Source organism: Drosophila ficusphila, unplaced genomic scaffold (genome assembly GCF_018152265.1).
Source record: "Drosophila ficusphila isolate 14025-0441.05 unplaced genomic scaffold, ASM1815226v1 contig_286, whole genome shotgun sequence".
NCBI lineage: Eukaryota > Metazoa > Arthropoda > Insecta > Diptera > Drosophilidae > Drosophila > Drosophila ficusphila.
The window spans coordinates 6,087,052-6,356,049 of NW_025064189.1; the positions used below are offsets into that span (position 1 = coordinate 6,087,052).

Below are 268,998 nucleotides of genomic sequence, written 5' to 3' on the forward strand. Positions count from 1 at the left end.
AGTTGATTTATTAATTTGTTATCCTTAGTTTCATTGGTATAACCGTTTACTAAAGCTGGCCAAAGTGCATTTTCCTTTTTTCTATTTCCCCTGATTATGTTGTCTGTTCCGTGGAAAGTCCATCTGAAAAGCGCTCGCATTGCAACCTAGTAAAATCCAGCGTAATTTTAAGCACGTTGCAAACACGCACAACCATAATCCCATTTACACGATTCCATTTGGCATTGCAGCGAGTGAATTCGGTTTGGCTGATGCTTGAAGTGGGCGCCTCGGAAAAGCGTGGAAAATTCAATGGGGACTCGCCGTTCCGAGTGTTTTCCGCTGGAGAGCGGGTCCACAAATTGCGTATTTTTATGACTACCATTATGAGACGTCTAAATATAACTAAAGCAGCCGCAGAATGCTGAATCTGCGTATTCGAGGCGAGCAAGCAGCCTGACTAACTGCCAGCCATAACACTTCAATCGCGGAATTACGACATTTATCATAATGCTTTCCCCCCAAAGGGGGCGGGCTGGTGAAAAGGGGGCGTGGCATGCAAATAATCCACTTGGCTGCTGCATGCATCGCCTGTTTTAAGTGTTCTCCTGGCTGCCTGCATTATATTTCTGCCAAATGCAAGGATAAGCAGGAGAAAATAAAATTATTAGTTCACTGCGGTGACTGTAAAATTGCTGGTTTATTCGGCAGAATAATCTTTCTGAAATATAACCCAAAAGAAGCTTGTTTAATTTGGAGCTAGCTAATAGCTTTCATAAACTATATCAACTTCAAAATTACTATTTCCGAATATTTATCTGCTGACTAATTACATTTAAAATTATTCTCTCCATGGTGCCCTTTAATTTGGCCAATTAATTCGTTATGCAAAATGTAAAGAACTTTTAATTAGGCAAATATCATTTGAAATGAATGAGGTCATTAATAAATTACACTGCTGCCTGAACTCATGACCCTGCGTTGTTCGTTTATCATTCATTAAGCTAAATTATTAGTTACATTTTAAGTTAAATGCCAGCCAAAATGGATTTTCCATAAAATTGTAATAATTGCTTTATCAAAAGTTCAAACAACTTTATTACGGGTAAGTGGTATATAAAAAGTCTGGCCAATTAGTTATGGCTCATTCAATGACATTACTTTCCCGATACGATGGCCCTTCATTTATCAAGTTGCATCCTTGGCTCAGTGTCCTTCTTGGTTGCAGCTGCCGCAAAACTTTTTAATGGTTAAATAATCGATGTTGTCCAGTGCAGTTGGCTCGATGTCACTATGGAAATACAGATTTTTTCCATATTTTCGGTGGGTAATTGATTTTAAATGACGACTATTTAGCTTGACAAAGTTACTTAATTCAGGATAAGGCCATATTGTCCTTTGCTATTAATCAAACAATAAAAGCCATACTTACTTACCAATCTTTAAGTGAAATAAAACCACATAAATTTGGTTGTTTACATTACAAATAATTTTGATATTTATTGTTCAAGCGTGTAAATAAAGCTTTTTTGCACTTTACTCTTTGTTTTCTGTTTCTTATTTTGGTTGTGTTCCTTTGTAAATAAATTGCAATTAGATATAGTTGCAATAACATTAAGTTCAACTTCTAAGTACCACGTACTAAGTGTAAGTATGTATGCATATACCCTTTGGATTAACCCAAGGAGAAGATTAGATATTTGTACACGAATGTATCTGGTTACAGATTAATCCAGCTTGATGCCCTCGAACTAAGTACAAACTAAGTACTCTAAAATACGATCTCAGCTCTACGCAGCCCTAAATATTGGTAAGTATTCGTACATAAAAATACATTTAACACTTTGTATTGCAGTTGTATATTGTAGTAATTCTGTAGCTCACTTGTGTGCAATCTCTTTATCTCGAAAAGTACACATCTTACAATATATGTATATAAATATAATCCCTATATATATGTTGTGTATATGTATTCGTTTGTCTCCCTATATGTAATTTAGAACTTATGTCACGCTTTCCCCTCGATAATATGTACAAATCGCTTGGCGAAAATCTGCAGATAGCACATTTTTGCCTCGCAAATGTCGTCCTTCGGGTTGAAAATCTTTTCAAAGGAAGAGCAATAGCTAGGCCTTACTTCACTATTCAATAAGTTATGGTATCTATATGTTTGTTAAAAGTGTAGGATAGTTTTGGGAAATGGTAAAAAAGAATCGGAAAGAAAGAAAATTAAGTGAAAGTTTTCTATTTTTGATAGCCAAAAAGGATAATGGGTTTCAATAAACGGATTTTAAATCTAAATTTCAGTAAACTTAGTTAAAATGTATCACCCATATGAATATAGCTAAGTGTTAAAACGTATCGCCTGGTTTTCACCTCCATAACTTTTGTGGAAGAAGACTACAGCTTACCTAATCTCATTTCTAAAGATAACATAATTATTTATACACATTTTGACCGAAATCCGGTTAATACTCTAGTTTGGTATACACATATGTACGTAACATTGAGTTAAGTTTCCTACAAAAAAAATATGGAACTCAGGTTTTATTTTGGAAATACTGAATATGAGTTTAGCCTTTTATAAATACACTAACCAAATGGGAAAATATTTCTAATTCCTCTCTAATGGATTTCCATTTCACATGCACACAATGGGCAGCCAGTAAGATATATGACTATATTTTGTGTTTATTTATCTTTATTTTGACTGTAACATTTGATTTACCTACTTAAGGAAAGTAACGACTTACATCAATAGTATGGAAACACTTTCATAAAGCTTGTGATCAATCTAAGTATGTTTCTGTATATATGGCGTTCGAACTCTGCGTATTCTAAGGTAACAAGTATACTAACTTTAGATCGGTTAAACTTTATTTGTCTTTATATCGTTATGGGAAGATTAAAATGGCGAGTGTGCGGAGCCTGGGATTCTGAATTTAAATCTCGCCATGGTGTTGAGTTATGGGTTTTGGTTAGTTATGGAATGTAGATAAGTTCAATATCAGCTTTGGACCCAAGAGTGCGGTTTTCACATAACAAGTTCACGATGTCCGGCATTCAGAATGAAATCTAACTTGAATTTTAGAAAATCACCTTTAATTTTTACTAGATTTCTGAATTAAAATTTGGTAAATTTAAAATTTCAAATTGAAATATTTTCAAGGATATGAAAGATATGCATCCAAACTAAACTCCAAACTTTTAAAAGAGAATTTTATTTTAAGAAAGCTTTATAAATTATTTTATTTTAAAAATATTAATTTCTCCTTATTAAAGTTCTACAAATTAAAGGTGATTTTCTAAACTTATTTTAAGTGGGAGTCCTCCGGATAGATGGCTACTTTTAACTGGTATTTTGTGACAGATCTATTGGTAAGTACATTCTGCGGCTTGTGGACTCTCTCCGATCCTGGACCCGATCCCCATCAGACATCCGTTTCGGTGCTCGACTGGTGGTGATTGGAGGTGGGCAGCGGTGCCTGGTGGGAGAGCTGTTTGTGCAGCGGCGGCGGTGGTGGGTGGCCATGACCTTGACCCTGACCTTGACCCTCCTCATTGGGAACCAGAAGGGGCAGCGATTTCTGCATGCAAACCACTCCCGGCGATTGGTGCTGCGATCGAGGACTGGGCGGCGTGGGCGTGGCCGGTATCTGATGCCAGTTAATACTGTTCTGGGAGGTGATGTTCCTCGTCTTTCGCAGCGGCGGATTCTTCGTCGACGTGGAGAAGGCCATTCCCCGCTGCAGTGGAACTCTGCAGGAGCATCGAGGAAGGAGGAAACGGTAGCAACGACATTACGAAGAAGGACACGCATTAGCAACGGTGGGTTAGTCGGCGAGCAGATGGCGATGCGGCAGTCGAGTTTGCGATGAGGCGCAGAGGATGTTGTTGTGGTGGTTAAATGAGAGTTCAGGATCGATCGATTTCAGGACAAGACGCAGAGCATTGTTTTTTTTTGTATTCATATGTTTTGCGAAGAAAAGGGGGAGGAGGACGACAAAGACACGGGTTACACACAAGAATCAGACATGGCACTCGGCGGGGGAGACTCTAATCTCTATGGAGACAACTCACCTCGTTGGGCTCGGCGGCGGGTAGGAAATGCCACGGTGGCTGGGCGACAACAACATGTTGCCCGAGTGGCTCGTCGTGGAGCCGGGCACGAGCAGAGTATTGTTACTACAAGTAGGACAAAGGTTATACTATACTGTAAAGAGCACGCTGGCGGATTTCGATCCGGTTACGGTTACGGTTACGATTTGCGGACTCGCAATCGCAATCGAGGGAAGCGGAAACGTAAGCGGTGGGCGGTGACAGTAAAAAGGATAAAAGTCGTGTTGCCCCTAACAAAAACGCATTGCAACAATTGCACAAATAAAGAAAAGAAACTAAGTACAAAACAATAGCTCCGGAAACCGAAGTATAAAATACCCTTGTGCCAAAATTCTTCCTTTTAAATCCTCCTAAAGGATATTAGTGGACACTCTATTTGATTAAACTTCTTCAACTTCATCTTTGCCAAAGCCAAAATTATATCTTCTCCAAAGAAGATTGAAATTGATTTATTTCCTTCAAATTGATTTAAGTTGCAACAGTGAAATATTATGTTGTACCAAATAATAAGGGAACGAAGCAATCACAATACAGATCCCTTATAATAATTACATATGAAAGTGAACATTCCTATCATAAAAAGATGGTTTCAAAAAACTTCTTCAATTTGGCAAGGGTATTTCAGAAAATAATGACTTGAACAAAAAAGACGATTATCACAAATGAAATTTTGTGTAGCAGATGATTTAGTCGTGGATTCAAGTCGTAAGTTTCACAATAAAAATATTTATTTGTTGTTTTCGCATTAATATTTAAAATATGACTACAGTACGTACTAGCTAAAAACAGTGTATAAATATGATGACTAAATGTAGAGTATGGTACAACATAAACAGAGTGAATCCGATCCCTGTTAACGCTCACAGGTGACTGAACAGGAAATCTGATCTGTGATCTTGTGATCTTATGATCTGTGATCTTGTAATCTTGTGATCTTGTGATCTGGTGATCTGGTGATCGGGAGATGAGAGTGGTTTGGTTTGGTGGTTGGTGGAGTGTGCTTGCTTGGTTTTACTTGGTTAGAAGCTGGTCATGTGGTCAGTGGCGGTGGTGCACCCTCTACGCAACTTACGTGTGGCTGTGATGCATGTTCAGGTTGGGCAGACTCTGGCCCAGATGGTTCAGCGGCTGCACGGAGAGCGTGTTGGCCGACTTCGAGCCCATCTGGCCGATGATGCCCATCTTCGTTTTGTGCAGGCCACTGATCAATTGCTGCTTGCCCTTCAGGTTCACTCCGTGGTTGCCTGTTAGAGAAATTAAATTCAAATAAATACAATTAAGTTTGTTGTCTTTTTGTCTACTAAAAACGCTGATATAGTAATTGCTTATCTTCTAAATTGTATTTTAACAAAAAATCGAACATAACGAAGTGCAGAAATATCACTCAAGTGATAAATATTTCTGTTAGATTTTTGACTTGAACTTCTGTTTATTATTCCACACAATTTTGTACTTTTCTAATTTATTAGGAAATTATTTGAAATAATATTATTATTTTTGTATACCTTTTATTATTCATTATTTTATTATTATTATTTCATTATTTTTTACTTGCTACACACCTGTCATTATGCTGGAGCCCTCGTCGCTGGACACCGAGTTTGTCTTCTCGAAGTCGACGGAAATGTTGCGCGAGTCGTTCCACTCAACGCTGCCGCTGTGGCTGTTGTTCGCACTGGAGACGTGGCTGCAGATCGATGAGTTCATCGGCGATTTCCTTACACCCAAGGAATCGGCGGTTCCGCCGCTGGTGCCACTGCCGCCAAACCGGAAGCTGTCGCCGCCGACAGTGCCACTTCCGCTTCCGCCGCCACCGCCGCCGCCTCCGCGCTTCAGTCTTTGGTAGATCGTCTTCGCTCGCCACAGGGCGTCGTACCAGTTCTTGGCCTCGGTGCACTGCAGCGTGAACGCGGTGGTGGCCACCTGGAACTCGTTGAGGTACACGCAGTTAAGCGTGTTGTTCGGCGCCAGCTGCACGATCAGCTGGTCCGTGAGGTACGGCTGCCGGATGACCTTCAGGGCTCCCAGTCCCCGCTTGGCGATCGTCTTGCAGACGAGCAGGAGGTCCGTGAGCAGAAAGCAGTGCACGTCGGACTTGCCCAGGTTGTCCTTGAACTTGTGGTCGCCCTCCATGAACAAGTGCCGCACGTGGTAGGCGGGGCAGCCTCGCATTGGGGCACACAAATCGAACATCTGGCTGTGCTGCTTGATCAGCTTGTCCAGCATCTCGTTATTGGTGTCCTAATGGGTTAAAAAAAATAAGCAAAATAGTTTAAAATAAAATAAAATGAAAAGTTAAGTTGTATTTAAAATGGGTTTATCTAATAAATGTATATTATATATATAGTTATATTATAAATAAATATCTGAATACTTCAAAATAAATTATTTTCTACAGTTTCTAGTTTTGCTTAATTTTGGCAGTTAATAGTATCATATTTATCTTTAAAATTCAAATATATTTATAAGCATTAATTTTACTATAATATTTTAAGAGTAGGTAAATATATGAAAACTGAAATAACTAGAATACATAATCTTTAATCACAAGTTTCTTCCAAGAACCCATGTGTGTAATATATTTACTATTCAGCTCAACATTTTGATTAACTTTAATTTAATGGTTACTGTTTTAGCACCACTTACTTTAATAAAGAACTTTTCCTAATGTTGTTAAAGTAATATTATCTTCAAAAGCGACCACTTACCACCACATCGTAGGACTCGATCCGCACCATCACCCCCTTGAGGCGTTCGCTCTCCTGGCGCATCGTCAAGTGGTTGTTCACGCTGCCCACGAAGTTCTCCACGCTGTGCATCATCACATCGATGGCCTCGATCTCGTCCACGTCGCTCATGTGCTTCTTGATGGCCGCCAGGAGGAGGCTGTACTTGGTCAGTCGCTGCATGGGTCGCACCACAATGTCGGCGAGTCGCAAGCGGTTGCACATCTTCTGCGACTCGCACCACGCCAAATAGGAAGTGAAAAGGGCGTTATTATGATTCAGCTCCTTGCAGTAAAACTGGCAGGTGCTCTGCTCCGCACAGTAGATCTATCAAGTGATTAAATAAATGCAAATACAAATTATAAAATGTTTATGTATATTTTCGGGAGCAAAAACCCACCTTATATGGCGCAAAAATGGAGGCAAAGTTGATGAATCCCTCCTGGAAAAAGGCGCAGCGCAGCGGTTCGTGGGTCACCACACTGTGTGCCACCATCGGATATAGCCACAATGTCCAGAACTTGATGTTCGCCTCACAAACAGCCCTCACATTAGAGAACAATCGCGCCTGGTCGACATCGATCAGCAGTCGCTCCTCCTGCACAGCTTCCAAACAGGCCAAAAATAACTACCGAAATTAATAGAATAATAAATTATGTTAAATTATAAATCAAGAACTAAAATTCCAAAGACAACCACTCACATCCGTCACAGTTTGCAGGGCGTGAATGTAGTAAACCTCGGTGGTAACCAGCTCCCAAATGGCAGTCTGAATCTTAATCTCCGACTCGCTCATCGCATCGCTCTCCACAAAGTCCCGCCAGGATTTGTGCATATCCTGCAGATATGCCAAGGAGTTAACCAGATCCGGGTGATCGAAGTTCATGCTATCCGCCCGCTGGGGAACCCCGTTCTTGGCATAACTATTCAGCAACTCGCACAACTGACTCTGCTGGGGATTCTTGATCCCGAATATGGAAGACCACCGCTGCTTGATCTGCTTTCCGGCTGCCACGCCCGACTCGCTGGTCTCCTCGGTGGAAACGGAGGGCAGAAGTCGGGGCGGAGGTTGTCGGGAGCCCTGGGAAATAAAAAGTAATAAAAAAACAAATTTTTTTAAATAAGAAAGTGTTTAAAAAATTATTTTAAAAAATGGGTATTCATCATTTAAAGGAATTAAGTTCGGTTCAAGAAATTTAGTAACATGTTTTTTTAAGTTAACGATGAGCATTAAAGCAGAATTTTCATAAAAGATTTAAGTTTTTTTTTTTTTTTTGTGCAGTAAACAATCACTAATTAAATAAATTATTACATCAACTCAGTTCAAAACAAATCTTTAGTAAGTTTGAATTTGAATCATTGTTTCTTCTTTATTTTACTTTTCTTCTAACGTAACCATCTGTTTTTGGTTAGTCATAAATTACAAAAAGAACCTTTGACCTTAAATAAACCAATTATATTTCCTCCTACATGCATGTGCTTCCTTTTATTTTATTTCAGGCAAGACTCAATTAAATACCCTGTCAACTTTTTAATTTGCCCCGAAAATATAAGACCCCAACCCGTTTGCGTTTGCGTTTGCGAGTTGAACTTACAAAGGAAGCTGCCTTTTGCAGGGGCTTGCGGTTGCTGCCTCGTTCCGTGATGCAGAGATGGTGTCCAGCCAGGCTCTCCACATCGGTCTGCTCATCCACCGAGACGGGAAGGAGCGAAGGACCTGTCGGGATTCGGGGGGGCGGAAAGCCCACTCAAAATGTCAACCGATCCGAGGAAGTTCCACCAAAGCGACTTACCTGCGTCTAAAAAACTGGGCGTGGGATTATTGTCCGTAATTGTGATTTGTGTAAAGCTGAGGTTTCGCCTACGCAAAGCGTGGCCAAGTGCATTACTAAAAAAACATGTGAATTCATTTATATAATTTCTCGTATTTAAATAGAAAGGGGTTGCGAAGGACTCACAGTAGTGTAACGCCTTTAGTTGCAGGAATAAACTCCTCGTCTGGCTGCTGTGACGAATCCAAGCAGAATGACACGGAGAAGAACTCGGAGCTGGATACCTAAATAAACGGATATTCCAAGAAATTAACCAAAGCGAATATGTTGACATTTGGGAACTTTTGGTCTGCCGCTTCCCGTTGATGCAGAACCTAATCTGCAAATTCAAGGACCAAACCGAAAAGGCGAACCTTTTAATTCAGACCTCGAAGGGGCCACAAAGAGATCCACTGACAAAAATCACTGGCGACTTTGTGCCGCAGCACTCTCTTTGATGGCCCTCCCAAGTGTGAAGATTGCATCTGCGGAAAAAGGAGAGAGGGGGCGGGATAAAATGCCCGCCCGCCCACAAAAACTACTGATAGAAAAGGCAAACATCAAGAAATATTCTCCTTATTTGTGTTGGCGGGAAATTCTCCGCTCGGTGGCAAAAGTGACAGAAAAGCGGCGGCAAGGAGAAAACCCAAGAAAAAGGAAAGGAAGAGGAAAGCGAGGAAAAGGAAGGGGAAAGCGGGAAAGATCTACAACAACTTTTGCTGATTAAGGCGACAACGGCAAATAAAGAAATTAAAAATGTATATTCTGCCGAGCATAATTCACCATCTTTTGCAGGCGCACTCGTTAATTGCAGGTTGGATTCTTTTTCTTTTTTTCTTTTTCTTTTTTTTTTTCTTTCTTTTTTTTTTTAAAGGTGACAAGACCTTCTGATTGTGCAGCCATTTGAGATCTGCTTCAATCCCAGCATAGCAGCTCTGGCTTTTGACCAGGTGATTCACTAGATTCAGCGGACTCAGTGGATTCAGTGGGTTCAGTGGATTCGGGTTGGGTCTTTTCTCCCCACTCACCTCGCTGCGCGTCAGCAGTGGCTTCTTGCGCTTCATGAACGAGGAGGATTTCTTTTTCACCGTCGCAGGATTTGTGGACGTGGGGCATCCAGCCGGGGAGGTCAGGCCACCGCAACCTGCTCCACCTCCACCGTAGGACGCGGATGTGGGTGTGCTGTAGGGACTCAAAGTCGAGGACGATGTGGCCGCCACCTCGCCGGCGAACTGAAAGTGTTTCGAGGAGGGTATCGCATGAGTGGCCGATGTGGTGCATCCGGTGGTGCTCCCACTGCTGGTCATCAATTGCTGGTTGTTGCTTTGCTGGCCAGCCTGGTTGTGCTGGCTAAGGTGGCTGTGGTGGCTGTGGTGGTTGTGGTGGCTTTGGTGGTGGTGCTGGTGGAAGGAGGCGGCACTGGAGTGACCGGTGCCGAAGCAGGACGAACTGGCCGTCATCATGGTGGTCTCATCAAAAGTGGGCGAGAGCATCAGCGAAGGCGTCCGCCGCACGATCTGCGGTGCCTGGGTGTAAATCGTGGGTGGGTGGTGCGGTGGGTGACCTTGCGTGGTGGTGGGTGGTGCCGTCGATTTACCCTTCTCAGTCTGAGATTTTTACGAATTTTTTTTGGGTTTTTTGTGGTATTTGTAAAGCGTTCAGCAAACGAATAAAAACCAAAGTTTATAAAGCCATTTAGGTATCAAAAAGAGACAAAGAGAGAGGGAGAGAGACAGAGAAAGAGAGAGAGAACAGAGGGGGAAGACAGATATTGTGAGCATTTTTTTTTTGTTAGGTGATTACTTTTACTTTACAAAAAACTATAGAGTTTAATCTACTCTAAAAATATTCCAAGAATTGCCAATTGTTAAGCAGAGGGATTCAAATTCTCAAGTATAAGTGGTGCCAAATAAAACTTCTCTAACATTTTTTTTAAACAGGATATCTATTATATTTTACCCAAGACGCATTTCTTAGATTTCATGCAATTAAAACACATTTGAAACTAATTTTCTTACTTTGTTGAAACTTTTTGAAGAAGTAAACTAAAAGTTTTCGCAGAAGACACCAAAAAAAATCTTCAGTGAAAACTAAAATAAAAGAACTTTAAAACAACTTGTGTAGGTGTGTATATAGCAATTAAGTCTATTGAAAAAACATATTAATCCCTCATTATAACTAAGGCCAGTTGAATCAATAACTCTCAAGTAAAAATCGAAAGAAAGAAAAAAGACGCAACCTTTTGTTCCTTAAAAACGCAGAAAAGTCACGTACTTTTTAAAGAACAGACAACTAAGGACACGGCGCAGCCTTCCAAATGACTAACAGATACAAATAGTTAGTGCGGAGGAAAACAACTGACTGTGCTTAAATCAATGACAGCTACACGAAGACCAGTAAAAGTGCTAAAAAATCAAAATGGACACAAATCAAAGACGGGCGAAAGCAGCAAGCAAAGTAATTTGTTATCAATTTGCGAGCGGACTTTCTCTCGAGGGGCTGAAAGACCAGGAATAACGAATTTACAGTGGGCACACACTACTGTGCACTGTACACACTACACTGGGGAAAACTACAATTTAAAATAAAGATTTTAGAATTAATTTTCCAGGAAATATATGCACTTATTTCAAAATTCAAATTACAATTTTAAATAAAGATTTAAGAATTAATTTTTCAGGAAATATATGCACTTATTTTAAAATTCAAAGATTGAAAAGTTTGTTAAATATTTTGAAAATATATATATTGTTATAGATTTTTATATTTGCATAAAAACAGTATCTTTAAGTGTAGTCTTGTACTTTTTCTTCTAAGTGAATTTATTACACTAAGTTATTATTATTCAGTATTGAATGTAATTCTTTTTTCGTTTCTTAATTTCAGATTGTAGTTTTTCCCGCAGTGCACACAGACCCGGCAAGATGGATGTGCTAGCTAAGTGGCCAGCTCCTAGCAGTTGGCCAGTGGCTCAGGCATGTGCCCTTGGCCCCCACGACCAGCACTTACCACATTGGCCTGTCGGCCCAGCGAACCCGGCGGTGGAGCTCCGGTGGCGGTGGCAAAGAGTCCCGGAGTTGCGGCGGTGCTGCCGGCGGTGGCGGTGGTGGTGGTGCTGGTGGCCATTCCCGGGGGACCGTGCTGGCAGGACACCACGCCCGAGTCGAGGCCATCCAAGTGCGTGAGACTCTTCGATTTCAGCTGCAACGGAAAACGAATTCGAAATCTGTTTGTGAGTGTCCGGGTGAAACCATTCAAGCGTTACGCAGATATTTATAATTAAATTTTATTCGCGCTATCGAGGGCTTTTCACATATTGTTTTTCCTGTGTTCAACCCGTCGGTTTTCCTGTTTTTGTTCAAATAAAAAAATGCAATTTAAATATAAGCGGATGAAGTGCAGCCTTTTATGGCGCATGAAATTACTAGGTGCATTACAAAATATTCAATAAATGTGGACAGCATAATAAAATGTTATTTTCATAAAGAACTCAAGAATGGTATTCATGTTGAAATCAAATAATAAATTCATTGCTACTTAAATAATAAATGAAAATTCAATAAGTAATTATTCAATCCTCTTGTTTGCACTAGCAAAAAATTTGCTTACCGAGTGCTTTTTTTTTTTTTTTTGGTAAGGAGAAACCCAGATAACTGATTTATTGCCAGATCATAAATCCAGATGCCGATAAGCTTGCCTTTTTTTTTGTTGTTTATAAGCTATAAAAAGCTGTGCTGGACGAACAGCGGAAATGCTTTGTATATCCCAAGATGCTGGCGGAAATGTATTGTGTTGCAGGCGACCTTCGCAGGAGGAGGAGGAGGAGAAGGACATGCCATCAAGTCGGTGCAGCCAAAGCCAAAGGACGACGGAGCCACATCGAATTACTGAATATTTCGCGCTTAATGCAGAGAATAATGTTTTGAATGCTTTTGGCGCCGGGCGACGCGAGACAATGAAAAGCTCACTGCATTTGCTGGGGAAAAATAAATTGCTTGCGGCTGGCTGGCATTCTGGGTAACTTGGTAACTCGGCAACTTGGGGATTCCACAACGCTGATGGTGGCGAGGGTGAATCGTCAACGAAAAAAAAAGAAAAGATGCATCGAGAACAAAAAGATTGCGCCGGCGGCAAAGAGCCCTAGACGTGTCCTCCTCGAAGGTTTCCTGTCCTCGCCTAATGCACTGAGATTACATCAGTCAAGTGCCCCCCGGATGGCCGAGTGAGTGTGGACGTGGCCCAAAGTCAGGGTCCGCCTCAAAGTCAATGCCTCACCCATCACCCATCAGCCTCGTCCTTTTGAAAGGACCCCCTCCCCAGCCATGTGGCTGCGATTTACTCAACTCAATGCCTCGGTTTAAATTGTGCTTGGCGGAAAACCTTGTGCTTAAATTCACTTTAACCGCATTCAAATCGAAGGGTGTAATTCTTAGTCATTTTGTGACAGACTTAAGATGGTTTACTGAAGGAAATCTAAGATTAAACCCCTTTTAAAGAAGAAAAAAAACATATATTATTTTCAGTTAAAATATTCAACAAACAATTTAAATCTCAACAATATTTAAGATTTAAATTCTGAAATGGATTTCTCGAATCATATTTTCCTGTGCTTCTAATTGCCACAGAATATATCCATTACTTCGTTATTCATTCATATTAAGCTTGTTAAAATGTTTCCAACTGAATGCATTGCCGGAACTCTAAATGGATGAGGTATCTGCCATCCGAATCCGAGATCGAGTCCAGGGTGCGGCATGCATGGCAGTCGAGCTGGGGGAATTTAAGCTCCGAGATGGATGCCATTCAGCCCCATGATGCCGCTAATCTCCCCTGGAACCAACGACCGACCAGGACCACCGACTCGCCCGGAGTGCGCCCAAGGATACGGGCAATGGTCTATTATTCCTGCTGACGACAATATTTCACATTCTGTTTTGGCAATTTCCAGCTGGCGGCCCTCACCCTGCGAACACTTTGCCAGGCATCGCCTTGCCCTTTGCTCTGGTTTATGTTTTTGTTTCCGGTTATATTGTGAATTGTTCGCCCACTGCGGCTTGGCTGGATGTGTCCAGTAATTAGAAGTGACCGGGTATATTGGACACTGAAATCTACAAAGCTAATACCAGCAAAAAATTAAATAATCTTTATAACAAAAAGAAACCTTAAATGAAGTTCCCTTTTAAACCTCCTATTGTTCCTTGTTTTATTTTATTCAAATTTATAAATATTCAAATATATTTTATCTATAAAAATAAAATCTATTTGTAATATAACATTATTCCAGAAATATGTTATTTGCCATAGGTGAAGCCAGAAAGTAAACAATTATTGCATTTCACTATAAAATTTTGATTTCTTCTTAAAAGCCAATCCAAATAAACTTATTTAAATAAAAGGATAGCTTATCGTTGATACTGTCAAACTAAAGTTTTCTGTTTTTGTTTTGACTCTTTGGCCTTTTGCTTCCCACATACAAAAAAGAAAATCAAGAGAATTACTCGTAGGTTCTCATAAAGCGAACACTTTGCTATTGGAGAAGAATGCCGGTCGAGGAAATAATAATTCTGATTGTTTATACTGCGTAGGAATAGTGCAATGCGGCATTGCACAATTCGTCCTGCTATCCTCTTACACGTCCATTGTTGCTAAGGCGATTACCTAATCACCCAAAGGCTTCAACACGTGTGTCCTGCCCACGGAATTTCCCTGTCAACATGGCTACTTACAGGACACAGCGATTAAAAAAAATAGAAGGGAACTTGGTTCACATGACACGAAACAAGGAAAATCACTTTGGGTTTTGGTCGGATAACCTGACAAGTAATGCGTACTAGGAAATTGAAGATAAGAGTAAAGGATATTTCGAAAAATTCTGGTTAAACTTCAAGTTTTAAGAGATCGTTAACAAATCATAAATACAATTTGAGGTAACTTATGGCTCGCCTTAAATTCTCTGGAATTTTTATTATGCCTGTTTGCTGCTTTCTCGTTTAGGATATTTTTTTCCTCATAATTGTTTTCGTTTACGTGTACTCAGCCTGTTTTGTGTGCCTTTGAAGAAAGCCTGCCGCCACTAATAGGATTAGATTTTGTAATAAACGTACAAATTATGATTACGGCTGAAGAGTGGCCTATTTAGATGCCCCGAGAAAGCCGAGAGATTTTTCCCTGAATGCCTGCTCGTACGAAAATATTTACCAGACTCTCTCCCTCTCACTGATGGAATGATGATAATCTGAATAGATGGAAAAGCCGCAGTTTAGCCAACAAAACAGTGCATCGCCATTGGAAATGGAGGCATGGCTTTCCCGGCATTTTCCTTGGGCTTTCATGCGGGGCTTAGAATTTCCCATTTGCGGACTGGACAAATCGTCGATGCAATTTATTGCTTGACTGCACTTGCGCTAATGCCTCTAAATATCTTCCGGCGACAATTGAATTCCTCGCACGCACACAAACATACACAAACACACACACATTTGTTTCTGTGCAACCACACTGCGTATACGTCATGTCTAATGTCTCTGTTATAATATTTATGAAATCCATGGCACTCAGAGCACTTTATTGCAGTTCCATTCAAGCATAAAATCTGTTGGCAAACTGAATTTGTGCATTTTGGTGGGATCTTCTTAAAAGCTCACTCGTAGTAGTTAAAAATAGACTAATTGAGTGGGTTTTGGTAAGTTCAATTAATTATTGCATTAGTATTATAAAATATGTATTGTATTTTGGTAAATGAAAAGTGCACTTAAAAAAGAAATATTGAAAAGCTGTAATAAAGTAAATAATAATGTAAAATGAGCAATATTATAGGCATAATATTCTTAGAAAAATTAAATCTATAACTATAAATAAATATATTGATAATATACAATATTATATAAATAAATATATAATATTACTCATACTAATAAAAAGAATAAAAATGATTTTTAAATGTTTTCTTAAAGCTTTATTAAACCATAAATAGAAATTTTACAAAATAATAATCACTAATCCAATGGCGAATGCTATGTGTTGTAAAATTGTAATTTAAAAACAAGTTGAATATTAAATAAAATAATTTATAGGTTTTGAAAGATGCTTAGAGATGCCGTCCTTATTTTCCAGCTGACGTCATGGGTGTAAAATTATTTTCGCTGCTGTTCGCGAGTAATGCTGTAATTTAATATCCCGACTTAAAAGATAAACAAGAGCACGAGCCAAGCAAAAATAAAAAAAAAAAAAAAACAAACAAAAAAACAGAGGGAAATAAAACAAAAATACGAGCGGACATAAGAGTGGAAATATGTTTATTCTCATTTCGCTAAGTAAACATTTGATAGGGGCCGCGCATAATTTGTTGACCACCAGGATGCGATGCTCCCCCTCCACCTCCACCGCCATCATCTTTTTCATTTATTCCCGGACTCACCTGCAATTTGCTGTTCGGCGGCGAGACCACCAAACAGATCTTCATCGTTGCCCGCAGGAACTCCTCGCGCTTTGTGCTTAGGTCAGGGGTCAAAGAGCCCGGCGAGGTCACCGCCGACTGTTTGTGCGGGGTCTTCTTCTTGGGCGAAGTAACGCTGGGCAGGAAGGGATTCAAGCTCCTCACCAAACTGGCCGAGTTGAACTTCCCGCTGGAGCCACCTTCGTTGCTACTTCCTCCCGATGGCGGCGATGCGGAGTTGGCACCACTCGGTGGTGCCTGCTGCGTCTGCTGGTGGTGCAGCAGCCGCGTGGGCGAGTTCAGGCTGAAGAGCTTGCGGCGATGCCTGCCCGGCGTGGAGGAGGAACTGGAGGCGGGACTGGGCGTGGGTCCAGGAGGTCCTCCTCCCCCTTCGCTGTGCGTCGACTCCTGCGATCCCGCGCGACTGTACGAAGGCGTTGGCAGCTGCGCCGATCCGTACTTGAGATTCCCCTCCAGCTGGAGGTCATCCGTGGTGGGTTCACCACCCGCCTCAACCACTCCATCTTCGCTGTAGGTGCTGTGGTAGGTCCTCGCCGTGATCTCGGGAAGAAAGGGATTGTTCGGGGAGGTCAGGGTGTATTGGTAGTAGCCACCACCACCGCCACCACTGCTGCTCGTCTCCACGGGAAGCGTGCCCTCCGTCTCCTCCGGGGTGCTCTCCTCGGGGAAGGATCCCCCTGGAAGTCATGGCCACCGCCGACGCCACTGCTGCTCGAGAGATAGGCGCCCAGCTGCTCCCACTCGCCGGAGGAGGAGTTGTGCGAGGACACGGTGAATCCCTCGTTCGAGTGGCCCTGGCAGCTCCGCGAGCTCTCGTTGCTGCTCTTGAAGAGGAAGTTCTGCAGGCGGGTCAACCGAATGGAACTGCTCTCACTGGTCAAACTGCAACTCCGACTGCTGTTTCCCGGCGCCGAAGAAGCTGTTGTTGTGGTGGCAATCACCTGCTGATCACTGCGATTGCTGCTTTGGGTTTCCAAACGACGTCTCTCCTGATTTTCGCTGGCTGATAAAGCAGCTGTTCCTGCTCCTGCTGCTCCTCCTCCTGTTTCCTTTCTATCTATTCGTGCTGCTCCTGCTCCCCCCGCCTGCGTGCTGACCTCGCCACCCATGGAGGTCCAGTAGAACACACTGTTCTGCGAGCCACTCAGCTCGCCCAGCTCACAGCTGCTCTCCAGGGAAGTGCTCGAATTGGTGGTGGCCACGCTACTCAGATGCCGATACCCGTACTCCGGCGGCGTGCACTCGTCGGGGCTGTCCAGCAGCAGGGCGGGATTGATGTGGCCACCCAAACCCACACCAACACCCACTCCCAATCCCAAACCGGGAAGATTCAAGTGACTGAGGGCGAAGGGCAGGCGATTGTTGTTGTCCGAGTGGAGACTACTCGTCGTGGGCGGTGGAGTCGCCCGACTCTTGGCCTTCAGCTCCTCCGGCGTGGGCTCCTGCCGCTTAATCTCCAGCGATCGATGGTCGCCGCGTCTAAAGGAGCGACGCAGACGCTCCGCGAACTTCGATTGCTTGGGCGCCTTCTCCTTGGGCGGCTTCTCCTTGGAGCGGCCAAGCAGATTGGTCCTCTCAGTCTTGTCCTCCTTCTCGAGGAGTTTCTCGTGCATATCCGTCGCAGGGAGAGGGGGGATGAGAAGATCCGGTTCCGGATCGCTGCTGCTGGCTGCTGGCTATCGTAATCGGTGGCGCCGCAAAGCCACCACCCATTACGGCCGCCCTTCGCCGTGATGATTGATTCCCCCGCCAATTGGTGACCCCGATGGGATATCTCAACTGGTGACCCCGATGGGATATATCTCTTACTTAGCTGGTCCGTTACTCCGTTGGTTCGTTATTCACTAATTCTTTAATTTATGAAGCGTTGATTTTCCCCAAGATCCACACTCGTTGAGTTGTGTTCCTTAATTCGACTAACACTAGGTGCATTTGAAGCGGTTTGGTTATAAGTAGTTGCTCGTATTGCTTATTCTAGTATCTTAACTTTCGTTGGTTTGCTGAAATGAGAGATGGGGATCGGAAAGGGGTTAAAATGGTTATCTTGAGTCATTTATTGGCTTGCAAAATCATATTCAGTTTGGATAACTGTTGAGGAGTGGGTGCTTCAAAAAGAATTCAGTCTGAAAACATAAACAAACAGTTAACAAATATTTGAGGTTCTAAAATTATATTTAACATTTAGTATATGCAAAACCGAAATAGTAATCCTGTATAAAATATTTGTGAAAATAAATCTATATTTTTGTGAAAATAAATATATGTTTCTTTAAAAAAAAAAAAAAATGATTTATATACGCATCTCTTTCAATTCTTTAACTCTTTAACTTAAACTCATACACTTTCCTTCACCATTATTCAATAATATATATGTTATGAACGCACCAATTTTTCCACTACATGAAAAACGTAAAAAACTAACCTTCCTCAAAGGCAACCAACAACAAGTGATGCAAATAAGCACTTTCGGAGCAAATCAATTTAGGATAATCCATTCAGCCATAATCCTCGAACGTTATTGCTATTTTTCGCCCTTCGATTTGTGTATGCAACCTTTAAAGTTTTTCGGTTGTTGTTATGGAAATTGGGGAAACGTGTTAGCATTTCAAATGAGAGACGACAACGAGTCGAGACGAGACGAGACGAATCGAGAGGAGAACGATGAAAACGACGTCGACCAGCTTGTCCTCGGGGGTTTTCACATAATTTTCCGAATCCGGGATGCGATGCAAAGCGATTGGCAATCGATGGAAAATCCAAAAAGTTTAATCAATGTGCATATTTTGCTGTCAACCGATTGGCAAAACTGAATTAATCAGGCAGAATCGGAAACCAATTTGGCGAGTCAAAGCTCAAGTTCGTTGCAGTTTCATGGGAATATTTAATTAAAGTCCTAGTAATTTGTCTATCTAACGAGAGATTTTGCAAAAATACAGCAACAGCAACAGAGAAACACAATTTTACATTCATGACATTAAATATTTACAGATCCAGTCCACCGATTAGGTTTGTTTTTCCCTTGCATTTTAGCCTATTTATTGATATTTCTGCTCAGTCACGTTCTGTACTCTCGCCATAATCGTACATTTATATTCGCAACATAACTTTAAGATCTTCTTCTAGGGAAAGGACCAACGATAAACAATTCGTGTGCCTATTTTCCTGATTTTCCTTGAATTTTTCCCCTCCATTTTATTTATTTTTTTTTTTGCTAAAAGGGTGGGCAAGCAAACTTGGCCATAAAACGGGCAAGAAAACTTTATTGTTATTAATATTATTTGCACATAAATATAACAGTAAATAAACATAGAGAGTGCGTATGTGAAGGGGGTGGTGGGAGGATGAAGGGAGGGGGGTTGGGGGAAGTGAGTTCGAGAGTTGACAGCCAGCTTGCCCCTGGCTGTTGCAAATAAATCATTGCACACGCCTGGACGCCCCTCAAACACGCAACGTGCCCCCAACCGAAATCCAATGGCCCTCCACTCCAAGTTGGCTAAACCGAACCAAAGCAAAAGCAACGAACCATTCGCCGCAGTTTGCTTGTGTTTTGGCCAAAATAATGTATAATTAAGCCGGGCAGGGAAAGGGAGTTCAGTGAGCCAACCAACCAGCCGGGTCTTTAATAAAGCCAACCATCCTTCATGCCACACACACATTGGGGGTGCTGACAGCTCAAGGACGAGGCGAGGATGGGAGTTGTTTCTTTTTTTTCTATATTTCGGTGGTGTTGTGCCTCCTGAACTGTGCTGATTTTCACCCCCTTTCAAAGGGGGAGGGGAGGGGACCTTTCAAGAGGGGGGTCACCTAGCAAGTTATTTTCAATTAAGTGTTCTTAACACGTTGCCTAATCGACAGACATGTTCCCCCGAGTCCTGGGGACACCGCCTTCTAATCACATTAGTGCAAAACCAAAGGAGCGCACAAAAGGTCGAGCAAAAACAGTGACACGATGTGATTTCATCTCCCCAAAGGAAGGAGATTGGTTCCCGGGAAATCCCCTCTGGGAATCAAGTACAATGGCCCGATTCCTAATCTCTGCCTTAACCTTTAATTCGGAAAAGGAACCTTTACGGCTTTCAACTGATAAGAGCATTTTTAACAAATTAAAAACACAAGCGAGGTATCTAATTCATTCCTGTTTTAGTTAACCAAAAAACAACTTTCTAGAAAGTTTATGAATTTATTTCTCCACCCCGGAAACAAATTTCAGCTTTAATAGGAAAAACAGGAAAAACTAAAAGTGTACTGTTTAAAACGAAGGCTGAATTTAAATATTCATTACCCCTTTTTTAAGTGGTCTACGCTTACACCTTTGGGTGATAACTTTCAGAATTTGGTAATAGAAAACGTATAAACGCGGCCAAGGACTCACCCTGCATAATTGCCGCCACCTCCTAAACCAATTTAAATATTCCGTGAGGGCCACGAATCCCGGGAGCGGAGTGGGATTCTCGAAAACAACAACGTTGTATCACGGCAGGCAAAATCGCAGAACGTTTAAAGATAAGCGAGCATGTTGTTCGCCTCTCATTAAATTAAATTAAATGTGTGTCTTGTGATAAAATTTTATATTCAGGACCTCATACTCCAGAGAAGGCGTTCTTGGTTGGCTGGTGGGTTGGTTGTTGGGTTGTTGGTGGGTGTAAAGCAGAAAGGGGGTTTCGAGTTCAAGGCGCTTTTCAATTTCAGTGCAGCAACAAAATCCGTCCGACACAGCGGCAAAGAAAACAACAACTAGCCGCGAAGCGCCGTCATTTCCGCCGCCTGTCAGAGCAGCAACAATTTAATTTTTATTGTTATGATGTCATCAGCATAAGAACCGGGCCCGTGCCATTTGCAGCCCGCCCTCCCAGACATCTGAAACCCGAACCCAAAACTCAAACCCAAGGAACTCAGAACTCAGAACTCAGAACCCAGAGAAACGGGAACCCAGACCCCAGAAGTCCACATCCAAAGCAAGTTTCATTCAGGCTTCGCTGACGCACTCGGAAGACGTGAACCACATACAAATTGGCAGTGTGATGGAGTCCAGGCAGCCCGCTAAAAAAATGACACAACCACTATTTCAGGACCCCGGAGGCGTCTTCTTTCGGGTCCAAGCGCGATTTATGCGCGAATTGCCATTTACCCCGGCGGGATTTACTCGAATCGCTGACCAGTCTCGCCGATGAAGTGCCAGTCGCGCCTTGCCAACACCTCATGTACAGTCCTACTTCTATAAATTATAACACTGTTTTATTTTAGAAAATTATGATATGATATTGATACATGATGATATCTTTTGAATATCCAATTTCATAAAACAATTTGCGAAAACCGGTTAAGAATGCTTGAAGCTCAATATCAAAAGTATATTCCCTTTTAGATTTTCTTTTTAAGCTTATATGTACTTTTAAACTTTTTAATTGCACTACTCTTGCTTTAGAAACATTTAATTTATTAAATCAAAATATACAAAAATATATATATATTTATTTTCCCATAAGCAAGAGCTATTTGGAAGTGGGTTTTGGGTAAAATCAGTAAATATATTTTTTAATGTTTACTTGATTAAGAATATTGAGTTAATATGATGTGAACCGGAGTACTATTTTTGACTTGATTTTGAGTGATTTTAACCTTAGGTTATTAGTAATAAAATAAAATATATTTTTAAGTATTTTTTTATAGATATGCCCCTGTATAATTAAACGAATTTATTCGGAACAGTGTTACAGAGGACAGACTGTATATAGACAAGCGAAGTGATGGCTCGGGCTGAGTTAGAATTATGCCCCTGGCCTGAGCACATTATTACGATGCCAGCTTTTATGTGGCTGTGGTAATGTAACATTTTGCTGAGCAATCAAAAGGCGCAGCAAAAGTTGCCAAGTTCGAGGGGGAATTTGCGATTGTTGAGGAGGAGAAGGAGCATTGGGAGGAGGAACCGCATCCGAATACCGAGCCCACCTGGCCAACTTGCAGCCGGAGTTTGATCGATAAACCAAACCGAAGCAAACCGTAGAGGAGTAAACCCAACCAGAGCGAATCGAGGTCCCTCGCAAATTGAGCCAGCTGAATATCCAGCAGAGCCCCGTGTCAGAAGAGGCAAAGTTTAATCTTTGATGCCGGCGACACATTCGGCCCAAATTGATTTTTAAAGTTATCAGAGGGCCGCACAGCCAGGCTGTGATTTATGCAAAGAGGTTGGCTGGTTGGCTCGGTTGGCTCGGTTGGTAGGTTGGCTGGTTGCTAACTTTTCCTGGGGTTTTGTCTTAACAAAGCGGGTCAGAGTGCAGAGTGCAAAACCGAAACAAAAACACAACACAAAGCCCCGCTAAAGTGAAACAATGCCCATCCATCATTCCGCTATCATTGGGCTTCTGAATTTATAAACAGGGAAAGAAATAGAAAAGAATATCTAAATATTTTGTAACATTTCTTTTAACTACTGAATAATATTAAATATGATTTACAAGTTTCTAAATAATTTTGAATTGGCTTAAAAAGTGTGTAATAAAGTGGGGAATAGTTTTTTGTAATTGTAATCAAGTTTAATTAGTTTATGATGTCCTATTTTGAACTTGTAGTCTGTGTTGACTTTTAAAAACAAAAAGGCTCAGTAGTCTGGTAAGATAAAATACTTAATTTAAAAAATAGAAATCTCGTTAATTTGATTGAAATGAAAAAATTTTCCTCAGTGCACCCACTCCTCGATGATTGTCACCAGCTCTTACTCACCTTGGTTGGTTCATTAATGGGACCTCTTCGATTCCAATTCCGATTCCGATTCCGATTTCTGTTTCTTCTTTTTTCGAGTCCGCTTCCTTTTGTTGAGTCTTTGTTGCTGCTGCCTCTTCTGCCCCCCGCCGCACATTTATTTTAGCAATTTGTTTGCCTCTCGGTTGGTTTGTGTTTTATTCTTTGTTTTTTTTTCTGTTGTTTGTTTGTTTGTCGACTGGTTGTTGTTGGTTTGCTCAGCCCACACACCTAAACACTCGCGAAAAGTACTTGAGCACAGTATCTGTATCTGCGTGCGTACTCGTATCTGTAACTGTACCTGTATCTGTATTTGTATCTGTATCTGTATCTGTACCTGTAGAGGAGGACCCCGCACTCCTGCCCAGTTCCGTAACTGAGAAGGATCCTGCCAGGAGGAGGAGGAGGTGGCGAAGCCACGTGCTCGGGTCGAGTACGTAAATGAGTTTATTGCCGGCAATAAGCGAACCTAATGCGCCTGCACGAGAGGCATCGATGCAATATATCATCTGGATTCGAGTCGTTACCTTCAAAGAGACAGAATATAGAGGCAAGAGGTTAGTGATGAGTCGTTACTTCTATATATAGCCTAAAAGGTTTGCACTACTCCTCGCATTTCATCATCGCCAGGAAGGCAAACAAAAAAAGCCACAATCGAACTTTTCAGCTCAAACAAACAACTTCGCCACACAAAAGTGGTTGGAGTTGGGGCTAATAAATGGTTAAGGGGAGGTTCTTTTCTTTTTTTTCGAAAATTAAGCAAACTTTGAGAATTATTTGCGGAAAAATGAAAAGACATACGAATTTATGCTTTTGAACTTTTGATTCGTTGTTTATTAACGATTAAAAAAAAATTTAGTATTCAGGAAATTCAAAATGGCGGCTTCAAAATGGCGGATCTCGTAGACCTCTATTTTTCTGCTTTGTCGAGTGTCGGGCCGCTGGTAGTGAACCGAAATTAAAAATGTAAATTATTTATTAAAATTGATGGAGTTTCCTATGCCTTATACCTAACTAGAATCAATTTTGGTAAAAATAAACCAATTTTATGGACATTTAAAAAAAATGAACTTTTTTTTTTACTTCGATCCCGTTTAAAAATTATAAATAAACAATTTTTTATGCCAATTTTAGGTATAAGGCATACAAAAAAGTATATACTTTCAAAAATTTTTTGAATGAAGGAAATCGGATCAATAGAACGACTCCTGTGCGCGACAAGAGGTTTGAAAACATGGTTCCGAGAAAAACGCGTTTAAAGTTTTTAGAGCGTACCACAGCGCATGTGACATGGGTATGTTTGACACGCTCTAGCTCAAGAAATACGCGTCGTATCGAAATATCCTTTGGCACGTATATTCTAAACATATGTAACTTTCATTTTATTAAAAAAAAAAAAAAATCAATTTTTTTCAAAAAAAAAGAAAAGAACCTCCCCTTAAGCCGAGTTTTTAAATTGCTGCTGTTACTGCATTTTTAAAGTTCTAAAAGTTAATTTTAGAAATATTTGATTGCCGACGCGGGCGATAAATTTTTAATTGGGGTTTCGGAGTTAACTCAACCAAGTTGACCCATTTTTAAAACATCAGTCATTCAAACAAATGTGAACCCTTTTTTGTAAATGTCAATTAGAGTCTAATTTATTTTTAGTATTTAGTTATAAAATGATTCTTAAATTTTTAATATTTGTTTATTGCTGTTACATAAAAATAGAATACCTAAGTTATTAATAAAACGAAATGAGTGCAGATTTCCTAAATATTTCAATGGAGAAACCTTTGAAACAATTCTCTTAAAAATACAAAGGTAAAATCGAGTTATAGCAAATGAAAAGTTATCTGTCGAGCAAGTCATCAGGCTGATTTCCGCACCCCCATATCCTGTTCCTCCGAGTAAATATAAAGTCAAACAAGAGTAAACACGAAAGTACGGAGAACCCACAACACAATTACGGGTTACTTGCTTGGCGTTTGGCGTGTTTCCCGTAGTCAGATTACTCATTTCACGGACAAGGTACAAGTCGCAACGGCAATTCAAGACAGCTGCTGCCGCCATTTAAAGGAGCTAGGATCCAGGATAATAAAGCTTTTAAATTCAGCAGACAAAAGGTACAAAAAAAGAACACGAATTAAATGTGGAAAACAAGAATGTTTCTGCACTGCAGAAGAGATATTATATTTACCCAGCATATTTGGTAATTGAAAACAAATATATATTTCAGCATATTTGGTGTTGGCAAAATTTATAATCATACAAATTTATTACAATATTAGCTGTCGGCAAATTTATCGTTAACAGCGTTTAAAGCCTCGTCTTTAGCAATGTAATAAAAACCCCATTCCATTCAATTTGCTCATTTATTGCCTACACATTTGCATACCAAACGCGTAAATTAGCATACTTAAATATTTTCACAATGATTCCTGGTAATCGAGTAATTTCAATGGCGTTCGTTGTTGTAATTTAAGTCCATATGCTTATTGTAATTACGTTTGCAGTACATTTCCTTGGCTAATTCTGCAGATTATTTGGCAAGTGTTTCTAACCTTTTTGTCTGCTTAAGGGGTTACATGGGTTTCACGGTTTCAAAAAATCGATTTTTTTTTTTTTGTCTTTTTAAATTCTATAACATTTCTAGAATATTGTCCTAAATTTTCAAGTTGATCCGAGTAATAGTCTCGGAGATACAGCCTTGAGAAGGTGGACGCTTGAGACCACTTTTATTGTCTCTTAAAACTTTAAACGCGTTTTTCTCAAAACTATGTTTTCAAAGTCGGTTGTCAAAATTTCTCGAAAACTACTCAACCGATCTTAATGAAATTTTACACAAGTATTCGAGATATCATTTACAAGGTATTGAACGAAGGATTTTTTTTTTTTCAATTACAACTATTTAAAAAAAAAAAAATGTCGAGAAATTTTCATCGAAATTTTCATTTTTTTGTAAAAACGTCTCCCAAAAACCCAATTTTCATTTTTTTTTTTTCCTTCGTCCAATACCTAGTTTATTGTCTATACTGAAACACGTTTTTTTTATTTTTACTTTGGATGATCCTGAAAGAAGTTCTGCTGACAACGCGGAGGCACCTTTTTTCCGAGGGACTGCCGGAAATGGCGTCGTAATGGCCGACATTTTGATATTTTTTTTTGAAAATTTCACAAAATCTTTATTAAATATGTCTCTTTTAAATAATAAAAAGTTTCATTGAAATATTTCATTTTTTATATGCAAAAAAATGTTTGAAAAAAGGCCGTTTTTTACCCGAGGAAACCCATGTAACCCCTTAATTGCTTAATTTTCTTCCATTAGTCTGGCATAACAAACACGAAATTTTCAATTCATGTGTAATAATTCCCTCAAGAGGATTTACTCCTGTTTACTTGTACAAATTACTGGAAATCCTTGCGAAGGATGTTGTGCGAATGAGCAAGGTGTTGGAGTGTAGTGTGCGCTAGTTGAAAGGGCAAAACCCAAACCCATTTTCCCCATTTTTCCATCCCATGTGGCCCGCCCAGAATGTTATGCAAAACAAAAATTCAATTTCAATTCAATTAATCACGCTTGATTACCACCAATAATGGCCAACGCCAGCGGGCGGGGCCAACATCTAACAGCATCAGCCAACAGACTACAGACAACAGCCAACAGACAACAGCCAACAGACAGCAGACATTGGCCAACAAGACGGACTGCCAGATGGCGGGATTCTCTGACAGGAGAGACTAGCATAGAGAACTCGAGTCCTCGAGTCCTTGAGTCCTCGATTCCCCAGTGCAATCCACAGCCACTCGCCTTTTGTCCTTGGCTTGCAACTGCCTCCCAAGCCGCTTTTTGTTTACCACTTTGCACATTCTGCTGTCAAATTTGTTGATTTATAGTTCCCGATGTGCCTCGAACAAAGGCTGAGGCGGCGGGGGCGTGGCAGGTCGGGGGGCGTCTGATGACAGGCGGGCGCCAGCCAAAAGGCTCAGCGAATGCCAAAAAAAAAAAAACAAAATGGAATCAGCCAAATGCGCTGTAGTTGAGTGCTGCGACCTTTGGATACCGGGTTCAGAAATCGTTAGACTAGACAAAAATCAATAACAAGATGGAAAACTGACACCCTTGTAATTAATAGAAGTTCTAAAAAGATTTTTTCTAATTTTGTAAACAAAAATCATTACCAAGAATAGGTATAAATTGTATTATAAATCAAATTTTTAAAGGATAAGTAATTTAGTTATATTACTCAATTGAAAACTTTTTAAAATAATCCTGACAATTTTTAATATTCAGGTTATATAAAAACCTTTTGTTTTACTGCACTTTCTGTTGCTGTAGAAAAAATATAATTTTTACTAAAAAATTCCTCCTGTATCCTGTAGCCAACACCCTCGAAGGCTGTATACCCCTGTGTTTTCCAAACAGCTGGTACAAAAAACGGGAAAAACCGAAACTTGGAAAGCAAAAACCAAGCCTGGCGATAAAGTCAAACTACAAAGAACACCGAGGAAAAAAGCCGGCCAACAATTTCAATGACAATGCGGCAGTTTGTTGCCAGTTTGCCAGCCAGTTTGCCACTTGCCTTTTGTTGTGGTGCAGTTTTCCGGACCATTTTTTTTTTTTTTTTTTTTTTTTGGGTAGAGGGTGGGAGGTACGAGCCCATTCGTCGAGTGAGAATTGTTTTTGGCAGAATGCGATTAGGTACCTGGAATAGTTTGCGGTCTTTTTGGATGCCAAAAAAAGAAAGCCAATGCCAGTGGCGTCTGTCTGCTGTCGATAAATCCAGTCGAGTGCACACTTCGACGGAAGTGTGGACCCAAAGAGCAAAGATTGGATCCACCCGCAGGCAGGCATACAAATGTCCGGGTGTCCAGTTTTCTGAGGACCCCTACCAATACCCAAACCCGTAGACGTGTCCGCTTTTCCGGAGATGGAGATCCACCGACGACCGCAAACAAACGGCGCTCATTTGCAGGCAGCTCGCATCGACTTCTGGACGGGATGATGATGCTCGGATGTCGGGGACGAAGTGCAGATGTGTTTGATGGGGCCGGAGATAATCGTTTGGCAATTGAATGAGTCCCACATGTCGGATTTAGGCCGAGTGGAAATTTTTTGGCAGAGGCCCTTACCTCCGGCAACCCAGCAAACATCGTTTCAAAAGTTCAATGGGTCAAGCAGTGACAGTTGAGAAAGCTAATAATACAATAAACAACTCCTCTAAGTATATCCAGAGTTATAACAAAAAGTTGATCGCTTTATTAAACTAAATTAAATATATCTAAAAAAAAGTAAGTACTGCTTAAATAATTATAAATTGTTTTTCTCTATATTTTTACTCTTAAAATAATTTTTAATTATTTTTCTTTTTAAATTCTTTCTAAAAATGTATGGTATAATTACTCTACATTTACTACAGAGTAGCAAGAATTTAAAATATATGCAGATAAAGGCAATTAATAATTCCTTTCCTATTCCCCCATAAACATATCCCGCTGCTCTGAATTTCCCATGAATTTATGTTTTACATTTAAGACAATTTATGTTCCGGGAATTTATGTTTTGCAACCCAAACCAATTTTAATCTGGTAAAATGTGTTCATATTTGGCTAATGGAATGAAAGCAAATGAAAATTTGCAGCCGTTTAGAAAAACAACATAATTTTGAAAATGTTTGCAATAATGTAATAACAAGACCAATTAGAGTAAAACAAAACACTTTTAGATGCAATAATAAAAGTTGTTCCAGAATTGTTCCTAATAGTTTTATAATTGCAAAACAAAAACGGCACAAAAAGTTCACTACCAAAACTCTCTGTAATTGATAGCCAGTTCAAAGTGTGCTGCCTGTTATGATTACGTTCACATTCAAAAGGAAGTCTTATGGGAAATATTTCCGGAATATAGTATTTCAGCCGTAACTGGGCCAGTCAGCCAGTCAGAAATGTTCAAATTTGCAAATTGAATGGACCTACTTTCGAGTGGCTTTAACCCCATTGCAATGGCCATTATTGAAAGCAGACCGACGACACACGCCTGGCCTGGCCTGGCGAACGTTGACCAGAGTGAACGGATTGTGGAAAGGGTTCGGAGCCGTCGTCCATAAATAACGGCCAAACAGTCAGATAAATTTGCAGGAGCTATAAACAAGCTACTCCGGCGGACTTCCATTTCCCGCACTCCCAGCGAAATCGATTTAAATGCTCCGTTTGCGTGTCCTGTGCTCCGAGTCCGCCGGTTACCTTGAAGTCTTTATGTAATTTGTACACAGCAATAAACAAAATCACATATTAAATTGCAATGTCTCGAGCTCAATTTGATCCTCGGCGGAGATTAGATTTTTCGTATTAAAGAACAGGTTATTATGGCTCAGATTGTGTAACTTTCACTGAAGCTCACGTCATTGCGATATTGATACTGCAGTTGATTATATCTTACATGTATCGATACAAATAAATGAAAAGCAAATATATTAAATGGCATATAAATTATAACAACAATTTATAAATATTTCATTCCGAATTAAAACTTAAACAGTATTTAAATAAGTTTAGTTAACTTGGATTTGTTAATTTTCAATTATTAAAAATTAAACTAATAATTCTCAATTGAGAACTTTAGAGTTCCTTGTTTTGCAATTGAATTTGTTTAACTTGGTAATTAAAACACAATGCTTTTAATGAATTTATTGGTGTCCCCTTAAATTACGCAATTATTTCTCATTAAAATGCCTAAACTGGGGACCATTTTAAGAAGTGTCTATAAAGATTGGCACTCCATTTTTTTCAAGGACAAGTAGCTGTAAAATTACAGGCATTATTTTATGAAATATTACATAACAACCGCCCATAACTCATTATTATTTCTTTATGTGCAGGCCGTGGTCGCAGGTCGCATTGTGTCCTGGTTAAAGACGCCGCCTGAAAGCGAATTTCCATGCTAAATAGCCCGACACGTGGCATCTGCCGTTTTCGACATCGTGCACCATTTTGATTGGCGTTTGATAAGCCGCAAGGAGGCAAGGACGAGCCGGAGGACCTGGCCACCACCGGAACGCAGGAGGAGCTCCAGATAAGGACGGACTTTAGTTTCGCCTGCTCCACGGATACACGGGGATACACTTTCCGTGTCCGATACATTGCCTTCGAACAAACAGATTTTACGGCCACCGAAGCACGGGACAACCGACCACACGCAAGGATAATTACACGGACCTGCGGCAAACAAATATTCGAATGGCCAGCGACTGCTGAAAGGATCGATTGTGATGAAAAACGTAGGGGAACGCTTGAATTCAAATATTTACTGGTTTAGTTCTCGTTTAAACAATTGCATTTTCGCCACAAAGCCTGTGAATTCCTTTCGCAAACAGAAAAACAAAATGTTTGCATTTCCTTGGGAACAAAACTTTATTGCAATGTTTTCTCTACAAGATAACCGCATGTTAAATATGTTACAACAAACAAATATTATACAACAGGCTTTTATAAATCTTCGAACTTAAAATTGTTTGCTTATTAAATGTTGTTGGATTTAAAAGCAGCTCAAACTGTTGGGGTTTTTAGAAATCAAATATGTATGCTCATTCGATTTGGAATACCAAATGGAGCTCATTGCATTTGCAATTGCGTGAGGATAAGCTGTTGGACTAAGTTAAACATTTGAAATATGCTCAACAAACGTGCGACACCCGACCAATTTCTATTCTCAGTCAGTAGGGTCAGTACAAACCAATTTCCAGTTGCCATTTCAAACAAGAACGTGTCCTGCACACACACCTTGAAACATTTGAGGTAGAAATTGTAGAATAGTGGAAAATTAAATTGAGTTTTAATTAGTAAAGATTTTATCAAAAAATGCATCATATGTTTTTGCTGAGAATAAAAGTGTTTAAAGGTTTTAAAATAAATCTGTTTAAGTATTTAAAACCTCATATTTAAATAAAGTCTTAAGAGGTTTTTAAATATTCTGTCTCATTTTTAAACGACCTCTTAATCAATTTTATTTTTGCAAATTAAAGAGACCACTGAAACACTCGGCTAAAACTTTCCATTGGCCCAGTTTTTCCTGAAACCTTCGAACATGTTTTAAGGTATTTGCTGCCACCACTTACTACAATCTTGACCACAGGTGTATGTGTAAACCTATGTGCCGAGCGGAAAGTTCATTGCAATCGCACACAGACACGTGGGCTCTCGTAAGCCCCGAAGGAGCATAGTTGCAGTTGTTTGCCTAATACATTGTTGCAAGGCAAATCAACACAAATTTTCGAAGGATACGTGTTGTAGCGACTTTGTTGCTGCCTGATGGCCTGATGTCTGTTCCATTTCAGTGAAACATGCAACTTGGCCGAGCCACACCCACCTTCTACCGCCCACTTTCTCCCGCCGAACTACGCCCACAAAGACAGGCTGACATGCAAACACATAAACGCCATTTCGCCTCCAGTTGCCACCTAAATGGCAATGACATCGCCCAGAAGAGAACCAAGATGGCAAAATGTTTCACTTTTGAGTCGACTTTTTCACTCGTGTGCGGAGGACCGCTTTAATATGCTACCTTCCTTCCTTCCAATTGGCCATACTCCGATGTCGAGGTAGTCGATGTCGATGGCCAGTCAAACGGATCCGGGCCAGATACGTCAAATTAATTTCATACCAAGCCAACCGAACCGAACCCTCTTTTTATTCGAGCTCAGGGCTGGCTGGTTTTTTAGGTGTGAACAGAAAAGATACAGAAATATACGAGAAAAAAGCCAAAGAGCCATTCCATTGTAAATGATTCAAAAATTCATAGAAGATGTATGATGCAAAAATATTGTATAAAAAAATAAATAGAAAAAAAGTTGGAAAATATAAACGTTCACTACAATGGCAAAAAAATAGTGTTTAAATATTAAATTGAAATAAAAATTGAAAACCATAAACGTATTTATTTAAGTAAAATTTCTGAACGTATTTAAGGTTTATATTATCTAAATATAATATGTGGTAAATAAATATTATCAAACCTACATATTGGTTTAGTCTTTGCTTTTTAGCAAAGCAAACATTTTCAGTTTCATGACCTGTATTCAAGATTTACAAAGCCAATTCGAAAGCTGAGAAATCGACTGCGTTTGTTATCCAATCGAGAACAGCAAATGAAATACAAATAAATAGAAAAATGATCAAAGGAATATATCCCAGACATTGACAACAACGAAATCTACGGGCTAATGGAAAAAGCTAAACCGGGTCGAACTGGACAAGCAAAGTATTTTAGGCCAGGGTGAGTCAGTCAGCCAGTCAGCCAGTCAGCCAGTCAGTCAGAGTTGCTGGGTTTGTGATAGCTGTCCACGAACTGAGTTAGCTGGATTCGCATTTGACACGTACACACATATGTGACAGCTACCAAACTCGTCCTGGCTTAAAGGCCCATTTAGTTTTCGCCAGGTTTGACAGCCGAAATGGCCCAAAAAGTGGGGACACATCGGGCTTAATGAATTATGTGCGAACTCAAAGTTTCGCCAACTGGCCCACAAATCAAATGATTTCAGCATTTTAGCATACAATTTGTGTAATTCACACCTGCGAAACCTTGAGGAGACTTTTCCGAGGGTCAGACTTTTCCAAGAAGAAAATCCCCAGCCCATCGTTACTTGGAAATCAAGTTAAAATAAGACCTGCATTTCTCAGTATGTGAGAATGAAGGTTGTAGGTTAATACTCAAGTTCACGTGGCCTTTCACTTTCGATATTTATTGAACCGAAAATTTGGAATTGCAATATTGTGGTTTACGAATTGATATGTGCAGGCTGTTTGCGAATATAAGATATTATGGTTGGCTGAACTTGAAAAATAAATAAACTTCTAGCATTTACAAAAGGTAATTGAAAAAGCTGTTAAGTTAATTAAAATTAAATTAATTTAAATCAGTGGATTTTATTGAGTACATGGTGGATTTATTAATAAGGTTTTTAGATATGGAAACCATCGAAAAACAATGTTTATTATAGCATTCTTTTTGTTGATACGTATTACTTAAATAAATATTAATAAATCCATAATTCTTTGCTATTTCAAAGATAATTTGTTTTTTCTTTAAGTAAAAACCAAAATATTGTTCATTAAATAGGCCTTCTTTTTTATATTCCTGTCTAGCAACTTTGTATCTCCAATGTTGAAGCAATGTACCAACCAGTTGCCACTACATTAGCTCGGTTATCCATTGGTTTCGACTTTTTGCTGGAAAGTTCCCCCCATCAGGCAGCCGGGGAATCTTTAGAGCGGTTTTAATGAGGTCCTTTTCCTACACACAGTCACTGACTTTCTACACATCGATTATTGATCCGTGCCAGTTTGGCGCGCAGTCCTTTTGCAACTTCTTACGTCATTTGGGAAATACTCGGCAACTGGTTCGCACTGGTTGGCTGGGGGCCACGTTTCCCCACCCCACCCCTTGCCACCTCACTGGATGTGTCATCATTAGGGCTCGTCGTGCATTTCCCTCGGCCATTTTCCCCCCTCTCCTTCCCTCAAAAAACAGCGTTCTCTTTTTTTGGCCCGGCCAATACACAAATCGATCGCTGTGGTTTCTTTCATTAAGTATATTTCGCGCGCGTTTTGCCTTGTATTCTCGCCCGGCGTTATTATTGTAATAAAAATTTACGTAAATCGTGCCCGAACATTGCCCCAAACTCCCCATTTGGCCGACACATTTGCTCACGCACTGTCGTGTTGGCTCGTCCTTCGACGAAAAGTTTCCTTTGTTTGCCAATTTTTATGAGCAGGCCACGCTTCCGCCAACCGAACATCAACCTCCGCCAAGCAACCACTAACACCCCACCACCCACCGCCCAATTCAAACCGTTCCACCATCAAAACCCACCCACTCAGGTGGTGCGGTGCGGTCAAACTCTGAGCCATCTTTCGCCACCTTGTCCTGCTCCACCTTCTTCCTCTTCCTCTTCCCTCCTATTCCCTCTTCTTCTTCTTCTTCTTCTTCTTCTGGGCAACGACACCTGCAGACTAATTAATGGCGAATTTCAGCCACCTCACTTTGGCATACATACATATATGACGCCGCACACCTGAGTTCTATACATGGCTATGCACTTGAAAAAAAGAGTTAACAGATTAAAAATTTCCTTTTGATAAAAAATTTCAGAATATTTGGATATGAAATAAGAGAAAAGAACTTTGACTTATAGGTAAGTTTCCCTTTTTTAATTACACATAATATTTATAGACAAATGTTTCTTTTTTTCTTGAACGTTGCCATTCCTATAAAATTTGTATTTAAATAAATTTAATTGCCATTCCTATAAAATTGTTGTTTAAATAAATTTCTTTGTATTCTTTTTCGTAGAGGTAGGTATTTTAAATAATATTTGGTGGGATATTACAAATTAAGACACCTATTTTATGGTAATTGCATAGGTAATAGTAACTAAAAACCTTTTTTTCCTTTAAACTAAGATATTTCGTTTTTATTAAGTTAAGAAGAAACCAGCCTAACCAATTTGAATTTATCAAAGTTAGTTAGAAGCAAAATAATTATTAAAGCAAAGCAAGTAACCTTAGTTTTCTTCCAGTGCACACATGTAGCATTATGAAATCCGTCGCTGCCTATTTGAGGCAGTTATGTGCCTTTTTCGGAGATGTTGGCAACGATTGTGTCCCGCTAATGGCATCAAAGGATAACCCATTCCCGCAAGGACGAGCCGTGAGAAGGGCATCATCGAGTGATTCGATTAGGCCCGGCTATCAATTGAATGTCCCTGGCAATTTGCATCTGACGAGGCGTGGCAAAAAACTTTATCGAGTTATCGAGTTGCTAGTTACAAACGCTCGAACGAGGAGTCAAAGTGATGAAAACTGAAGTGACACTTCACGTTACGTTGATTAAGCACTCACAATTATGGCGAATTCTTCGGGGGGAAAATGTGGAAAGGGTTTTCGAGTCCTTTGCAAGATGAGTGTGTACAATGCACACACACACACACGCATACACACACACATCCTTAGGGAGGAAAACATGTTTGAGTTTCGTCTTTTGGGTACTTAAGAGCATTTGGAAACTTTTAATGACATTCTCGCTTATTATTATTATTTTCTAGGGTTTCGCAGCCAAGTGTTTTGCTTCCTTAATCAATGGCAGACAATTGTCCTCGCAGTGGCTGTAATTAACAGATGACAAAGGAAGCTCCAGCCCAACAGGGTTATCCTTGAAATTACCACACCCTGCAATTTCCTACGAACATATATACTATATATGGTATGATATATATGCTGACCAGAAGGGAAATTCGATGACACTTGTGAATATTATTTATTCAGGCAAATTGCTGCTTACGAGAGTTTCATTCGCCAGCATTTTACATTCGATTTCCATTATGCCATTTGTTGATCGAAAGGCTTTGTCAGCCTGATTTGGTTTCCGTTTCCCGGACAGAGGAGACCCAAAGACTGTTAATACACAACACACTCACGACAATGACGCCTTTGTTGGCCATTTTGGGCCTACAAGAGGCAAGGACGTCCCCTCAAGTGCCGGCAATTATTTACAACAATCCGAGAATGGCTCTCTGAAAGGATCAAAAGAGGAGGCGACGTCCCATACGCCTACGACATTGAAGATATGCCATCGATAAACACTCGCAAAAATTTATGAGCTGCAATACTAGTTGTGTAGAGAAAATACCAAATGAAATAATCCTAAGATATAACTTTCTGAATATAATAAAATCCTTGGAAATTAATAAAAAAAATATGATTTATAATAAGTTTTTTACATCTTTTTGGAAAGTAACAAACCAAAGCATTATACTTTTAATTAGAACCATAAAAGTTCTAACGAGTTTAATGTTAGTTATAAACAACATTAAAAACCTTTTAACTTATGATCTTTATTTTATGGAAGATTGCATTTTAAACGAGAAAGTATGTAGATATTTCTCAGATTATTGTCCTGCTTTGCTAATTTTATTCCAAGTGTATTGTGCGTGTCGGTCTGGGCTTTTGCGAAATAGTTTAACATTCTGGGGATTTTCTGGGTATTTTCGGAACCGATGGGCCAGCATCTCCACCTCCAGCTCCATCTCCATCTCCGTATGGCTTGTTGGCGACGTTTCATTAAGCGAGCGGAAAATGACGCATGCTTGGCTCATTCGGGCACGCTCCGCTTCACAGGACATTTGCGGTTATCCTTTATTGTCTGAGTGGCAGCGTGGCAATCTGGCAATGTGGCAATGGGACCTCGGCGATGGAGATGCGCCACTCATCCAACCCAGTTTCCGTTTCAAAGCAAACATTCTCATCCGAACCAATCCTACAGCTCTCAATGCAGAACAAAGCGAGGAAAAGTGCTTGAAGTCCATTTGCTAAATAAATTTGATAAACAAGAAGCGCCCCTCGGCGAATACAGAACTACACTTGGATAAATCCTAACTAACTAATTATAATATTCTATATACTTTCTGCTTTATATTTTGTTCTAATTAAAAAGCATTTTCCAAAAAATAGCATTCCAATTGTGGCGGACTTTTTAAACATATTTTAAAAGTATTTTACAGCCAACTAATCACTTTCTGAGAATAAAAAGACTTTACATTCGTAATCATAAATATTGAATCAATTTTATTATTGCATTACAAAATAACCTTTTGAGTTTTTTAATAAACAAATAAAAAGATATTAATTGATTCTAGGTTTTTCAAAGAGAAACTATTTATTGCTCTCGAAAATACCAAGTGTTCTTAGAGGCAAGTTTTAAATTGGTTTTGACAAATTGTGTTCTGATTTGATTCGTTTTTCCGAGTGGTGACCTGATAACGCTCCCTGAAAAGCGCCTGCCCTGTGTCTCTCCACTCTGCTCTCCTCCACTGACCCCAATTGGCAACAAAGTGGGTGTCGCAGTTCCTCGGGCTGTGACGGAACTTGAACATTCAATCTGCTGAAAACACGGCAGCAGTAAAAAAAAAAAATAAAGCAACGACATGCTCGACGGGCAGACATTTCAGACTTTGCATCCGCCTTTGCAGTCGCCGGGGAATATTAAATTCTTGATGCTATTACCCGCTTGTTGATCCACATCATGCTAATTAGCCTTAACTTTTTGACGTCGCAGTTGTCGGGGTTAAAGATAATGGCCAGCCACCACAGCCCCAACCCCGTCGGACATTATCGGGTTTCGGGTTTTTGTGAATGCTAATTGAGGGGTGAACGTAATTTATACGCTATTTCAAAAATGAAATATCGAACGACGTCAGCACGGAATTCGACCAAGGAGGGCATTCCACATGTCTGCCATGACAGCTTTAATTCCCTCTTTAACTTCTACTTTTCAACTTTCGCAAGGAAAAAAACTTTTTTCTGGAAGTTTCTTTGATGATTTCTCAATTCGATAAATTAGGTAAACCAATTTTTCGAAAACTTTTAAAGATTTTTCACAAGTTTTGCTGAAGTCTAGTTATTGTATTAAAAGAATACATAGAAAACAAACCAAAGTTTGTGAGTTTTTTGTCACATTTAATTAAAATATTTTTTGAAGTTATTATTTTTAATACTGAAACATATTCGCTGGAAATTTAATGATTTAAACCAAAAAAAAAAAGGTAGACAATTCCAGACTAGTTTTCTGCTCTCAATTCGATTTCATGGAGACTGAATTGCTGTGAAGCTTAAATAATACTGTTTCGCAATTTATAAAATTTAATTAATTTTCCGGATCTGTCCAGTCATGGACAGAAGTCGCCCGACCGAACCGAGCGAGCGGCTCCTGCCAAAATCCACAAATCGCCGCCAACTATGCACCATCGGCAGACGACACCGCACAATCAGTGACCATTGTCCGTCCTGGGGGCCACTCCCCTCTCACCTGGCGGGAGTCCTCCGAAGGAAGGGAACAGTGAGCCTGCACCGGCGGCCGCCGCGCCCAGGACACAAATCAAATTAAGAGCCGACCGACCGGACCACACCGAAAAAACATCACTAACTGAGAGAAAATGTGTCCTTATTTGTTTGAAACTCAACTGAAGAAGGCATTTTAAATAGAAGAATTATTTCAGAAATTTTAATATATGTAATAAATGTTTAGTTAACCAAATTAAATCTAAGCTGAAGTCCGGTCTATGTTTACTTCTAATATGAAGTATTTTTGTATTTTGATAAAAGCGTTTGACATCCTTTTGATCGCTATAATTAAAACCATACTTTTTGGGGATTAAATTAAGATGCTCTTCAATTACAAAATATTTATTGCATTTAAAGTTTAAAACGACTAATTTATTCATTTCAGTATGAAAATAATTCGTTTAGAAATTTGTTAGATATTTTTTATATCTGAATTAATAACGCATTAAGTAGGATTTCTTTTTATATTTCCATTTTGAACACATAAACTGTTATAAATGTTTTTCTGAGTGTAGTTATGGCTTCGAATTCTATATCAATTTAGCTATGTGCTCTCAACCAACAGATAGTTTATTTTATTTTTTTTTTTTTTGCAGTGTACCAAACCGAATCAAACCAAACCGGATCGGACCGGCAGTAATTACGGAAGAGTGGCGGTGGGCGGTGGGTGGCAAAGGGATGGCAAGTGGCTGGCGATTGGATGGCGATTGGGTGGGTGGGTTGAGTGAGTGGCGATGGACACCCCACCAATAGTGCATAAATCACTTCGCATTCAGCGAACACGAAATCTATGCCCCTGACGCGCCCATCGAGGACCGTCTGGTGATTTATATTGATTAAAACTAGATTTCAATTCCAGACGAAGCCGCCATTATAAATGAAAGATAATCGTCGAGTTTTTTCCCCGAATGCGAGGAGCCAAAAACAAATGAATTGTGCAAATGGACTAAATGACTTCCAATAAGCAGTCGTTTATAATTGGATGTGTTCGTACATCAAATTTTTTTCTCGGCACAAAACCTGATTTGCTTCCAATAAAAGTTACATTTGGTTTCATTGATTTTCCTGTTTATTTGCATAATTTTGGGTTTACATGTTCCTAATTTCCCTAATTCGAAAATGTGGTTACCGCATTTATTACCATGTCAATTTAACATTTCCGATTGACGTTTTATTTACAAAATCTGACAACACTTAAGCAGAGTTTGTATGCCACGATAGTTGGTTGGAATATCAAATACTATTAATTGTTGATTTGACTCTTTTTTAGAAGAGTTAATTGGATCCTTTCGGAGGAAGTTATCCTGAAATAAAATGTGGTCGCATTGCCTTTTCGCCGTGTCCTTGTCAGCGGGATAAAAGTGAGCAATCAGAGTCACCGGGAAATTCATCCTGCTGCTTGTTTGTAATTCAACCAGCCAGGAGTTTTCCACTTTCCACTTGTCGTTTTTCCGGTGAAAAGCGTTCGATTATCACCCGTGTTGTCGTTGTTGTTGTTGTTGGCCTGCGGTCTCCGTTCGTTTCTATAATATCCGACTGAGTTCCTGGATCCGACTGCGAGTGGGCTTCGTGCGGTTCGTTTTGTGGATTTGTTTTCGGTTTAATTAATTTTAAAATGGACTTCTACCTTGGCGCTAATTGCACTGACTTTGATTTATGTGTTCAGATAATGACCAAATTGGTTTTCTGGGCAGCCACTTGCCAGCCCACCTGTCGTTGTCTATTCGAGTCCTGCCAAGGATGTGGCAGGATCTGGGCCAGTAGCATTCCAAGGAGATTAATTCAAGAAAATGGCTCTGAAATGGCTTTTGCGCCAGAGAGCAGAAGTGACTTCTTGTTGAAAGCTAACTTAAGTGTTTAATTTCGGTTTTTAAAATCAATAGTGCGAAAACAAGGCTTCAGATTTTTAATGGTTTATGCGTTAATTTAAGGACAAATGATGCCAATTTAAAGGATAATCAGATCACTTAGTTAAGCAATCTTTAAAGGTTGAAAAAGGGAATTCTTTTCCTTCGATAACCAATCTAATGGTTAAGGAAACTACATCCCACACACAGCAATTTATCAAAACAAGTTCAGCTATTTCTCTCAAATTCGATTCGTTTTATTGCCGAAATATATTTTATGCTGCAGTGGAAAAGCAATCCATGTTTTCCCCGTTTCAACTAATTTATTACCTCAAATTTTCTCAGTCGAATTGTGGTGTTCCTCAATTTAAGCTCATAAAATTGCGGCATGTTAAACTTAAGTTCTTTTTAGCCCCGCACGTAGAAAACTTCAGGTACCACGTACGTGGATATTGAATGTCTTAGCACAAGATAAAAAAGTATAGGATAACAAGACCAAAATAAACGAATGGTGCTGTCTTAAAAATTTACCCATAGCCAGTTAAAGAAAATCCGTGAAAAAAGTGGAGAAAACTTTGGAGCAGTATTTAAGAACACATCAAGAAACTTTACAGAAAAAGAATTTAAAGAAAGCACTTTAAAGTCATGTTGTTCCTAAGAACATTTGTTCTACTTAATTAAAATTAGCTTCTACGAAAAAAAAAATCCTTTTGAATTAAAATTTTTTGCAAAGTCAAAGGTCAAATCTAAAGTGTTCTCATTTTCGCAGAAATGTGGGTGCATTCATTAAAGTTTGGCAAGACCCTGAACTTTAGATATTTATTTTGCTGCCGAAAAGGAAGAGAAAAGCAATAATTTCTTCTAAAGAGGCCGAAAAGAAAATGTTCAAAGGCGTCTGCAGTTTCCGGTGCAAACTTTGCATTGAGTTTTCCCTGTTATCAGAAGAGGATATTTTGGCCTCGTAAATAACCAGAAAATTTGTCAGGGTCTTAAACTTACATTTGAAAACTTGTGTCACTTTAAAGATTCGTAGCAAGGAAGAAACGATTAATTACCTGAAATTAAAAATAATTACGCATTAGTTAGTAACGTTTATTAGATGTAATTTAATGTAGTTTATTGTTTGTTATAATAAATAATAAGGTAAACAGATATTAGTTTAATCCCTTTTTAAGAAATTCTTTTCACTGAATACCCATAATATATAAAAGAGGATCATTTAAAATGCTATAATTTAACAGCTGTCAAAAGAACAACAAAGAGATCCAACATTTCATAAAGTAACATTATCCTAGGGTGGCCCCATAAAGCTATAGGTTTAAGGTGTCACATGTGCGCCAGAATAGCTGGGAATCCTCCCATTCCTATTTACACAAATTCCTGTTATGTTTTGTTTATGAAAAATTCCCGACAAGAACCCAAAAGTATGCGGCAATAATTTTCACATTAAAATTGATTTATGACGCACCATGGCGTACACACACACCGCACACACACCATACTCCAGACTCCTCCACACAACAAAAACGCCGAATATTCAGCAGCCGAAGCATTCGACAAATCTTGGAGCTATTTGTGTTTTTGGCTCCCACATCCACATCCGGCCAACAGGCAGCGGATGACCAAACAAACCGAGGAATGGAATTGGCTTGCAGCCTTAGCGAGGGCTGCCGGCCATAAATCATTTCCCGTGGCCATTTCTTCTTCTGGCAGCGCGAAGGATTCCTTGAGCGAAGGAGCCACTTTCTTCCCACTCCCCACCTGACTTTGCACCTTTTTTTCGGTGCCCGGACGTCACGAGTGCCTAGCACGGACGTCATCTGAGACCTGTCCCCCAGTTTCTGCACTCAGCCAAAAATTAAGTTCCATCTTCCTTTGATATTTCCTTTCCAGATGCCACGAAGGCAACAACAACATCAGTAAAAAATAAATACTATGAAAACTAAGCGTTAAAACTTTAGTTTTGGAACTTAAACCTTTTTTAGAACAGGTAAAAACATAATATTTATTACGTTCAGAGAATGAAAACAAATTTATACACACACTAAAATCAATTTTAATAATCTCTTATCTCTATCGAAACAATTTTGTACGTTAATCGTTAATTTATAGAATAGAGGGATACATTTTCTAAGCTCTTAATCAAAGTATTTGAAATACTGTATAATATTGAATTGAAATACTGTATAAAAAACAAGTATACATTTTGAGTTAAATGATTTAATGTGATGTTAGGTAATGTGATTTTTTTCTTTATTGGAAGACGTTTCATTTCGTGTCCCCTGACACGGCAACAAAACTTCGTTTTTCCTTGTGCACGGCAGTCCAGCACGATTCTTGCATTCTTGCTCATAAACGAAATTTATTAGCATTTAAATGTTTCAACGGAGAACGGGGAACGGCACATATGGGCTGCCTAGGTAATGAATATTACAGCAGGAGGAGCCGAAGGAGCAGGAGGAGCAGCATCGATGCCGTGGGCCGGACCAAAAAGTATGTTGCATAAGCCAAAATTAGTTTATGCATATTTGAAGGCTCCGAAGAGGGCCGAAAAAAGTGAAAGGAAGGAGGAGCACAGGATGCCATGCCGCCCACTCGCTTTTGTGTTTCCAATAAAGAAAACTCTCCGCCATGATTACATTTATCTAGTACTTTTTATGCCTGAAAGTATGTTAAGCATTACAAATTTACAAATCTCTGTCGCAGTGAAATAAACGCCGAGAGCAATTCCTTGTGGAACGAACATTAATCCACAGGCTTGTTGGAGATATCATGGAAGGGAAAATTTAATACCTTGCAAGGAGAGGATGAATTTAAGACTTTAAATTTAGATAAGTAGACAAGCCCTGAAATTTGGGCAACGAGACTAAAACCAAGATTTAAAGGACTTTTATTAAATATTAAAACACAAACTCAGTCTTGTTTTGTTAACTATTAAATATTTTTTAAATATTTTTAAATATTTTCCTCTCAAACAAAACATATTATTATCATGCTCGAATCGGTTTCATTACCATATGCTTATAAATAGCACGCTTATTAAATGGTTCTACTGTTTTAATGCAAACGAGTCAACGAGAGTGTAACATTCATTAATAATGAAAGCCATTGAAATAAATGATTTCATTGAATTTTTATGGCCATATTTCCACCGCCACTTCTCTTTCGGTAATAAAAAAGAACGCAGGACATTCTGTGGAAAGATAACGCATTTCCATGTCGAAATGTAAACAACCAAATGCGTTGTTTCTTTAAAAGTTATTTTGTTGTAGCTTCATAGATTCTTTAAAATGTGCGCCCTTTTCTATCTATCTAATGACCTTTTAAAGTCATCAAAGCAAACGTCGGAATCAAGGACAAAAGTCGACTGGCTTCAAACAAGGATAAGTGACACATCTACCACTGATATCTTACAGTGCGATCCGAATTTATAAAACTAATATTTTTGTTGTTATCGTGAATTGTAAAATGGTAAATTTGTTTTTTAAGTTTTTGTGAATTGATAGAAAATAAATTATAAAATTTAAACTTTATGCAACCCCTTAATTATACTAACCTAAAAAACACAATTTAAATGGAGATAAATTCTCGAATTTATTTGGAAGTAACGCTTTTAGCTTAGCATCCCATTTTAAAAATGCTGCTTTAGGTTTTTGGAATTTGTCATCCACTTTTGTTTGCAAATTTCGTGGTCACCAGAGTCACTCAGTTGCGAAACGCACTGTAGGCAAAATCGGTCTGGTAACGAATCCGATGTTTGCAAACAAACAATCATGGGGACGAGCTCTTGTTTACCGTGGATGCACCCAGCAAGGCGGGTATACATATTTCAATTGATTTGTTATTGAACGAGGAGGCTTTACTTTATTTTCAGTCATGTAACTCTTGCTCTCTTGTTTACACTGTTTTAGTTTATTTTTTTCTCGTTTTTTTTCCGTCCGAGTTACGGCACCAAAAAACCAACGGATCAAAAGCGTTCTAAATCGCGTTGACAGCGCGGCAAAAATCGCGTACGCCAGCGAACTGATGTCAAAGGTCGGCGGTCGGCGTTCCGCTTTCGATTCATCCGCACTGTGGGACTGCTGCCGACGAACTGAGGCGACTGCGACGCCATCCGCTCGTTTAAAGGACCCCGAAGGCAGCGGAGAAGCCTGGCAAAACACACTCGCCTGATAAGGATAACGACGGGCACGAAGACGGGCTTCGGCAATCGGTCTGGTTAAACAAGACGCCCATACACCCAGTCCACTCACGGGTCTATGACTGTAATGGCACACATATGCTTAAAAAACTAGAATTTTCTATAATTTTTTTTTTTTTTTTGAATTTCCGAAAAAACGTTTTAATTTTCTTTTACTATAATGGAGGATTAAAAACAAGGTATATGAATATTTTTCTGCATTAATAAATTTTTATTGTATATCAACTCATTGAGAACTACAATTTGAAACCCCATACATGTTTAATCACTAATATCTCCTCATTTATTACTTTTCTACCCCCTGATATTATTTTTTTGACCCGTGCTGTATGCTTGTATGCCTATAACTCTATAAATATGAGTGCAAGCGTTCAGCAAATGTCATAAAATTCTAGCCAAACACATTTTGGTCAATTTAAAAGTCGAACGTAAATAAAGGGGTTGACGATTTTCCTTGTTTAACAACACATATAAATTAATTGAAAGTCGCTAAATAACTCATAAATCTTTTCAACTTTTTGGTGGTGTAACATATTAGTTTACCGCAATTTCTAGAGTGGCGAAAACTTTTCATTTACGACTGTGTGAGTTTTGAACTCGACTGATAAGCATCCCACTCTCTATTTTTACTCTCGTGCGAGCTTTGTGCGCACGCTCAAAAGCGCAAAGGTAAACAAACGGAACTTTCATTCATAAATAGCAACAACGCAGCCGGCGGAAGAAGAAGAGGCGAAATCAAATGGTAATCAAAACAAAATCGAAAAGCTCATCCGCCATGTGTTTCATTTGATATTTTCTGAGTCACTTTGTGACTGTCTGCCAATTAATTTCAATCCGCCCACGGAGAGCGGCTTGAAATCTCATTACCAAATCGCTGTCACACCTCATTGACGCCGGGTAGTCCAAAAATGGCAGGTAAGTGCTCCCGAAAAGGTGTGCGAATAATCATACCTAACTTACAGCTGTTTTGTAAAATACTCTCGCTTGAGATACAATTTACATAGCTGGAATGTAATGCTCTGTAATGTTAAGCGGCGCTTGCATAGGCTGATAGCTACAACACCCACTAGAACGCACGCTTCAGTTGCAGTGGTGTCAAAGTAGCTACTTTAAAACTAAATGGGGAAAAGTATTTATAAAGATTTATATACAAAATACAAGTAATAAGTGCAAGTTATTACATGTTTTTATAATATGTCTTATATTATTTAGATATTAAATAATCTCAATATAAATTGAAGGCTTTTAAACATTTTATCTTATCACTTTCCATGGTGGTCACCACTGTTTAGTTGGCGCCTTATGGCAAACAAATGCTGTTTGTTATAAAATGAGTTCTCTTTCCCCATAAGTGAATGAAGAGAGAGTGGGCTCCAAATAAGAACCGCATTTGTATTGGTGGCAGTTGCATGCCGGTTTTTGTTGTTCCGACGCTTTGCCTCTGCCGCTGTTTTTTACTTTCTGCTTCTGCTCTCCGCCAAATGATTCATCGACCACAAAAACACAGAGGAGACAAAAATTCCAAAATTAAAGACTCTTTCTGGGACTCCATGGGGATACGATACATGGGGAAGAATCGGGGGGAATTCTTCGGGAAGAAACCTAAAGAAAGAACATTGCAACTCTGCCCTGTGGCCTTGATTTGGAAAGAAATTCCTGCACTTATTCAGGCACAAGACAATTTGCATTTAAAATGTAATGCCGGGCTATATCTGGATTATAAAGTCAGCTTGTACATATGTATATACTCTTTTCAACCTTTTATTTATTCTTCAGTGCAAACATTATTTTAACAATGTTTTGCTTTCGATTTTATGGACCATAATCGATTTCGATGTTTAACATTAGTCTTCAGCTAAATTAATCTCAATAAACACATTCAACGCTATAAAACCTCAAAGAAAACTTGATTATCTTACTTAATTCGCAAATGCGGAACTAAGAAAAACTACCTTGAAATAAAAGTTTATAATATTCTGTGGAAAACATTTTTATTTTGCACTGCCTTCAGAATTTTATGCGTTTTAAAAACATAAACATTTAAAAGATTAAAAAAAACCTTAGTTTGCAAAATATAAACTACTGGAATAAACATTTGTCCAAGCTATCTAATAAATAGGTATATATACATATATATTATATTTTATATTTTTGTTTTCGAAGGAACTTGAATTTCTTAGTTTTCCGGTTACTCAACATCCGAATGAAACCCAATAGTACCTCGCACTGAGTAAATTATACTCGTTTATATATAGTACTCATGAATCTGTGTGTATACTTGCTACTCAATGGCAGGTCATAAAAAAACCTCTTGATGAGGTGTGATGTCATGTTCGTTTCATGTTCTGAACTTATGATTTATACATGTAATTTTAATGGTGCTTATAAATATAAAAAAAACGAGCACGAGCTGCAAAATGTGAAATAAAATTCCCACGTTCTCTATTACAAAATTTATGCATATTTTCCATACAATTGTAATGATAATCCTTTATTGTTCTAGACTTAATTAAGTGGTTTTTATCAGATACATTTTAATATTTTTTATATATCAAGTAAATTCCAAAATAATTAAATCATTGGATTAAGACTAAAATGAGTATAAGCGAATTCATCCAAAAATGAATGAATACACATTTGTACAACTAAACACATTCATTTTTTGAATATTTTTTTGGAGGAATGAATCACTGAGAGCATCCATTCATCCCCATAAATCATCAAACCAAACCAAACTTTTACCGACTTTTCTATTTTATAAGTAGCTATAAACAAGGAGTCTCCAATCGAACCGCAGAAGAGACTTTACTCTCGGCAATTTTCGCTATCATTTTGCATTGCGGTCTTCCAATTGATTCGAGATCTCGAACATGCCATGATTACTGTGCTAGGGTTGAGTTAATTGAAATGCAGATTAGTTCGAGTGACTTTGTGTGGGTCTTTTCAATCAGCAGCGAGAATTAATGTAATCAAACTGGGCTATCGATCATCGGAATAGAGGCAAGGTCAGTGGATTTTCAAGGTTTTTCGGTGTTCGGTGTTCCGGGGATGCATTACGGGAATCCTTATCTAGGGGAATGCCAATGCCCAAATGGCTCACCCAAAAGTATTTCAAAAATCCATCGATGACGCAAGCATAGCTGCTTCCGGTAGAAACTCAGATCCCCGGCTTTGTTTTCCACTTTTGTGGCTTTGTGGCCGCCATGAATAATGTTTAATAATGCTGCTGCTGGAAATCGGAGCACCTGATATCGGCGATGTAAGGCGACGAACGCGATAATGCCGAGCGATAAGCGATAAGATACGCGGGTGTGGTTGGCGCATGCGCATCTAGGTATTTTTGTTGTTTATCTTTCTGTTTTTTTTTCCAATTGGGAACCGCACCACAACAAATTAGTAACCCATTTCGTATGGCACCTGTTATCGTATAGTCGTCGGTTTGCTTATCTTATCGCTGACCGTGTATGCTCAGATTGCAAAAGCTACAAATTCTTGGCGACAATATGAACTACAGGTTGCCTGCCTTTCAGTTTAACTTTCAGTTTAGTCGACGAACGACAACGATACGAACACGAATCACTTTTGTTGTGATTTCCGCGTGAAAACTACAGAAAAGATTGTGGGTGCCTCATTGATTAAAACCATCTAGAAAGTGTGCTGTAAACTAAGCTTTCCCTAACAAATTACAGCCAAACGAATACGAAGTCAGCATCTCGCAGTGCAAAATGGTTTCCGTGGAGACAGTTGGTTCTATTTTCATCAAGGCCCTTAAGTTGGTGAGTTTCGGTTACTTTTTCGTTCGAAATTGAGCAATAGCCGTGGTGTAGTCGCAATAACTTGTTTGATAAGCCAAGCGTTTTATCAGTCCGCGCGTATTAGCAATGTTACTCATACGCAGCGTTGTACCGCGAGGCGTGGCTGGAATGTGATTCATTCGAATGTGACCTCATTGCTCTCCTGCCTCTCCTGCTTTCCTTGCAGATCATCAACCTGGTGATCATCTTCCTGTACCGTTGGGGCGATGGCGGCGAATTTCTGGGCATTGGCGGCACTTGGAATCTGAACGAGGAGAAGAGCGCCGATGCGGAAATCGTGGCCTCGGGTGTCATGGTTGGATTTTTGATTTACACTGGCTGCCATACGATTGCCTTTGCCTTTGGCACCACCAAACATAAGGGGTAAGTTGATGGAACAAGGGGAAATCAGCAAAATATTGAGTCGCAAGTCCAAGGTTTTAAAACTTGAATGATGTTTACTTCTTAATAATAAATCTATAACAATTTGTGATAAGTAAAGGGGTTTAAAGAATTCAAACAAATTTATATATACAAAAGTTGTAATTTAAAAACCCTTTTAATGGGAGAACTACATATCATTTAATGTTTGTACTTTGACCTGCAACTTGTCTGATTTTTCTTGTACCTCCTAAGATCCTTTAAAAGAATCGTATTATATCATTACTATATCTTTCAGAGAACTGTGCGACACCATCATGAACGTGGTTGGCTGCATCATGTGGATCGCCGTGGGAGGAGTGGCCCTGCACTACTGGAAGGGTTACATGTCCGACGAGGGATTCCTGTACGTGAACTCGGAACGACAAGTGGGCATTGCCATGGGTTCGCTGTGCGTCATCGAGGGCGCACTGTACCTGCTCGACACTGTGTTGGCCTGCATTCACTATTCAAAGGGCGACACCGACTACACGCAGTAAATTCGCAGCCACGGGGAATCGCAATCGCAATCGCAACCGCCGAATAACCACATCCACATTTGTCTTTATACTTAGATCGCTTTAAGTGCAAATTAGTTTGTATCCGCAATTAAACTACGTTCGTAAGGGTCCCTTGTCGCCAAACTAAACATCAAACACCAATTGTTTTAACTTTTACAAACCATATTAACCATCCAATTTTGGCAAATACAAATAGTTAAGACCACGCCACGGATTCAAGTCTTTATCCGATCGGAAAATACAGATGGGATTTAGTGGTAAGTTGGTTTAATTTAATGATTGTTAGGGAATAATATCCGAAGCTCTTTCAATCGAATTTTTGATTCGAAATAAAAAATTTTGTATCTTTATGTAACACAAATTTTTTAAGCACGAGTAGAAAACTTTGTTGTTATCAAATATGTATTTCGCTTTCTAAAGTAGAATAGTATTCCAAATTGGCTTTCAAGAACAACCTTGACAAGTTATATAAAAGTTGCACTTCCCAAGAATGAATTTTCCATTTAAAGAAGTGGATTGCAACACAAACACACTTTTAAAAGAACTTGTGCATGCACTTTCAATTCTGTGCAGAGAACCTACGTAGAATTGTAAATATTGCACTCAGTTCTTCGATAAGAAGCAAAAGCTCGTGAGTTGTTTAACCAAATCGATGACGCTTTAGTACGAAGCCCTTTTCGTTCCATGGGAACTTCCGGAGTAAAATGAGTGTACTATATATTGTACTCATATTGATCATTCCGGGTAAAGCTCCACTTTTATAGATAATGCACAGCCAGAAGTCATAAAATGATGTGTCATATGAACTACGTAAGAGTTTTTGGACAGTGCAGTTATGAGTGCTTCAATAAATGATTAAGTTCTGAATTTCAGGTTCCGTTTTACAGGGGTTAGTCACTTTTTTAAAACTTAAAAAATTAAGGGAATCATAATAGAGATTTTGAGAATCCTTTTTTAAAAAGGAATATAAATCATTTCTAATTAAATTTCTAGTAATTAAGGGTATGGGTACTATTCCGTCCTATTAAGTTTTCATAACAAACAATATCTGTAGGTAAGCTCACCTGTTTGATTGGATTCCCTCGCCCGTCCACGGCGTCCCGTTCCCGCTGTCGCATACTTCCGCTCCTGAAAACCCTCTTCGAGCACAAGGCACACCGCCTGGCCACCGATCCGTCCTCCAGATTGAGGGCATCGAACAGGACCGCCTGATCCTGGATGAACGAGTTGCGCGATCGCAGATTCAACAACTCCAAAGTACGCGAGTCCAAACTCTCCCGATAGACATTGTGCACCCGATCCAGATTGTGCTCGTAGTCGGTGTCCAGGTTGTAGGCACTGTTCAGGCTGGCCATGCTGCTCCTGCTCCTGCTGACCTCCAGCGAGTTCTTGCTCCGCTTGCGCCGCATCACCACCGTCCTGACCGACTCATCCAGGGATGAGCCCAGGTGGACGGGCGTGCGAGGAGCATCCGCACCACCCATTGGCGAGGGTGAATGCGAGTGGGAATGGGAGTGGGTCAAGGCCGACGGTGGCAGTGGCAACTGGGTGGCAGTGGGAGGTGGTTGCTCCGCCAAACTCATCAGCGATTGCTGCCGCTCCAGCTGCTTCTCGTAGCCATTGAACTTGTCGTAGTCGATGAAGGACATGTTGGCATAGCTCACCATATTGTCGATCGCCTGCAGCGACTGCAGCGAGGCGCTCCACTTGGGGTTCATCTTCTCCTTCTTCTCGGCTCCCCCACTGCTGCTCTTCAATCCCGAAAAGGTGCTCTTGAAGGAGGCAATCAGCGTATTGGATCTCCGCTTCTGGAAGTTCAACTGGGGATTCGTGGGTTCCGTTTGGTTCAGCGACATCAGCGATCCCTTCCGTTGAACCTGCGACTGGGTCTCCTCCAAGGGAGTCGAGGTGAAGGGCTGGGCGGATTGGCGTCGCTTTGGAGTTCTCACCGAACTTGTGAGTTCACTTCTTCTCAGTAAAACTGGAGAACCAACTTCGAAATCAGCCACTGAAGTTTTTCGCGGTGAAGCTGGCGAAGTGAGATCCCCGGATTTCTCCGTCTCCTCGGATAGCTGCTCCAACTGAGGTTCTATAAAGCTCCGGCGATTCGGTCGCCTCATCTGGATCATGGAGCGACTCCGGGTGAAAGTGAATGGTATCCGGTCGCTGTCTTCGTCGGTTCTGGATAGGTTCTCCTTGCTGCCCGTCAGATGGTTTATCAACTTGGAGAGCTTGTTGCGTATCGAGAAGCTATTGGATCGCTCCATTTTGGGCACGTTCTCGTATCCTGGTAAGGTGTTGGCTCCCATTATTAAGGTCGCCTGGTTCCTCTTCTCCGCCTCGTAGTGCTCCTTGATTTTTTGTGCCGTGTTTATTGGCAGAGTGCTACTTTTGCTATTATTATTTGGAACTATATTGCTATTGTTGTTATTGTTGTTGTTGTTGTTGATATTGGTTTGGTTATTGTTGTTATTTGGCTGGTTGCTCTTGGCACTCGCTGGCGACTTGACTTTATTTCCATTCGCCAATGGTGGCTGCTGTTGCTTTTGCTGCTGCTGCTGTTGCTGCTTTTTGCTGTTAACCTTTTGCGTCTTTTTCTGCGCCTTGGCTGCGCTCTTTGTCTCCTTAACGGAATACATTCCGAAGCCAGCGGACTTCAAACCCCTGCAAAATAGAAGGAGCGTGTTAATAAACTGATTAAAAGTCGGGTAATTCGCACGGTCAGCACTTATTGCCGTTCGGCTTTCATATCAGCAATACTTCGGCGATTTTCGACTGGCAATATCAATTAACTAATGAGTGAATACGAAACGTGTGTTTATGTGTTGAGGGAACTCAGAATAAAATAAACATGGCTATTACTTTTAAGCAGTTCATTGTTCCAAGGGGATTCACTAAGGTTTTCTATATGTTGGGATTTACCCAATATCTGAAAACTTGCAATATATTTATAATTTAAAAAAATCTAATTATATTTTTACTTAAACTTAAATATAAAATGAAATTTTGGTTCGCTTTCATTTTTGTTCCTTGGAAGCTAAAATAAAACTGTCATAATCTACACATTATCTCTGCCATTATCTTCATTTTCACACTTGTATTTCTGAAGAGTTGAAAGATGAGAACACCAAACTAATGTTGTGAGATTTTATCTTTCGAGTGCTTATGTTACAATTTGTTGTCGTTTTTAAGAGTCTCATTTACTAGAAACGAGTGACAATTTATGAAGGCTCGAGGTTAAATATTCTCTTGATGTTTAACACTAAATTTAGTCATACTATAACGAGTTTTTTATAAAGTATTTAAAAAGTATATTTCAGTTGGTTGAATCCAGAGAAACACATTCTTTAGAAACCTTTTAAATTTTATTATCGTTGAGATCGTTTAACTATTCTCAGAGTAAATAATTTTTTAATTTCCTTCTGTCTGGCGGCTCTTAAAACTGAGAGTATGCGAGTTGTGTGCGATCAATCGAATCGGACATTTTCACCATTTAAAGTGACAGTGACCTCAGCAGTATCTCAAAACGGGGGAGTAGTGCTAAGCGAAAACGCTGGGCAAGTGCAATCTGTCAATTTATCATCGCCAAAGGACGACAGCCACTCGTTACATTGATAAACGCGACCCACTACAGCAAAAAAAAAAAAAAAAAAAAAAAAAAAGAAAGAGAAATACTCGCATATATCACTCGTTTGTATGGGTTAGTATCTACGAGTGTTGGGGGAGCCATTATCTCGTGTACAGTGGATACCGCACAAGCGAAACTTTCACTCAAGTTGTACTACTCGATGTTGCCTCGCTCTCAATACGAATCAATATGCATTTAATCTACACTCAGATACAAGATGAAAATTTCTAACTATAAACTTAAACTAACTAAAAATTGTTTAAATATTTTAAAAAGGTATTAGTGTCGATAATTTTAAGACCTTAAAAAACCGTTAAGATTTAATAAAACTTGTTCTTATCCAACACTAGAAAAATTATTGTTTATGTTATCTGATAACACTTATTTTCTGAAGTTCTTAAAGTTTAGTTGTTAACTTAATTGTTTTGGGTTTATTTTGAAAATCTTTGCTTAAAAACTTTAAAAGATTCTTTCAAACACTTCACCCTGTTTAAAAATAAAATCTAATTCCTTCTTTATCTATGCTTCTTTTCCAAGCTTTTTCTCTAAGTGCTTTCTTGCTGTGCATAAACTGGTAGATACGTGGCCCATATAACCAAAGATACAGAGGCAACACTTGGAGATACTTGCAGCGGTCGTCATCAGAAGTCCATCTCCTCCATTCGACACAATTCCAATTTACGATTGACACTCGAACGACTGACATATGTGGACGGGATGAGCTAGTGCTCCCGGAGAACTGAACCGGGCCAGAAAAGAGGGACACAGGCAGTGGAATTGCCTAAATGTTATCGCCAGCAATTTTTATTTCCAGCAAAGCTCAAAAACAACAGTCGACAGCCATCGCGCTGTGATAAGATTTCGAACCCCCTAAAAAAAAAAAAAAAAAGAGACCCAGACAAGCGCACTTGTCTGAGTTCCCGTCGGTTGGTTTGTGCGATTTTGGTTGGGCTTTGGGCCAATTGTTTTGGTTCCGTTTCCAACGGGCTTGTTTATACAAAAGATTGCATTGCACAGCGCAATCTTTTCGCTCGATGAAATGGAGTGGTGCCTCTGATTTGGCAGTGATAATAAGTATTTATAGAAGAAATATCACAGAAGAAATTTTCACTGGTATTACACCATTGTCCGCCTTTAAATCAATGTCTTTACGATCCTCCAATTATGACGCTATCACTTTACAGATTCTTGGTGACATTTGTATTGCTTTGGGAGTACCAAAACTAAAGATCTTATCAATCCTTTAAAATTTATTCACTTGTACCCTTGTCTTTATCAATGTCATTGCCACTTCAGTAGAACTTCCCGAAAGCAAACAGAATTGTATTATGATTCATTACTGGTTCGTTTCTACACACATTTCTAGTAGCCGAGGCCAATTATTTTTTAGCTGAGAACTCAATTGAGAAACATGCTGGAGCTGTTCGCAAGATATTGCGACTTTAAGATACCCAAACCGTTTTCTATTTTTGTATACATTGAGCCAAAGTTAATTATATCTCGAGAAGGTTCAAAGCACAATAAACAAAAATCTCAAATAATGAGCGAGTGAGTTTGCATTGCTATCAACACCAAAAAAATAAAAGGAATCAATCAATTGATATTCTCGTGTTTTCAATCCCCGATTTTATCGGAAGATAATGGCTTACGTCGCAATTTCATTTAACTGTTGAGAAGTTAAGTTAATATTATTCAGTATTTATTTCCGATTTACCTACTTTATGCCCAAGTAAACATTTTCATATTTAGTTATTAAAGCTGCTTAAATAAACGTGACCGTTTGTCATAGTTTCTGGGCTTTTTTAAAAACGTACGAATGATTTTTTACATACGTTAATAATATTTTAGTGCAAAGTGCAAGCAACCATGATAATGAGGTGGTCGTGTCATTGAGACCCCTTTATTCCTAACACTGAATAGCTCGCCGGCTTTAAATGGGTTGTTTTAAATTGTGTTGACCATTGTAACTTAACATTCATGGCGAAACGTGAATTGAATGGCTTATGGAGCCGACTTCGAAGATATATTGTGCAAACTCTGGTAAACAAAAAACAAAAGTGCCTGAAATATTTGTTCTGTATAGGGTCTGCTCAGTTAAGTACCACCAATAAGTCTGTATCCAATGCTACACCGAAAACAAAAAACAATGGAAGACATCAACAGTTTCGTTTTGTTAAACAATTACCCCACAAAAAACAAGTTCTCTGTTTTCTGGATTTTAATTAAAGACCCTAATTAAGCAATTATGTTTTAAATACATATGTATCCTCATAATTAGTTATTGTAAATAAATAAATGCGTATTTTTTTCGGTGCAGGATTTAAACAACCACACATTCGAATGATCGTAACCGCATGAGAAGCCATGATCAGAATATCAATAACGATTGGTCCCCTCAAACAAACGCCTGTCTCCATGAAGATTTGAGTCCCTTGCGAGCTTCAATTAGCCGCCAGTGTTGTGGTTAATTTTAGACCAGTCTTCACTGTCCTGTCAAGCGATCTTTTTGCAATTATTTCGTAGTGAACTGCCCTTGCACTTGCTCTACGCTTCGATACGGATATCGATTTCGGTTGCGTTTGATTATTTGATCGCTATGCTCCGCTGGCGATTTCGAATTTCATTGTGCGTAGAGCACTAACCAGATTTGATGTTATGATTCACTTGGTCTTGAACCGACTTCGATTCGCTTTTGTTTATCTCTCCGATCTCCGATCGAGTATTACGTTACCACTGGCCGTTTGCTTCTGTTCACGCCATCATGAGTGCAGACTTGGCTTTTCCATCGACTGATCAAATTTACCTGTCAAACAATTGATGTGATAGCGAAACTAGAGAGTTGCATCCAGCCTAGTCAGGGAGTTTGGATCGTACTCATTATATTTGCTTTCTTTTAATTAAGAGATATACATAAGTTCCACAGATTTTAATAAAGATTAAATATATTAAATTAAGCCAGAGTATTTACCAAAAACTGCAACACGTGCCAGGTTATAAATATTACTTTTAAATTATAATTACGCCGCCTGAAATTTAATAGTCAACAATGGGTATCGGTTATCATGTTGCTCAAACAAAAAAGTTTAAATATTTTTTGGCTGCCCTTCTGGCGCGATTCTTTTTGTTTATTATGAAATGGACACCCTGATATTTAAGATTCTCTGGGAAGTGCAGGGGTATGTGGTGGTCGAGCTTACTGCTTGCTTTTTTACTGGCCAACTGTGCACTACTGTTTGCGTTAATTTTCCTAGGCCGAAACCAGTTTGCGGCTTTCATTGACAACGCATTGTTGTCCGAGTGCACATACTCATAGAAATGTACAGGTGGACTTGTGTAACTTGAACCATTCAAAATAAAAATATTTAAAATAGTTACATACTTGTTTCCAAAATGTTAGCAATTTTGTAAAGCCTTTTAAACGAATATAATGTCAAGGACATATTAAAAGTTAATGTAAAGTACTTCAACTTACAAAAAAAGTTTTTTCGAAACTTAAAAAAAAGGAGTGTGGAGCATAATGTGATCTTTATAACACACAACTTCTTTAAAAATAATAATAGTTAATATTGTTTTTTTTTTTTTTTGTCCAAAAGTGGTTCAGAAAAAGATGAATTCAAGGTGAGAGATTGTGAAACAGGTAAAAAACTTAAGATCTCGAATACACAGTTTCTAGGCTCATGGAAGTTCGGGTTACCAAGGTTTGACTGTGGCGCTGATTGATGGCTCTGTGCACGGAGTTCCTGTGAGATGTACACCCGATGCACCCCCTTCCATTATGAGATGGGTGTAAACTTCAGGAACTCAAACCGGTTGTGAAACGAATTGAACTGAGATGTTCGAACCGAAAAGCAAATTACTTTGCCTAATGGATGAGTAAGAAAATATTTCTTGCTGCATTGCATTATGTTGCACCATTTGATAAGATATTTGAGATTCGGATAGTGAAAGCTGACATTTTGGAACTACGCCTGTTACATAAATCCACGCGAGGCTTGTTAGCCTTCTCACGTACTCGTTAGATTAGCCGCTTTTGATAACCAGAGATATGGCATCTCCAGCACGTGTATATGCTATAGTATATATTTATCTGCCAGACCTCTACAGTGTGTATTAGGTGCACTAGGTTAGTACAATTTGTATCGCAACACAACTGTGCAGATAAACGAATCGTATAACGAGTTCACTTGATAGATGTAGCACTTCTCATCGCACTGGCAAATTAATAATTCGTAGTTTTACATAAACAAAAAAAAAGAACTGAGCTAGACGTAAAAGTTTTCGTTTTATTTAAATTATCACCGAAATTATATAATTTTACTATTATTCAAATTTATGTTAAAGTAATATAGAATGTTTGTTCTCACCGAAATATTGCACGCAGATAAATAAATAAAATAATAGCCATAATAAATAAAATAGAACCAATTTTTTTTAATAAATAGCACATTTAAATTTCGATCTATTCAAATTTTGTTTAGTAGTTAACTAAACCGAACCGTGCTTTAAACTCATTTCTCGACGATTGAACTATGAAGTTCTTTAAAAATAATTATTGGCGGCCTTTGTAGAAAAAAGGAGTGTATGTGTCGATAACAAAAAAGATTTTAAAATGGGAACACCTAAAACCAAATCTTACCTATTTAATGTGCACAAAAACAAAAACAGGAGGGTCAACGATAAAAATTTTTTCGTAGTTCAGTTCTTTAAAATTGGCATATATAGGCCTTAGTTGTAAGAACCCTTGACAGTTGCATTATTCATCTTCCGGTCTTCAAAGTCGACTAATAATAAACACTTGCTGAGGGTCTAAAACAAAACTGACATAATGCCCAACAAAAATTATCATTCAGACGTGCATTTCCATTTTTAAGTAATGAATCAAAGGGACGTTCAAGTTATGTGTAAAAAAAAACGGCAAAACAAAAATTTAAAAATCGTACTTAAAAAATATTATTTCAATTATTATGTTATAAAGCTCTTAAGGATTAATTATTTAAATTAGATGTTGCTTTTGAAACGAGAAATGTTGTTGAATAATAGAAGTGATCAACTTTGTTACATCTGGATTATATAATTTACTGTATTGATTTACAAATTTGAACGATTAATAGAGTGGGGGTGCTAAATAACTGCAGGGTATTCAGTTTCGGATACTCCCAAGCACTGTTATACAGTGCAGCTGATACTGTGCCAGAATGAGTAGGAAGATAGCGAAGAGTTGGCAAATCGAGTATTTTTTACCCTTCGAGTCTTATCAGCTTTTTAAGTTAGTTTGGTGAGCGAATGTCGCTCGTCGTTGCATGGTACATATATACATATATAATATAATATTTGATGAACTTGCCTGCTTTACTTTCCGTTTGCTGACTTAATTCACTATCGTAGTATCGTTTCTGGTTTTATTTTGTGTGCTAATGTTGTGATGATTTTTCAGCTGATGTCGATTTTCAGGTGTTTATATTTTTCATTAACATTCGCATGGCGACGCGACGCTTGCGCTTTAAAATCGTTAACATATACATATAAACATACAGCCTTGCTCGATTTTTGAAGTTTGAAGCGATCTTTTGGTCACAAAGAAAGTGCACTTCAAATTCTACTTATTCAGCAATCGCCTTTGTTTTTGTTTCTAATACATGTGAAATAATCAAATAAATTTTATATTTTCAGGTACGCACACACACACGCACGCTTCTATATAAGCTGCTCTCTTTTGCTTGCGCAATAAGGGAGAGAGACTCGCACCTTTTGGCGCTCACCAATACACACACACCTCAGTACGCACCGCTCTCTCAGCTTTTTGCACGTTTCTTCCGACTTTTTTTTATATTTAATTTCTATTAAACAACGCCAGCTTTTTGCACTTGAGCACATATGTATATTTTCGCGCGGCACAGCTGTTGACTTTTCAAATGGCGCCTTTCAGGTGGCCGCTGATCCACAAAAATAAAAGACACGCGGAAAGGCGACGCGTGTCTCTGGCCAATAAAAACAACAACTATGTGCTTATGATTTCCATATGTGCGCACTTCCCTCGAAAAAACGGCGACGTCACTCGCGAAAAGCCAAACGGAACGGAATTAATTTAAGTTAAAATATCAAAACAAAACTATTTGCGGAACGACGCGGCAAAAAGAACTCCGCGCGCGGGTGACTAGCTTTCAACTCGAAATTCAAATAAAAAATAAACGGAAAAATCAACTGAGAAACAAACTGATCGCCAAACTGAGTACCACTCTCGTCGGTCGGTCAGTCCGTTAACAATGCTTAAAATAAGTGCGAGTGAGACGAAAAAATTAACCGATCAGCTCAGCGTAAAAGCGAGAGCGCCGTTGGGGAGCCGAAAAGAACCGCGCTCTTTAGCGTGCGTCTGTGTGTGAGTGTTGGGGAGAATGCGGCGGCGCAACATCAGCTGTTAACCACAGGGTATCTTTTGTAGGTTCCAATCTTGATTATTTTTAAAATTAGCAGCACATATATTTTGAGTCAATGAATAATATTTAATTAAATTAAACAATTAACGAAAGGCACACTGCAAAATAAGAAAATTATACTTGAGTTCCACAAAGTTCCAAACTGAAATAATAAATAAACTGTTTAAAGATGTGAAATTAATTCGTGACCGCGATTGTCAGCTTGTCAGCAGGAAGGGCGTGACAACACAGATGCGGACTTGAACTTGAATCTCAATTTGAATTTGCGCCGTTAGCGTCGAACCAAAGAATTAATTTTATGGTGGCAAAAATTAATTATTAAAATAAAGTGTATCTGTTTTACATACACACATAAATTAAAAAGAAAACTGAACTATATTAATAACAATAATTAATCAAAAACAATTTAAAGTGGCTAACATTTGTGTATTATATCTTCGGTTTGTTATCTTCCGGTCCAAAAAGAATTCGGGTCATGCCCACATATCTGCAAAGTTCAAGGATGTTTTATTTATACACACAAATATTTGCAATCGGAGACCTTATCATTAATAAAAATTTACATTATACATTCATTAATCAGTTAAGCGCTTATTGTTAAGTGCACTTAATTTAATACAAATTGCTTAATCGACAAAAGGGCATCGATCCATTGAGCTAATTAGCACAATTAAAAAACGTTTGTTTGTTTTAGAAATGTAAAATAAAGAGAAATACATTCTTGGTGAACAACTTTCCTTGTGATTCTTGCCTGCAGTACATATGTATGTATGTATGTATATATGTACATACATATGTATTTACTTTGCCGACAACCCCAAAACGATTTTTTGGCTTGCCATTTTGCCAGATATTTATAATGAGTCACGCGACTCCGCGTTTGACCAACGAGTTTGGCCAACGGAGACGGCTGAATTAATTACTGGACAGACCGCCGATTAGCTGCGAGCAGAAAACCAGCCCTAATTGAGTCCGACCGCCTTAGAAGTTAAATTTAAATTATACAAACACATCATCCAAACGTTTAACCACACACACATACTCATATGTATGTATATATATTTGCAACATAATCAAGCAACATGGTTTTTGGATAATTTATGAATGAACGGATCAATGTGCGACGAGATCAGGGACAATATTTCAAAGTTCGTTTGCCGAATGAATGACATCATTTATACGTTTTTTAAACAAAGTTCAGCATGAAAAGCTAAACGGCAATCACTTTTCCTTGACCTACCTTATTATATTCGTTTTAACGTTTAATTTTTGGCAAATATCGCTTATTATTAATTTTGTATCGTTCGATTGCTATCAATTTCAAGAATGTCTGGTCAAAATATAAAACATTTTCGGAAATAGAAATATGAAACCAAGTTAATTTCCTGGAATATATCAAATGTCAATAATTTAAAATATAAAATTTAAAATTTTAATATTAAGTATATTAAGCTTATATTACTGGAATATACAATTTATATTTTTGATATTGCTTGCATAATTTAACTTGATTTTATATCAAATTGACATCACTTGCATTTTAGTTTGATATTATATTCAAATAAATATTAGTTAAAAAATTATAAAACAATTTGATCGCTTTACTTATTATGTGTACGAGCCCTAAACAAACATTATCGTTTATAAATTAAGCTTTTGTGTTAAACGATCGTTAATTTTTTGAAGCACTCTTTCAGGCTGGAAAAAAATGTACAGAACTAATGGGTCTTGCTATCTTATCCATCTTCCATTCTGTCGTCTTTAAATATTTTCTATTGATAAGATTCGCAATTTCGACATGAGGCCAGATGATAAGTTTTAACAAGATCAGTTTGAGATCATCCCTGCATCAAAATGCAAGTTATCAACGGATTTAAATTGTTGGCTATTGGGATATTTTTCCTCCTCTTAGCCTGCAATTTTCAGAGCCAAGCAGTTGATGAAAAACCCAAAGATGTCGGATCTGTTGAGCCAAGTACTCTGACATTTTGGGAACGCATTGTGAGTGGAGTGAAGAACTATCCCTGGAAATCTGACAAAATCGAGAAGGAAAGCCCCGAAACTGCTCAAAGAAGAAACCTTTTTTGGCAACGACTGACGATGTCCACAGTGCTTTAATATAAAATCGGATGTACAAATTATACCAACAATTACCAATTATCTGATGTAACAAAATCTGTTTAAAGGTTAACTTTATCTGTATCTCAAAATAAAACACCATGTTTATTGATTACTTTTGGAAGCACTTGACCTTCTTCTCCATCTCGCAGTAGCCGGACTTCTGGTCCCAGAAGAGTCCTTTGGGACAGGAGGTGACCACCGGCATGCCGCCGATGCAGATGTAGTACTTGCTGCAATCCTCCGGATGCGACATGTAGCTCTGTTTCCTCGAGGGACAGGTCAAGGTGGTGATGTCCTTCCTCGGAGGAGATGGAGCCGTTGGAACCGGCGACAACTGGGTGGTTTCGGGATCCGTTAGCAGTTGCTGCAGAGTGCTATACTCGCTCGATCCCACGATATAGCAAACGGTTACAGGGGATCCACTGCTCGGTGTGGTGTCGCCCACGATGATGTCCACATTCGTCTGCGGTTCCGTTACGCGGGTTTCACCGTAGCAAACCGCCTGGTCGCTCAGCTGACACTCCGACATCTCGACATTCCACAAGGTGCCACGCCCACACTGATGGCGATGCAAGTGGCCGTAGGCGCAGATGAAGTACAGTCTGCAATTCCTGGGATGCGGCAGGAAGTAGGCTCCATAGTGACGGCACTCCACATGATCCGGATCGTACTTCTCCATCGGATTCACCTGCTTGCCACTCGTCACATCGACGGCCATGAAAACTGGACGCGGTTTGTGTGGCCACCAGTTCATCTCGGATTCATCCTCATCGAAACTTTGTGGTTCCACAGTGGTTGCGGGCACATCCATCTGTCGGCAATCTGTGTTCTCCGGCAGGTCGCAGATGCCGCGTTTCCCATCGAAATAAAGGCCCTGATCGCAGTAGAGCAGGGAGGGAATCCGCGAGCAGGAGAAGTAGCCGTTGCAGTCCTGCGGATGCGGCACCAAGTCGCCCTCCTGGCGACCCACGCAGATCTGAAGGCACGATATTCAATTTAAAGTAATTAATTAATTAATTAATTAATTAATAAGGTACACCATTGAAAAATCGGAATACATTAAGTACAGTTTTAAACTTTGGAAGGTAGGTTTTTGGTATCTTTTGTATTTCTAAGATACTTTTCGAAATCTTATATAAAATGTACTATGTTTCATGGGAAACTTGGAAAAATCTGATATAAATAGAGATAAAAAACCGACCTTTACCGAATTAAAAAACTATTTTAACGAAGTTCGTTTTGGAATTCTATTATATTATTGAAGTTGGAAAGTTATTGTCCGTCCATGATATTTTTTAAAATTTCATCTTTATAAAAAAATTTTTTTATTATTTATATATATATATATATTTTTTTTTTTAATATTATATTTTACTCACATGACTAAGGTCGCCCAGGGTAACACGAACTTTGGGCAGCTCCCAACTGCGATCGACGGCGTGATTTGCTCCCAAATGGAAGCAAATGCTGAATGCCAAAACTAATGCCAAAAAGCATTGCATTTTAGGTAAAAACTCCACTTGATTTCTCGTTCTTTGCGACTCCAAAATACTTATTTTAGTGGCTCGAGCGTCTCATGATCGACCCTTTTATGAGGTTGAAAAAATGGGTGGGGCAATTGTCAAAGTTAATCGAAAACTTGTGTTTGCAATCTGTGCTGCTAAATGTACTCGTATCTAGATAACATTCTGTGGATAAAAAAATTCGTGATATGCTCACATCTATTTATAAATATCACACAGATCCTCAACATCTAAAATTATCCGTAGAAAAAAAATAATAAGTTGAACACAAAAGATGGAAAATAAACTTATATTAATTTTAATTCCTTTTTGTAACTCAATTTTGGAAACTATCTCAATAAATTCTCAAAAATTAAGAAAACAATGAACTGCTTGCGAAAATAGTTTTATTGCCTCTTTGAACAAAACTGAATACTATATGGTAATAACATAATTCCAAGAATTATTATTATAGAGGATTGTGGTTGGAAAACATATGGCTTGGCTTGCAAACATACATTTTATTGCCTTTTTCATAAGCTGAATACTAGATGGTAGCTACATGGGATCGTGTCTGCTGGCGAGTTCCGTTCGATTTCCGAATCCCCGAAGGACATCTATCCCGAACCGGCTTCGGTGGTGGCCTCCGCTTCATCGGTGGAGTCGGTGGAGTCATCATCAGTGACGGAGGCTCCCTTGCAGGCTCCATGGGTGGGAACGTATCCCGACAGGTCGCTGTCGGGGACACATCCCTGCCTGTCCTCGTTGAAGAAGCGATCCTCCGTGCAGGACTCCACTTGGGAGGCCACACCGGTGGCGCTGCACCAATAGTAAGTGCTGCAATCCTTCGAATCGACGGCGTTGACGAATGAGCCCTGGGCGCCCTGGCAACGATTGCAGGTGGACACCGGCGTCGCCAGCTGGCGGAGCACGCATGCCTTGGTGTCCACATCGTAGTAGTAGCCGGTGTTGCAGACCACGGTCGTCCACTTGCTGTTCACGCACACTTGGTATTGGCCGCAAACGTTGGCATCTGGCTGCTGGGTGCCAGATGTGCAGGTGGCGGCGGTCTCACTCAATGGAACTCCGGTCACTCGGCTGCAGATGTTGGATGTTGTAGTGTAATCGCAGTTCTGGGCAGAAGGATTAAAGGCCTGCGGAAATTGAGACAAAAAATCATTAATCATATATAAAAAACTATATAAAATATTTGATTTCAAAATTAATACGGGAAATATTGAAGTAAGCAAAAATTATTTGAAATTCATATCATTAAAAATATTGTTCAACAACAGTAAACTTTAAGGATTGGCCATACTAAAAATAATTGTTTTATAAAAGGTGTTGCATTTTATAAGGTAAAACTTAAACCCCCTTTTCAATTATTTATATCTGTTATATCTGCTTACACTTTTATAGATTTTAAATATATAAATTAATACTGAACACCGTAGTAGTTTTGAAAAAAGGCAGTTGTCTGCAAAACAAACTTTTCTTGGTTAAACATTTTAACCATCCTATTTTCTTATAAGAAGTCAACCACCCGTTGTTGGCATTGATTCTTAATCGGCAAATATTTGCTATGTAAATCTAAAGATCATCAAATCCAGGAAACAAAAAATAATGAAAGGCTGCTTAAAGCAGAGATTCGGTATCGCAAGTGGTGACTTAAAGCAGAGATTCGGTATCGCAATTGGTAACTTAAAGCAGGGATTCGGTGGTAACTTACAGTCTGTTTGTCGGTGGAGCATTCACCCTTCTCGAGGTAAACGCCGGAGGAGTTGGACTTGCAGTTGTACCAGATGGAGCAGTTAGACGTGTCGCCGAAGTACTGGCCAGGTGGCACCACATCGCAGAGGTTGGTCAGAACGGTTTCGTTGCTGGAGTCCGTCGTACTCGGGCAGGATCCCCAAATGCAGGCCTGCTGATCGTTGTTGAACACCTGGCCGGTAGCGCAGGTCTTGGCCTTCGAGCTGACCCCGTTGGAGCACCAGTAGTAGCCGCCGCAGACGGCGGTGTTGGGCACAAAGACATTGGTCTTGCCGGCACAGGGCTCGTTGACGCCCCAATAGCACTCCACCTGGCTGGAGGGATAGCATCCGCTCCTCTTGTAATCGTAGGAGTAACCTGTCTGGCATTCGGCCTTCACGGGACCAGTCGACTGGCAGACGTAGTACGACTGGCAGGACTCGATGCTGCCCAACTGGGTGCCGGTCTTCACGCAGGTGCAGAAGGCAGTCACATTGTAGTTGCCCTCCAGGATCGCATCGCCCATCACACTGCCGCCCATCAGGCACAGGATCGTCGCCACAAGGAGTTTGCCTGCCCATCAAATTCCAATAGAGTTAACACAAAGAATCCTTCAATCGCTGTTAGCCACACTTGCCTGTCATCGTTAGTTGTGAGTTCTTTTGGCCTGTCGTCGAATTCGAAATATCACTCGTATTTTAGCCAAAGCCAATGAAAGACTGTCGAAGACTGATGTTGGAGTTTTCCCATCGCCTGGTTTTTATAGGTCCACCGCTCCGAACTTGGCCATCTAGATCGTAAATTGACTGAAGATAAGCCCGCTGTTCGCAGGAATTATAGACAGCGGAACATGGTTCAATTTTGTTTTATTTATTCCAGCCGATACGCGAAGAACATCGTGATGGCTGGTTATTTTACCAATTTTAATTAAAGTTAAGCTGTAGTTACCGAAAAGCCAACCACTATCATTTAATCTTTTTCTATCTCTTCTGCTAAGTTAATAATTAAAAAAAAGTAACGATTGACGCAGCCACAATTTTATCAACGGTGTAAGACTTACCTTGGAAACTAACACCTCGTGTTCTAAAACATCGTGTTGTAAGCGAAGGTCTTTGCTTAAGATAATCCATTACAACAATTAAATAATAAAATAAAACACTTACATTTTTTAAAAAATATTTTTGTTGTTATTATTTAATTTCTTATCTCTCTGTGATGACGTTGTTAATAACCATTTAGGTTTTTTTGACAATAGCAAAACCAAAGTTCGCATAATGTTTACTTTCGGTTTTATTACCATTTTATTTGGTATCCATAAAATATTGTTTGTGCTTTCTGGGACCCTAATTATATTGATTAGAATTTTTCGAAAAAAAAAACCCTTAAAAACAACCAGTGTTGCAAAAATGTGATGAATTTCAAATACCAGTTTTAGAAAGAACAATATTTGATGCCCAAAACTTTTACACGTGCCATTGGTAAAAAACATCACATAATCTAGATAATTGATTATGGCAACACATGTTTGCTTATCGGAAAGTGTAGTCATAATAAGACTTTTGTTATTCCTTTTTTTGTAAAGCATATCGCTTCATCGGAACATCAACAGTACCAGTTTTTAGATTATGAATGAAACCTAAAGCAATTATTTTTATAGAAGGTTAATATGGAGCCCATAAAGGTCGAATTGACTTAATATTTATTTCTATTTCCTGATTTAAAATCAATAAAAAAAGAAAGAACAATTTTAGAATCAAAAATAATTTGCTTTGCAAAAAGTTAACTTTTTCCTGATTCGAATTGATAAATTAGGCTAACTCCCAAAAAATACATTGCTTTTTATTAATATACGATTTTATCCTTTGGCAACCAAATACAGTTTAAGTTTCATTATTTTAAAAATTAAATTATTTTTTAGGAACTATTTTTTTTCTTGCAGTTATTATATTTATATATATATTTTTTTTTTTTCAGTATTTTTGAAAATAAAGAAGATGCGTATGGATTATTTTCCTGAAGTTCCGGTCGAAGTATCTGTCTTGGAAGAAGTATCTGTGGAAGTTCCGGAAGAGGTTCCAGAAGAAGTATCCGTGGAAGTTCCGGAAGAAGTTCCAGAAGAAGTATCGGTGGAAGTTCCAGAAGATGTTCCGGAGGAAGTTCCAGAAGAAGTATCGGTGGAAGTTCCGGAGGAAGTTCCGGAAGAAGTTCCGGAGGAAGTTCCAGAAGAAGTATCGGTGGAAGTTCCGGAAGAAGATCCAGAGGAAGTTCCGGAGGAAGTGTCCGTGGAATTTCCTGAGGAAGATCCCGTGTCCGTGGAATTTCCAGAGGGAGCCGGAGTGGTGGCAATGCCGCTGCTCAAGTTCGGGTTGCAGCAGAGGAACTGCGGCTCCGTGCCAGTGGTGCATCCACCCAGATTCTCGTTGAAGTAGTGGCCAGTGGGGCAGGACTCCACCGCTCGCTGGACGCCATTGACGCAGTACAGATAGTCGGAGCAGTTGCTGCTGGAGTAGGCGTTCACGAAGGTCATGGTGGTGCCGGCACAGCGGTCGCAGTTGTTCCGCGCATTCTCCCTCACCACGCAGGCCTTCGAGATGGTGTCGTAGAAGTAACCCGCTGGGCAGGTCATCAGCTGGTAGGTGTTGCTGGCCGAGCACATGTAGTACTGATTGCAGGCTGTCGCAGCAATGAAGGATCCCGGAGTGGAGCAAGTGGTAGCGATGGGAGTTCCGGTCAGGGAGGGATCGTTGGTCACCTGCGAACAGGAAGAGACCGTCTGATAGCCACAGTTAACCGCCTTCACATTGAACACCAGTCCAGACTTGCAGGGTCCCGAGTGCAACACATTATCCTGGCAGTAGTTCCAGTTGCTGCAGTTGGTCGGGCTGCCGAAGTAGAGACCATCGCGGATCAGGTTGCACAGGTTGAGGGTCTGGGAAACAGTTCCACTGCCGCTGAGGCTGTCGCTGCTACTCGAGGATGAGGGATCGGTGCAGGGATATTGGTTGGCATACACACAGGCCATCGTGGTGGGATTGAAGTTCTCCCCGGCCGGACAGCTTCCCTTGACGGCGCCATTGGCTCCGCAGTAGTAGTAGCCACCGCAGGAGGAACTGGAGGCCGCAAAGGAACCCACCGCCTTGCCCAAACAGGGACTGCTGCTGCTGGTGCAGGTGGCCGGCACCGATCCGGTGCACTGCTGGGCATTCTTGTCGAAGTAGTAGCCCGTGGGACAGGACATGGTCGTGTACGTGGATCCCTGGCACTGGTAGTACGTGCTGCAGTCCGTCTGGCTGGCCACATAGTTGCCGCTGCTGACCAGCAGGCACAAGGCGGTCACATTCACCTCCGCCTTCGCCGGAGCAGCGCACACAATTAGCAGCGCCAAAGCTGCAAAGATGGCTCCTTTCTGTCCACCTAAAAATTATATATAAAATATATATTTTATTTATATTATATATATTTAATTTCTCATTCAGTTTATTATTTATTTTAGCAAACCCACCCATTATTTAGCTCTTGATTTTTGGTGGCTCTTCAGTCGTATACTGTTCCTGGCGATTCGACTTGCCTCGGTTTTTATTTGCAGTCCAGTTGGGTTTTATCTTCGATCCTCTTGGATTTCAGAATTGATCGAGGACCTGTCACGTTAGTAAACTGACTTTTTGATGTATCGATATGGGCAACCAGCGAATCAAAATTTGTTTTCATGATCGATGGCCCCTCTGACAAGTCAACAAGGTATTGGATAAGAATATTCGCAGAATTTCCACTAAACAAATAGTTTATGATATTATTATTTATATATTAAAAATAATAAAGATTAAGAAAAAATAATCTTTATTATCAGAAAAATGTGACAAAAAAAATATAACATTATATTAAATATATTATAAAAGGTTAATAATCGAAGAAGATTCTCAAGCAAATAATATTTTTGTAGACAAATTTATTGAATACAAAAATAAGAACAATATATAACGTGACTTAGCAGCCAATAAAAATGTTCAGTAAAAATACAACCAAAATGTTTCTAAAATACCTAGTCCTAGTAAGATAATCTAAAAGTATGCTGACTTACAATAAAATCGATTAAATTGGCAAGAAAAAAGTATCGGCTGTTAACCACCGAATTCTAGGAACTCAACCTCCTTTCAAAATATAAACTATTATCTCATTCTAAAGCCAACATCGGTTTTATTGCCAAAGCGCAAACAGCTATAAAGAAGATTCGATTAGATAATTTTCACCAAATGAAATCTTTCCAGTCGTAAGTCAACCACATGATTCCCGAATTTAATGATACATTTTTAATTGTTTTCTTAATCGATTTGGGAAAGTCAGGCGTTAAGCAAAAAGGAGATACCACCAATCTAAATTGGCGTTGAATTGCCCACTTTATGGCATTAGCCCCCACAATTTATGAGCCGGTGTTCTACTTTAAAGCATTTTCACCATTATGACTAACCCATTTATTTCGCATAACTGACGATTCTTAGCATTGATTGTTATAGTAAGAAAAGCAAAATGGTCATTTAATGGGTAAAGTCCAGTTGAATGTTGTTTCAAAGAAGTCTATAAATATTATTTAAGCCCCAACAAAATGCAAGATAATTTATTTGTGATTATAATTATAAGTGATAGGGATATAATTCTGTGTGTTTCTAAAGTAACTGGTCATCGGGGTCTATTAATACCATAATGTCGTATGTACCTACTATTCTTATCAACCTCAGACACTGAAGATAAGACTATTTAGCTATGATTTTAAAACAGTCAACCATACTCTGTTTAGTAATAAATTAACCTATACTCCCATTGATATGCTTAATAAGCAATAAATTAGTTTAAATATTATTGGTTTAGTTATATACAACATACAAACATATTTCCAGAAGTTTCATTCAGAAAAACTAAAACGTAAATTGCCTTCTGCGATCGAAATGGTAGTAGTTTAATTTATCACTTGTCAATTTTGGAATTAACGAAGCCTGATAAAACATGAATATGAATACGCCATGCGTCCAATTTAGCCACTGACGGCAGTTTTGGCACCAAAGTAAACCTCCCAAATTTATAGACCTTTCGGAATACCCCAAAACAAACTGGAGAAGGTGTTGTCTTTCGTTTGGTATTTAATTCCAAAGTTCTGGGGCTACCAGTTAGACGTTCTGCTCCTCGGTTGCCGAAAAAGTCTATTTACTTTCAATTTTTACTAAATTTTTAAAGCAAAGAAGTGAGATGAGTAAGTATATTTTGCAAAAAATATTTATATTCAAAAAGAAATACTTGCTTTCTAACTTACTTAATTAAAATTCATCTTTTCAAAAACTTGATACGGTTATTTACAAATATTGCATTAAAATCATATTTTTAGTTAAGGAATAATTCAATTGAACAAATTTAATATATTCTTAAAATTGTATGCAGTTTAAAGGACTTTATGCACTACAATTAATAATATCTTTTGCAATCAGATTCGTGGTACATCCTCATCTTCGGACTGGTCGGTGTTCCCTTGATTTCTGGAGCCTCCACCTTCAATGCGACTCTCATCTGCGAACTGGTGGTCAATGGCACCAAGATGAACGATCCGCGTGCCTGCAACGCGTGGGTTCAGTGCGTCGATGGAAGTCCTGTGGGTGGAACCTGCGGCACAGGACTCTTCTACGACAGGGAGAGCCAGGAGTGCCTAACCTCGAGCAGTGTCAAGTGCCTGTCCAGTGATCCTTGTGCTGCTCTGCCCACCGGATTCGCCGCGGATCCCTATTCCTGCAATGGATACTATTACTGCAAGGATGGCAAGGGAACTCACGGAGTTTGCAACACTGGAATGAACTTTAACCCGGGAACGCAGGATTGCATTCGCGATTTTCCGTGCACCGATAAAATGGATCCGGATAGCTATTGCAACATCCTGCCAGATGGTGTCTTTGTGAAGAACCCGAACAACTGCAATGGCTACCAGATGTGCTGGGATGGCCAGGTGTTGAATGGCACCTGTCCGGGAACATTCTACTTTAAATCCTCCACCGCGGAGTGCGATTACCAGCAGGATGTGGAGTGTGATGTCACCCCAGTGACGGATGTTGTCGAAAAGGGAGTTTGTCCCGAATCGGGAGGATTTATCTCCGATAACAGCACCTGCAATGGCTACTACTACTGCAAACCGATGGCAGATGGTGAGTTCACCTTGGAGCATGGCGAATGCTCGGATGGAAGGTTCTTCCTGGCCAGCGATGGAGGCGCCTGTGTGCCGCGTTCCAAGGTGAAGTGCGACTACGATCGCTGCGTGGGATTGGGCAACTCCACCATCCAGCTGGCCAACGAGTCGGATGACGGATGCCGTGGTTACTCCATTTGCCAGGATGGCGTCGTCATTGGCCAGGGAACCTGTCCGCAGGACGAGTACTTCGACGAGGTCACCCAGCGCTGCACCACCCAAGTGATAACCTATGCTGCCTGTCAAACATCGGGTGGAACCACTTTATCAGAAGTCGAGCTGCTGACCGCTGGTTCTACCACATCTTCGGTGTCGTGAGAAATTTAATGGTAATTAACAAATATATTTATAAAGTGGACATAAGTGCAGCAGGTTTTATTACTTGCTTTTGTAAATACAAAGCCACCTCTTTGTTCAGATATCACTAAATTGATATGATTGATTTTATACCTTAAAATTATAATTTTTATTTAAATTCAGATACCAGTATTACCAAATAGTATTCGAAAATATATATTTATGTTTACTGACTTTGCTTATTTATTTTATAATAAATCAAGTTTATCAAGTATAAAAAATTTACATTTACATTATGCTTCCTTGTTTCCCAGAAATAACTAATATTTATTTCTAATAATATCCTTATTTTTTAAAGGCTTTGTTTAAGTACAAAAACATTCTTTTAAGTGTTAGTTAAATAGAGATAATGTATTTTTGTATGTTGCTATGCATACTATTTTTTTATAGTTAATACAAATTATAATAGCATGAAATTCTGGCCATACTTTGGCCAGCTGAGTCAGCTCTGAAAAATCCAAGCATTATCTTATCCCACCTGCCAAAATATTAGAGGGGACCACCGTCCGGTGATGAATGGCAATACCGAAATTTTGGTCTCGTGAGCGACGTACGCAATCAGTTTTAATTAGACACATTGTTTTTCGCAGCCACAACAATAAATATATGAGAACATGAGGTTCTTTTGGCTGATAGACGTAATAACGATTAGGTTACCGGATCACTTTCTGGCTCAGATTTCCGTGAAACGATTGGAGAAACCCTCGGTGAGATAGGACCGTGATGTCATGCCTGAGAACACCACTCCGGAATTTGGAGGTGAAGCGAGAAAGTACTCGGGAAGTAGCCAATAGAACTCATTCATTTGTTGGGAGAGTGATATCAGCAAGTATCACGATTTTAACAACTGCGAATCGAATAGCAGCAGCCATAAATAAGTTGAATGGAAAAGTACAAACTTATCAGAGGGAAAGTTTTTAGTATTTAAATTACTTGATTGCAACGCTTCATTCATTACTTGTTTGAGTACTCATGAACTAAGAACATGCTCAGAAACAATATATTTTATACAAAAAATACTTAAATTCGTATAAATAAATCATACGCAGTGTGGGCCGGTAACATAAATAGTTTAGCTCTTAGGATACTAAAACTACTCCTACTATTTCCAAATATCGATTGGAATTTCAATAGGCTTTGTAGGCTTATTGATTAAAGAAAACAAGAATTCCTGAATTTCAGTTTAATCCAAATCATATATCACTCATCCGCCCGGTGGGCTCTATTTTACCCTAAGTTGTTATAGTGGGATTTAATTGGTCGAATCTTTCGAAGGCTGATACTTCTTGCCCGCCTCGTGGCAAACAAGGAAATAACCGCTCACGACATTGGCAAGTAGCAAATCTGTTATCGGCCTATCAGGAATCGGTTCTGAATTCTCCGAACGCTGAACTGGGGTACTCTTTTAATTAAAACTGATAATTTTCTAGGCACTCCAACTGTCACAAAAAAAGAAATAGATTGCCAAAAAAGAACCGCTTTGATAGCGAAGGGTTGTCAAGAACTCGATCGCCCTGTTTTTTTGTTACCCTAATGAACATTTCCGCCCTCAGCATAATATGGCATAATTCACTTAGCTTTTCCAATTTCAAATCTTATAAACATTGGTAATACATTTTTTGTATCCTTTAAATGTGGTAAAACTAAGCAATTTTTTAAATGATTCTTGAGTTAACTTTTTAAAACGCAAAAACCAATATATAATATCTGTATAACATACTTCTTTCCGAGATTTTATGTATTTATTGCAGTAGTTTAAACTTAAATGAAAGTTTTCAACAACTTAAATTTACATTGAAAATACAAAATAATTTTTTTTTACATCTTTAAACCTTTTCTTGAATGGATTTTATTTATTAGGCACCCACCACAAAGTAATTAATACTTCTTATGCATTGCATTTGACCTCCACCTTGAATTGGATCGATTTATTGGTGCTTAAATTCGTAAGTGATATTGAAAAAGTGTTTGTTTTTATTTTAGCTGCTGAAGCTGCTGATTCTGCTGCTGCTGGAGCTGCAAATCCTAGACGGAGCAGGCGATGTAGTGGTAGTCGGTCTGCGTGCATCCCTGGTTGCGCTCGTCGAAGAAGTATCCCGAAGGGCAGCGACCCAGGCTGGCGGTCACTCCATTCGAGCAGCGACCGTAGCTCTGGCAATCGCCGGCCACATTCACGTAGGTCAGATTGGTGCCCACACAGCGATCCAACTGGCAGCGAACATTCAGCCTGTCGCGGCAGGATAGCTTCTCGAAGTCAAAGTACTGACCCAGAGGACAGCTCAGGTGCTTGGGCTCCGTGTCGTGCTTTCCATTCACCGGCTCACCGCAGATGTAGTACCGCGAGCAGGACTCATCATCAGCGAAGTAGCCCACTCGCGCCGACTGGTTGGCAATGTCCAGGCAGAAGGTGTTCTCCGGTTCCGGCAGAGTGGCCGTCTCGTAGCAGGTGACGTGCTCCACATCCACGCAGTAGCCCAGATCCGCATCGTAGGCCTTCAGCGGACTGTCGCAGGATCGACTGTGAAGGACCTCGTTGACGCACTCGTAGTACTGATCGCAGTGGACGGGATCGGCCAAGCGGGTGTGGTTGCTCAGGGATCGGCAGGCGGGACTCGTCTGGTCCTTCTGTTTGGCAGGACACTTGTACTTGGTCTGGTAGACACAGGATCGGGAAACCGGATGGAAGACCAGCTCGTTGGGGCAGTTGGCCTGGATCTGCTTCTGGGCACGACAAAGGATATAGCCACGGCAATCGCTGCTGCTCGGATCCACGACGAAGGCTCCATCCGTCTCGTTGGCGCACAGGTTCTTGGGCTCCTCCTTGATCACATTCTCATAGGGACAAACGGCACTCGAGGCGAGGGCACAGCGACCCAGCTCCTTGTGGAAGTACAGGCCCGAGGCGCAGGCACTCTGCTCCAAGGAGGTGTAGTTGTTGGCGGCACACTTCACCCACGTGTTGCACGTGTTCGGACGCAGGAAGATCGTGTCCAGCGGCAGCAGTTCGCAGATATCCTCCACCGACAGGTACTCAAAGTCCTCGATCACGCCGCCCAAGGCGCTGGCCACAAAAAGCAGCGACAGGATACCGCTGGCTGCAAGGATACCAATAAAAATATAGAGTTTCTTTTAATTGAAAGCAACAGAATTAAAAATACTTCACCTTTCCTTTCCTTGAATTTAATATTAAATTACAAAACTCTTTATAAAACCTCTAATAACAATACTCTATCAAAAAGAACTTTTGTTTTAAGTACAAATAATTGATTGATATTTGTTTAAAAACTCCTCATTCCTTTTATATTCTCTTTTATAAAAAGTTATTAAAATCCTTTTAAGAAGTTCTCAAGTATAATCCGATTTTAGGGATACAGCAGGAAACGTCGGTTTTCGTTTTTACAGGTTAAATTGCACTCCTTTTGATTTCACTTAAGTTAGCAGAATATATAGTAGTACCTCTGTTCATGGTTTATATCCTGTGGTTAACTCGTATCCTGGTAAATGGAACGTCCCGTTGCGGCGATCGAAACACAACTGATACTGCAACTTCGGAAGCTGGCGCCCTTAAATATTCAAAGACCATTCCGCTCCGTTTTGTTCGGCGAAAAAACAATTTCCAAAATGCACATGCTATCTCAATCAGAATGGACTGATAGCGCTCCCGTTTCGTATTTCTTCTGATTTTCTGATGTACGATAGCACCGTCGCATGTAAATTACACGGCAATAACATCGGAGTTGTCTCGTTCGCAGAACAACAGACTTTTCGGAGGTATCAATGATCAACGATCAGTGGCCCCCCATCGATAGGGAAATTGCATGTGTCACTCGCCGCGATCCCCATCAATGCCATTCAGAGTTCTTGAACACCGAAAAAGCAACGAGAGGTGTAGTGATAATATTTTTCTACTTATTAAAAAATTTTCCAGATTTTTCAAGGAAATTACTATAGAAGAAAGTGATCTTCTTTTGGATTAATCTTTGAGTTTCTACTTCTTAAGTGCTGCAAGTGTTATGGTTATTATTATTTGATTGATTTTTTTCTAAAACAATTCAGTGTCAACAAGTTGACGTCACCTATTTTTCTCGAAAATTCCAGGCGACCGAGTTAATTATTTGATTGTTTGATAGCCAAAACTAGAATAATATCTAAACGCTTACGTCAATCAAACGCACTTTTGTTTAAACATTCAAAACCGATATCAACGATACCTTTAAAAAGTTTATGGGATTTTTTTCTATGGTATAAATAAATTCTCCAATTGATAAGACATACAAACTATAATGCTTTAAAAATTATATATAGTTTTCCACAATACAAATTGAAAGATAGATAAATGATGGCCAAAAGCTTGGAAATATAATAAATACTTTAAAAATGTTCTTCATTATCTCTCGAAAATTTTATTGTTTGTTAGTCAAAACCAGAATAATATCTAAGTGTTTACTTTAATCAAACGCTATTTTCTTTAAACATTCATAAATTTTTTCTAACAATGCAAACTGAAAGATAGCTAAATTATGACCAAAAGCTTGGATAACATACTATAAAAGCTTCTATATTTATATAGATCTTTATCTTAAAAAAAGAATATTCTGGGTGAGTTATATCTGAAAGAAAAAATATTTAGAAAGTTAAAACCATTTCAGAAACACTATCTATCACACAAAATCGGAAGAAGTGTCATCTAGGGTTCCTTAAATAATATTTTAAGCGGAGACACCTAAGCAAATTAGATGGGTTCTACCCTTTTTAAGCTAATTAACTCTGTTAAGCCCAGCAGTAAATAATCATTGACAAGTCGAAGCTGAGGTATTTTTATTGGTTTTTTAATGCTTTCCCCGCAGTGGTTGCAAGGGCAAAGGAGTAAAGAACGCGGATAGGATTTAAGTTATGTCAAATACAAGGTATTCCGGAGGAAAGAAAACTTAACCCTTCGTCGGAGCCGTGGCTGTGCAAATCGCATAAGATGGTCGCGTTTGGGTGCAGATATTGTTGATCTCATCGTAGTAGAGGTCATTTTGGCAGGTTGCCTGAACGCCTGAGGCACAGATCGAGTAGCTCCTGCATCCGGTATACTGAACGGTCATGAACTGCCTGTTCACATTGCCACACCGATTGAATTTACAGGCAAAAGCGGCAGGCGAAACGCACTGGCCTTTAGCGACATTGAATTGGGTTCCGGCTGGACATTGGTTCCAAATACCACTTGCAGTCGAATTGGCACAGTAGAAGTAGCCATAGCAGGTGGTATTGTCCGAGACATATCTATAGGTCTGATCCGTCTTATCCGCAACAGCTTCTTCAGCATCTGCCCAAAAACTTGCACAAACTCCCGCGACTTCCTCACCCACTGTAAAAGGACTAGAGGAATCACCGCTACTGTCGTTGTTGCTACTGCCGTCGCAGGGATTGGCATTCTGGCACATTCCAGTTGCCAAATTGTAGTACTGCTTGGTGCAACTGCCAGCGGTGCCGTAGCCATTGTTGCAGGAAATGTAGGAGCCGCAGTTGTCCGGATCGCCGATGTAGGAGCCCGACTTGATGAACTTGCAGATGTCGTCCTGCGGACAAGCGGGTCCCCAAACACAAGTCTGATTGTTGGCCGCATAGACACCGCCCTCGCCGCAATTTCCGTACTGAAGAGTTCCGTTGCCCGCGCACCAGGCGTACTGGGTGCAATTCGTCGGATCCGCCACGTACATCGGTGACTTGGCATTGGCACACGTGGTCACCGCACTGGTGGAGCAGATCGTCTGGTTGGCCGGCAAGCAGGACGACTTCTGCGAGTCGAAGATCAGGCCGTCATCGCAGGTGCCCCACCCGGCCAGCTTCTGGTTCTCGCAGTAGCCCCAGGCGCGGCAGCTGCTCGGATTGCCCACGTATCCCGTTCCCGATATCTGGGCGCACATCTGCTCCATCGTGTAGCTGAAGCCGCTGGCCTGCGACGCCAGCAGGAGCACACAGGCCACGGCGCAGATCCCTGCACTGAATGTTTGCTCTAGAAAAATAATTAAAAAATAAGGAAAAATATAAAAAAAAATTCCCAGTTTTAGAACAATTTCCATCCAAAATTTTTAAAGCACTTCTTCGATCAAAGAGATAAGCTTCTCTTAAGATTTGCTTGTTCTAAAACTCATTGATAAATCACCATTTTTAGCTGACTAACTTCTTAAGCTAAATAATAATTTGCTTATATTTCTTAATTTGAAACTATTGATTTGAGTTTAAAAAAAATTTCATACAATAAAAACTTCATTCAAAAACAGCATTTTTACTTTATAAAATTTTTTAAATTAAGCTCATATTATAAAAATTTTTAAAACAAAGTTTTCACTTATTCAACTTGACCTTTTTTCTTGAAACTTGTTGTTTCAGTTTTTTTTTTTTAATTCAATTTCGAAGCAAAGGACTATGTTATGAAATTCTTCACCAAAATCACAGTAAACTCCATTTTTTTTAGGTCCAACGTACCTCCCATTTTGGATTGGTAATATTATAGAATAATTCGCTTGGTGGCCGACTGAAGCGAACGATCCGTTTCCGTTACTAAACCAATCAATCGCAGCCTCAACGTTTTTATAGTTGGCCAATTCCCCGGCTCGGCGGAGTGGTTAATTAAAAAATTGTCAGCCAGATAAGCCCGTCGCCACCACAGCGTAATGTATCGCAATTAAAACTAGATAAGATTCTAAGGTCTGGGGTAAACCACGCACCTTTCATCCTTTTAATTTTGGTTAGCTCCCAGATCAACAAGGTTGGACGACGAAAGTTTAACTAGCGGCCACCGCCAAAATGGACTGTCTTATAAGTTCTGGTCAGCGTACCTTCTCGACTTTATATATATTTTATTTTTCTTGACAGACCTGGTGGTTTTGGTTTTTTTTCTTGGATTATCAGCTGCTGATTGCAAGCCCCCTTTGTCTATAATTGATTTTTAATTTCAGAGGCGAGGAGTCGGAGGAATGTCATGGCTCTTATTGATCGCTCGGCGGCGTTTTCCCGGTATCTCGCCATTCATTTCGGCAACACGACATTAGGCAGATATCTCAATTTGAATCTCAACACGATCCTCCACTCCTTCCAACTTGGTATTATCAGTTTTTGCTGAAAAAATAAATGTTTACACACTTTTAATTCAATCACTTGCTAACAATAGCTGGTAATACTCGAACGTTTAAAAAATATAAATAAAATAAATTAACTGATTTTTGGGAAATTTGTTATTTTATAACTATACTACTCGATTGAAACTACAGTACGGTGAATTTTATTTTTTTTTAATTTTGGATTTGTACTATCTAAAACAGAAATGAAATATATCAATTATATCTTTTAACCAACTCATAAATTCATAATTCCACGATAAAAACGAAAATTTTATAAATTCCTTCTAGAGTTTTTTAGGTCTAAGATATACAGTAGAATCCGCTTATAGCGACTTTCAAGGGACCGACGATTTTTCGTCGTTATACCCGGAAGACGCACTAAGCAGAAGGATTTAAGTGTATAAGTCAGTCTGGGGACCAATCAAGCCATCGAGTTTTCGTCGCAATACCCGGACGGACACTATAAGCGGAGTCGTTATAACAGGATTCTACTGTATATGTTTTTTTTTTTTAATTTTAGAAATAGTTATAAAACTACTGTTTTTTATTTTTTAAATTCAATAAAACCCAACCATTTTGAAACCCTATAACCTTCCTCTTTTGACTGATAAATTTATACGATTTTTTTTGTGCCCGACATTTTCAAGCACTTAAAGGCCTAAAAGCAAACTATTGAAACCATTAAAACTCGCCCACAAATAGACAATGAAATTTGATTTAGTCACTTGACTTTTTACGAATTAAAAATAAAAATCAAAACAAATGACTTAAATAACTTATTTTTATTAATATTAATATTATTATTATTGTCTGTTGTTCACGAAAATTGTTTTAAAATTTATGAAATAACATAGGTGCGTCTCTTTTTATTTTAATGCTTTTCGACCCAAACTAATCTTATCTATTTCCTGATATTTATTAATAAGCAATTGGCAATTATCAAATGATTGAAACTTAAGGCAATTTAAAGACAGATTTATACCCAATATTTATGTTATGGTAAAAATGTTTACATAAATACAATATAGATGAACTAGAATATTTTTATTGATAACTTTATGGTACGAATACTATCATATTTCAAATGTACTAAATAAACAACAGATATTTTTGGATGGTTCATAAAACCCTGTTTAGTACCCCATAAAAAATCAATCCGCTTATCTTACCAAAAAAAAATTCCGGTTAGCTGATCCCCCTTAAAAATAATCGTTAGTCGCGAATCGAATTCAGTAAGAGTTTATAGTTCGTTGGAAGTTGAGCTGCTTTTGCAATGGAAAGTGAGTGGTTCTTTGGCTGCATATAAAATTCAAAATAATTAAATTAAGTCTCCCAATTGCAGAACCCTTCATTTTTGTTGGAGTGGCACTCCTGGTGCTTCTGCAACTCAGTGGTTCGGTAAAAGGGGCAGATATCTGCCGGTTGTTCGCGAACAACACGGTGATCCGAGATCCCGATTCCTGCAGTCGATCGATCACGTGCATCGATTCCGTGAGCCACTACACAACCTGTCCGCAATCCGCGTCCTTTTTCGACAAGGATGCGGGTAAATGTGTGAAGAGCCTGTCGGCCAGCTCCACGTCCAGCTGCTCGATTTCCTGCCAGGACAAGGCCACCCAGTTCGTGGCGGATCCAAAGTCCTGCACCGGATACTACTACTGTTCGGCTGAGGAGGTGGCCATGTACGGCAGCTGTCCGCAGGACACCCACTTCAATGCCACCACGCAAACCTGCTCCCGGTTGCACGAATCGGAATGCACGACCAGCAGTTTCGAGTACTGCAACATTGTGGCGAACGGCGTGAACTTTGACAATCTGCTGGGATGCAACAGGTATCATGTGTGCACCAAGGGTGTCCTCAAGGACCAGACCTGCAAGGATTCGTATTATCAGGCCAGCACTGGCCAGTGTGTGTCCAAGGCGCTCGTTGACTGCGATGCCCATCCGCTGCCCACCGATGTTTGTGGCACCGCCAAGAAGCCGAAATCCGATGCATTTGTCAAGGATGGTGCCACCTGCCGTGGGTACTTCTATTGCGCCCTGCAGGCTGATGGCACTCCCGATGCCAATCCCCTGTGGCATCAGTGTCCCGAGGATCGGTTCTTCGACGAAAAGAGTCAGGCATGCGTGACCCCCAATTCGGTGAAGTGCACCGAGGATCGTTGCGATGGCCGCACTTCCGACTTTGTGGTGAGTGCAACATCCGGTTGCCGGCATTACCTGCGCTGCTCGGATGGAGTCACCCAGTACGAGAGGTCCTGCGGCAACTACTTCTTCGACGAGGACCTCGGCGGCTGCGTCGCCAGTGTCAAAACCTACACCGCGTGTACCTAAAAAAAAAACAATCAATAAAGCTCAGCAATCTATGTTTTTAAAACAAATGTAAATGTAAAAGAAAGGGGATTTCTTGGCGGGGTGTATAGAAGTTGGTGTTGAAATAAAATTAATTATTAATTTGTTCAATTTTATGCATTACCATAAGCTTAAACTTATCTGGTAAATCTGGTAAATAAATATACCAAATATGTTTGCGATAGTTACAGAAATATACACTAAACATTTTTTGAGACCTGTGGAAAGGTTTAAAAACTTTTCTTTATAATTAACCAATAACCATTCCATTGAATTATTTAAGCAACTCTTACTTACTTATCTGACGAAAAAGCATTTTTAATATTCCTAAATCAAATTTAAGTTATAAATAAAAAAGACATTTATTTGATTTTCCTATAAAATTTAATTTGCCTTGTAAATTTGTTTGATTGTATTATCCCTACCCAACTTTGCTGATCTTTTTAATAAATACAAATTATTTTAAACTATATTGAGTTATTGCTTTAAGTGGAACTGCAAAATTTCAAAAAAAAAAAAAACAATTATAAACATATTATAGTGGCAAGTAAACACAAAATCATGGAAACTTTATGTGCTGGTGTTGGAAGTAGAATACCTCAATCTAATTGCCAATGTCATAAATGAAGATCAGTGTCCTTATTCGCCTGACATAATCAATGTTTTTAAACTGTTCTGATTCCCCCAAAAACAATTGAAAGCGACAACAAGATGGCTGAGCACTGGCTTTATCACTTTGTCATATTTACGATGCCATAACACACAATAACTTGTGACTACTGTCGATACGATTAATATATAGCTCTATTAATTAATAACCAATGAGGTTAATTCCGAATCAAAATCAACTGAAATACTCATTATCTACTTTCATACTAGTTTTCTGTTTTCATTTCTGTCCACTTGCCAAAATTCATTAGTCAGTCGTTTGGGTTTTTAAGCCATATGCATACAAATAGATCCAGATTTAAATCTCAAATTAACTGAAGCACTTGAATAGGCTTACGTACTTTCGCACGAGATCGATAAGATTTTTTTTTCTTAAGAGTGGCAATAAAGTGCGCTATCAGCAGAGGCAGAAGCTAGTAAATATAAACCTTTTCCATTCACGAAACTCCATTTAGTCGAAGGCAATTGGTTGGCGAGACCTCATCAATCCCCTCGAACTGATTTCCTGCAAATTCTGCAACCAAATTCTCAAAGAATCAGCCATGACGAGTAAGTTTTATCAACCGAGCGAAGTTCACCGCTGAAATGAGACAGATATCTCGCCGGGAATTTTAATACAACTTTTATAATAAGCTCATTCGAAGTTATCTCTATAAAATTGAAAACAAAAATATTGGTATCGCAAGCTGGCATATACTTATAGGCCATATTTAATTGGGAGAACTATTTTTTGTTACGGGAAATCCGGTAAATAAATAAAAAAGTATAGTGCTAATAAAAATAATTTGATTAAAAGCTAAAATTTAAGAGTATCGTTTGGTTTATTGTTATTAAAGGCCGCTTTATGACATGATAACTTATTAATATTTAGTTGATTTTTATAAACTGTATTGCACAAATTTTGATAGTTATTTTTTAACTATGTATTATTATTCCGTATATGTATAAATGTTCCTCCGAAATCAAATCTTAAATTATTTTATTTGATTTTCAGTTTCAAGGAAGTGTAGAGTACTTCTGGGATGTCTTCTGATGGTGATATGTCTGCCGTCCTCTCTTGCCGGCTCCGATGACTACGAGGAGCTGTGCCGGCTGTTTCAGAACGGCACCCAAATCCGCAAGCCCGGCACCTGCGACCAGTACATCCAGTGCTACGATGGCGAGGGCACCCTGTTAACCTGTCCCACCGGCAAGTCCTTCGATCCCAACCAGAAGCAATGCGTGGACACGCTAGACAACAGCCACAAGTACTGCGGCAATCGCTGCGAGGGATTGGACGGAGAATGGGTGGCGGATCCCACGGAGTGCCACAAGTACTTCTACTGCAAGAGCGGCGTGCCGCTGGAGGGGAAGTGCCCGGATGGCCAGCACTTCGAGGAGAGCTCCCAGTCCTGCCTGTACGGCGTGGACTCGCAATGCGTGGACGTGAACAACATCTGCGAACTGGTGGCGAAGAAAACCAAGTTCAGGAACGAGACCGACTGTTCCTACTACAACGAGTGTGATTCATCCGAAAATCATGCGGCGAAATCGTGCTCCACCTCGAAGGCTTTACTCTATTTCGATGTGGAGACCGGCAGTTGTGTGCAGCCGAACAAGGTGGAGTGCTCAGCCCATTCGAAGGTGAATGTCTGTGGCATTTACAAGGAGGTTACCTTCAAATCGGACCAGGCCACCTGTCGCGGTTACTTCGTTTGCAAGGCCCTCTATCCCGTTGCCGATCTCGATCCCACTTGGCAGCAGTGTCCCGAGGGATACTTCTTCGACGAGGCTTCGCAGAGCTGCGACAAGGCCACCTCGGTGGTCTGCACCCACAATCGGTGCGACGGACGTGGCACAAGGATCGTGACCAGCAGCAGCAACGACTGCCACAACTACATCCGGTGCGTGGACAACAAGGAGGTGGTGGAGGAGACCTGCCACTTCGACCACTTCTTCGACGAGACCCTCGAGGCCTGCACCTCCAAAATCATATACGACAAGTGCTGCGATGGTCGCGAATGAGCGGGGGCTCTACCTATAAATTGAAGTTTAAATGCAAAAACCAAACCAGTTGTATTATTTTATTGACTACCTTTTGTTTTAATAATTAAGAACATAAAAAATACACCTTTTGTTAAAGGGTTGCACGTCATCGGATTTGTTTCCCAGTTAAAATAATGACCCACATTCCTTATTATGTTACTATCTTCTAATTGCCACTTGAAAAGCAAGACCTCTTTCAGTTTCTAAGTTTGGAAATTATCCAATTAATTCATATCTTTCTGTTGAACATCGGCAAAGAAGACAATTGTCTTGGGAAAAACCGAGACCATATGAATCATTATACCTTTTTAAATCTATGTTTCGCAGAGGTTCCTATTCTATTTGTAGTCTTATCCGATTTGACAAAAAAAAAAAAAACAACAAAAATTTAGTAAACCAAACGTACAGATAACAATTTAACTTCCCCTGCAAAGCAAAAACCGTTAAATTTTAAATTATTCTTTACCGATTCCGGTTTAAAACGGTTAAGTTATCGATTAGTATGCCAGCAAGAAATCGACGGCCTTTTTCAAATTTAACTTGTTTTTAAGAAGCGAACGTCGATTTATAATTGCAGAAATTGAAAAAATTTTCACATAATTACTGATTATAAGATTTAAAAACATTTTCAAACAGAATATGAAACGTAACAACGTTTAACGGAAAAGCGCGCAAAGTCGAGCAGTATGACCAGGTGGCGCAGCCTAAGTTGTCTCCACCGGCTAAAGTATTTCAGCGGCAATATGCGTCAGCCACACCGCCAAAACCATATAAACAATTTTATAATTTGCACTTTTGAATGTCGGAAAATCGATCTAATAGTTGACGTAAAACGAAAAGCAACGCATGGAGCAATTAAAACTTCAACCGAGAATAGTTTACTTCATTGAAAGCAGGCAGGCAGGAAGTTGTGAGCAGATAAAACGTAACCCGCAGGCCGATCAGCAAAACGTGTGATAATAAACCAACTAAAATTTCGGCTACATCGCAAGAAAAGTATGCAACAGCATTCTTGTGTTTTATGCTGAAGGATCATCCGTGACTTTCAACCGTAAGTTTTCGCTAGAGCAAGAGCTTTGAACTGATTTTCAGTTCGTTTAAACTAGTTTTGTAGAGCTTACTTGTCGGTGTTCATAGTAGAAACTCCATTTTCCAGTGATGAAGCCAACTCAATCCGGCGGCAGTGGGTCGAAAATGACCGAGCCCATTGAGTATGTGACGCTGATAAGCGACGATTCGGACGGTGAGCCATCACCGAAAAGAAATGCACCTCCTCCCGCCAATCCATCCCAGAAACATAAACAGCCCGATGAGGACTCCAATGATGCACCGGCCACCAGCGATGAACGACGCACCAGCAGGCGCAATCGACCAAAAGTGGATTATAGCAACCGGCCCAGTGGTAGTGGGGAATCCGTCTCGAATGACAAGTCAGGTTCGGGATCCTTGGGATCGAATACTCAACAGGCTGAACGACGTAGCCAAAACCAAAACCAAGCCCGAAAATCGGAGGCAAATGCCACCTCTGTTTCCGGTCCGAACAGCGCTAATCCACGACCCTCGCAGAATGGCGAAGCCAAGGATCGAGATGTGGGCACACCCACCGTTCTATCCGGTCAAGAGGGCGCCGTCTTTCAATCTCGCCTGCCCTTTAATAAGATGACGCCGAACGAGGAGGCTTGCTTTCCGGACATCAGTCGCTCGGGGATTCTGGGCCATCGGGTGTTCCTCAACATCCGGAATAGCCTGCTGCACATGTGGGTGGATAATCCCAAGCTGCAGCTAAGCTACGAAAATGCCCTTAAGAACCTGCCACCGCCCTTTGATAGCGAACCTGGTTTGGTAAGGCGGGTGCACTCGTTCCTCGAGCGACATGGCTTCATCAACTTTGGCATCTTCAAGCGACAACGTCCGATACCCACCAAAAAGCTGGGGAAAGTGATTGTGATTGGCGCTGGGATCTCTGGCTTGGCTGTGGCTCAGCAGTTGCAGCAGTTCGGCATGGATGTGATCGTTCTGGAGGCGCGGGATCGAGTGGGCGGGCGCATTGCCACATTTCGCAAGAACAGTTACATAGCAGATCTGGGCGCGATGGTGGTGACCGGCGTCTATGGCAATCCAATGACCATCCTGAGCAAGCAGATCGGCATGGACCTGGTGCCCATCCAGCAAACGTGTCCGCTCTACGGTCCGGATGGGAAACCGGTGCCAAAGGAGAAGGATGACGTGATCGAGCGGGAGTTCAATCGATTGCTCGAGTCGGCCAGCTACTTGTCCCACCGCCTTGACTTCAATTACGCTGGCAATTGTCCAGTTTCACTGGGCGATGCCCTCGAATGGATCATCAGTATGCAGGAGATGCAGGTCATGCACAAAAAAGCGCAACACATGCAAGAGATTATAGCTGCCCAAACAAAGATCATCGAGCATAGGCGTCGTTTAAAGACACTAAAAGAAAGTATAGCTACGCTTAAAAGTGAGCGACAAACGATGGTGAAGCAGCGAATACCCAAGGGAACGGAGAGCGATGTTAACTACGGACGCCAGGAGTTCAACATACGGAACACACAAATCAAGCTGGAGGAACAGGCAAAGCTCTTTAGCGAACTGCATGAAGAGGACAAGCAAATGGAGGCCAAGCTTCGCGAGCTAGAGCAAAATAGGCCTAGGTAAAAAATAAGAAAGGTTTTGAAGAGTGAAATAGGTTGTAATCTACTTTATATTAACAGCGATGTGTACCTCTCCTCCCGCGATCGCCTCATCTTGGACTGGCATTTTGCCAACCTAGAGTTTGCCAACGCCACCCGTCTGAACAATCTCTCTCTAAAACACTGGGATCAGGACGATGACTTCGAGTTTATTGGCCACCACACCACCGTGCGAAATGGTTATTCTTGTGTGCCAGTAGCTCTTACCGAAAACCTAGACATTCGCGTTAATAGCGCTGTCAAGGAGATTAAATACGGCACCAATGGCGTGGAGGTGGTGGCCGAAAACTTGAAGACCTCCAATTCGCAGATGACGTACAAGGCAGATCTTGCCGTCTGTACCCTCACTTTGGGCGTCCTTAAAGTGGCGGTGGCCCACGAGGAGTCGCAGCAAAGCAATACGGTAAAGTTTGATCCGCCGTTGCCGGACTGGAAACAGCAGGCCATACGCAGGCTGGGATTCGGCAATCTCAACAAGGTGGTGCTCTGTTTCGATCGCATCTTCTGGGATCCTAACGCCAATCTTTTCGGACATGTGGGCAGCACAACCTCCAGTAGAGGTAAGTGGTTAACTTTGCTTGTTCTTGGTTTGATATAAATATTATAAAACAAAACAACAAGACGTAATTGACAAAAACTCCATTAATCTGTAAAATAGATTGAATTCACTTTGTAAACATTATAATATTTCCCTTGTGTTTCAGGGGAAATGTTCCTGTTTTGGAGCATTAGCTCATCTCCGGTGCTGCTTGCCCTGGTCGCCGGAATGGCAGCCAACTTAGTGGAGAGTGTGACTGATGACATTATAATCGGTCGGTGCATGTCAGTGCTGAAGAATATTTTTGGAAACACCTCTGTTCCGCAGCCGAAGGAAACGGTCGTCACGCGGTGGCGCAGCGATCCATGGGCGCGTGGCTCCTACAGCTACGTCTCCGTGGGCTCCTCCGGCAGTGATTACGATCTGCTGGCGGCGCCAGTCATTCCGCCTTCTAGCAAAGAGGCGGAAGGATTACCACGCCTCTTCTTCGCCGGCGAGCACACGATACGGAACTATCCGGCCACAGTGCATGGTGCCTATTTGAGTGGATTGCGGGAAGCTGGACGAATTGCGGATTACTATCTGGGCTATCCGGAGGGAACGCCAGCGGATATCGGCTACTCGGTGGCCGAGGCGGCCAACTCGGTGTCCGTGGGAAACGTGGTCAAGCTGCGCGATCTCTCGCCCAATCTATCCGACTCCCCGTCGTCGAAGAAGTCGGAGGAAAACTCAAATTCAAACACTGCCGACTCCACGGAGCTACAGTAACCATGTATTTAGCTTGAAGAACTTGGGCCCCGCCATTTACTTCTAAAGCGTTTAGTTTTTGTATCATACAAACTTGGGGCTCGCTGTTAAAAACTAAGCTAGACCTATGTAAATACCTAAGACTATTCCACTACACATGATGGACTATTATGAGTTACCATTCAACCAATTATTTTATTATTAAGATCAAAATAAGCAATAACACTGAACATAGCAAAAACTTTTCAACGTTTCTTTCAGTTCAAATCTTCTTTTAGGGCGTCTCTATCCGTGCAACGAATCCAATTATCTTTCGAAACTTGTTCAACTTGTTTTGATGCGTGTAACTATTTATAAAGTGAAAAATAATTGCGAAACATAAATGTTTAAAAAGGTAAACCCTTTAAGTGTAATTGTCAAATATATGTTAGATAACTACATAAATTCAGATTAATTATGAGGATTCTGAAAAACTATTTAATTACGAAAAGTGAAATAAATTTTATTTAGGTTTATTTATCAACTAATTGAACATGATTACTAGCGACTTTTTAGTTTAATTTTTGGTTTAATTTCCTGGGCTTATTTTTGTAAACATGTTTCTTAAAACTTTAAGAAAGTATCTAATCCGTTAGATTTAAGAAAAATGCATTTACTATAAACCTACTATTGAAATTTACCTTTTAAACTTTTCTTATACTTTTGCATGGAACTCCAAAGGAGATCAAAAAAGTTAATATTTGAGAGTGCATTGTGGCAGAAAAAACTAAACACAACTATTTTATTGTTATTACGAATAAAGAAATTGTGTAAGTAGAAAAATATCACAGCAAAATGCAGTTTTCTAAGTGTTTTCTAAATATTTTTGCACAAGGAAAGGAAGTGAACGGAAAGCATCATACCTTCCAAGTAGCGGGTATCAGAAAGCGAAAACTATTTTGTTTTGGGTCTTTCGGGCAGTTGGGCAACCGCAGTCGCGCTTCTTTCGAAATTGGTGTCGGTTCAACGACCTCCACAGCTCGCTTTCAATGGCAACGAAAGCTAAACCTTAACCGTCGAAAGCTCCCGCCTCCTATCATCCACAAAAATAGGGGGCCTCCTCGGGAGAAAAGCTCGAGCCGAGTGCACCGATCGTTCGTTTTGGAGGGGTGAGTCCATATCATTAGAACGGGTTAGAATCGATCTTCTCAGGGGGCTTGTAGTATAGTATTTGCGAGCTTTTTTGGCGCCGTGCATATACCACGATTGTCAAGTTCAATGGCCGATACGTTAAAAAAAAACAATGGTAATAGACTCAAAAAGCTTTGGGAATCGTTAGGGCAAAAGTTAGATTTTGCTCAATCGCTTGCTTGTTTTTACTACTACTACAATTGGCTTGCACATACGAGAAAGTCCATCGTCATTGTATGTTTGCATTAGAAGTGGCCTTGAGTTGGGTCATCGACCGAAACTACTCACATTTATTCCACTGACGTTGGATTTAATAATAGAGCACTACGGGAAGTGCACTATCTTTAGGGTCTATTGGTTTATTTTGTGCAAACCTTCTGGAATGGGGGCATTATTGGGGTTTTCAAAATTAATAATTATACTTACTTTAAGCACATATTGGTATTATTTTAATGCGCAACAGAAAATCCTATTTCTGCAGCAAACTATAAGAAACAAGTTAGATTATATGTAAAGTTTATCATGTCCTAAATTTTAATATGCCCTTAATTTTTAAATAATATGCTTAAATTTCAATTATGTTTCAGATTTTGTAAAGTATTTTAAAGAATGTTAAATAACATATCACGGTAAGAAGCTTTGGGGAAAACATCAGAAGGGTACTTCCCCTAAAGTTTATTGCTCTTTCTCAGTGACGCAATTTTGACATTTTAATGTTAATGCTTCCAAATTTACTTACAATACAAAAAAGGTTAGTTAAAATTCGTATTTTTGTATTATTTTTTATTACCTCTTTCTAAATTTTGTTGTTATTTAATTTTTAGAAAGGCCACAGAAACATTATTATTATTGAAATATTATTTGCCTAAATTAATGTGAGATGTTCATGATTTTAAGATTAGTATTCCATTGAATAGCCGAAAAGCGATAAGTTCCCAGAACATTAAACTATATAAGATCTGGAGTTCCAAAGCAATAAGGATACCTTTCTTATCACCAGGTCACATGGTCTTCTCCATCATCATCGCCCACAATGCAGCAAAACTAACGCGAAGCTTTTGACGTTGACGAACTATAAAAGCCGGAACACCCGCTGCAGTGTTTCAGTTGGAAAAATAGATTCATCAGCGAAGCTTCACAACCAGGTACCTAAAATGAGCGAGAGCGAGCTTTCAAGCGCCGTGACCAATACGCTATTGGAGCTCTACCAACGCCAAAATGTTCCCATCGACTCGCAACCGATGGCAGGAGTTGGGGAGAACGCCTACGGACAGGTCCTTCGAGTGAGTTGGCCAACGATTTCCGAGGCCGCCTCTGTGGTCGTGAAAATGGCGCCGAAAAACGAGGCCCGAAGATCCCACATGCATGTGGTGGACTACTACGCAAGAGAGGTGTTCATGTACCAGGAGGTATTCCCCATCTTCCGGGAACTTTCGCCGAACCGGAATATGTTCACCGTAGCACCTGCTCTACAGGCCAGTGGCCTGAATGCTCCCGATGAGTTCCTTATCTTCGAGGATCTATCGGTATCTGGTTTTAGGCCCAACTCGCGAAGCACGATGCCCACTTTTGACATTGTGATGTGCTCTCTGAAAGCTCTGGCGGAGCTCCATGCCTGCTCGTTTATCCTGCAGAAAAGAAATCCTTCGAAGTTCAAGGAATTGGTTGAGTTCGTCAAGAAGGATAATTTATTTACTTCCGAAATTGAGGAGGTCACCATTGAGTTTGGAAAGGCTCAGCTGCGAAGAGCGAGAAATATTCTGGAAGCATCGGATGGAGATGAAGTGCCTGCTCTAAAAGAAGTACTGGAACGCTGTGAGAATCATCTGAAGTCCTTGGCACTTTATTGCGTGGATGGTAAATCGCAGGCACCACACTCGGTTATATGTCACGGAGATTTTTGGAATAATAATATTCTCTACCGACATGAGGTAATTAAAACTAATATATTTGAAAATATATAAATATATTATTATTTTTAATTTAATAAGCACTATTTTTGCTAAGATACATATCTTTCATTACAATCTGTCCTACAAATTACAAAACATTTTGCTATATTCCATTCATGCCTTGTTAGATACTAAAAATGCATCACTAAATTGTACATATTGAAATTTTCGAATCCCTTTTCTATAACCTCCAGCCGCATCATAATCAAGCCGTGGAGGCTAAGCTGATCGACTTTCAGATGTCCCGATATGCACCGCCAGTACTTGATATAGTCCACTACCTGTTTTCCTGTACAGAGAAGCAATTGAGGGATGAACATTTCCCCACCTTTATGAATACTTACTACGACACACTGGACCAGAAATTAGCATCGTGTGATCTTCGTATTGAGGAAATATATCCTCGCAAGATCTTTGATCGGCAGTTGCAACTTTACGGAGTTTATGGCTTGATAATGGGTGCACTTTCCCTGCCCTTTTTCGTTTCCAATGCTAATGAGGTGCTGGATATCGACACCGTTTCCGAAGCAATTCAGGATCTTTCGACATCATCCGAGGAATCCAAATACCAAGAGCTGATTGAGGAATTCGATATGCTCAACGGCCGCACATTGCCAATCTTCAAGCGCCGAATTACTGGTATTGTCAAGGACTTGGTCAAGTACGAAATGACTGAGCCACTATTTTCAATGGATTCCTAAAGAAGTAATTCAGTATTATATAACCAAAATAAACAAGAACATTTCCATAAAAGATATGGATATAAACACCGCACAATTTAAGCCAAGCGTTTGCCAGTATACAGATGTGATTTTTTTTTCATATTTATTCAGGGAACTCTATGATTCTACAAACTTACAACTTAAGTTTAAATACGCATAACAAAGGTTGTCAACTAAAATGTCTGCGATTGGATGTTTGTAACTAAGGTTAAAACTAAATATGTACAACTCCTTAACTATAGTGATGATTACGTCGGTTCCCTAACCACATTCGGTAGCGAAACACAATTTGATTGTTTGCGGGAGAATGATCCTCTTAAAAGATCCTACAAAATAAAACTTAATTTGAACTTTTGCGAAAAGAATGTTAAAAGCAATTTCAACGAAACAGAAATATTATTTTCTTTCAAACTAATGAGTGTGATTCTACTCTATTATTTAGTACTTCAAGTTCCATATATGTATATATATATATGATATAATGCGCGGCTATAGCTACATGTATAGCTATTTACATGGCATGCATTTTGCGTAGTCCAAGAATAGACTCTATCTTAATATTATGGCCTACATAGTACAATATGTGTCTTGCACTTTAACTAAGCATATGCGTGTCATCTCGTATAATAAAATAACAACTCATTGAGTTTATTGCAGCAATACGTGGGCTTGGCGTGTTATTATGTCCTAATGTCCAGCACTTGGATACGTAATGAGGAGTCCTTCTTGATATTGGCTCTCGATGCTGTTGGCTTCTACTGCATGACCTCCCGGAAACGCTTCTGTCGCTCTAAACTCTCCACTTCAGCCCAGCAGTTGCGCATGTTGCGGAAGAGCTAAAATTGTACATTTGGGGTGGATAAACATTTTTAGAAAAAAATTCAGAAAAGTAGATAATTTGAGGTTCTACCTCATCGATCCAATTGTGTTCGGCCAGCAGATCGTTTAGTATTTCAGTGGAGGTCTTCCCTGGGAACTGTTGCTGCTGCTCCGTCACTCGTTGCGAGCAATTGATGAACAGATTGAATTTTTCGTGTGCAATCTTGTGGAAGAGATCAGCACGAGCGGCACAAATGCGACATAAAACAATGTCCTAAAAATAAACAAATCATTAATATAAATGAGCATTTAAATTCGAATTAATTTACACATAATTAGTAATAACAACGAAATGAAAATAATTTCACACATATTTACCTTTTCGTATACTATACGCGGATCCACGGGTATGGTCTGCATGGTATTAGGATTATACGGCTCTCCGAAGAGTAGGAAACGCACAGCGATGCCTGGCTGATGGCAGCCGGCGCAATTCTTCTGGGTAAGATTGTTTTGTTCCCACTCGGAGAACACATGGCACTTGGGCCAAGTCTCAATGGAGGAGATGGTACTCCGCGTCCAAGGAGTTATGGCCAGCAGCTTGCGCTTGCAGTTTTCCATGATGGTGTCCACCACGCGCACGCTTCCCAAAAAGTAGTCGTCTGACAAACGAAATATATGTTGAATGAGAATATATTATATTTGCATATGTTAATCCAGTCTTACCTTTTTCCCGCGTTATTTCCGAGAAGAAGCTCGGATCGAGAGCTTGTGAAATCATGGTCTGAATGTAGATCTCAAAATTGTCCCTGTAGGACAGGTAGTCCTCCATGATCTTCTCAATAAATTGCTCCGTGTCGTCGGCCAGCAGCTCGGATCGCATGAACTCGACAATTGTCTCCGTGTGGGAATGCAGCTGAATGCGCACCGGTGCCTTGAGGTAGAGTTTCTTCGTTTCGAGATTCCATGACGCGTACTAAAAACCAAATCAATGCATTAAAACGTATTTAACAGATATAGAGGAATCCCTGAACGCACCTTTGACATGTTACGATAGAAGGTTTTTCCGTTTTGACGGAAGGGCTCGTACTTTTGCAAAATGCACTTGGAGTCTACCTGCCAAATGGTGGGCCAATCGTTCACCAGATCCGAACGCAAAACTATAAAGTCGCCCGTCTGGAAAATCATTTTATAGTTTACAAGAATTTTGGTTGTAAAGATAGCTACCCACTTTAAAGTTCTCCGAGTTGGCCGCTGTGCCCGACGATGCACTGGCATAGCCCACATCCGACACTCCGGACATGTTCTGCTGTGAATTATAGTTGGACTCGCCGCCACCGGCAAGTTGTTGCACCTGTTGCTGTTGTTGCTGCTGATGATGTTGCTGGTTGACCTGCATCTGCTGCAGTTGCTGGTGATGTTGCTGCTGCTGTTGTTGTTGCGACTGATGCTGGAGATCCGAACCATGATCGTAGGTGTTCTTGCGCGGTGTGCCCTTTGACCGTCGTGCCAGCTTTCGCTTGCCATAGCCCTTGCCATCATCGCTCTGCGTGTGAGGAAATGAGGGTTTTTTTGTTTTTTGAAGCAGAGGTTACGAGACCGGAGGCGAAACACTTACGTCTTCCTCCTGCGGAGTCCACACGGGATCCGTGTCCGAGTCGGTGAACTCCTCCGGCTCGCCGATGACTCCACTATCGCCGGCAACGGCGCTCGAGTTCATGAGCATGGCGTGCATGCTGCTCTGCTTGGCCTTGCGGGAGCATTGCTCCCGTCGCGGCGGCACGCTTAATGGGTCTGTGGAGAGCACAAAAGTGGGGGGGTTAGCAACATTCAACTGGACTTAGGGGGTGTACCCCGCGGGCGGCACAAACGGAACAGGACGTGAGATCCACCAAAATCAACAACAACAACAACATCAACGACATCGTCAACAACTAACAACAACTAACACACCAGCAACACCATTTCCCACGGCCATGAAGGAACACCAGCACCAGCACCTGGATCGAAATCGCAAAAGGCACCGGGACGGGACTCTCTGATCCGTCTTACAAGTACAAATAATAAAAATACACGGTTTATTTGGGTTTTTGAAAATTAATAATATTTGTTCTTCTCGATTTCATCTCAAAAATACTTCATACTTTTGTTCATGGGATTCTCCTTTTGTTTGTTTGTTTTGTTTTTTTTTTTTTTTTTTGTTTGCTCTTTTAACAATTTAAAAGTAAGCGTTTTCCTTGTTTTTTTCTTTTTGATGTCATTATGGTTGTTTTCTTAATTTTTTTTACATATACACACCGTCCAAGGGTCTGTCTAGTGGTCACTAGATGACTGTCTGTCGTCTGTCGGCTGTCTGTCCGTGTGGTGTGGGTGGTAATGGTTGTGGTTGTGGTGGTGGTGGTGGTGCTGCGTGGGTGGGTGGTGCTGCTGCTACTTATTTTTTGGCGGCCGCTAGTGCTGCCATGGCCACAGCAGGTTTATAAAGTGATGAGGATTCGGCGCTGGTGCTGGCGTCGGCGTTGTTGCATTCGAATTCGCTGTTGCATTCGCGCTGGCTGGCGTGTGGTGGTGATTGTTGTTGTTGTTGTAGTTGTTGCATGGCGTGGAAGTAGCGATAGTGGAGTGCTTATTGGTACTATGCTGTTGGTCAAGTAACATACCTTGACCCGCTCCAGCTGTCAGTTGGGCGCAATGCTGCTGCACAAAGTGTTGTCCGCTCATCGATTGCTGTTGCGCCTGCGCCTGTTGCTGTTGCTGCTGTGCCTGCTGCTGCTGCTGCTGTTGCGCCTGCTGCGCATATGGCCGGAAGGAGGTCTGATCCCCGGGCTGCTGGATCACAGACGACGGTGCTGATTCCGCCGCCGCTGCAGCAGCCACCATTTGGGCGTGCGGACGCTTCTTGGGGAGTATCTGCGTCTGCGAGAGTATTTTGATGCGATGCCCATCATCGCCCACGAGTCCCGTGAGCCCGTCGACCGCCACCTGGCCACCATCCCCCGCCGCTTGTGTGGCCTGCGAGGTGGTGGGCTCATCGGTGCCGCTGCCCGATCCTTTTCCTTTCCGCTTGTACGGTGCTCGTGGGTAGTTCAACTTCCGCGATGGCTTCACCACCGGCGGCGGATCGTCGTCCCGCTCGCCCTGCAGAAACTTCAGATAGCTGTCCATGAACTGCGTCTTCTTCTCCCCGATCATCGTGCCAACGCTCACGGGTTTCGGAGCGGCAGGACTGTACGATGAGGGTGCACTGGCTCCACCGCTGGTCGAAGGCGTTGCAGGCGTGACCACCGGGTGACCATGGCCATTGTTAGCGGCATGCGAATTGGGCGCACAGTTTGACGGCTCCGGCGACGGAGTCTTATTCGGATTGCGTATCCCAAAGTTGGTGTTGTTCGTGGAGGAGTTAGTGCCGCGTCCATTGCTCGATAGCGAATTTGCGTAGCCCTGCTTGGGTGCACTCGTGGCATCGGCCAAAAAGTCCAGCTCCTCCTCGATGTTCGGCACTATAACCTTATTGCTGGCCGCTGCTGCTGCCGCCGCCGCTGCAGCCGCCGTCGCCTCCTCCTCCTGCTGCTGGGCGGCCTCGCTCTTCTCCTGGCGTTGCTGTTGCGCCTGCTGCTGCTGCTGTTGCGTGTACGCCTGCTGGTGCTGTTGCTGCGTGTAGGCCGCCTGCTGTTGCTGCTGCTGCTGCTGTTGTTGCTGCTGCGCCTGCTGCTGTTGCTGCTGCTGCTGCTGCATGCACGCCGTGTACTGGGAGGCAATGGGCTGTGGGAAGGCTGGATAGTATTGCGCCAACTGGGTCAAATGCGACTGGGCCTGCGAGGATTGCAGATGAGCGGGCTGCGGTAAGTGTTGCTGCTGCTGTTGCTGCGCCTGTTGCTGTTGGTGCTGCTGCTGTTGGCTCTGCTGCGGATATGTGGGTATATTGATGGTGGCCGCCGGCGACACGGACGCCGCATTGTTCTCCGTCTTGAGCGGAGTGTTCCACTTGCTGTTAAAGTCGTAGTACGTATTCTGCTGCTGCTGTTGCTGATTGTGCTGCTGTTGTTGCTGCTGCTGTTGCTGCAGCTGATGGTGCTGTGGCTCCTGGGGACTTCGCACGTTGCCGTAGTCGCTGCTGCTGGGGATGAGCGTTTTCTTCGGCTGGCGCTTGCGCGGAGTCTTCGCCGGCTTCGGCGGCGGCTTCACCTCCTCCTGAAAAAATGGAAAAGAAGATTAGAAAACTCAGCTTCAGCGGAAATCATTAGCGAACAGCACACTATCAATAGCTTGGACATTGGGAACATTAGAGGAACGTTTGGTAAACATTTACACTGGCTGATAAACAACGGGTTGCTCCCAGAGCATTTTTTTTGTTTTGTTTTGTTTTTTTTTATGTGGGGACTTAACAACTGGGCTGCGAGCAACAAACGTGATTGGTGCTTGGGTTTACCCTCATTAAGAATTGGATCATACCATTACAACATAACGTCACAGTTTCAAAGTGGCCACAGGACTTTAAATTAGAGAATTAGTTAGCAGTATTTTAAGCAGTTTTGTGTTAAATCAAAAAGGATAATTTAAATAAAGCGTATAACAAAAGGCCAAAAAAAAAAAAAAAAAGCTTCCACCAAAGTCCAAGATATATTCAAAAAGGCATGCATTACGATAAACATAAAATGAATAAAAGTTGTTCTAAAGGTTTTATATTTGCAACAAAACTAACAAAGAAAAAAAAATACATTTTTGTAAATACATATTTTAAAATAAGCAGAATGTAGCTCATTTAAAAAAGGGAAATAGGCACTACATTACTTTTTAGATAATGAACTTGGCTTGGCAGAGATTTTAAGAGAATAGAACGAAAGGCACATAAACCAAAATAAAGGCAGAACACAAACGAAATAAACAAATAGGAACGGAAATAAAATAAATGACATACAAACCTTTGGCACTACTTGAATCTGTGACGCTAAGTTGCCCGCCGCCGGCGACATGATCATGTTGGCCACCACGTGCTGTCGCCGCCCGGAGGACTGGGATTGGTTGGGATTGTGCTCCTGCAGCTGCAGTTGCTCCCCATCGACCACCACGCCAGCGGGATAGAAGGTTTGCTTGATTTCCAGCCCAGGCGGCAGGTTGAAAACTAGATTCTCGCCACCACCGCCGGCGTCCACTGAGGATGCCTCACTGGCAAAGTCCAGTTGCCGCTGCTCCTGTTTCACCTGCAGCTGCAGCACATTCTTAATATCCTCCGACCCCGCTCCGTCGTCCTCCAGCTTCGTCCAGCAGAGGCTCTGCTGCTGCTGCTGTTGCTGATGCTGCTGCTGCTGTTGCTGCAGGGTGCTTTGTATCACAGATGAGTAGGCTACCGTTGTGGGCGTGACAGCTGCAGACGATCCAGCGCCTGCCTCCGCTCGCCTGTGCACCGGTGACGCCGTCTTGTAGACGATCACCTGGGCCTGCGGTGTGCTGACCACGTCCACCGCGTGTAAATTCGTTATCGGCGATCCATCGGCGGAGCTCAGTGCCGGACTGGCATACTGGACCGGATAGGATCCCACCGGAACTGGCACCGCCAGCGATACCGGACTGGCCTCCTGTTGTTCGACTATCGTCGCCCGAAACGGCTGGCCATCCTTGCGCGTCACCTTGACCTTTCGGCCATCGATCGTGTAATAGGTGTCCGGTTCGGGCTCCGTTTCGGTGATCTCCTGCTGCAGTTGCTGTTGCTGCAGCTGCTGCTGCTGTTGTTGTTGTTGCTGCGCCGCCGCTTGTTGTTGCTGGTGCTGCTGTTGTTGCAGTTGGATCAGGTAAACGGAGTCGTTGTAGGCTTTTAATTGCTTTTCCTGCTTAATCTGCTACAGCGCACCGTACATAGATTGAATCGGAATCGGAAAGTGTTTGGTTTGGGTTTGATTCGACATAGAGGAAGGCTAGACTTAGTCTAAGCTTTAATGATTTTGATTCGGGGGAATTGGGTGGTTAAATGTTAGTATGCGATAAATGCGATAGACCCTGCAGGGGTTTTAATGAGTGGGTGTGTGTATGTGTATGTTTTGTGCTTCCCCAGAAGCCATTTTATTGAGGGAGTGGAGTGATCTGCAAGCCGAACAAAAGGAAAAAAAAAACAAAAGAATCCTACTCACCACTTTGTCGGCCACCAGATTGAGCTGTTGCTGTTGTGCCTGCTGCTGTTGCTGCTGCGCCTGTTGCTGTTGCTGCTGTGCCTGTTGCTGCTGCTGCTGCGCCTGCTGCTGTTGCATGGCCAGGAAGGTGTTCGATATCATGTTCGGCGTATTCCAGGTCAGCGACGTGGACGTCAGCGCCACCGTTGTCGGCGATGGCGATGCTCCGCTCGACGACGAGTTCTCCCCGTAGTAATTCGAGGCCACATTGTTAACCACAGCGGCCGCTGCCGCCGACACGGCCGCCTGATTCTGGAACGTGCTGAGCTGCTTGTCCAGCGAACTGGGCAACTGCAGCTGGCGGTGCGGCGTGCTCACCGCCGATGAGGCATAATGGGCGGGCTTCGGCTGGACACTGGCCGCCGCCGCATGGTGGTAGATTTGCTGGAATACTGGGTTGTAGCTGCCAATCGGCGACGGAGGCACAAAGCTGCCGCCACTGGCGGCCGCCGCATTAAAGCTCGCAATGCTCGCGGCCGTGATGGTGGCCAGGTGTGGATGCTGGAAGTCCTCCGCTGTTCCGCCGGAGCTGCCAGCGCTAGCGGGCACGATGCGGTTGTAGGCGTACGACCACGGGCTCGAGTTGGGATCCATGGTTGGCTTGGAGACTTCTACTGCTGCTGGCTGGTTACTGCAATGTAAATCATATTGTTAGTGGGTTTTGAAAATCTATAAAATAATTCAGGATATTCTAGTTCTATTTTTTTTATTCTTCAATTGTAGGTTACTTCTAAACATTATTTTTAAACTGTTATACTGTTTTTTTTTTAATTTTAACTGAAAATCTATTTCCATTATAGAAAAAGCCCGCCATCATATTTTAATAGTGATAATTTAAAAATTCGGTACAGTTTGAAGAAGCTTTTCTTTCTAAACATCAGGTTGGTTTCACTATAAAGATACAAAACTATTTTTCTGATGTTTTCCTATAATATATGGCGCCAACAAAATAAATTCTAAATAATATTAAAGTCAAAAGACTTCATATAATAGTAATTAATAATTAATAATAATAATCTGTATTATTGATGATATTTATTATTCCAGTTTAAGATAAAATATCGATGGTTTTTGTTTATAAAATAAGTGCATTTTTCATTAACAGTTGACTTTGTGAAACTCAGTTGGTTTCAAAAAACAGGAACTGGGGTGTTTGTGTCCATACTTTTTTGCACTCATTGTTTCCCCCTTTTTTTTTTTTTTTGTATCCCTTTTGGCCACGATGCGCTTGGTTCCCCCTTACAAAATTTGGCGTCTGTATTTTGTGTCTTGGCGCTCGACGGAAAAAAAGCCCGCATTTTTCCAACTAAATCGATCATGGGTTAATTGAATTCTCACTTATAACTTGGAACTATGAATTATTCACATTTCTTGAGGTTTTTTACTGATTTTGGCAATGTTTTTCTGGCTAGGAATAGGATTTTTTTCCCGTATTTTCCGCTTGTACATATATGTATCCATGCACACAAACACATACTCACACACACGGGCGTACATGCGTGCGTGTTGGAAGACAGTCACTAACTTTTAGTCGTTATAGAATCGGAACTGTTGGTCTTCTCGGGCCCAGCATTATCTTCACATCGGATTGCACAACGCTCCAGTGCACGAGCGGAATTTATGTTTAATTTTGGGGCGCAACGTATTTTTTTTAGAATCGGTGCATAACTTTTTTGTGGATGAAACAATCTCCAAAATGGCCGCTCTGCTGCCAGTGAAAAATGAACTACTGGCTCAGGTGAATAAAATGCCAATATGAACTAGTTCGCTGGTTCGCGCGGCGAGTGTTTATTGTTTGTTTTGCCGTGGTCGCTTTTTGTCTACGTTGGAGTTTGAAAAATATTGTTTTTGCTTTCGTGTTTTTTGTCAGGTGAGTGATTCAAATGATAAGTTGTTATCTGACGAATAATTCACAATAGGAAGTTTAACAAACTGACTTGATTCACATGTGCTGCGCCATGGTCCCAAGTGTTGTATAATACCCTTTTCATTGTAATCACACTCAATTTGGTTGTTGTTTACCATTAAGTAAGTGCTTATGATATTTATTTACATTTTATGAGCACTGATTAAGGCACATTTGATTAAATATAAACAAATTAATTGCTAGTCGGCTCCAAGCTGTACACACTCCACTCACGCGTTAACTAACACTAAGAAGTGGAACTAGTTGATTTAAATGACCCAGTAGCCAATTTACATTTACCCAATGATAATGCTGTTGTTTGAATTTAGCTCAAAAATGTTAGGTTATTATTTACTTCAGTTATTATTTAATTATTATACTTTTCATAAAAAAAATAAAACTAAACAAAACAAAGCATCGAAATTTGTAAATTTTACAACACTGTTTTAATAAATAATGATAAATAAGGACCCCAGAGGCCAATTTGAATTGGATAAATAGTAGTTTCTTTTTAATAACTTAAAAAAAAAACAAACTTTAAATCCTGTTGTTTTAAACTATTCAAGCTACTGAATGAAATATTAAATTGAGTTCGGTAAGCCATTATTTTATATGTTAATAAATTTAAAAACTAAGCATTATATAAATTTGTTGATTTGTTAAACATGTGTAATAATTTTTTAATTCTTAACAAGATGAACCGAACTAATTGAATTAAAATATATTGAGTTAAAAAAAAACAACCATTTCACCTTCCCGCGATATGTGAATTTCTATTCAACACTGTTTTCGGCGGAACCAGTTCGATAACCTGCTGTTTTATTGTTGGTTCACTTGCTAATGACAGTCATTTTACGTATTCATTGCTAAAAGAAAACTGAAAAAAATACATTTGCCCGAGTTTCCGGTTAGTCATCCGCCCACATCGATCTTCATTTAGGCCTAACCGAATCAAAGGAGAGGTGCGTAATATCCATGAACCGCGGAACCAGGTGGAAAACCGCCCGCAGCTGGTTGCTCCTCTGCGTACGTGTTAATCTGGGTGAGACGCCCACTAAATCGCAATCACAACATTTCTAGAGCACATCACCATGGACTTTGGAGACGATTTCGCAGCCAAGGAGGAGGTGGATCCGGCGGCCGAGTTCCTGGCGCGCGAACAGTCTGCCTTAGGAGACTTGGAGGCGGAGATCACGGGAGGATCCGCTCCAGCTTCGGCTCCTGCTGCAGCCGCTGCATCCACAGACGAGGGCTTGGGGGAGCTCCTGGGAGGAGCTCCATCTTCCGAAGGCGATCTCCTCTCCGCTGGCGGCGCCGGCGGTCTGGAATCCTCAACGGGCAGCTTCGAGGTCATTGGCGGCGAGTCCAATGAACCTGTGGGCATTTCGGGTCCACCGCCCTCGCGGGAAGAACCCGAAAAGATACGCAAATGGCGCGAGGAGCAAAAACAGCGACTTGAGGAGAAAGACATTGAGGAGGAGCGGAAAAAGGAGGAGCTGCGGCAGCAATCGAAGAAGGAGTTAGACGATTGGCTGCGTCAGATTGGCGAGTCCATATCGAAGACCAAGCTGGCGTCGCGCAATGCCGAAAAGCAGGCCGCCACCCTGGAGAACGGCACCATCGAACCCGGCACCGAATGGGAGCGCATAGCCAAGCTGTGCGACTTCAATCCCAAGGTGAACAAGGCGGGCAAGGATGTCTCCCGCATGCGATCCATCTACCTGCACCTCAAGCAGAATCCCATCCAGGTGCAGAAGAGCACCTAGGTAGTTTTAATTACGCACTCGCCTAACCACACATTGAGTTGAATATAAAAATTATTATTGAAAGTATTCGCTGTATATTCCAATTTATGATACATAAAATATTATTATTGCTGCTGAAACATAGCTGCGATCATCGTTTTGTCTAATGAATGCAATAAAAAATGTGCACACAGTTGTCCCGCTTTCCTTGACTATAGAATACCCATCACACAAAACACAAGAAAAACAACACTGGATATGATAAAGTTAGGAAAAGAACAAATGAAAAATAAAAATTAAAATATGACAACTGAATTGGTTCTCTTTTGTTTATACCACATCGATATGGGTTATATTTTTAGAAATTATAATAACGATTATTATAAAACGTAGAACGACATTTTATTAAAACCAGTTTTATTCAATCTTTATTAGCCTTATCGCTGAAATGTGCCACAATACGTACATACAACTTTTTAATTGTATATTTGTGTTGGAAATGTCAATGGGATGTATATGTATAATACTCATTCAAAAGATTAAGAAAATAAACAATAAAAGCTGGAGTTGTAGAGTTGTGATTCAAGAAGTCTGGCGACTTATCCATTAAACGGAAACTACCCAATTATGTGAATGAAACATTTCAATCAATATTAGTCTTTCGAGTCGTGAAAGATTTTCATTTTAATTCATATTTTTTTTATTTATTTTAGTAAAATGTCCGAAGAAATATCTGCTCAAAGCACAAGTGGCCCAAAGACTGAATCGCCGAAAAACCACAAGAGAAAAGACTATTTGCACTGGGATGACTACTTCATGGCCACTTCCTTGCTGTCAGCAAAACGCAGCAAGGATCCTGTGACCCAAGTGGGTGCCTGCATAGTTGACTCGCATAATCGGATAGTGGCCATTGGCTATAACGGATTTCCTCGCAACTGCAGCGATGACGAGTTTCCTTGGTCAAAATCCAAAAAGAAGTCCGTGGACTACGATCCGCTGGAGGACAAGAAGATGTACGTGGTGCATGCGGAGGCCAATGCGATCCTCAATGGCAACGGCATGACTTTGGCTGGAACCCGTCTTTATACGACTCTTTTTCCCTGCAACGAATGCGCCAAACTTATTATACAGGTAATCCCAATATATAGTATTAATAATATATTATTCCAAACAAAAATAAATACAAGTTTTACAAATTTTAACAACCATAATGAATCATATAAATTACAGGTGGGCATTGCTCAGGTGCTCTTCTTGTCCGACAAGTATGCAGATAAACCCACATATAGAGCTTCAAAACGAATGTTGGATGCAGTGGGCGTGGCCTACAAACGCCACGTCCCCCGACAGAAAAGTATCGTAATTGATTTTGACAACGTTATAGAAGAGGATCCGAACGCATCGCTGGGCCTAAATGAACTTCACTTGTGATGACGAATTGATGTACTGTTTTTAAATTATTTGTTAGTATGATTGTGACATGTTTTTAAAGAACATTTATTTTCTTTCATTTAGACAAATTGTAAAAATGATTAAATTAAAAAAAAAGGAAATGACTTACACAATAAAACAATTTTAACTCATTTAATTGGCATTTGCTATACCAAAATAATAATATGAATGAATAAATTCGGAAAAGAAAAAAGTTGTGAACAAGGGGAGCTATTTATCATACTTAAAAGCATCTGCAGCAATATTAAAAAGGTTATTTAACTAGAAATGCAATAAGTATACACTTGCACTAATTGACTTCAAAAACGTGAGGGTTGTCAGGTGAGACTCTTGGCGTGCTCAGGTATTCGCCGGAGACCACGGCGTGATAAAAGTGCCGCACAAAGGTCAAAGGACTGTCTGTTTCAAGGACAACAGATTTTTAATTCTTAAAGTAAATATTACCTTTGAAAAATTTTAGGGAGAATACATTTTACCTGGGTATCAAAATCAATTTGGCATTAGCAAATGGTTTTCTTAGTTTTTTTCACCTCTAAAACATTTTATTGCACCGCATGTCAAGGACCTTGCTAATTCTGTTACTGCCCTACACATTATATTAATTAAGTTAGCCACTTTTGAACTTTGATGTTGTGTTTGCTAAAATTTCGCATGCAGCACTTTTGAGTACTGGACTGAGCAAAATGTTTATGGGATGTTTTTAAATGGCATGCCAGCACGAAGGAGCTCCCACCTGACTTTCGAACCTATTCAGGCGAGTGTGGCGTGCGGCCAACCGGCCATTAGTACTGAAATATGCAAAACAGTCCGCACAACCGGATGAGGATGCCAATAAGAGCACCGCCGAGGACACGCGACCTTTCGGAAATCCACGAGCACTTTGTACTTAGCTTTCTGCACTTCTATCTACAGGCTGTATTTGAACGTGTCTTGTGGATTTTAATATGGATTTTAATATGGCTTTATGGTGATGATAGGTAAAAGCAAAAAACAAATGTCAAATATTTTATACTGTGTGCTGGAGAATATTTTAAAACTGTGCAAAAAGCAGCCGTCTTAAATTTAAAACGAAATTAGTTTTCAAATTGTCTTAATTTTTGTTATTATAAAATTATTCATAGAGATAAGTAATAAATAATTTTAAAACAATTTAAACTGATTTAAATTGGCAATAAATTTATTTGTTAATTTTTTTTATCTTTATAATGCAGCCTGGGGCCTTTATAATATCAAAATTCGGTCTCTGGTACTTTATTATTCCTTCAAACGAATAAACAAAACGGTGCCACTAACTAAAATCCTTCCGGCTTAAAGAGTTACACAGAAGAGGACGTCTGACGAAGAAGTAATCTTGGTATCCGGGCGACTAACTAATCCGCAACCGAATCGACATGTATCGGAAGCATTTCGAATTTCTTCAGTTCAAGGAGACGCATCCGTGGGGGGATTAGTTTCTGAATGGCTATGTGTCTTGTATCTGTGGCCCGGCTTGTTTGTATTCATGAAATGCAGAGAAAGTTTACCGACTGCAGCGGAAACTTGTATCGCACGCACCTTCGCTAACTGAATTCGAAGTGGGCCCGAGCATTCCGTAATCACTAATGGCGGGTTACCCGCCCAGGACCTTAATTGACATTAAAGTTAAAGCTCTGGCTGCCGAAAACCCAAAAGAGGGTCAGCGTGAAGGAGCTGGGGACAGCCCTACTTTTCGGTTTCGTGAATTTCAGCTACAAAATCCCCTCGAGCCTCGAGGACGTAGGCCAAAATCACACCGAGTGGCCAACTGAAGGCTTGGCGGCATGTGGAGTATCCATATACATATACGACACCCATAAAGGCCATGGAACCGACGAAATAATCAATATACAAGGAAGGACCCAAAACAATCCTGTATGTGGTGTGTAAGAATTTTCAAACGATTCAAAAGAAATGCCAAGAAAGGTATCGTGATAACTAAAATAGTTCTTAATAATTTATACTAATCAAACAGGTGTCAAATATATATGGGTCAACAAAAGACAGACAGATATATATTGACAAGCACACTAAAGAATTTAAGGTAGAATAAATATAAAAATATAATAATAATTTTAATCAAACTCTTTAAGTTAAAAACATAAGCAATTTCAAAGCGAATTTACATTTGTTGTTCCTTATAAAGTTATTTAAAAATATATTATATTAAATTTCTTAGACATGCCGGAAAATTATTTTGTAAGCGAACTGACATGGTAAGTTAATTATAAGGAAATGCGACCCAACAGATTATTTATGAGAAAAGTTGTTCAATTAAAGAAGGACATCTCTTTTAAATCCACTTCTTAAATCTATTAGAAATTCGGACCTAATGGCTTTTTGTTGGTTTTTCTGTTTACCATGTCTACTTCTATTTGTAGTTTTTAACTGAAAGATGCATATCATAAATTTAAAATGCAAACACGGAGGACGTTATCAAACTTGGTGTCTTAAGATTAGCATCACTATCCCACTTGCTCTCTTGATACACCGTTAAAAAAATCTAAGTGATAAATAATAATAAACAAGACGAAAACCCATGAAATACCAATTATACATTTACATATTTATTTTGACATCTTGTGTAAACGGAAAGGCCAAAAATATTCTTATATGGTTAATTATTTTCGTTGTCGATTATTTATAATATTACAATTAGAATTAGAATTTGTCTTTAATTTCTTCTTGCTCCTACATTTTTCAGTGTGCTTGGGAGAGAGCGAGAGAGCCTTGCGCAGCCTCCGCTGCAAAATGAACGGGAATGGCAATGAAATGGGGCAATCAGCTGATGCGGCCATCGCTCTTTGTTTTGCTTTTCGGCAGCATGGCGACAAATGGTGAGAGTAGGTGAAAGCGAGAGGCCAGCTGCGACGCCGGCTGAGGCAGAGCAGCGACCGCGACTGCGACTGCGGCCAAAAAGGATTTCCGAGCTTGTGGCCTGCCTTTCAGTTTGTAACGGTATTCCACGCGCCACGGACGCTCGACTAACGGAACGCGACCACCCGTACGTATACGTAATGCTCTCCGCTCAGTACGCGCTATTTCCGATCCATGGCAGCATATGCTTTGGTACCCCTTCTCCCCCTTTATTCCCCCTCTTGTTTTTGGTTATATCTGTCACCACAAGCATTTTTTGTGTGTGGCTTCATTTAATGCCTTTTGCCGCCTTCTTATATGCGGTAAATACATATATATATGTGTATATATTTCTGCCGTTATTGTCGTCGCTGTTTATCTCTCTCTTTTGGACCGATGAAATTTCTGTGTTTGTTTACGCTCACGCCTTTATGTTACGGCCACTTGTGCCGCCCAAAACGGAATGACTGCACATCCTTGATGCCAAAAACTTTTCAACCGAATCGGTTTTTTATTCGTGCTGTTCAATTTAGTGCGTCGTTTGGTAAATTACTAACAGATTCCGTGCATTAAATGGGTTCAAAAATCTAAAATTGACTGCGGATGAGAAGCACTCGAAAATACAGACAAAAAGCACATGCATGCCCATGCGTTCCATACATATAAATAGTACACGGAGCACAAAAATGTCAACAAAAGTTTAAATTAGAATAGACAATGTCTTTCGTCCGTTTTGTAAAATTAATTTTATCATGCCCACCAGTTAAAAGAGTTCTTAAAGGCTTTGTGTCTTAAAAGTTTGTTAAGCCTTGTTGATACTTTCGTGTCTGCCGGCTAAATTCATCTTGGCAAATTAAAAATAGCTGGATCGCTATATTTCAATCCATCAAAAAGTTGTTAGCTGTCGAAAGCGTAGAGCACCATTAAATATTTATTTTAATTGTAAGTAGTTTTTGCAAGGCAATATCTTTCTTATAATTCATATGGTAAATTTTGCACTGTTAAAATATTAATATAGCAAACATATTTTAAATATGTTTCAATATTAATTTAAAAATACCTACCCATTTCCGCCCAGAAAAAGCAGGAGAAATGGTTCAATGAAAATAAAGGGAAAAAAACGAAGAAATACGAAATGTGATGACAGCTCACAGACGAAAAAATTAGACATGCAGCCAATTAATTATAGATAAACGATTCCATTACGATCCTAAGGTGTTTGCCATATGAATTACTTATGGTATTTTCTATTCCACATGAGAAAACACAATATTTGCACAATCCATTTATCCATTTGCTTGTTTGTTTAGTATGTATGAACCTCAAGTATTGTGTTAACGCATATACATATATTTTCTGACCTATCTTTTTCCATTTCGCGGTGGCAAACTTTTTAGGAAAATGAGGACAGGCAAGTGCAGTGTTTTTAAAACAAACAAGAAAAAGCAATAACAAAAGACTTAGCCCAGCAGACTTGGAAAAAAATGTAAATACAAAGTGGCGGGCTTTTAACGTGTGCACAAATTTCGAAAGAATACTTTTGGTGTCTAAAAATGTTCCGTGATTTATTGTGTTTGGTAGGAGAAATTTAATAAATTTACTTTGTTTGCATACTTCAACAACAATTTGACAGTGTAGCAGACTTTTCATTTCAAAAAAGATGCATAATTGTAGAACTACCTTTCTTTTATTTTTACGTAACGCAAGTAAAATCCCTCAAAAGCTTAGTTTATGAATTCGATTTTCTTTTCAAATATTCCCTTTTTCTCTTTTTAGTACCCTTATCCGCCTTTATCTATGCGAATTACCATATCCAACATAGCTTTAGTAACAATTTGTATACCAATTAAAAGAGAAAAGGTTTTTTATTGCATACCCAAACAAGGCAATTTCAAGGCAGTCTAACAAATAGCAAACCAACTAAATATAAACGCAATTTGTTACCTTACATAAAAACCCCCCGAAATATAAAGGTCTTCATAAAAAGAGACGCACGAGACACGTAAGAATTGGATCGGGGATTGAATCCGAGCAGGAATTTATTAGGTCCTTCACATTGTGCCCGCCTCTTGGTTTCATACTCATAATTTGGCCAGAACCTGCCCACTCGGATTCCGGCCAATTGATGTCGGACCGGCGGAAGATTAGCAACCGCCCACCTCTGAGTGGTTGTAAAAGTGAGAATGAGTTTTATGCGCCGCACAGGCAACAAATCTCGTTGACGTTTGGCATTTGATTCCCAGCCTTTTCCTTTCGCTCCCTTTGTTTCCTCGGGATTTCACTGACTTATATTCGTGATTTCGTTTATTCTTTCCACAGTTCGGTTGAGTTTTCTTTTCTTTTCTTTTTTTTGTATTTTATTTTTCGCACGAATTCCCGGCGGCTCTTTTTCGGGGCGACACGCCAGCAGCCCCGAAAAATTCCCCACCATATCCGATTTAATTTTTTTCGTTATGCCTTTCCTTTAGCTGATCCCCAATGTTCCATGGTGGCCGAAACAGTGCGAAGGCAGCTCCTTGAAATTGCCTTGTTTCTGGTGTTTTCTTAACACGAAATGCCAACTGCGAGTCATTTAAATTCGGTACAAAGTTGCGGTAAGATGCTCCCCACCATGTCGGCATGAATTAAGTTGATTGTGCAAAAGTTTCATTGGCGGTCCACGGGAATCAGACGGAAACCAAAAAGCAATTAACTTAAGGCTATTAACCAAGATACTTGGGGAATAAAAGGTCGGATATATTAGAAAATATTTAAGAGGCTTAAGAAAGGTACAAACCACATTGAGGATTTCTTAAATTAAAGGGAAAGACATTTTAGTTAAGTCCTTTAAATCCTTTCCTTCAACAACATAAAGAAGATGGTAAATTAAAAAAAAAAAGAATAGGCAAAATAAACTTAAAAAAGGCTACTTTTTAGGGGTCCCATGAAAGAAATTTTAATTACGCTCGTTAAAAACTCACAACTTCCATTCGTTTATCCAAACAAGATAAGAAATTTAAAGCGCCTAACGAAAATCGATTAAATTAAGCAGTTTAGCTTCCATCCCCCAGGGAGTAAGGTGCCGTCATTTTCACGCCTGATTTGTTAACCAAAACGAAGGCAACTGCGTTGGCATCAGGTCGGTATTTGGATACTTTTCCATGGCAATTAAGCCGCATCCTTCTCTCCCTTTTTTTTGCTGTGCTGCACTGGCACAAAAGTTCTACGCAGTAATTCATCAAATATATGAGTGCTGGTTTCCATTTTAACGTCATAAACGTTTCCCTGCTCAGATTCGTTTTACAGCTTTTCAAATGTTACCTTTCCTCTGCATCCTTTTCAAATTGTATAGTCATCAAGTATAACAAGAAAATAAAAGCTTTCTTTTGAAAAACCTCACTCAACGAGTCGTCACATAAACGATGCAATCAGGCTTATACTTATTTAAGAGTCCTTTTTCACTAAATTTTTAAATCATACTGACTTTTATGTAAGGTTACCCCAACCACTTGAAATGTCCTTTGTAGGATAAATTTAAGTTATGGCTGAAGGAGCTCTTTTCTGAGTGTACTTGGGGTGAATAAATCATGGTTCTCGCAGCTGGCTGGAAATTTTAGTCCATATGGCTGTAGGTGTCGGCTGCCGACGCTCAATCTGCGTTAATTCCCAATTTGGTTTATAAATAAAAAGAACAAATCGGCCCTTAACGATGACGAACATCAGCATCCGAGCTGACATCATTTCGAAGTCGTTAAAACCTTCGTAGTCCTGTTAATGGGCTAATGCCCCAAAAGCGACTTCGGGGCAGTAAAAGTGCAAAATTGAACCGAGCACCTTTATGGGCAGCGCGTGATGCGCCCGAAGGTCCTTGCAGGTCCTTGGCATCCCACCTGTACGTCTGTACATTTGTAGTCCCTGTTACCAGACACGTTCATCCCCGAAAACAAATTGACTACAGCACAGCAACTAATTAAAAGCGTACGCAAACTAAATTACCTGTCGAAGAATTTGAGTGAGCAATTTTGATGACTGACCTTGTGAGTCCCGATAATTAGTTCAATTATTTCCAGGGAGGGAAATAAAAGCACATTAGTGAGACACTCTGCAGAATTATCACAAATGCAAGGAGCTTCTAATGTAGTTATTAAGAAAGGAAACTACTAACAGTCGCTAATTTAAGCCATGCATTTCCATAATTTATTTATATTTATTAACATACCTACATATGAAAATAATAACTGTTGATTTTAATACAATATTCTGTTACCAAGAAAGTTCAAATTGAGATTGATTGATATTTATTACTATTTATACTAAGTGATTTTCGTATAATTGCTACTAATCATTTGTGATAATCTAAGTGATGTTTTTATAATTGCTACCAATCATTTATTATACATTTACTTTTGTACATGTTTAGTATACCAAAAATACGACTCCCCTATTAGGAATACAAGCCCAAACTCAATATCCAATATTGGACAATAAAGAAATTACTGTTTGCCCATACATTTATGCAGCCACCGACTCCGACTTGAAACATTATCTTCGGTAAATACTAACCTAATTGCTGGTGGGCTTTCATAAGCGATGTTTGTGGAACTAAAATGCGGGCAAATTTGCTGATTGTCACACAGGCTGACGTGCAATTTATCGTAATTGAGTCAGGCGAACAATCATTTTTTGAACGCTCCACACACGCACTTGGGGAAAATGCGGAAAATGCTGGAAAATGGACTGGTGGATAAACATCCATGAGTTGCCAGGACCCATTACATTCAGTGTCCGACGTCTGTCGGCCAACTTCTGGTGGCGCTCGCTTTTTGCCAGGGGATTAATGGACAAATAACGTATTCCCGTCTGCAAATGTGCTGGCGGATAATCTCATTATCTTGCTGTCTTGACCCAAAACACCCGGACATCGACCGGCGGCCCGGAAACCGGAAATTGGCCACTAGGCTGTGGTAATTGAAATAAATAGAGTTGGCATTTAGGCCCTTAAAAGAGGGCCATGAATTCTCGGAATCGATCAAATAGGCCTAAAACCTTTTTCGTCACTGCCAACTGCATTAATTGGCTTATATCTTGTGATTCCCAAAATATATACGCACCAAAATTACAATTAGTTTCACCCTCTGGGAATCATTTGTCTTAATTAATTCCAAAGTCTATGTAAATCCTATGTGAGAAGTGTAAAAGGCAATTCAAATTTAATAACTTCAACATTTAAAGAAGAAATCAATCATCTATATTGTAATTTAGATAAGAATTTTATATTGATTCATCTAGAAATTAGCTTATTAATTGGGTAAACCAACAAAGCTTAAATTGCAAAATTATTAAGTCGTTTTTTTATCAAAAGTTGGCATGTAATTATGAATGCTTCTTACAATGGGATGATGATTTCTTCAAATTAGCCAAACTTTTTTCCGTCACTGTCAACTGCCTTAATTGGCTTGAATGGCTGATTCCTGAAGCAAGATAAATGTTGTATTCGTCGTCTTACTTAAGTAAAATGCTTTCCGACTGCGCAAGTCCCCCTCAAATTTAATTTAAAAGTTTTATACAGAAAGCCAAATCCTGTAATTGGGCACCAAAATATGGGCTATAAATTTGGAAAAAATAAATGGACTTAAAACATTTTTCAAGCCATTAAGTGTATTAATTGCTATTGATTTTTTGTTTCGGTCTAGATCTTTGCTGAATTTATGAAGAGGCAACTTGATATCTAATTTATCAAAATATTTGTGTCATCTGTTTTCAGCACAATTTATTTAATGTGTCTGGTCTTCTAAATTGTGCCAAATCACTGCCAAATAGTGATTTATTATTTGGGTCTTCGCCACATTCAATTGCCAAGTCAATTCAAGTGACCAAAAATTTTAAAAGAATTTAAGCCATTTAAGCTGTAAGTCATTTTCACTTTAGACAAATTACATTTCGATAAAAGCCTCACGCCTCGTTTTCCCGCCACATTTACATTTTTTTCCTAACGAAATTTTCGCGAGGAAAGTGCCATTGGGCCAAAGTGCAAAAAGCACAGCCAATGTCTGTGTGTATTGGTCCTTCTTTTTGTATTTTATTCCCAAACATTTCACCTGGCAAACGGTAAGAGGCCAATTTCCATGTCGGCCGGGTGGGAGTTAAGTGTTCTCCTATTTTTCTCAATCTTCGGCAACAGAATGTAATAATTGAAATTTGCATGAGTATTACATTTCAAAGAAACGTTGATAGAGTCTTGCCAACTTGGCAACCAATTCAACAGAATACATTATTCGATGTGTTCAAGTTGAGTGTTTTCAGCTTTAATAGTGGAAGGAAGTAGGCCAAGTTTGCCTCTCCACTATGAATTTTATTATGCTGGGAAAATTAAATTATCTGAGGAAATACAATTTCAATGCAAACGAACTTGATTGTCAATAAAAGATTTAAAAAGGGTTTTAGTAAGTGTAGACTAACAAAAATATACAAACCTTTATGAAGGTTTCCCACACAACTGAAAGGACAACTATTCTGGTTTTTAATGAAAGCATTAGTCTCTTTTAAGCTTATAACTTAATAACCACTCTAGGAAATTAACACGTTTAGGACAACATTTCCTTTGGAAATTCTATTAAGGCTATAAAATGTAATTTACTGAAACGTAATATTTTGCAAGCGAATTGCTTTCATGAGCTCCAAAGGAATAAAGTTGGGCGTCTGCGAAGCTCCACCGGAAAATATGGGATACGGCAAGGAATCGAAAGCGAAACGCTATTCTGGCAAATAAATTCCTGGCCATTCCATTTGGCACAATGTTTCCAGCGATTAATCAATATCACCTGGCACGCTGCCTTTATATTTAGGACGCCCCCTCATCTAGAAAGTCCTTGGTCCTTGGTCCTTGTGCCGCTACAGGTTAGCATTTTAATTTCACACTTGGTGGATTGCCCACTGGTGTGGTGGTGGTATGGTGTGGTGTGGTTGCTGTCTGCCAATGTGGCTGTCCGGGTGGCTTTATGGCTCAATTGGTGAAAATTGGTTTGTTTGTCTGCAGCCACTCAAGGGAACTCTGGCTTCATAGGAGCTGACAGCCACAAAGGACAAAGGACCTCGGGCTCTCGGGCCACTCGGCCATAACCCGTTTCTGGTGAATGGAGCACTAGCATACTATACACATATTTATACTATAGTGGTCGCATATCGGTTGAACGGTTCTGCCGTTCGTAGAACCACAGCCCCGCAAAAAGGATATAAAATACAAAATGATGGACAAGGCGGGGGCTTTCGTCCTGGCCAGAAAAGCCATCCTTCGCCTGCAGCAGTCAGTTGATTCCATACATAATATCTGGGCTTTTTACATATGTTTTGTCTGCCTTTTGCACGTATTCACCTATGAATGAATTATATTTTCTGGTATCGCTTCGGGCGATATACATGGGATGGCATCATTTGCATATTGTTGTGGGAGAATCATTTAGACTTTTATTGAATAAAATAATGTATGAACTTTTTTAAAGAAATATAATATTTATGAGAGGATGTATATAAATAAAGAAGTTATCAAATTTGTTAGATGTATTAAAGCTATGTAATTTATTACATTTTGTTAACACTTTAATTCCTTTCAAAAATTACCAAGGACTAATCAATCAGATAAAGTAATATATTTCATTCGTTTCCCATTTAATACCATATTATAAAACCATTAAAATAGTCTACCAGAAAATGTAATTTGCAATCGCTGTATTCACAATTACGAGAATTAGCATGCCCATGTCATTAACTAGAAATTGCTTATGTAATTATAGCCCTTACTTCCACATATTTACCACAATCAAAATGGACTCGCAGTACAGGTCATAATAACCAAAATAAACAATAATTATAATAGTGTGTTGGGCTACCACGTCATCGTGGTTGAGTAAGCAATAATGAATGTCCCAATTGTTCGGCCGCGACGAAAAGCTTAAATCCAAGTTAAATTTCCCTTAATAATTCATTTGCAGCTAATGCAAAAGTTTGTACGTTTTTTGTTTCTGCCAGCAAAAATCCCCGAGAAACATTTAAATCACTTTCGCCTTGTTGTATTTTTTTTATGATTTATTTGCAGCTAAGAGAAAGAGCGATTTAGGACGCGGATTTGGCACAATGAAAATATGAGGAGCGCAATCAGCAAGAGCGAAATGAATAAATTACGCGAAAATAAAATCAATTTGCATTAAGAGCCGGAGGAGACGAGCGACTGGCCAACGTCGTAGCCGTCAGACTTTTCAAGACCAAACCCAAGCCATATACCATCTACCATCTATATCTACGATATATAGTAGCATTTGCCATATACCATCTACCATCTAGCGTTCTTTCCCAACTGACAGCCATTTGAAGGACGAACAAGGCGCTGGCCGATGAGCTGGCTGGCGGGCAAATTATATTACCTTGTCAGGCGAGTGACATAAAGGCGGACCTCTTGGCCCCGCGAATCATCCGCTGAAGACCCATGTGTGGATCCCACTGAAGTGGCAGTGGCAGGTGGCAAAGGAGGTGGCTTTGGTGGCTTTGCTGACACACTGGGGAGGAGGAGGTCACGTCTTGGATTACAAAATCGCAAAGCCGGAATGCTACGCAGCTGCGTTTGCCTGCGCACCGACGATGATGGGAAGCGGCGCAGCTCCTCCGTGGAAGACGCCTCCTCGTGCCGCTCGTCGGAAATAGAGCGCGTGGGCGCCAGCATGCAGACACTGGGCCCCAATGGCCAGCCGCAGTCATCCGGACAGCAGACGAGCACCCGGGCCTCCAGTCTGCTGCAGCTCTTCCAGCGGCGAGGTTGGTGCAAGCACTTCCGCAAGCCGCTCCGTGGCATGAGCGCCTCCCGCGCCGAAAAGAGTGAGTACCGCCGACCATTACTGGTTTAAGGGGGGATTAACAGGGCTTAGCTGCAGTGAAAGATCATTGGGGGATCCGATAACTACATATAAAGAAGTGCACAAGAAATTTTCCTCACTAATCGGATAGGGGAAGGGATTTTCTAGGTTGATAAGAGTTAAATGGCCAAAATCATTATCTGAAGATCGTATCTGTCATATTTTATACACCGTAGATAGGAAAAATATATACCATAATATCATATACCCAAAAAAAATATGTTTAATAGATCTGTAAGCACTAATCAAAAATATTACATGCCTTAAAAAAGACAATTACATAGATAGTTTGGCCTTAAAAGGGAATTAATTCCAATCAGCGCAAAAAAGTATGCTTTATTTTTAGAGTTCAGGAAAAGTTTGCCAAAATGGCGCTCTTTAGTTGGAGTATCCTGCCTTTCTGAATATATTTCCTATTTTTAATACTTTTCATTTTATGGCACTTAAAGCGTGTTTGGTTGTTTTTCGCTGTGTAAGGTTTTTAGTTAATAGGGATTTGTGCGGAACGGACGATAAAACATACGATTGCAAACCTAATCAAGTTACTAGGGCCTCCGGGCTTAACTTAGTAAAAAGCTCCCTCGGGCAAAATCCCCTTTTTATTTATTACAGAAATAAAAGACCACTTAGTGGCCAGTCTATTCCTTTAACAATTTTAAAATGTAATTAATTTATTGTTATTGTAAATGAAAATATTATAAACTATTGTATTTAGTAGCTTTATAAGGCTGCTTTCTAAAATCAACTTAAGTAAGCACAAGATTGCCTATTTCCATAAACCGTTGGCCACTTTCCCCAAATTGCTTTTAGCATGTGGACACATTTCAGGACTTTAAATTACCATGTGCCCCGAATACATAATAACTGGGCTAAGTCCAACTTTATTACATTGTTTACCATTCGCAGTTGGTGGTGTAATTTAGGTTTTCGTAGTTTGGCTTCAAAGTAAAGTCTTTTTGGGACCTTGTACTGCAGTTGCATTTGGCCTTTCTTCCCGGCTTTTTATTTGAACACTTGGCTACTATGTCAGTGGTGGTGTTCCGGCGCTTGCGCTAACTTTTATTTATTGTTCCAATTTGCTGTACAAACGGTTCAGGTGGATCTAAACAGGCAGGAAGACACACGACACAAGCAAAGAAAAGAACAAACAAAAGAAACCCCATGCAGACGCCTTGGCTGGACAGCTGGCTATTAGTGAAAGCCCGACTACAGCCCAACATGCAGCCCAGATATACTATACTATACTATACATTGTATAGTGTACGACATACAAGAACACATATTTAGTAGACTCAGCCAGTCACGCAGCCAGAAATTAACCCACAAGCACGCGGACGTGGACGCAAATTGGACGAGGGAAAGGTTGCCACCACCCCAGACCAGCGATTCGGTAATTGGGGAAAGTATAGTGGGAAAGCTAGACGAAAAACTAGTTAAAAAGGATTTGAAAGTTATCCGTGCCTTAAAATACTAAGTAAAAACACTAATCGTTTTTATTATAAGATAAAAGGAAAAAGTTATAATTCAATTTTGAAAGGTTTAAGATTTTGGTTATCCAAGTGAAAAATATTTAAAATTTGAAGATCCTAAGAAAGTTATTTGTAATTGCACAATGAATTTGTTTAGACTTCATGTATACATTTTGTTTTTTTATGAAATTGTAAACAGTAAATTTCCCAAATATAAAATAAGAAAAATACTTTAAATGTGCTTTATAAAAATATAAATGGGGAAGTGTAATGAGTTTTCTTCTTAAAGATAATTATAGTCCTTTAAATTAGTCCCAACTCTTTTCAGTAATATTAGACAGCGTTATCTTATTTTTTCTAAATATATTTTTTCAATATATATATTTTTTTTTAAATATTGTTTTCGCCCATGGTAAAACTTGAAAAGAGCATTTAAGCCAAGAAAACTAAATGCAGACCATGGGTATCGCGCTCGAAATGAGCTGTTTTTGGTTCCAGTTCCAGTCGGTCGTCTATCTAGTTTCAAGTGTGTGCGGACAAATGTAAAATGTCAGAGGAAAAACCTCCTCGTCGATAGTCTCGTTTCTCCGCAATTCGAACGCAAAATACGTCGTTAAAATCCTGTGCAGCCAGTGAAGAAATAAATCAGCATTTAATGCCTTTTACTAGTGGAATTAAATAACCGTCAAATTACAATAAATTGCTGGATAAATTCAATAAATGTGGTGCACGTAAAAAATAATAATTCGAGATTTAAATTCGATATGAATAATGGCAATTACGTTTAACGCAAATTGCACTTAACTCTTGGGGAAACTCAAACAGTCGAGATAATTGCTTTAAAGGACTTTTAAAGGCTGTTCAATATTTTTCTGACAGCAAAATAGTTTCTTTAATTTGAAATGTTTTACGTGATTTAATGTGAATTTGTTGTGCTAGAAAGTTTATTATTGAATCCTTTTCAGTTCGTTATTTCTGTGAATTCAGATTATATAATATTTACGGAAGCAAAGCAGTTTCAAGCGGACGTTTTCAGCTGTTAAATTAATCCCCATCTTATGGGCTGCATAAATTTGAAAAAGAACAGAGGTCCAACATCGCCACCAAGCCCAGAGACAAGTGTGTAAAGACTTTAAAGCGGCAGCAAAAAATAATTATAGCTGCGTAAATGTTAACCAGTTGTTAGCCCGAAAAACCCCAATCAAACCCCTTCCCTTTGCCACAGTCTTTGACGTTTTCAGCATTGGGTTAATAGCAGACGAATAAATTTGCATCAAAATGGATGAGAACGGCAAGTACTTTGTGGGAGTAATCATTTTGAATTCCCCAGCATACCCAGTATCCGATTAAAATGTCCTGGATTAAAATGTGTATTTTCGTTAAGTGTACTGCGCTGTGAGTAATAAGCGACCAAGGCCAAAATGTCAAAGGGGAACAATTTGGCAGCCAAAACAACAAAAACTATCTAGTGGTTTTACTGGCCATAACAAAGTTTCATAATGTTGCATATTACTTGCACCATGCAGGCAGCCCTTGATGTTTTTATATCGCCATTAAATACTTTTTTTTTATTTTTTTAACTTTATGAGTCTCACGAAATATTTTACAAAATATTTTGCAGCCATTCGAGCGGCAATATTCATCCAGAAATGGTATCGCAGGCATCAGGCCCGTCGAGAAATGCAGAGGCGTTGCAACTGGCAGATCTTCCAGAACCTGGAGTACGCCAGCGAACAGGACCAGGCTGAGGTGAGTCAAGGACATCGATTTAAAATAGGTTAAGGCGCCACAGAGTGAAAGACTTAAGACAGCCGCAAAAACCGAAAAAAAGAACCCTCGACGACGTCAGTCGAGTGCATTTGTAGAGTTTCGAAAGTCGATAGCAATCAACTCAGCCGTGAAACTTTGTCGCAAGTCCAAGTGCCTCGTCCGAGCACTCTTGACCCACTCTCCCTGCTAATTTATTTTCATTTCTTTTGCTCGTTCCCAGCTGTACAAATTCTTCAATGACCTCATTAAGCACATGCCCCAGGCGGCGGGCAGGAAGAACCAGTACCAAGGATCCTCTCATGGTGAGTTTTTGAGATAATAAAGATAAAGATTGAGATAAAAAAATATTCAGAAATAGCTACATTTTTATATGATTACATTCTGTGTTTTCTTTTCATTTTACTATGTTTAAAACGCTTTAACATTTTTTTTTTTAAATAAAATATACTCTGCTTATTTTATTACCTATTTCGATACTAAATATTATTACTAAATATTTTTCTTGTTTCAGTTTCCGTTTTGGATGAAAAAGACGACCTTGTTGAAGAGTTTGGGGACATTGTAAATGCCAAAATCGAGTTGCCAATACGAAAAAATCATATCGATCTATTGATTGACGTCTTCCGCAAGAAAAGGGTAACATCACTTTTCCACACTTTGTTTGATTTTTGGAAATATTTCTTTATTTTTCTTAGGGAAACCGATTGCATCCCAAATATGTGGCCCTAATTCTACGTGAGGCTGCCAAGTCCTTGAAGCAGTTACCCAATATTTCCCCAGTTTCCACGGCTGTTTCCCAACAAGTTACAGTTTGTGGGGATCTTCACGGCAAATTGGACGATCTTCTTGTGGTGCTACATAAGGTACAAGGGGTTGCCCATTCATTTTCATTATTAATTGAGTAAATAAATCATGTTTGCAGAACGGTCTTCCCTCTTCTTCCAATCCCTACGTGTTCAATGGCGATTTTGTGGACAGGGGAAAACGGGGCCTGGAGGTCCTTTTGTTGCTCCTCTCGCTCTATTTGGCTTTTCCCCAGGCCGTTTTCCTCAATCGGGGAAACCATGAGGACAGTGTTATGAATGCCCGCTATGGATTTATTCGGGAGGTGGAAAGCAAGTATCCTGTAAGTAAGAGTGCTTTTAAGAGGCTTAGCCATTTGTACACAAAGAATAATAATATTAAAAAGCCATTCTGTACCCCTGTTGGAAATATTTTTCTGAGCTAATTGAAACATATTTAATATTATACTATTAATGTAAACAAAATAGTGCCTAATAATTCAATAAAATGTGTTGTCTTAGATAAAGAACTAAAAATATAAGCTTAATATATAAACATATTTATTTAAATTCGAAATATTAATGAAAATATAAATGTAAAATCCTACTCAGAAATTTATGTAAATGATAAGAATCAAATTTAAGAAAGAAGCAGAACTTTTTTGCTGCCCATAATGAGAAACACTGAGTACTGAGATGGGCTTATAAATAAATAATGTTAATTTCTCCTTTGAACCCTTTTTGCAGCGGAATCACAAGCGAATTCTGGCCTTCATCGACGAGGTTTACCGATGGCTTCCTCTCGGCTCCGTTCTCAACAGCCGAGTACTAATTGTCCATGGAGGTTTTTCAGATAGCACAAGCCTGGATCTTATTAAAAGTATTGACAGGGGCAAGGTATTTAAAAAAAAAAAACATTAATCTGCAGTAAGCTTCTTACATTTATTATTAATCATTTGCAGTACGTGTCTATTTTAAGACCACCGCTTACAGATGGCGAGCCACTGGACAAAACCGAATGGCAACAGGTTCAATAAAGAAATATTTGTAAAGAGCTTTATTTATAGATAATTATTTTTCAGATTTTCGATATTATGTGGAGTGATCCACAGGCCACAATGGGATGTGTTCCAAATACTTTGAGAGGAGCTGGTGTTTGGTTTGGACCCGATGTAACTGACAACTTTCTTCAGCGACATCGATTAAGCTACGTGATTCGATCCCACGAATGCAAGCCCAATGGTCATGAATTTATGCATGATAACAAGGTGGGTTTATCCCTTATTTATTTTTCTAAATTATGAAACATATTATTATTCAATTTCCCATTTCTGTGGAAGAAACTAGTAGGAAGTTTTATTTATAATATTCTCATGAATTAAGTTGCCTGAGAAATACGTTTAAATTTATGTGTGTACATAAGACCTAAACTATTTTGGGGTGTAAGTGCCCCCAATGCATTCCCCATACCACTTACTATGACTTGTCAGTTATGCAATTGCAATTTACATGAATAGTGCAATAAGTGGCTAGCGAGAATTTTGCGGTTGAATAACAATGATTAAAAGTGGTATTGATTATTTAGCTTTAATTAGACATGGGACATCCGACAGCTGTGCACAATTTCTTGCAAAGTTAATTTATTGAAACAATTAAATACCTACATATTAGTTAAATACAAATATTTGCTTTAATAATAAACAACCACTAATGTGCTGAATTTCTTTTTTTTTTAAATTGATAGATAATCACTATTTTCTCGGCTTCGAATTACTATGCCATTGGATCCAACAAGGGGGCATATATCCGTCTGAATAATCAGCTCATGCCCCATTTCGTTCAGTATATATCGGCGGCATCGCAAACAAAGCGATTGTCCTTTAAACAACGCATGGGAATCGTGGAAAGTTCGGCGCTGAAGGAACTGGCAGTTCGAATGCGAGATCACCGCGATGAATTGGAGGACGAGTTCAGGAGGTACGATCCCAAGGACAGTGGCTATATGTCCATATCGAACTGGTGCATGGTCATGGAGAAGGTCACCAAGTTGGGGCTGCCCTGGCGACTCCTGCGAGACAAACTTGCTCCGGGAACCGATAGTCAGAAGGTTAATTACATCAGGACATTGGATTTACTGGACACGGATGTAATAGTAAGTAGTAAAGTAGTTTTATATATTTGTATAATTTATATGTACTTATATAAAATTGATGTTACAAATTTCAAATTGATATTACTAATATAAAGTTTATAATTCTAAAATTAAATTAATATTACTATTATTTTCTATCAATTAAATTAAAATGAACCAAATTAAAATAATTATAATAAACTATAACAAAAGCAAATTACATTCCAAAATTAATACATTTAAAGGAAAAAATATTTTTAAATCTTTATCAGTTCTAAGATCTATTATTTATTATTCATATTATCCATTTTTAGCTTGAAGCTGAGGCTGATGGAATGTCGGTTATGGATGCCCTGTACGCCAACAAGGCAAGTTTGGTGGCCATTTTCAATATCATTGATGCAGATAATTCCGGTAGTATAAAAAGGAATTAAACCTTAATCGGGGTGACTGTTAAATACAATGTTTTCTAGGTGAAATAACCTTGGATGAGTTCGAAACCGCGATTGATTTGCTGGTGGCACACATGCCGGGTGCCTATTCGAAAGCAGAAATGCTGGAGAAGTGCCGCATGATGGATCTGAACGGAGATGGCAAGGTGGATCTCAACGAGTTCCTGGAGGCATTCAGACTGAGTGACATCCACAGGAAGGAGCAGCAGGACGAGAATATAAGGAGGCGTTCAACTGGCCGATCGGCCATAGCTAAAACCGCTTCAGATCCCGTCACTTTATTGGCCGACAAGATCTCAAAAAACACACTGGTTGTGGAGCACGACATCGATCCCACGGATTGCGAGGCTAAAGTTATTGATCCTAAGAAATCATAAGTGAATATCACACATTTATAGTCATCAAGAAACTAACATCATTTTGGTTTTAGCAAATTTATTTATTTGGTTAACTGAAGCATTTATAGCGCTTTCGATATTTTAACATCAATTTAATACATAACAAGTATTGCAAACGAATGTTAACATTTACGTATGATAGGTATACCAAGACAAGATCTAGAGAGAAATATCAAGAATTAAAGTATCTTGAGAGGCGAAAATGATAAAAAGTAAGATCTCTGCGAAAGCAAAGTAAGATTGCTAAACTCACAATGTTTTTTAGCAAGTCTACCGGCCATTCCCTTACGCTTTTGATTTAAACTACTTTTAATTATAACAACCTACTATGCACTCTTAAGTAAGCTATCATTAAACATTACTATAAAAGAAATAAAAGATGTTATAAAATTATAAAGATTATATAAAATTAATATTGTTAAAGTTATAAAAAATATTGTCAAAATTATACAAACAAATATCAGGCGCTTTTTGTTAAAAAAAACATACTTATTGTATATTTGTTTAACTTACAAAGTTTAAGCCCAGGGGATCAAAAGTAAATTTTATATACGACTACGGCTAGATCTAAAATTTTATAAAAATTACATGTAAAGTAAAAGACATTTCCCCTCTCATAAAACTTATAAAAAACAAATAATTATATTCTAAAATGCAATATTATAAAAAATACAAATACACTGCTTTAAATTGAAATTAATTGATTATTAAAATATATGAGAACTTAAAGAATATAACTCAGAATGAAATATAAAAAAAGTATAAAGCTTTTGAACCACCTTGCGTTTTATAAAGAATATTTAGTCAGTAAGCAGTTAAAAGAAATGCTAGAAAAAAATATATTAAATACATACCTGAAATGGACCATGCTTTGGCACAAGAATTTATTTTTGAATCCACTTCATGTTTTTCAGTTATTAAACCAATAAAGTTCAAAGCTTATACTGTTAAAAAAATAAACAAGAAAAGCAATTGTATCAAAGATATAAATTTCCCGACCTCTAAGAACTCAACGCAATAACAAATTTTTATATTACCGTACAGTTGATATCCGTTAAAGTTAAAAAAGTTACCTTAGATTAAGTCGTTTGGGGGAGATTGATAGTAGCTCCTTACCTAATAAAATACATAATATATAAAAAATATCCACAAGATCGTAATCGAGTACCTATAACAAACTAAAACAAAAACGCTTCTCAACAGGCACTACAGGACCAATAAATTTAGCCATATATTGGCACTCTTATAACAAAGAATACTACGCTAGTCATCAATTAACATTTTAGTACTGTATATCTACTATAAGAAGCACCTTTCCCTATTTGTATTTTGAGCCACATTTCATCGACAGACAAAATATTTTCCTGAAAACTTTATTAATAAATATGTTTAAATGATAGAAGACTTCATTTAATTGGGTATCCTTGCTTTACTTAGTAAGCCTATGGAGCTCTTTTCACATTCGCTTTATATTCTATATAGATATTGTATCAAAATTACTCCAATTCATAAAAAAATATTTTGAAGTCCAAATTGTCTGTTTATGGCGAGGCGACCTAATTGCTTACAGATAAATCCAAATGCCAAATATTTGTCCAATTCGATTTCGAATGTTTTGCACAGCATCCAGAACTTTGAGCCAAGAACGCTTGCTTGGCCAACTTGCCAAAAAAAAAGATGTTTGGAGGGGCAACAAACCGCCAAAGTTGTCGGAAGTTCCTTTGGCAGGAACTGCATCCTGTTTGCTCCCAAAATGGAAGTCAGCATTACGAAGTGAATCTAGAGACGCCAAGAAATGTACGTTTTACCAAATTCTTCAAGCCAGTCAATATCAGCCGCATTCTGAACAATGTTCCAGGTGTTCGGGTAGAAAAAAAAGTGTCCAAATAGAAAAAGATTTTAAAAATGACAGTGTTTACAACGACATATATGATATTGTAAAAACGCATCATCGATACATTAGACCTCCGCCTAAAATTAAAAAGGTTCCTACCGAACAAGAACCTTGCAGAGTATTATATCCCATCGAAGACAATTATGAGGTGCGTCCGGTCCCCAAAGAATCCGGAAAGCAGCAGAATAAATTAAGCTCAAATTTAGTAGAATATCCAATCATTGAGATCTACAAAGTTCCAGAAAGGACAAGTAAACCTGTTCACTCCAATTCGCAAACACAAGCAGAATTTATAAATGATAAAACCGGAAAACAACAGAAAAAATCGAAGTCAAGTCCAGTCAATTATCCATTCAGTAAGATCTATAAACTGATAGAAAAGAAAAATAAACTCGCACACTCTAAAAAAAATGACTATAAATTTGGACAGAATTCACAAATACAAGAAAATTCCATGCAAAAATCACCTGATGGCGAATACGCTCACTCCAAAAAAAAAGACTTTAAATTTGGACAGAAATCACAAGTAGAAGAAAATTCCATGCAAAAATTACCTGATGGCGAATACGCTCACTCCAAAAAAAAAGACTTTAAATTTGGACAGAAATCACAAATAGAAGAAAATTCCATGCAAAAATTACCTGATGGCGAATATCCTACTAAATATATTTCAAGAGGTGATGGCGAATATCCTACTAAATATATTTCAAAAGGTAGAAACTCACAATTGCAGACAAGTATGCAACAGAAAAACTCAAAAGCAAGTTCCAAGACTAAATCATTTCTTCCCACACACCAGCATCCCTATCAAAATATTCGAAACACTCAAGAACTGCAAATGAAAAAGCAAGCTATTAAAACACAAAAATGGAAAGATACTTCAAGAAAGAATAGCGACTTGAATCCACGGGCCAAACCTAATTTCCATCCAGGCAATCGAAGGATGGTAGAAGCTCCCAAAAAGATCTGGGAGTTTCCAAGTAGATTTTACAGAGAGCCAGCCAGACCATCTTTGCCATTGAGCATAAAATCTATCAACTCCGAAAAGTCTGGTAAAGAGATCGAGGACAACATTTCGATCAAGAGCAATGCATCACAAAAAAGATTGAAAAGATCAAGTCGGAAATATATTATAAAACATCCAGCAGGAAGACCGTATAGAAGGCTAAGATCTTTTCGAGGCGAACCTCCTATGGACGCGATATATGTTGTTCGAGGAAGAAATTCAAAAGGAAAGCCTGTCTTTTTGGGAAAACCTGAATTGCAGATCTATAAGATTCAAGAGAGTCGCACGGTGTTCAAAAAAGCGGATGACAGCACTTCTGAAAAGTCGGAAAAGGAAAAGGAACGGGGTTTTATTAAACAAATATTAAAAAGAGAACCTAATTTAAAGAAAAATTATGTATCAAGTAGTTCATCCGATAAAGTAAAGCCAGTTGCAAAAAAATCCAAACATGAGATCCACAAATCCCAAGATACATTCCAAAATCAAAATAAGGATCAGAAGGATTTTGAAGAAGAAGAAAATAAAGAAGAAGCTATAACAGAAGATAACCTTCCGATAATCGAGGATTCAAAAAAGATTATTCAAAAGGTGAAGAGACCAAAAAGTGAAAATTCCTTTTTGTCGTATGATAAGGAATTCCATGGATTTAAAACCTCGAAAAGCAAACCTCCGATAATCCAGGATTCAAAAAAGATTATTCAAAAGATAAAGAGATCAGAAAGTGAATATTCCTTTCTGTCGTACGATAAGGAAATCCATGGATTTAAAACCTCGAAAAGCAAATTTGGTTTTCACTCTAGAAACTCTCCGGGTGAAGCAAAACTTAAGATGCCAAAACATCTTATTACCAAGCACGCTAAATCGGAAATTCATCATCCCAAAACAGTAAAAAAGAAAAAAAGGAATCATATAAATAAAAACAAAGATAGTATCGAACCGGCTAGGAAATCAATAACTAGAGCGTTGCTTCAAAAGTCAGAATCTTTTTCCTCTTTAATGGAGCAACTAGAAGCTAATAGGCAGAAATCAGTGCAAAAGCTCAATGAGAAATTCACAACAGGACGTAAGTCAAAGCCAAAATTAACTAAAATGGAAAAAAGAAATAATTCCATGGAACCATTTTCATGGAGGAATCGTGAAATAAAATATGACAAGCCAAGAGGACCTCGTCCAATCGAATCCGATGGAAGAAGTAAAAGCAATATGGTGCCATACTCGAATTTATCAATTGCATCCGGATTTTTGCATTCGGAACCCTCATCACTGAAGCACATGGTCACTTACAGAAAGGGCACTGTGCTCCTGGGAAATCAAAGGGCGCTGGAGCGAAGACTTTTCCTGGAAAGGCTAAGCGCGTTTGTTGAAAATGAAAGCGGCAATTTAAGTTTAGGGTCAAGGCTGAACAACGAGATATTAAAAAAAGTTAAGCAATATCTCTTGCGAGATGATTCCGATAGTAATAGCATCGAAGACGTATCTTCCTTTGACCTCGAAGCAATTCAAAGCGAATTGCTGTACTTTCCATATAATGAAATATTTCAAAAGAAATCAGTGGTTCCAGAAGCCAAGGAAAAAGGTGCAAGTAAAAAGATTAAGAAAACCCCGAAACCTGTGCGAAAACAAAAGGAACTCACCAAGGCAGAAAATGAAAAGAAATCAGCTTGTGTTATATGTCGAACTATTAAGAAAAATCAGTTGGAAAAGGAAGCTCCCTTCATTGAGGAAATGCTAAAAGAACAGAAGCGGCGGGATTTGTTGGCCTATCGAGCAAATATTGCAACCCATTGTGAGCCAAGGAAAATTTCTGTTCCTCTTGATGATCAAACTGGAAATTTTAGCTTTCATGAGCTCAGCAAAAAAGAACTTTATTCCCTGGAGAGCAAATATATCGTTTTTACCAACGAAAAAAATGTTATTAATTACCCCGTGAAGAATAATCCAACTGCTTTCCCCCGGCAAAGTGAGCCCATTACTTTTCTCAAGAAATGTAATTCTCTTACTTTTCCCAAGGAAAGTAATTCTATTATTTGTTTTGAAGAAGAAAGAAAGATGTGTACGTAAAATTTTAATTGTTAATAAAATAAACTCTGCGAGTTCGACAAGACAATAATGAAAATGGTCTTGTCAAATCCGCATGTTTTAATAAATTATCAAAATAAATATTGAATACTCCTTGAATTTTATTATCTATACAAGTATTTTATTTCGTTTCTTAACTTACAGGTCAGGGTGCTGCAAAGGCTTATTTTCTGGTTAAAACAAAAAACATTTTTTGATTTTAAAATGCTAATTAATTTTGACTACCATATTGACTAGAATTTCCAATGCTTCGAAGCACAAAATAAAGATCACAAAATTTGGTAATTCCAATTGTCTAATTCAAAGTTAATGCCAAATAAATGTTGTTTGCAAAATCAATAGTTTTTTTCTTTTGAATAAATACTTAAGTGAACCTTAGCTAAGATATATACATTGTAACGAGAGATTAAACAGATTAGCCTTATAAGAGCTTTGAGTCTAGATACGAGCTTGCTCTACATTCTTTTCGGTTTTCAAGTATACATATTATTGAGATTAGCTTAAGGCTAAGCTTTAAAAACACAATTACTCCAGGTGGTCTACGTTTCTCATGGTGCTGACATTCATATGTATATATTATAATTACCCGTATTTTACAAGATCATAAACTAAACTTAACTTAAGCTGCCCTTGTGCTGATTTTATTTACAATATTCATTTTGTGGAATTACACTGCAACCTCTTTTGACTTTGACTCTTTTCTGCGCAAAAGTTTGGATCGAACATCATCCTGATTTAGTTTGAGATCCGTTTGGGCGACTTTCTTGAGATTTACAGCCTCGTAATCGCTGCCACTTTCATCGGCGAACTGGATGTCGTCGAGGGAAAGAAACTCCTGCAGATCCCCCGATGATTTCTCCACGGCAGTTTCCTTTTCGATATAAGAGCCGTTCATGGATTCGTTTGGTTCGAGTTCCGTTTCCAGTTTCTGATGCACTGCAGCAATTTCAATTAGTGGCTTGGTGTTCTTACTAGAACGCTGTTCTTGATTCAGTGAACCGGCGCTCAACGATAAATTAGATTGCATTTGCTGCTTGGACTGGCGTCTCTGTTTCCTGGACATAAAAGGAGTCGGTTGTTTCGGCAGTGATTTTCCACCTTTTTCCGCTCCTTCGCAGGGTGAAGTTGCCTTGGAGGGACGTCCACTGTCCGGAGGAGAGCGCTCCTCGGAACTGGGAGTATTATCAGCTGTGGTGGACTTACTGGACTCCGTGTTGCTGGCTGGACTCAGATAGTGTCCATATCTGGGCATCTTTATCTCCTCGTACAAGGGTTCGCGTTCCTCTCTTTCGGGATCCGGTTCGGGTTCTGGAGTCTTGTCATCCTCCTCCCGTTCGGCCACCTCTTCGAAGGGCGGAATCCATACCAGGTATGCCGGATCCATGCCCAGGTAGGATCCTGGTGCGGATCCAGCGTTGATCACATTGTAATCGTAGTAGTCCAGCTCCAGTTCCTCCTGATTGCCCAGGGAAAACTCCGATCCCGGTCGAGCCAGCAGCTTCCTGCGATTTTGTTTCTCCTTGGACTCCTTGGGATTGCTGGTCGTCCTTATTGTTGCCGTGCTCACCACGCTGGCGGCTGGGGAATAGCAGCCCTGGAATATTTAAACATTTAATTAGATCTCTTTTACCAAGTTTTGAGTAAAATTTAATCAACATTTTAAGAAAAATTTGTCTTGTATTTAACCCTCAAATAAAAGTGCATTTGAGTCCAATTCAAATTAAAAACTTAATAAGCTTTTTGTACAAATGTGTACTATTATTTTTGTGACTAAAAAAATATTGAGAGTAACCTCTTAACTCACATTGGTCAGGGAGGAGCTGACACTGCGGGATCCCAGGCGTCCCAGTCGGAAGGATTCGGTCACGGAGTGCAGAGAGCTGGCATCCTGGAGGCTCTCGTCCAATCTGGAGGACAGCAACTTCAGGGTCACCGCATCGTAGCGATCGGAGTACTTGCTCAGCCGCTTGCTGTTCATCGGCGGACTGTTGCACAGGGAGCTCATTCCCGAGGAGATGATGGACTCTGAGTCCCTGGCACTGTCCTTGCAGCTCGGCGGCTCCATGGGGTCATCGGTGGGTGAGTCCTTGGAGCCATCTGTCCTGCTGTGAACTGCAGCCAACTCCGCTTCAGCCGAGGAAGGGGATCCTATGACGCTGCCGGTTTCCAAAGATCTCGCTGGAGAGGATCTTTCGTTGCGCAGAGTGAGCATGGAGGCTGAGCTCCCCAACTCCTGAACTTCGGAGCTGCAAGAATATTAGAAATTAAGTGATCTGGCTCTGATTTTTTAATTTGCTTTAAATTAACTAAATATACTCAAAAAAACTAATTTATTGGAATTGTAAGATGTATAAAACTCTTAAAATAAATCAATATGTTCTTCTTTAAAATTTGAAATATTTTAGTTATTTTCTATAATAATGATGAATGAATTTTACAAAGCCTGAAATAAACATAAGTTATGGAATGGTTTTAATAGTTTTAAAATTTAGAGAAATAATCTCAGAAAAATTGTAATGCTTCAATTTAATCATAAACTAACGTTCTTTAGTTGTTCAAGTATTTCAAGATATATATGACTTACCACTTGGCCAACATTCCTGGCAATTCCGACTCCTTGAACTCAGTTTCGCTGGTCAGATTTTCGGCATCCACGCTCTCGCGAAGAATTGAGTGACGAAGATGATGCTTAGGTCGCATTTTGACCATATAGATGACCTCCGAAAGTAGAGTAGTGGTGGACATGGCTCGTGAAGGAGGTCCTTGCAGGGAACTCAGCGAAGCCCTCGGAGTGTGAAGTCGGGAGCCTTCGTCCTGTCGTCGACTGACAGCCAGATGGTATTTGCGATATCGCACCACATATTGAGCTCCTATTAATAAAACCATTAAATATTTATGAAAATCTAAAATACAACAAGCTAATACCCACCTAAAAGAGCGCTAATTATGATAATTATGCTGGCGAAAATCATGGCACTCAGATGAACCAAAGTAAAGCGAAGACGCGACATAGTTTTATGGGAAATGGAGCGAGTTTTTCCGGACAAACGAGTGGCGGCCACCAGTGTGGTGCTGCTGTTTTGGTTTCTTATTGCTGAAAAGGCAGTAAAATCATTTTCATTATTTATTTTTCAATTTCAGTTTTTGGTGGGATTTACATACCCAATAGCTGCTGCACATTGGCCATAAAGCCACCGGTGCAGGCGGCATTTCCCTGCTGATCAGAGGCAGTTGCATTGGTTGCATGTCCTTCGCCGGCGAAGAATTCCACCAGGAGTGGGCCACCACTCGATTCGACGGACACCGGAACGCCAACTCCCTTGAGGATCAGACCCCCGCCATTGAGTTCCACCAGCAGAGTGGAGGACAGCGAGGGACCATCGCGAACTTTTATGTACTGCGAGGCACACGGCAGTCGAAGGAAACTCAGTGCCAGCGAAATGCTTTCCTCGCCATCCACCTGTGGGGAAAAGAAAGCGATTTTTTCTTCTCTGAACATACGGGCAAATGTTTGGGTTTCCCCCTATTTCGGGTGGCAAGAAAACTCTCGAATTGGGTCAGGCATTCATCTCCATTTGCCCCCGTGCAATCAGCACATTTCCCCTTCATCCCAGCGAACGTGCCAATTGGCAGGTCTAATCATTCCAATTGTATCGAACAAAAAGGGGGAGAACAAAAGTGTGTTTGAACTGTTGGGTCTGTACTTCCTTTCAATTGATACCCATTACCAAAAAAAAAAATATAATTAAATTTGTGGTTATATCAGAACTTATAACATGACATTATACATTTGATTGGTTGTGGGTAAAGGTAATTGGCCATTTTGTTAACTGATTTTTTAAAGGCAAAAATAGAACATATATACATATATAAATTTTTTTCAAGAATTGTTTACATAACAGTTTTTAAATATTTAATAAATATAAATATTTTTGTATCTCTTTTCCCATATATCAACATATTTTCCTTATAAATTATCTTCTTAAGATTCTAATTTAAGCTATCCTATCCCTTTCCTCGTTGATTTATAATAAATAAATTTTCTTCTTGTGTTTCCAATTCCTAAGTTATACTATCCATTTTTCAATCCTATTCTCAATTTTTCTTTTTCCAAACTCTTTTCTTTTCATGCCATTTCTTCTATCTCTCCCTTTCCTAATTTTTTCATTTTCCACTTGGTTTTCTAAATATTGATCTTTAATTTCGCTGCGTTTCCTCTTGTATATCCCTGCCATTCATGCTCCCCACCTGTTTGAAATTTATGATCTGAACATCCTCCGCCTTGTGTACAGTATACCCTTGAAGGACGAACTACCCGGTACACAAAGTTCAATCCACCCCGATGGACCCCTTACGCATTGATAGTTTCGGGACTGGCCAAAACGCCTACCAAGTGGGGCATTTATTATGCATGAATTGAGTTCAACCCCCATGGCCAGAGAAATGCTCCGTTTGGTTCTAGCCACACTTTCCTGGGGCTGGCAACATTAAGTGGGGCTCCTTTGTCATTTGGGGCCAGCCTTCGAAGCATCCGAAGCGTAGCGGAATTTTATTCATGGACTCTCGGACTTCTGAGTGTTTGGCATTGTTCGTTTTTATAGTTATGGCGGCAGACAACTTGAATGCTTTCAAAAAACTTGACCAAATGCCAAAGGGCAACTTCACTTTGCTTTGGCTATTTTCTGGTGCTAACATAATTTTTTTTATTTGGGGTTGAGGGGTCAGTTGGTGGGTCGTACCTGTATTAACCAAAATGAACGGCCAGGGCAACTTTGTGTGGCCCCCGCAATGATTCGTTTGGGTTTCGAGGATCCCAAGTGCACAATACAGCCGCAACGACATCCTGGTCCGATTTCCTGGCTGACCTCCGTGCCGTTTTCTTTGGTTACCACTGTACCGGAAGTCTCGTAGATGCAGTCCCAAGTATCGGCGATGCTCTTGCCACACTTTTGGGTTTCCACTGAGGGTCCCTGTAAAAAATATAGAAAACAATGAGAAGTTGTTGAATGTGTTCAAAGTATTTTTTTTTGAAAATATTTAGGAACCTTTATTACTTTAATTACTTTAAGAATACCTATACATCCAACATTTTTAACAATTATAATTTCTACGAAATTGAATGAAACTAAAGCCAATTCTTAAAATGCAAAATGTCTACTTATTGTATAGTAAAATTTCTATTTGACTTTGGAGATATTTATTTAAGTTTCAATATTCGAAACAGAATACTCATAACCATTTATGTAAAAGAAAGTTCTCTATAAATTTTTGTACAATTTTCATTCAAGTTTCAGACAAAATAAAAGGCAATGAATTGTTTTATTTGACTTTGCAGCTATTTATTTGAATCTCATCGAAAGTCAAAGGCAAGATATTAAACATGAATTTGAGGAATTTGAAAACATGAAACTAGTAGAAGAACTGGACATCGAAGTCCTCCTCCTCCTCGCCGTCCTCCTCCTCTCCGGCGTCGTCATCGGTGATGCCAGTCAGCTTGGAGGTGCCCGTGAGGGTGTCAATGGTACCGATGCTCTGCTGTGGCTTGATGTCCTTCGAGGAAGCGGAAAGGGCGAGTGGAGCAGTTCCGGGCGGAGGAACAGAGCCCTCGCTGCTCGCCTTCTTCACGGAAACGGAACTGCTGCTGCCCTCCGGCTCCTCCAGCGGCTCCTCCTCCACCTCGACAATGTCATCCTCGCGGGAGGAGGACACATACAGAGTGGTTCCGAACTCCACATCAATGATGGAGTTCTCGTCGCCGTGCTGCCTGCCGTGCAATCGATCCTGCATCTTTGCCTTCTGCAGATCCTCGGGAAGTGAGCGATCCGGTTCCTGATCGATGACCTCACTGCGGAAGGCATCGAATGGTGTGGCTTTGGGTCGAGTGGGCATAAAGCCCATTTTACCGGGTTCGTATAGCGATGAGGTGGCACTGCCAATGGAGGCAATCGACGGAGTCCTTGGCAGCTCCTCCGAATGGGAACTCACTATTGTTAGGAGCTGGGAAAGCAAATCGCTGCGTTTCAGTTTGCAAACGGATATGGCTTCCTCTCGAACTTCCTTAATAACCGCCGGTTCATCCACATTCGCCTCCTCTAATCTTTCTGGGAAGGCTTTGGCCGCCGCTTCCGCCACAATTGCATCTCGAACGGTGCACTTAATCTCCTGGATTATTCCCCTCAAACGGATAATCTCCATCTCATGTTGGGCATGTACTACACCAAGACTCTTGTTTTCCAGCTCCACAATTTCCATTCTCTTGGCCAAATTACGTAGTTTTCCAGCTGCATCCTTTTGCTTGACATTTTCACACTTCTCCGCCTGGAGATGCGATTCATAGGCCTTCTTATAGCGTAAAACTTCTACATATTTTGCCTTGAGTTTCTCATAGTTTCGGGTAAGACCTTCTATAATCTTGATTTTGTTTACAGAATTGCGAACCAACTCATTCTTGATCTGATCGAGGGCACTATATTGCTCCTCCATTTCCTTATGTTTGGATTTCTGATTGGTGTAGGCTTGTTGAAGTTTTATTTGCGACATGACCAGTAAATCAATCTCCTTTTGCAAAGCAATATTTTCACGAATCAAGCGACGAGTGTAACCAGCATTTCGAATTTCACTGGAGCGAGTAAAATCCTCTGAAACTTGTAGCAACTTCTGCTCCACCTCCTTTTTCAGAGCATCCTTTTCCACCACAGCTCGTTGTTCCATATTATATAGAGCCTCCTTGTGATCCTTTTCCCTCTCATTAAGATCCGCTTCCTGATCATCGAATTTAGCCAAAAGGACATCTCTCTGAATCCGGAATTCATCTAGGGAATTTAGCTTGCCATTGAGTAGTTTTATTTCAGAAGTCAGTTGATCATGCATGGCTTTATATTTGGCCTCCAAATCCCCGATTTTCTCCTGAGCAATGCGGTTTTCCACTTCCCGCACTTTGGTGATCTCCACCAGACGTTCCTCCAGTTCCGTAATCGAATTGTTTCTCTCCGCCAAAGTGCGTTCCAAGTGGGCAGCCACATCCACGCCATCGGATTCCACTTCCTTGAGTTTTTCGGTGAGCACAATATTGGATTCATCCACGCTGGTTAAATGGGAACGCAGGCGAGCCAACTTTTGATTCAGATCCGTGATGGTGAGTTCATAGAAGGTCCTGTCCACCTGGGTCACCTTGTTTATATCCTTCTTCTCCTTCTTCACTTTTGGCGGCATTTTGGTAGCTTTCCTTTCCCTTCGTTATCCGATTTGATTGTCTAACAATTTTGTGTTATATTTGTGATTTTTGAAATATAAAGTGTCAGTGACATCGTTCGATTTGGAATTTGTACAACCATCGTTCTTTGTTTTAATGGAATAAATGAATATATAACAACAAGTTGTTAAAAGTGTATCCAAGGAAACGAAAGCTTTCCTAAGCTTAAATGCTAACCTTTGTATTTTATGTAGACCATAAAGCTATTTTTATTACAGCCCATAAAAAGGAGCTCAAATTTAAGCGGCTGATTTAAGAAGTTATTAACATAACAGAAACTCATTTTTTCAACCACAAAAAGAGGAAACTTTGTATTAAATAACAGAAAAATAATAACTGCTGAAAAAATATTCCTCAAATTCCTCAAATGCAGTAAAATGTTAAAAAATTAAAATTTATACACATCAAAATTTATACAAATTCAAAATATGTGAAATATACAAATTTTGCAACTACATTTTACTTTGTTTTTTAGCTTAGTTGTTTTTATTATTATTATTTATTCAAGTTAACTTTAATTCTGTAGTTTCCTTAATATACGCAAATTAATTTAATATTAAATCCCTTTTATTTGCAGCAACCTTCTGTGTGTTTAAGCCACTTAATCCCTGAGAAGCTAGCTTTAATATATTTAAAGTGACACTAGAAAGCCACTAATTTGAGTTTGTGGCGCTTCCGTGGTCACAAAAGGTTATTCCCGTGTTTTCTAAAAGCAAATAGTTGCCGGCGTGCGAAGGCTTTGTTTGATTAATAGCCCGTGGGGCAATATTTGTATACACACATGGGCAGCAACGCCTCCGAGCAATTCTTTGGGGGCAAATGCAAATTGTTAGGGAAAGTGGAGAAAGTAGATAGTGAAGGGTGGAGAGTGGAGTGTGCGGATGCCACCTTCTGTGTGGACACACCCACTCAATTGTTGTCGCCCCAAGGCGGATAACATTGTTTCAGAATCCGTGGAGTGGGTGGAGATGCTGCTCCCCTGTAGGAACTACTTGCAATAAGTGCGCAGAACATTTAAAAACTTTGACTGTAATTGTTCCGAACAAGTTGGCAAAGTGCGGGCGAATGTGCCCCTATCTGCTGGGCCGTTGATGCCGGAAGTTTTCGGATAATGAAATGCGCGAATGGTTCTTGCTCTGCCGGAGGTTCCTCCTCCACTTCCTCCAGTTCCTACAGTTCCACCAGCTCCAACGAGTCTAACAAAAGAAACAAGATAAAGCGAGGCGCAGTAGGCCGACAATTGTCGGAAGCGTCGTAAATTCCCCACGCAATCTGGAGCAAGTGTCGCAGTGTGGAAAAACACGCTCGCAGACAACGCACACACATTCCGCGCTTCAGTCACCCACACACACACACCCACACACACACACCCTCACCCACTCCTCCAATGTCCCACAAACAAAAACAATGGAATAGTTCCACTTTGCCCCGTAGGAGTACACTGGGAGAAAAAAAACTTTCGATAGTGTTTAATTTGGAATTATTTTATAACGAAGGATCTCCTATTTTAGGCATTAAAATTGTAACCTATAACAATGATAATTAAAATATAAAATTATTGTAAATTATTAACTAAACTTTAACTAAAATTTTTCAATATATTAGAAAAACTAATAAATTATAAGCAACAAAAAAAAAAAGGAACAGATCATTTATGCCATGTATTGGTATTAATTTTAATAATATTTCACAATCTCAAAATAATACCTATCTATTTTTTGTTTATATAAATTTTTTTTTAATGTATTTTGTTATTTTAGTTTCTCAGTGTAAGAAAGTCGTGTGAAATGTGAACACTAAACTGAAAAGCAATCTCTGGGGTAACAAAGTCGCCGGAGTCTTGTGAAGTTCGCCCGTCTTCAGTTGAATACGCATAGTAGTTCCGCACTTATTGAAATCGACTTGATGCTTCCGCTTAGATGTGCCGGAGTATTAATCATTTCGCAGGGCACTCAATCAAACTTTGACTATTAACGTTGTCAAATCGCTTGGCAGGTGGCAGAGGTCGCCCAGAGGTTAATCTACCGAGTTATTTGCCGGGTTAAACAGGGGTAATCAGGGGTTACATACCTCACAGAACTTGGCGCCATATCGCGGGGGTGGTGAATCGCAGAATCGGTAGCGATTGCGGGTTCCTCCCAGACAATTCGTAGAACACGGCGTCCATTCGCTCCAAGGTCCCCAGCCTCCGGTATCCGAATCTGTGGACGAGGAGGAGCTGTCATAAGCTAATCCATTCATAATTAATAAATGAAGTTTAAACTATGGATGAACATGTACTGTTAATTGAAGGAAGTGTTCATTTACAAGCTCTTGTAATTCCTTTCAGTTTATTATTGAAAATTATTAAGAGCTTTAAGTGCACAGTAAAACATTAACATATTAAACTGGTTTGAGAAGATTTCTCAGAATTTTGTATTTAAAAACGCGGGTAAAATAAAATGGTATAAACTAATGGTAGCTCTACAAATTATGTCCTCTGAATACAAATAAAATATATTATTTATTTGAGCTTCAAAAAATATATAAAGTATTATCTTTTATTTAAAGAATTCTTTGTCTGTGCAGTTTAGTTCCAACAAGAAATTAATATAAAAGAAATATTTCCTGTTATATTGATACTATAACACCAGAAAAATGTATAAAAGTAATCAATGCCAATTACTTTTATTTGTTATACTACTTTACACGATTGCTTTATTTAAGTGTATCTCTTCCGGCGGGACAATAAGCTTTTAAGAATTAAATAAATGGCATTTAATTGGGATTTCCTCTTAAACGAAGTTAAGTGCGTTCTTAATGCATCATCCATCCCATCCCATTCCATGTCATCCCATCGAATCCCATTGAGAACTCACCGCTGACGGGCAACGTGGGCACACAGTCCATCCGGACATCGGCGACGGCCCCGGAAATTGCCTGGCTGACGTACACGAAGCAGTATTCGACGTACTTCTCGTAGAAGAGGTCGCAGGCGAAGTACAGTGAGTGCTGGCTCTTCACGACCCGCTGCTCGGCGACGTAGTGCAGCGAAGTCGGTGGCTTCAGCGAGGCGACATCGGCGCGCAGCTTGGCATACAGACGCACCCGGTCGCCCTGCTCCAGGATGCAGCCAGGATACTCGTACAGGACACCGATGCCCGTGTGCGGATCGCAGGGGAAAATGCTGCGGGCGTACACATTGAACACGAACTCATCGCTCCAGTCCACGCTGAGCAGCCGCCGGGTGGTCGGGACATTCTGGGCGGGAATCATCGGTCGCAACTGCACGGCATAGTTGCCCGCCAGTCCGAATAGTTCGCAGCCCAGGCGAAGCGTTTTGTTCTTCGGGAATCCCCTTATTTGCTCCGCAAAAAGGACACTCGAACGGGTTATGTTCCGGCTGCAACTGCGCTCCTTGCCGCAGTAAATCAGTTCCAGCCAGAATTCCGGCAGTGGCAGGCTTCCCGTCTGATTGCAGTTCACTTCGGGAAATCGCAGCGTTACCTCCACGGGATTCTTGGGATAGGTTCTCAGTCGCACTGGACTCACGATCATCTCGGCACTGGGCCACCGGACATCGAGGGTCTGGAGCAATCGCTCATCCTGTGCCGGCACCAAAGTGGTGGTCACCTCGCTCTTGTTCACCGATTTCAGATTGCTAACCACCTGCATCTCGTAGCGACCGCCGATGAGGAAAGTCTGGCAGGGAACCGTCACCTGGGTGACATTGAATCGGGGATCCGGGAAGAGGGGAATGTTCTGGACGACCTCCTTGCGACGACGTTGCAGCAACACCTGACCGGTTGCATTCGTTTCCTGGGTGGTTATGAGGGATAAATCCTTTTCCTGCGGCGCTTCGAGCTCATCAATGATTTTGCTAATGACTAAAGTGCTCATTATGGTGTTGTTCCTGCAACTCAAGTTGTGGCAGTCAGTGCTCAAGTGCTCGCTGCTGGGTGGTTCCTTCTTCTCCAGCTTCTCCTGCCGATTCTGCTGCTCCTGGGAGGACATCTCGTTGCCATTGAACTGGATCTGCACATGCAGGTCCCCGCTGAGGGCGGTGAATGTGCTGGGGGACATCAGGCGACCCTTTCGCACCGCCAGCACGTGACCTTTTGTCGAATTCGAACCGCAGAAGGGAGCGCACAATGCCGCCAATTTCCAAGGAGCCACCACATGAAACGAGTGGAAAAGAGGGGAGGGAAAAGGGGAAGAAAAGGGGAGGGAAAGGGGAGGGAAAAAGGGGAGGAAAAGAGGGAAATGGGAAGGGAAAGGGAGAAAAGAGGGGAGATAAGAATTATAAATCCTTGTAATTTATTTCGCGTCGCTGCCTTCTGTTGGCCCCATTCAAGAGGCTCCGCCATTGTTTACTCCGCCCGGTCGTGTAAATTGAGTCGCATCCAAACAGCCCCCTCGGGTACAAATTATGCAAGCAAAACAAAAACAAAGGACAAGTCTTCGAATCCAAACACCAAAGATCAACTACTCTTTTCATTAAAAGCATCTGAATTAAAATTTTCTGTTTAAAAAGTTACTCAACTATCCAAAAATCTATCTAATAAAAAATTATATATTAGATCTCTTAAACCAAATGGATTGAGTTTTTTATATACAACATAAATTTAAAATAATTTTTATTAAGATCTGTATCTTATGATAGTAATGAAACTAAATGAATAGTATTTTCTAAGCAGTTATACGTTAAAATGTTGAAAGTTATTATTGTAAAATTGATTATATTGGGTAATTTCAATAAGAATTTTCTGTCTAAAATCCTTTTAATAAAATAAAACTCAGAGTATTTCAAGCAGTCTCCTTTTCTTTGTTAATTGCAACCAGAACCGTAAAACACTTGAGCCCACCATGCGTATACTCAATGCAGTGCTAAAGTTCAAAATTCCAGAGACTGACAAAATTAGCAAACTCTAAGTAAATTGTGCAGTTGCATTTGAACAATGAAATAACATTCCCAGCTGACCTTCTCAAAATGTTTACTCTTGTAACCACTCTCCATGCTCAAATATTGCGTATACGCATAGTGGGCCCACATATGTATTTATTTATTCAGTCCAAAGCAGTCAGAAGCAGTCAGAAGTGAGATGTTCTGCCGCAAATGAGTTTCACTCACTTGTCCCACTTAATAAGAGCAACATTATAGATGATATAATAATTTTCCACTTGACTACTGATTTTAGTCCCGATGTCAGTATGCCGATTGTCTTCTTTCGCCTCCGATTCGCCGCCATTTCCTTTGAGTTTTTCCGCATTTCCTTCGCTTTTCTTTTCGTTTTCGTCGCCACTGTCACCATTCTCGATTCAATCAGAGGTGACTGTCTAAGGAATCTCCTTCTGCCACTCAGTGGAAGGAAGCCAAAGGTTCCACGTCGCTGGCACACATTCTGCTCTTGCGATTGCGATTGCTGATGGAAGATGGAAGATGATGTCTCCGATCCCTATCCCTCAAAAAAGGAGTGTCATTTGTTTAGCTCTCATCGCCAGAAGGAAAATTCGCTGTGACGTTCGGTCCTTCGGCAAAGGAAAATGTAGAAGAAGTCTACCTGCCAGGCATTTTCTGAAAAAAAAACAGAAATAAAGTTGACGTTACAGAGAGAAAGATACACAAATCAAATTCGAGACAAATTGAGGTTGCCGTCTATAGATTGACTAACGAAATTATTATGACGGCAGCATTTTTCATTCCGTAATTTTAATTTGCTGGAGTGTGCTTGAATTTATTTGATGGACGACATTATGATGAATAACATTATTAAATAAAGTTTAAAGCAGTTTCCATCCGCTGTTTAAATAAAATAATTTCACGGTTCTTGTTAAACAAAATTTACCAAATGAAATATCAGATTTTATTTAGCTCATCATTTTAAGCTGATAAAATATTCAACTGGTATTTATTTTTCCTCACGGAAATGCATACTTAAACGTTAAGCCAAATGCAATAAAAACAGTTTAAATAAAAAAAAAGTTAGATATTCTACCTCAACAGGGATTTATTGCATTAACATATTAGCATTTAAAATTTAGAAACATGAAATAAAGTTAATAAAATTATCTTGTCTTATTCACATTTCGCTCAGATATTTTATATAAAGTATAAAAAGGTTTTTATCCAGAAAGACAATGGATCAGTATATGAATCAGCATTGGTAGTATTGACCTTTATTTTGACCTGACCGCACTGAAAAGGATTTGAAAAGGCATCAAGTCGTTCTCCACACAATTCAAATGTCATTCCGACAAAAAGCTTAAAAATGAAGACCAAACAACAAAGGGTGTCAATGGCCCCTATCGGAGCATAAAACATCCCCATCCCCCGACTAAAAATCCCCATATATATGACCTGTTCTATGCCTTTATGTATTTCGAAGGGGAAAGAAAGAAAAAGAAAAAAAAAAAGAAAACACAATCAACCCTCATAAATTCTTAAACCAATTACAAGTCGTGCACGAAACATTTTATGGCGATTATTTCCACAATTCAATGCAATTCCATCGAAAGTTATGGTCCAGCACAAAAGAATAAAACAAACATAAAAGAGGAAAATTCAAGTCTGGAAGTGACTAGACAATACCTACGGAAATTGTGAGTCGACTAGATTTTTTTGAACAATAAAATAATTCCTTTAATGTGAGAGTAATAACACAAATTAGAGAATTTTATTTATTTGTAATTTATTCTGTTTGACTCTATAATAAATTACTACCCGCAAACTATAATTCTTTCTTGTAAAGCCATAAAATTTACATAAATACAAACGATTTAAACGAGTAATGAGTTCACAAGTAATAAAATGTTCATAAGAATAAGTTCCAGTCAAAACAACTTTACGTTATTTAAACTTCAAATGTAAGCTGAAATTTATTCAAACCATTCTCTCTAAATGACGGCATAAAATCCACTTTTAAAACCGAAATTTGAAATGCCTTCTTTATGATTCGAGTGTGTGGCTTATGGCCGCCCACCGTAATTAAATAATCAACCACAAATAAAATATTAACAACTTTCGTGAACCCAACCGCAGGGGCTGCCATACATCACCAGCTGGCTGGCGAAAGGGGGTTAGTTTAGTAATAAGTTATAATTTGCCGACTGACAGGCGCATCTAATTCCTGTAGTTTTTCGATTCATCAACACAAAAGTTCCGAAGGTGATTCAGGTTGGGATAGAACCGGATATTTGCTGCACAGGAAGGCAATCCATCGGTTGCCCAACCCCCGCAGTCATTAGCGAAATCTGTCGCGTCACTGGGATATATATACTCCTATATATATGCGGACTAGGGTCGGAACACACCCCCTCTCCCCTCGTTACCCTTCCAATCCCCCGTCGTCACCTTAATTGCGGACACGCACGGATCGGGCCGATGGCCAGATGCTATATGTGTGCCATATACACGGCACATTGTACGCCCTTTGCGCTAATGAGTCCTGCGTCCTGCGTCCTGCCAATTGCCACATCCACTTCCATATCCACATTCACATCTACACACACGTGCCTCCTCTCGCATTTGGCCAAATTCGCTTTCGAATTGGAACGACAACAGTTGGTTGTTGCAAACGAACGCCTTTTACAGCCAGAATCATCGCTCCAAATGGACGATTTCCTGTGGATGTTTTGTGCCCTCCTTTAAAGCGATTCGAAAGAGCTGAGTGTAAATGGAGAATCAATGTCGTTTTTGCCCTGTTAGATGAGTTTAAGGTATTTTGAGGGAGATATAATATTCTCCATTCGTTTTTAGTTTTAAAATCCTTTAATCTGAAAAAACAACAGATGATTTGATACTATCCATATTTTGTGTTAAAGAACAGCTTCGTTTTTAAAAGCATAAAAACATTGTTCCTTCACTTTATTTTCAATATTTCATTATCCTTTTTTTGAATCACAAACAATGAACAAACTAAATAAAAACAATTCAATTATTATTTTGGTATTTTTAAACTTTTCTCTAAAATAAAGATATTTGTTTTTATACATTTTAAATATTTTGCAATGGGTTTTTATTATTACCATTATAAAAACATTAAAAAGCAATTGTTTATCAATTTTTTTCCCCCAAAAGTTACCCTGAATTGAAAAAATAAAATTTCGCTCATGAATTTCGAAAATAATCCCGGCACATCAGTTTCCCTCCACCAGAATGTGCAAATAGCCCGACTTACAGACAAATCCCATGGTCATCCGGCGAGCTGGGAATGTGTGGGAAATGTAGTGGAAACACAGCAGAGGGCCAAAAGCAAAAACAGGCATTTTCACCAAATTGAAAGCGGAGAGCCCACAGAGTTGTTTTCCACTTTTTTTCCCCCCTTATTTTCGGATCAGAAAAGCTGGAAACATTTTCGGTTGGGGTGTTCAATAGTGCAGCAGGCCCATCGGCATGATTATCGGTGTCGCCGTGGGCGATCCGAGGTCAGAGGTCAGGGGGCAATGCGTGTGTGCCGTGGGGGCATTGGAAAACTATTAACTGCACTGTGCGGTCCTTTGAAGCGGCAGTTATCCTCTAAACCAGCGACCACCCGAAGTAGAATGCTAATTCGCTATAGAGACACTGGAACAAATTGGGGGAAACTATGCAAGAAAGCCGTAATAAATTGATTATGAATTTAAAAAATATAAAAACATAACATTAAACTATGAGAGAGATATAAAACTATAAAATATCGTAGAAGAGAAGTCAGTTGTAGCTTCACATAATTTTTCTAATATATAACTTTTTTTAAGCTTACTAAGCCAGTAAATTTTTTTTAAATAATTCGGACCACATTAAATTATGTTGTCGGTAAGATTAAATTTTTGAGACATTTATAAACTTTCTGTATTATTACCAGATTAAATAAATAAAACTTTTTAATAGTTTTCATTATTAAATTTTCTCCTTTTAATAGTACCTCAGATATTTTCACGTATTTTAATATTTCAAAATTAAATATTTATTTAATTTCTTTTGGTGCATTACTGACCAGCCTAGTATTGCGAAATTGTCGCAGCGCGGAAAATCAAAGCGCTGGCTGCCCGAGAATTATGGTGGATGTCTGCTCGGGAAAACCCCGCAGTGGGAGGGAAAATCGAAATAGCAACGGGAACGGGAGCGCGAACTGGATCGGGAAAGCGCCGTGCTTAGCGCTCTATCCTCCAGTTAGACAAAATGTCAATGCCCCTGCATTGCGGGGTGGCATGTGGGCAGCGTTTTCACCACCCTGGACAGAACTCCTTTATCGCTCCCCGGGAGTGCTGTTATTCATTATACTTTGTGGGCGAGGAAAATTCCGCTTTGACTGGCTCAACATTTCGGGGTGACTCCGCCGGCATATTCACACAGAAAAAAAAACAGCACAGGATTTGAAAACTGGAGCGGGGCGAACTTTAAACTGCGCAAAAATTCAGCCACAAAGGAAAAATGCACAGTTTGAATATCCAAACATTTACATGCTCTGTTTACTCTTAATCAATGGCCAAGGATGGAAACGAGCTGAGTCTGCACTTAAAAGTCCATTTCGCCACCCGCATGCGGACCTCATTTCCCGACCACCTGGTGGAAAACCACCACCCCCCACTCACCCACCCACTTTGTCCCTCCTGTTTCCCCACAAATGCGGTGTGCAATTGGGTTAAAAACTAAAAATAAAACCCAACGGGGGGCAGCTGGGGAAAAAAACAAACAGGTATGTATGTAATTACCTGGAACGGACCTCATTCGCATTCAAAGAGCTGGGCAACCATTTGCTCATTTGGCCAAATAATAAAGATAAGTAAATAAGGAAATTGCGGAAGTCAACTGAACAATGCCAAAGTGAAGAGGTGGTAAGCCCCATGTCCGACGGTGGGAAAACAAAGGCCCGGAAAATCTGATTTCGCATCTCCTTTCTTGTGGGGAAAGCAACGGAAAAACCAGCAGCCCTTTGTGAAAGCCCAGCAAAAAGTGAGTTAGTTAATGAATAAGAAAATTATCTCAGCTAAATCTGACTCTTCATCAGCTTCCTGTTAAATAAAGAATGAAAGTTGGAAAAAGCGTGTACATTTTTGTAGAGTTTGCTAAGCAGCTTTGCTAAGATAATAGTTTAATATTGGTTCAAAACGGATTTTAATTGTTTGCTATCCCTAATTAAGTTTGTTCTGTTTTTTAACTAAAATAGCTCAGAATAATTCATGTTTGCAAACCATTGTAGAAAGATATATTCATAGGGTAATATATAACAAATGCAATTTTTTGTTAAAAGGAAAATAACTATGCAAAGTACCTTAATATATTTTAAAAGCTTAGTAAAAGTATTATAAAATCATGCACAAGCGGATTTCAGTTGTGGATTTCCCCAACTTGTTTTGCTTTGTAGACCAAAAAACTACTTGAAAGCTCGACACCCAAAACTATGGTGACTAAAATAAATGCGCTATAGCTGCGGGGTCTTCAGCGGACTAAAAACACAACAATTTAAAGAGGGGCGTGGCAGTCGTTGTGCTTGACACCAAAGCCGCAAAAAGACTTTAATGACTGCGACATCAGCCACAGAATCATTCAAGAGAGTCCAGCAGCTGGTAGACCGCCCTTTTGCCACCGCGAAAAGACCAAGAAAAAAGCATAAAAATACTTATTGTCGAGGGTCATTATAAAACAAGGGCGAGCTTAAACGCAAATTATGTTTATCATAAATCGATTATACATTTTTTCCCTCAAGAGGGGATAAAATGAGTTCCTAAAAATACATTCATGTTTATAATTAAAAATATTTTACGAAATAACAAAAGCCATTATAATCGTTTCATAAAATAAAAACTTTTTTAAAGCTCAAATTCTAATACCAAAATATATTTTGGTGAGGCATCAAGAGAAGTTAAGGAAATATAAATATTATTACTAACAACAAAAAAACATTGAAACATTTAATCTTTTTGTATCTGTCTAGCTGCAAGCAATTTAATATTTTTCTTTCATAAATGTAGCTTCAAATCATGATAATATTCATATTGCGTGAATTGATATGCGTGTTCAAAAGAAGAATAAACATACTAAATATTTAACCAACTCGCTGGAATGCACTGGCAATTTAGCCCATCAAAGTGGAGAGGTCGGAAAACCCGTCGAGGCGAAAATGACTCCAGACTGCAACCTTATCGCACGGCATTTTCCACAAGAATAACCCAACACATCTCGCGTGCCCGTTGCAATTGACATTGACGTTGGCGCCCCAAAAGTGGGTGGCATGAACGAAGGTAATATGCGGCGGTGCCACCTCAGAACTTGCAACTCTTTCATCAAAAGTTGGGGATCCTCGACGAGCCACAGCCGCGGGGTAAATAATATGTATGGTGTATTACTCCCAGTATAAAGGGGCAGCAGGCTTATCCTTACATTGGCCGTTATGTGACGAATGGAAGCCCTCGCAAAACTGGGCAGTTACTGGGTAGTTCTAGCTCTCCACTGCACTGAGAGAAAGAGAATATAATTCATTCATTTACCTTTTATATCTTCTATTTCAGGTTGACTTTTAAATAACTATAACCGCAGAGTTTGCAAAGTCCTAATGATTATACAACTTTTTGTATAAAATGGTATTTGTTTATGTTTTCTGTTTAGATATTTTTTGAAAATAATTTATTGTCTTTTATTTCAGTGTATGGAAATAGAGGAGCAGCAGCAAGCCGTGCATGAACACGAAGCCAAGCCACTCTAGAGGTCGCCCGAGGCCAATGGAGGGATTGCATGCAGGTGGACATTAAGGGGCGTCCTGCATCCTTCTCCGACTTTCCCTCCACTCCGTTCACCTGAAATCCTCGCCAGCCGTGGCAACACTGAAAGTGCTACTTAATAATTGAAGACCCAGTCCTGGCACCAGCACAAAACCCGTCGCTCCCGGGGACTGACTTCATTTTAATAAACGTCTACGACGTCTGTACAGGAAACTTAGTGACTAGACCGCAATCTAAGACAGTTACGACGTAATACACTGAGCGAAATGAGCGTTGTTTATCTCTAAATTTAAGATTCACAGCAAAACGTAAGTTTAGGAACAATGTACATAATAAAAAAGATTTTTTTCAATCATCAAATAATTCATAAAGGATATAAAAAATATGTGTGAAATGTTATGAAACCGCATGACTTTAGTTTGAAAAAAATATTGTTTATTTATGTTCATAAATCAGAAAAATGTGAGTTTGAAATTGTATGCTTAATTTGATTATAACATTTGTATTTATTAAACTGCAACAATCAACAGATATTTTCATGTTTACTTCAATAAGATCGTCACTTAATCATATTGATTTCTGGACCCCCCATAGTTTTATCATGTTTATCCAAAAAATATTAGTTTATTGTCAAATTTAAGGGAGATTCCGCTCAGTGTTTAAGGAATTTAGAGATGCAGGAACCTCGAGAGTGGGTGTGTCGAGTTCGCTTTGCCTGCGCCACTAAATGTGCACTTAAATCAGTCAGCCACATTGTCGGTGTCCGCCTCCTGTTGTCTGCACTCCGAGTAGCTTTCTCCGCCTTTCTCCTCCGCCTTTCGCCTGCCACGCCCTCGGGTGTCTGGTGAAGCCAGAAACCTGAAAACTGAATCCTGAGCCCTGAATGCTGAATGCTGAGTCTTGCGGCTGTCGTCTTTGTTCGTGCCACAAAGTTGGCTGCGAACACATCTCAACACTTGGGATCCGCATCCGAGAAGTCGGAGGTGCACACACATCTGAATACGAAATGGCGGGCTTATTAATTACCACTGCCACCCAAATGAAGCCTCGTCAATGTGCTCAGAATGCCAGCTGAAAGTTTCAATAATCCGAAACTGGCTGCTCGCAATTCACAGTGATTATTAAATAGAAGTTTTATCCATCGATGTTCTGATGGTTTAACAAACTTCTAATTTGTCATTTGAGTTTGGCATTCAATTTCTTAAGGTTTTTATGATGGGATAATAAACGAAGCAAAGAGCTCTTCAAATTAAAAAGGATATACAGACATGTGTTTATTCTTTACTATTGGTCGTTTTCTTATTATAGGTTTTTCAAATATATATTTCATTTTCAACTTATTTATTCCCTTCTTTACTCATTCAAAAATAATACAAAATCTATTCTAGACACCCCTTGTTTTTTTAATCCCAAAGAAAGCAATAATTTCTCTAAATTGAAAGTGTCTCCAATCTCCAAAGATAAGAAAACCACACACACCCCACTTAATCATGAATAACGCTCATCTAATGTCTTTATATGGGGAAAATGAATTACAAGCAATTTGCTTTTGACCCAGATTTGTAATTTTCCATTTCGAGCCCGCACGTCCGAATAGATCGGATAAACATATCGGCGATTCAGCAGAAAGAAAAGCGAAAGGGCGGATTATTAGGGTCGCAAAAAAATTAAAACTCTGTGTGGTGATTTTCGATTGCCAAAATCCAGGACTCTGGAAGATTGCGCCTGAAGTTTTTTCCCTTCGCTTTATCTCGCTGTAGACCGAAAAAAAAAAAAATCAACGAAATTCATATTTGCATAACTCTCCCGTTGAGTTTTGTGGAGCGATGTCGCCATATATCCTTCTCCCTTTTTTCCCCCAAAGGCTCTTCTACATAAACTCCGCAGTATCCTTTTCTGCTACGCACTTGCCAAAGTATTTGTGTTCGTGTATTTGTGTGTGTGTGTGTATTTGTTTGTGTGTATTTGTGGTCGTTGACGCTGAAACAGCTGGAAGTTGATTTGTCAGTTTTTATGGCAGCCTTTCAGGCGCCGGAGTCAGTGAAGGAAATCCATTAATCGAAGGCAAACTCGACAGACCGAAGGAGTTCATCAGGGAAAATCGAATGAAACGGAGTAAGTTGAACGAAAAACTCCGTGGATAACAATATGCTGTCCCACTTCGCTAAGTGCTTCTGCATTTCAAGCTGTTATTCAAACACAAAACGCAAGTCAGCTTAGATTAATTACAACACCAGAAAAATTTAAACAGATTTCAGGAATAAAATTGTGTAGAAATGATATGAGTTTCATTTTAAATATTTGTTATTAAGTCATTATTCAAAAACAAAAATTAAAAGTAAACAAAATATTAAAAATACTAATTGAAAATGAAATTTATGCGAATAGTTAGATTTAAATTAATTTAAACTTGCCACACAAAAAAGTTAATTCAGCTTCAATGGCCATTATACTAATCCACCAAAAATCAAACCGACCAAAGTCCATAATTATTTTTCATTTTGTTGGTGCCAAAAAGTCAAAGATATAAAAATATTTGCATAATTTTTCTGCCATTTCCAATTATCTGTATGGTAATAGCTGGTTGAAGAGTAGAATTTACGGTCGAAAAGCTGAACAGAGCTGCTTGAACATACTTTAATTAAACACCATATGGCGTCACTGAAATGTGTGTATTTTCGGACAGTAAATTACTGCACTTTTGTGGCTTTGCCGCAGGCTCAACAAATATTGTCTGGCTAAAGCAATGCCATAATAGACCCTTCAAATAAACAGATAGAAAAACTAATATTGGAAATTAGCAGAGCGTTATATTTTTAAATAGAGCACGTATACGTCATTTCAGCTACCACTAGTTGCTCATTTAAATAAAAGCTGCATAAATAAGTTCCAAATCTGGAGCAGAAAAATATACTTTAGACCTAATTTGCTTATCTGAAAAGTCATAAATTTACCACCGCTTCTACTCGCTAACCATTAGGCGGATTTTGAAAATTAATTTCCGATAACGGCTTCGGCTGAAATGAATAATGCCGAGGCATTGAAATTTTAAGCGGCATTATTTGCGCATTTGCTTTCGCATGATTTGTTGTTGTTGATTCTGCGGTTGAGTTTCACGGCCCTTGGAGCTGTATATGCGGCATGATTAATGGAATGTGCACCAAACACTACCCATCGACCCTTCAAAACAACACCCCGCCCCAGAGCATCCATTACGATAATGAGCACCGGCCAAAACAGGATCTGTTTTTGGGGATGCAGCCTAAATTTGAGAGGACCACTTAGGGCAGAGAAAAGATTAAATGTCTTTAAAAAATTGTGATTTTATAAATGTTGGTTTAGGAAATTAAAATTTGTAACTTCTTGTAACAAGATCTTAGAGCTATATTAAAACTGTCGCTCATATATCCCAACCATACAATATGAACAAAATTCTTTAAAAAATTTCAAATCCAACTAATATCAAATACTTTGCTAAGGTTTTTTCTTATTTGTTGCTCTTATAATTTTCAGCACAATTTTTATAAACTTTGTAAATAATGAACCTATAGAAAAAAGTAAAAAAATTTCCATTTGTTGACTGAATTTGTTTTTGTTAATTTGTTTGACTATTTTTGAAAGTCGTAAACGTCAACAAAATCACTAATTTTTAGACACCTTTAAAATTTTTAAATTAAAAGCTCCATCTGCTAACAGCTCTTAAAATTTTAATAGTGTAACGCGCATATTGCGAAATATTCAGCATTTTTTCGCCAGCACGTTGAAAAGTAATCAACCGAAAGCAGGTCGTTTAGTTTATTTTACGAGTATCTATATCTGCCGGATCACACGGGGCTGACCAAATGAGGAGCTCCGCGTTCCCAGTTTTCAGTTCCCAGCTGCCAGCTGGCCATCCATAATTGTGCCAAGTGTCCGGCGGTGGATCTAATTTAAATAAAAATTGTTCTCATTATATTCAGCATCACGTGCCTCGTAGGCATCAGATGTAGCCGAGAATGTAGTATGGTGTCTCACCACCTTCGCAGGCCCACATTATACCCATCCCATCCATCCCCCAGGCTGCCATCCAATCTTCGTGCCCCCCAAACGCTTGTAAGAAAATTGTTTTGGGAAGCGGGGGCTTATGACACGCCATATACAACTCCTCCATCCGGATCCTCGAATTGGGAGCATAATGAGCACAAGAAGAAGCGACAGCACGAGTGCTGCATGTTTAGACTTTTTGTAGCCAGAAGTATCAAAAGTAATAGAGCGAATTATTATTTATAAGTTATATATAATAATAAGTGAAAAATATATATTTTTTCCACATTGATTTCTCTAAAACCAGCATGACATCACAAATCATCATTTCATTTAAAAAAAAAATTGTGCTTTCTTTTATGTTTCTAGGGCTATAAAAAAGTTGTATTCCAGCTTTTTGCAATTTATAAATTTTTTTTTTACAATTTGTTTCTTTTTTTAAGTTACACTTCACTTTTCATTAATTTTTTTTTGAAACACATTTATTAAAACATTTTTTTGAAACGTGTAACTTAAATGTATTTTTCTTGTTCGTTTTAATTTAAAATAATATTTACTTTGCTTATTTATAATTCCATTTTTCAGCTTTTTTTGTGTTTTAGTTGCTTGTCATCACTGAATTCACTAATAGGAGCAATGAAGGTGTTGGGAGTGGGGGAACCTCGTTGACTTCGATTTATGTTTGCTGCGAGCCGACAGCCACCGAAAGTAAATTAAATTTGCGTTTTTTTATTAGGAAGTATTTTATTTAATCGTACAGTCTTGTTTTCCCTACCGCGTGGCAAGTGGAATGTGGAAGGGGAGCGAGTTACCCGGGTTTCCTTGCCGAGGACGTCGAGTGTTATTGTACCTGTTCCCTGATTGTTCGCCTTGTTCAAAGACACGCGCAATCACACGAGCGTGGATTTTGAGTTTTCTTGTTGGCACACACCGGAAATGGGAAATTATTCCGTTTCCGTCGCGACAGACGAGCTCCATTGTCGCACACATTGCAAAATTAAACCTAAATACCGGTGTGTGCGTAATTGCGTGTGTGCGCTTTTTCATGCGTTTAGCAGAAAATTAAAGTCCTAGATGACTGGTATGTTATGGCCATAAATTTTCCTCCTTACGAATGTCGCTGGGTGCCACAAAGAGGGGTGATTACGTTTATAATTTACCTTTTTTTAAACAGAATACGTTTCTTGCATAAATCCTAAAGAAATAACATTTATAATTCAACATTATTGTGAGCTTTATCAGCTAAGGTTTTCAAAAGGCACTAAAGAAGCATAGTATGTGGAAAACCTCTTCTGTTCTTTACTATTGTGACCCTGTTTAAGAAATTTCGTTGACTGCGTTAAAGAGCATTTTAATAGTGTTTACGCGTTAATTATCGCACTCGTGGAGAGCTCTTTAAATTGCGTATACGTCTGGCTGGCAATTCGAGGCAGACGAGTGCGACAAGTGCGTTGGCAGCAAAGTGCAGGAAGTGGCCACAATTGCATTTAGCCGAACTAAAAACATTTACGACTGGCAAACACTGCGTGACAGAATAAGCGGAAAAGGCTCCAGCGGCGGTGCAGCCAAGTCGCTCCAGATGGCACACAACAGACACTCAAATAACAAAAGTTAAAATTACAATTAAACACAAAGTGAGCGACGGAGAAGTCGAGAAGCCGTTCAAGGGGTTTCTGACACAATGAGAAAATTTAAGTCAAATAACTAGACAGACTTGCAATTTGAATTATTATCCTTCATAAATATTACTATTACATTGCGTTGACAAAGTATTTTGGTTTATACATTGTTTAAAAGAGAAAAAAAATATGAAATTGAAATTATTTAATTCTAAATGTTTTTGAATAATAACAAATTCAGTATTGTATTCCAGTAAATTAATGTATATATTATAATTTATTTAGCAGATAATATACAGTAATTTAAAGTGGAAAGAGATACCTTTCGTACCGAAAGAAATTGTTAGTAAACATAAATAAATTAACTACTTATGATTACTTTTATTTTGTGAGATGAAAATTGATTAATCTTAGCTGTTTATGATTCTTTTTTTTTCTATTTAATTTGTAAGGAATACAATTCTGACACAATAAATTACTCGAAATATGATTTATGATTATCAATCCCATTTTGTTGTCTGTATGTGGATCCCTGGACGGCATTCAGCACGGTCATCGGATATCCTTCAGCTGCAGAAACTGCAGAAAAAGGGCAGCATTGCTCTGACAAATGCAAACAACTCGACGAAGTGAAGCCCCACGGAGCTGGGTAAACTGTTGGCTTAACAAATTGCTAATCCACTTTCACCGGGCCTGACTGAGGATTGGGCGAGGGAATGCATTTGAATGCCTCTCGAACCCTCAAAGTTGTTGGCAATCAGAGGGCCGCTTGCGCAACCCATTCGAATTTATAGCCCCGGAAAAATCCCCTCTTGGAAAACTTTTTATGTTTTACATCAAAGGCGGCTGCGGCATTTATCTGATATGATTAAGTTGCACTTCCATAACACTGAAATGCATATTAAGTGAATCCGAAGTTTGTGATTTAATCTCTCTGCATTTGCTCAGCTCAGAGTTTCCTTTCGAAAGGTGTGGTGTTGTTGCTCCAGATTTGTTTGTGAATTAATTTCGTCTGAGTTGAAATATTTAAATTAAATTGTGCTGCTAGTGTGTGAGAGTGCTTTCAACTCACTCAAAGGTCATTTCGCTTGGCTTTCAGGGAAATTAGTTTTAAATTAATTAAAAGATTTTCCCATAACTGTGCGCTCTGGCTGGCTTGGAAAAGTAAGGCTCAAGTCGAGAAAGAATGGTAAAACTTGGATAATCATTCCGACCGCACCGCCCACTCTTGCCAAGCGGTTGGTCGACCTCCGCCTCCCAAGGACTCTAAAGAGCTCACTTTTTAATAGTTCGCAAACCACGACAGGCAATGTGAGTTTAAACACTGTTACAAATACTTTTCCGGAGGCGGAATGTGTGCGCAACTGGAATTACGCAGCAGCAGGCGCAATCCGGAAAACTTCCCCGCCGTTCTTTTCCCACTTTCATGTAGTCCTTGAGTATTTATTTGCATTTCAACTTTGCGCTGGCAAAAGGCTCCTCTTGCTAAGCAATCATTTCAGCAAAATTAAGCATTTAAGATGGCATTAAGTATGTTAAAGTAGAAAAGCAACTACTTGACTTTTGGAAGTCGCATAATGTAACCAAAATTGATTTCCTTCTCCTAGCGGAAATTAAAAAAAAGAAAAAAGTAACCAAGCGGAAATTGTAAAATACACAAGTATTATAAATCCATTTAAAGTTAATCAACAAATCTTCTTAGGTAACTGGAGACAACTCAGGGTCGTCAGATTACCAAATAAATATTTTTGCAAGCATTTGTATGTTTGCATGTTTGCGTTGCAAAAGGAAATTGCCCCGTGAGAAAGGAGTTCGGTTTACGGGGTCGAAGGACCTCCATCAGCTGTTCAGGCTTTCATCCCCAATGTTCGCAGTTCTCTGTCAAAAAAAGTTAACCAAACTCCGAAAAAAGCCGGTTGACTTTACCTTTTAAAGCGTTTCCTTACAAAGTGAAGTTTAGTTACTATTTATTAGAAAAGTTCGCGCAAAATGTGGGCGCCTGTTGTGAATTCTGTTTTGTGCTAATAAGTGGTTAGTTATAACTTTTAATGGAAGTGCGCTTTCTACAAATCTGTTAATATCGTAGTTAATATTTTCCAATAGGAAAAAGTTAGCTAACTGAATGGATTTTTTTGGATGTGTGTTTTATACAAAGTTGTTTTAATTAAGCATTGATGAAACCTAATAAAAGTTGGTTTTGTTATTTATGATGTTTTATTCAGAAATTCTTTTAATATTCCATGTTGTATTCAACTAATTTTACTTATACATTTTAACCAATAATAAAATATCCGTCAATAATGTATTTTTATATGGTTTAACCTAAGGAACCAGTCAGCTGTTAAGTATATAGTATTATAGGCTATCCATTTTAGTGAAAAAAACCCTCATTACTTCTCACAACAGTATTTTCTTTGTCTTACAATGCTTTGTAGTGAGAAATATTATTTAAAAATTTATGATGGTTCGTAGAACCATATGGGGATCTCCCTGGCCATATAGACAGTCCGCATGGGGTTGTTTTCACCGGTTCTCGCTTGTTGCGGCAGAATGTTACGGATATGGACGCCAACCCCCGAGGAACTCCGGCGCTCTCGATTCACTCTACCTGGCCCCTGATTAATTTAGTCTGGGTCTCTCACTTCGTTCTGTTTTCTTTTTTGCCAGGTATCCAGAGGGTATACGTATACCATGACATGTGTTTTGGGCATAGAGTGGGTGGATGGGGCGGGTTAGTTGGGCGGTTTCTCCGGTGTCGAGGAGGTGGTGCACTTCTAAGCGAGTCAAATTGAATGCAACGAAAACCTGTGACATCAGACTTATGTTACATGGCTTGTGTGCATGAATGTAATTAGAAAAGCATCGGTGTACAGGGGTTTGTATCTAGAGCCACCAGGAAGACCGAATGTATAAAAAGAGTAATTGGTGAATCCAACTGAAAGTCACATGAAATTAGTCTTTTTGTTACCAACATTGATGCGAAGTAGAAGGGAGTTTATTCTTAAAATTAAAGATGCACCTTTCTGGTAAATATTGCAGCCAAGACCTAGAACTGAATTTTCGGAAATGATGTACCAAAATTGTTTATTTAAATACAACCTTTTTTTTAAGTAGATATATGGTTCAGCTCTAAAACGATTTTCAAATGGAGCCTTTAACTTTCGATATAACACAAATCCACCGCAACTCCCATGGCTTTATATTTATGTCTAGCTTTCTTCGCAATTATCGTTAAGCCAAATTTAATGTCAGGCCAAAACGGAACCATCCTAACAGTCAAAGGATGCTAGGGAAATGAAAAGAAATCTGACGGATTTCCATTGTCGGCTTTTCCGCCCTTCGACTGCCTCGCAATTGACCACTTTTGTGCTTGACAAAAAGGAGAGACAAGCCAACAAAGGGCAGATGCTCCACAAAGGAAACTCAATTTAATGGGTTTTAAATGTTCAGGTTACTCCGCCCGGTAAACATACCCTGTGAATCCGTTGAACGTCGGTGAAAATCCTTAAAGCAACACAAAGTGCACAATTTTGTTTAACTTTCGGGAGGATAACTTTTCTATACATATTAAATTTTGTACAATATTCAAAACAAGCAAACTTTTATTAAGCTAAAATAAAAAAACTTTCTGAATAAATGTTGTACAAAAAAGAAAAATAAAAATGGTAGATATGCTGTTTTATAGAATTAACAGATATAATTCAATGTAAGAGCAAGAGAATTCATTAGTTAATGAATAAAATACAAATACAATACGATTTCTTGACTTAATTCCTTTTTCACGCACAGTAAATCATTAGGAACCTTTTAAGAAAACAAAACTGATTCAGCTTTTTTATGAAAACGTTAGTGAATAATGGACAATTCCATTATCGATCTCCCAACATCGTAAGTTCGGACTTCCTTCGCATACATATATTTAAATATATGAGCTGTTAACACGCAACTTACTTGAATGATAAATCAATTTGGACAATTAGATTTATGTTCAAGAATGAGATTTATATTTTCATAAAGGAGTTCTTGTGGTCCTGCACTCCACAGCAAAATGCAGCAGATTTTCTTGTTGATTTAAGTTTTCCTTGGAATTGATTATCCCATACCTGTCGTCGCCAGTTTGGAAAAAACACCCCGAACCGCATGCAATTTTTGAAACACCACCGAAAAAAAGGACGAGAGCGGGAAACAAAAACAGCCAGACAATCATTAAAACGAACTCATAACTGCAACGAGATCACTTCACTTACCAACAGACCGATGATATATAGTTCACTATACGTTGATTTTGATGAGTTCACTTAGCACTTAAGTATCTCTACAAAACCTTTTGGTCGATTCCGGAAAACACACTGCAGGACACTTGAGTTTCGTTCGAAAATCGAAACCAGACAAAGGCCGAAACAAAACTCGTTATGGCCATTTGGAGGACCTTTGTTCACTACTAACGCTCGGTAAATTCAATTTTGACAACGTTCAAGTGACACTTGATGGCGGCGGGCACAGTCATCCACGGGATACAATTGCATCTCCGATAGGAGCGATTTCCGCTTCAAGTATCTACGAAATGCGGCAAATAAAATCGAAGCCGAGCGGAGCGGAGCGGTGTGGACTTTCACCCACGAACAGCGACGGCAGCAAACTGACTGCCACGCGACTTTGAGCCACCGGCCAGAGCCAAAATAAAGCCACGAGCGCACGGCCGAGCACGAGGCGCCAGGACATAAACAGGATTCAGCCTTCCTAAGGACCAAGGACTCCTCGTGCAAAAAGCGAGAGGCGCACGCCATCTGTGGTGTGAGGACTGCGCAGAGAGAGACGAGGGAGAAATGCGGAGAGCGAACGAAGGACGCTCGGTGGTTGATTTTCCGCCTGTCGAGGGGGTGGCTCAAGTAGCTGGGCGGTTGGGTGGTTCAAGGAACACCCAGCTCGCCATGTCATGTTGTGACGCCGTCTGCTGCGAGTTTTACTACAGCCAGCCAGCCTTCCAGCCAGCCATCCAGCCAGCCAGCCGGTTGCAAGGGGGTGGAAAACGGATGTCGGCGGACAGTTGAACGCTCGGACAGCCAAACAATTCGGAGCAAATTAATCCCAAATCTGCATGCCTAAATCTGTGTGCAGCTCAGATTGATATTGAATTTGGATTGTGAGTTGCCAGATAAATAACTATAAAAGAATACATTTCACCTTGCTCCAATACTATTCATAACTACAATTTGTTTATATCACAATAGTTTAGCAAATGTCAAAGCCAGGAAATAACTAAAATAAATAAATATGCAGCTATATTGTGTCAAGACTCTCAATTAATGTTGTATTATCTGCCGGTAATAACTTGAATTAAAAATATATTTATCAAAAGACAATTTGTATTTGTAACGCTCTCAATAGTCAAACCAAAACAAACAATTTTTTTTAGCTTAAAACTTTAATGATTGAACACTAATTTAAATTACTTGCAATACCGATCTGCCTTCATTTTACTGCGTCTGTCCAAAAGAGTTTCGTGGAGGGATCCCTGAGCTTTGGCATCTTCAAGTTCCTTTATGTCGTTTTGATTAATCCGCATTTTCTTGTCTTGGAACTTTTGGAACTTTTTCCTGCAGGCAGAACGGGATAAAAGAAGATGGGGTTTTAATAAATATTTTGCCCATAAACTTTTAGAAATCATTATTGTTAGCGTAATAATTTTGTTAGAACTTACACATAATTCTTTTCCACTTCACCCAAGTCTCCTTTCTCTTCCTTGGGCTCCGTGTCGATGACAACATCCCTGGTTGCATTACTTCGCACTTTACAGATTTCATATTGGCCGACCTTTTTTCGCAGTGCCACACAGGCATCGTCTTCAGGATCGATGGACATAAAGTGTCCGGTTTCGGATAACAGGGCCATTCGCTTTTCCTTCAATTAAAATAAGTAAGTACTACTAATAAGAGTTGCTTAAAGTATAGATTGTTTACCTCAAAAACTGGCTCCCACTGCTCCATACTGCCCACCGCTTCAGATCGACCTGTTACCATACCATCTTTTTCAATTTTCAAATATTTTCCATATCCAGATTTGAAGGCTACTTTTCGGTCGTTAATGGGAAAGGCGGTGAATATCTCCTCTGGATCTGGGCCATCTCCAGCATTATGTGGTGCTCCCAAAGTAAACAGACTGACACAAATATGTTTTCGTTAAAATTTGAATCACAGGATGGATGACGATATTTAGATATGGGCTGGGACTTAAGAATACTTTTGATTCGAGTGTATAACCAAATATTACCCATTATCCATGGCTTTCAGGTAGCAACGATCGCCGAACTCAATGGACACTGTTCCTGTAATATCGGCAGCAGTTTTTGCTGTCCACCAGCCCCCATGCTCCACTGCATCCTCGTCCACCAACACCTTCGGTTTCTTGGAAGATCCTGCCTCATCTTTTTCCTTCTTGCGTTTTTTGCTTTTTCTAAAGTGTTAGAATTTTAATAGCTGCTTATAGAATAGATAATACTTCACTCACTTGTGCTTTTCGCCCTTCAAGACTAATTTCTTAATACGGGCGTGGTCATAGTCAGACATAGTTTTAGAAAGTTAACTATCTTCTTAAGTGTTTAATTTTTATTTAAGACGACTTTAGCATGGAATAAACAAGTTGTTTTGGTTTTTTCGGGAAAACATTAGTGTGCCCGTAGATCGTCTTGAATAAAATCTTAAAGAACAAGTTGGCAGTCCCAAAAGTGTCATTAATATACCACCTATTTTAGATCGAAATATACCAAGACCTTTTTGCCGCAAAAATGTAATTATTTTAAATTTAAAAATTCCTTTGTCACATAAATACTTTTATTCTTGGGATTATTAATAAATATATAATCACGACAGCTTGCACACTTGTTTCTGTTCAAATTGTTTAACTTAAGCGTATGGCATAAATATTTGATTAAACATAAATTATTACAAGGTAGAAATAAATACATTTTTAATATGTAAATAGCTTATAGGAATAACTTCTTTTCAAATACTTTGGAATAGCGTTGGCATAATCAAAAAAGATTATAAATGTGTATACAACAAACTGGAATGTCCGCAAATGTAATAAAGTCCTTTACATGTATCCTTCGACCGAAACATTTTGCCACTGGCCCTGGAAGAACAATGTGGACAATTAAAAAACCAAATGAAAATATATAAGTTAACCCGGATAGGGCTTAAATATTTAAAAAATTATTTACCGCAATGCCAAGGTTCCATCCCACTCCAGCAGGATTCTCCTTTGTAATCCCGCTGCGCCTGCAAATGATGCCATTGAGGGATATGGCCCACACCTCGGAGCCGACGGACACCGACCGGAAGCCACAGTGCTGCTCCGTGTGCGGCGGCACATTGGCGGCATTGGGCAGGAACTGCCAGTGAGAACCTTCGGGGAAGGTTCTTGAGATCTCCTTTCGCACAGCCAAGCGCTGATGGTTGTCCAGCGCCCAAATTCCAGCGCGTCCCACGCTTATCGCCTTGAAGGTCACGCCCGCAGGAGCCTCCACCTGCTGCCAGGCATCGCCGCAAGGATTCTGCCTGCTGATTCCGTAACGGAAGAACACCATGCCGTTGCGCGCGACAGTCCAGACTTGACCAGTAGGACCTACGCTGATCCCGACGAGCGGCTGGTCGCTCGTTATGTGTTCCCAGGATTCTCCTCGAGGATTTAAGCTGCACACGCCGTGTCGTATTAGGACATCGCCATTGGAGGCGATTGCCCAGGCGGCCACAGCTGTGTTTACCTCACCCAAGCCACTATCCGCATCTTGGTCCAAAACCTGTAAAAGATTTTCTTAGGCATTGGTTAATAATTATTAAATTTATATTCCGACCTGCAGGGCAGCATCGAGGATCTTAGACTGGCTAAGTTCCTGCCAAGGTCCACTGCTAGTGAGACGACATCGCTTCATCCATCTGCGCCGGCGTACGCAATCCGTGAGCTTTTTATGGGCATGATAGTTGGCCGGAAAGTCAATGGCATATTGCCAGCCCTCCTTGTCCGCGCCTCCGGGAATGTTGTAGTCAATTGCCCAATCGGAGATCCATTCGCAGTGCGTGGACAGCAGCTTCGTGTGCTCCTTACTGCGCTTCTGCCGTCCAGTGGCATCGCTCCACATGTGCCTGTCCGTGGGCAAACTCTTTGCCGTAAAGCCACTAATGGGATTCCATCGCTGGTTCTCGTACACATAATAGGTGTGCGTGTCAATCATCGGGTTTATCTTGCCGGAACCCTCCAGACCCTTTAGGAACATGCCGCCCCAGCCGCCGTTGTAAACCCAACCGGTGTTGTCACAGGAAATGCCCCAGACCACATCCACACCGCTGTTGAAAATGCGCTTTATGTGACCGCCCATTTGCCGCCAGTGCATTCGCTCCATGGACACAATAAGCGATGGACAGCGGTACAGCACGCTGAAGAGCTTGATGCGACCACTAACATAAAGTCGAGTCACGCTCTCCGGATCGATGCGGTACTTATAATCGGTGTAAACGGCATTGTTAACTATCATCAGGTAGTGATCCTGCAGAGCCCTGAAAGGATATTCAAATATAGAGCATTAAATTTGTTTCTTACCACTCATTAATGTTCTCACCTTATCTTTAACGTAAAAGTCGCTCCTGGCGCAAATGCCATTTTGTCATTTCGGATTTCATCTAGCCATTCGGATTCCTTCATTGAATTGAGGACCGTGGTGCGTTCGTTGAAACGAGGATTCAGGTGGAGAGCAATCACTCGATGCTTCTCCACACGATGCGGCTGGACTTTAACGGTGGAATGTGATTGCAAGTCGAAGCGAATCTGGTCAGCATCGTCGTACACACAACCAGAAATCTCCAATTCAGTACCACAGGGCATTCTGTAAATCAAATGTGATAATTAATATAAAAAGATCAAACCAATCAAAAATATAATTTTGTTTTTAAATAATTCACTTTGTATCTTCTTCAGAAATTGCAAATATGTTCTTTGGTAGTCTCAATAAAACCTTACATTTTCCTGTCACTATTTATTATTCAGTTCACAGTAATAAGTTTACTATCTATACTAATATAGTTTATAAAAAACATTTTCTAGCACACACAAATCCAAATTAACAAGGAACATTGCAACCTATAAAAATCTACTTTCGCAGGTATGTTATATTCCTACTCACCCGTTGTAAAGTGTATTGTAGTAGGGAGTTTCGCATGTGGAAACGTCCATCTTCTCCATATATCCCTCACCAGGTTCAGTTGTCTGTTGCGCTTTCATGGTGGCCGCATCGAAGACAAACACATCGCCTAGTTCGCTGGTCAGCCAGATGGCATTACTGGCCGGTTTGCCCACCAGTGTGTTGATTTGGCTGCACACAGACGACAAATGGGACAGCCAATCCTCCATCTCCGAGTCGCTGGAGAACTGCAGCCTAACGGGTGAGCAGTTTACAGGCAAGTGGGGTGCATGAATGGCAATTCGAGGTGCGCCTGCTTCACTGCAGCATTGTACACATGTGATGTCCGATAGGGGGAACTGAATCTTAGTGGCTGCCCCATCCGGACTGAGCACCGTAAAAGTGCCAGAATCGCCGGATCGGGAGGTCTCGCTTCCACTCGTTCCACTGCCGCTGCTTACCCACTCAAGCTCGATAATGCAATCCTCGAACTCGCCTCCCGGTCGCTGGTAGCGAGCATCTGCTGATTTCACCCACGAAGAAAGCTCCACTGCCTTTTCGAACTTGGCCACCGTCTGCAGCTTGGCGAGTTTCTCCTGCCGCCGCTGTAGCTTGCTTAGAATATCCTTTCGCCAATTGGCATTCACATCAACTTTACTGTCGCTCGTCAACTGCTCGTTAAACCAATTGGGCATATTGCCGACGTCCACAGTCACCGCTCCTGGGGCAACACAGCTCCAAAGTATGCCACATTCGGTCCAAAACTGCGAACCAGTATGGTCGTCATCCTCGCCCAAAAACACATCCGACCCGTGGTGCGTAGAGTCCGACTCGAATACTGTTGAATCGCTCTCGGGATGCGCTTCAGTTCCCACAACAGAGCCAACACTTCGGACAGGCGACCAGGCTCGGGGATTCCTCAACTGTGTCTCAAACTTTCCGGTGATCTCCACTACATCCGCTGCGGGAGCACTGGAAGCGTGCGAGGTCTCACGCAGAGCTGCAGTTCGCTGCTTGTGACGATCATTTAAGTTCAAGCTTCCTATTGTCGGAGGTGAGTCCGCACTCAGTTTCCAACGTTCGTTCTTGAGAAGACCAGGTGGACCTCCATTGCTGGAAAAGGAACCGGTGGAACTGTTAAGCACGGTTTCTATCACGGCGCAGGTCTCCACCACGCCCTTTTCCTTCTCCTTGGAGTACAGATTCGAGAAGCTTTGGTGCTTTGAGCCAGGCGTTGAGCTGCTGCCACCACTTTTGCGAGAAACAATCGAGAGTGAGCTGGAAGTGCGGCTGATTTGCATGGGGCACTGAATAAGGCGCCATTTTTTTCCTGTGGGATCGGCGGAAGTCACACCAGAGCGGAGGTACAAACAACGGTCAGCAGCTCCGACGGCAAAGACCTATAAAAGTAAAAGTATAAATGTAAAAAAGAGGATAATTGTTATGGAGTAGACTTACCTGATCATTGGCCGCCACGGAGATCATGGAAATGTTGCCCACCATTTCCACCCAGCCCTTGCCTATTGCCGAATCCTCGCTAATGCCGGCCGCCTCACCCTTGATTCCTCTTCTAAACCAGGCGTGGTGATCATTGGTAACACACCACACAGCATCCGTACCCACGGAAACATGAACAATGCGCAGGCTTCCGTTTGCCACTGGGGTCTTGACATCCAGCCAGGAATCACCAACGAGGTTATCGCGAGTTACTCCAGTGCGGACAATTACCCGTCCGTTGTAGAGAACTGCCCAGACCAATCCAGTGGGTCCCACGCTAATCTGTGAGAGTTCGCTACCCGTTGGCGTGGGCACAGCTGTCCAGCGCAGTCCTTCTGGCGCCGTTTTCGACACCCCCGTGCGGAACATTGCCCTGCCATGAGCAGTGATGGCCCAGACGCATAAAGTTCCGGCGGGAGCGTTGGGAACACAGGTGCCACCGATGGCCACATCAATGAAGGGTTCCTGGGTAGGATCCTTGTGAAGTGGCGCCACGGCACACCAACTATTTAGGGCGGCGTACCTCCTATACCTCACCCACTTGCGTCTTCGCACATAGGAATTCCAGGACTTCTTTGCCGAATACGTGGCAGGAAAGTCGAGTGCGTACATCCAACCATCCTCGGGCAGCGGCTGTCCATCGAGCTCCAGGTCTAGGTGCCAATCACCGTCCCACTGCCAGGCCATGGAGGGCAGCCGAATCTTGTCCACGCCACGCTCCACACTTCCATCCGCGGACGAATACTTGTAACGATCCGTTGGGAGTAGTGTTTTCGAGAATCCCTCAATCGGCAGCCAGCGCTCGTTTTCGTATGACTCCTCCCGAATCCGGATAGGCACGTCCAATCCGTGGACATGCACGTAAACCTGGCGGTCGCCGCCGATGGCCCACAGAAAGTTGGGCACGGCGCAGATCTTCTTGAACTCCAAACCCAGGTAGGGAAGTTCGCGCCAGGCTCCTGAGCTGGTGGACAGCGTGTAGACGCGTCCCTCGCTGCTGGCGGCGAACAAATATGAGCTGGGCATGGTTGAATCTCTTAATTTCGATGAGGGATCCTCTTTTTGTCTGTCATCGTGTTTACAATTTGGAAAAATTGATTTTTCTGCAGGAGTTTGCCATACAAAGCTATCTAGCTAGCGATGACACCATTATTTTTTTTCTAGGCGATAGTAGAATCTAGCGGATTTGTAAAATTAAAGGAAATGGTTTAGTAAAGTAAAAACTCCAAATATTTTGAACCTGTTTTAATATTACTGAATTACTTGTATTTTAATTTAGAAATTTCAAATTTAACTAATACAAAATAAATTTTAAATAATATTCCAAAAATATAATAGAACAATATCCTTTTGTATTACCCTAACCTTCATTAAAAATCTTAGCTAAAACTGACAACTTTGTAGAAAAATTGATAACCTATGATAACTCACAAATAGGAACCTGTGATAAGGACAACCCTATGTTATCAGTAGTGTTGTTAACTTTTCCGAACCATAACAAATATCGAAAGTGAAACCCGATAGTGCTTTGAACTTACAAATATTGCGGGTATCGATACTATCGCGAGTCGTTAACCCAGCTCTAATTGACGCCAAGAAATTTACATTGATTTTGAAAAATATGGTAAAAATTTGAACCTTTTTTTCTGTAAAACCTACGGGTAGACCGGCCAAGTAAAGGACACTTAACTTGAGACATGTTAGCCGCTGGCCGATAAAAAGGAAAGCCGTGAATTAAGCCATTCGGCGTGGCGACGTTCGACGCAGAAAAGCGAGCACGCGCAGGCCAGACGGTCGGTCGGTCGTATCAGCAGCTGACTGTGGAGCCCGGAGGCCGACCACGGATATATCCTCCCCATATCCCTCCCGAAACCCTCATGCCGTAATCCTCAGTTCCGAACCGAATCCGAGGACCTTCCAGCAGCCGGTATTTCGTGGCCTGGTGTAGTAAAAAAAACATATGTACAGAGAGTACAAACGTTCTATAGCCACACACATATATATATTAACCACTATATGGCCACTATATGTGTATCCCCCGATGTCCTGTGCATCCCGTGAAACCCCTTCGCTGCATCCGCGATTCGGGGGTGGTCGGTCGTCCTGCCAGGAAAACTCCCCTAAAAAATAGCAATAACGAAGCAAGAGTGATTAGATTCCATATTAACCGGAACCTCTTCTACCCCACAGTTAACCACTTCGAAACGATAGGGTACTGGTCTTATCGGGAACAACAGACAGTGGTGAGTGCATCTGAAAATCACCTGTATCAAAGGTTATAACCAAAAGTAACACCCACAGCTCACACACACAAACACACATACACGCTCGCCCTCGTCGGACGGAAGGGACAGACTTTGGAAATCATCACATCACAATAAGTCATGCCACGGGGAAAACGCCGAGCTGCAGATATTAGCGACAACATGGATCATGGTCAACCGAAGAGGGCCCGAACCAGCTACACAAGCATACCCACACAACAGAGCAGCAGGTGAGTGCGAAAAACAGGAAAAAAGAGAACAAAGGCCCTTCGGTGTTGTATCATCTGTTTCGAGAAAAAGCATCTGGTTTCCGGTGTAGAGATTCCTGTGCACAACTCATTGATGCCTTTTAGATTTGGATAAAATAACCAAAAAAAAACGAAATGAGATTGCTCACACCTGCCATTGCTAAAATTATACTTGGGGGAGAATGTAGTTTTCCTATTGAGTAGTTTTCCAGGAGTGATGTGCAATACCTTCCCTACACCCTAAAACATGCTTATTAAAGGACAAATAGGGTAGAATAAAAGTAATTCGAATTGAGTGTAAATTATTATGTCAGAAACAAAAAAGTTTTAACACATTGAATAGTCAAAAAAAAACATGAATCATTCATTTTGTATGACAAACAGCTAGATTATTGATGAAAAAAAAAATTAAGAACTAACCCTATCAACGAAATACGCCAATATTAAATGTGGTGGTTTCCAGATGACTTCTCCAGTAGGAATATGTATGTTTTGAACGTACGCAAATTTAAATTTTCCCATGTGTCAGATTTATCCGATGCAAATAGCAAAACCTTATAACGAAGTTTGACATGATTAATTCAGCAGGCATCAGTATTTATTTTCACTTTAATCAAACTCATTAAGACTAATTATAAACAAAAAGCATTTAAAGTTCCTATATGTTTCTCCACACATAATCTTTCAATATATCAATTGGCAAACTTTCGAATGGATTAAGAGATAATGAATGTTTAATAGGAGGTGCAGGAGATTTTCTTTAACAATGTGTCATAAAAAACGGATATTTATAGTATAGATGCTTTGCTAAAAATGCCAAAGCATGAGTATAAGATTTTTCATGACGTCCACGATGCCAGCTTTGGTCTTTCGTTAAGATTAGTTTGCCTGGTAAATAATAGTTTCTGGTTAATAATGATATATATTAACATTTAATAATCATATATGGTGTGCTATTATTTTATACATTAACAATATGGAAGACATTTGCATTTCTCATATATGTATCTTTAGTTGCTTTCGATAACCTCGTAAATGTTAATTCTCATTATCTGCCGGGACAACTCTTAATTTTGACGCTTAAAGTTTAAAAATAGGACTACAGGATTGCAATAGATCCAACAAACGTGGGGGATATGTGTAGACAACGATATGATCGAATAGTTGAACGAAAACGAACGCTTCACAGGACTCACTGGCAGCTCACTCCATGGAACCGTATTGGACCTTCTTGATTTTAAAATACCTACGTGGAAAATAATCATTAGAAAGTTGCGTAGCAATATGGAAGGGAACTATTACCTCCAGCCGCCGTATCCGGATATAGTAAGCAGCACGGCAATTGCAAGGGCAGTGCCGACAGCCAAGGGCGCCGTCTCATCGCGATAGGATCCTGTGGCGCTGCAGTGGAAGGACGGACCCCACTTGCCGCTGTCCTTGAACATGAAGCTCTGCATGTGCATGTCCCGCAAAAACAACTTGGCTATGTGCCCCGACTGGTCGCCGGAATCGTGTGGGGCGTACATGATCACAGTTTGCTCCTTGTCGCACACATAGGATTTGCCCACCGGCGTGGGAAAATACATGGGCGTTTGTGCTGGCGAAGTTAGCTTCACATCCAAATTGGGGCGATCGGGGTGTTCGAACAGCCAGTTGGAGGACGAGTAGGTCAGCTCGAAGAGGTTGATATACCAGCCCTCGCCGCCTGATGACTGTGGACAAAAGTTCAAATATTAGTCAATAATCCACCTTTGACCTTAACGATAGCGATTGCCAGTGATGGATGACCTATAGTATCTGTTTTCTACGTACTTATCTTTTCAACTTGCTAGCGTAATTGGGCACAATATATTCTCAATGCTTGGACCTGCCTAGTCAGTAATTAGGTGCTAATTATTTTACCCATTTACCTAAGTGATAGGATCTCAAGTATCGATTTTTGGTATTTCAAATTACTGTACTTCTTATATACTTTGATAGCTGTTTTATATACGAGAAATCGTGTTGCTTTTATGAGGGAGTAAATTTGTTAACACTAAATTCAGATATTATTTTTTTTCGTTCCACAACACCAAGTTAAACCCTTGCCATCACTGGTAACCTTTGAATCCTACGCACCTTTTTAAATGTCATGGAGAGCCGGAAACCTTTAAAGTCCATATTAAGAATTTCCATGTTGGACTCCACGCACTCGCCACTGAGCTGGGGATCATCCGGCATGTAGAGATCGGCCTCCACATCCTCGTTCAGTTTGTTCCGGTACTTAATGCTGATTAGGCCATCCACCTGCATCAGGATACAGGTGATGCCATTGGTGGCATTGAATCGATAGAGCGAGGTTGTGGCATCATGGTTCATAGAGGAGGCCTACAAACAGACTCAAGGATTAGCAAAGGGAAATTTAATTACCAAACTTGGATTACCGATGGCGACTTGGTGGTGTACTTGCTGACCCGTGGCGTCTTCGTTGTGAAGGCACTCAGCTGCAATCCGTGGGCAGTAGTTACTAAAAGAAAAAAAAGGAGCGGTCACAAAGGCTTCACAGGTTGTCCAGCTAGCTCGGTTCATTTTTCAGTCAGTGTGTCACAAAACCGTCCTCGACAGTATCGATTTTCGGTGCTCCCACCACCTACAAATCCCTAATCCCCTGCCCCAAATCAGTCTACAACTCACCCAAAAGTGCCAGGAGTGCCGAGCAAATCAGAGTTGCGTTTAGGCCATGGCCCAATCCTTGAATCCTGGACAGGGACTGCCGAAAACCAGATAGTTTCATCTTCTTTAGCAAATCCTTGGTTACTTTGTGGGCAATTCCAATGACTATTTAACTCTGCTGTCTCCGCTCGACGCAACTACGACGTGTTTCCTGATTCGGCTCCTGCGCACAACTGAGCCCCAAATAAAATCGCACTGTCCTGTTGTCTCCTCGTTTCAACCCACTCCCACATCCACCCACTCCCAACCCACTCTTCCCTTGTCCTGCTACAGGACTTCACTCTCGCTTTTCTCCTGCGCAGTCGCTGGTAATGGGACGCTGGCGGAGATTAGGTTTTGTATGTATGTAAATGCACTAAGCAAAAATCTACTTTGTACAGATTTATTTTATTTATTTTTTATTTTTAGTTAAAAGATTACAATTAGGCTTTTTTTATTCGTAATATATAAAGAGTTTAACAATAGTTTATTTTACCTTTGAACCAACTTGTCTTGAAAAAGACATTAGAAGGATTTGTTTATCTACACAAATATAACTTGCAATAGAAACACATTTTTTATTTGTTTGCGAGTAATTCTAATTGGGACTTTATTTTTAAATATAAAATTAAATATTATTCCAAATTTAAATGTATATTAAGAAGACAAACAAAATGATGCCACTAAACGTTTGTTATTGCTAAAGACTAAATATAAAGGAAAAACCATTTGAAACCCAATTCGTAAAAAGAGGCAATCAAAACAAACAAGAAACTTATATTTTTGTCCAATCACAGTTCATTAGTATGTGTAAATGCAAACTAAATTGCTTAAATTTATACTAATCGACGATCTTTCAAGTTGCACTTGATGAAGGCAATGCAAACTGTCTCCCTGAGACTGGGAAAAGTTCGACAGCCTTTTGGTTTTCCTAATTCGATTTGTCATATCTGGGTTGGCATTATTTTCTTTGCTTTCCTGGGTGCCTTCGCTCTTGGCATTGGCCTCGTCTCTGCTCTGTCATGTTTACTATCGCTATTTTTAGGGGCCAATACTCAAAAACGAAACCCCATAGGAGAGGCGAGTCGAATAAAATAAACAAAAGAGGCCACAAGGCATTAGCGACAGATTCGATTAAAACTCTGGTGTATACGTGGTGAAAGCAAAAACAGTGCAGTTAATTCCATTCAATTTAGATGGCAGAGTGTGTGAATTTGCCCGAATCATTGAACGCGATCGATATACTCAAATGCTCGTTGTTGTTTCTCTTCCACAGACGCCATATCAGAGCAGAGGATGGCTTTAGTCAAAAACGTTGTTTGACATGGTTCCAGGAATACACCACTCCAGATGAACCAGAGACATTGGGTGAGTTGAGATTATTTTGGGATGCGCCTGCATTAATTCTATTTGAAATTTCATTTGTTTGATTTAAAAATATCTTGAAGCTTTTAATGTCCTTCAGATTTTCAAGGTTTTGAGATATGCCAACCAACCGCTAGATATTCGTGTGACATCTTATCTATTTATTGGCCCTACAAAGTTCTAATGATGTAACTCTTTGATTCTTCAGGTCCCGATGGAATGGAAAAATTCTGCGAGGATATCGGCGTGGAGCCCGAGAACATTGTGATGCTGGTGCTGGCCTACAAAATGGGCGCCACCCAGATGGGTTTCTTCAGTCAGCAGGAGTGGCTAAAGGGCCTCACAGAACTGGACTGCGATTCGGCAGCGAAAATGGTTGTGAAACTGGACTATCTGCGCAGCATACTCAACGATCCAAACTCGTTTAAAAGCATCTACAGATATGCCTACGACTTTGCCAAGGTTCGTTTTTATTCTATCTAAAGTACGATCTTTGATTAAGAAGGTTTTTGATTATTTGGCAGGACTCGGACCAACGGTGTATGGATATTCTCACTGCCAAAGCCATGCTTCAACTCCTTCTGGGCAAACACTGGCCGCTGTATCTGCAGTTCGCACAGTTTCTAGAGCAATCAAAGTACAAGGCGATCAATAAGGATCAGTGGTGTAATATTCTTGAGTTCTCGCGCACCATCTGCATTGATTTATCCAATTACGATATTGATGGAGCATGTAAGTCGTTACTATAACTTGGCTAAAACGTTTTTATTACTGTATTAATTGAATATAAATTGAAGGGCCCGTCATGTTGGATGAGTTTGTGGAATGGCTGCGCCTGCAGAGGACCCAGGTCACCTCGACCTCCGGATCCAGCTGAGAGAAGCTGAATCGACTCGCCTATTTCTAGTTCAACTTTGGGAGCTCAGTGCGGAGGAGGAGGTGGGATGCGATGGGAGTACTGATCAGATGAGATGAGATCGACGGAACTATAAGACACAACCATAGAACACTCACTCACACAAGCACACGACACATCCACGTCCACGCCCACACCGACGCCCACAAACACAGCCACACACTCACCCACACAGAAACACAAGGCATTTTGGAGAGACTGCGTACACTGGCAAAGCAACCAACTATGAAACTAAACTATTGATAATATATTTAATGTAATAATTTATGTATTAACGACAACTAAAACTAAAACCACACTTTTCTACTTTTAAGGCCTCCCTTGAAACACAAAAGAAAAAAAACAAAACAAGAACAGCAACAAGAGCCAAAATGGGGGCAGCTTGTAAAAAGTAAACCCAGAAAATGAAACGAAGGCAATAACCAAGAGACCCCCAATAGACCTAATCTAGAACATACAATCGAACTCAAGCGACCCCTTCAAGATATCAGCATGCATAGTCAAAATCTCAACGAAAATCAACACCAATATTGGGGAATTCGTAGTCGTTATTAAATCAATGTAGAAAAACAACATTTGGGGACTATTTAATAAAATATTAAGTGAAGATGTGGCACCGTGATTTATTATTTTAGTCAAAATAGACAAAGATTTAAAATTGGCAACAGGATGGTTTTATTTTTAAAGAATATTCTGGTACATGAGAAGTGTGTTTTCATCTGACAGATTGCAACCAATTTTTTTTTACTTTAAGCTTATCTTGTAACTGGAGTAATATATTAAGCTAACACAAAAAAAAGATACCTATATTTTATTTTTGGGCTTAGAAAAAGTACAAAATGACCGAATTAGGTTTTGGTTAGTTATTAAACTGAATTTTAAATCAATAACAGTCAAACTAAAGAAACAGAAAAATACCAAAAAAACATAGGCAATTTCAAAAAAATAACGGTCAGAAACAGTGTTTTATTGTGCTGCCGTCAAAAATACCGCATATACCATCGATATATACCGAGAAAATGTGCGATACCCCGCGAAAGGGGCACACCTATTCAGCTGACGCTTGTAGCACTACTCCTTTTGGCATTTAAAAAATATCAAACGGTTCCGGCGCGTTGTCCGCTTTGTGCTTGATTTTCGTGCATTCGATGGGCAAAATCGAGAATTAAACACCGTTTCTCTAGCAAATAGTGTGGATCTCCGTTGAAGTGGCCAAATCAGCCGTTCGTTTGTGGGAAATCGAGGCTAAGAACGAGAAGGAATTTTCGCAACTCCAGGCGAAACGACGCCAGTGCAAAAGGGAGCCCAAAAAAAGAAAGAAAGGAGAACAAGATGGCCGCGAAGCCCGAGGAAAAGAGCACGGATATTCCGGAACGCTTGTTCGACTCCAACCAGCGCAAAACCTACAAGCGCATGCGCTTCTTTGGCAAGGTGAGTGACGATGCAAGGATTCCCCGCTGGGATGTCCATGTGCGCATGCGGATGTGTCCTAGGGAGCACAGACATTAGCGTGTTTCCCTTGCATATCCATATTCTGGTATTAGTTTAGTTTTCCCCTTTTAAAACTTCATTGTTCTTGTTGCTCCTCTTGTTGTTGTTGTTTTGAAAAGTCAGATCGTGAAAGGGGGAGATTCAATGTGATGGAATGTGTGTGCCGGTGTGTGTGTGTGGGCAAATGGCATGCCAATTGTTAATTTTTTTTGGCGCGACTTTTTGTTGATATCCAAAATATGCTTAAAAAAGTTAAGCAAGAAGACTAGCCCAGACTACCTCTTGGAAATCCAATTTCATATTAAAAATAACCAAGAACCTGAAAATAATGTTGTAAAATGTATTAGAATTTGTCCTTCATATGCACTCCTAACTATACATTTCAATACATTTTTCGCATTGTATCATGCTTTCTTACATTTCTCAACGCGCAAAGCATCTGCTTGGTACAATTTCAACGATCCAATTTATTGTTAACTTTTAATCCTTGCAGGGCGGCTTTGCAAAATGCTACGAGATCATCGATGTGGAGACCGACGACGTCTTCGCTGGAAAGATTGTGTCTAAGAAGCTGATGATCAAGCACAATCAAAAGGAGAAGACCGCACAGGAGATCACCATACACCGCAGCCTTAACCATCCGAACATTGTTAAGTTCCACAGCTACTTTGAGGATGTCCAGAACATCTACATTGTACTGGAGCTGTGCAAAAAGAGAGTGAGTTTTGATGGGATCCTGAATGTGTAGTTATTATTAACCTCCTTTAATTATCAGTCCATGATGGAGTTGCATAAGCGCAGGAAAAGCATCACAGAGTTCGAGTGCCGATACTACATTTACCAGATCATTCAGGGCGTAAAGTACCTACACGATAACCGCATCATCCATCGCGATTTGAAGCTGGGTAACCTCTTTCTCAACGATCTGCTGCACGTGAAGATCGGCGACTTTGGCCTGGCCACGCGCATTGATTACGAGGGCGAAAGAAAGAAGACCTTGTGTGGCACGCCCAACTACATTGCTCCGGAGATCCTCACCAAGAAGGGGCACTCGTTCGAGGTGGACATCTGGTCGATTGGCTGCGTTATGTACACGCTGCTGGTGGGCCAGCCACCATTTGAGACCAAGACACTGAAGGATACTTACTCGAAGATCAAGAAGTGTGAGTACCGTGTACCCAGCTACTTGAGGAAGCCGGCGGCAGACATGGTCATTGCCATGTTGCAGCCAAATCCGGAGAGCCGCCCGGTGATTGGCCAGTTGCTGAACTTTGAGTTCCTCAAGGGCTCCAAGGTGCCTATGTTCTTGCCCAGCTCTTGTCTGACGATGGCACCGCGTATCGGCAACAACGACATTATCGAAGAATCGATGATGCATCGCAAACCGCTGACGGAGATGAATGGCGTCCGACCCGACGACACCCGTCTGGAGTCGACGTTCCTGAAGGCCAATTTACACGACGCCATCACCGCCTCGGCACAGGTTTGCCGCCACAGCGAGGACTATCGCAGCGATATCGAGAGCTTGCACCAGCAGCTCACCAAACTCATCAACGGCAAGGTAATAATAAATTTAAATGCATATTTATTTTTAATCAGTGAAGTGACAATTTACTTAAAGATTTTCTTCTGATCTTGCAATTAAAACTCTTGACCTTTTGACTTTTTAGCCGCGTATTTTGCAAGGCAATCTGGGCGACGAGAACACCGATCCTGCAGCACAGCCACTCTTCTGGATATCCAAGTGGGTGGACTACAGCGACAAGTATGGTTTTGGCTACCAGCTCTGCGATGAGGGTATCGGCGTGATGTTCAACGACACCACTAAGCTGATCCTACTGCCCAATCAGATCAACGTGCACTTCATCGACAAGGACGGCAAGGAGAGCTACATGACCACCACAGATTACTGCAAGACGCTGGATAAAAAAATGAAACTCCTATCCTATTTCAAGCGCTACATGATCGAGCATTTGGTGAAGGCAGGCGCCAACAATGTGAACATCGAAAGCGATCAGATCTCGCGAATGCCGCACTTGCACTCTTGGTTCCGCACAACTTGCGCCGTGGTCATGCATTTAACCAACGGATCCGTGCAGGTAACATCTAATAACTTCTATTTAAAAAACAAATTGTATTCTTATAAACTTGCTTGTGCTTCAGCTTAACTTTTCGGATCACATGAAGCTCATCCTTTGCCCACGCATGAGTGCCATCACTTATATGGATCACGAGAAGAATTTCCGCACCTACCGATTCTCGACTATTGTGGAGAACGGCGTGTCTAAAGATTTGTATCAGAAGATACGCTATGCCCAGGAAAAACTTAGGAAAATGCTGGAAAAGATGTTTATCTAAAAAAAAATCGGCAAACTATCATTTAAGGCCGAATGTTAGTTTAAGTTAATCCACGAATGCCCTGGCCAACTTCACATTTATGCCCCCAAACAGATCCTCTGCCATGCGTTTTTTAAATTGTAGTTTCTGTTCAAATTTATTTGATTGTTCGATGTTAGAGTTTATTTGTTTTCGCCTTTCCCCTTCATTTACTGAATAAGTTCATCGTCAATGTTGGGCCGCTCTTTAGAAACTGTTTGTTTTTTGCACACGATCACTTAATAAAATTACAAAGAGATAAATTAGGTATTTAAACTAAGAAATGGTTCTCAGAGAATGGCTCTGCCAAATCCCAACTATCCCAGCTGACTGATAATTCAATTTAAATGCTGGATACATAATAAAACTTGTAGTATAGTATTCATTGCTTGTAATATGCTACGGCGCCGTTAAACAAAATAAAAAACTTTCGATTGAATGCGGAGCATAACACTGCTTCCTAATTCGCATTGGCCGGAAACAACGTTCGTGATAAGATACAATTTGTAATTGCTTTCAAACGACAAAGCGTATTTATAATTTAATAAAATAACTGGAAATAAACATTTTTATCAATTGATTCTGATTTATAAATGAATTATCTAATTTAAGCAGCCTGAAAAAAACAGATATTTGATTTGGAAATAAACAAACTTGATAAGGGCCTGCTTTAAAAAAGAAACGTTACATTTTTCACACTTTTCAAATCTGTTTCGGTTTGTGTCTGTGCTATGTCTTTTTTTTTTTTTTTTTGTTATTACTGGTGTCGCGAATGTAATCGTTTCAGAAAAACATCGAACAATCATCGATTGCTTTTTGTTGCAGCACTAGTATTGATTTTATTTTCTTGAAAATTAAAGATTCCAATACGTACACACTCGCTGAAAGCCCGAAATATTCGTGATATTTAGATGCAATTAGTGCCGAGGCGAACATAAATCCTCGACATGGGTGACAACGAACAGAAGGCCCTCCAGCTGATGGCCGAGGCGGAGAAGAAGTTGACCCAGCAGAAGGGCTTTCTGGGATCGCTCTTCGGGTGCGTATATACGAAATTGGTCAATTGGGTGTGAGGAAATCGCTTTGTCTAGGATCTAGCTTTCCATTTTCATATAAAAGGTTGCCATCTACATTTAAAGGCTATAATATAAGTACGCAATAGTTCACCTCACACCGTAGTACTTTTTATACTTTCTATGTACCTACTTACGATAATACGTATACGTACAAGTGAACTCTGCGCCTCCATCTAAAAACGCCCTCACAACAACGCAAATTTCCAATTTTGTTTGATAAGGTTTAGATATGTATGGATTAGACGGAATATATAAAACATAGATAAACAAATCATCACAGCTCCACCTCTATTCGCTAATGTTAATAGAAAATATATGAATGGGCCCACATTTATATGGGTATTGATGAATCATAGTTTTCAAAAGTTTCATTATCAAACATTTTTGATTAAATTTTAAGAAAAGCGTTTTAAATTAGACATTTAAATTCAAATAGTCATCAGCATGCTTGCAAAAAACTTACTGCATCTGGCAAAACTTTTAAATTTCGATTCTTAATTCTGGGATATTAATCTTATTCCCAAAATGTACTGTTAAGTTAATTGGAGTGAACTGATATTGTCAGGCGTTTAAGTTTTTTATAACATACGAAAACCAGTTCATATTATTATTTTAGAACAAACATGAATTTTTTACCACACTTTTTTATTTATTAAATAAGTCTAATCGAAATGGTCTTTCTCAGGGGCTCCAACAAGGTGGAGGATGCCATCGAGTGCTACCAGCGAGCGGGCAACATGTTCAAGATGTCCAAGAACTGGACAAAGGCCGGCGAGTGCTTCTGCGAGGCGGCTACGCTGCATGCCCGTGCTGGAAGTCGACACGATGCAGGAACCTGCTATGTGGACGCCTCCAACTGCTACAAAAAGGTGGACGTGGAGAGCGCTGTCAACTGCCTGATGAAGTCCATCGACATCTACACCGACATGGGACGCTTCACAATGGCTGCCAAGCATCACCAGAGCATCGCCGAGATGTACGAGAGTGATCCCAATACTTTGGTGGGTTTATCTCTATGTCAATAAATCTATAAGTACTTTATTCTGTTCTTCCTTATGTTTAGGCAAAGTCCATTCAGCACTACGAACAGGCGGCTGACTACTTCAAGGGCGAGGAGTCGGTCAGTTCGGCCAACAAGTGCATGCTGAAGGTTGCCCAGTATGCCGCCCAACTGGAGGACTACGAAAAAGCAATATCCATATACGAGCAGGTGGCCGCCTCCTCGTTGGAGAGCTCTCTGCTCAAGTACAGTGCCAAGGAGTACTTCTTCAGGGCCGCCCTCTGTCACCTAAGTGTGGATCTTCTGAACGCCCAGCATGCCATCGAGAAGTATGCTCAGCAGTATCCAGCATTCCAGGACTCACGGGAGTTCAAGCTCATTAAGGTGGGGTTTTATTCTTTAAAATATGTATATCACTTAACATATTTAACATTACTTATGGCGTAATAATTTAATTGCAGGTGTTGTGCGAACATCTCGAGGAACAGAACATCGAGGGATTCACAGAGGCCGTCAAGGACTACGATAGCATCTCTAGGTTGGATCAGTGGTATACCACCATCTTACTGCGAATCAAAAAGGCTGCGGACGAGGATCCCGATCTGCGATAAAATAATCAGTTACACTTTTTGATGAATTCGCGTACACATTTATTAAATGCTTTATTCGGTTCGGATATTAATCTAACTATATATAACTAAAAGAAAATTAATTAAACGTGTTGCATTGCTAAACCTGAAAACACCCAAATGACAGCCTGCTTAACCGCGTGAATTGAACTTACTGAATAGTCCATACACCCATGTTCTAGAGGTTAAATTAACGCTTATGCAACGAATGAAAAGTCAGCAGAAGCCACGATTCATCTTGTGTTAAAACGTGCTTTTTGATTAAACATTATTATTTCCAATATGGAGTGATTGAGAGGTGTTATGTTTGTCTGTTTTTTCGTTACTCTTGTTATTTGTGTAAGTAGCCAATCATTATGTTAGCTACTGTTTATTGGGATGCGTAAAATACCCTATAGAAATCCGTATCCATACTATAATATAAAGAAATCCTTCATTCTATGTGTGTAATGTGTTAGATTATTTCGAGATTAATTAAAGAGTCCCTGGTAGTGTGAGAACATGAATTTCAAGACAATTATGATTCCATTTAGTGCACGGAGAAAAGTAAAACATACAGTTTTAGATGTACGCATATAATACACTATCCTATAAAAAAAATATATGTCCATATAAGCATTAAAGATTAACCCTATAAATATCCAAAAATGGAAACGAAATTCTAGTAAATACTTGAGGGTCACATTTATAGAATATTCCATCTCGCAAAATTTTAAAGATGTTTAGTAGATCAACTTCCTATAAACATGTACGAAACAAGTTATAATCCAATAAATAAAACTACGACGGAGCTGCGAAGATTACTCGGGCACTGAGGCCGAAGCAAAAATATCAGTATCAATTTATTGAATGAATATCTCCAGGCAACACACAACACAACTTAAATCCACAACACATTTAATTAATACCAATGCAAAGATCTGAGTAATGCCTCTATGCAAGCATTACCTTAGATATTTCCAATTAAAATACTTTAATAAAGTTACATGCTTGGATTAATCCTGTCATCCTGTCTTCGTATCGAACAGTTTTAAGTCAATATACGCACAACCAACCAAGCCATTTCCATTGTCTTTCATTGTTGATAACGTAATGTGAAATGCACCAGACTTTTATTTGATTTAAATCACTTTTAAAGTAAAGTTTACACCACGTTTTGCAAAACGTAATGTTTATCCTAGATTGCGAAATATTATTACTTATTTGTGGTAAGTATTGAAAAGGGATGTCAAAAGAGGTAATGAGAAAGGTAAATGTAAATGCTGATTCATGATAAAAAGCTATCAGTACTATTATTTTTAAAATCTGAAATCCCTTTGTGAGAAATTGTTTTCTTTTCGACCCATATTTATGTATATTGTAATGAATGTTTACTATAGGATAAGGAACTGATTTGCTCAACATGACTGACATGATGACTGGCCTTTCCCCGAGATGTCAAGTTTCCATATCGATCTGAGCACATACATATATGTATTTCCACCTGATTGTGCGGAGTGAGATACTTTTGCGATCGTCATTGTCAAGAGCAAGAGACAAAGGCCTGCCAGTATTAAAATGGAGGAGTGGAGTCTCTCGATCTCCCAATCTCCCAATTTAAATCTGAAGCGATCGGACTCTCGAAAGCGCTGACGCCGATGAGAAGATATGACTGGAATCGGTGCTTTGGCGGGTCGATGGAGCGATCTCTCAGTTATTCAGCCGATGCCCGTGCGTCAGGTTCATTTTTATTGTGGGAGTGGCATTCGATCGCCCATCGAGTTCTTTGCAAAATCAGTCGGTGGCCAGGTCCAGAAATTAAAATAAATAATAGAATTATATAAAGGTGAAACCAATACGCGAACACACATACGTACATATGCGTAACACCCTGCTGAAGGTGTATTTGTAGCTTTCTGTGGAATCCCCCAGTGCATTCCGGTTTTCCAAATAACAACCGAACCACAACAGCAACAAATAAACGTTGCTTCGTCAGCCGCACAGAAAGACATTAAAAACCCCCCAAAAAATACATTAATAAAAAACAGAAAAAAAAGTAAAAACCCTCTCAATAATTGATGCACACCCACAAACTCGGTTACGCAAAAGTTCGATTCGATTCGTGTGCACAAGGTGTAGTGAAATATTAAAGTCCGCTCCCCTCGAAAGTCTGATAAACGAGGCTCAAACCAACTCTCTTTCCCAGCCGCATTATGGTCAAGATACCAGGTAAAATTAAAAAAAAAAAAAAACTAATCAACAATTAATTATTATGGGATATTCCACACTGAACGGCAAGCTTACAGCCGATCAATATGCGGACTTAAAATTGTTTACGGGTACTAGTAGTGTGTGTACACTGCAAACATATTTGTAGTGGGTTGAAGTGTGTACAAGGTCGCCAACGGATCAGCGCTATCAGTAGGAAAATGCGGATTGTTTACGCATCCGAACACAGTATTTACGTGTGTTTTAAAAATTTTGTTTGATTTTATTATCGGAGAAGGTACTTATTATACTACTTATTGTTCTATAATGTGTGCGGTTTAAGGTTCAGCAGGGTCAAAGCGTTTATAAAAGATTCATTAACAATTTTGATACTGGAATTTTATTAATTTTTAAATTGTTTTAGGGTGAAAACATTAAGTGGTTTCCAATAAAGTTACTTTCCTTAATAGTTCGCAAAATTGTATGGTTTATAAAAAGCATAATAATAAGAAATGAGCTTTAGATTTGAAGAATTTAGTTAAAAGTTTAAACTTATTAGCTTTATCTTTTAAAATAAATCCATTAAAGCAAATTTAATGAGTTTTTCTTTAATTATAGATTTACATTTAAATCAAGTTACCTTTAATATCAGACAAAATTCTTTAGGCAATTAACATTGCCATTCTTTAGATATATTTTTAACTAATTCCGTAAATTACAGAACGCATGATTGTGTGGATGCCATTTCTTTTGGGGATCATCTTCCTCTGCTCTGCCAATGCACAAAGCATCTTTGGTCCTCCTCAACTTTCGGTGGGAAATCCTCTGGCGCCTATAACAGAACAAAAGGCATTTGGCCAACAAGTCAGTCATGTTACCTCCATGCGTTCCAACTTTGAGGCTGGTGACCTAAACAGCATTGCACAGGGAGTCGAGGACTTCGCACTGGATATACTCCAGCGCATATCCACTGAATTGGAGAAGGCCAACATTGACTACATGATATCGCCCTTCTCCGTGTGGTCGCTTCTCGTTCTCCTTTACGAAGGATCCGGGGGAGAGACCTACAACCAACTGCGTCAGGTCCTGCGGATCAATGTCGAGGATGCTAAGCTTCGCGGAGCTTACAAGGTGTGGAGTTCTTTTCTGAAGTGAGTAAAAGAAGTTGATCAGACCTTTTGTTTTTTAATACATTTTATAAATACCGCTTGTAGCACCACCACTCCCACCATTGAAGTGGCCACTCTGCAGGCCATTTACACCGGCAAGGATTATCTGATCAAGAACGACTATCGGAATTCCGTCCAAAGCTACAATGTCCAGCCCGTGACAGTGGACTTCGATAGCCCGTCTTCGGTGGTGCAGATCAACGAGGACACAAATCGCACAACTCGCGGTCTGATTCCATATACTATTTTGCCACAGGATATTTTTGGAGCCAGGATGTTCCTGCTCTCCTCCCTTTACTTCAAGGGGCAATGGAAGGTGCGGCTTGGATTTGGATTTAACTGCAGTATATATAATATAATACTATTTTTGCTTGCAGTACCCCTTCAACACAACTTTAACGAGAGACGAACCCTTCTACAACGAAAATGGCGAGATCGTCACCAGGATACCCATGATGGTGCAGGAGGCGAACTTCGCCTACGCCTCCAACATCGAGGGTCTGGACGGATACGTACTGGAACTACCCTACGGCGTCCAGGACAGGCTGGCCATGATCGTGATCCTGCCCAAGAAGGGTTTTAAACTCAACGACGTGGCCAACAACCTCAAGTCGGTGGGACTACGTGCCATTCTCGAGCGATTGAAGGCTTTCAGGAAAAAGGCTTTCGAGGACAACGAGGTGGAGGTCATGATGCCCAAGTTCGTCACAACCACAGACTTTGCACTTAAGGGAGTCCTAAACAAGGTGGGTGCTGTTCACTTAATAATTTTCACATTTCTACTGTTAATATTTCTGGTAAAACCATTTAAACTTAAACCAATCCAATCCAATTAGTTATAATTTTTCAAACATATTTTTTTACTATTTTCCACTAACCAGATGGGAATCAAGGATCTGTTTGACGAGAGTGCGGCCAATTTGGATCGCATGTCGTCCGGATTGTTTGCCAAGCTGATCATCCACTCGACGAAGATCCTCGTGGATGAGCAGGGAACCACGGCAGGAGCGGTCACGGAGGCATCTCTGGTGAACAAGGCCACGCCGCCCAAGTTCGTGATGAACCGACCATTCCAGTACATGATCGTGGAGAAGGAAACCAGGCTGATTCTCTTCGCCGGCCAAGTGCGAAACCCCAAGGCATTCTAGAAATTCCCTCCAAACTTAACTTACAACCCACAATAAAAATGATACTTTAAGAATATGAAGACTTTGTTTGCTTGCTGCGGTAGATCTAAAGATTGTTGCTTCAGGAACTGCTATATATTGCAATATCGAGTTTATCTAATGTCTCTGCTCAACACTTAAGTACTTTCTGCTTAAATATAGTCGTGGTCACGAAATCGTGTCTTAAAATGTGAAGCTGAACATTATTTTTTAAAGGGCTGCAAAGTTTACAACTAACCAAACTCAAAAAGCAAGTATAAATATAGGTTATACTTAGCTTAGGGACTAGTTGCAAATAAAGAAAGTTGGAATAATGTTGGGCTTTCCGTTGCTATTGGGCATTTTAGTCCTTTTCTTGGTCCAGAAGCAAAATGTTCAGGCGCAGAACAATGTCGCCAAAGGAGTCGAGGATTTCTCCCTCGATCTACTCGAACGCGTATCCGTGTCGATGCAGAGCTCCAACCAGGACTTTATGATATCGCCCTTCTCCATTTGGTCCGTTCTGGTGCTTCTCTACGAAGGATCGAGTATGGAAACCTATAACCAATTGCGTAAGGTCCTGCGAATCAATGTGGATGAGCCAACACTTCGAAACTTCTACAGGGCGAGGAGTCAATTTCTCAAGTGAGTAACTACAGTAACCATTTCTAATATAATTGATACTGGTGGTATTTAATACATGAAAATATTATGAGTTTTTTATAAAATAAATACAAATAACATTTGAAAACTGAATGACTTAATAACACCAATTAAATTACCTCTTTTCATGCAAGCACCAAACAATCAGAAATCGATGTAGCCTCTCTGCTGGGCGTCTACATCAGTACGAATTTTGAGGTCAAGCAGGACTATCGAAATGTACTCCAATCCTATAATGTTCAGCCGGAGCAAGTGGATTTCAACCGCCTGGATACGGTTAGTCGAATCAACCAGGCAATCGATCGCAGCACCCAAGGACTCATAAAGAACTCTGTCAAGCAACGAGATGTCTATAATGCCAAAATGCTATTGCTGTCCACCCTTTGCTTCAAAGGCAAGTGGAAGGTAGGATTTTAAATGTCCTGTCCCTGCAACAGATTCTTATGCATATTCTGTTCGATTGAAGTTCCCCTTCGACGAGGCATTGACCACAATGGGTCCGTTCCACAATGAGAACGGCGAGGTCATCGCACAGGTTCCCATGATGAAGCAAGAGGCAAACTTCGCCTTCACCGGCAGAGTTCAAGGTTTGCGTGGTTCTGTCATAGAGTTGCCCTACGGCTCCTTGGAGTGGCTATCGATGATCGTCGTGCTGCCCCACAAAGGCGTCACATTGAACAGCCTTGCCAACGATCTAAAAAAAGTGGGATTGCAACCCATTCTGGACAAGTTGGCTGCTTACAAAAAAACAAACAGTGATGGTAAGATAGAGGTTCTAATGCCAATGTTTGTTTCATCTACGGACCTCTCACTTAAGGATATTCTCAGTCAGGTGAGTTCAAATGACACATTAAGCAAGAAGGGAAGCTAAAAAGAAAGCTTCGGCGGACCAAAAAAAAAGAATCATTCATATTACAATAAATTATCCAATAAAAAACTTTTTAACAAATAACAATAACCTTTCATAAACTGTTCTTTAAATTTTGAATTCCCTAGATGGGCGTCCGAGACCTATTCGATCAGCAAAAGTCCAACCTAGACCGCATCGCACCTGGACTGGTCGCCTCGCTTTTTCAGCACTCCACGAAGATATTCGTCGACGAACAGGGCACCACGGCGGCAGCGGTCACGGAAGTTACCCTGGAAAACAAGATTGGACCAGCCAGGGCCGAACTGAACAGGCCCTTCCAGTACTTGATCGTGGAAAAGGAAACCGGCCTGCTGCTCTTCGCCGGTCAAGTGCGCAACCCCAAGACGGCTTAGCGATTTGAGGAGAGCCTTTATTTACAAGCCACAATAAATACGCTAGTTTAAGTCAAATAAAGTTTATTTCTTGGTACGACCCGGGCCCTTTTTTCCACCCACGGGCTGCTGTTTGTCTTTGCTAGCCTTGCTTGAGATGAGGGGATGTGTTTCTGTAAACCAATTTAAACAAACAGTTAGTGGTTTAAATACCAAATATATAAATGAGGTGAATTATACCGTCTATGGGTGCGTCAGGCAGGCTGACATTGTACGGCTCCATGCGTCGGCGTTTGGATGCCATTATATCGTCCTCGTAGTCATGCGGATCCGCACTGAGCAACACAGCACTGGCCTCGAGTCCATCCTGACCAGCCCAGCCGTCCTCGGGATCCTCCACCTCCGGCGCCATTGGCAGGAACTGCAGCGCATTCTCATCTTCGCCCTCCTCGTCAGATGAGCAAAAGGCAGCTACAGGCTCCACCTTCTGCACATCCACCTCGATCTCCTCGTCCTGTTGCGCATCTGCGTTGAGATCTACGGACTTATCTTCGTCCGCAATATCAAACTCCGACTCCCGCTCCTCGTACTCAACGTTTTCGTCCAGTTCCTTGAAGTCCGGTGCAAAAGCGGACCAGTTTTCCACTTGATTTTGAGCCCAAATCGATACCAGTCCGGAGCTAATGCTGGCAATGATGGGACGCACCGGATGCCACACCACATCTAGGAGAAGCTCACCCTTGGTGCCGTGAAGGATCTTGACCAGGTTTCCAATCGACTTTTCCCAAATGTAGAGAGCATGCTGACGAGCACTGCCAGCGCAAATGTACTCACCATCGCCGGAAAAACAGCACTTCTTCCAGGTTGTCCTAAAAATTAAGGGGAAATTATAAATATAAAATGTTTTTAGTGGTCATTTTGGAGGGTTACTTGTTGACCAAATCCTGCAGTTTTTGTATGGGTTCCGGCTCGCCATCTTTGCCCAACGTAATAATTTCCTTTGAGTCGTAAACGCGAATAACTCGATCTGATGTGTTGATAAGAAAGGCGCTGAAAATATAGTTTTTGTTTCAATTCTAATAAAAACTATGATATTTTTACACAACTTACTCTCCACGTCTTGCAAATTCTATACTCTTTACAGCCGTTGCACTCGAAGTACCCACGATAATGCGAAAACTGGCCACCACTTCAAAGGTGTCCACATCCAGGACGAGTATTTTTCCCTTGGCGTTGCCCGTGTAAATGTGTTTGCCTCTGCGATCGAATGAAGCCACTATGTTCAAGTCGCCCTGCCGAAAAACAAACTTATTGAAAAATGGAAGAAAAAGTCAAAAGAGGAAACCCACATCTGTGTCCAACGGCAGGCAGCGATGGGATCCACCGATCTCCACCAGAACGGCGGCATATCGCATGGGGCATACCAGAAGTCGGTTGTCATTGCGCGGATCAAACTGGACCTTCAGCACGGGCGAGGGAAACCTGTACTTGTGCTCTAGTTCGCCGGTCAGCACGTCCCAAATGCACACATTGTTGTCCGTGGAAGCCGAAAGTAACTAAATAGCAAAGAAAAATTTGAAATCTAATGGGAAGAAAAAAAAAGAATCAAACTACTTTATGACCGTTCCTAGTCCAACTGAGACTGCACACTGGATGCACATGGGCCGAAATAATCTTGGCGATGCCCCGCGTCAAAAAATCCCAAATAACAATGCGGCCATCGTTGCAGCCTACGGCCAAAAGGGTTCCATACTTGTTGAAGGCACAAGTCACGGCCAGCGAAATGCAGTCTAGGGAGCCGTCGAACTCCTCGGGGTAGTTCTGTCCAAAAGATTCTGAAGAAATCGAGGGTTATTTAACAAAAAAAAAGAGATTTTGGCGCAATTCTTACCTAGCAGCTCCAAATTCATTTTTGTTTACAATCTTCTTCTTCTAAAATGGCAGCAGGCCATTCACAGGAAACTGGCATAACATTAACGTTGTTTAACATAAGTTTAACATGAGACGATAGTTTGATTTGATTTTTTTTACATCTAGGTTAAAAGGTTTAGTTATCCAAAATTCGTGATGTGATATTTTTTTAAAATATATTAGATATATAAACGACGCAAAAGCAGTATTTCATTTAACTGAATAGTATGATCAATAATACGGTTTGTCAATCTCTAACGATAACGATACTCACATCCGCAAACCTTTAAACTTTTACGACATCGATAGTGTCGTCGGGGTTTTCCCACCTCTATTTTTTGAGCTCTGTGCACGTTGTATGTGAAAAATTTATGCAGATGTATTCGCCAATTGTAACCAAGTCCGGATTGTGAAATTGCAAACAGACGCCGAGCAGCATAATTAGTGCACTATTTTGGCTTTGCCAACGTGTTGAAACAAGCCATTTCCTAGACATTTTGGTCGTGGCACGCGATTGTGTCAACGTCACCTTTGAAGCACTTGCTCTCTTTCTCGCTTCTCACTCGCTGCCAATTTTTTGCGTGCCCTCTCGCTCGCTCCTGAAAGCTTAACGGTTGGAGTGAAATAATGAAATAACCAAGTTTCGACTTCCGTTCAAATCAGAAGTGCGCGAGTTTCATGCCAAAATTACTTTTATTTTGAAACTGTTTTCATTTCCGTTTTAAAGGTTTTCAGCTTTTAAGTTAGCCAGCGAGAAAGAGAGGGACAATAAAGAAGTATGCAAACGCAATTACGGTGCTCGCGCTCTGGTTGTGCTTTCCACTCCGCTCTCTCCGTAGCTTTTTAGACCCCCAATCCGTATTTACTGTGACTGTGTGTGTTAAAAAATGATTATTTAAAAACGTTTTTAATCATTGCAGTGTATTCATCGCCAGCCACGTTAAAAGGAAGAACGTGTATGTGAATACAACCAGCAGAGAAGTGAAGAGAAGGATTTAGGAGCCCAAATTCTCAATCCCCATCCCACACACAAACAAGCGCGTTCGCACGCTCTCCAAAAGAGAGAAAGGGTAAATAAGGCAAGCAAACAACGAGCAAAATGTCTGGCGAGGAAACGTCTGCCGATCGCAATGTTGAGATCTGGAAAATCAAGAAGCTCATTAAGAGCCTGGAAATGGCCCGCGGGTGAGTTAACCATATGTATATCCTTGTTGTTCTTTAAATTTCCCATGCCCCCATCTCCTTTGAGTACGTGAGTGGAGTATACACAACACAACGAAAACAAAACGGGGGTGGAAGTGGGCGTAGTGCGTGGAGGTGGGGGTGTGGGGTCTTGGGGGAGCAGCGAGTACAACCACCTTTCCTTGTTGTTGCCGAGTGACTCTCCTTTTGCATTGTTTCCAATCTTGGCACGATCCCTCTCCTCTCTCTCTTCCGCCTTCTCTTATTTTTGCATACGAGCAACACGTTTTTGTCGGGTTTTTATCAGTTCAAACTAGACTGATTGAGTCAAAGAAGGAGAAAGAGAGAGTGAGTGAGTAATGCGCCTCGTGGCCGTTGTGCGTGTGCGTATGTGTGAGCCCCAAAATGGGCCAAGCTTTGTTGGCGCTCCCCCTCTCTCTTTCAAACGCTCCGTCTTGCTCGCGCTTTCGACCCGGTCCTTACCGCTTTACTCCGCTTTAGAATGGGGTGACCCCCGCAGGAACATATTTACATATATATGTATATCTTGTTATTACCAAACGCCACAGTTAGGGACAACATAACACAGCTGCCAATTGGAGTTTGCGATTGTTGCCAATTGGAGCGCTTTGTGTACAGTTATCTATTAGTTCCCTTTTTGATTTTGTTTAGAACAAGAATATATGGGTTTTTCTTTTGTTTCGTAGTTATTTTGTATTTACCATTTGGCACACCTCTTTATAGTTGCAAACAAGAACTGGTAACTTTGTCTAACATTGTCATATGTTTTATACACTTACAAAAATAAATAGCTTAGATTTATCACCAAGTTGTATTACAGTTAAATAGACTTAAAACCTGTAAATAATTTAAAAAAAATGAATAATGCCATTTAAGTAATTACAATTGTTACGGTCAAGAAGAACTTCATTGCCAACTTGATTATGACAAAGTTTACAAAGTACTTATGTATGTTATTCTGGTCTTGTTGCTAGGGCAGTTAGACCCTTCTATTCATATTGTTATATCCACGTCTCAATTTCTTTCCTTGTTTACGTTTTTCAGCAATGGCACCAGTATGATTTCTTTGATTATTCCTCCAAAAGATCAAATCTCACGAGTCAGCAAAATGTTGGCCGATGAATTTGGAACGGCGTCGAACATTAAGTCTCGCGTGAATCGCCTGTCCGTCCTCGGTGCCATTACGTCGGTACAGCACAGACTCAAATTATACACCAAAGGTGAGTTGAATAATAATTTATAATTTCTATAATTTATATATTTAAATCCTTTTCGGTTTTAGTGCCTCCCAACGGTTTGGTCATCTACTGCGGCACCATTGTCACAGAGGAGGGCAAGGAGAAGAAGGTGAACATAGACTTTGAGCCATTCAAGCCCATCAATACGTCGCTTTACCTGTGCGACAACAAGTTCCACACGGAGGCCCTCACTGCCCTGCTCGCCGACGACAACAAATTCGGATTCATTGTGATGGACGGTAATGGAGCGCTGTTCGGTACCCTTCAGGGCAATACCCGCGAGGTGCTGCACAAATTCACCGTCGATCTGCCGAAGAAGCACGGACGTGGTGGTCAGTCTGCCCTGCGTTTTGCCCGTCTGCGTATGGAGAAGCGCCACAATTACGTGCGCAAGGTCGCCGAGGTGGCCACCCAGCTCTTCATCACGAACGACAAGCCCAACATTGCCGGACTCATTCTGGCCGGTAGTGCGGACTTCAAGACCGAGCTCAGTCAGTCAGATATGTTTGATCCCGTGAGTTTTTAGCTTTCCATTCGTTGGATACAGAGCAGTCTTTAATAGCGTTTTCTTTCCAGCGTTTGCAATCAAAAGTCATCAAGCTGGTGGACGTGTCCTATGGCGGCGAAAACGGTTTTAACCAGGCCATTGAATTGGCAGCCGAATCGTTGCAGAACGTGAAATTCATACAGGAGAAGAAGCTCATCGGTCGTTACTTTGATGAAATTTCTCAGGTGAGTTGTCGTGTACTATTGTTAGGCTTTGAATATCTGAACAAATGTAGCAGATACCATAAAATCTATTTCAAAAACTATCCTGCAAGATAATTAATATAATGCTATATCCAATAGGACACTGGCAAATACTGTTTCGGAGTGGAGGACACTTTGCGGGCACTGGAACTTGGCTCGGTGGAGACCCTCATTTGTTGGGAGAACCTGGACATTCAACGTTATGTTCTCAAGAATCATGCCAACTCGACGTCAACGACAGTATTACATTTGACGCCCGAGCAAGAAAAGGACAAGTCGCACTTCACTGACAAGGAGGTGAGTAATCTGCGTTAATTGATCCTTATCCAGACGCTAACGAGTTTTATAATCCAACAGAGCGGGGTCGAAATGGAGCTGATTGAGTCTCAGCCGCTGCTGGAATGGCTGGCAAATAACTACAAAATGTTCGGCGCCACACTGGAGATTATCACGGATAAGTCCCAGGAAGGAAGTCAGTTCGTGCGAGGTTTCGGAGGAATCGGCGGTAAGTTCACAAAGCAAATCTGTGTGTCCAACTGATTAGCTAGGCTAGTTGGTAGCTCGATATTATTCTAAACAAATGCTGCAACTATTTCCATTCCTCTTTCCTCATGCTGCTTTTACACGGTCGTCAATGCTGTAATGTAAATGTAATCTTGAAAATCGCTACCACATTTGGATGTGTAGGCATATTGCGCTATAAAGTAGATTTCCAATCCCTACAGGCCGACGAGCCGCTGGAGGACGTCGATCTCGACGACTATTAAGTCGGTTAAGGGCTGCGAACGGGTCTCGATTATGCGTTACTTACATAATAAACCAGTACTTTTTGGGAAACCTCATAAAGCAAAACGTTCAAATTGATTAGGAACCAATTTACTTGCCACATAGTTTTACCTATGTTCAGCGTAGCAGTTCAATATTTATCACCAATAGGGTCCCTCATCAGTCGGATGGTGCATTTCCTTGTCGATCAGATCAGCGTGTATCTAGATATGTACCTATACGTTTTACCAAATTTTTAAATTAGTCAGTGCACCACGCGAAACCGAGTGCGAGGTTACTTTTAAGCAACAAATTAAATTCGTATTTCGTATTCGTAATTCGTAATTCAATTGTCATGTAAAAGAGATATTAGCGCATTCTCTGTTCATCTTGTTCGATTTTGACTGCGATCTTAGTAGGAGGCATTAGGTCTGCGCTGCGGATTAACATGCCACTATTAGCTGGAAGAGTTTCGAACGTATCTGCATTTCCCCTATTCAAATTACAACCGAGTGTTATAAGAAAGTATACAAATCTAATCCATAAAATTGTAATAAAAATTAAACCAGAAATAAAACACCACACATAAAGAGGATGAAAATCCGTTTATATTGAATCGCGAAAACAACACGGGCTTCATGTACTATTTATTAATTAGTAAATGAGAAATATACATAATTTCAAAGGAGGTGAGAGCCTGGTGTTCACTTGTATTTGTATCAGTTGTGTTATCCGTGTTTAGACTTTTGTTCCTTTTAATTTCTTCAATATCTGCTTTTGTTCGCCGAGACTTTTTGTTTGTTTACTTTATTTTAAAACAAATAACTATGCATCCACAGGTATCTTACGCTACAAGGTGGACTTCCAGAGTATGCAGCTCGATGACTTGGACAATGACGGCTTCGACCTAGATGATTACTAGAGAATGTTTCTGTAAAAATGAATTTGCAACTACCGTCGACCGTCGATCGCAAACCGAAAACTGCAACTACATAAAACCAGGAAAATCAAATAGAATATTTTAATAATACGAGAAACACACAAACCTTCTTCCATTTTAACGTTGTTGGCGAAAAAAGTAAAGTTTAAATTAATTCATATAAATACAAACGATATAATGTTAAATCGAGGAAAACATATTAAAATGGTACCGTTTTACGTGAACAAATACATTTGTTTCGATTGTCTGTGGTCGGTCTGTGGTTATATGTTACATCATATAAATATGTAAAACAATATATGTATGTATATATGTAAGGCAATTAGACAAATCGTTGGGACGAATAATTTTGCCGCTTCAAAAGAAAATGATAAGAATTGATACAAATAATATATGGGCTACTGCCCGGAAACGGGAAAGGTATTTTATATTCTTATCTATTTTCTTTCGGATAACATTTAGTAATAGTTTTTTTTTTTTAATCTCTTAGGTTGAAATGTAGGTACTGAGTTTAACTACCAGCATAAAAATGAAAGTGTCGTTGAGAGTAAAGGGTAAAATTGTGCATGTATATGTATATATTTGGGCACGTCTTTTGTTACTTTCTTTTTGCAGGCACACTTGGAAACAGTTTATATCTAGATCCCAAACTGATAAGTTGTCCATAAACACAAGCATTAGTACTATTAGCAATTTGCTAATAAAATTTTGAAATTAGAAAAGAACACTCTGGTAAGCTAAAACTTGTTTTTGAGTCACGTTTACATGCAAGTATCTTTGCTCGTTTAAATATAGGTAAGAAACGATTCTACAGTCGACATTCATAAACACAACAATTTTAACGAACTTTTTATCTGTCCAACTAAACACTCTTAAAGTTTCACCTTAGCAGAGTTTCACTGTAAGTAATTAAGTATGCAATAAGTTCTCAGTTGGCCTAACCAAGTTTTATGTGTCATGCACTGTAAACGATAAAGTTGTTAAATCGATACGGAATTTACTAAACCTCTGGCTGATTATTTGGTTTTGACTTACAGCATTATGTAAATAAGATAATTAACCCTTTTACTAAAACTAGTGAATTTTTCAAACAAGAAAATGGGCAGCATAAACTTTCAAACCTTAAATAAGTTGATTTATATATTGGCTTTTTTGGGTTCCTGTTAAATTTCTAGAATAAAAAAAATATATATTCATTTATAAATTAAATAAAAGTAGGTCCACTCTAAAGCGGACAAGTATGTGTTTATTTACAGCCACGATCTGTGTATTTCAATTGTTTCGAGTGTGAGCAAACCAAGACAAGGGTTTACAAGTTAATGAGAATTTGATCAAGAGAACGTTAAAATACAATCGGCTGCAGTCAGACGGGCCATTTCCAATTGAATCGTCGACGATAGAGGTTCGGTTCTCGAAACCACAATAAAATCGGTTTATTTAGTGGCCAATTCGATCGTGAGATACGAATACTTTCAGAGATATGGCGGCCCCAGTCAATCAGACGGCGACTGTTAATCAGATTAGGGACGGCCTAATGGACGACTGGAATATCCTGAAGAACGTTTTCAATTTGCTCCAAAAAGAAGACACTTTTTGTGTGGATCCCCAAAAATGGGGAGAGCAAAAGATTGTGCCGTTTTTGCAGCCAGACAAACTTAAGGTGAGCGAACGATAGACAAGCCGGCGTCTGCCGATCCAAAGATAACGCACTAACTGATTAATAAAAGAGTTCAATTCGAAACATGACCTCTGGGCAGCAATTTAAAACAATTGTGTTATAGTTTGCCTTTTTTGTATTTGACTAATTTGTACTTGAATGGAAAATATGGAATGATACCACAATAATTGAGCATGCTTAAACTCAAGTATCTGATACTATCAGTTGTTTACTAGTGGGTATACTGATAGATGATTTTTAAATTTTATTTTGATTGATTAATCAGCTAAACAAAAATGTAAGTAATGTACATAAGTAGTTGCGCTATCAAATTGCTTCCCGTATGCTTTGGCATTAGTTTACATGATTTCTTATGAATGTTTCCCAGGAACTGATTAATCTGAAAGTCCGGGAGACGGAGGAGCGCACGCTCGCTGAAATCGAGGAGCTGTGTCAGCAGGTGATCCATTACTCCGTGAAAACATCGCACGGGCGCTTCCACAATCAGCTCTTCGGGCAGCTTGACCCATTTGGATTGGCGGGAGCTCTGATCACCGAGGCCATGAACGGAAGCTCGTAAGTCCCAGCATTTTCCCGTACATGTGTCTACAGATATGACCGACAGCTGATTGCATCTTTCCTTCAATCTATACTGAGTTCACCGTACAGATAATCGCGCTCTTAATGCTGTGCCAATTCCAAAGTGCTATTTCAACCCTATCAGAGAATGAACCTACATATGTATTTATCAGTTAAAATTAATTATTAATGATTAGCAAATTACTTGACACTATAATATTTAAAATATGTTCTGTCTAAGTCCACAGAAATTTTCCGGATTATTTTGCCGTAAGGTAGAAATGAAATAATAATAATTCTTAAATTTCACTAAAATGTTTTTATTGTTTATTGAATTATGAGAAGAATAGCTTTCAACACAAACATACAATTGGACATTTTAAAAGAACACTTCAAACATTTTTATTGCAGTTACACTTACGAAGTGGCACCTGTGTTCAGCTTGATTGAAACTGAAATAATATCTACCGTGTGCAAGCTGGCAGGATACGAGGAAGGCGATGGGATCTTCTCGCCCGGCGGCTCCATCTCCAATATGTACGGCATGGTCCTGGCCCGCTATAAGCTCGCTCCCGAGGTGAAGACCTCCGGGGTGTTTGGAATGCGACCCCTGGTGTTGTTCACCTCCGATGAATCCCATTATAGTTTTGTGAAGGCGGCCAACTGGTTGGGATTCGGCAGCGACAACTGTGTGTCGGTGAGGACCAATGAACGAGGTCAAATGCTATTGGACGACTTGGAGGCCAAGATTTTGGAGGCGAAGGCTCGTAATTGTCAGCCGTTCTTTGTCAATTGTACGGCAGGAACTACTGTACTGGGTGCCTTCGATGATATAAATGGTGCAGCTGATGTGGCTGAACGACATGGTCTATGGCTCCATGTGGACGGCTGCTTGGGAGGATCTTCCCTGCTCTCCCCGGAGAACAGACACCTACTTTCCGGTCTGGAGCGAACCAACTCCTTCGCCTGGAATCCACATAAAACCCTTGGCACTCCACTGCAGTGCTCTCTGTTTCTTACCCGAGAAAAGGGACGTCTCCTGGAGAGATGCAACAGCACCGACGCCCATTACCTCTTTCAGCAGGATAAATTCTACGATGTCTCATACGACACGGGAAACAAGAGTGTCCAATGCGGACGAAAGATCGATGCCTTCAAGTTCTGGCTGATGTTGAAGGCTCGTGGCTATGGAAAGTACGGATTGTTGGTGGACCATGCCATTGCTATGTCCAGACAGCTCGAGGATAAGTTGCGACAGCGCGGAGATAGGTTCAGGTTGGTCCTCCAAAAGCACGAATACTCGAATGTCTGCTTCTGGTACATCCCAAAGTCAATGAGGGTGTCCAGCAAAGAGGAAACGCCCGAATGGTGGACTCGTCTATACACCGTAAGTACAAATCTGCAACTAAAAATTGAAAACATATTTATTGCTTTTTTCACACTTTGGATACCTTTTAGGTGGCTCCCAAGATCAAGGAACAGATGGTCCACAGCGGAACTTTAATGGTTGGTTACTCCCCACTTAAGTCTAAAAATCTGGGCAATTTCCTTCGCATGGTATTAACATGTTTCCCCGTTCTGAAAAGTGAAGAATTGGATTTCATCTTGGACGAAATTGAGAGACTAGGAGAACAAATTATTGTTTAATGAAGCATTTATATATTTTTAATTCTAAATGTAATAGTAAGATTAATAAAGGAAAACTTTGTGTTACAAAACGAACAAATGTTTTAAAACTATTGAATTTAACTATACAGTTTTCACCTGTATTCTTTTGACTTTAATCCAGTAAAAAAATATGTATTGAAACTATTTTTGAATATAAATTATTCGTTATTACTTTTGACCGTTAGGAGCAATTTAGAATGCTTGGCATGCAAAACGTTAGTATCCGATTCCTATCGATAAAATTCAGAACATGTATTTTTTTTAACACACGCACGGTCACACTTAAGAAAGATCCCTCAGCTGCAATCAAAACAAACCAGAATAATTGTGAAATTATTTGAATATCGGGCAAATAAACAGGCTTAAGTCGTTAAATCTTCCACCTAACGGACAGGAAGTAACCTAATATACAAAAAAAAAAAAAAAAAAAAACAGGCTTAAGCATGGGTCGCGCCGAGGTGGGTACTCCCAAGTACCTGGCCAACAAGATGAAGTCGAAGGGCCTGCAAAAGTTGCGCTGGTACTGCCAAATGTGCGAAAAGCAATGTCGCGACGAAAACGGCTTCAAGTGCCACACGATGAGCGAATCCCATCAGCGCCAGCTGCTGCTCTTCGCAGATTCCCCAGGCAAATTCCTGCACAGTTTCAGCAAGGAGTTCTCCGATGGCTACATGGAGCTACTGCGCCGGCGGTTCGGCACGAAACGGACCAGCGCCAACAAAATCTATCAGGAGTACATCGCCCATAAGGAACACATCCATATGAACGCCACCCGATGGCTGACCCTCTCCGATTACGTCAAGTGGCTCGGGCGGACGGGTCAGGTCGTAGCGGACGAGACGGAGAAGGGCTGGTTTGTCACCTACATTGACCGCAGTCCGGAGGCAATGGAACGCCAGGCGAAAGCCGATCGCAAGGAGAAGATGGAGAAGGACGACGAGGAGCGGATGGCTGACTTCATCGAACAGCAGATTAAAAAGGCCAAGGCAAAAGACGGCGAAGATGCGGAAGACCAAGAAAAGTTTACCGAACTCAAGCGCGAAGAGAATGAACCCCTCAAGCTGGATATTCGTTTAGAGAAAAAGTTTCAGCCGGATACTATCCTGGGAAAATCCGCTCTTACTAAACGACCTGCATCGGAAGTTGACGAAAAGGTATTTAAAAAACCTAAATCCATTGCTGGGGACAGTCAATCCAGATCTGCGTTGGACGAAATTATCAAACAGGAGGAGGCCAAAAAAGAGCGTGCCAATCGAAAGGATTACTGGCTGCACAAGAACATTGTGGTCAAGTTCATCTCAAAATCCATGGGCGACAAGTTCTTTAAACAAAAAGCGGTTGTCCAGGAAGTAATTGATAAGTATCAAGCCAAAATAAAGTTCTTGGACACCGGGGAAAAGCTTAAAGTAGATCAGGTAAGTCTAGTAATAAACTATTATACCCATTAAATATTCATTTTAGAATTATCCATTTTTAGGCTCACTTGGAGACTGTGATTCCCGCTTTGGACAAACCTGTCATGGTTGTGAACGGTGCCTATCGAGGATCTGAGGCTCTGCTTAGAAAACTAAACGAACGTAAATATTCAGTCAGCGTGGAAATATTACATGGTCCGTTAAAAGGACGAATTGTGGATAATGTACAATACGAAGATATATCTAAATTGTCAGGTGCTTAGTTAGGATTTATATTCTGTAGATGTGTAGCTCTAAGAAAGTCAACTTTGTAAATTTTATATTCCGATATAAGTGATGTTTAAACCATTTTTAAGAAATGCTGAGAACGAACTAAACTAAAATCTGCACATCAGCTTGTTACTTAAACTTGGCCCCCATTGCATTTAGGTTAATTAAACACGACTTTTTGATGAATATCTAGAACAATTCCATTTACTTTGCATAGTGGGTATGTCAACAAAACATTTTGGGTTCAGTTTGAGAACAATTAAACCGCTAAACAAAGCCCGATTAACTAGCAATAATTCGCATATTGAGAAAACTTAAACTGTATTCAGCTTCGCTGTGGTAAAGTGCATGCTCGCGCCATGCGAATTCTGTGTTTAGTTGTGATCCTCTTACGCTGTGGAGCATCTGGGGATACAGCTGAGGATGCGGAGGGCAGATCAGCGGGAAGCTGGTGGAGTGCAATACCTCGGCTTTGGACCGACATGATAACCATGAAGGTCAACATACTCACAGCTGCTCCACTCGAGATGGCGGCCAATGCAATTGATACTTTGTGTAAGAAAATAAACCGAAATCAAATAATTGCATTCGAACAATGGAAAATGTGTTCTAAAATCTTTATTATTTGTTTGATATTCAAGGCTCCTCCACTTTGCTTATGGATAGAGTGCCTCCCCATATCACTCCGGATATAACAAAAATGCATTTTCAGTACATGACACCATGCCAAAACTATAGTGTTCCATTGTTGGAGGCCTCCAAGCTGTGGAGGCACTCAAGGTTTAGTAAGGGACGCAAAGTGGTGATTTTGGCCACTGGATGGACCAACACCGTTAATGAATCTTCCGCCATATCGATGGTGTCCAAAGCTTTTATGTGCCGCGGCGATGTGAACTTTGTGGTTCGTTTAGTGTGCAAATATTTTTAAGAATTGCTATTTTAACATGTATTATTTTAAGATTGTGGATGCAGCCGACTATGTTGACACATTTTACTCCTGGTCGGCACTTAATACTGACTTAATTGGCGAGCACATTGGCGTAGGTCTAACCCATCTTATAGAGCTGACGCCATTGAGAAATATTCACTTGATTGGTGTGTATAAAAAACTAACTTAAACTTTTCCCTATTTTATTGGATTGATTAACAATAAGGACATTCCCTGGGAGCTCATATAATGGGCACTGCTGGACGGACTTTTAAACGGCTAACTGGAAAGTTGATCCCTAGGATAACTGGCTTGGATCCGGCTAAGCCCTGCTTCAGACGGGAAAATGTCCTGCCGGGATTAACTCGCGGTGATGCCAAGTTGGTGGACATCATTCACACCAATATTGGTATATTGGCCAAGCGGGGTCCTTTGGGAGATGTTGATTTCTATCCTGGCGGAGCAAATCCTATCCAACCAGGCTGTTTAACCATTGGCTGTTCCCATACGCGAGCGGTGGAATATTTCGCAGAGAGTGCATATCCTCAGCAGGAGAAGAACTTTATGGGGAACAAATGCGCTTCTTGGGACAAGCTTCGAAGGAGGGACTGCTCTTCGGAAATTGTTTCCCCGATGGGCTATAAAATTGATCCCCAAGCTAGAGGCATGTACTACGTAGATGTCAATGGTTGGCCACCTTATGGGCGAAACTCAAAAAATAACATCGATCCTAGGCTAAGAACTTGCTATCTGTGTCAGACTTGATTTTAGAAACTCTACCAAGAAAATATAAGCCCTGATAGTACATAAATTATATAAATATGTTCAAAAAATCACGACTATCAGAAAATGGTAGAATTATATGAAGATTAATTTAGGTAGTTTGCTAATATGCTGCTGATATTAATAACGTCTGTTTATATCGTATGTGAAGTATATTATTATTTTATCGAACTTAACTATACGTCTAACCTATTTTCATTTGTACTTTCAATAATCAATTTGCGTAAGATCCAGGTCATCATTAAAGGCATCTGATATTTCTTTTTGGCTCTGTATGACGCGCTCTTGGGTCTCGGCGATTCGCCACAACTCGTCGTCGTCGTCGCCCATCAGCATGGAGCGATCGCCGCATCCCTTGATATCCGGACGCATCCTTGACTTGGGCGCAGCGGGACCGTTGGTGCGTTTTTGCCGATTGCCCATTAATATCTGGCTCTCTTCGAAGTAATTGTTCGGGTGGTTGATGGACGGCTCCACGTTGGCGTTGTGTGTAAGCTGGAAGTACTTTCCACAGGCGATCTGATAGTGGCCGCGGGACACGAAGAACATCACCTCCTCGATGGCACTAGCGGAGAGTCCGTAGGAGGTTAGTTTCGTTTTCAGTGAGCCCGAATCCATGAACTTATAGGGACAGCCGTGGCAATCGCCCGGCGCCGCCATTTCCTTGATGATCTTCGCACAGGAGTAGGGTGTGTAGTTTACCATGGAGCCCTTCTTGCCGTAGTTGTGGTGTATGTTGTACTCGTAGGTTTTCGCAAACTTTTCCGCATCAATTTTCTTAGTGAACTCCTCGCGCCAGAAGCGCAAGGAATCTTCTAGTGTCACGCCAATGCCCTTCAGGAACAAACCATACTGCATTCTGCCGCCATGCTTGATGTGATGTTGGGCGCGAATGTGCTCGTGGCACATGCGCATGCAAATCGGCATGGAGGTCTTGGAAAGCTGATCGAGAGACTCAATGGGCACAGCCGCATCCCGGCAGACGGTGTAATCCTTGCCGGTGTACGAGTTGTGCAGGGCTTTCAGCAGGCGGGAAATGCGCTCATCGCCTTCAACCTCCTCCACCAGACCTTTGGCGGCCTGTAGACCCTGTTCAATCTCGTCCTGCTGCCGAGTGCCTACTATGGAGACCAGATCATGAGTGTTGACATAGGCAAAACCTGCCTTTAAATAGCAACGACGTCCGCGCACCAAATCCAACACCTGAGTGAAGGGCACTTTGTAGAAGTCCAACAGCTCGATCTTGGCCACACTTTGGCCGGCAGTACTTTCATACAGGCCATCCTTGACCTCGTCCTTTTGCGCCTCTGTTAGGGGATGGATCTCAAAATTGTTGGCCTCCAAAAATTGCTTCACCTCAGCGCTGCTGAGTGCGGCGAACTTGTACCGAAAGAGATCCATTTCGCGGGCCACGAACCAGCGCGTGAGATCTTCGGAACGGCAGTAGGCAAGTCGGAGTATGAAGTGGGAGAGGTAATCCCTCCGACGAGTTTGGATATCCGACTCGTGTTTGGTGGCTCCGCCGGCGGTGCAGAGCCTCAAGTAGCTCCGCAATCCTTCGCGGGTCAATTCCGCATTCACGTACTCCTTCCATTCGTCGGATAGCATGCGCAGATTTCTGGTGCTCGCGCGATCTAGGACACGAAGGAGGCGCAGACGCTCCAGAGCCAGCTCCTCAAACTCCTCGATGTGCACGTCGTCCGTGGGTGGGTAGTGGTACATCATCACATTGTGCGGATACTTGGTCTCCAAGCTGACCACCTCCACTTTCACCTCGACACGGGGACGTTTCTTAAGGCGGAATTCCATGGTGTTATGATAGAGCAGATTTCAACCTATTTCGTGACGATTTTGTTGTTTTGGCGCGCAAATACTGATAGAATTGATCAGCTGTTTATTATCGACGGGCGATTTTTCTGCAAATTCTTATCGATAGGTGACGATTTAAAAAAGCTCGTTAGTTTTTGAATGAAAAATAAATAGAGACCTTTAAATTCTACAAGAATTATTATTCATATATCCAGATTTCATGAATATTTTCATTCAGTCAATTAGTCTACATATCAATTTAATGTATCGGCATTAGTATAAGGTTTTCTATCATTTCATTTTTATTTGAATTTCAGGCATTTGTCATGGAATTATTAAATTCTTACCATTTCCCCAATAAAAAGACATGTTAACTATATCCTTTTTTTATATATTTGCATTTAGAAATTAACTTCTTTGTTTTTGGTTTGCTCAAGTTCATTAAAATTATATTTTTATAGAAATATTTCTTAGAACCTAGAATAATCTACTATTACATTTTTGGAAAATTTATTTTCATAAAGATGGATTTTCAGGTACTTGCAAAACTGACTAGAACTCCACAATAAAATGATAGTATGCTTACTAATTTTTAAACATTAATCTCTTTGGAACTAATACCAATGGCTTCAAGGGTTCTTCTTAAGCGCTTCCAAAATAGTTTCCGCTCCTCCAACTTAGGAACTGCGTCACCTTTTCCAGTTGGCCATTTAATATAAGTTTTCACATCCATCAGATATTGCAGAGTTTTTGGTCGCTTTCTTCGGGGAATGTCTTCCAGGAAGACCAGGATTAAATGCTCCTTGCTGACCTCAAAGATGCTGACGGGTGAAAATGTTACAGCTAATTTTTTAATTTGTTTGTATTAATTTCCTTACCGATGCTGTGCCAAATACATTTCGAACTGACACCAGTGACTAAGAAGGAATTTTGATGATATAATTAGCATTAGGGCGTACGAACGATCCATGCAAGAGACTATGTTATCCAGAATAGTTACTCCGATCTACAGATTAAACAGAAAAAGTCATAATTATTGAACAAATGTTATTAAATAACAAAATTCTAAGTTAAAAGTTGAAGGGTTTGAAACGTATCAAATTTTAATAAATTTATGATTTTCAATTGATTTACCTGAAAATCTCGTTCATGTAGGCAAATAGATATATCCCCAGTTTCCTCTACATTCGGCAAGAGTTCGTTGAGAACCCAGGGTCGATCGTTTTGGCAGTAGCTTATAAAAATATCGTACACAGCACTGGGATCTCTTTTAGATATATGGGTGAAATTATCCGCCGACTCCTTCGATGCACTGGACAATAAGGCTGCCGACTTCAAGGATGAGTAATAGTAGTGGATGTGCCAACGCTTCAGGTAGATAATAAATCCCAGGATGCAAACTCCAAGAATAGAGCCAATTACTGCAATCACTGTATTGGTTACACGATGCAACTGCTCTGTAAAATTAGTCATCGATCGCATCTGGCAATTGAGTTCGTCCACTTGAAGTAGGTCGGTATTATTAAAGCAATAATACTGGCTGGCTTCGTAGTCAAGAAGTTGAAACTTGAGGGTGAAATCTACGTCCGAATCCTCCATTCGGTATTGCGTTGCAGTAATACACTTGGAGGCCTTGAAGTTCTCGGAAAGGAATCTCATTTTGATGATATGATTCACTCGATTGAATTCCTTAATGTTGGAGTAACTCTTATTTAACCAGGGAATATAGCGACTCTGCCAGAGCTTACGATCTATATTCAGTGTATTTGCAGCCGAGAGAAGTTCCTGCTCCATCGATTTCTGGCTGTAGTTCAGCAGATTGTAAGAGCAATCAGCATCCTTGTTATTTGAGGCCGCCACCTCTACAACTTCTCTTAAATGACAGTCACAAATGAAATCATTTTCGCCCAGACTCAAATAATCCAATCTCTCAAAGTCCTTGAGCATTTCGTTGGACAACATGTTGATGGTATTACTTCGAAGGTTCAAAACTCTCAAGGCGGAGTTATTGTGAAAAGCACTGCGGTACCAATTGCCCACATGGTTCGAGCTTAAGTCCAGAATCTCCAAAGACTCCAGGGATTGAAACATTGTCGGAGACAGAGCATTTATATTATTACCCGCGAGACCCAAAATTTGAAGATTTTTCAACGATTTGGACCACTCAAAATCCTTGAGGTTGGAACGCTCGAAAAATAAATACTTAAGCGTATCCGCGATTCCGTCAAAGGCATCATCGATAATGTTGTAGGATAGATAGGGATTACCCGATAGATCCAGACCTTCAAGAACCGTATTCTTGAAGATCGTACTGCTGACCATTGGGATTGAGGTGTAACAAAGACTCAGGAACTTCAACTTATCACTCAGATGGGCAAAGGCCACCGCACTATTGCGGGTCATCTTCGAATGGGATAAGTCCAAGTAAATCAATTCTGGTAGATATTTGAATACATTTTGCTGGATCTTCAGTCCATAGATCAAACTCAAAGCCATTTCCAAAGTGGGCAGCTGAAGTTGGTAACTGTAGGTCAAGAAGTTGGTGAAGGATAGGTCCAAATACTGCAATCCTTGTATGTGGTAGAATGTATCGTGGTTCAGAGTCATTATCTTGTTGTCCGACATGAAGAGCCGTCGCAGATTGCTTATATTCCGGAACGCATCCTTGCTCACATACTCTATGCTGCAGTTGCTGATGTCCAGCTCCGAAAGTCGAGGCAGTTTCGGGAATCTCGCCCATTCTATAGATTGAGCTATGGAAAACAAAGAAATAATATAATAATAAAATTACAACTATTTCAATATGATGTTTAGGGATATAATGCCATGAAGCCTTTAATAAAAACCCATAGTATAAGTATATAGGTAAAAGTTACAACAAAATAATCTTTGATTAATTTTGTCTATATTGACACTCATAAAAAAGATAGAATTCTATAGACGAGTGCCTTCATGACTTTTTGATAAATTCGTTATAGACTTAACGTTAGTCATAGTAGACTTATGTTACTCCACTTAAATGATGAGAATTTGTGTGTAATTGTGTTTAAGCTGTGATCTTACATGTCTTTCCAAGTTGATCATAGCGATCTTTTAATACTCGAATATAGTCCGTATAATTTATACCCGATGTGTGTTTGTGTGCCGATGTTGTGTTGTTTTTAAAGTAAATGGAGCACTCCCGATCGAATAGATCGGTGGCATTTTGTGCGAAAAGTGATTCGCATTTGTTTTGTGTAGTGTTACTTGTTTCCAGTAGGGTTTCGTTTAAGAACCGCCCAAAGGCTGAAAGGATATCTATCTATTAGCATTTGTAAGACATTGCATTTCGGGTTTTTTCCAAAACTATATTATATGTTACTTAGTAGCAATACAATAAACCTACCTTCGACATCTGGAATAAGGTCGGCGAAATTGTTTCCTCGTAGCGATAAAAACTTTAGGGACTCCCTCATAGAGTTAAGGGTCTTGTAAGGAACAGCAGTTAGGGTATTATATGCAGCCGAGAAGACTTCTATCCTCCATATAATGAATTTCCTTGCCGATTTCGCCTCATGCAACAATTCAATGTCCTCTTTAAGGTCGCCATGCGATAGATCCAAATACATTTTGTGTGCTTCAAATAGGCATAAAAATATAATTTGATTTATTATTTATTTTTCTGGTTTGTACTATATGTAGATTAAATTGGAGAATTTAGAATTTTTTTATGTTCGAAAACATCTTCCCCGTATTTTCCTATAAAAGACAAACCGCACTGGCTATATCTCTTCAAAAAGATCTATTTAAGCTTGGACCCTGATAATGGCAAATACATTTGTAAACTATACCCCCTTAATTTCCCACGTTAAACAAAGCTTTTAGTGATAACAAATACAATAACTCTTAGCGATTAAGTCGGCTTAACTAAACACTGAAAAGCTTTTATCGGCAGTAGATTTCAATTGCCGGAAGCGTAAGAATATATTACTCAGATTGCTGTTTACAATGTTTGCAATTAAACCGATTTTTATTGGAACGTTTAGAAAAGCTTACCTAATTTTTTTGTGCCTTCCTTTAAGGTCCCATTGGGATTTAGCCACCATATCACCTCGTCCTTAATAATATCCAAAAGACAGGTATTGCCGTCAACCGATTCGTAATTCAACATGCGTGATTTTAGATTGCTATTCAAAACGCTGACTTCAGCCGCCTCCTCACTGGATGATGTCGTTGAGTCCGGATCTGTTATAAGCTCCGAAGATATAGCTTTAACATTTCCCAATAGCAGGGACACTAATAGAATCACATTCAATATATATTTTGGGGACATTTTCAGTCAACTGCGCACTTAAATGGTTTGCAAGGAGTGGTTATAAATCGTATTTGGCACTGGTTTGATTTCACAATCTCGCAGATTATGGCCTGCTATTTAAATTGAATAGTCACTGGTATAAATCTCAAATGACTTTCAACCACTCCGGTAATTCCGAGATTTTTTCAAAACATTGTCGCCGTTTATCGGCCCGATTAAGCGAAGCACACGCTTTGGATTCCCGAAAAAGACTGGCACGAATTAGCCAGGTCTATTGGTCAGCCGGAATAATTGGTAGCAGCGAGACATATGTGCGGCTAATTCTGCCATGATATGGCTTATCAATTTTGGCAATATCTTCCCATGAATGGCCCGGGACTATCAGCGAATCGCTATTTCGGTGGCAGTATGCTTCCCACCTACGCAATAATTTCTTATCGGATAATTATCTGGTCGTCGCGAAATGGTGATTATAGGCGCACACTTCACTGGGATCGGTTCTCTGGATCAACCCCGCAAACGATACGGTTTGTTTTTAACCGACACATAAATTTGAGTGGAACACCTTTTAAACCCACTTGAGCACCTGGGAATGTTTGTAGATAGAAAAGCCTTGATTTACGGTAATCGTCAAATTTGATAAGAAACCGGTTGAAAAATCCTGAATTATCAATTGATCGGCGATAGGAAAAGCTTACCACTTAGGCAATTTGCTTCAAACAAATGTCCACACAATGATTCCGCCTTAATAATGATAAAAGGTATCGGTTATTGCCCATACAAATATGGTAAGATAATTGGAAGCTAGGAAGATAGAGCTTTGTTAATACATTATACCAAATTATCAGTGTAAAATCAAGTTCTCATGAACTTCGCCTTGGGAAATCTAGATTAAGCTAATCTAATACTGATAACATTATCCTTTCAATGACTAGTCAATGTTGCTTTTAAGTCCAACAAGTCTTTAATACTTGCTTGCAGCAAAAACAGTTTGGTCTATTTAATCTTTGAGTTATATTCTATTTATATTTCTTAAAGATTTTTTAATATCTGAAATGAAATGGAATATTGAAGAAAATAATATTAAAATTGTTGTTGTATTTTATTAAATAGTCATAAATGTTATAAATTGTTTACATTTTTAATGTCAGAGTGTCAATTTCTACCAATATTATAATGAGCATTTCTAAGTCTTTTTATATTTTGAAGATTTCTTTACAGAATTTCAGGCAATATTACTCAATACTCAAGGTGTTCAGGTACATATTATTATAAATTATCCCAGTAATTTCAACTATCCGTCGGATAACTAACACAAAACCCATGCTTTGTTTTGAGTTTCCCCTGACAAACGGAGAACGAGATCGAAAAAGAGAGTGGAACGTTTCCCGCTGGAATTTGAGTGGAGTGGCAGGGGAATCCACCGAGGAGAAACAGGTTTTGAGTGCTGAGATGGGATCTCGGTCGGTCAGTCGACATTCAGAGCTGAATCGAGGTGGTTTTGTGCGGCGGATTAAAGCGGAGTTAATATCTGGGGATTGTGTTCGATTGCATCCCGAGATAAGTGACCCTTTAAAACCCGGTGTACAATGCGCAAATCGCCGGGCAGTTTGGCCTCCGAGGCCTTCTCGAGTTCCAACTCCTCGCTGAGCAACTCCTACAGCGATGGCAGCGATCTGGCCAACTGGGAGGAGTACGTGGCCACCGATGGCAGTCTCTTCTACATGGAGTATGTGAAAAATGAAAAGACTGCTGGCTCGGCGGAGCGACGGGTGGATTTCATGCGGCGATCGTTGCGCCTGGGAAAGAAATCGTCGCGTCGCCAGTCTCATGGAAACAATCAGAATCAGAGTCAGAGTCAGAACCAAAACCAGTTGGATTCCCAGGCGGAGCAGCAAGAGTTCCGATTCTCACAGTTCAAGACAAGTGCCCCCGATCCCAAGAAACTGGATCTGGTGATCACAGCCGCGGATCGGTTTCGTTTCGGCCGAAGATCCACGGCAGTGGAATCCATTCTGGGCTTCCGGGTCTTGCCCTTTCCGGATCAACCGGAGTGTCTGATGGTCGATGGTTTCGTCCACGATCTGAGTGCCCTGCAACACGGCATCAAGCGGGGCGATTGGTTCAGATCACTCAATGGCATTGAGTTGTATGCCAGCAATGTGGACGAGTTGCTGCAGCAGTTTGTGGAACCCACTCAGGTGTGTTTGGGCTTCCAATCCTGTGGCTCAGCTGCAGCCGTTTCCCCCACAGATCCTGGCTACAATCAAAGCCTGCAGGAGGAGCAGGTCTGCAAGGTGGAGAACTTTGCCATGTTTACGGAGAAGTTTGAGCAAATGCTGATCAGTGGAGGAAATACCGGAAATTCGCAGGATATAAGCCTTCCGTTTGCCATGTTGCTTCTGCCACCGGAGTGCTATCAACATGAACAGCAGCAGGACTCCCTATACTATTATCCCGAGACCCCGGACAACTTCCTTTTCAAGGCTCGCGGCAGTTTTTTAACTCTGCATGCGGTTCTCAGCGAATTGCAAACGCAACCTTTGAGTTCCCGACTTTCCGTGGATGAAGTGCAGTATCATGTTAATTACCGCCGACTGAATGGCTTCCTGGTTCTTTTCGCCTACGCCGGCGGACTTTGCAGTGCAGCGGAGTGCAGCCTGCGATCGGACGAGCTTATTGGATACATAAGATTTTCCCTGCCCGGTTTGGTCCTGGAGAGCTTCAATCAGGATGGGGAACAGGGAAACACTTCCACATTGAAGCTCTTTCTGCGACACTTTTGTGAGATTCAGAGGACTCGCCTGCTGGCCAGATGCCGTGGTCACATCCGTTTCGAGGAGCTTCTTGGACAATCCCGCAGCTTACCACTGCCCAAGGAAGCTCAGCTGAGAATCTTTGATGCCCTGAGTGAAATGGAGGCCATGGACTATCGCAATTGGAACGATGAGCCACTGACCACCCATCGCGAGTTCTTCATTTACGGAAGTGCCTTGTACTACGACGGGTTCCTGGTGGCCAGTCTACTTCCGCCGGAAGTAAGGGTCAGTGTGGAGGGTTTCCTGCGCTGCCGTGGGATCTTCGAGTTGCTGGGAGCTGCTCCGGGAATCAGAGTGCGCGAGATGTACATCTGGGAGGAGATCATATTGCCCAGTGCCACTGGCCGCTACTTTCTAACCATCTGCACCAGGAACCACTTGAGCCTGGCAGTCATCCTGAAGATCTTCGATGCTCCGGACATGGCACCCGATGCCGTGGTGAGTCCTTCGCTGTTCTACATCGAGGAGATACAGGAAACCCTCGATCACCTGGTGCAATGCGGCATCGAATCGCTGGCCATGTTCTGGTCCGTTTCCAACAAGAGACCCGAGGTGCTGGAGGCCACGGCTGGCGAGAACCGGGATCAGCAGGAGAAGGAGCCCAACAACCGGCTGGAGTCCTTCCTCAAGCAGAAACTAACTGTTTTGAGTCCTTCCGTGGAGGAGGAGGCTCAATTGTGCTCCTCGCTGGGAGGATCCTCGATACACAGTCTAACTCCCAGCGAAGATGACTCCTCCCGCAGGCGACTGACCCCGATCCATGGCGCTGGCGAGGATTCGGACAGCGGTTCCGATTGGGAGAACTTTGCCGTGCAGCATCCCCTGCATTATGGCCTGAATTTGGGTGCCGAGAGCCACAATCAAAGCCAGATGACCGAGTCCATGTGGAAGGAGATCAATAATGTGGTGCCCGTGAAGATTTCCGCCGGCTGGAAGAATTCCGTGCTGCACTACGTTTATATTGACATAGCAAATGGATCGCTGTTTGCTCCATTCACCGAGAGTTCCGACAGCGCATCATTTCTGTCGGAGATTCGCCAGGCTTGCCACATAATCCACGCTGTGCTGGAAAAATCGAAACATTATCGAAGGCAGCTCACGGAAGCCACAAGATCGCAGAATGCTTCGAATGGCCAGAGCAGTCATGCAGTTTCGCTGGTCAAGGAGCATGGCATGACCCTGGAGGTCAGCTCACCATCCAAGTCGGAGGGTCAAAGCCAATCCTCGAGGAGCAGTCGCTTTGTGGTTGTCGGCCGCCTGTTTCAATCGCCAGCCAAGGAGGTCTACGTCTGCCATCGATCCGATGTCCCCCAAAACATTGTTGAAATGGCCTTCCGATTGTCCTTTTTCTCCATGGGTTAAAAGGTTATACTGGTTAGATATAATAAAGAATTTAAGTCAATAACATATTTAAATTTGTCAGAATCAATTAGTTAAAAAAAAAATATATATCACAACCAATAAGCAAACAAATTTATAATAATTATCACGTGGAAGAATAAAATGAAAAAAAAAAGTATTCACTTCAATTAAACTTTTTTTTTGCATTTTAAAAAATTTTTAAATTTGTACATAGCGGTTATAAAATATATATATTTATAAGCAAGTATTCAAAATTGCAAGTTTTCACAAAAACAAAAATACATGTTTCAGTCACAACGAAGAGAATAAATTGGATTTTAAAGAAGAACACAACATTGTGCGAATGTGTTTCATTCATTCATAGTTCATACTCGAGAAACGTTCAAGAAATGTCCACTATTTTTAGAGTTCGGTGGGAGGGTCCCATTCTAAAAGTAGTTCCACGCACCAGAAGACAAGAGACACTGCTCGGCGAGCAATAAATCCACGTGAACAAGCGGCTCAAGGTGGTGCTCCCCCAAATACTCAGTCTTTGCCAATTTCTCAAAATACGATAAAGCGACCGACAGTTCCGTTTGGGTGTTCCAATAAAAAACATCTCTCGGCAGCCGTTTATTGTTTATTGTTTAAGTGAATAAACGTAATGGATAAGAGGTCAATGAGATGGATTATCTGCCTTACTTTGTTTTCCACGGCTATGGCATTAGAGGAGGAAACCGGTGGAGGACTTTCTAACATCACCAGCAATCCTCCGGAAAGTGAAAGGGTGCCAAAATTACCAAGTGAAGTTCAGAAAGCTGTTTGCACGGTGACTGCGGGTGAAGTAAAGGCCTCCGCCGAGGCAGTCACCACAAAAACCCTTAAAGGAGTTTGTGGATCAGGTGGGTTAACCCATTCCTTCCACTTTTGATCATTAAATCTATTTTAATTTGTGCACAGATGAAATGAACTTGGCATTTCGGAATCTGGAGAACAAACTTTACGAAGAGCTTCGTGTCATGAAATTGATTTTGATCCATTTGGCAAAGGCAAATGGCCTTAAAGTGAATACCGCTTTTCCAACAGTAGCGCCAACTCCTTTTCCATTGACTAAGCCCACAACTCCACCTCCGTCGCCATTCTTAAAACCAATAGACCCAACTACTAATCTTAAACCTGAAGAAAATGAAGTGGATTCGGATTTTGGTTCGAAGAAAACTCCCACTTTAAAGAATCTGGAGACGAATGGTAACTCAGATTCAGGAGCTCGAGAAGAAGAAGTAGATAAGTTCAATAATACCGTGCTGGCCGATCAGGATGTCAAGTTATTCACATACTACTGGAAGATGGAAAACGTTACGGATCTGATCAAAGCGCCCAAATTGGCCACCCTCAGCAGCCCAATATTTACCTTTAAAGGTAAGATAATTTCGTGCAACTGGAAGATCACTATACAACCATTTTTTTAATCAGGAAAATCCTTGCAACTGAAATGCACCTTTCATCACATGAATCGCGAGCTGTTGAACTTGCAACTGGGCCATGGCGTCTTCAATCCGCACTCAAAACCTGGACAAAGCAACAACGTTTTACTAGAAATGGACGGAATCTTTCAGAATGCCAAGTGGGCCGAAGATGTGCCACTGAAGCATAAGATTTCCATATTGGATCAAAATCACATCCACCGAAGGACACAGGACCTCAGTTCGCAGACGCTAAACAAGCTGGACATGGGCTTCTCCATTCCGAACAGCGTTCTTCTGGGCAGCACGTACATTAAGCAGAATGCTCTCTTGATACAGATTCTTTTATATTTGTGAGTGACAAAACAACGTTTGTATCCGGTTGGGCAATTAAAACAAAGAGAGACCATAACCATGTGCTAATTAAAAAGAATTCCGTATCTCGATTTCCAATTTACAGCTTGCTGCGTGCTCCCTTCGCTTTGATGTCCAGGAATGGCAGTGCGATGGGGTACAATTCCTTGCACGACTTGAATGTAACAATATCGCTGATCGGTTTGTGGCGGTCCATGTTTGTGACCTCCACTGGTTCCGCATCGGTCACGGCATTCTCGTCGGTTTGCTGGGACACAATGTGAACGGACAGCACACGTCGCTCATCGCCATCCTTAGCAATGAATTTCTGCAAAAAAGAAGGGGGTTTAGGAGTGCTTTGTGATATGGCACTTTATTATCTAACCTTGAAGTAGTCCACAAAATCGGCCTTGCTTATCTTTCTTAGTATGGCCACCTCAGCCTCTTCTCTTTCAAAGTGATACGTCTGCATTGCTATTTCGCCATAAAACTGGCTGAACTGCTGGAATATGGTCTTGGGTTTTTCCAGCTTCTTAACGGCCAAAGCCTCCTTGTGTCGCTCGAACTCGTCCAAGGGCATATCCTCAATTACTTGCTAAAAATGTAAGCACTGAGTTAACGAACTGATTGCCAGCAGTCTTGATTGTTTATTACCAGATACGTTTGTAAAAAGTTCTCAATTCGATCCTCTACAAAGGACGGATGCTTCGCTGACTGCACGATGATACGAATGCCGTTGGCTCCGTTCACCTTACGCACTCCACTAAACACAATGTAGCCAAGCTGCTCTTTTGTACGCAGACAATCGTAACAAGGTTCGGAAAGTACCTGGGAAACCAGGTTGACCATTATGTTTGTGTGATCCGTTTGTGCGCCGCACTGCAAATAAAGCTGGGTGCAAGAGCTCTTGTGAAACTCGTTCTCTTTCTCAAATAAGTAGCTGTCGCCTTTAAAGAAATAATATTTAATATAAGAAAAAGGGTAATTAGGAGTAGATCTTTGGTTTTTTACCTGCAAGCAGCTTGTACTCCCGCTTCTTTAGCATTTGCCTTGCTAAAATGGGAAGCTTCGATGCATTAGTAGCCTCCAGTCGCGTGTTGACTCGACCTGCGATGTCAGTAGCCTGTTGCTTGGTCACGTTGCCAAAAATAAAGCACTCAGTGTGCAGTCGTTGAAAGAACTCCTTGGCAAAATTCAACACTCTATCGTAGGTAACGACTTTAAAGAAAAATAGTTATCATTTAAACTGTGAGCTGGAATTGTATTTTATGCTTACGTTCCATAGCGTCTAAGAGCTCCACATTCGCCCAGGCATTTTCAGTTAACAACAGAGCTAAATAGTAGATGGAATGCTGGTAGGGTTGCTCAGCCTTAAAGTTTTTCAGTGAACGTACGTACTCCTCCTTCAGGATGTCAAATCGTTTCTCATCGATGGAGAAGTCAAACAGGTGGTCTAAAAGCTTTTCAAGCAGCACAACCTGTTTATCACTGAAACCACGAATGGTAAACTGCAAGTATGCAAATGTTGTCATTAAAGAACTTCAACTACGAGGATTCTAGCAGACTCACATCGATGCCGCAGGTCTTTCCCATAACGCTTAGCTTCAAACTGGCTAGTTCCGCATCGTACAAGTACTCGTTTAGCTGATCCTTTAGTAGCATAACCATCATATGGTTAAGATTGCAGTTCAGGGGATCCAGGTATGCAATCGGATTGGACATGTCGAAGGTCATGCACGCCTTCGGTTTATTAAACTGATTGTCCTGCTTATGCCACACCCTCAAAATAGGGGTATCCAAAATGATTGTGGGATGTTTGGGGGCATCGCTCGGTACCTCGGAAATGTCGAAATTCGTAGGTATAAAGCTGTTTGGCAGTGCCAGTCGCAGGTTCTCGTTAAGATCACAGTTCTCCCATTTCTAAAATTAATTCAAAATGGTTACTTTTTGTGCAACTTTCAGATATTTCCAGACTTACTTGCACTGTATCCTTGGCCACGCGCTCCACGCCGTATTTTGTTTTGTAGTAAGGCTCGGCTAGATTGCAATCCTGCTCAAAACTCTGGCTCACCATAACTATGCGGCTCTTCGAAGGAACTAGCTCATCCAGCAAGCTTTTGATCAGGTCCGGCCGCCATTCGTTACTCAAGTATGGAGCGATAAGTACCTCCTCAAGGGGGAATATCTGCATGGATGAAACGGCGTGCGTGACCAAGTTCTCCGGCTGCTCCTTCTCCTTAAACCGGAATCGCATTTCGTTGAGTTTTACACACTCGTCGAAGATCCATTTCTTGGGTCCCTCTTCACGGAGCATTCCCAGATACTGAAACACGATTTTGACAATGTCATCGACGTGCTCCAATCCCTCCTGTGTCAGATCGACCACAATATCAAAGAAACCAAAGCCGTTTTGCGTATTCTGATGTCCGGCCATTAGACTACAAAAAGTTAAGATTATCAAAAAGAAAAACGAGATTTTATAAAGGTGAACTCACTCATTGCACCAGCCTAGTCGTCGCAGTTCGGATAGAATGCTTCCCTTGCCCTCGTGGCCAATGAGATGGGTTAGATAGTTGTCGGGCTATAAGTAAACAATATGTTTAGTGGGCTATTTACTGAGGAACCTGTCGGGAAATCCTCTAGACACTTCCGTAGCCACATCGCAGTGGTACCTTTAACTTACGCCCGACTTGTAGAACTGCGTCAAATCGTCTGTAGTAAAGCTTATCGTCAGCGATCGGATGTCTTTAATAGGCACAATTTTAACCTTTTGTCCGTAGCGCTCGTCGGCGTAGGGGTGACGTGGCCAATCGGGGACCTCGACATTTTTGTTTTCAATTTCGGAGAACTTCTCCAAAACCATGCCCTCCAGTTCGTCCAGCGATTCTTTAAGATTATTGTTAATAACTGATGGACATTATAAAAGCTCAGCTAACCTTTTCCAATAACAGCCAGGCACATTATGTTGGCGGAGTACCATTTCTTGTGGAACTTGAGGAGCTCATCCCGCACATCTATGTTCTTGGACTTGGGAATTTCCGAGAGCGTGGTTTTGTTGCCGCTGCCGAACTTGCTGTAGGCATGATCCGGCTTTGCCAGGTGACGGTTCACCTGTTTAATGCGCCACAGGTCGCTGGGCAGGTTCTTCTCGTGCTCCGAATTTACCTAAAATAAGTGAAAAAATTTAATTTAAGGGACAGCAACAATTTTGTAATGTGTACCGCATTGATTTCCCGCTCTGTGGCACTGGGCGTAAACAAGGGCGCAATGAAGAACTGAGCAAAGCGATCCAGAGCTCCATCCAGTTTATCTGGCGCCACATGGAAGTGGTACTTAGTCATCAGGGGATAGGTGGCTGCATTGCTGCTTCCACCGCTCTGTGAAAGGTATGTGGTGTAGCCATTTTCGTGCGGATACTTCTCAGTGCCCAGGAAAAGCATGTGCTCGCAGAAGTGGGCCAATCCAGGCAGATTTGTAGGGTCGGACATGTGTCTGCAAGAGTTATGTTTAGTAGAGCCGTTTATAACAGCTTTTTGTCATATTTACCCCACTTGCACGGACAAAGCTGCCGCTGAGACATCTGTCTTGGGATCGCTGATCAGCAGGACTTTCAGGCCGTTCTCCAGTTGCAATCCTCGGTAATCCCGCGTGTCTTGCAGCGACTTTTCAATGTTGTTTAGCCTTAAAACGCAACTCATAGGGATTAGATAATATTTTTAACAAATGACTTTGCAAATTACCTCAGAATCGGCTCCATGCTCTCGGGCTTTATGGTTACAGACTTTTGCGAACTCTCGGCAATCGTCATTTTGGGTTTGCTTAGTGTTCCGATCGATCGATGTGATACTGAAATGCTGGTCCTCACTGCACTTGACCTGTGCGAAATAAGTGCGATTTAGTCGAGTCCGATGGCGAAAAGGTTATTTATTGGTGCCAACCGTCGACCAAAAACCGCTGTTATGGCAAAAATCGATTTTCTGCACGTAAGATACATTGAGTTTTTGAAATACTAGTAACCACGGAACTCCGGCCTCACGTAACGCCCGTACGTTCGAAATTTTTGGTGTGGGCGAAGAAGGTTTTACTGCCGGTGGTTTCCGCGTTTTATTAATTTAAGACGGATTACTCCTAAAAATTAAATTCTGCTCGTTTCGCAACAACTACAATAGCAAATAATCATCTGTTAGCAGGGTTGCCAAGACTTTGCAACGAGGAACTAGTTCCAAGAGTTGCCATATCTTGAGTTATTTTGTGGCTGCCAGTTGGGGCCCCCAAATTGTAAGCTTTTTCTGGTGGGCAGAATGGTATGTGTTTTAATATGAGATTTTAAAACTATTGTTTGCTTGTCCTCGAATTTTTATTTTTATTTTACACAAATATATTAAGTAACGGTGTATTGTGTATGAAATCTTAGCATACTATTTATTTACAATTTACCAAAAACTGTACGTTTGATTAAGTAAATATACAATTAATTTCTTACATTTTCACTTCAAATTCAAAGGTGAAGTACCTAAAAACAACATCCGCGGAACCACAAAAAACTCGTTACAAAAGTTAAAATAACGTGAATTCCCGTTCTCCTGTCATTTGGCAACGCCGAGAGGCCACCCGCCGCAGTTGTTAAACACTGGCCGGCTGCCGTCAAAGCGCGTAGAAGAATTGCGGGCTGTAACTGCATTTTATTGTTTTATTGATAGTGCTGTTGGCAAAAAACAAACACTTGCTAATCCGCCGCACTAGGCAAACAAATCGCAGTGATGCCATTTCGCCAGCCGTAAAAAGTGTTTGCGAGCCACAATCTGCGTTTCGCCAACGGTGTGTGGGTGCAGAAATAAATGCAAATTGTTGTAAAATGCCGTGCTTTGGTGTGCGTGTTGATAAGTGCAATACGCAAAAGTAAAGAACATTGAGGCAAATACGTATAATTCCGGGGCATCAGGCGTTTCCAGAGGTAAGATTTAGGTACCCATCCATTTCGATTCGAGCAGCAATCAAATTAAGTTCTAATTAAATTGTTTACCTACTAAAGACTTGTTTGTTCGTGTGTATTAAAAAGTGCAAGTGTCGGCTGCTGCGCAAAGGTAAAATATGAGTTTTCATTTAAACGATTTTTCTTGATTTTTTGTATGGGCTAGAAATGGGCCAAGTTTACCGGAGTGGAGAGTGGGGAACTTCAAGATCCCCTCTCAAAGTCCCTGTGCTTTGTGTGTGTTTATGTGTGTATGGTTTTTGGTAACGGTGTTTGTGACCGTTTTGCAATGGCACGAGAAAATCAATAAGCTGGCAAAATTGAAAAAGGAGACTTCCCAGACAATTAGACATGGCAAAATAAGCCAAAGATTGCCATTATGATGGGGCACATGTTAATTATGCTAATATGCTGAAGTGCTCCGATAAATCTCGCGGACCGGAATGCCTAATTATTTGGCCAGTTCACAGTCGCATGATGAATTACTTAGATCCTGGCTAAAAATAAATTTAATTTTCATGCGCTAAAATCTGAATAAGAGATTAAAAGTTATGGAAATATTTAACGTGCAAAACATAATAAATAATTTGACGTTATGAATTTGGAAAAATTCTATTTAAACATTTATTTATTGAAATTTGTTCATTCGTTATTTTTTATGCGTAAATCAATTAGGATTAGCTACTGATTTAAATTTAAACTTAAAACTATGTACCATTATTTTAACCAGAAACAATAAATGCGCCGATTCAGTGTGATTCTTAGGGTTAACGTCCCTCTATGTGCGTCGATAAATAATACTGAATAAAATGCGAAGATCTCGGATGTCCACACTCCTGTAGTAAAGTCACTTATCTTCAATTGTATTGTTATTGTTTTGGACTCGAAGCGCTTCCGAAAATAGACTGCAGCGCGTCGAGATGATCGGACAATGGATTCCCGTGCAGCGTGGGCTTCACGCAGGAAGAAGCGTTCTCATTGTGGCTTGAGGATTGATGACAGATATTTTTAGTGCAGTTCCAATTAAGTTCAATTAGTGACCAAAAGTGCTTATCGCTCCGTATCTGATGAACGGGCTTAAACTTCCTCCGTGACAAGTAGAATGGGGGTCAATGAATGCGTTGTGATTTTATAGACTGTGATAACTGGGTCCAATTGATTTCTAGGAACATACACATGTACACATGATACCAAAGTTCCCATAACAATTTAGATGGAGACCCCGCCAATTTGGTTTCATAAAATGCTTGGTAAACATAAACAAAGAAAATTCTACGGAGTAAACAATGTTTCTATTAGTGCAGATCAGTTATGGCTTGCTGTAAACGTATTTACAAACAATTCATTCGAGAAACTTAATATTTCAGACTATGAAAATCTAACCCTCTGCACATAGAAATTCTTTGCACAAAAAACGTTGATTTGCTTCATAAATTGTTGAATTAATTAATTAGCGTGTTGATTATTAGATAAGAATTTAGCATCGGTGATAGACTTTACAGAAACTTAGAAGATTGAAGCGGTTACGTAGTTTATTATTATATGAAGAGAGTGTGAACTGAAGTTTAGAAACCTTGAAAATAAATATCTCTAAATTTAAATTTACTAGGAAGATTTAAGTTAAATATTTTTAACAATAAAAATATTTCCCAATCTCTGTCGCAATAAAAAAATCGATTTAATTTCAGATTCCATTAAGTACTCGTAGTGCATGCCCAAAATGGACAACGAGCAGCCGCATCAAGAGTTGGTGAAGTGCGTCCTGGTTGGCGACACGGCGGTGGGCAAGACGCGGTTGATCTGCGCGAGAGCCTGCAACAAACACGTCTCGCTTTCCCAGCTACTTTCCACACATGTGCCGACTGTGTGGGCCATCGATCAGTATCGCATATACAAAGATGTGGGTTTACAGTCCATGTGCTCTAAAGTATCCAATTGACATCTGCTCTGTTTCCAATTTAAAGGTTCTCGAGCGATCGTGGGAGGTGGTGGACGGAGTGAATGTCTCACTTCGTCTATGGGATACTTTTGGTGACCACGACAAGGATCGCCGTTTCGCCTATGGCAGGTTCGTAATCACTTAAAGGCCTTTGTTACAATAAATTATATTGTTCTCCTTGACCCACAGATCCGATGTGGTGCTGCTGTGCTTTTCCATTGCCAGTCCGATTTCCCTGCGCAACTGCAAGATGATGTGGTATCCGGAAATTCGCCGCTTTTGTCCGGATGTACCCGTCATTCTAGTTGGCTGCAAAAACGACCTGCGATACATGTACCGCGATGAGAACTATCTCTCATATTTTGGCGAAAAGGGAACTTTTGTTCGGTATGTTTCGCTAACAGGATTCAGCTGGTTTTCTCTAAGTTTTCGCTTTCAAATGAAAAAGTCTTGAGGGTCTTTCTATAAATTGATTGCTGTATGTGGGAATTTATTTATAGCTATGAGAACCTGTAAAAGGGCTGGTTCAATTAAATCGAACTGATTCACTCACAGTTTCTAAAACAAAGTTTAAAGAAAACACACAAATAAACAGTTTAAGTAAACGTTAACTAAAGATAAAAACTGGCCAAACCTTTTCGTTTTGAATTTCCAAACACAAATCGACCCTAATACTTTTTACAGAGCTGCATTGAAGAGTGACCTGGTTATGCCGGATGAAGCCCGTGCGGTGGCCAAGGAGCTTGGAGTAGCCTACTACGAGACGAGCGTGTTCACCTATTTCGGGGTGAACGAGGTCTTTGAAAACGCCATCCGATCCGCATTGATTGCGCGCCGGCAGCAGCGATTTTGGATGACGAACCTGAAGAAGGTACAGAAGCCGCTGCTGCAGGCGCCTTTCAGGCCACCAAAACCGCCACCACCGGAGGTCACGGTCATGGTCGGTAATTATCGGCAGGACATCTACAACATGTTCCTGTCGCAGGCCTACACCGACCTCGTATTGGTCGGGGCGGGTGGCACCAAGTTCGCCGTGCACAGATTCATGCTGGCCGCCGCGTCCAGTATCTTCCAGCGCCTGCTGAGCACGGAGCTGACCGACATGGGCGGGCGGAGCAGCAGCGAGTCTAGCATGGTCAGCTCCACATTCGGGGAGGCCACCATCGCGGACTTCAACGACGACACTGAGTCGTTGATTCGCTACGAATCACGCACACAACGGTAAGTTTAGGTTCAATATTTGCTCATTTTTATTCTAATGTTGTTTTGTGTTTTACAGCATGTGGGAACACTTGAAGCGCCGCTCAAGCTATCAGGCGTTACCTCTAATGGAATCCAAGCGGTCCAACGATTTGTACAAGGAGCTGCATCATCCGGTATTGCAGAGCATTCGCCTGGTGCACGTGGAGAATCAACGGGGTGTGAACGGTCTTCAGACGATTGTCACCCTCAGCAAACTCATCTCTCCGCAAGCTCTGCATCAGTGCCTGAGATTTATATACACCGGCACCATTGACAAAGATTGCAATAATCTGCAGGTAGGTTTATTGGGATAGAACAAATATTTTATAAAAATTTTAACCATTCATGTTTTGTGCTTGTAGGAAATTAGAGAAGCTGCCGATCTTTTAGAACTGCCGCAACTGACTCAGCTACTTTCCAGGCCTCAGACTGTTATGGAAAACTCCAGCGATGAGCCCAATCCGCACATTTGTCTTGTAAGAAATGCCAATAAGCATTAAGTACACGTTAATTATGGGCCTCCTTTTTATTTTAGCGCATCAAAGAAAGCATGGAACGCCATTGCATTGGTGACGGTTGCTTCAGCGATGTCACCTTCGAGTTGGATGATGGTTTAATGAAGGTATGTTTTTTTTAAAAACCATTAAAAGCAAGCAATGCAAATTACTCCTTATGAATTGCAGGCACACCGAGCTGTCTTAGTTGGTCGTTGTGATGTCATGCGCGCAATGTTGCTGGGCGACTTTCGCGAGGCGCATTCCAATGTGGTAGGCAATGTCACACACTACTTATGTCCTTTAATATTAACTTGGAACGTCGTTGCCTTAGATCGTTTTCCCTGGCGTTACAATTTACACATTCCACAAGCTACTGTGCTACCTTTATACTGACCAGATTCCGCCAATCTCGGCCGTCAAGTGCCTCAATCTACTGGAGCTGGCCAACCGACTCTGCCTGCCGCGACTGCTCAACCTTGTTGAGTGCCGCGTTATCGAAGATCTCACTCTAATTTCCCAGGACGAAACCAATGAAACGGTGGATCATTGTCTGAAGTTACTGGAACCAGTAAAGGTACATACGTTAAGTTGAATTGTATTTCTATTCTAATTCAATCATTTTTCTCCACAGCTGCACAACGCACATCAGTTAGCCGAGTGGTGCATGTCGTACCTGTGCGTCAATTACAACCTTATTTGTAAGTTCTCCCTCAAGGGCCTGAAGGCGCTGCACCAAGATAATCAGGAGTACTTGCGCGAACACCGCTGGCCTCCAGTTTGGTATCTTAAGGACTATGACTACTATCAGCGCTGTCTGAACGAGTTGAACAAGGAGTTAAAATTAAAAAGCTCGAGGCGCGAGTCACCGAGCGATGACGAGGGCTGTCTGTGCTTCACTGGTGGTAAGTGTTCCTACTCTTACAGAATTATCTGCTCCACATCCCAGCACACTTGACATCCCAGACCTAAAACTCCAGTCGGAGGAACAGCTCAGGTTTTAGTTTCAGCCAGTTAATAATTCTCTGATTGCTAACACTAAAGGATTTTGTATGTATCGCTTGAACGGTTTGTATTCGTAGCCAGGTGTCTCGTTATGATTTTCCTTTCCTTTTGATTTCCTTGCTCATTTACAACGACAACGCCATCATCGTTATATTAATGTGCGAAATTTGGTCAAAGTATTCTCTTGCTGGCTGTTAGGTAAATCGAAGCGCAGCGGAGACGTAAGTGGAACCGCTGAGAACAGCAATGCCGATAATCAGATCTTCAATAGCGCCGGCAATTCAATCAATCACATTGATCTGGAGGCGGACATGGACTTGAATCTCTGACACCCAGCCCTCGGGCAAGGAAGGTGAATTAACTAACCGATACATACGGCTTGATCTAAATCTATCTTCACATTTCAGATCACTTCGCTTCATTGTGATCCTGCCGGTCCTGATTTGTTTCATCTGTACGATTTTAAGTATTTTGATACTTTTTCAAATCCACACATAACAAACCTCAAGAACAGACGACTTGGAGCGGGAGGGATTGGGAATTGCGAATGGAGGGGAAGTGGCGCGTCCGCTTTTGACATTACGCAATATATAGGAGCGCAAATTTGCCTTAGTGATTACTAATACATAAGTCCAACATAGCTCGACCCAGAACAAAGGAGCATACTGCAAAGTGCTTCGGATTTCTTATATTTATACGCCTATATATATAAAATGCAAAGCATAGACGAGTATGTATGCACATGCACCTCGGCGATGCGAAGCATTTCGCTGTATTGCCTTACGATATAATGGTGTACACCCATCTTGTTCTGCACGATTCCAAAAAGGAAAATTTAGGAAGCGAAAGGACGAAGCAGACAATGTGTATATCCTTATATCTGTACCTTTACCTAAGACATGTATGTATGTATATTTTTGAATTCCTACTTACGGAAACATTTGTCTAGCCATAGTCCTAAGCAATACTTTACGATAAGGACGCATTTTGTACAGAATGATAGAATAAAGCAATTACGAACAAAGCTCTTCTATTATTTTCGTAATAAAAAGGAAGATATTCAAAAATATTATAACAATTTTATAGACTTAAGTACTAGAACAATTCACATGCCATATATATAAAAGAAAACACGAATAATTTTAAAGCCCCTGTAAAGTTTTCACAGCTCTTGTACTCGATTGGGATACGGTGCCATCCTCAACCTCGAGCTCTTGCAGCATGGCAATCATCTCCTCGTCCGTGATAACAACCTCCGGTTTATCATTGTTATTAATGAGCGGATTGATAAAAACTTTAGATGTTTCGCCACACAGTTCTCGCAATTCCTTCTCAAGCTGATCCTCCTCTTGGCTAACGCCCTCAACGACACTATTGGACAGGGTATCCTGAACTTCCCGATGCTGGTCTAGAGTGTCCCGCACATCAGCCAGAACTTCGTCGACATTGTCGTACTTTAGTCCAGAATCCGAAAGCACTTTCTTCAAGGTGTTTGAGCCGATCTTGTAGGCGTCCATTACAACGCCACTATTTTGAGCCTCATCCACGCTAGACAAAAGCGATTCAATGTTATGCAAAGCAATACTGCGACGCTCTATAGAAAAATTAATAATTCACAGAATTTAAAGACTGTATACTTAACTTAATTAAAGAATGTCAAATGAGTCTTACCATGATTCTTCTCTAGCAGATGTCTTTTTCGTAGATATGTTTTGGCCATTTGCCTCTTGTTTTCCTTCATGTATTGACGCGCTTTGTCATCGTTTACCTTTATTTCTTCCTCCAAATTTTCCAACTGCTTAAGTAACTGGGCCTGAGTATTCTGAAGATTGTGAACGGCATGATCCTCTTGGCTGATGTTAAGATCATCACCCTGTTTTTCTATATAAAATATTATTAAAAACTAAAATATCAATTTAAAATTCCAAAACCTACTTGGTATTTTGATCAAGTGAATTTGACGCAATCCCTTTTCTGTCTTAAACTCAAGACCGATGATTTGACGAACATTTAGCGCCAGCAAGCAAGCGCGGAAATCATTGTCTGAATGAATGCGAACTTCTTGGGACTTACAAAGGGATTTGAATGCATCAAAATGTAGTAATTTTCCACTGTTCTCAGATAGGACTTTTTCGGTTATGAGTTCACAAATGTTCTGTAAAAAGTATGTAAATATTTTCCATATATAATTCTGTTAAAAAAAGATCATAGGGACATATAAAGGTATACATATATAAATAATAAGTACATACGTTTAAGACATCCAGGTGAACCCATTCAACAAGAGAGGACGCCTCCAGGTCCTCGGCTACCACGCTGTACTTTATTTTGGCCCAGCTCCACGAGAGGGGACGCTTTACCAGACTGTTGACCAGCCATGCGCTCCAAGAATTCGCCGGATCATGCTCGAACTCACTGCGATATCGGATCTGCTTCCTCTGCTGCATCTCCATTATAACGGTATCCAAACATGCGGGCAATTGGACACCCCGCATAAATTGCAGTTGCAAATCTCGCAGACTGAATATGGGTCTTCCGGCGAACTCCAAGTAATTCCCAATCAAATCCTTCCAGAATTTCATTTTTGCGTCATAGTCCTCGGTGTCCAGATCTCGAGATCGGAACATGGCGAATTGTAGCTGCATAATAGCGTTATCTTTCCAGCATGCCGGAAAGCTGAATTGGCCCTTTCCATTACCCTCGTCCCCGCTTGCAAGGCTCATCATAAAAATGTTTATTTCCTCTGGACCATAAGAATTGCGCGTCTTTGTGCTTATGTTTTTTGTTGTGTCAGCTGTTTCGTAGTGTTGTGAAATGATTATGTGACTTTTAAGCTTGTAAACAAAATTCAAATAAAACAGTTGCAGCTTACGATGTTTAAATTTAAATGTTTTTTTTTATTTATTTAATTATATCTAAAATTATAATATTATTAAGTTTTGGAGACACGCCTAGAGAAAATCTCAAACTAAGTAAGATAAGATAATAAGATTTTTAAGCTCTGAGGAATACGAATATTAATTATAAGCTTAAGTTTGTGCCTATGACGTTTTGAAGTGTCGTCTGCGTGTAGTTAAAAAATTGAAAGTAATTTCACCTTTTGAAAACTATGTACACAAAATAAAATTAATGTTTGAATAATCAAATATATAACGTTTTTGGCCAAACCATTTTCCAGCACTGGCATTTCGATAACTTGGATATCGACTAACTTTCTCCCATCCGAAATCAGCTGATCCGATTCAGGCTACTAGATTAAAAACTTCTGACGAAAATTTTGTTTTGAAGTTTTTGTTGAGTGTGCGTGGAATTCGATTGGGCTTGTATTGGCATTGGAAATCAACACCAGTCCAGAGGATACCGGGAATGCATGGAGAATAATACTAACTTGGCCACGCAAGGATTCCCGCAGCATCGATGAGTGTAGTGCCGCTCAGTCCCTGAGTCACCACGTTCTTAGCCTCTTTCGCCACGGCCATCGGCAATTCCATCAGGCCATCAGCACTTTCCCCGCCAAGACCTCCCCGCCTCTTGCAGATTGTACTTGATTGTACAAATTGCCGGAAAACAAAGATCCACTTCAGATTGCTCCCCTATTCTGCGGTGCACCGACTCCCTCCAATCGCTTCTTGCAAATCATCATGATGGAGGACGAACAGATTAATCTGCGCAATCAGTTGGCGAGGGGTAAGTCCATATTTCGAGAGAGTCTGCAAGATTGCAACTGTACAAATCAAAGTCCCATAACTGGTCCACAGCTTCTGAGATTCAAAGTGCATACATTGTCTTCAAATGACGGTTAAGGTTTTTCGACAAACATAATCAAAATGTTTAAGCTAAGCTTAGATTAAAAAGTAACCACATGATACTTATAAAAGGAAACCCGCCTCCAAAGCTCGAGTGATGCTTAATTGGCGGGATAAGCTATTCTTCTATTGGGGAAGCGTAGTTTTTCGTGGCTATTTTTAAAATTATACCAATAATTATACCAATAAAAGTAGCATTTAAATTTTTAACTATGTAAGGTTTTTTTTCTTTTGGAAACTCTATTTTTGGTTATAGTACTAGTATTTATTAAACAATACTTATATTGCCAACACAAGCGCAACTTTAGGTTGTTTTGTTTATTTAATTCATTTATTCATGAACGGGGTTTTTTCATTAAATGCAAAATTGCTAATTCAGCAAATATGTAATTATAATTTTCTGGTCTGCCATATCTATATATCTTCATTATGACTGTGATCTATTTACACAAAGTCATTATACTCCAATACCCTACTTATAATGCTACGCCAGATTTTATGGTTTGTAGGTACATAAATAAACATATGATAAGATTAACTTATAAATCACCAAACACACATAACTAATCTGGTTATAATCGAAATCAGTGTTTGCATATAGAGAACGGCTAGTAGTTTTCCCCAAAACATATGTACGAATGATTAGGAATTGACTTACTGTTTCAGCTCTCTCCATTCCTGGTCATTTTGCTTTTGGGAGGTTTCTCTGTTTGGAATTTGTACCATTTCGGACTTGTTATCAGGACTTATCACGTTTCTTGCGCCTGCGGAGAGAATGCTGAGCCACAAGGGCGGCCATGAATGGCCATCGATGATTGACTATGCACTGGCTGGCATTTTAGGAATTTTACCAAGTTACTTGGACGCACTACGTCGTCGAGGTAAATGCAAAAGCGGACGGACGGACGTAATACCGATCCACACAGACGTCGTAGGGTTCACACTGGGTCGTCGCTGCTCTGGCTGGGTTTTAAGTGTGTTTTCGTAATGATTAAGTTCGGTTCGGCTCGCCGATGTCCGCTCATTAATACGGGCCATGCATATGTGTGCCCATATGTACGAACCACTTGTATTGGCGTTCATCGCGTCTGGGGAGCTTATACATATGCGAAAGCCGCAGCGCAGTCGCCGCTCGCTGGCTTCGGTAAAGTAAAATTTCATTCAAACGCGTTTCACGTCTGTTTTCGAACGGTCAACAACGGATGGGATCGGATCGCGCGATCGCCACCGAGTGAGTGTTAGCTCTGAGCGATTTAGAAATCTATGAATTGAGCAAACCAGACATCCAATGGTCCAATCACCACTACAAATTTCCCCCCGCCTGTGATAAGTGCCCGCCGTCTCTGTGAACTTGTAAACCTCTGCTCTGTGTGTGTCAGCAAAAAAAAGCAAACAAAATGAAAGTCCCCACGCGCAACTCGAAATATTCATTCAATTTGAAAATATTCAAATTGCATAACGATAAGAAACCGACCAGTCCCAGTCCGCCAACCTCACCTGTGATCTCAGCGAAAAAAAACTCTTGGCGCGCTCCGTGGCGAACTGCACTGGGTTCCAAGAGCAAGTCCATTACAACGCCTTCGGATGCCCGAGATCCCATCGATTTGGAGGCGGAACCAGCGTTTTTTGAGCGGCCAAGGTGCGAGAGCTCCAGCTCCTCCTCCTCCTGCGTCTGCCACGATGAAGAGCTTCCCGCCATTCAGATTCCCCAAGGCGATGAGCTCATGTGTAAGTTGGTGGGAGATGTCTTCAAGTTTCGGCACTCGCCAATTCATCAATACTTCGAAATTCATTTCTACCATTCCTGTTAAATTTAAAGAGATTTTTTATTCTGCTGCAAAAACTTTTAAATATGTCCAAGGAAAACTCTTGGTTAATCTGGATAAATATTAAAATGTTTTGACATCCACTTATCTGATCAAGCTGAATCATTTAAATAACCTGGAATTTTTTCCAGGTACTCAGTCTGCAATTTCAAATATTAAAATTATAATGTATTACGATGTAAAATTTGTTTAGCAAAAATCTTTTTAAGTATCTTTTAAACTTTCCAAATTTATTGACAGTTTGCTAAAATTTTTATTAGTACTTAGGGTTTTAAAAGTATAATGAATATTTTTTGACCTTCAATACTGTTTCTATAAAAAATATATAAATATTAAATCTTGGAAAGTAAGCACCGTTCTAAGATTACACAACTCACATTAAATGTAATGCTTTCATCAAAGGATAGTTTGACGTAATAAGATAACGTTTAGATAGTCTCTATGTTCAATGATAACTTGAAGTGTTTTTTCGTAGGCGAAACTCCGCCATTATCGTCCATTGATCCCACAATTAGTCTGTATAAGTTTATACCCTTCTAATTTCAAAGAGTATCAGGTACATAATGTAAAGATAACACTGACCGCACTCTTGACTTCCTCTAGTTTTTACTGAAGATTTTTAAATGACTTCAAGTGTGTGTACAGAAATAGAGTACAAGTTAAATGGACTGATTAGATATATAGTACGTGGCAGGGGACCTCGCAAATTGCTAATCGACATGTGAAGATCGGGGCCAATTCGTCGGAAAACTACACCTGTCGTGTGTAATGGGTGGAGCCCGCTAAATGGTCAATTCCTTGGTCAAATCGGGCAATACCAGACCGCGATAAGCTGCGTGCTCCGTAAGGCAGATAAGAAAGGTGTATTTAACCGCCTGTGGCGCACATGCGTTCACTTCACATCGATTCGATACGATTCAATTCAATTGAATACCCCATTTTGCCAGTGTTCAGCTGTTTACGGCCAATATATTATCCGGCAGGCAGTCAGTCAGTTGGAGCCATCGACGTGTCGCGCTTGGTTGTGGCGTCCGGGTGAAATGTTTCCGGTTTAGGCAGTCTACATAGCACACAGGCGAACTGTGCTCGCCCATACAAACCGAAAAGTTATAGACACTCGCACTCGCACTCGGGCATTAATTTACACCGACGAACGAAAGTTCCGTGGCGGGAATTTTACTCGTACACCTCAGATACGCATTGCCCCTGGTTCATTGGGCTGGGCGAAGTCAAATAAAAAATATAAAACGCGTAACCAACGATTACACGACCGTGTTATGTGCAGTGGATTCTATACTCGAACGGAATAAATCAGCTCCAAGGGTTACATCATGCCGGAGGCGCTACACTTCACATCGATCTTTGATCTTATCATCCAGAGCGGTGCGTGCACTTCCAAAGTCCAATGCGGTTTAGTTTTTGGGGAAACCCTTCCCAAAGTGTTTGTTAAATAACAAACAAAGGGGAAAAGTTAACAGAAACAAACTGGTAAAGAGACAAAAATAGATTGGTTGATATTCTATTCTAATAATCACTGGATATTTCCATATGCAAATAGGTGGGGAAGAATAGCACACAAAAATAATATTATCATTCCTAAAAAGTGTTTTCTCTCCAAGCTCGTGTCTTAAAATATATTTATAGTATCTCTTATAATTAATTCATATTTGCTACGCACCTTTAAAGATACTTTTAGGCAATATCTACTGTATGTGATAAACATAAATTGTGAAGTACACGCGATTTAGCAACCTCTAGCATACCTGTATTGTGACATAGTTTGGCGCCGATTTGATCTTGACACCATGAACATGAACCGCTTTCAAACATTTCAGCGGCTTGGCGTTCGATTTCTTTCTGCTCTTGTAATGTTTTGAAACTTGTTGCTTTGCCCGCCATTGAATCTGTGTCAAAAACTTCCCGAACATGTTTGTCGCATTCGCTTCAGACAGGTTTGATATTACAAATCAATCAGATTCATTTGATAGTGTGTTGAAATCGTAAACAAATTTCCAGCACTGGAATTTTAGCTCCAATTTGACACTTAAATTTTAAGTAAAAAAAGAAATTAAAATTTTAGCTATGTGTCTTTTGTGATCTTAAATCCAAGGAGTTTGTGGTGCCGCCTTTTGTGCCCGAGATGCGCCTCCCGAAAAGATTAATCAGTTATTACTGTTATTGCTTTGATAATGCAGGTGTGTCGTGTTTTTATAAGGTTTAAAAACAATATACATATACAGTATATTATCAATTTTAATACTTAACTAATGGTTATATTTTTTACCATTTCAGCAATGCCATGGTTCGGCATGGATATTGGCGGAACCCTGACAAAGTTGGTCTATTTCGAGCCGAAGGACATAACGCCGGATGAGCAGGATCGCGAGGCTGGAATTTTAAGGAATATCCGGCGCTACTTAACCAAAAACTCGGCGTACGGCAAAACCGGACATCGAGATACGCATCTACAGGTGAGATGATGGGCCAACTATAGAAATCCATATTTGCTTGCCATCGTGGAATGTGGATGTTCGGTTTTGTAACAAAGCCCGCTGACGCAGGCCATTAGCATTCGGTATTATCAACTAAAATATTATCAATCCCAGCGATATTTGCACGTCCAGTCAACAAGTCATCTTGTGCGGGTCGGAATGGGTCGTCTGGTGATTTAATACGGGCTTTCGAGTGTGAGTGACTCTATTGTGACCTTCACTTTAGCGCAAACGCCTACACAGAAAACAAAATTACTAGTAAATTAATTAAATAGTTGCCTGATATTTTAATCTTATCAAAAAGAAGCGAATTTGATTATGATTTTAGCAGAATAGTTTAGATTCTTCGAAAAAGTTTGCGATTTGATTGATAACATTTCTTTGTTTTCCGTGTACCACGCGCCAATCTCACGCAAAAAAAGATTCCTTTGTTTACCTTTAAAGCCCAGTGATTCACTGTTAACGTAATTAGTTCGCTTTGTTTTAATTTCAATTAACGTTTAAATAGTAGCAAACAAAGCTACCCAAACGGATGTTGAAAAATAGGTTAATTGGCGCTTCAAAATTAAAAACAAGCATAACAACAGGGAAAATTTAAATCTTAGATCATGGTTTATAAATAATGTGTAATTTACTTTGTAAACAATCAACATTTTTCAAATTAAAAGAAATTTTACCGATTTATCATGATCTTATTAAATTGTATTTATTTTGCTGCTTAAATAGCAGAACACTTTTTTCAAGTATTTAATTCCAGTTCAGAATTAATCGCTAAGCTTGGGGTAAATGCCCTACCCAAAATAAATCCAAAACTGAGTCGAAAATACCCGACCTTTTCTATGGAACTATTTTGATTCTCATGCGCATTCGATTGCTTGGTAGTTTATTTTGCAAATTTCGTACAAATTACCCTTGTACTTAGACTTTGGATACTTTAAGTAAATGGCGATCGTAAATATATACGTTTTATAGCCTAGGAACAGTTTGGAAAGCGCTCGTGAAACGAACGTTGACTTTTGTACTTTACATTTTTATTTGGTAATGGTTTTTGGGGTTTAATTTGCATATTTATGAAGGTAATTTCACCGTAAGTCCGCAAATATTGAACTCCTAATGATCATGATATATGAATTCAAAAGAAAAAAGCTAAATTACTAAAATTAATATTTTATTTACAATTACTTATTTGTTTCCTTTTGTATTCTTTCAGATGGACAATGTCGAGATACGGAAGAGACGAGGCTCGCTGCATTTCATCCGCTTCCAGACGACCGACATGGGCAACTTCCTGTCGCTGGCCAAGCAAAAGGGCATGGCGGAACTGGTGACCACGGTCTGCGCCACCGGCGGCGGAGCCTTCAAGTTCGAGCAGGACTTCCGCGACCAAGTCAACATGAAGCTTGCCAAATTCGACGAACTGGACACGCTCATCAAGGGCATCCTCTTCGCCGACCTGCACAATCACACAGAGTGCTACTACTATGAAAACGCACGAGACATTCTGTAAGTGGAGTAAGTGCTGGCTACGAGGAGTTTCTAACGATTTTTATTTACCGAATATCTTGCAGAAAAAGCGAGAAGCGACAGTTCAACTTCTCGCAACCGTTTCCGTTCATCCTGGTGAATGTGGGCTCCGGAGTTTCCATACTGGCTGTCTACGGTCCCGACAACTACAAGCGCATTTCGGGCACAAGGTGAGTTCGGTTTGGCTTACTATTATCTCTTCGAATAACTACAATGCTCTCTATCTTCAGTTTGGGCGGCGGTACATTCCTCGGACTGTGTTGCCTACTCACCGGCTGCACATCCTTCGAAGAGGCTATCCAACTGGCCACCAAGGGCGACAATAGAAAGGTGGACAAGTTGGTTAAGGATATTTACGGCGGCGATTATAACCGCTTTGGTCTGCCCGGCGATTTGGTGGCGTCAAGGTAAAATGCGAAATACGGAAATGAAAGTTCAAACAACCAGTTTTCAATATGCTTTCTATCTACAGCTTTGGCCAGATGCATCTGAATGACAAACGTGGCTCAGTGTCACGTGAAGATTTGGCAAATGCCACGCTGGTCACCATAACAAACAATATTGGATCCATAGCAAGGATGTGTGCGCTGAATGAGAAGATCGATAGGGTAAGATTTGTATTTTATATGTGGCATATTTAATTATTTTATGAACGAAACTTTAATGTTAAAGCTTCGGTCAATGATTATCAATTTTAAAGCTTACAAATTTCTAACCTCTTTTATCAACTCCTTGTAGGTCGTCTTTGTGGGCAACTTCCTGCGAGTGAATCCCATTTCCATGAAGCTTCTGGCTTACGCAATGGAGTTCTGGTCCAACGGCACAATGAAGGGTCTCTTCCTGGAGCACGAGGGCTACTTTGGTGCGCTGGGCTGTCTGCTGCAATTCAACGGTGAGCTGGCAGCTGCCCTCAACGACGGAGTGGAGCATCCAGCCCACGCAGCGACGGACGCCAGCGAGTGCGTTGTCACTACGGATGCCGCAACGCATTCCCCCGACGAGCCACAAGGGAAGTCGCCAACGAGCACACACTCCACTAGATAGTCGCTGTAACCTCATGTTCCTCCCGAGGGTCATCGACGTGGCCCTATTCGATCGTAGTGCATGTACAGTAGACCTAAGATCTAAAAGGCAATGGCAATGGCTTTGATCCCTTCGCAGTTTATCTCGGTATTTATCGTAATCCTCTCTCGGCTTTAGTTTGTAACTTAATGACGACGCACAAATTGTAAATGCATGAAAATACTTTATGGATAAAAGTGCCTGCTAGCAAGCAACGAATTTTGGCCCAACAAAAAATGCCAAACCACAATTTATATCTTCATTTTACGCCCGCATAACGTATGTTACAATCATGCAGTTTCGGTAGCTCTTAGTTTCTTTTCTACAGTGATAAATGTTAGCTCTCGGAAAAAGTATTAAAAATACTTGAAAATGGAACCCCAATTGAAAGTCTCGCGCGCAACAAAACTTTTGAAGAGCATGTATTGCATACACCTAATGATATGCACGTGTCCTTTGACCATATTCATGCATACCTATAAGTTTTTACCTTAACGTTTGTGTACATGATTTAAGTGGATGTTTTAAAGTTTCTTTTTTAGAGAATAAGTTTGTGGTCATGTTATGATAGGCTCCAATTTGTCGGCAGGTCAATAAACTTGTTTAAATCAAACTTTTGAATTGCCTTTTAAACAAAAAAGGATTTCGGACATATATTTGAAGATATAACTTTCCGACTAACTTTGGTATAATGATTGATTATAAATAGTAGCCCATTTTTGTTTTTTTAAGTATAAAGTGTTTAAATTATCATTACGTGTCTAGAAATGTTTACTGGTTTAATGTTTGTTTTAAAACTTAAAGCCTAATATATTGGCAATTCTTACATTCTTTGTTTTCGTTCTACAATTTAATTTTTGTTTAACTAAAAATAGTACTCTTAGAGAATTTTTTTTAAACTATTTTGGAAAAAGGATAAAACTGCTTTTGCAATCATTCCGATAAGACGTCATATAATCTGTCTAGTTACCAGTATTTTTCATAATTTTCTTTTGACAAGTCCATTGATGTTGCTGTAGTCCCTTTGAATCCCACAATTGGCTTTGAAATCGAAGACTCGCAGGTTGTGGTCGGTGGCTACGAACATATATTGGCTATCACAGGCGAGGCTGTACACGGGTGAAAAGCCATTGTGCTGCCGCGTCCGTCCGGGAAAGTATAGTTGTACGTACTTCTGCATTCTTATATCGTAGAGGTTGACCCGTGCATGTCGGTTGGTGCCGACGAGCACTGCATAAAGTCCATCGTACTCCAAGCTGTAGAACGACGAGTCGAACGGATCTTCCCAGATCCCAACATCACGATCGATGCGGCGGTCAAACATCCGAAATGTCGTGTCGAAGTTGGCCGTGAAAATTACATGTTCATCTTTCATTTTCAGGTCGTAAATGGACATTGTGTTGGAGTTAAATACCAATTCCTCGCCACTGTTGAGTAGGACCAATTTTTTAAGAAGAGTTTGGTTATTAGTAAATGGATTCTCTATATAGTTATTTTACCTTTCAACATGAATCCCCCTCAGGGCCTGGCGACCCACGTCCGTATAGAGACCTCCATATAGCCACTGGCCATCTGAACTTAGTTCCATGGACTTAAAGGCATGCGGCCGATTCGCGACCATGTCGAAGTGCGTCAGTCCAAACTCCTCAGATCGCTGCCACAGTTTGCAGCAGTGATCGGTGCTGGTAGCGTACAAGTCATTGACAAAGTCCACGCAGTACAGATACTCGTTGGCGGGATGCATCCTTTGTTCCGTGATGCCTTCCGCGTCGTAGTGAAAGCATGATCCGCACACCCTTCCCGCGAAAATGGTGTCCCGCTTTTTAACAAAATCTGAGATGTCGCTGTGGGTTGACGTACTGATCTCCTCCTCGAATCTTCGGTGCAGTGCGTCACAGCTGGAACGGCGGTACTTTCGCAGGTAGCCCGCATGGGTAATATACAAATAGTTGGCCTCCAGACAGAGTTTCGTGGGGAACATCTGGACATGGTGGAAGTAGGGGCGCTCAAAATAGGTGCCACTAACCCAGTTTTTAGACACTTGGATCCGTTCATAGTTGGTCAGGCGGGTTCGGTTTCTGGATAAGAAAACAAGGAATATTAATTGGGGTTCAATTCCTGATGTTTATTACCTACCTCTGCTCGATTGTGGGATTATCCCGGTGGCCACAGAGGAGCAAATCCACGGACAACGGGGAGTAAATGTGAGTGTCTATAACTTCCTCCAGAAATCGGTTTGCCAGGCACAGGCACAAAAGATCTCCTTCCGAACAGTAGTCAAAAATCAGCAGAAGGCAATCGACGTTTAAATCTGTTAGCCGCAATGGGGTTTCGTGCATCTTTTGCTATATACTTGGTAATTTGAGGTTCGAGATCACATTCATATTGTTAAACCAAAAACGCTCCCATTGAGTATGACACAACGTCGATTGCTTTTGAAAAATCCGATAATTTTCTATCGACTTTAGCCCAATTTCTGTTTTATTTTCCAGCACTCAAAAATATTACCGTTAAATTCGAATTTGGTGGGACAACGACAAATCACAGTTCTCTCACAATTCTCTATGCAATGTGAAGTATGAATAATCTTCAATTTCAATCGAAATGGTTTTTCTATATATGTAAGTCCGTATAAATACGTGTGTCATTATTGCAAGTAACGTAACATAACCTGAAATTGTGAAATTTAACATATATATAGGGGCATATTTGTACAATTTCATCTAAATGAGAAAATCAATATAAAAATTTTATTAATTCGGTCATGTTTAAAATAGTTTTCCATTGCACTTTATCTACATATAATGTTTTTTTTTTTTCTAAATTTGTAGAGCCATAAACTGAAAACTTTAGGTTTTTATATATTCTTGAAAGAGGTTTTGTTTATTAAAAAAACTTGTCTAGTTATTGCCGGCCTAGAAGTGAGAAATAATGATTACCGGGGGTTTTTGATCCATAAAGCTTTTTAAACTTCGCTATCAGAGCTTTGCGGTTTCAATGATTACCCATTTCTCTCAGTTGTGCAAAGGGCAATCTAAGAAAATTCAATTCATGAAAAACAGGTAATTAATTTTTCATTTGTATTGCTTTTGAGGTTAACTTATCAAGGCTAGAACTCAGAGACACACTACGATATATGACAACTTTGAAAAGGTGTCAATATTCTTATCTTTACAAAATAGTTCCTATGACCCAGAAGGTTGAATTTAAAAAGATTTGCATCGATTGAAGTAAACCGACTGAAACAACGAAAAATAAATAGACAGGAACCGCACATTTTGGGGACAAAAGTCTGAAATAAAAAAAGAACGCATATATGTGCCATGCATACGACCACGTACTTATACAATTGCAACAATTTAAAGTTATTTAGAACACTGTTTCCGCAATTAGGCACGAAACTGGCGAGATTTTTGCGCTAAATACCTTACCTGAGCATTTGATTGACTTGAAATAGCGTACATACTGTCTGATCTGTCTACAAAGCTTCTCGTATCTTGCTAGCACTTTATTTACGGCCGTATATGTACTGCAAAATAGTGCATAAAAATGTACTTCTGGAGTAAGTCAGAAAAATTAAATAAAAGTTGTTTATAAAGCTAAGAATAATCAAAAAGGGAAACAAATTTTAATCATTATTAAAGACAATATTCATAACGATAAGACGGAAACAAAAAAAACAAAGAAGTATAAGAAAAAAATCTTAAGAATAGATTAGACAAAGAAAAGTTTTACGGCTATTTTTGGGTCAGGGAAAGTAGCGTAACTGTCACTGTTAAGGTCTACTTTATGGTTGCCAAAGCACTTAAAGTTTAAGAACCCTAAAAGTGAATTTGTAACTGGGCTTATCTAGTACACTTTTGTACTTTCCATTTAACATACTTTTTTCTGTATTATGACCCCTATTAGAAGATGGTTAGAAAGAATTAAAGGTGTCAAAAATCATCTGATTGGCCTAAAGAATCGTGACTTTTAGGTTAGTAAGGAAGGAGTGCAAAAATTTCTGGATCGTTCGTTCCGTTCTATAAGCCCCTTTAAATTCTTATCAAATAGCTCATGACAATAGGTTTTACCCTTTAAAGTCTTTTGTTATAAAAGATATCGAAGTTTTAGTACCTACATATCTTAAATTCCACAATTTTTTTTCATAGTAAATTTAAACAAATAATAATCATAAGTTTAGTAGGTATAAAAAACAAAATAAAAAGATTTAGTAACTTAATGGTTCGGATTATGAAAAAAAAGTATGACTATATAAGAATTTAGATGTTGAAATGAATATGAGCAATAAAATATAAAGGTGCAAACATATTCCAAGCCACTTAAAACGTGTAAAAACCATAAGTTCTGAAAGAAATTACTTCAAGAACGGGTAATTTCCAGTAGGTATTTTCCAGTCGTATCTAGAGCGATCGATTGGGTCTAGGAAAAGTTCATGCGTGGCACTGAGCTCCAAAAACTGATAGTCACAATCTGAAGGTGACGTAGTCGTCAGCAGTTTTCGCGTTTTGCGCAGTTCTCGTTCTCTGCTCGGCAATTTCATAATCTGAACAAAGTGCTTGGCCACAGGTAAAAATGCTCGAGAGCGCACACACGTATATGTACTATAGCCAAAAATCGGGCATACATGCGAAAGCTCCCGTCACGTCGGCACATCAGTTGACAGTCGTGGGACCACAGGTATTCACAATATTAGTTTATTGTTATTGTAGAGCAAAGTCACAAATATTTCCGTACCCAAAGTCACGTTCGCCTAACTGATAACTAGAAGTCACTTGGTAGCAATCAACTGGGGAATCTACAAAGTAATTAGGAATCTCACAGCTGAAAATTAATATTTAAATTTTCCACTCTCCGGACGCTCTAGGTGATTAACAATTTACAATAAGCGTTAAACTGCCTATTTATCACCTTCATAAAGAGAATAGATTAACTTAACAAGCAAATTAGAATGGGTGGGGTTTGTTTTGATATTTTTGCAAAAATATTTATCTCAATCTAATCGAATGTTGAATGTTTTATTAGTAAACAAAATGACGCATGAACTCTCGAAAAATCTTGTGATTCTCTGACTCATTGTTTTCATCTTGTGTAGCTTCCCTGTTCTGTGGAATTTCAATAGAACATAACAACAACTGATAACAACATATGTTGCTCCGACTAAATAAATAAATATATGATGAAATTCAACTAAAAGTAAAATAAGTTTAACTAAATTTCAGCGGAAATAATTTATCAAACAAAAATTCCCCCAAAGCCCAGAAAGAAAAAAATCACTACATTCATTCTTGGTGAGATCAAATTTCAATGTATTATGTTTTTTTTTCAGGATGTTCACTTACAAGATTTTAATAGTAGACAAAGCGTAATACAGAAGTATTAAATAATAAATAACAATTTGCATTCGTTGCATTTTTTAACATGGAAACTAATGTGTTTTAGAGCCCAAAAACAAATCAGGGCGACTGTCCTTTGATAAGATCAACAGTTTGCAAAAAAATTAAAATGTTAAATGTATTGTACATAGGTAGGTTTTTGCTTTTAGGAAGAATCAGTTGCAGAGAGGAGGCTGCGGAGCGGCGCGCGATTCTTGAACGGATCGGTGGCCGCAGCGCGATTGGAAGGCAGTGAGTTCTTGTGTGTGTGTGTGTGTGTGTGTGTCTTAAAAGAGTGTCTAAGCGAGGCTTTAAGTCTTTGTTGGCAGTACCACCTGCAGGAAGACGACGTGGAACGCAGTCGGTGTCGGCGCGCGCCATTGACATGGGGCCAGGATTTCCACAGTGTCTAATGACTGGATTTGTCCATTCCCGGCGGCTACTCACTCCGGCATTCAGCCGGAAAGTAGCCAACGCGCCAGCGTGTCCCAGAAAGCAACCCGTGGGTGACTCCACGAGGCCCAATCAGCCCATGTCCACGTCCGTATCGGGTTCGGGTTCCGTGGTCGAAAGTCCGTTGGCATTCTGGGCCATTTGGAGCGTGGTGCGTGTGTAGTCCAGTGGCTCCACACCAATGTCCTCGTACTCGTGCTTGCCACCCAACGGACAGAGTCCTTCCTCGTCCTCGTCGATCGCATCGGTGGCGGTGCCCTCGCCCTCCTCCTCCGCATCGCTCCAGTCCTCGGCCACCTCCACGTTAACGGGCAGGTACATGTGGAAGGGTCGCTGCTCCCGCAGCCATGGGCTCAAAAAGATATGGCTCGCTGTCATGCGTTCCGTGAAATCCTTTCGCAGCAGCGACAGCAGAAGCCATCGCACCGATTTGGAGAGTGTCATGGGTATCTGAACGTTTCCATGGCGGATCACGGTGATGAGGTTGCAGTTGGCCTTCTCGTAGAACGGGTATTGACCCACCAGCATGGTGTAGAGGATCACGCCCAGCGACCACATGTCCGCCGGTTTGCCCTTGTACGTCGGTTGGGGACACAAAAGTTCCGGAGCGGTGTACAATGGACATCCGATCTTGTCGCTCAGAGTGTCGTCCTCGCCGTCGAGGATCATTGAGCCTTCCAGTGATTCATACTGCAGTTTGGTTCTGTAATAAGAGAGAGCAAAAACATTCCAGTAAGTATAAGACACACTCTGTAGAAAGTATATGTATTGTATTCTTTATTTAAATTCATTTTGAAATTCCTATATTTTCTTATGTTTATTTACAAGTGTTTATTATTTTACGCAGCAGTAAGTTCTATTCATAGCCGTATCTTTTTTTAAAACATTATCGCATTTCTTTTTGTTTTTTGTTTATGATAAGTTTGTATTGTTTTGTTTACAAATCTATTTTTATTTATTAAATCCTACAATCTCTTAAAATAACTTAATTTGAAATGTAAGGCTTTTTCTCATTTATTTTATTTTAGTGTTTTAAATTAAATACGATTATATTTTTTCAACCTATTTACCCTAATATATTGAACATAAATTATTTCCAAAAACGTCAAACAGTTCTTGCCAATACCAATTTGCTAATCATTCGTCATTTATAACTTGGCATTGCCATTATTCTGATCGCAACTGTACCCGTGTACATCAGACCGAGCGTCGAGCTCTACATCATGTGCAATCCCTGGGCCTTGCATAACCCCTGATTTTGTGGGGCCATTAGCTAGCGCAATATCGAAGAGACTTGAATCGATCGGCCACGGCGTTTTCAGTTGGTATATTTGTCGTTGTCTTTGGCGTTGGCGTGTTTGTTGACAAGTCAAAAGGCGAATTGGCCGAGAGAGCGACAGCATTGTGAGTTTGGTTGAAATTGAGTTGAATCGGTGACGAAAGCGCAGCTTGCGACCCCCGACACCCATGAGCGAGTGCCTCCGCCCCTGCACTCCCCCCCGATCGCTCCTCCATTGGCCCACTCCATTGACATTGGCCCACATTTCGAATGCAAAAAGTACAAAAGTAACGAACAAAAAACAAAAAAAAAAAAAAAAGCCGAAACAAAAAACGCCTGCAAACACAGCGAATAGAGTCGAGTCGAAAGAGAGTCAGCTGTGAGCAAAGTGACGTATCGCAACTTGTTGCTGCAACGGCGCTTCTGCTGGGATCCGAATACTAAACTATAAGGGGTTTCGAGCCGAGAGATACACAAGCACACGGCAGCCGTGGTCTGGTATCCAAACATCCAAAGAGTCAAACACAAAGCAGGCCAAAAAAAACCTCGAGCTGACCCTGAACGAAAACAAGCTTTGAAAACGCGCCTCTCCTCGTCACAAATTACAGTGTACACTGTAGAAAAACCTATTACCTTCAACTTCATATCAACAGGTGGGAACTAATTATCCAAATCTACTTTGTTTACATACTTTACCAGGAGAAAATTTTGAAAGTATCTATATTTTGCAAAGCTGTTAAACTGTTTTCAAGAGAACTATTTTTGTTAAAGAAAATAGTTTTTTTTTGATAACCACGATAAATAATACTAGATCAGGGGCTACATTTTCATATATTAACTTCTTATCTCCACATCTGACATTAAATATTACATTTCTTAAACAGTTTTAAGATGAAGGTTATTTCTATTAAATACAACATATTTTTAAGATCAAGGCTTTCATAAATCAATAAAAATATAATAAAAAAATTTCTGTGCACCGAATACAAGTGGAGATGCAAAGTGGAGAATAGTTACAGCTGGTGACCTCGATGGGAGATATAGAGAGGCTTTAAAGAGCGACGATCTCTTCTCTCTTCGGCACAAATTAAACGTGCGATAGAGGTTAAATAAAATCAGAAACGAAATACGGAAAACCGGCGGCAGAAAAGTGCTCAAACACCTTGGAAGTATTTATGTACAGGCGAGACACACAAAATAAAAGTATGACCGCGGATTTACATGCATAAATACATGCGTTTGTATATAGCCACTGCCATTAATATACTATACTATATATATCAGTATAAATACGTTAAAAATACAGAAGATCAGAGTCAGGGCCAATCACCGCATGGTGACCTTAAAATTTCGGTTCGTTGTTTGGATGTGCGTGTGTGCGCCCCTTCGGATATGGGTATGGATATAAAAGATATGGATACACACGCCTATGTACACCCAGTACTTATCTATATAGCGTTTTTCGAATGGAAACGAGCGCCGCCAATAATCGCAGCGCATTTAAATCGCATTGAACACTTGTTGTTTATTTTTCGTCAAGGTGAGAGAGGTATGTAGATACATAGTAAAGATAGAGATCTATGGGCTTCTTCCTTCCGCCGTTTTTGCACTTGGCACAGAACGACGAAATGACGAAAAAATCAGCAGATATTTCGCTAATTGAAAAGCCACACTAAATCGAACAATTGTTCACGTCATTCCCTGCTGATGTCAGTAAAAAACGAAGATAAAAAGAACGGGAGACAGCGCGTTTTTCATACACTTGTATATATTTGCATATGCGAAAATACATTTCGCATTGAAGTGAGGAAAGGTAGGGCCAATATTTCATCAGCCAGTGTAATATGCATCATATCTCTTAGAAATCATGAAAACATTGTAATAGATGGCCTTTACCACCACCCCTGCACCAACATTGTAAGAGCCATGTTGAACAATTCTTGAAATGTGGCAATATTTCTAGCTTCCAAATAGTGTACTGAAAAACGGGTGGGCCAACAATTTTCGCCACCACTGTGGCCATTGGCCCTTGTGTGTATGTACACAGACACAGCTGCGGTCAACGTTATAAGCTTTTTGTTATCTACCTGAACTGTATAAAACGATTTATTAAGAATTAAATTTTTGTTACGCAGATATTTGTATGTATGCGTATTTTTCGGTCTAATAGAAAACAAAGGAGTTTAAAATAATAATTAAACAAGTGATCATACTTCAATTAAATAATTTTTTTTTAAGAATTTTAAAAACAGACTAATTCTCACCTATTGGGTTGTTTATCTGTACTTTTAAGATATTGGTTTAAGGAAATATACAAACAAGATAATCTATTATTTTTAGGAAATTTTCACACAAAATAACCTTTAGTTAAAATAAATAAAATATAGTAGCTAAAATATCCCCCGGGGCTGTGCATACAAACGTACGCTTTGCGCTCATGTGGTTTGTCAGTATAATTGTTTTTGTTGGCCTATTGGTGATTCGATTGCAACACTTGTTAAATGTTCAATGTTACCCACAACGACGGCGCCAACAAAAACAAAAGCAAAAACAACGACAACATTGCGGGCCAATAACAAGAGCAACAATTGTGGCACCACCAACACACGGCCACAAACAAGATCTCTCGCTCATAACGAGTTTCCATCGAATTGCAAAATAAACCGACTAGCCATATGCAATTGAGTTGGCACAAGGTATACGGAATATGGCATATGGTATATGGAGTTTTTTTTTGAAGGTGTCACCTGGACACTCAACTCACCTTGCCTCGTCGATGAAGTAGAACCGCTTGAGCTTGAGGTCCCTGAGGATAATCCCACTGCGGTGGCAAACCTGAACGGTTTGGCAGATCTGATGGAAGATGGCCCTGGCTTCCGTTTCGCACAGTCGCTTTTCGTGGCGGATGTAGGTGTGCAGATTCTCGTAGACCCCGGTAACACCGCCCGTGGAGTCCCTCTCCTGGGGAACGGGGGCAATGAGGATGTAGGTGCGGTCCTTAGACAGGGAAATTATATCGTGAACCGGTCGGATAAGCGAGTGTCCATAGATAGTGCTTTTGCGCAGCTCTTCGTCCTGTTGATGCAGTAGGTAATAGGCACGCTGGACCTTATGTAACGGTTCGTTAACAATTCTACACAGAAATTGCTCCCCGGTAAAGATATCCACACAACGCAAATTGGAGGCGGTGAGATCGACCAGGTGGCGATACGAGGCGGGTGTCTTGGCGGCTACGGCGGCGGATATGTGACTAGGTTGGGCGGTGATCAGATAACGCTTCTGGATCAACCTCACCGGCTGCTGGTCCGTGGGCTCCGCTGCAATGCCCAAAGCAAAAAGGTCACAGGCTCCGCCGGGCGTCAGTACCTTCTCCCTGATCGTTTGCAGCATCCTGGCATTGGCCAACTCCTTTTTGGGCGTAAATAAACCCAGTACAGTGTCCTCCTGGCTGGAACTCATGCTGCCTGTGGCACCGTTGCCACTAGAGGACGCAAATGTTGGCGAGGCTGGAGACGAATAGCTGCTGCTGACTATTTTGTTGGTTGACGCCGTCGTGGCTGTTCTGCTATTTTGACCGCTACTGTTATCCATGATTGCTTGTTTACCACTTTAACTTTATCACAGTTCTTGCTCTCGCGCTACGTCTTCTCCCTTGCTTCTTCTTTTTCGTACTATTCCTTTTGATACTTTTGTTATTCCTCTTTAGCTCGGCTGTACTTGGCTGTTAATTGTTTTGACATTTAGCGACGCGCCGTTTAGTATGCGATTAATTTCTCGATTTAAACTCTCGTTTAATTTTGAATGCTACTAGGTTAGCTTAGCCATGTGCAATGCGGTTACTCGCTGACGAAATGCGGCGATTTTAAAACAAATCGAACAACGCTGCTCACTGAATTCGCGAAACGAATCGAAACGACGAACGCGACCGTCTTCTCCGCAGTTTGAATTTCAAATGTGACCAAGCTGTCTCGCGTGGCTGGAAGAAGTACGACGCAAAGAGAATGAGAAACTATAACGCTCTCTCATGCTTCCTCTCTCTCTCTCACTCTTACTAGCTGATCTCTTTCCCTCTTGCTCGCTCTTGGCGGCAGTGAGAATGCCGTTGAACAAGAGGGAGAGAGAGCGAGCGAGGGCCAGAGCGACGTTTTTTTCCAAATGAAAATGGTTGGGGTGAAACAGAGAGCGAGAGCATCGTTATTTTTGAAAACATTGCGGTGAACGCTGAAATTCCTATATCCGACCAAGTTTGAAAATACGTCACTGTACAAACCCTATCTTTACAGCAACCCTTAAACTTTAACGATTTTACATAATAATCTGCGCACTGATAACACGTAGCAATAATTTAGTTAGAAGGGGGATAATAAACCTACATATTTTAAAATTTCTAGATCAAAATGAAATTTTGAAGTACAGTCAACTCAAACATTTATAGATTTAACAGGGTGCTGGGGGCCGACTTACCCGTATAATATCTTTTAAAACTCAAATACGTCTGAGAGTCTTACAATTTCGTGGCATTGGGAAAATCAGTTTGATATTTTCACTAGCTCTGATCAAACAATACGTTACAATTCTTTTTGAAATATGTAAGTTGTTTAGCCTGAAACTAACTTTATATGTATACATGTCTTGTGTTGGTTTTACTTTCGGTTGCGTATTCACTATCTATGAAATATTTAAAGATATTTCGGGTATCCGCTGCCTTAATGTTTCGGTTTCGTTGGTTTTTTATTAAATTAAAATATTACACATTTTTAAGAAAATACTTCGTGCCGTTTGATTTTGTACGACATGTTAAAAAGCCTGATCAATCCACTTTACCGAAAAGATAGCAAAGATTCAGTATCAGTATCTTTAAATCAGATATCCAAATCCAGGTCATGATGCCCAAAAAAAGCAATACTTCAAAAGGTACAAATTTGAATTGCTTTCTCCCATATCTTAAGTTTAAAAGTACGCTTAACTCCCATGTATCCAACCAATCGATCATGGATTTTCTTCCTGTGCGTGATCATTACTCATTTGTATGTATGAATGTGTATGTACCAATGTTTGTCCTCGCCGTGCAGACAATTTCATGATTTTTGCAGCTGTCCCAAAACGAGGATCACTGGGCTACGCAGGAATTACGACAAGGAAGGTGGTGATCAGAGATCTTCGAGGAGCAGGTAAGAACCACCGAGCGGCATTATGTCGCAGGTAGATTTCTATGTCAGCTGCACTATTCCACCCCTAAGATGCGATGCAGTTGCAGCTGGCGCAAGGTGATTTCCCACTAAAGACAAATGCGGTAAAAATACTAGCAGTTAAATTGGGAAATTGGAAAATATCCAAATTTTATATAGAATATATATTTGTGGACAATTTAAAAATAAGTAGGTTGGAAATTCATTTTATTAAGTTCGGCTTAAATATTAATTTACACAAGGAAAGAACATTTCAAGTGCTGTAATTATTAAGACTTTACAGCTAAATTCCTCTGTTGTTTAATTAATATATTTAAAGCTATCTTGTTAACCGCAGCTGTAAATACAGCTATGAATTTTGGGCATTGGTTTTATCAATGCTTTTTTCACTGATCTTTTCGATTCAACTTCTCATAATGTAACGCTCCTTTTGAAACGCAACGTCTGTTTCATCTTCTTCTTCTTCAGCCGAAGTAGCCGATAAACAGAGAAAATCGCGAACAGAACAAACAACACCAACCAAATGTCGTCTCTCTCTTTGATCGCCGTCCCTTTCTACATTTTGCATCTGTTCCTCAAAAGAAAGATTTAAACAAAAATTATACTGGTACCGTGACACCAATCTAACATAAAAAGGGGTTAAATTGAAAGGATGACAGTATCCCAAGTTATAATTAAATCCTATATTGTTTAAAACAAAAACGCCATTGTTTGTGTGCGACATACTTATTTGCATTCATTTATTGTTTCGCTCTGGTCACTGCACTTATTTATACGATTAAGTAGGCATGAACATTTTGATATGAAAATATACATACATATATAAAAAATATATGTACTGCATATGACATATGTACGTACATATAAATATAAAAATAATCAAGTACTACGTAGACATAGTAAATGGAAACCTCATTTTTTTCCAGTAAATCGCTCACGAGTTTCACCATGATCAGAAATAATGATTAATTTTATACTGCATGTTCCATGGGTAAGTTTTATTTCTTAAAATTTTGAAATGAAATCAAAGGACAAAAAAACTGGGGTGATTGAAGTTAGCCTTTAAATGAACTTCGTAAGTAAAATCAGACAAAACCTTAATTAAATCTATCAAATATTTATTTCTTTCTGAGTGTGCAGAACCGTTTACAAATTGGAATTAAAAAATTTGTACAAACCACTGTGCTAAGGGCCCCACAAAATACGTTACATTTTAAATTTCAATTCGAACACACTGAAACGTTAAACTGGCATTGGATCCAAAATCGAGTCGGTTATCTTATGAAAGCGGTTACTTTTTTTAAGAGTTGCGGAGAGCGAAATGGAGGCAGCAGCTTAAGCGTGCTTATTTTGTTTTTGTCTGAACGAACGAGTATTTTGTTGTTGCCAAGCTGGCTTGAAATCTAGATTTCTCCCCCCATCGTCGCAAAAACTGAATGCGTCATCGGCTGCGTCATCAATTCGGGATGACGACGCTTCGCGAATCCAATTCCAAATTCCCCTTCCTGATTCCCCAGTTAGTTGGGGCCCCGTCACAAAACGACATTCCCCAAACGACCGCACAAACTTGTGTGCATTTATCTTGAAGGCTTGCGGGCTGGAGTTTTATTTCATACACTCATTTCAAAGTTTCAGGTTCGCACGAAATTATGGAAGGTGAAGTTCTCGAACTGAGTGGTCTTTGGATGGGAAATGCATGATGCCTGGCCATGATATGACATTTTTGCAAAAAAGTAGATTAAACTGTTGCACGTGATAAGCACGTCGATTACACTTGCAGTGGAATTTCCTAAAATACAAATGTAAGTTACATGTACTTACTCAGATGTAAAAATTAAAATGCAAAAAATGTTTGGAGTTTGATTTAAATAACTGTAATCAATAAATAAGTTCTTTGTTACGTTAATTTCTTTTAATACTGAAATTTGTATTAAAATCATAAAGCCGTTAGTCTGTTTTTAAAATTGCCACGAAAGTCTTATCATATATTGTTAAAAAAGTAAAAATAAATCTGTCCTATCAAACGAATCCCCCAATCAATATTTATTTTTTGTTCAACCTGTGGAAGTTCAATGGTTTCTGGTCCTAATAAAATTTAGCGGATCGGTGTAAAAACAATTTACAAACGGTAAAGATACACTCTCACTCTTTCGAGCGTGCAGTAAACAACACAACAGGTTGTCGGCGGTGTTTGGAGAAAGTGCTTATTGCCAACAATAATATCAGGTGCAATGACCACATATATACTATAGACGGTGGTTGATGGTTGGTTCAAAACTGTATAAATTGTCATGGAAACGCGAAGCTCTGTAAACGACGAAACACTCGAAACTTGATCTGATTAAAACTGACGCTCTATTACGGGAATTTTCCTACTAAACGATTTACCACAAACCCGATAAAAAACAGACCATAAGCTTGTTTAACATTAGACAAGCTGCTTACTGTTAATAAAAACTATCAAAACTTTCTTTTCATTTCGAAGGGGAACATAGCCATGTAAAGTAAAATGTCATTGAACTTTGATTAAACTTCGTACATCTATGAGGTAAAGAAAAACATTTGAATGATTCTAAAATTAAATATTCTTTTTATTATTCAGCACTCAAGAAGTATTAAATTCCATTTTTATAACTTAAATTTGGATTTTAGATTTTTTGATTAGACACAACTATTTTTAAGTACTGGTTTGGTTTGTTTACAGAATTAAAGATTTTTCCCATGAAAATTTCGTTCCTTCAGATTTAAAGATACACATTCTTCGGTACTTTCAGTTTGAAGGACATGAACATGGGTTCAAATACAGCAAACACTTTCTCGGTCACACACATTTATGCGTAGGTGGTGAAAATTGCTGCCCTTTTTTCGGCTCTCAATTCTTCTTCCCAGATGCATTTCCCAGATGCCAGCATGCTGAGGATTACGCATTGTCCAAAATATTTGTATGGAAGAGATACCCCGTCGAAATGGTATTGATGTGTTCTTCTCGCACATATGCTTGGAAATATTATTACCAGTCACGGCGTGGGAACCGAAGGAAAATGTCCCAGGATCTATGAAGAACATTGCAATTCCTGAACGCAAAGGTTGGTAATTTGCGACACATTTTAAATACGGGTAGCACCGGCATTTCCCAGGTGAAAAATCACAGAAGCTGAAATAGTGGTCACCCTGCTTTTCACATTACAGATCTCGGCAAAAAAAAATTAGTTTGTCATGGAAAATGAATTTTTCAAGAAAAAATTAACCCCTTATTCTCGTCTCGGACACAAAAGAAAGTGAGGTACAGCCTGCAGTACACCATTAACCCTGTCAACCCCTAAATGACAATTGTTTGAGCTATCAAAAGGATATTTTTCAATAAAATATTATCCCAAATAGTTTCATTAAGAATACCCTTTCTCGAGAGTTGGTTTGTTATGCATATGTGCTTTTCCTGGCTTTTCAGCAATCCATTATGAAAGGGTAAAACAATTTCACAGTTTCTCCACACAAAAGTGAGGGGCGATTCACATTTATGAATGGAAAATATTCTTAATCTTATCTTCATGGGGTGGTTTTTGACCGGGTTTTTTTTGTCAAGTTTTCCTATTTTTCACTAAAGATTCGAACGAACTTTGGCCCTTTTCTCCAATTTTGTAATTGCGCCGTTTATTTGGCCATTGTATTTTCTCGCGACCCTGTTTCACCCAAAAAGATCCTCCTCCTTTGTTCTTTTGTGACACTAAACTAGCTGGAAAACCTCTTTTTTATATTGTCATCATTGTAACACTTTTTTTTTTATTAAAAAACTGAACTTTTTCCAGAGAATATATATGCGCAATAAACGATGATATAATCATGCAATCAAATCTCGTCCGTTTGATAAGGTTTTTTACTTATTTAATATTTTTGTTGGATTTTAATTGAATTTGCCGAAAAGCTTGCTACGAATGAGTTGCGGTCAGACATAAAGCAATCTTTTGAGATTCGCGTTTTTGTTGTTGTTAACCCGCAGCAGTTGATCCGAAAAACAAGTTTCTTGTATGGGTATTTCGGTCTTTCGAACGATCCAGCATCCCCTAATGAAATTCTACGCTTCTACGCACTAAATACAGCCTGCAGTCCGAAAGGACCTATAAATGGTCCTGCGGGCCACCTGCTTCCTGTGACTGACGCTGAGACTCCGAGATATCCTTGCAGCTGAACATATGCGCCTACACTTCTTATTAGGGTAGGTCCTTTGCCTGTTGGAGTTTTGGATTTTTAAAAAATGAATTCAACTGTACACCAGCCGAAAAAAATACAAAAGAATTGAAGGAACTCTCTTTTCTTAGATTTAGAAGAGCTACAAATCTGCAGACACCATATTAAAATAGAACTCTAGAACTCGATTTGAAAACAAAGTTGCCAACATTTTGTATACACGAATCAATATATTTGCAAATATATAATATTGTATATGTTTATTTACACAGTTATAAATATATATAGGTATTTAAAGACATATATGTATGTACTATTGTTTAACAAATGCCATGTGTGCATAACGTTTAATAGATTTATTTGTACGTTTGCAGAGTAAATATGTTTTGTGTAATACCATTTCTGCAATAAGTATTGTTTTTCGAATAATACACTATAGACAGATATACTGTTATGTGGTAAAGGTACTTTGCCATAATAGAAGCCAAGATTTTCCTCGATCATAAGTTTTGCAATATGTCTCGTTCAACGTTGGGTTTTTATAGGAATTGGGTGTGTTTAGAAAATCCTATGCAGGGATTTAAATGGTATAAGTATAAAAAAAAGATTTACAAAGCTTTTAAAAAATGTAAAACAGATTGTTTTTGAGCAAATAAATACACAGGGAGGAAATTATACAGATTTAGCTATTTACAAAAGAACTTTAAGTAAAAAATACGAGATGCAACCGAATTATCTTTCTTTGTTTTTTAAAAGGTATTTGTTTTGATTTAAGACTCTGATCTATTGAAGCTTGGAATTCAAATGGGAAGAATTGACTTAGGAATAGCCAGAGGTTTCGTTTTCGCTCTCCTCTACGATGGACTTCTTGTCCTCCGCCTTGCTGCGACCCGTGAATCTCTCGAAGATCGAGTGCTTATTGCCCTTTTTGCCACCGGAGGATGCCTTAAACGAACCCCATGGAACTTTTCCTGCCTCCGAAGTTGTCATCAGGATTGAGTACGATGAGCAGACCTCGCCCTCTTTGCTGTTGCGAATTCCGTAGAGGAAGTACACCACCATTCCGATGCAGACCCAGACGAAGAACCGCACCCAGGTGACGGCATCCAGATGGACCATCAGCAGGATGTTGCAGAAGATTCCCAGTGCGGGAACGAAGGGAACCAGGGGCACTTTGAAGACCAATCCGCGGGTATTCTGATTGTGAACCGCCATCACAGCCACACAAGTGCTGGCTGCGAAGATGATGAAGCCATAGATGATCAGTGCCCACCAGGTTCCAGTATAGAGTTGAGTCCACGACACCTTCAGCTCCACACAGATGGCGAAGCTCAGGAAAATAAACAGCATCACGGCCACGGAAACCACGGATCCGGGTTCAAAGCGTCCGAGCAGAGGTTCCAGACATCTGAATTGGGACTTCAATCTGCCCGCCAGAACTTCCTCGATCATCTCACTGGTGGGCGAGGAGGTGTCCATGCTCGACTGGGAAACCTCCTCCTCATCTTCATCATCGTCATCATCTGGACTTCCGGCCACCGCTGGCACTCTAATGGTGGTGTGGAGCCTCTCGATGGGTCTGTACCGTAGGATAATCACACTGGCCGACACAATGGTGTAGGCCAACAGAGTTCCAATCGACATGAACTCCACCAGTTTGGCCAGATCAAAAACCAAAGCCAGACAGGCACTCATCACTCCAGAAACCACAAGATTCAGCAAGGGAACTTGGGTGGTTGGGTTAATCTTTCCAAAGCAACTGAAAAGCAATCCATCCGAGGCCATGGCGTACATGCAGCGGGGAAGGGCGAACAGGGAACCCAGAAGAGTGGTGGTCATTCCACAAAGTGCTCCAATGGAAATCAAGTACTTGGCCCACGAAAGATTCAGTTGGCCAAAAGCCTCCGGCAACGAGGCAGCCGGATTGATCTCGCTGATGGGAATCATCAAAGTCAAAGCGGCACTCACCAAGATATAACCCACAGTCACCACAAACAGAGAGATCACTGTGGCCACTGGTATGGAGACCGATGGGTTCTTGGCCTCCTCACCCGACGTGGCTATCGAATCGAATCCCACAAAGGCATAGAAACAGGTGGCCGCACCCGCAATCACTCCTCCGATTCCGTAGGGCAGGAAACCTCCTTCCGCCTCCGACCAATTTTTGCTATCCGCATACCAGAATCCCACGCTGATCACCAGGATCATTACGGCTATGTTGACCAGGGTGAGCAGGCTGTTAAACACTGCCGTGGCCTTCACTCCTCCGGCCAAGGCAGCCGCATAAACGATGCAGACCAAGAAGGCCAGGATGTCCGGATATTGAGCCAATCCCGGCTCATGGATGCCACCCGTCAGCTCCAGCGTCGTGTTGCCAATCCACCCACCCAGCATCGAGTCCACGTATCCACTCCAGGCCCTGGCCACCGAAGCTGCGCCCAACATGTGCTCCAGCAGGATGTTCCATCCGATGACGAAGGCCCAGAACTCACCCATCGAAATGTAGGTGTACACATATGCGGATCCCGCCTTGGGAACCCGCGTTCCGAACTCCGCGTAGCAAAGGGCGGCCAACATGGAAATAACTCCGGCCAGGATGAAGGACAATATGATGCCAGGTCCGGCCATCTCCTTGGCCACCGTTCCGGTCAGCACGTAGATGCCAGCTCCGACCATATGGCCAATTCCTGGGGGAAAAAGGTAAGAGTGGAATTGGTAAATTAATTTCCGTTTGTAAAGAATCCCTGGTGGCCTTTGCCCATTTGGGGGAAAACTGTATAGATTTGTTCTTGAATTTTTAATGTATTAATAACAACTCCATCTCAATCATGGTATATTAATTATTCCACACATTTTTTTCTGCTTTTCATGATACAGCTACAAAATGTAACTATGAAAAATATGTTTAAGTTTATCTTTTAGAACCCTTAACCAACAGAGAACAAATAGATTATATTTTGTACTTGTGGAGCGTTTCTTGTTCCACTTTTTTCCATATGGGGTTAAATGGTATAGATAAGTGTGGTTTTTAGGGGAGAGTGCTCAAGTTTCTTGGTATTTGAAGGCAATATTTAGGGTGCCACAGAGTGTAGATAAGCACACTCATATTTTATTCCTAGTTGGTTTTTTTTTTAATTCTCGGGAGGCTTATTAAGAATATGTTGGGTCTCCTACTGATATCGATATCTACCTTATACCTCTCACATTATATACTTTCATTTTTTTAAAAATTGTTCTACGTGGCAATTTTCAGGAGTCAAGAAAATGTTTTGCTTTTTCTTTAAAAAATATACATCTGTGGGTTTCCCTCAACTCATTGATTTAATCTAAAAGATGTTTTGTTTTAAAGGGTGAGATATATATTCTTTATAAAAAATATATATCTGTGGGTTTCCCCCAACTCTATGTTTCAATCTAACAGATGTTTGCTTAAAGGCATGAAATATTTCATCTAAGATCTTCGGACTAAACTCAACATACTGTTTGCTGAGTAAACTATTTTTTCATATACAAACAAGCCGGCAATCGATTGATTGGTGTTAAGTACCCAGTAGAGCGATGTCGAAGGTGTTGAGGCATCGGTTGAGCGGTGTCTCCATGACGTCAGTGGGCACCGACTTGGTGCGGTTCATTTTGGTGCATATTCCCGACAATATGTGCCTCAGAATCGCACGCCTCGAGCTCGGCATCCTGAAGGATTCGATTGGAACCAACTCCGCGGGAATTCACACCTTACAGGCCACTTTTTGGGACTCGAAATTAAGGATATTTATCTCTTTTTTTCGGACAATATTTTGCGGCACTCCGGGACACTTTCACTTGTTGTACACAAACAGCTGTGACTGTATCGATTTTTGCAGTTATTTCGAAAGCTTTTTGGCCGACTTGCAGAATGTTTGCACACGAAAAGGAAGTAGCTTTTATCACTGAGCTTTTTTTGAAGTGCGATAAACAATTTTCGAGAAACCTCAAGTTTGAAATAAATTCAAGGATTAACTCTTTAAACTTCTAGACCGTTAAAAACACTTTTGCCTTAAAGAGCCCCAAAGTATACAATGGAATTGTTGCTACCAGAAACCATGATTATTTTTAAACAACACAAAAAGCAATCAGTTACTTTTGTTGCATACTTACAACATCCATTCAAAATTGCTTAAAACTTGCTTGTGTTTGTATTTCAAAACCGGAAATTAAATTGCCATAACCATTTTCTTTGAGTAGATCGTTATTGCGGTTTGCCAATCAACCAATTGACATTTCTAGATGGAATGTTGCTAACTGATGATAAATAATATATGGTAGTATGCATTAATTAACGCATTTGTTTTTTCAAGAATTTGATTTCCTAACTTTAACAAAATACCGCGAAACTTTATTTATTTTTGTACATTTATAGCTATAAAATTTATTATTTTAAATGTGAGCTTATGAATCGAACACGTTAAAACCCAATAATATAAGTTTGTACTTATGGTTTTCTGTTGATGTTAGGCATTAAAATTAATTTCATTCGCCATAAAGGTGTGTCTGAACTATCAAAACTTGTTGAAGAACAAGTGAGGTTCAGTCTCGCCAACTTTGATGTCTTACTATGTCCGGAATGACTAAGTTTCTGGGTTTCAATGGGTCGCGTATTTATTTTGCCATCGCAGTCGACTGGCTGTATGCAAGAATATGTGATCTCCGTTGATCCACGCAATAGATACTTTGTCACACCCTTGATGGGCCCAACACGAAATACTCAGTTATAATCATAAGATCGGAGTTTTATGTATGAGCCCACATCGGTTCATTATGTTTTGAAAAGGCTAATCAACCAAAATCGAATGCTATGCATTAAGCAAATTTAAGTAAAATTTTAGGAAAAAACTTATAATAATAAGGAGTATAAGATACCCAGTAAAAAGTTAATAAATTTGTTTGATTTACTTTAGAGAAGATATAGTTGTAAAAGTTGATATCTACATAACGTTGGCTATATAATGATCTATTTAATGTTATTATATATGATATGTATATTCTGTTTTTTTTTTTTTTAACTGGTTAAGGGTTCCAAACTCTTGTTTGTTTTGTTTAAAGAATTATAATTCTGTATTTTTTCCTAACCAGCAATATATCATAATTTCCTGTTCCTCTACCTTTTTCCTAATAAATATACCTTTTTGTATAATAGATAGCACCAATTGAAATGGCAAGTACCGGGTATTATCATTTTGCAGTCTAGGTTACGTGATGTTTGTCAAAGGCAGAAGCGACTTGGCACCTTTGCCACCTCGATGCAATCGTGCCTCCATATGAGCACAGGTTTGGGTTCGGGTTTGGGTTTGAGTTTGGGTTTGGGTTTCGGCGAAGCTGTGGCTAAGGGACTTACCTTACCATCCATCTCCATCCGTATTCTTCCCATGGCGACAGCTTGGATCGGCGCTTAACCATTACCATCTCGCCATGACCGTTGCCATTTGGCTGAAACGAAAATCTATCAGCATCACGAAGCGGACGCTGGGCTTCCAAAAACTTTGAATACTAATACCTGTTAGGGATGACCAGGCGCATTGGCATGGTCGGCATAGTAGTCAACCTGTCCGCAATGCCGGCTTTAGTTGCATGACCACATCTCCATATGGCCGCAGTTCCCCCCTTTCGATGCCATGCTTTTCTAGCCGAGGAGCTCTGTAGTTACAATGACGAATTTTGACTCTTTGGCCCTAAAAAGCACACCGGCGAAGGTGCAGTTTTTCGAGCTCAGTTTTTGGCTTTAAGACGCGCGCTTGGGTCAAGATGGCTAAAACGGCAATTCGGATGGCTAAGACGGCGTTCGGCGTGTGGCTGCTGCCTGCTCACGCGTCACTCTGCCCACGAACTCCGAATGAATGGGAAATGGGAAAATCACCTGGCTCCAGGCATCGGGCTACTGGATGCTCTATGCCCAGGCAGAGTCAGTCAATCAAAAAGTGTTTATATTAATGATGGTGACATGACGCAATGAATACGCCCATAATGGCTATGAAAAACCTAATCATGTTACCCTTAGTTATAGATCGAAGAAATTATGTTGACCTTGAAGATGGAGACCTAATGACCGAATAAAACTGGGACAAAAGGTCACTAGCAATTAGGAGTTTAACTTATAGCTTGTTTTTATTACCATTAACTTAATCCACATAATAAAAACTTATCTAGATCATTAATAAGCATTTAGAAATCTATGGAATTTCTTTCTTTCATATCAGGATTATGATATTAAATTTAATTCTTAAGTAAACAAAAATATCTAAACAATTAGCATTAACCTGATTGCCTAAAAACCTGCCTAATTTTTATTGAGTACCGAATAACACATCTGTTCTTTGTTTAACCACAAATCGTATTCAAATTCATATTTCATACAAGTACAGATTTAATGATCCTATAACTCGTTTCCTCTGGCAAACAAATTAAAATTTATTAAGATTTTTATCACATAACCTTTCACATTATCAACTTCACTTAAGAACAGGTACCATTTACCTTTTTTCTTTTCTTAATGATTAGATGATAAATCCTAATCTAAATTCTTTTTGTACATATATGTCCGGCTATTTGGCAGCCGTTTAGTGCGACGAATAAATAAACCCAACTTGCCAATAAATCGTAGTACCCGAGTCCAGTGGAGTGTGCGTGTATAAAACCACGAGCGACGTAAAATAAACAACAATATATAAAGCTACTAGCATTGGTGTTTTTTTTTCGGTTTTCGGTTTTTGTTTCTGTTTTTGTTTTTGTTTTTGTCGCTGCTATTTTACTTGCCGCGTCTTTGGATTTTTGAGGCAATATCCGAAACGATTTTTGTTAAATCATACGCCGTGTGTGTATATAAACGAAGACGAGTCTCTTTGGCGTTTAGTGCGGCAACGTCCACTTCGCCAGCTGCATCCCAGCGATTTTCCCCCAAGCACGAGTCCACAAGCCAGTGCAGTAAGTCCCAGTCCGGCGATGCTCCGATTGATGGCCGATTAATTGGTCAGTTGGCCAATGTGTTCCACTAAGATTAAACGCAAAACGTTCGTGTGAATTTACGTGCCTAACTCGATGAGCCACCAATTAAGGCCAAAAAAAAACTGTGAAACGAATTAATAAACTGCATGTGAGAACGGTCCGAAAGTGAACCCAGTGATTACACAAGAACTTGCTTAAAAAGACTAAAATATAAAACACGAAGCAAATCATTGCAATTAAAAATATTACAATTAATTCAATTCAGGTGTTAAATCATGTCTTTTTATTTGAAAATCTTTAAAAACCATAAAAAATATGTAGTGAACTTGAAAATAAATTCAATGCAATTACAATTTTTATATAATTTATTGACCCAAAAAAAGTCTTAATTAATCAATTTAATTATTTTGTAAACATAAGAAAAAATCCTTTAAATGCAAGGATCTTCAAAATTGTGTCCTTTTTGAAAAGTATTTTTTAATGCAGTGGTACTTTATCATTGTAAGTATAAAAACATTTAGTGAACTTAAAAAGAAATTGGATAAAATTACAACCTGCTGAAGTTATGTAATAATTTGTTTTTTAAGACCCACGCAGAAATGGCCTTGTCTTTACATTTAGCCGGCTATCATATATGGTGCTTAAAAATGTCGAAAGTGAAATGTCTGTGACGCATTTAATTATATCCTCCAAATCGAGAAAAAAGTTACGAGTATGACAGAATCATATAACTAAATTAAAACCAATCAACTTCGGGTTAAACCCGAAATACCACGGATTATAAGATCTCATGGTTTCTAACTGCGTATATTTTTTATAATTGTTCAAATGAGCTTCGGGGGAGATCAATTGATTTAAGCATTTCGAGATTATTAAAAGGCATTCTTTTGTAAATTCGCTTACTCGTTTTTGCGTTTCTTTGTAATAATTTAAAAGGTGAAACAAGTTTCACAGATCCGGTGTACGAATGTCATTTGCATTTCGTGGTTTATTTGTTTATTTGCTAACTGTATTTTTATTTAGCTAAGTACCCCGAAATAAATTTCTCAGGTTTTTTTTATGACACACCCGCAAATGCAAATCGAGAATATGGGGTTTTTATAGCCTATTTTTGAGTTCAGCAAACTTTTAGAGGTATTAAATATGTTTTGCACCCAATAATCTATGCAAAGTACCGATTAGACAAAAATGTAAATTAGATTGTTTATAATATGTCCAAAACCAGCGATAAACAGCAGCTTACCAAATCGGATAGGCGCCGAACTTGGCCATAAAGCAAATCAAGATGTTGCCATAACAGATAGAAAAAATGCAAGTTAGCAGCATTTCACCAATTTGTCGATGAGTTAAGGCCCAATTATGAGAACCAGGCTTGCAATGTCGGTTAAATCAATCGCCACAGAGATCGCTCACGGATTTGGACATCGAATACGTGTAATATAATATATGTATATGCATATCGGAGCCCGCGGACTAATCACCTGTTCGCCGTGATTAATACGAAGATATACGCCTATGTGAGAAGCTAAAATGTCAAGAGTTCAGGGTGAAGCCATCAATGTCCAAGTTGTTTTTATTAACGCTCAATAGTTGGCCAATACAATTGGGTATGATTGTTTATGATTGTTTATGAACTAGACAAACACTCAGGATCCGCATATAAAACACTCATTCTTTCCATCTCCGAATCTCGACACCCAAATCGCCAGTCGATAATGGCTATTCAAAATTATAATTGCCCAATTATAATTATTCGTAGATTTAGTTGATGAACAGGTACACATATCTATATTCTAAAGTTTATATATCAATCGAACTAAGCCATTAACGTGTATGTCTAGCAATTAAATAAATGCACAGACTATTAATCTTAGCTTGGCGAATAACTATATATCGTGATAACTGGCGAACATAAAAATATTTGATACTTAAAAGCATGCAAAAAATTAATGAGCAATTTTTTGACATAGTAAACCAATTTTTATCAAATTGGGTATAATTATGCAGTCATATAAAAAACGTGCAAACTGAGATATCAGGCCAATGTTGTGGGCCACCAAAAACCCACAGAAAAAAATTAGGTCGTCAGAGATTAAGGCAACGAAAATGTTGGGAGCAAAAGAGATACCATATTAATCGCGTTGAATATGAATCGGATGTATGAATGGGCGGTGTTTCACCATAATCTAGTGGCCCTCTTGGCAAATTTAAGGTGGTTTTTTTTTACAGCCGAGACGAGGTTTTAAATTTAGGAAAACAGGTACAAATTATTAGTTCGGGGAACTGTTGTGTTTGGATGGGTTGATTAATGCCAAAGAAATGAAAGGGAAAGTATAATGAACACTAATGGGGAGAATCAATAAGAATGGCTTTTTTTCTATCTTCGATTTAACTTCAGAATTATTCATGAGGAAGAACAAGTATTTGATTTACAGGCCACAACATTGAATTCAGCGTAAGAGTGACGCAAGAACAAACAGAAGACTTCACACGCCAAATCATCCGTAATCAAATGGTACTTTTTACCCCTCGTTAGGTTAATGCTTGGAATAACCTAGACAAAAGGGGCCACAATGAAAAAGCACCTAATCATCCGGGGCTAAACATCACCACCGCGTTCGGCAAAAACAACAGAGCCATCAAATTGCAGAAGCCAATGCCAAACAAAAGGCCCCAAATCGAATCGCCTTTATCAACTGCGGCTAAGCAAATAGGCACTCGTCACTATTTGTTTCCCTGCTCCCTTCGGTCTTTCGAGTGTGTAAGATAGTTAGTGTGTTTGTGAGTGTTTGTGTGTTGAATTTATGGATTTTGAAATCCCCACATTTTTTTTTTCTTTTCAAAAGGTTAGTTGTATTATTTAAAAACCAAACCCGTTTTAGTGTCGGTGCAGCACCCTCCATTCGCCGGGCAAAAGAGGTCCGGCTGTTCGCAACTCGTGTAAATACTGGACGGGTTGCACTCAACCGTAATTAGCGATAAAGAAGATCTTACCTCACCCAAACGCTAGAGATCGGTTGACAAACTCGCCGAGTGAATAAATACATATCTTGATTTTCGGCGAAATAATTTTTTCTTCACTTTTTATGATTTAATACATGGTTTCTTTGCCCTTTTTCGCTGAGCTTCATGACTGAGTCACCAAAAGGAAGGTTGATCAGGGCCCAAATCTACAATTACCGCAAGGGTATTAAATTAAAAGCCAAATTATCAGTTAAATTGAAAAAATCGTTAACTGAAATACCATACTGTCAACTGAATTGCAGTATAAAGTTAAAATAAATGGTTATGTTGGGTTGCCAACAAAGCGAACTAGAATAAATTAAAAATAACAATTTACATATTTTTGCCTGTTGAACTTCGAGCATCGTGAACTGAGTCAACCTTAACATTTCATAAATATGACTTTTAAAGGAGAGAAAATATTCTGCAATGCAGTAACTAAAAATATTAATATGTTTTCAATAAAACGTTAAGGCAAGGACTTTTAAATAAACTACATGTTTGTTTTAGCACCAAGCAGGCGATAAATTACTTTTAAAACCATGAACAGCTCAACAAGAAAACCATAAATATATATATATAGAAACCATCTTAAGACACCATAAGTGTATTTAATAACTTTTAATTAACTTTATTTCAGAATAAAGCCTAAGACTTACAGTGACGATGGTCAACTTCGGCCACATTTGTGTGTGGGCCTTGCTCTTGGTAAGCTCTTGAAACCGAAAGCCGCCTGGGAATTATGAAATTTATGCATATTATTTTCGAAAAACCCTCAAGGTCACCACATCGGCCACTGATCTGAGTGACGATGAGGCGCTCAACGATGTTTTAAGCGAACTTGAGTTTGACGACTCTTCGACCAGATTAACTCGCGACACTTCTCTGTCGGCCAAGCACATCGAGAAGATTGATGTGAAATGCGATCAAGGCAACGGCATGATGGTTGAGGTGGAGTTCTCCGAGGATTTCGAGGGAGTCATCTACAGCCAGGGATACTACAATGACCCCAAGTGCAAGTATGTACCTCTATATTATTATTTTGAAGGAAAACCTTTACTTTAACAACCATTTTTATTAGCTACGTGAAGGGCGACAGAGCGGGTCGCAGTTTCATATTCACAGTGCCATACGATGGATGCGGCAGCAAGCCCTCCTGCTCCGTTTGTGCCTCAATCGAGAACATCCTGATCATTCAGGATGACAGGGATATACAGAACAGCTTTGATATAGCGCGTAAGATATCGTGCAGTCGGGGCGATGAACGCGAGAAGACTGTTTACTTCAAGCCATTCGTGGTGGACATGCTCGAGGTTATTTCCGTGGATACGCCAAGTGGTCCCGTGGAGTGCTGGATGGAAATCGGCACTGGATCTCCGCCCAACATCAAACCAATTCAGGGCACTCTCACCCTCGGAACCGACATCACTTTCACCATTAATGTTAAGCACTCGGAACAGTCCTGGGATATAAATATTCTGCAGTGCTATGCCTCCGATGACATGGACTTCGAGGCCAGAACCACGAAGAGATTGCAATTGTCGGACAAGAGGGGTTGCTCCATAAAGGAGAAAATATTTGGGGAGTGGCGAAAGTTTGAGGCGCCTTCTAGTCTAACATCCACTTATTATAACACTCTTAAGGCCTTTAGGTTCCCCGACAGATCGCAGGTTTATCTGAAGTGTGACATTGAACTCTGCAATGGAGCGTGCAAAAGGGACTACTCCTGCGGCAGTGAGAAGTCAGTTCTTTGTCCCGAGGGATCGACTGATCCTCAGTGTCTACAGGATAATCTGATCTCACCAAAACCTCGCTGCTATCCAGGCTCCAGGGAGCCAGGATGTCAAGCGCCCACTTCGCGGCCACCTACTACGATCAGGATACCAATTGCCTCAACCTTTACTCCGAGGCCGAGGTGTTATCCGGGATCAAACGACCCGGAATGTCAGCCAGCTACTTATCTCCCACCGACAACGAGAAGGACTCCGGTCAAGCCTCGTTGCTACCCGGGATCAAGTGACCCCGGTTGTCAATCGCCAACAAGGGCACCTTTCACCACTTCGAAACCAAGATGTTATCCAGGCTCCGATGATCCTGAGTGCCAGCCGGGAACTACTCTGCCGCCAACAACAAGAAGAGTGCCGGTTACTACTCCAAAACCAAGGTGTTATCCGGGATCTACCGATCCAAGCTGCCAGCCCAGGACTCGAGCACCTATAACCACATCAAAGCCAAGATGTTATCCTGGTTCTGAGGATCCAGAATGCCAGCCGGCCACTTACCTTCCACCAACAACGAGGAGAATTCCGGTGACCACACCGAAACCCCGTTGTTATCCCGGATCAACTGATCCTGAATGTCAACCCAGAACACGGGCACCATTAACCACACAAAAGCCAAGATGTTATCCAGGCTCCGATGATCCTGAATGCCAGCCCGCTACCTATCTTCCACCAACAACAAGAAGAACACCAGTCCCAACACCAAGGATTCCAGTTACTACTTCCAAGCCTAATTGTTACCCGGGCTCAACAGATAGTCGCTGCCCGCAGAGACCTCCAACGACTCCGCGACCAAGATGTTATCCGGGATCCCCTAATCCAGAATGTCAGCCGGCAACACGCGTGACTCAGAAGCCATCCACTCAGCAACCAAAGTGCTCTCCTGGATCATCAGATCCGGAATGCCTAAATTGTTTCCCAGGCTCCCCAGATCCCAGATGTCCCAAGGTTCCAACCACAAAGAAGGCAGGATGTTATGAGGGCTCGGATGATCCGAAATGTCAGCCTGCCACTTATTTGCCACCTACATCTCGCAGACCACCAACCATTCCACCTAGGCCTAGATGCTATCCCGGATCAACGGATCCCAGCTGCCCGCAACCAACTAGACCATCGACGATAAGGCCACCGGTGACCACAGTGAAGCCTAGGTGTTATCCTGGATCACCGGATCCCGAATGTCAGCCAGCCACTTTCTCTCCTCCGAAGACCAGGAGACCCGTAACGACATCCAAGCCAAATTGTTACCCGGGCTCGATAGACAGACGTTGCCCACAGGAACCAGTGACAACTCCAAAGCCCAGGTGCTATCCTGGATCACCGGATCCCGAATGTCAGCCAGCTACTTATCTCCCACCAACGACCGCTAGAACTACGATTCCCTACAACTAAGCCGAGGTGCTATCCGGGCTCCAATGATCCTGACTGCCAACCTGCAACCACTCGAAGGCCGATCACAACATCGAAGCCAAATTGTTATCCTGGGTCAACGGATAGTCGCTGCCCACAGAAACCACCTACGACTCCCAGACCAAGGTGCTATCCTGGATCTACAGATCCTTCTTGCCAACCTGCAACTTATCTTCCTCCAACAACTGCGAGACCAACAATTCCTACCAAGCCAAGGTGTTATCCCGGGTCAAGTGATCCTTCTTGCCAGCCTCCAACAACTAGAACACCTATCACAACATCAAAGCCCAATTGTTATCCTGGTTCCACCGATACCCGTTGCCCGAAAACACCACCTACTACTCAACAGCCAAAGTGCTATCCGGGCTCACCAAATCCGGAATGCCTGAATTGTTATCCTGGGTCCCCAGATCCGAGATGCCCCAAAGTTCCGACGACAAAGAAAGCAGGATGTTATGATGGTTCGGATGATCCCAGGTGTCAACCAGCTACTTACCTGCCGCCATCAACTAACCGAACTCCCACGATTGCACCGAAACCAAGGTGCTACCCGGGATCAACTGATCCCAGATGCCCACAAACAAGTCAGCCAACTTCCAGAGCTCCAATTACCACAGCTAGACCACGTTGTTATCCTGGGTCTAATGATCCTGAATGTCAGCCCCCGACTACAAGAGTACCTGTAACAACACCTAAGCCACGTTGTTATCCAGGCTCGAGGGATCCCGAATGTCAGCCTGCTACTAGACCACCAGTTACGACTTCCAAGCCAAGATGCTACCCAGGATCTTCAGATCCAGAGTGCCAACCAGCCACTTACCTTCCGCCAACATCTGTAAGAACAACAATTCCGACTACCAGAAGGCCCGTGACTACCTCTAAGCCAAACTGCTATCCGGGCTCAACTGACAGACGCTGTCCCAAGGAGCCGCTAACGACACCAAGGCCTAGATGTTATCCCGGCTCAACCGACCCCGAATGCCAACCCGCAACTTACCTTCCGCCCACAACAGTTCGAGTTCCAATTACTACGGCTAGGCCCAGGTGTTATCCGGGTTCAAACGATCCTGGTTGTCAACCAGTCACGTACTCTCCTCCGACAACAAGAACTCCTGTAACAACAGCCAAGCCGAACTGTTATCCAGGCTCCACGGATCCTCGTTGTCCTCAAAAGCCTGCAACGACGCCAAAACCTAGATGTTATCCGGGATCCACAGACCCTTCTTGCCAACCTGCGACCTATCTTCCACCAACAACTGCAAGACCAACTATTCCCACAACCAAGCCAAGGTGTTATCCTGGATCAAGCGATCCTTTCTGCCAACCACCGACAACAAGGACCCCTATAACTACATCAAAACCAAACTGTTATCCTGGTTCTACCGATAGTCGTTGTCCACAAAAGCCAGCAACAACTCCACAGCCAAAGTGTTATCCCGGATCTTCAGATCCAGAATGTCTGAATTGTTTCCCAGGTTCGCCAGATCCAAGATGTCCAAAGGTTCCAACCACAAAACGACCAGGATGCTATGAGGGTTCGGATGATCCGAAATGTCAGCCTGCCACTTATTTGCCTCCTTCATCTCGGCGTCCACCCACGATTGCTCCCAAACCAAGATGCTATCCCGGATCGACCGATCCTTCCTGTCCGCAACCAACTTTGCCAACCACAATCAGGACACCAATAACTACTCCGAGGCCAAGGTGTTATCCGGGATCAAGTGACCCAGAATGTCAGCCAGCAACTTATGTGCCACCGACCACTAGGCGGCCAGTTACTACCTCCAAGCCAAATTGCTATCCGGGATCAACAGATAGGCGCTGTCCGCAGGAACCAGTAACTACACAAAAGCCCAGATGCTATCCTGGCTCATCGGACCCAGAGTGCCAACCTGCCACTTACCTCCCACCGACAACAGTGAGAACCACGGTTCCTCCTACTAGACCTCGATGCTATCCGGGCTCTAACGATCCCGACTGCCAGCCTCCGACTACCAGAAGACCTATAACTACTTCAAAGCCGGTTTGTTCTTTGGGCTCCACGGACAGTCGTTGCCCCCAGAAACCGCCAACGACTCCAAGGCCAAGGTGTTATCCGGGATCTCCAGATCCTTCGTGCCAACCTGCAACGTATCTTCCTCCAACAACTGCTAGGCCAACTATTCCTACAACTAGGCCTAGGTGTTATCCGGGATCAACCGACCCCTTCTGCCAACCGAAAACATATTCCCCACCGACATCAAGACCAGTTATAACCACATCGAAGCCCAGATGTTATCCCGGCTCGCCGGATCCTGATTGCCAACCAGCTACGGTTCCTTCCACTTACTCTCCTCCCACAACAAAAATACCAGTGACAACGTCCAGACCAAATTGTTATCCTGGCTCCACGGATCCTCGTTGTCCACAGAAACCACCTTCTACTCCGCAGCCGAGGTGTTACCCTGGCTCACCAGATCCAGAGTGCCTGAATTGTTTCCCTGGTTCCCCAGATCCTAGGTGTCCCAAAATTCCGACCACCAAAAAGGCAGGATGCTACGAGGGATCAGATGATCCGAAATGTCAGCCTGCTACGTATTTACCGCCTTCAACTCGGCGTCCACCAACAATTGCTCCGAAGCCCCGGTGTTATCCTGGATCAACGGACCCCAGTTGTCCCCAGCCAACTGTGCCAACCACCACAAGGACACCTATAACTACGTCTAGGCCTAGGTGTTATCCTGGATCTAATGACCCTGATTGCCAGCCGGCCACTTACTCGCCACCGACTTCGGCATCACAAATTACTACTCAGAAGCCGAGGTGTTATCCGGGCTCACGGGATCCAGAATGTCAACCAGCTCCCACTACAAGGATTCCGGTGACCACTTCCAAGCCAAATTGCTATCCAGGTTCAACGGACAGACGCTGCCCCCAGGAACCAGTCACAACGCCTAAGCCTAGATGTTATCCTGGATCATCGGATCCCGAATGTCAGCCAGCTACTTATCTGCCACCGACAACTGCAAGAACTACGATTCCTACAACTAGGCCGAGGTGTTATCCGGGCTCAAGTGATCCCGATTGCCAACCAGCAACAAGGATTCCTGTGACTACTTCTAAGCCTAGTTGCTATCCAGGCTCCTCGGATCCTCGTTGCCCTCAAACACCACCAACAACTGTCAGGCCAAGATGTTATCCGGGATCCACGGATCCTGCTTGCCAACCTGCCACTTATCTTCCGCCAACAACTGCAAGACCAACCATTCCTACAACCCAGCCAAGGTGTTATCCTGGATCCAGTGATCCTTTCTGCCAACCACCGACTACTCGCACCCCTATAACTACTTCCAAGCCGAATTGCTATCCTGGTTCAACCGACAGTCGTTGTCCACAAAAGCCACCGACTACTTCGCAGCCAAGGTGCTTCCCCGGCTCATCAGATCCGGAATGTCTGAACTGTTTCCCTGGCTCTCCAGATCCGAGATGCCCGAAAATTCCAACGACAAAGAAGGCAGGATGTTACGAGGGTTCCGACGATCCAAGATGCCAGCCGGCTACGTACCTTCCGCCATCAACTACGAGTGTACCTAAGCCGAACTGCTATCCAGGATCCAGCGATCCGAGGTGCCCACGACCAACTCAGCCTGGTACTATCAGACCGCCCATTTCCACACCGAAGTGTTATCCAGGCTCTTCTGATCCTGACTGCGAACCGGCAACGAGACCCCCTGTAACCACTTTGAGGCCCAGATGTTATCCTGGTTCTACCGATCCAGCATGTCAGCCGGCTACTTACTCTCCTCCGACTACAAGAATTCCGATAACTACTTCCCAGCCGAATTGTTACCCGGGATCGACGGACAGGCGATGCCCACAGGTTCCAGTGACGACACCGAAACCAAGATGCTATCCAGGCTCAAGTGATCCAGAGTGTCAGCCGGCTACCTATCTCCCACCAACAACCCGACGGCCGACAATTCCTACGAATAGACCAAGATGTTATCCGGGTTCAACTGATCCTGATTGCCAACCTGCAACGTACTCGCCGCCAACAACAAGAATACCGATAACCACACCCAAGCCACGTTGCTATCCGGGATCAACAGATCCTAGTTGCCAGCCAGCCACTTATCTTCCACCCACCACAGCAAGCAGGTGCTATCCTGGTTCCACCGATCCTGAGTGCCAGCCTGCGACATATTCTCCTCCAACGACGAGAATTCCGATAACTACTTCAAAGCCAAATTGTTATCCAGGCTCTACGGATAGTCGTTGCCCCCAGAAACCGCCAACTACTCCAAGACCAAGGTGTTATCCAGGTTCACCGGATCCCGAGTGCCTGCCAGGAACAACATCTAAGCCACCGACTGCTGGAACCACACCGGTTTATTGTTATCCCGGTTCGATTGATCCACGTTGTCCCGATTCCGGATACAAGGGCACAAGTCGAATTCCTGCCACATACTTGCCACCTTTGAGTGATCCTGGCTACGACAGAACTATTCGAAATGCCAAGTCCTTGTTCTTTAACGAAATTAATAACCTGGCCCTCACCGACAACAATGTCTTTGAACTGGACGACGATGACTTCGAGACATCGAGGTCGAAGCGGGAGTTAAAATTCGAGGAGGAGGAGGATGATCTCTTGTCGAAGAGAATCATGAAGCGAGAGTTCAACGAGCAACCATCAGAGCAAGAAGTGATTTCCCTGACCCTCGGAGTTAGAATGGGCATCAGTGTTAAATAGTCGTTGAAGGCCTAGTAGTTGATAAGCATAACAATATTATAATATCATGATACACCGATATGTATTTACCTAGAATGATATTCATTAAATATAAACTATGTACAAATGTAAATCCTGGTGAAATACTCTTCCTTGCGGTTCTATCAATATTGGCACTTACCAATTTCCGTTTTGTTTAACTCTACACCAAGTCGATTGTACTTTAATAATTTAATTATATATTATGGTAAATATGTTAGAACAAACGCTTGAGCCAATCGATTTAGCTGATTTTAAGACTCCGGATAGCGGCAATAGGAATTGCTTTCAATCGATTCGTGAGGAATCCATTCTTCGTACAAAGGCAGTCGGTTCTTCAGGGTCTCGATCTCACGCAGAATCCTCATCACATTACCGCCAACTAGCTTCTTTATTGCCGCATTGCCCCACACCCTGTCCCTCGCCAATTCAGCAAGCAAAAGGGCATAACTCTTTGGAGCTCCACCCAAACCAATATGATCCACACCGGCCACTTTGCGAACATAGTTGATGGCAGTGATGGCCTCTCGAACGCCCAGTGTTCGATCTCCACAGCGCTCCAGATTAAGTAAAATTACTCCACCGTTTTCAGGCAATAGGCTGTGGGTAAATACATATTATTAACTTATTAATTAAAGATCTGATAAGGCATTGTTTTTATACCTGAGAACATGATCGGGAATGGAAGCTATATTGCTACTATTGCACATGGAAAGTGGTGTGGCATTTGTGAGAAGAACTGGAGCCTTGGCGGTTTTCAAGACAGCCAACATAGCAGCCTCACTGAGCATTGAAATCTCTACAAGCATTCCCAATCGATTCATCTCAAAGAGCATGGTCTGAAAGTTTAAGGGAATATGTACATTAATGTCTATAAACTTTAGCTTTTATCTGGTCAACTGGTATAAGCAATCAAATTGTAATTCATATTTATATGTAGGCACCCACCTGTCCGAATTCGTTGAATGAATTCGTCACGTTCTCCTCAACGAGATAATCGGGTCTTCGGATGGCTGCCGCTGCCCAAGGAGTGGTGCACTCCAAGCTCGTTATGGATACGAATCTAGCGCCCAGCAGGTAGATGGATCGCAGAACGGCTGTACTGGTGCCCAGAGCATGACCGCCACTTATTCCCATAAGGACCGCCACCTCCCCACGAATGTGGGTCTGTTCCATCTCCTCCGCTGACTCCACAATGTGCATGGAGTCCGTGGCGGCAGTTATCCGCTTGGCCTTGTCAATGCCCTCCAGTGTGAGCTGCACTGCATCCAGATACTGGGCTCCACATGGCACGGCAATGGGCCACAGGACAGCACCAATGTGATTTTGTCGCACCTCGAACAGGTTAGTGCTATTCAGATTCATGGTGCTTGGTGGCTTCCAGGAACCTTCGATCAAAGGCGATTCCGTCAGCAGGCGGCGGATGAAGGCAAGTCGTGCCTCCAGGAGCGACGAGGAGCGCAGTTGGAGGGCCAGCGGAATTCCACCAGCCATGGCGATGCATATTAAAACCAAACCCACACCGAGTAGAATCTTCCTTCCACGGGATCTCTCCGGCCGCTCGCCCGAGGACTCGCTGCAGGAATCCTTCTTGGAACTGTAGGTGGGAATGCCACCGTTGGAGCACCTGATCTTCTCGTTTCCGCCTCCGAACTTAGTTATCTCAGCGGGCAGTTCGATGTCCGCTATCTCCGTGAACACAAAGCATTGCTGTTTGCAGTGCGGCTGATGTTGGTGGAGCGGATGGACCTCCAGGAATTCGCGACTCGGAACGGGATTCATTGCATCGACTGGAGTGTGATGGTAATTGCCAGTGATTTCCCCCGCGGATTCTCCCTACCGATGAGTTCGATTCTATTCAACAAGCTTGCAACTCGACGAAAGCTTGAAACTGGAATAATATTGATTTTTACCACCTCCATGAAAGTTCTGTCACCTGCTAAGGATTTACTCGCAAGGACATGCGCGGTGAACTACTTTTTTATCAGTATGGCAGCATCCCAAATCAAGCGGGCTTAGCATAATTTTAAATAAATTTGCCTAAACTCTATTAATTAAAAAAAGGAACATAATATGTAAAACACTAAAGGAAGCAACGAGTTTCTTAAACCTGTTTTATTAGTAATATTTTTTACCTACATTTATCATCATTACTATTTTAGCCAAATCTCCCTACATCATATTAACGCAATTAAATTTGTTAATATACACAGGTATTGCAATTGACTTGTAAACCAACTTACATTACTCAAGGCTTGAATTAAATAAATTTTTATATGATCTACTACTTCTTGTGGGCATCTATAACGATTTTCATTAGCTTGTGAGGTGGTAAAGATTCCAGGACGCACAGCAACTGGATCTGGTTGGTAATGCAGTTTGAACTCAATGCGATTTGCACAGCTTGAGCGAATCGCTCCATGCACTTCTGATAGGCAGCATCTTCCTCGGGATCCGTCTTAGACTCCGCCAATCGTGAGCAGTAATTCTGCAGGGATTTTACAATTTGCATGAGGTCCTGGCTGGGCAGCGCTGTTGATTCTCCACTGCTGACGAGTTGTTGCAGAGCTCGCAGGAGGGACAGATGTAAATTGCTATAGGCGGCCCGGTTGGACACCAACGGAGCAAGGACTACCCAACGCAGGAGGCCTGCTAAAGGAGTGGTAAAGGGCATTGCTATGGCTCCAGCGGGCAAGACCAAAGGTTGTTGTGAAGCCTGACACAATGTTGGATTCTCCGTCATCCATTCGGTAATGGTATCAAGTAGTGCATCTGGCGGCGGATTCAGGCTCTGCGAGCGCTGCTCGTTGAGATACAAATCCGCGACAGCAACCATAAAGTTGGCCGCAAAATGTGGACCCACCATGGGCAGCTGCTTTAGTTGTTCCGGCGTTTTACGCGAGTACGATATAAAGTCGCTTACAATATTTTGGGCCACCTCCAAGCTGAGGGGCGTCTTGCAGCCCACTTGTTGCATCCACGTGCCGGCAGAGGAGAGCAAAGGTGCCACTGATCCGGAAACCGCTGTGCTGATAAGCCGGGAAAGTAATTTGGATCGTTGTGGTGTCAGGTGGCTACCGAAAAGCGAAAGGAATATGGCGTTTCGAGTGGCATCTCTTCCAGGCCGTGAAAAGTACTCAATTAACGCAATGATCAGCTGGAACTCCTGGAAAAGATTCATTTGGCTAATGGGAAGTGCCTGCGACTTTCGCACGTCGCCATCCTTAGAGGTTCTTTCTAGGAATATGTACTCTGATATGATTTGCATCACCATATTTTGTTTGTTCCTGCTGGCGATCAATGTTTCTGCAAATTTATTTATAAGACAACGTCTAGAATTTGGAGTAATTGTACCTACCCAATCGAGTTAGAGCCTCCACGGCGCAGGTTGGATAGTTTTCCAACTTCATATCGCCCTTCCTCAGCAAAGATTTACTGCTCTCAACCGACAAGGACATGTTTAAAACGTCTTTGTATTTGTTTTAACAATACGTGGGTCTGTAAAATCTGCAAGCGACGAATAACAAAATAAAAACAAATCATTAAAAGTTTTCGATTAGTACTTCGATAACTCGTTGAATAATGGGTTTTTAAGAAAATCATAGCAATGGTCACACTGATGCAGATTATCCGTACTTATCCAAAGAAATGTAACGGATAGCAATGTTTTCAAAATTAAAAATGTTATCGTACAATTTGAAACGCATTTTTGGTTTTTAACTTTTAATGAAATTTAACTTATATATTTGTAATGAGCAATCTTAACAACTATTACATTTCACTGATAAAATAAGTTTAAATTTTTGCACAAACTGAAAAAGGGGTTATTGAAAATTTGTTGTTTCACAGCCGATTTCAATACTGACTTATTTTGCTAAATTCGCGAATCTTATATAAATATATGTATAAATATTTACAACTTCGAAATACGAGCTATTTTTTTCTTTTTTGTAAGATTTAAAATTTGACATGAACATTTATTAACTTGTAATAAAATGAGTGCCATAAAACAATAAATATTTTTTGTTAACCTAACTAAACAAATTAATGGAAACTAAACAGACACATAATATTGACCAAATAAATACAAAAACCAGCCAGGCACTGGACTTGAATGGACTCTGAAAACGATTAACCACGCCACTTCCCAGAAGCTCAGAGCAGGTTCGTCTCGAAAAGTAAACCAGAAACACTGGAATTAAATATTGGATGCCAGTGCCTGCGTATGTGCCAGTAAATGCCACCAAACTGGACAAACTCTCAGTAAAATATGTGATACAAAAAGGGGGAATTATCGCGAGCAGTGGAAAACATAAACGTATGAGAAGACCATACGATTCATATTGTGACATATCCAAGAATAGGGATTGCAGATTATTCTTTAGTGTAATGGCGACAATGGGAAAACTGGTAGACAGAGTGAAAATCGGGAAAAGCGCCAGAAAATAATCAATGCAAATTAACAGACCTGACCAAAAATCTATATATTCCACATCGTAAGGCAGGAAATCTAATGTGTAAAGGTCTTCGATTCGTTCAAAGGCAAAAATACCTGTCATGGCTAATAAAATGTAAAATGCACAAATAATAATGTAGTCGAATGAGAGAATTTTGGAAACCATCGACTTATGTCTAAGCGGAGCCAACAAACTGGGCAGTGAATGGTGGCACATAAACGAGTAGACACAAGCACCAAAAAGCGAGGGAATGCCATATATGTTAAAGGTCTGTGGATGCCCCTTGGGCCCTCTGGTGATCAATAGTTTAAGAGATATGCAAATCATCAGGGTAAAAGCTGAAAATAATTATATTTTTTTATCATAGTTATTTAATTGCAAGTTTAGAACTTACCCATCCAGCGGAAAGCAGCCGTGAGCATTTGCAAGTACTTTGTCTTTTGTACATTAAAATAAGCGAACGGACCAAATATTAAAGTGAATCCAACTAAAAATACCCGGTACATGCTCAGCCGAGATATTGTGTGTTCCTTCCAGCATGGTCGGGATGTATTATTCTTAAAGTCCCCTGGCCAATACATCAAGTTACTGGTGTCCGTTCCATTTGTTTGTTCGCTAAAGACAGACGAGGTTTAAAATCAAATAAAAAAAGTAAAATAAGTTAGATTGTTTAGCGCAGATTCTTGTATAATGATTAAATTAAATCTGAAGTGTTCCCAATTTTATAAAAGTATTGTCTTGTTAAATTTCTGCGACTTGTATTACTCACCATACAACGTCACGAAGACTTCTTGCCACGGCGGCGGAATATATGCTAAGATCCCCGTAAAGATAAACAATCAGGCAAAGATAGAACATTACGCGTCCGAATTCGTTGAAAAAGAGTGTCGCCATTTCGCCTAGTTCGAATTTGTGAGAGAGCTGGTAGTAGTGGAACTCCCGATTTTGGATGGTCAAAGGAACCCGCTCGAAGTCACCGACTTGGTCATTTCCCGATGCCAGAGAAACTTCATCGGCATTATCGTCATTCTCGCTGTTTTCTGCGGAACTTCGACTTTGGCGCAGGGCCTGTAGAGTTTGCCAATTCCTGATGGCATTCGCACAGGCCATCGCTTCGATGATAAAAGTAACCGTCATGTAACTAATAATGGCCAGTAGAACAATAACGATAAGGCTAAGCATCCATCCTGCCCGGGCAAAAACTCCGGGTAGCGTAAGAGCTCCAGTTCCCACGATAAGATTAAAAATGAATATGAAGCCAACCTGTAAGTAAAAAACAAAATTATTACTGGCGGAGCGACAGGTGTTTCGTTTTCGGAAACGAAAATTTTGTGCACACGAAGCACAAATTGTGCAGGTGGGCGTACTTTGAAGGAACAATTATTTTACCACGTATGTAGTTATATTTATGTTTCATTTTAAAAACTGGTACTAAGTACATGTTCGCAAGATTTTCTGAACTCCTTGAAATCCAATTTATTGCGCAAACATAAATACAAACAAACAACAAATGCCTTTGACTTTTGTTAGGGATCAACGAATAGTCCAGTTTCATATTTTATAGTATATCTTACCAAAT

The 268,998-nt window shown here is 40.6% G+C and overlaps 48 protein-coding genes and 1 long non-coding RNA gene across 70 annotated transcripts in view; 24 read left to right on the forward strand and 25 right to left on the reverse strand.

The window, feature by feature from the left end:
* Positions 1-1,445: 1,445 nt before the first annotated feature.
* LOC108100379 lies at positions 1,446-23,052 on the reverse strand. Its single transcript, XM_017204228.2, is given in 15 exon segments — positions 1,446-3,738; positions 5,171-5,342; positions 5,661-6,339; positions 6,807-7,151; positions 7,225-7,452; positions 7,528-7,905; positions 8,420-8,541; positions 8,618-8,712; positions 8,783-8,880; positions 9,664-10,242; positions 11,645-11,836; positions 16,053-16,771; positions 16,774-17,740; positions 17,742-18,091; positions 22,812-23,052. Coding segments are annotated over 14 exon segments (4,965 nt in total). The 5' UTR covers positions 17,805-18,091; positions 22,812-23,052; the 3' UTR covers positions 1,446-3,410.
* A 238-nt stretch (positions 23,053-23,290) lies between these two features.
* Positions 23,291-44,354, reverse strand: LOC108100381. Its single transcript, XR_001771987.2, has 3 exons — positions 43,110-44,354; positions 40,553-40,608; positions 23,291-23,356 (listed from the first exon to the last, which is right to left on the reverse strand). It is a non-coding gene; the product is annotated as an uncharacterized LOC108100381 (long non-coding RNA).
* Positions 44,355-47,260: 2,906 nt separating this feature from the next.
* LOC108100380 (protein snakeskin) lies at positions 47,261-48,694 on the forward strand. Its single transcript, XM_017204234.1, has 4 exons — positions 47,261-47,373; positions 47,444-47,530; positions 47,736-47,932; positions 48,228-48,694. Exons 2-4 carry the CDS (start codon positions 47,480-47,482, stop codon positions 48,466-48,468), a joined length of 489 nt encoding a protein of 162 aa, XP_017059723.1. The 5' UTR covers positions 47,261-47,373; positions 47,444-47,479; the 3' UTR covers positions 48,469-48,694.
* A 697-nt stretch (positions 48,695-49,391) lies between these two features.
* LOC122319891 (rho GTPase-activating protein gacU-like) lies at positions 49,392-51,128 on the reverse strand. Its single transcript, XM_043207731.1, has 3 exons — positions 50,995-51,128; positions 49,554-50,907; positions 49,392-49,397 (listed from the first exon to the last, which is right to left on the reverse strand). Exons 1-3 carry the CDS (start codon positions 51,126-51,128, stop codon positions 49,392-49,394), a joined length of 1,494 nt encoding a protein of 497 aa, XP_043063666.1.
* A 9,268-nt stretch (positions 51,129-60,396) lies between these two features.
* On the forward strand, positions 60,397-60,796 carry LOC108100216. The gene has a single exon (XM_017203993.1). It carries the CDS (start codon positions 60,406-60,408, stop codon positions 60,667-60,669), a length of 264 nt encoding a protein of 87 aa, XP_017059482.1. The 5' UTR covers positions 60,397-60,405; the 3' UTR covers positions 60,670-60,796.
* LOC108100215 lies at positions 60,782-62,212 on the reverse strand. The gene is made up of 2 exons (XM_017203992.2): positions 62,052-62,212; positions 60,782-61,648 (listed from the first exon to the last, which is right to left on the reverse strand). Exons 1-2 carry the CDS (start codon positions 62,172-62,174, stop codon positions 60,782-60,784), a joined length of 990 nt encoding a protein of 329 aa, XP_017059481.1. The 5' UTR covers positions 62,175-62,212.
* Positions 62,213-62,575: 363 nt separating this feature from the next.
* Positions 62,576-64,642, reverse strand: LOC108100220 (peritrophin-48). Its single transcript, XM_017203996.1, has 3 exons — positions 64,561-64,642; positions 63,904-64,496; positions 62,576-63,328 (listed from the first exon to the last, which is right to left on the reverse strand). Exons 1-3 carry the CDS (start codon positions 64,565-64,567, stop codon positions 62,792-62,794), a joined length of 1,137 nt encoding a protein of 378 aa, XP_017059485.1. The 5' UTR covers positions 64,568-64,642; the 3' UTR covers positions 62,576-62,791.
* Positions 64,643-65,870: 1,228 nt separating this feature from the next.
* Positions 65,871-67,485, reverse strand: LOC108100224 (peritrophin-48). Its single transcript, XM_017204001.2, has 2 exons — positions 67,426-67,485; positions 65,871-67,337 (listed from the first exon to the last, which is right to left on the reverse strand). Exons 1-2 carry the CDS (start codon positions 67,427-67,429, stop codon positions 65,929-65,931), a joined length of 1,413 nt encoding a protein of 470 aa, XP_017059490.1. The 5' UTR covers positions 67,430-67,485; the 3' UTR covers positions 65,871-65,928.
* A 1,588-nt stretch (positions 67,486-69,073) lies between these two features.
* Positions 69,074-70,461, forward strand: LOC108100132 (peritrophin-44). Its single transcript, XM_017203885.1, has 2 exons — positions 69,074-69,165; positions 69,398-70,461. Exons 1-2 carry the CDS (start codon positions 69,162-69,164, stop codon positions 70,459-70,461), a joined length of 1,068 nt encoding a protein of 355 aa, XP_017059374.1. The 5' UTR covers positions 69,074-69,161.
* Positions 70,462-72,391: 1,930 nt separating this feature from the next.
* Positions 72,392-74,045, reverse strand: LOC108100230 (peritrophin-48). Its single transcript, XM_017204008.1, has 2 exons — positions 73,957-74,045; positions 72,392-73,595 (listed from the first exon to the last, which is right to left on the reverse strand). The coding sequence occupies exons 1-2, from the start codon at positions 73,964-73,966 to the stop codon at positions 72,526-72,528; spliced, it is 1,080 nt and encodes a 359-aa protein (XP_017059497.1). The 5' UTR covers positions 73,967-74,045; the 3' UTR covers positions 72,392-72,525.
* Positions 74,046-75,301: 1,256 nt separating this feature from the next.
* Positions 75,302-77,293, reverse strand: LOC108100225 (peritrophin-44). 2 transcript variants are annotated; one of them, XM_017204003.2, is made up of 2 exons: positions 77,217-77,293; positions 75,302-76,501 (listed from the first exon to the last, which is right to left on the reverse strand). In XM_017204003.2, the coding sequence occupies exons 1-2, from the start codon at positions 77,221-77,223 to the stop codon at positions 75,429-75,431; spliced, it is 1,080 nt and encodes a 359-aa protein (XP_017059492.1). In that variant the 5' UTR covers positions 77,224-77,293; the 3' UTR covers positions 75,302-75,428. The 2 variants fall into 2 exon arrangements, with proteins under 2 accessions (XP_017059492.1, XP_017059491.1); XM_017204002.2 differs by lacking the exon at positions 77,217-77,293 and adding an exon at positions 76,975-77,055.
* Positions 77,294-78,847: 1,554 nt separating this feature from the next.
* On the forward strand, positions 78,848-80,044 carry LOC108100204 (peritrophin-44). The gene is made up of 2 exons (XM_017203979.2): positions 78,848-78,889; positions 78,952-80,044. The coding sequence occupies exons 1-2, from the start codon at positions 78,883-78,885 to the stop codon at positions 79,941-79,943; spliced, it is 999 nt and encodes a 332-aa protein (XP_017059468.1). The 5' UTR covers positions 78,848-78,882; the 3' UTR covers positions 79,944-80,044.
* A 1,060-nt stretch (positions 80,045-81,104) lies between these two features.
* Positions 81,105-82,685, forward strand: LOC108100245 (peritrophin-44). The gene is made up of 2 exons (XM_017204021.1): positions 81,105-81,179; positions 81,625-82,685. Exons 1-2 carry the CDS (start codon positions 81,173-81,175, stop codon positions 82,632-82,634), a joined length of 1,017 nt encoding a protein of 338 aa, XP_017059510.1. The 5' UTR covers positions 81,105-81,172; the 3' UTR covers positions 82,635-82,685.
* A 712-nt stretch (positions 82,686-83,397) lies between these two features.
* On the forward strand, positions 83,398-87,175 carry LOC108100626 (possible lysine-specific histone demethylase 1). Its single transcript, XM_017204627.1, has 4 exons — positions 83,398-83,706; positions 83,812-85,324; positions 85,385-85,923; positions 86,068-87,175. The coding sequence occupies exons 2-4, from the start codon at positions 83,814-83,816 to the stop codon at positions 86,667-86,669; spliced, it is 2,652 nt and encodes an 883-aa protein (XP_017060116.1). The 5' UTR covers positions 83,398-83,706; positions 83,812-83,813; the 3' UTR covers positions 86,670-87,175.
* Positions 87,176-88,937: 1,762 nt separating this feature from the next.
* LOC108100420 lies at positions 88,938-90,552 on the forward strand. The gene is made up of 2 exons (XM_017204317.2): positions 88,938-89,749; positions 89,965-90,552. Exons 1-2 carry the CDS (start codon positions 88,973-88,975, stop codon positions 90,469-90,471), a joined length of 1,284 nt encoding a protein of 427 aa, XP_017059806.1. The 5' UTR covers positions 88,938-88,972; the 3' UTR covers positions 90,472-90,552.
* Positions 90,553-90,560: 8 nt separating this feature from the next.
* Positions 90,561-99,622, reverse strand: LOC108100418 (probable serine/threonine-protein kinase yakA). Of its 7 annotated transcripts, none has more exons than XM_017204313.2 (11): positions 99,529-99,622; positions 97,437-98,106; positions 96,234-97,148; positions 93,972-95,502; positions 92,930-93,105; positions 92,543-92,857; positions 92,350-92,487; positions 92,038-92,287; positions 91,690-91,973; positions 91,403-91,585; positions 90,561-91,328 (listed from the first exon to the last, which is right to left on the reverse strand). In XM_017204313.2, exons 2-11 carry the CDS (start codon positions 98,067-98,069, stop codon positions 91,248-91,250), a joined length of 4,506 nt encoding a protein of 1,501 aa, XP_017059802.1. In that variant the 5' UTR covers positions 98,070-98,106; positions 99,529-99,622; the 3' UTR covers positions 90,561-91,247. The 7 variants fall into 7 exon arrangements, with proteins under 7 accessions (XP_017059802.1, XP_017059801.1, XP_017059799.1 ...); XM_017204312.2 differs by lacking the exon at positions 99,529-99,622 and adding an exon at positions 99,001-99,114; XM_017204310.2 differs by lacking the exon at positions 99,529-99,622 and adding an exon at positions 98,953-99,064.
* Positions 99,240-102,709, forward strand: LOC108100422 (probable deoxycytidylate deaminase). The gene is made up of 3 exons (XM_017204319.2): positions 99,240-99,345; positions 101,840-102,257; positions 102,357-102,709. The coding sequence occupies exons 2-3, from the start codon at positions 101,844-101,846 to the stop codon at positions 102,555-102,557; spliced, it is 615 nt and encodes a 204-aa protein (XP_017059808.1). The 5' UTR covers positions 99,240-99,345; positions 101,840-101,843; the 3' UTR covers positions 102,558-102,709.
* Positions 100,191-101,441, forward strand: LOC108100421 (clathrin light chain). The gene is made up of 2 exons (XM_017204318.2): positions 100,191-100,343; positions 100,462-101,441. The coding sequence occupies exon 2, from the start codon at positions 100,473-100,475 to the stop codon at positions 101,145-101,147; it is 675 nt and encodes a 224-aa protein (XP_017059807.1). The 5' UTR covers positions 100,191-100,343; positions 100,462-100,472; the 3' UTR covers positions 101,148-101,441.
* Positions 102,710-105,296: 2,587 nt separating the features above from the next.
* On the forward strand, positions 105,297-122,732 carry LOC108100490 (serine/threonine-protein phosphatase rdgC). Of its 2 annotated transcripts, XM_017204424.2 has the most exons (13): positions 105,297-105,597; positions 113,521-114,293; positions 117,422-117,549; positions 117,791-117,872; positions 118,082-118,206; positions 118,266-118,433; positions 118,493-118,696; positions 119,100-119,249; positions 119,315-119,380; positions 119,435-119,620; positions 120,097-120,504; positions 120,798-120,897; positions 120,957-122,732. In XM_017204424.2, exons 2-13 carry the CDS (start codon positions 114,026-114,028, stop codon positions 121,310-121,312), a joined length of 2,241 nt encoding a protein of 746 aa, XP_017059913.1. In that variant the 5' UTR covers positions 105,297-105,597; positions 113,521-114,025; the 3' UTR covers positions 121,313-122,732. The 2 variants fall into 2 exon arrangements, with proteins under 2 accessions (XP_017059913.1, XP_043063623.1); XM_043207688.1 differs by lacking the exons at positions 105,297-105,597; positions 113,521-114,293 and adding an exon at positions 116,569-116,919.
* A 110-nt stretch (positions 122,733-122,842) lies between these two features.
* Positions 122,843-124,192, forward strand: LOC108100489. The gene is given in 3 exon segments (XM_017204423.2): positions 122,843-123,010; positions 123,012-123,964; positions 124,027-124,192. Coding segments are annotated over 3 exon segments (1,146 nt in total). The 5' UTR covers positions 122,843-122,876; the 3' UTR covers positions 124,086-124,192.
* Positions 124,193-126,411: 2,219 nt separating this feature from the next.
* Positions 126,412-155,518, reverse strand: LOC108100487. The gene is made up of 10 exons (XM_017204421.1): positions 155,133-155,518; positions 138,675-139,118; positions 136,423-137,658; positions 135,635-135,765; positions 131,052-131,282; positions 129,475-129,772; positions 129,242-129,406; positions 128,897-129,182; positions 128,117-128,558; positions 126,412-127,906 (listed from the first exon to the last, which is right to left on the reverse strand). Exons 2-10 carry the CDS (start codon positions 138,853-138,855, stop codon positions 126,980-126,982), a joined length of 3,897 nt encoding a protein of 1,298 aa, XP_017059910.1. The 5' UTR covers positions 138,856-139,118; positions 155,133-155,518; the 3' UTR covers positions 126,412-126,979.
* LOC108100488 (cilia- and flagella-associated protein 157) lies at positions 131,627-133,631 on the reverse strand. The gene has a single exon (XM_017204422.1). It carries the CDS (start codon positions 133,522-133,524, stop codon positions 131,722-131,724), a length of 1,803 nt encoding a protein of 600 aa, XP_017059911.1. The 5' UTR covers positions 133,525-133,631; the 3' UTR covers positions 131,627-131,721.
* Positions 155,519-156,241: 723 nt separating the features above from the next.
* Positions 156,242-157,501, reverse strand: LOC108100455 (protein FRG1 homolog). Its single transcript, XM_017204380.2, has 5 exons — positions 157,393-157,501; positions 157,156-157,338; positions 156,846-157,044; positions 156,587-156,786; positions 156,242-156,482 (listed from the first exon to the last, which is right to left on the reverse strand). Exons 1-5 carry the CDS (start codon positions 157,449-157,451, stop codon positions 156,335-156,337), a joined length of 789 nt encoding a protein of 262 aa, XP_017059869.1. The 5' UTR covers positions 157,452-157,501; the 3' UTR covers positions 156,242-156,334.
* Positions 157,393-162,717, reverse strand: LOC108100452 (tectonin beta-propeller repeat-containing protein). Its single transcript, XM_017204378.2, has 6 exons — positions 161,516-162,717; positions 160,061-161,457; positions 159,500-159,763; positions 158,738-159,437; positions 158,105-158,683; positions 157,393-158,016 (listed from the first exon to the last, which is right to left on the reverse strand). Exons 1-6 carry the CDS (start codon positions 162,578-162,580, stop codon positions 157,978-157,980), a joined length of 4,044 nt encoding a protein of 1,347 aa, XP_017059867.1. The 5' UTR covers positions 162,581-162,717; the 3' UTR covers positions 157,393-157,977.
* On the forward strand, positions 159,932-169,645 carry LOC108100456 (DCN1-like protein 5). 5 transcript variants are annotated; one of them, XR_001771992.2, is made up of 8 exons: positions 163,078-163,178; positions 163,745-163,797; positions 163,856-164,048; positions 168,034-168,125; positions 168,331-168,584; positions 168,647-168,854; positions 168,920-169,294; positions 169,353-169,645. XR_001771992.2 is itself a non-coding variant. In XM_017204382.2 (7 exons), the coding sequence occupies exons 3-7, from the start codon at positions 163,939-163,941 to the stop codon at positions 168,997-168,999; spliced, it is 744 nt and encodes a 247-aa protein (XP_017059871.1). In that variant the 5' UTR covers positions 159,932-160,039; positions 163,745-163,797; positions 163,856-163,938; the 3' UTR covers positions 169,000-169,645. The 5 variants fall into 5 exon arrangements, 3 of the variants coding, with proteins under 3 accessions (XP_017059871.1, XP_017059870.1, XP_017059873.1); XR_001771993.2 differs by having other exon boundaries at positions 168,920-169,061; XM_017204382.2 differs by lacking the exon at positions 163,078-163,178 and adding an exon at positions 159,932-160,039 and having other exon boundaries at positions 168,920-169,645.
* LOC108100453 (lysosome-associated membrane glycoprotein 5) lies at positions 164,647-166,996 on the reverse strand. The gene is made up of 5 exons (XM_017204379.2): positions 166,740-166,996; positions 166,490-166,572; positions 166,185-166,433; positions 165,369-165,778; positions 164,647-165,312 (listed from the first exon to the last, which is right to left on the reverse strand). The coding sequence occupies exons 1-5, from the start codon at positions 166,837-166,839 to the stop codon at positions 165,270-165,272; spliced, it is 885 nt and encodes a 294-aa protein (XP_017059868.1). The 5' UTR covers positions 166,840-166,996; the 3' UTR covers positions 164,647-165,269.
* A 458-nt stretch (positions 169,646-170,103) lies between the features above and the next one.
* Positions 170,104-173,485, forward strand: LOC108100644 (serine/threonine-protein kinase polo). The gene is made up of 5 exons (XM_017204647.2): positions 170,104-170,469; positions 171,023-171,247; positions 171,305-172,090; positions 172,200-172,628; positions 172,693-173,485. The coding sequence occupies exons 1-5, from the start codon at positions 170,371-170,373 to the stop codon at positions 172,885-172,887; spliced, it is 1,734 nt and encodes a 577-aa protein (XP_017060136.1). The 5' UTR covers positions 170,104-170,370; the 3' UTR covers positions 172,888-173,485.
* Positions 173,486-173,718: 233 nt separating this feature from the next.
* On the forward strand, positions 173,719-176,609 carry LOC108100560 (alpha-soluble NSF attachment protein). Its single transcript, XM_017204534.2, has 4 exons — positions 173,719-173,944; positions 174,667-174,982; positions 175,045-175,365; positions 175,443-176,609. The coding sequence occupies exons 1-4, from the start codon at positions 173,853-173,855 to the stop codon at positions 175,590-175,592; spliced, it is 879 nt and encodes a 292-aa protein (XP_017060023.1). The 5' UTR covers positions 173,719-173,852; the 3' UTR covers positions 175,593-176,609.
* A 488-nt stretch (positions 176,610-177,097) lies between these two features.
* Positions 177,098-182,113, forward strand: LOC108100559 (serine protease inhibitor 77Ba-like). The gene is made up of 9 exons (XM_017204533.2): positions 177,098-177,818; positions 178,519-178,948; positions 179,012-179,282; positions 179,344-179,712; positions 179,848-180,108; positions 180,434-180,756; positions 180,909-181,179; positions 181,241-181,606; positions 181,771-182,113. Exons 1-9 carry the CDS (start codon positions 177,803-177,805, stop codon positions 182,035-182,037), a joined length of 2,574 nt encoding a protein of 857 aa, XP_017060022.2. The 5' UTR covers positions 177,098-177,802; the 3' UTR covers positions 182,038-182,113.
* Positions 182,084-184,041, reverse strand: LOC108100404 (retinoblastoma-binding protein 5 homolog). Its single transcript, XM_017204287.1, has 7 exons — positions 183,908-184,041; positions 183,631-183,851; positions 183,366-183,572; positions 183,127-183,308; positions 182,947-183,066; positions 182,257-182,885; positions 182,084-182,189 (listed from the first exon to the last, which is right to left on the reverse strand). Exons 1-7 carry the CDS (start codon positions 183,924-183,926, stop codon positions 182,101-182,103), a joined length of 1,467 nt encoding a protein of 488 aa, XP_017059776.1. The 5' UTR covers positions 183,927-184,041; the 3' UTR covers positions 182,084-182,100.
* Positions 184,042-184,199: 158 nt separating this feature from the next.
* On the forward strand, positions 184,200-189,051 carry LOC108100405 (eukaryotic peptide chain release factor subunit 1). 3 transcript variants are annotated; one of them, XM_017204288.1, is made up of 8 exons: positions 184,200-184,283; positions 184,848-185,112; positions 186,175-186,350; positions 186,413-186,882; positions 186,945-187,100; positions 187,218-187,415; positions 187,476-187,623; positions 188,723-189,051. In XM_017204288.1, the coding sequence occupies exons 2-8, from the start codon at positions 185,027-185,029 to the stop codon at positions 188,803-188,805; spliced, it is 1,317 nt and encodes a 438-aa protein (XP_017059777.1). In that variant the 5' UTR covers positions 184,200-184,283; positions 184,848-185,026; the 3' UTR covers positions 188,806-189,051. The 3 variants fall into 3 exon arrangements, with proteins under 3 accessions (XP_017059777.1, XP_017059779.1, XP_017059780.1); XM_017204290.1 differs by having other exon boundaries at positions 184,262-184,319; XM_017204291.2 differs by lacking the exons at positions 184,200-184,283; positions 188,723-189,051 and adding an exon at positions 187,806-188,478.
* Positions 189,052-189,984: 933 nt separating this feature from the next.
* Positions 189,985-192,781, forward strand: LOC108100403 (cysteine sulfinic acid decarboxylase). The gene is made up of 4 exons (XM_017204286.2): positions 189,985-190,483; positions 190,869-191,056; positions 191,471-192,446; positions 192,518-192,781. Exons 1-4 carry the CDS (start codon positions 190,304-190,306, stop codon positions 192,704-192,706), a joined length of 1,533 nt encoding a protein of 510 aa, XP_017059775.1. The 5' UTR covers positions 189,985-190,303; the 3' UTR covers positions 192,707-192,781.
* A 223-nt stretch (positions 192,782-193,004) lies between these two features.
* LOC108100407 (DNA/RNA-binding protein KIN17) lies at positions 193,005-194,598 on the forward strand. Its single transcript, XM_017204293.2, has 2 exons — positions 193,005-194,142; positions 194,205-194,598. The coding sequence occupies exons 1-2, from the start codon at positions 193,171-193,173 to the stop codon at positions 194,403-194,405; spliced, it is 1,173 nt and encodes a 390-aa protein (XP_017059782.1). The 5' UTR covers positions 193,005-193,170; the 3' UTR covers positions 194,406-194,598.
* An 84-nt stretch (positions 194,599-194,682) lies between these two features.
* Positions 194,683-196,176, forward strand: LOC108100408 (vitellogenin-1). Its single transcript, XM_017204295.1, has 4 exons — positions 194,683-194,967; positions 195,054-195,313; positions 195,372-195,507; positions 195,567-196,176. The coding sequence occupies exons 1-4, from the start codon at positions 194,772-194,774 to the stop codon at positions 196,103-196,105; spliced, it is 1,131 nt and encodes a 376-aa protein (XP_017059784.1). The 5' UTR covers positions 194,683-194,771; the 3' UTR covers positions 196,106-196,176.
* Positions 196,177-196,262: 86 nt separating this feature from the next.
* LOC108100402 (DNA primase large subunit) lies at positions 196,263-197,981 on the reverse strand. The gene has a single exon (XM_017204285.1). The coding sequence runs from the start codon at positions 197,930-197,932 to the stop codon at positions 196,331-196,333; it is 1,602 nt and encodes a 533-aa protein (XP_017059774.1). The 5' UTR covers positions 197,933-197,981; the 3' UTR covers positions 196,263-196,330.
* A 450-nt stretch (positions 197,982-198,431) lies between these two features.
* On the reverse strand, positions 198,432-202,244 carry LOC108100246 (toll-like receptor 4). 2 transcript variants are annotated; one of them, XM_017204023.1, is made up of 6 exons: positions 201,968-202,244; positions 201,318-201,548; positions 200,996-201,217; positions 199,067-200,685; positions 198,811-198,938; positions 198,432-198,753 (listed from the first exon to the last, which is right to left on the reverse strand). In XM_017204023.1, the coding sequence occupies exons 1-6, from the start codon at positions 202,242-202,244 to the stop codon at positions 198,525-198,527; spliced, it is 2,706 nt and encodes a 901-aa protein (XP_017059512.1). In that variant the 3' UTR covers positions 198,432-198,524. The 2 variants fall into 2 exon arrangements, with proteins under 2 accessions (XP_017059512.1, XP_017059513.1); XM_017204024.2 differs by lacking the exon at positions 200,996-201,217.
* Positions 202,245-203,682: 1,438 nt separating this feature from the next.
* LOC108100712 (protein inturned) lies at positions 203,683-206,518 on the forward strand. The gene has a single exon (XM_017204743.2). The coding sequence runs from the start codon at positions 203,816-203,818 to the stop codon at positions 206,405-206,407; it is 2,592 nt and encodes an 863-aa protein (XP_017060232.1). The 5' UTR covers positions 203,683-203,815; the 3' UTR covers positions 206,408-206,518.
* A 57-nt stretch (positions 206,519-206,575) lies between these two features.
* On the forward strand, positions 206,576-208,206 carry LOC108100345. The gene is made up of 3 exons (XM_017204170.2): positions 206,576-207,288; positions 207,347-207,805; positions 207,860-208,206. Exons 1-3 carry the CDS (start codon positions 207,051-207,053, stop codon positions 208,204-208,206), a joined length of 1,044 nt encoding a protein of 347 aa, XP_017059659.1. The 5' UTR covers positions 206,576-207,050.
* Positions 208,178-212,391, reverse strand: LOC108100339 (insulin-degrading enzyme). Of its 2 annotated transcripts, XM_017204157.2 has the most exons (14): positions 212,142-212,391; positions 211,944-212,078; positions 211,750-211,884; positions 211,425-211,695; positions 211,140-211,368; positions 210,887-211,089; positions 210,699-210,784; positions 210,182-210,641; positions 209,773-210,123; positions 209,480-209,711; positions 209,215-209,421; positions 208,858-209,150; positions 208,589-208,798; positions 208,178-208,531 (listed from the first exon to the last, which is right to left on the reverse strand). In XM_017204157.2, the coding sequence occupies exons 1-14, from the start codon at positions 212,195-212,197 to the stop codon at positions 208,304-208,306; spliced, it is 3,096 nt and encodes a 1,031-aa protein (XP_017059646.1). In that variant the 5' UTR covers positions 212,198-212,391; the 3' UTR covers positions 208,178-208,303. The 2 variants fall into 2 exon arrangements, with proteins under 2 accessions (XP_017059646.1, XP_017059647.1); XM_017204158.2 differs by having other exon boundaries at positions 211,944-212,391.
* A 451-nt stretch (positions 212,392-212,842) lies between these two features.
* Positions 212,843-218,879, forward strand: LOC108100340 (rho-related BTB domain-containing protein 1). Of its 2 annotated transcripts, none has more exons than XM_017204159.1 (13): positions 212,843-213,157; positions 214,864-215,075; positions 215,140-215,243; positions 215,304-215,501; positions 215,799-216,335; positions 216,394-216,652; positions 216,719-216,832; positions 216,892-216,978; positions 217,040-217,123; positions 217,185-217,427; positions 217,485-217,755; positions 218,033-218,207; positions 218,263-218,879. In XM_017204159.1, the coding sequence occupies exons 2-12, from the start codon at positions 214,887-214,889 to the stop codon at positions 218,182-218,184; spliced, it is 2,238 nt and encodes a 745-aa protein (XP_017059648.1). In that variant the 5' UTR covers positions 212,843-213,157; positions 214,864-214,886; the 3' UTR covers positions 218,185-218,207; positions 218,263-218,879. The 2 variants fall into 2 exon arrangements, with proteins under 2 accessions (XP_017059648.1, XP_017059649.1); XM_017204160.1 differs by having other exon boundaries at positions 218,054-218,207.
* Positions 218,880-218,914: 35 nt separating this feature from the next.
* Positions 218,915-220,666, reverse strand: LOC108100343 (charged multivesicular body protein 7). Its single transcript, XM_017204168.2, has 4 exons — positions 220,108-220,666; positions 219,791-220,010; positions 219,527-219,736; positions 218,915-219,449 (listed from the first exon to the last, which is right to left on the reverse strand). Exons 1-4 carry the CDS (start codon positions 220,579-220,581, stop codon positions 218,998-219,000), a joined length of 1,356 nt encoding a protein of 451 aa, XP_017059657.1. The 5' UTR covers positions 220,582-220,666; the 3' UTR covers positions 218,915-218,997.
* Positions 220,667-221,054: 388 nt separating this feature from the next.
* Positions 221,055-229,178, forward strand: LOC108100341 (pantothenate kinase 3). Of its 5 annotated transcripts, none has more exons than XM_017204165.2 (7): positions 221,055-221,542; positions 225,780-225,958; positions 227,190-227,482; positions 227,548-227,673; positions 227,734-227,910; positions 227,976-228,111; positions 228,242-229,178. In XM_017204165.2, exons 1-7 carry the CDS (start codon positions 221,497-221,499, stop codon positions 228,545-228,547), a joined length of 1,263 nt encoding a protein of 420 aa, XP_017059654.1. In that variant the 5' UTR covers positions 221,055-221,496; the 3' UTR covers positions 228,548-229,178. The 5 variants fall into 5 exon arrangements, with proteins under 5 accessions (XP_017059654.1, XP_017059655.1, XP_017059650.1 ...); XM_017204161.2 differs by lacking the exon at positions 221,055-221,542 and adding an exon at positions 222,842-223,389; XM_017204164.2 differs by lacking the exon at positions 221,055-221,542 and adding an exon at positions 224,481-224,870.
* Positions 229,179-229,318: 140 nt separating this feature from the next.
* On the reverse strand, positions 229,319-231,047 carry LOC108100344 (F-box/WD repeat-containing protein 4). Its single transcript, XM_017204169.2, has 3 exons — positions 230,702-231,047; positions 230,065-230,643; positions 229,319-229,992 (listed from the first exon to the last, which is right to left on the reverse strand). The coding sequence occupies exons 1-3, from the start codon at positions 230,902-230,904 to the stop codon at positions 229,545-229,547; spliced, it is 1,230 nt and encodes a 409-aa protein (XP_017059658.1). The 5' UTR covers positions 230,905-231,047; the 3' UTR covers positions 229,319-229,544.
* Positions 231,048-233,850: 2,803 nt separating this feature from the next.
* Positions 233,851-239,638, reverse strand: LOC108100610 (tribbles). Its single transcript, XM_017204599.1, has 2 exons — positions 238,437-239,638; positions 233,851-235,096 (listed from the first exon to the last, which is right to left on the reverse strand). Exons 1-2 carry the CDS (start codon positions 239,261-239,263, stop codon positions 234,466-234,468), a joined length of 1,458 nt encoding a protein of 485 aa, XP_017060088.1. The 5' UTR covers positions 239,264-239,638; the 3' UTR covers positions 233,851-234,465.
* Positions 239,639-245,276: 5,638 nt separating this feature from the next.
* Positions 245,277-248,868, reverse strand: LOC108100704 (cationic amino acid transporter 4). Its single transcript, XM_017204732.2, has 2 exons — positions 248,594-248,868; positions 245,277-247,733 (listed from the first exon to the last, which is right to left on the reverse strand). Exons 1-2 carry the CDS (start codon positions 248,733-248,735, stop codon positions 245,866-245,868), a joined length of 2,010 nt encoding a protein of 669 aa, XP_017060221.1. The 5' UTR covers positions 248,736-248,868; the 3' UTR covers positions 245,277-245,865.
* A 3,050-nt stretch (positions 248,869-251,918) lies between these two features.
* LOC108100576 (mucin-2) lies at positions 251,919-263,056 on the forward strand. The gene is given in 5 exon segments (XM_017204554.1): positions 251,919-252,000; positions 255,665-255,732; positions 255,805-256,043; positions 256,106-258,185; positions 258,187-263,056. Coding segments are annotated over 4 exon segments (7,119 nt in total). The 5' UTR covers positions 251,919-252,000; positions 255,665-255,690; the 3' UTR covers positions 262,945-263,056.
* A 3-nt stretch (positions 263,057-263,059) lies between these two features.
* Positions 263,060-264,919, reverse strand: LOC108100577 (dipeptidase 2). The gene is made up of 3 exons (XM_017204555.2): positions 263,911-264,919; positions 263,626-263,801; positions 263,060-263,562 (listed from the first exon to the last, which is right to left on the reverse strand). The coding sequence occupies exons 1-3, from the start codon at positions 264,742-264,744 to the stop codon at positions 263,217-263,219; spliced, it is 1,356 nt and encodes a 451-aa protein (XP_017060044.1). The 5' UTR covers positions 264,745-264,919; the 3' UTR covers positions 263,060-263,216.
* Positions 264,920-265,045: 126 nt separating this feature from the next.
* On the reverse strand, positions 265,046-266,523 carry LOC108100578 (uncharacterized protein C7orf26 homolog). The gene is made up of 2 exons (XM_017204557.1): positions 266,321-266,523; positions 265,046-266,268 (listed from the first exon to the last, which is right to left on the reverse strand). The coding sequence occupies exons 1-2, from the start codon at positions 266,418-266,420 to the stop codon at positions 265,247-265,249; spliced, it is 1,122 nt and encodes a 373-aa protein (XP_017060046.1). The 5' UTR covers positions 266,421-266,523; the 3' UTR covers positions 265,046-265,246.
* A 153-nt stretch (positions 266,524-266,676) lies between these two features.
* Positions 266,677-268,998, reverse strand: part of LOC108100711 (transmembrane protein 104 homolog) — a 2,464-nt gene continuing 142 nt past the window's right edge. Inside the window, exons 1-4 of the mRNA XM_017204742.2 lie at positions 268,994-268,998; positions 268,189-268,682; positions 267,814-268,034; positions 266,677-267,757 (exon numbers count right to left, since the gene is read on the reverse strand). The exon at positions 268,994-268,998 is cut by the window's right edge and continues 142 nt beyond it. Coding sequence (XP_017060231.1) covers positions 266,994-267,757; positions 267,814-268,034; positions 268,189-268,682; positions 268,994-268,998 — 1,484 coding nt within the window. The 3' untranslated portion in view covers positions 266,677-266,993. The remainder of the gene's footprint in view (positions 267,758-267,813; positions 268,035-268,188; positions 268,683-268,993) is intronic.

What these genes read in the sequence shown, in the direction of transcription:
- LOC108100626 (XM_017204627.1), top strand. Translation starts at nt 83,814, where the DNA reads ATGAAGCCAACTCAATCCGGCGGCAGTGGGTCGAAAATGACCGAGCCC. An exon ending in CTAGAGCAAAATAGGCCTAG is followed by an intron (nt 85,325 to 85,384) that starts GTAAAAAATAAG and finishes TTATATTAACAG; the next exon opens with CGATGTGTACCTCTCCTCCC. An exon ending in CAGCACAACCTCCAGTAGAG is followed by an intron (nt 85,924 to 86,067) that starts GTAAGTGGTTAA and finishes CTTGTGTTTCAG; the next exon opens with GGGAAATGTTCCTGTTTTGG.
- LOC108100403 (XM_017204286.2), top strand. Translation starts at nt 190,304, where the DNA reads ATGGCGGCCCCAGTCAATCAGACGGCGACTGTTAATCAGATTAGGGAC. An exon ending in GAGGCCATGAACGGAAGCTC is followed by an intron (nt 191,057 to 191,470) that starts GTAAGTCCCAGC and finishes TTTTTATTGCAG; the next exon opens with TTACACTTACGAAGTGGCAC. An exon ending in GGTGGACTCGTCTATACACC is followed by an intron (nt 192,447 to 192,517) that starts GTAAGTACAAAT and finishes GATACCTTTTAG; the next exon opens with GTGGCTCCCAAGATCAAGGA.
- LOC108100577 (XM_017204555.2), bottom strand. Translation starts at nt 264,744, where the DNA reads ATGAATCCCGTTCCGAGTCGCGAATTCCTGGAGGTCCATCCGCTCCAC. An exon ending in CATTCAACGAATTCGGACAG is followed by an intron (nt 263,802 to 263,910) that starts GTGGGTGCCTAC and finishes TTAAACTTTCAG; the next exon opens with ACCATGCTCTTTGAGATGAA. An exon ending in ATTCCCGATCATGTTCTCAG is followed by an intron (nt 263,563 to 263,625) that starts GTATAAAAACAA and finishes ATTTACCCACAG; the next exon opens with CCTATTGCCTGAAAACGGTG.
- LOC108100453 (XM_017204379.2), bottom strand. Translation starts at nt 166,839, where the DNA reads ATGAAACTATCTGGTTTTCGGCAGTCCCTGTCCAGGATTCAAGGATTG. An exon ending in GGCACTCCTGGCACTTTTGG is followed by an intron (nt 166,573 to 166,739) that starts GTGAGTTGTAGA and finishes TTTTTCTTTTAG; the next exon opens with TAACTACTGCCCACGGATTG. An exon ending in ACACCACCAAGTCGCCATCG is followed by an intron (nt 166,434 to 166,489) that starts GTAATCCAAGTT and finishes GTCTGTTTGTAG; the next exon opens with GCCTCCTCTATGAACCATGA.
- LOC108100220 (XM_017203996.1), bottom strand. An exon ending in GCTCCACCGACAAACAGACT is followed by an intron (nt 63,329 to 63,903) that starts GTAAGTTACCAC and finishes CAATTTCCGCAG; the next exon opens with GCCTTTAATCCTTCTGCCCA.
- LOC108100422 (XM_017204319.2), top strand. Translation starts at nt 101,844, where the DNA reads ATGTCCGAAGAAATATCTGCTCAAAGCACAAGTGGCCCAAAGACTGAA. An exon ending in GCGCCAAACTTATTATACAG is followed by an intron (nt 102,258 to 102,356) that starts GTAATCCCAATA and finishes TATAAATTACAG; the next exon opens with GTGGGCATTGCTCAGGTGCT.
- LOC108100644 (XM_017204647.2), top strand. Translation starts at nt 170,371, where the DNA reads ATGGCCGCGAAGCCCGAGGAAAAGAGCACGGATATTCCGGAACGCTTG. An exon ending in GCATGCGCTTCTTTGGCAAG is followed by an intron (nt 170,470 to 171,022) that starts GTGAGTGACGAT and finishes TAATCCTTGCAG; the next exon opens with GGCGGCTTTGCAAAATGCTA. An exon ending in TGGAGCTGTGCAAAAAGAGA is followed by an intron (nt 171,248 to 171,304) that starts GTGAGTTTTGAT and finishes TTTAATTATCAG; the next exon opens with TCCATGATGGAGTTGCATAA.
- LOC122319891 (XM_043207731.1), bottom strand. Translation starts at nt 51,128, where the DNA reads ATGTATTCCGTTAAGGAGACAAAGAGCGCAGCCAAGGCGCAGAAAAAG. An exon ending in GCGAATGGAAATAAAGTCAA is followed by an intron (nt 50,908 to 50,994) that starts GTCGCCAGCGAG and finishes TAACAACAATAG; the next exon opens with CAATATAGTTCCAAATAATA.
- LOC108100455 (XM_017204380.2), bottom strand. Translation starts at nt 157,451, where the DNA reads ATGTCTGACTATGACCACGCCCGTATTAAGAAATTAGTCTTGAAGGGC. An exon ending in TTGAAGGGCGAAAAGCACAA is followed by an intron (nt 157,339 to 157,392) that starts GTGAGTGAAGTA and finishes CTAACACTTTAG; the next exon opens with AAAAAGCAAAAAACGCAAGA. An exon ending in GAAGTGGAAAAGAATTATGT is followed by an intron (nt 156,483 to 156,586) that starts GTAAGTTCTAAC and finishes TTCTGCCTGCAG; the next exon opens with GAAAAAGTTCCAAAAGTTCC.
- LOC108100456 (XM_017204382.2), top strand. Translation starts at nt 163,939, where the DNA reads ATGCCACGGGGAAAACGCCGAGCTGCAGATATTAGCGACAACATGGAT. An exon ending in CCCACACAACAGAGCAGCAG is followed by an intron (nt 164,049 to 168,033) that starts GTGAGTGCGAAA and finishes TCTCTTCCACAG; the next exon opens with ACGCCATATCAGAGCAGAGG. An exon ending in ATGCCTACGACTTTGCCAAG is followed by an intron (nt 168,585 to 168,646) that starts GTTCGTTTTTAT and finishes ATTATTTGGCAG; the next exon opens with GACTCGGACCAACGGTGTAT.
- LOC108100408 (XM_017204295.1), top strand. Translation starts at nt 194,772, where the DNA reads ATGCGAATTCTGTGTTTAGTTGTGATCCTCTTACGCTGTGGAGCATCT. An exon ending in GCGGCGATGTGAACTTTGTG is followed by an intron (nt 195,314 to 195,371) that starts GTTCGTTTAGTG and finishes TATTATTTTAAG; the next exon opens with ATTGTGGATGCAGCCGACTA. An exon ending in GAGAAATATTCACTTGATTG is followed by an intron (nt 195,508 to 195,566) that starts GTGTGTATAAAA and finishes ATTAACAATAAG; the next exon opens with GACATTCCCTGGGAGCTCAT.
- LOC108100402 (XM_017204285.1), bottom strand. Translation starts at nt 197,932, where the DNA reads ATGGAATTCCGCCTTAAGAAACGTCCCCGTGTCGAGGTGAAAGTGGAG.
- LOC108100407 (XM_017204293.2), top strand. Translation starts at nt 193,171, where the DNA reads ATGGGTCGCGCCGAGGTGGGTACTCCCAAGTACCTGGCCAACAAGATG. An exon ending in AAAAGCTTAAAGTAGATCAG is followed by an intron (nt 194,143 to 194,204) that starts GTAAGTCTAGTA and finishes ATCCATTTTTAG; the next exon opens with GCTCACTTGGAGACTGTGAT.
- LOC108100487 (XM_017204421.1), bottom strand. Translation starts at nt 138,855, where the DNA reads ATGGTGACAGTGGCGACGAAAACGAAAAGAAAAGCGAAGGAAATGCGG. An exon ending in GTTCATTTTGGTTAATACAG is followed by an intron (nt 129,773 to 131,051) that starts GTACGACCCACC and finishes TTTTCCCCACAG; the next exon opens with GTGGATGGCGAGGAAAGCAT. An exon ending in CATAATTAGCGCTCTTTTAG is followed by an intron (nt 129,183 to 129,241) that starts GTGGGTATTAGC and finishes TTTTATTAATAG; the next exon opens with GAGCTCAATATGTGGTGCGA.
- LOC108100343 (XM_017204168.2), bottom strand. Translation starts at nt 220,581, where the DNA reads ATGATGAGCCTTGCAAGCGGGGACGAGGGTAATGGAAAGGGCCAATTC. An exon ending in TTCACCTGGATGTCTTAAAC is followed by an intron (nt 220,011 to 220,107) that starts GTATGTACTTAT and finishes TACTTTTTACAG; the next exon opens with AACATTTGTGAACTCATAAC. An exon ending in TCACTTGATCAAAATACCAA is followed by an intron (nt 219,737 to 219,790) that starts GTAGGTTTTGGA and finishes TATTTTATATAG; the next exon opens with AAAAACAGGGTGATGATCTT.
- LOC108100345 (XM_017204170.2), top strand. Translation starts at nt 207,051, where the DNA reads ATGGATAAGAGGTCAATGAGATGGATTATCTGCCTTACTTTGTTTTCC. An exon ending in TAAAGGAGTTTGTGGATCAG is followed by an intron (nt 207,289 to 207,346) that starts GTGGGTTAACCC and finishes ATTTGTGCACAG; the next exon opens with ATGAAATGAACTTGGCATTT. An exon ending in CCCAATATTTACCTTTAAAG is followed by an intron (nt 207,806 to 207,859) that starts GTAAGATAATTT and finishes TTTTTTAATCAG; the next exon opens with GAAAATCCTTGCAACTGAAA.
- LOC108100704 (XM_017204732.2), bottom strand. Translation starts at nt 248,735, where the DNA reads ATGCCGAGCTCGAGGCGTGCGATTCTGAGGCACATATTGTCGGGAATA. An exon ending in CTTCGACATCGCTCTACTGG is followed by an intron (nt 247,734 to 248,593) that starts GTACTTAACACC and finishes TTTTTCCCCCAG; the next exon opens with GAATTGGCCATATGGTCGGA.
- LOC108100421 (XM_017204318.2), top strand. Translation starts at nt 100,473, where the DNA reads ATGGACTTTGGAGACGATTTCGCAGCCAAGGAGGAGGTGGATCCGGCG.
- LOC108100216 (XM_017203993.1), top strand. Translation starts at nt 60,406, where the DNA reads ATGCAAGTTATCAACGGATTTAAATTGTTGGCTATTGGGATATTTTTC.
- LOC108100246 (XM_017204023.1), bottom strand. Translation starts at nt 202,244, where the DNA reads ATGTCCCCAAAATATATATTGAATGTGATTCTATTAGTGTCCCTGCTA. An exon ending in CCTTATTCCAGATGTCGAAG is followed by an intron (nt 201,218 to 201,317) that starts GTAGGTTTATTG and finishes ATATCCTTTCAG; the next exon opens with CCTTTGGGCGGTTCTTAAAC. An exon ending in TGATCAACTTGGAAAGACAT is followed by an intron (nt 200,686 to 200,995) that starts GTAAGATCACAG and finishes TGTTTTCCATAG; the next exon opens with CTCAATCTATAGAATGGGCG.
- LOC108100339 (XM_017204157.2), bottom strand. Translation starts at nt 212,197, where the DNA reads ATGTATCTTACGTGCAGAAAATCGATTTTTGCCATAACAGCGGTTTTT. An exon ending in GCTTTGTCCGTGCAAGTGGG is followed by an intron (nt 211,696 to 211,749) that starts GTAAATATGACA and finishes TAACTCTTGCAG; the next exon opens with ACACATGTCCGACCCTACAA. An exon ending in ACTTTTTACAAACGTATCTG is followed by an intron (nt 208,799 to 208,857) that starts GTAATAAACAAT and finishes TTACATTTTTAG; the next exon opens with CAAGTAATTGAGGATATGCC.
- LOC108100610 (XM_017204599.1), bottom strand. Translation starts at nt 239,263, where the DNA reads ATGGATAACAGTAGCGGTCAAAATAGCAGAACAGCCACGACGGCGTCA. An exon ending in TACTTCATCGACGAGGCAAG is followed by an intron (nt 235,097 to 238,436) that starts GTGAGTTGAGTG and finishes CTCTTATTACAG; the next exon opens with AACCAAACTGCAGTATGAAT.
- LOC108100420 (XM_017204317.2), top strand. Translation starts at nt 88,973, where the DNA reads ATGAGCGAGAGCGAGCTTTCAAGCGCCGTGACCAATACGCTATTGGAG. An exon ending in ATATTCTCTACCGACATGAG is followed by an intron (nt 89,750 to 89,964) that starts GTAATTAAAACT and finishes TATAACCTCCAG; the next exon opens with CCGCATCATAATCAAGCCGT.
- LOC108100405 (XM_017204288.1), top strand. Translation starts at nt 185,027, where the DNA reads ATGTCTGGCGAGGAAACGTCTGCCGATCGCAATGTTGAGATCTGGAAA. An exon ending in AGCCTGGAAATGGCCCGCGG is followed by an intron (nt 185,113 to 186,174) that starts GTGAGTTAACCA and finishes TACGTTTTTCAG; the next exon opens with CAATGGCACCAGTATGATTT. An exon ending in CGCACTTCACTGACAAGGAG is followed by an intron (nt 187,416 to 187,475) that starts GTGAGTAATCTG and finishes ATAATCCAACAG; the next exon opens with AGCGGGGTCGAAATGGAGCT.
- LOC108100488 (XM_017204422.1), bottom strand. Translation starts at nt 133,524, where the DNA reads ATGCCGCCAAAAGTGAAGAAGGAGAAGAAGGATATAAACAAGGTGACC.
- LOC108100215 (XM_017203992.2), bottom strand. Translation starts at nt 62,174, where the DNA reads ATGCAATGCTTTTTGGCATTAGTTTTGGCATTCAGCATTTGCTTCCAT. An exon ending in CCCTGGGCGACCTTAGTCAT is followed by an intron (nt 61,649 to 62,051) that starts GTGAGTAAAATA and finishes TCGTGCCTTCAG; the next exon opens with ATCTGCGTGGGTCGCCAGGA.
- LOC108100418 (XM_017204310.2), bottom strand. Translation starts at nt 98,972, where the DNA reads ATGTACGCCCGTGTGTGTGA. An exon ending in ATGTACGCCCGTGTGTGTGA is followed by an intron (nt 98,107 to 98,952) that starts GTATGTGTTTGT and finishes TTTACATTGCAG; the next exon opens with TAACCAGCCAGCAGCAGTAG. An exon ending in TCTATCGTAACATGTCAAAG is followed by an intron (nt 92,288 to 92,349) that starts GTGCGTTCAGGG and finishes TTTGGTTTTTAG; the next exon opens with TACGCGTCATGGAATCTCGA.
- LOC108100344 (XM_017204169.2), bottom strand. Translation starts at nt 230,904, where the DNA reads ATGCACGAAACCCCATTGCGGCTAACAGATTTAAACGTCGATTGCCTT. An exon ending in AATCCCACAATCGAGCAGAG is followed by an intron (nt 230,644 to 230,701) that starts GTAGGTAATAAA and finishes TTTCTTATCCAG; the next exon opens with AAACCGAACCCGCCTGACCA. An exon ending in AGGGGGATTCATGTTGAAAG is followed by an intron (nt 229,993 to 230,064) that starts GTAAAATAACTA and finishes CCTACTCAACAG; the next exon opens with TGGCGAGGAATTGGTATTTA.
- LOC108100340 (XM_017204159.1), top strand. Translation starts at nt 214,887, where the DNA reads ATGCCCAAAATGGACAACGAGCAGCCGCATCAAGAGTTGGTGAAGTGC. An exon ending in AGTATCGCATATACAAAGAT is followed by an intron (nt 215,076 to 215,139) that starts GTGGGTTTACAG and finishes TCCAATTTAAAG; the next exon opens with GTTCTCGAGCGATCGTGGGA. An exon ending in TGGATGATGGTTTAATGAAG is followed by an intron (nt 216,979 to 217,039) that starts GTATGTTTTTTT and finishes TATGAATTGCAG; the next exon opens with GCACACCGAGCTGTCTTAGT.
- LOC108100452 (XM_017204378.2), bottom strand. Translation starts at nt 162,580, where the DNA reads ATGCCCAGCTCATATTTGTTCGCCGCCAGCAGCGAGGGACGCGTCTAC. An exon ending in TACAATACACTTTACAACGG is followed by an intron (nt 159,764 to 160,060) that starts GTGAGTAGGAAT and finishes TTTGATTTACAG; the next exon opens with AATGCCCTGTGGTACTGAAT. An exon ending in ACTTTTACGTTAAAGATAAG is followed by an intron (nt 159,438 to 159,499) that starts GTGAGAACATTA and finishes ATATCCTTTCAG; the next exon opens with GGCTCTGCAGGATCACTACC.
- LOC108100341 (XM_017204161.2), top strand. Translation starts at nt 223,059, where the DNA reads ATGAAAGTCCCCACGCGCAACTCGAAATATTCATTCAATTTGAAAATA. An exon ending in CCAAGGCGATGAGCTCATGT is followed by an intron (nt 223,390 to 225,779) that starts GTAAGTTGGTGG and finishes TTACCATTTCAG; the next exon opens with CAATGCCATGGTTCGGCATG. An exon ending in GGCGATTTGGTGGCGTCAAG is followed by an intron (nt 227,911 to 227,975) that starts GTAAAATGCGAA and finishes TTCTATCTACAG; the next exon opens with CTTTGGCCAGATGCATCTGA.
- LOC108100712 (XM_017204743.2), top strand. Translation starts at nt 203,816, where the DNA reads ATGCGCAAATCGCCGGGCAGTTTGGCCTCCGAGGCCTTCTCGAGTTCC.
- LOC108100578 (XM_017204557.1), bottom strand. Translation starts at nt 266,420, where the DNA reads ATGTCCTTGTCGGTTGAGAGCAGTAAATCTTTGCTGAGGAAGGGCGAT. An exon ending in GGAGGCTCTAACTCGATTGG is followed by an intron (nt 266,269 to 266,320) that starts GTAGGTACAATT and finishes ATAAATTTGCAG; the next exon opens with AAACATTGATCGCCAGCAGG.
- LOC108100560 (XM_017204534.2), top strand. Translation starts at nt 173,853, where the DNA reads ATGGGTGACAACGAACAGAAGGCCCTCCAGCTGATGGCCGAGGCGGAG. An exon ending in TTTCTGGGATCGCTCTTCGG is followed by an intron (nt 173,945 to 174,666) that starts GTGCGTATATAC and finishes GGTCTTTCTCAG; the next exon opens with GGGCTCCAACAAGGTGGAGG. An exon ending in AGAGTGATCCCAATACTTTG is followed by an intron (nt 174,983 to 175,044) that starts GTGGGTTTATCT and finishes CCTTATGTTTAG; the next exon opens with GCAAAGTCCATTCAGCACTA.
- LOC108100490 (XM_017204424.2), top strand. Translation starts at nt 114,026, where the DNA reads ATGCTACGCAGCTGCGTTTGCCTGCGCACCGACGATGATGGGAAGCGG. An exon ending in CGCCTCCCGCGCCGAAAAGA is followed by an intron (nt 114,294 to 117,421) that starts GTGAGTACCGCC and finishes AATATTTTGCAG; the next exon opens with CCATTCGAGCGGCAATATTC. An exon ending in AGGTGGAAAGCAAGTATCCT is followed by an intron (nt 118,697 to 119,099) that starts GTAAGTAAGAGT and finishes CCCTTTTTGCAG; the next exon opens with CGGAATCACAAGCGAATTCT.
- LOC108100380 (XM_017204234.1), top strand. Translation starts at nt 47,480, where the DNA reads ATGGTTTCCGTGGAGACAGTTGGTTCTATTTTCATCAAGGCCCTTAAG. An exon ending in TCATCAAGGCCCTTAAGTTG is followed by an intron (nt 47,531 to 47,735) that starts GTGAGTTTCGGT and finishes CTTTCCTTGCAG; the next exon opens with ATCATCAACCTGGTGATCAT. An exon ending in GGCACCACCAAACATAAGGG is followed by an intron (nt 47,933 to 48,227) that starts GTAAGTTGATGG and finishes TATATCTTTCAG; the next exon opens with AGAACTGTGCGACACCATCA.
- LOC108100559 (XM_017204533.2), top strand. An exon ending in GTGTGGAGTTCTTTTCTGAA is followed by an intron (nt 178,949 to 179,011) that starts GTGAGTAAAAGA and finishes TACCGCTTGTAG; the next exon opens with CACCACCACTCCCACCATTG. An exon ending in TTAAGGATATTCTCAGTCAG is followed by an intron (nt 181,607 to 181,770) that starts GTGAGTTCAAAT and finishes TGAATTCCCTAG; the next exon opens with ATGGGCGTCCGAGACCTATT.
- LOC108100404 (XM_017204287.1), bottom strand. An exon ending in GCCTGCCGTTGGACACAGAT is followed by an intron (nt 183,309 to 183,365) that starts GTGGGTTTCCTC and finishes GTTTTTCGGCAG; the next exon opens with GGCGACTTGAACATAGTGGC. An exon ending in GAATTTGCAAGACGTGGAGA is followed by an intron (nt 183,067 to 183,126) that starts GTAAGTTGTGTA and finishes CTATATTTTCAG; the next exon opens with CGCCTTTCTTATCAACACAT.